Raw genomic sequence first — 276752 nt, 5'->3', positions numbered from 1 at the left:
GAAATGTGGTTTAAAAAAAAAAAAAAAAACCCGCAGGGAATTCTCTGGTGGTCCAGTGGTTAGGACTCCGCACTGCCACTGAAGGGGGCACAGGTTCCATCCCTGGTCAGGGAACTAAGATCCCTCATGCCGTGCAGTGTGGCCAGAAAAAAAAGACCAAAACAAAACAAAAAAGCAAGATGCATAAGAATGTGCACAGTATCATTCTATCTGTAAATAAAGATGAATGCTGGAATATATATTTTTCTAGAATGATATATAAAAAACTGTTAATAATGGACCTGAGTTGGGGATATGAACTGAGTTGGACTAAATTAAGGAGGGAAAAAATTATTCTTTATATTATACCTTTCTGGAATTGTTGAAATTTTATCATATGCCCATAGTACATACATTTAGAAAAAAAATACATACATATGTATATATTTTTAAGGGACTGGAAGGGCAGGAGATGCTGACATAAACTAGCTCCAGGTTTCAGCCATAACCATCCCTCTGGGCCCTATGCCCTAGATCTGGAGTCACCCATTCATCAGCTGGGACCCAGAAGAATGTGGTGATATCAATAAACTCACTGTGACAGCTGAGAACCTGTGGCTCCGAGACATCTTCATCGTGGAATCGTGGGTATCAGGGCTGGGAAAAGCCAGGGGAAGACCCTTCTGCAAGGAGCAGGCGAGGGCACTGCAGGGCAAACCCATTCAACGGGACAACTGAAAACTTATTTCAGAGAGGAGCACAATCACAGCTCATCAACTTCTCCACTAGAAATGAGAAAGCAGTAGGGAGAAAAGATGGCGGAGTGGCAGCATTGGGAAGCCCTACCTTAAGAGCAAAACGTAAACTGATGTGAAACCCAGAGCTTTTGTGCCCCCTCCCCTTCCACCACTTAGCAACGATGTGGATCACACTCTGGATGGCCTCTCCGCCTGTGTGACTAATGAAGGTCACGTTGTGTACAACAAACCGATGCAGGTGACCAGCATCTGTAGCCTGGACATCTACTTCTCTTTTGACCAGAAGAACTGCACCCTCACTTTTAGCTCTTTCCTCTACACAGGTGAGTTGCAGTGGCGGTTCTGGCACGGGGTAAACTGAGATCAACCGTGGGGCAACAAAAATCACTCAGAAGCAAAGTCATTTTTTTAATTTTAATTTTTATTTTTTGCGGTACGCGGGCTTCTCACTACTGTGGCCTCTCGCGTTGCGGAGCACCGGCTCCGGACGCGCAGGCTCAGCGGCCATGGCTCACGGGCCCAGCCACTCCACGGCATGTGGGATCTTCCCAGACCAGGGCACGAACCCATGTCCCCTGCATCGGCAGGCGGACTCTCAACCACTGCGCCACCAGGGAAGCCCACAGTCATTTTTTTTAATGCATAAAAAGGGACAGTGGAGTATTTGCTAATTGGGGGTGTGTGGATGGTGGGGTAGGGGAAGTTGAACTTAAGAGAGAACAAGACTTCCTGAGAAAGCCCAGAATTGAAAGAAGGCAATTGGGCAGCAAGGAAGTCACATTACAGGACTGTCTGAAAGAGGTAGCTAAAGCAGTTGTTGAATCACCTCTCTGAGCCGCACACAGAGTAGGTGCTGAGCAGATGTGTGCTGAGTGAGTGTCTGTCTCCCCTGCAGTGGAAAACATGTTGCTGGGCATGGACAAGGAAGTGTGGGACATAACAGACACCTCGCGTGACATTGGCCACACACAAGGGGAGTGGGAGCTCCTGGGCATCAACAAGGCCACCCCGAAGATATCTGTGGGCTTCACCCTTTTTGACCAGATCATGTTCTATGTAAGGCCAGAGATTCTGGCATGGCTGTCCAACCCCCATATCTTTCTCATCGTACACTTCTAAATCTCAGAGCCTCTCACCTCTTGCCCTAAGACCAGACCCTGGGCACCATAACCCTCATAGCGTTCCTCTCTCCCAAGTCCCCCAAAGAAGTCCCCCTCTCTGAACCTGCCAGCTCTGGCCTAGGTTTTCTTTGGTGGGTATGGGGGAGTCCTATTAGTCATATGAAAGCTGCTCCTCATCCAGTCCCAGAAAGAGCCCCTGCTGGAGTGAGGACATCAAGAAAGGAAGAGTCTGGAATCATCTCTTGGTTTCCCTTCAGTTCTAGCTTCACCTGGTTCTCTGCTCTCTCCTCCCCACCAGGTGGCCATCAAGCACAGGCCCAGCCTCTACGTCATAAGTCCCCTGATGCCCAGTAGCTTTCTGATCACCATCGATGCCCTCAGCTTCTTCCTGCCAGTAGAAAGCGAGAACCGCGCCCCATTCAAGATGACACTCCTGCTGGGCTACAACGTCTTCCTGCTCATGACGTTGAATGACTTACTCCCTGCCAGTGGCACCTCCCTCATCAGTATGGCCCCCACCCCACTGTTGAAAAATGAAAAAAGAAAAAATAAAGAGGCAGGGTAAGCGGGTGAACTGGCTAGATCTGCTGAGGCAGCAGAGGGAGACAGTGGTCATCTTAGAAAGGGCTCAGTGTGTGAGACAGAAAAAAGGGGGGCTTGGTGGTTCCTCTGGACCTGACTCACTCAGATGTGCTCCTTCCCGCCACCCAGGTGTCTACTTTGCCCTGTGTCTGTCACTGATGGTGGTCAGCCTGCTGAAGACCATCTTCATCACCTACCTGCTGCACCTGGCCACCACCCAGCCCCCACCCAGGCCTCGCTGCCTCCGTTCCCTGCTTCTACACTGCACCAGCCCAAGGAAATGCTGCCCTGCTGCTCTCTGGAAGGAGGATGTGGGCCTGGGCCTCACACCCACCCACCTGTCTGGTAAGAGAAGTCTGCACTGCCCACACTCTCCACACTGGGCCCAACTTCCCATTTCTCTAATCCTGTCTCCTTCCCACTTCACAGCTGAGTCTCTGCCCTGTCCACAGGACAGGAGCCAGGGGAATTGGGAGGGAAGGAGCTGGGACCCAGAGAGGCAGAACTGAATGGTGCCTCAGGATGGACAAGGGCCCTGCTAGCTGACCTGTGGGTGCATTTCAGCCACATGATGGACACCCTGCTCTTCCGCATCTACCTGCTTTTCTTGGCCACCTCCATCACCACAGTCATCATCCTCTGGAACTCCTAGGAGTAGTGTTCTAACGGTGCAAGAATACCTGGTGTTCAGGTTTCCTTGGCTTCAACTAACCATCCCAGGCCCTGTTCCCCTGCTCCAGTTCACATACAACAGTCCCAGAAATGTGCCCGTGATCCCTGCTCCAGCCTTCCCAGGGCTTAAACAGAACTACTGCCGACTCTCTCAGAACTGACAGTATATTTCCAAAACACAATGAATTCAGAATATACCTGTTTATGTTAGAAATATCATTTTTACTGGAAAAGGAAGGCTTTATAATAAAGGCTACAAATATTTACCAAAAAGTAATTCATGTTGCTGGAATAGAGGACAGGGACTAAACCTCTTGAAAAATAGGCTGAAATATTTATTTATTGTTTTAATAAATATTTATTGAGCATCTACTACCTGCTAGGCACTGTTCTGAATTGTGAAGATACAGCAGTGAACTAAACTGGCAAAAATCTCTATCCACACGGAGCTTACCTTGGCGGTGGGTGGAGACTGACAGTAAAAAGGATAAGTGAGAGAAACATAGAGTATGTGCTAAGTACCAAGGAGAAAACGCAAATCAGGGAAGGCAGAATGGGAAATGTGCGGAGGGGCTGAAAGTTTAGGAGGGTGGCCAAGTTAGACCTCATGATAACCTCCTGCCGGGCTGGGTCCTGTGCATTGTTCCACAATAATGCCAGCTGGAGACTGCTGTAACCCAGTCTTTTACGAGAGGCTCAAAGGTTATGTAACTTGCCCAAAGTCATGCAGTTCTTGCTATTTTTAGTTCATTTTTTCAGGGATAGATTTCGGGTGTGTGCTTAATGAATGTTTATTGAGCCCAGGTGAGGGGATAAACAAATGTCCTTGGGTAACCCTGTGGGAGACTTGAGGAATCAAATACAATGTCTGTCCTCAAAGAGCTTGTGGCACAGCTGGAGAACTAAAATACATATGTAAATAATTTCAATGAAATGTAGAACATGTTTTTAAAGCTTTGTTGAGCACCATTAAAGAGAAACTGCAGGAATTCCCTGGTGGTCCAGTGGTTAGGACTTGGTGCTCTCACTGCCAGGGCCCTAGGTTCGACCCCTGGTCGGGGAACTAAGATCCTACAAGGGCGCCACATGGCCAAAAAAAAGAGAGAGAGAGAGAAACTGCTATAGAGTTCAAAGGAGAAAGGATTCCTCTAGCTGGAGCAATGGTTCTCAATCCTGGCTGCACGTTAGAATCATCTGAGGAGATTTTCAAATAATCCTAATACCCAGGCTTTACCCCAGACCAATTAAATCAGAACCTTTGGCATGGGCCACGGCTTCAGTGCATTTGAAAGCTCCCCATGAGATGCTAATGTGCAGCCAGAGTTGAAACTACTGGGCTAGAGGTTAGGAGAGCTTCATGTGGAGAAGGCAGTGAACAAAATGTATGAACAGATGGAGGGACATGAGGCCTGAGAGGACTCACTGGTCACAATACACCTCTGGGGTTACATATAGGTAAAATCATAGCAAATGGGCCTCATGGGATCCAGGGGTTTGTACAGCAATAGTTAAATAGTGGGATCCAAGCAGAATCCCAACACACTCATTCTCGTGGTACTCAGGGGACTCAAGTGTCCAGAACAAACTCATAAAACCATCTGCCAGAAATAGCCCCCAGTAGAATGCAAATGGTGCAGACTTTAGCAAACAGCTTGGCAGTTCCTCAAAGTGTTGAACACAGAATTACTATATGATCTAGCAATTCCATTCCTAGATATATACCCAGGAGAAATGAAAACATGTTCACACAAAAACTTGTATTGAAATGTTCATAGTGACATTGTTCATAATAGCCAAAAAGTGGAAACAACCCAAATGTCTATCAACTGATGAATGAATACATAAGATGTTACATATTTATACAATGGGATATTATTTGACCATAAAAAGAAATGAAGCACATGATATAGGCTACAACATAGATGAACATTAAAAACATGCTAAGTAAAAGAAAAACCAGTCACAAAAGACCACATATTATGGGGCTTCCCTGGTGGCACAGTGGTTGAGAGTCCGCCTGCCGATGCAGGGGACACGGGTTTGTGCCCCGGTCCGGGAAGATCCCACATGCTGCGGAGCGGCTGCAGCTGTGGGCCATGGCCGCTGGGCCTGCCCGTCCGGAGCCTGCTGCTCCGCAACAGGAGAGGCCACAGCAGTGAGGGGCCCGCGTACCGCAAAAGAAAAAAAAAAAAAGAACCAGTGATAATACAGAATTGAAAAGGAAAAAAATTAAAAGTTGCAGCAAACTTGTTGCTATAATTACATGTGAATTTGTTTACTATGTACTATATAAGAGAATATGAGTTTACCTGAGTCTTTTTAATCAGAAAACAATGCTCTATAAACTTTAAAATAGGCAATATTTTTATTATACTTGTCCTGATATTATAAGTTATTTAACTAGCTTACACTCTCTGAAAGTACATCACCAATGTAGTGTCACTACACAAGTAGATTTAAAATTTGTATACGTCCACTTTAACAATAAGGTATAGATACCTGAACCAGAAAGCAAAACTACTTTTTTCTTAATAGCAAAGCTACTTTTGATGCAAATATGCATTGCAATACTCTGAAGGGGGAAATCAAACAATTTACATGACACTGAATAGATGATGACGAAACAAAGCTACCAGCTCATTATTAAAAAGCAGTAATAGCAGCTCAACCACCTCAGGTCAATGCTGCTAATGCACTGATTAAAATAAGCCCTGGAAACTGAGAGAATTCCAACATGGGGGTGTCTGCTTGCAGGCAGGAGACTTTTAACTTTCCCAGAGAATACAGGATCTTAGTAGAATGAATCAATAGTTGAATCCTGATGACACTTGAGTAGTGTGCAAATTTTAGTTTACAAATGCCTCATTTTAGCAATCCTGAATTAGCAGGTCCTTAGTGATACATAAAGCTGAAAGAAAGATCTGAAGAAAGGACGTGGATTTGTCAGCCCTTCAGGAGTCCCTCACCACCCTATAGTGGGGACGCTACTCAGACCCCTCTGAGATCATTAGTGGACCTAGGATATGTCAGAAGAGCATACTATGCACAGATGCCCACATTACCCATATTTTCCTGACTAGAATTTGGACATATTGTCAGATTTTTTTTCTGATTTGTAAAATCATTTATATGAACAGCCTTATAAATCCTTTCTTACATGAAAAGAAATATAAAAGTTGCAAAGAAAACAAAGAACAGGTATCAACTAACATGCACCTGTGCTTTTCATCACTGACCTATTGTTGAGGTTGATGATTTGATGAACTATTATTCCATTTGTCCTTGTTGAGAAAGAACTCTGCTTGTTTGAGTATTAATGGATCTAGAGTAAAATAAAGACATGGTGGCTTCTGCAGTTTTCTATGTCTAAACCAAGGCCTTTTCTTGGTTTAAACATAGAAAGTTGTTTTAATAATAATAGCTATCATTTACTGAGTACAGTTGACCCTTGAACAACATGGGTTCGAACTGAGCAGGTCCACTTTCACACAGATTCTTTTCAATAGTAAATTCTGCAGTACTACACAATACGAGGTTGGTTGAATCTGGGGTTGGTTGAATCTGCAGATGCAGAATCACAGATATGGAGGAACCATGGATATGGAGGGTCCACTATAAGTTACAAGTAGATTTTCAAGTACTCAGAGGGTGGGTGCCCCTAATTCCTGTGTTGTTCAAAGGTCAACTGTACTTTCTATATGCCAAACCCATTACAGTCTTTATCTTATTTGATCCTCACAACAATTCTAGGAGGCAGATATCAGCATTAGACATCTAGGTAGAAAGAGAATAAGATCCTTCCCCAGGATCATATAGCAAGTAAGTGGTAGAACCATTTTTAATCCAATTTTGTCTATCTCTTAATCCTATGTTTTAACACATCCAGGTTATGGCCAAGGAATGCAGAAATAATAATTCTTGAAAAAGAAAAACTAAGTATTAGACTCTGTATCCAGAATGATCCCCACCAAAAGATTTATCCCATTTCGCTCTGATAACCCTTAACCTCAGGGTGTCAGTCTTCACTGTGGCCAACATCAGCCTTTGGACTTTCCAAAGTTCTCATGATTTCCTTGCCTCTCACTGGAACCGTCCGAAACTGGCTTGTTCACACACACAAATGAATGTGTGTATAACTGGTGAAATCTGAATAAACTCTAGGGATTATACTGTTTAAAGACAATTTTCAGAAAAAAGGCAAAATCATGACTCTCGTACAAATATAAAAAGGAATACGTATTAAAGAATTGACTAGGTGATGTCAGCAACATGGCAGAGTCAAAGCTCCCTTTGCCTCTCCCATTCAATCTACAATGAGTAAGACATCCAAAATTCAACAAAGGTGCCTCTGCCCAACACACCAGGACACCAGAGAATTCCAAATATCTGTACATCTAAAGGTGGTAGACTGGAACACATACAAGAGGCAGAACTGAGGGAACAGCAGAGTCAGTGGCTGCAATCCTGGCCCTCCGGCCATGGCAGTTGAGTCCACAGCCCCAGAGAACTTGGTAGCAGCAGGGGAGGCAACACATGACTCCAGTAGCCCCGGAAGCCACAGGTAACTGGGCAGCAGCAGCAGTGGGGCCTGGGACCCTGTCCCTCCAGCTGCTGAGGCACCCATGCTCCTGGTCCTTGCCCCCAGACTCGCAGTGGCAGAGCCCGTGAACCTTAAAACACCAGCCAGGACAGAGGTGCCTGAGTGATCTGGGCTCCCCCCGCTCCCTAGGCCTCCCCTGACAGGGCAGATCCTGTGACTCAGGGGAAACTAGTGGCAAGGGAAGAGCCCATCATCCCAGTGTACCAGGAAGCAACGACAGCAGCACTGGCAGAAGCAAAGCAGCAACGAACCCAGAGGCATAAGAAGCTATAATGAAGGCACAGAGCCACACCTATTACAGAGACGGTGAAAGCATTGACTCCTAAATAAAACCAAAGGCAGTCCAGGTAAGAGAAACCAAAAACTTGTACTATAGCACCACCTACTAGAAAAAGAGAAGGGCCCCTAACTTCTAACCTGTCATTACTTCAAAGGCACAGGCAGAGGAATAGTTCATCAAGTACTATGAAAAGCCACAGTTCACATTATACCAACAAAAGAAAATGACAATTCTCCAGAAATTAAACTTAAAATCACAGAATACTAATCTAACTGATAGAGAATTCAAAATAGCTGTCATGAAGAAACTCAATGAGCTACAAGAAAACTCAGAAAGGTAGTTTAATGAGCTCTGGAATAAAACTAACAAACAAGGAATACTTTACCAGAGACTGAAACTCTAAAAAAGAACCAAACAGAAATGCTGGAGGTAAAGAACTCAATAAACAAGATGAGGATGCATAAGAAAGCAATGGAAATAGAGCAGACCATATGAAAGAGATAATTATTGAGCTCAAAGATAGAAACCTAGAAATGAAAAAAGTGGAAGAGGAAAGAGAAATAAGATATTTTTAAAATGAGGGGAATTCTACAAGAGCAATCTGACTCTTTTAGGAAGGGCAACATTAGGGTAATGAGTATCCCAGAAGGAGAAGAGAGGGAAAAGGGAGCAGAGAGTTTATTTAAAGAAATAATAGCTGAGAACCTGCCAAACCTAGGGAAAGAACTGGACACACAAGTCCATGAAGCTAAGAGAACACCTAATTACCTCAATGCCAAGAGACCTTCTCCAAGACACATTGTATTTAAATTGTCAGATGTCAATGACAAAGAATGTTTTTTAAAGACAGCCAGGGAAAAAAGAATGGTAAGAACCCCCATTAGTCTATCAGCATATTTGTCAGCAAAAACTCCACAGGCCAAGAGGGAGTGGAAAGACATTTTTTAAATTCTGAAGGATAAAAACTGTCACCCAAGAATACTCTGTCCAGAAAAGTTATCATTCAGATATGAAGGAGAAATAAATACTTTCCCAGACAAACAAAAGCTGAGGGAATTCATAAACATTAGACCTGCCTTACAAAAAATTTTGAAAGGAGCTCTTCTACCAGAAACAAAAAGGCAAAAGAACACAAAAGAACACAGAACAGAGTTTTGAGCAAGGTGATAAACAGAATTAGAAAATTGCAAATCTTTATCAGAATAGGTTTGCAAGCACTTTTTATAGGATAAAGGTTAAAGGGCGGAAAGCATAAAAATAACTCTAGCTATTTCAATTTGGTAACAAACTCACAACATAAAAAGAGATCGTTTGAGGAAAAAACAAAACACATAAAAGTGGGAGAGGAAAAGGATGCAACCTGTATAGGCAAGTGAAGATAAGATGCTATCTGCAGAAAAAGGACCATTTTATCTATGAGACATTTTATACAAACCTCAAGGTAACCACAAAACATAATATAGAGCAGAGACACAAAACATAAAAAAGAGGAAACTGAGAAAACCACCAAACCAAAATGGCAGACAGAAATACAAGGAAAAAAGAAACAATGGAGATACAGAGCAACCAGAAAACAAAAGAGAGAATGGCATTACTAAGGCCTCATCTATCAATAATCCCCCTAGAGGTAAATGGATTGAATTCACCAATCAAAAGACACAGAGTGGGACTTCCCTGGTGGTACAGTGGTTAAGAATCTGCCTGCCAATGCAGGGGACATGGGTTCGAGCCCTAGTCCGGGAAGATCCCACACGCCGTGGAGCAGCTAAGCCCGTGCACCACAACTACTGAGCCTGCTCTCTAGGACCTGTGAGCCACAACTACTGAGCCTGCGTGCCACATCTACTGAAGCCCGTGCACCTAGACCCCGTGCTCTGCAACAAGAGAAGCCACCGCAGTGAGAAGCCTGTGCACCCCAACAAAGAGTAGCCCTCGCTCACCGCAACTAGAGAAAGCCCGCGCGCAGCAATGAAGACCCAACGCAGCCAAAAATAAATAAATAAATTAATTAATTAAAAAAAAATTCAGAGTGGCTAGATGGATTAAAAAACAAGACCCAACTATATGCTGCATCCAGGAGACTCACCTCAGCACTAAAGACAAATATAGGCTAAAAGCGAAGGGATGGAAGATGATACTCCAAGCAAATGGCAGCCAAAAGAAAATGAGTGTAGCCATACTCATATCAGAGAAAATAGATTTCAAGCCAAAAAGGTAACAAAAGACAAAAATGGACAATATATAATGATAAAGGGGACAATTCATCAAGAAGACATACAGTGATTAATATACATGCACCTAACATGGGAACATACAAGTATATAAAACAATTATTAACAGACCTAAAGGAAGAAACTGACAACAACACAATAACAGTAGAGGATTTTAACACCCCACTGACATCAATGGATAGGTCATCGAGACAGAAAGTCAACAAGGAAATAATGACCTTAAGTGAAACATTAGACCAAATGGATTTAATAAGATTTGTATAGAATTCCATCCAAATACAACAGAATACACATTCTTCTCAAGTACACATGGAACTTTCTCAAGGACAGACCATATGTTGAGACACAAAACAAGTCTCAATAAATTTAAGTAGGCTGAAATCATATCAAGCATATTTTCCAATCACAATGGTATGAAACTAGAAATCAACCACAGGATTTTTAAATTTATTTATTTTTGGCTGTGTTGGGTCTTCGTTGCTGCTCTCGGGCTTCCTCTAGTTGTGGAGAGTGGGGGTTACTCTTCGTTGTGGTGCACGGGCTTCTCATTGCGGTGGCTTCTCTTGTTGCAGAGCACAAGCTCTAGGCACGCGAGCTTCAGTAGCTGTGGCATGTGGGCTCAGTAGTTGTGGCTCTAGGGCTCTAGAGCGCAGGCTCAGTAGTTGTGGCACATGGACTTAGTTGCTCCACAGCATATGGGATCTTCCCGGACCAGGGCTCAAACCCATGTCCCCTGCATTGGCAGGCAGATTCTTTTATTTTTTTTTTTTCGATACACGGGCCTCTCACTGTTGTGGCCTCTCCCACTGCGGAGCACAGGCTCCAGACACGCAGGCTCAGCGGCCATGGCTCACAGGCCCAGCCGCTCTGCGGCATGTGGGATCCTCCTGGACCAGGGCACAAACCCGTGTCCCCTACATCGGCAGGGCAGACACATTCTTAACTACTGCACCACCAGGGATTTTTTGGAAAAAATCCCAAATACGTGGAGACTGAACAACATGATACTGAACAACTATGGGTCAATGAAGAAATCAAAGGAGAAATAAAAAATTACCAGAAGACCAATGAAAATGAAAATTTGACACACCAAAATCTATGGGATACAGGGGACTTCCTTGGTGGCACAGTGGTTAAGAATTTTCCTGCCAATGCAGGGGACACAGGTTCGAACCCTGGTCTGGGAAGATCCCACATGCTGCAGAGCAACTAAGCCCGTGCGCCACAACTACTGAGCCCATAGGCTGCAACTACTGAAGCCCGCCCACCTAGAGCACATGCTCTGCAACAAGAGCCACTGCAATGAGAAGCCCGCGCACCGCAACGCAGAGTAGCCCCGTTCGCTGCAACTAGAGAAAGCCTGCATGCAGCAATGAAGACCCAACACAGCCAAAAATAAATTAATTAATTAATTAATTAATTTTAAAAAAATCTATGGGATACAGCAAAAGCAGTACTAAGAGGGAAGTTTATAGCAATACAAGCCTATCTCAAGAAACAAGAAAACTCTCAAATAAGCAATCTAATCTTACACCTAAAGGAACAAGAAAAAGAAGAACAAATGAAGCCCAAAGTCAGTGGAATGAAGAAAATAATAAAGATCAGAGCAGAAATAAATGAAATAGAGATTTAAAAGACAACAGAAAAGACCAATGAAACTAAGAGCTGGTTCTTTGAAAAGATAAACACAATTGACAAACCTTTTGCTAAGACTCACTAAGAGAAAAAGAGAGACGGTTCTGATAAATAAAATCATAAATGAAAGAGGAGAAATAATAGATACCACAGAAATACAAAGGATTATAAGAGAATATTATGAATAGCTATATGACAACAAATTGGACAACCTAGAAGAAACAGACAAATTCTTAGAACTGTACAACCTTCCAAGACTGAATCATGAAGAAATGGAAAATCTGAAGAGACTGATCACAAGTACAGAGATTGAAACAGTAATCAAAAAGCTCTCAAAAAACAAAAAACCAGGACCAGACAGCTTCACAGGTGAATTCTACCAAACATTAAAAGATTTAATACCTATCCTTTTCAAACTCTTCCAAAAAAATTTAAGAGGAGGGAATGCTTCCTAAGTCCTTTTACAAGGCCAACATCACCCTGATACCAAAACCAGACAAAGACAACACAAAAAGAGAAAATTATAGGCCAATGTATCTTATGAACATAGGTGCAAAAATCTTCAACAACGTATTTGCAAACCAAATAAAACAATATATTAAAAGGATCACACACCATGATCAAGTTGGATTTATTCCAGGGATGTAAGGATGGTTTAACATCCACAAAGTGATCAACATGATACACCACATTAATAAAAGGAAGGATAAAAGCCATATGATCATCTCAATAAATGCAGGAAAAGCATTTGACAAGATTAAACACCCATTTATGCTTAAAAACTCTCAATAAAATGCATATAGAAGGAATGTACCTCAACATAATAAAGCCCATATATTACAAACTCACAGCTGATATCAAACTCAATGGTGAAAAATTGAAAGCTATCCCTCTAACATCAGGAACAAGGCAAGGTTGCCCACTCTTGTCACTCATTCAACATAGTATTGGAAGTCTTAGCCAGAGCAATTAGGCAAGAAAAAGACATAAAAGGTATCATAATTGGAAAGGAAGAAGTAAAACTGTCACTATTTTCAGATGACATGATTTTATATACAGAAAACCCTAAAGACTCCATCAAAAACACTATTAGAAATAATAAACAAATACAGTAAAGTTGCAGGATACAAAACCAATATACAAAAATCTATTGAATTTCTATACACTAACAATGAGCTAGTAGAAAGAGAAATTAAGAAAACAATCTCATTTACAATTGCAGCAAAAAGAATAAAATACCTAGGAATAAGTTTAACCAGAGATGAAAGACCTAAACACTGAACTATAAGATATTGTGTTGAAAGAAATGAAAGGAGACACAAAGAAACGGAAAGATATTCCATGCTCATGGATTGGAAAAACTAACATTGTCAAAATGTTCATATTACCTAAAGCAATCTACAGATTCAATGCAATCTCTATCAAAATCCCAAGGACATTTTTCACAGAAATAAAATAAAAATTTCTAAAATTTTTATGGAGCTACAAAAGACCCCAAATAGGCAAACTAATCCTGAAAAAAAAGAACAATGCTGGAGATATCACACTCCTTGATTTCAGACTATATTACAAAATATAGTAATGGTATTGGGAACATGGTATTGGCAAAACAGCATGGTATTGGCAAAAAAAAAAAAAAAAAGATACGTAGATCAATGGAACAGAATTGAGAGCCCAGAAATAAACCCACACATATGTGGACAATTAATTTGCAACAAAGGAACAAAGAACATACAATTGATAAAGGATTGTCTCTTCAGTAACTGGTGCTGGGAAAATTAGACAGTCACATGCAAAAAAAAGTGAAACTAGACCACTATCTCACACTATACCCAAAAAATAACTCAAAATACATTAAACACTTGAATGAAAGACCTGAAACCATAAAACTCCTAGAAGAAAACCTAGCCACTAAGCTCTTTGACATCAGTGTTAGCAATATCTTTCTAGATATGTCTCCTCAGGCAAGGAGAAAAAAAGCAACAAATAAATAAATGGGACTACATCAAATTAGAAAGCTTCTGCACAGCAAAGGAAACCATCAATAAAACGAAAGACAACCTACTGAATGGGAGAAGATATTTGTAAATGATATATCCAATAAGGACTCATACAACTCAACACAAAAAACCAAACAGCCCAATTTAAAAATGGGCAGAGGAGCTAAATAGACACTTTTTCAAAGAAGACATATGGATGGCCAACAGGCATATGAAAAGATGTTCAACATCACTAATTATTAGGGAACTGCAAATCAAAAACACAATGAGATATCACCTCATGCCTGCTCGACTGGCTCTTATCAAAAAGACAAGAAACAACACGTGTTGGAGAGGATGTGGAGAAGAAAACCTTATACACTGTTGGTGGGAATGTAAATTTGTGCAGCTACTATGGAAGACAGCGTGGAGATTTCTCAAAAAATTAATAATAGAACTACAATATGATCCAGCTATCCCACTTCTGGGTATGTATCCAAGGAATACAAAAATAACAATTTGAAAAGATATATGCTCCTCTATGTTTATCACAGCATTATTTACAATAGCCAAGATATGGAAGCAACCTAAGTGTCCATCAACAGATGAATGGATAAAGAAGATGTGGTATATACATATGTCATATACATATAATATGTATACATATATATATATATAATGGAGTATTACTCAGCCATAAAAAAAGATGAAATCTTGCCATTTGTGACAATATGGAGAGACTCTGAGGGTACTATGCTAAGTGAAATAAGTCAGACAGAGAAAGACAAATATGGGATGATTTCACTCATATTTGGAATATAAAAAACTAATAACCAAAATAAATGAAGAAAGCAAAACAAACAAAAACAAACATGTAGATATAGAAAACGGAGTAGTGGTTACCAGGGGGGAAGGTGGGGCGGGGGGAAAGGGAGGGCAAAATGGGTAAAGGGGATCAACTTTACAATGACAGATGGAAGCTAAACTTTTGGTGGTGAGCACAATGTAGAGTATACAGAATTAGAAATATAATGTTGTATACATGAAACATGTTATAAATCAGTTACCTCAATAAAAATAAATAAATAAAAATAAATTTTAAAAAAAGAATTGATTGAACTCATAAGACATGAGAGAACCAGACAGATGTTTTAACTGGTTCAAAAGTCAAGAAGCACAAATCTATATGGAGAAAAGATACTGAATTGCAAATAAGGGCAATTTTTCAACAAGAGGGAGAAAGAAGTCCACTGGAACTCTGTAGGAAGAGATTGAGTTTGCATTTTGACAATATTGAACTTTACCTGAGCCCTGTGCTCCCAGAAAACAACAATGGTTAAGAAGCCCACCTCCCACTCTTTTGCTTTCTGAAATCCCCTTTTGTGTTCCTGGAAATGACTGACTGCAAAGAACCACTCTTCCCCCAGGACTTAGATAAGATGCACTGTCCACTCTTTCTCACCTCTCCTTTGTTTACCTGTAACAAGGCCAGTCACGAACTTTTCCCCTTTGGTCCAGACCCCAACAACAAGGCCAGGCACACAGTCTCCAACTACCAGCTCTTTGTCACATAGATGATTAACTGAGATTAGCACTGTTTATCCCCTGAAACTAGCTAGACACAGAGGTAAACATTTCCTGCTCAAGTGACTGAGACTTTCCCTGATTACGAAACAATCTCAACTGTAAATCATTCCACCTATAATTTGTCTGCTTCTCTCTATAAAAAAGTCTAAGTAAAACCACCCTGCCGAGGATCTGGGTGATCTCCCTATTGGAATAGCCTGAATAAAGTCAACCTTCTTAATCGTTTGATTTTGTCTTTGACAATATTCCTCAGTTACCTGCAATTTTAAAAGAGCTGCAAAATAATTCAAAGGCAATGAACAGGGCTAGAATCAGACAGCTGAGAACACTTACTCAAGACAATGCATAGTTTCGCATTGAAGTACAATTTTTTTTCTATAATCTCCTCCCTTTTAATCAAAAATAATCTCAGTGGAAGATTATTCTTGATCACAAAATAAGGCTGGTCTCATAACATTTGTCTTCACTGTTGACACTGGTGCAAAAAGAGTGATAATCTGCCATTTAGGCGTTCTTAAGTTTGCTTAAGTTTGCTTTGCTGTAGGTTTTCAAAAAATCTCAAATTTGACTTTTAAAAGCCTCTTGAGGCTAGGTAGCTGCACCAAGAACTCACCACAAGTTTTCACCTGTAGTACCCATTGGGTGAATTCCTCTGTTCTTGAAGACCTAAGATTCCTGTGTCTGGCAGAAGGTAGCCTTACCTACCTAGAAGCTGGTAACCCTGTAAGCCAGGTAGCAGCCAGTTTTCCTAGAAGGGTTTGTAAGCATTGGCTCCATAAAGTCAACCTTAGTTCCTTAGAAGTGTCTGACCACATTTGATTGAATGAGCATCATTCTCAAACATAACATTCCAGGCATAGCCTTGGTTGTATAATCAATATTTCCAATTATGTCTTGGTAAAAAGGAAACAGATTCTTACTAAATCTATGCCAGTAACCATATTGTTATGAAAATATGATCATTATATGTCATGAAATTAAGAATATTCAACAAGAGTTTCCAAATTCTGAAGGGGTCAGGCAAGGAGAAAGGTATCATTTACAAATATTTCATTTCAGTTTACAAAAGCAGAGTCAAAAAAAAAACAGTTATAATTACTAAATTATGAGATGTAGCTAGCTTAACAGGAGAGAAAAAGGTCTTCCTCAAATATCCAGAAAATAGAACATTACAAAAAATATCAACAATAGTTCAAACAAAAACTGTAATGATCCTTCATGAGTCCATTCAGTCTTATGTAATTTAATTCTTGTTTCACTGTATCTCAGGCTAGCAGTCTCATGAACCCATGGGCCTCTGGACTACAGTTCTAGAAATCCTGCTCAGTCCACTACATGGTCTCAAAGTTGTTTAAGTGGTACCATCAGAAGCCTGTACCCCAAAGTATATGGCATAGTCCTTTTCCACAGGACACTGAGACATTCCTTTGTTGAAGACAAAGTACTCTGGCCTGCAGTAGATCATCAAGCTTTCAGGGGAGCATCATATAAAACAATGTCTGCAGATGACTTTAAATGGCTGTAGTTAGCTTTTTAGCTTATTACTAATAATTTTCAAAAGTGAAAGGTCTGATAAGAATGCATTACTGGGCTTCCCTGGTGGTGCAGTGGTTAAGTGCCAAAGCAGGGGACACGGGTTCGAGCCCTGGTCTGGGAAGATCCCACATGCCGCGGAGCAACTAAGCCCGCGCGCCACAACTACTGAGCCTGCACTCTAGAGCCCGGGAGCCACAGCTACTGAGCCCGCGTGCCGCAACTATTGAAGCCCAAGCACCTAGAGCCCATGCTCTGAAACAAGAGAAGCCACCACAATGAGAAGCCCGTGCACTGCAACAAAGAGTAGCCCCCGCTCGCCCCAACTAGAGAAAGCCCGGGTGCAGCAACGAAGACCCAACACAGCCAAAAATGAAAATAAAATAAATTTATTTAAAAAAATGCATTACTGTACAAGAATTACACAGATGACAAGGAAATTTAGTTGTTTTGTGGCATGCAAAACAAGATAAAGTCAATCCAAAAAGAAGTTTTAGACAAAATAATTATAAGCATAACAATTAATTCTATTTTCAAAGACAGTGTACATTACATCTAATTTATAAAAAGAGACGAATATAAGCTTTACAAATAAAAAATATTAAGACAAAACGTATAATCCTGACTTTATATACCATGAATATACAAGCTTACTGTAAGAAAATATCAAGAACATATCAAGAATATCAAGTAAAGATTCACTAAGTCTTGGACTTCCCTGGTGGTGCAGTGGTTAAGAATCCGCCTGCCAATGCAGGGGACACGGGTTCAAGCCCTGGTCCCAGAAGATCCCACATGCTGCGGAGCAACTAAGACCGTGTGCCACAACTACTGAGCCTGCGCTCTAGAGCCCACGAGCCACAACTACTGAGCCCATGTGCCACAACTACTGAAGCCTGTGCGCCTAGAGTCCGTGCTCTGCAACAAAGAGAAGCCACCTCAATGAGAAGTACGTGCACCGCAACGAAGAGTAGCCCCTGCGTGCTGCAACTAGAGAAAGCCCGTGCACAGCAACGAAGATCTAACACAGCCAAAAATAAATAAATTTATTTAAAAAAAAAAAAAGATTCACTAAGTCTTAACTCCTAGACATCTGTATATTAATTAAATTATATAGATCGGTTACATGAATCCCCAGCTGAAGCCAAGAAGATGCTAGATTCAAATTAAAGAAGTAAAAATGTGACCATGTAAACATTAAAAAGAAATAATAACTGAGATTATGACCAAAGGCTACAACCACACCACCACGAGATCTGCTGCCCTCTCTGGGAGGTTGATACCCCATGATTCAACTCTGGCTCCAAGGAAAGAGAGGATGCATGCAGAACCTCCAGATTACTTAGCTTTTTCTTCCTTCCTTCCTATGTTTCTTTTTTCCTATTAAAAAAATGATTTAGAATTCACATCAAGTTGCAAAAATAGTACAAAGAGCTCTTGTGCACACTTCACCCAGATTCCCCAACTGTAAATATTTCTAAATCATTGAGAATAAGTTGCAGAATTGATGACCCATTAACCCTGAATACTTCAGGGTGTATTTCATAAAAACAAGGGCACTCTGGGAATTCCCTGGCAGTCTAGTGGTTAGGACTCGGCGCTTTCACTGCTGGGGCCCGGGTTCAATCTTTGGTCGGGGAACTACTAAGATCCCACAAGCCACGTAGCGCAGGCAAAAAAAAACCCAAAAACCTAAGACACTCTCCTGTATAACCACAGTACAACCATCAAAATGAGACAATTAGCATCAGTCCAATATTACCATCTAATCTATAAGCTCTATTCAAATTTTGCCTCTTGTCCCAATAATGTCTCTTACCAGTACAGGATCCAATCCTGCATTTAGCTGTTATACCTCTTCAGTCTCCTTCAGTTAGGAATAGTTCCTCAGGCTCCTTGTCTTTCTTGAAGAGTACAGGCTATTTATTTGTAAAATGCCCCTCAGTTTGGATTTGTCTAATATTTACTCATAGTTTATGCATTTTTTGCAGGAATACCCAAGAAGTGATGCTGGGTTCTTCTCAGCATATCATAGGAAGTGCACAATGTCAATTTGTCCCTTTACTGGGGATATTAACTGTTATCACTTGTTAAAATGATGTCTGCCAGGTTTCTCCACTGTAAAGATAATTGGTAAGTATGCCATACTTACTACTTAATAAACTTATAAGTGTTTTGTGGAGAGATACTTTAGACTATGTAATTATCCCATTTCTCATCATGAATTATTTCTCAATATGATCTACTTGTTATGAATTACTTATTCTATGATCTTTTCAAAATTGTGATTTTCTAATTCTATCATTTCTTCTACACTCATTCATTGGCATTCTAATGTAAAGTAGAGCTTTCCCTCTTCTTTTTTTTTCCATTAATATTTTCATATTTATTACAAGTTGAAATGATATTTTCGGCATCTTGTTCAAATTAATTTCACTTGTTTCTTTTTACTTTAAAAAATTATGGGGCTTCCCTGGTGGCGCAGTGGTTGAGAGTCTGCCTGACGATGCAGGGGACACGGGTTCGTGCCCCAGTCTGGGAAGATCCCACATGCCGCGGAGCGGCTGGGCCCGTGAGCCATGGCCCCTGGGCCTGCGCGTCTGGAGACTAAAATTATGGCTGCTAGAAAATTTAAGATTATATGTGTGGCTGGCTTATATAAAATTTACTTTTAATAATTTTCTCCAAAATAACCTCTTAAAATTAGCATATTTCACAGAGACTATTTTAAAGTTTACATTTTATTTCTATCAGACAGTGCCAGTACAGCTAACGTAGATGCTTCTCTCCCCTGCATCTGTCTTCCCCCATACCTGGCTTTGTCACCTTTGATTTGCTCTCTGCCTTTATCCAATCCCCCTCCCACCTCTCAGCCTGAAAACCACCTCCTCCCTCCAAGAAACAGCATTTCTTTCTTCAAGGGGAGTTTTTTCCCTCTTGGTTCCTTCCCATGTTCTGGAGTACCTAGGAGTCTACCCAAATAAGCACAGATGTTCTTCTCTGTTCAGTATCACAGGTTGGAAGGATGGGCTCTAGTCATGCAAATTGGAGTTCTAGGTTCTTTGGGGTCTTGTTCATGTTCCTCATCAGAAAGGGCCTCAGGCTGGCACCAAGTCCAAGCTTGCTGTGCTCGCCGCACGACAGGCCAATGAATCGGAGACAGGTGCTGAGGCAAGGAATACAACTTTATTCGGAAAGCCAGCAGACCGAGAAGATGGCAGACTAGTGTCTCCGATAAACCATCTTATCTGGGTCTGCTTTCCCTCTTCTTTTACTCATTGATTGATTTACATCAGTATGGATTCATGAATCCCTGATGTATTCAAAGAGTTACAATCTATTACTATGAATATTTATTTTGATGCTCAAGTTGCTTGGACTTAGTATAGACCAACAAAGAAGAAAGCAGTAGTTGGTGATACGGCAATGACAGGAGCTGGGGGAAAGTGACCATTTCATCTGTCAATGCCCTCTGCCAAAGAACACCAGGACTACACATAGAGTTAAACAAGTTGGCTTTACTATTCATTGCAACAAGGGAGGACACACACCATAGGTAACCGTGGGTGTCTCAGTAAGAGTGTATTAGAGAGAACCTGTTATAGGTTTGGGCTTCCATCAAGTGATTTGGGGAGAGCATAAAGAAGCAGGGATTTGTTCAAGATTGAATACTATCAGAAACCAGGGGTATGAGTGGATAAAGAAGTATAAGTCATTCATTTAGCAAGTGGAGGGCATGTTTGATATTTCATGGGGTTGCACAGTTATCTTGTTTTTGTGTGTGCTTAGACAGACGTATGAAATGGCCTTGTTTTGTCTCCTTCTATCATGTTCCCGGGGTAATCATGTCTGAGGTTTGTATTCCTCAGACTGTTTGAGATTGTTTACCTCCAACAGGAGAACAAAATGACCAGTTCTGGACATCAGGGCATTATTTCTTTCTCACAATGTAGCTTTCAGAACTTCAAAATCGAGATAAAACTGGGCAGAATCAAACATGGACAACGTACATTAGGGGAGAAGATTTCAAAACATTTGGAAAAAAGATAGGCCTCCGATCAGCATGTGCAGGCCCTGTAGGTCCTCTAAATTCTCTTGTCTCCATGGTGATGTCCCTTATCTCTTGGTCACTAGGCGCTCTGCTGGCCCCTGCTGTTTGAAGTCTGCCACTGGTAAATCCTTGGTCTGACTCTTAGCTCTGACAGAGCTTTCACTCACTGGCTTGTCCCACCCCAGCAATCGCACCTGCTGCAGACCCCTCTGAGCCTCACCCAGGGCCTCTGTCTGGCCTTGGCAGTCAACCCTACAGGCTCCACTGCAGGGCTACTTCGTCCATCCCTGACTTCACGTCAGCTCTGTGGGCTCTCGTGCAGCCTTCATCCACCTTCCACACAGGGCACAGAGGAATTTCTGGTGCCCTTACATCTCCTGGGCACAGAGGGTGATGCAGGAGCACTACCTCAGGCCCTCTCTCTGCCTAAGCATTCTGTACTCCAACAGTTTCCACATGTCCTTTTGGGCCACAAGGAATGGCAGTCCCTTTCCAGGATCCCAGAGGAGTGGTGGGACATAAGCCCCCTCTGCTTCTGTCTTGTCTCTCAACCTACCTAACACCCTCCCAATACACACACACACACACACACACACACACTCAGATTTCAGCACAGAGAGTCAGAGAGAGAGAGACAGAGAGAGTGTGTGTGTGTGTGTGTATTGGGAGAGGGCTTCTCTCCCTCTTTCTCTTCTCTCCTTTGTCCTGTATTCAATAAAGCCAGACAGACAGGATTTAGTCCCCATCTACTGCAGCAGACATTTTGCGTAAGTCACATTCTTCTGGGAGTAGCATTTGCCCTCCCCTATGTCTATGATAGCAGAAGGGCTACAGAGGGAACTGATTTATGGGGCTGCAGGGAGACAGATATATGTGTGTTGGGAGGGAACAGTGAGGACTGAAAATTTCATAAGGACCGTTAATGTTTTTGGACATTTCTCCATTACACATGATAATTGTCTTGAAATATTTGAAAGGCATGATGCTGAAGACAGAAATAACTTATTCTTTATTCTCTATTAGGCAAAAATTACACCAGTGGTGTAAGTTACAAGAATGCAAATTTGGATTTAAAAAAAAACTTTTAAGTAACCAGATATTTTGTTCAAAGATAAAATAGGATAATCTAAGAAGTAATGGGCAGTGTCACTGGAAGCATTAATATTAAACCACATGAGGTTAGATGACCATTGATCAAAGATTCATAGGGAAAAACTACATTGGATGAAAGATTGTAATAGATGACCTCAAAATTACCAAAATATACAGATTCTCATTTTTTTTTCAGAATGAGATTTTTATCACACATTTTCTGACATCATTAGCACCCAGACTGCAGACTGATATGTCTCTGAGCTGGCCATCTGTGATGAGAAAACAGTCATTTTGAGTTGTTGCCTAGGCATTTTACAGTATGACAACCCTGCTTACACCCAGGGTCTGGACATTCAGATAAGGACCCAAGTTTAGGATTCCCACCATGCTTTTCCCCAGGCACCTTTAAGAATGACCACTCGGGGACTTCCCTGGTGGTCCAGTGGTTAAGAATCCGCCTTCCAATGCAGGGGACGCAGGTTCGATCCCTGGTTGGGGAACTAAGATCCCACATGCTAGGGGTCAACTAAGCCGGCACACCGCAACTACTGAGCCCAGGTGGCACAACTAGAGAGAAGCCCGCGTGCCACAATGAAGAACCCCTGTGCCACAAGGAAAGATCCTTAAATAAATAAATAAATCTTTAAATAAATAAATAAATAAATAAATATTTTTTTTAAAAAAAACCACTCTGAGTTGAGCCTGTGGACCCACTTTCAAAATTAGTGACTTCTGCCCCAACCATCTCATGAGTAATAGGTGCTTGCTACCCTGCTCTTATCTCCTGCTCACTTGTGACCTCGGAGGAAGGACTGCCCTTCCCCAGCTCACTGCACCCTTGTTCTGGGATTTGTAAGTAATAAACCTTGCAGCTTTACTTCCTTTGTGTGACTACACTGAAACCAAGCCTTCAATCAAAATGGCCCCAGGGGTTTTCACTTCCCTAAAGTGGGATCTCAGATGCAAAGGGAGCAGCTACCTGCTGACCAGTGTGGGTGGTCTGTTCCTCCTTATTCAGCAGGTCATAATCTACATGTTCTTAACATACCAGCTCTGGGTTTTCCAACATGCCATCTACTACTCACCCAATCTCAGAATCTAAAATGCAGCCAAGGACTTGGGGCCAGAGATGGCGAGGAAAAGTCATATGCAAGGAATTGAGACCCCAAAGCTGTTTCACATATTGGTATGGAGTCTGAATTTACATTAATCATATGATGCCGAATTCTTAAAAATTCACACACACACACACACACACACACACACACACACACAAATGGCTTAGACCTGGTAAAACCTTCAAGGCCATGACAGAGGCAAATGAAAACTTTCTCTGTAGGGAAGCTTCACAGCCCAAGGCACATGAAACACCCACTGAAATAATCTAATGAAGATGAGTTTACAATCAAGAATTACAAATCACATGAGGAAACAAACCACAATGAGACAAAGTTAGCAAAACTCTTAGCATACCAAGAACTAGTTGTAATAAAACAATCTGAAATTGTAAAATAAATATGTTCTGTCAAAAGAAAATTCAGAGAACTTTACTTAATGTGAATATTTCATTGAGCAAGAAACTGAGAATACGGAGACTTCCAACCAAAAGTGGTTAGGAAGCTTGGCCCTCAGCAGTTACAGCTCAGTTTACAAAGCATGAATAGTACATTGTTTTCTATTGTGATTGGCTACTAGAAACTTACATTCTTTGTCACTGCATAAGCTTGCAGTGTTTATAGCTGATTAGCTAGGAAACTGTAAGGTCACATTGACATGAAGAAAGCTTACGTTTCATTTAACGTCAAAGTAGGCATCTCAGAGAAATCATAACAGTTTTAAATTTTGATTACGTGACTATGAGTGCTTGGTCTAGGGGTATATTCAAACTGTGGCCTCTGCTTTGGTTTTTCTTTAACAGTTCCAAATAATAAAAGATTAAAAAGGATTAAAAACCAAAATGAAAGACAAAAGAAAGGAAGAAAGAAAAAATAAGAAATTGATTTTTTAAAGAACCAAATAGAACTTTCAGAAATGAAAACCATAATCATCGAAATTGAAAACTCAGTAAACAAATTAGGTGGTGGTTTAACACAGCTAAGAAGAGAAGGTGGTAGTTTAACACAGCTAAGAAGCTAGCTCTGAGGAAATCAGGAGGGACACAGATATAGAGGTGGAAAATAGGAAAGAGGTGTGGTAGGCAGAATAATGGTTCCCCCAAGATGTCCACATCCTAATTTCTAAAACTTATAAATATGTTAGGGTACATGGAAAGGGGGGAATTAAGGTTGCAGATGGAATTAGGTTGTTAATACTGGCCTTGAGATGAGATTAGCCTGGATTATCCAGGTGGACCCAATATAACAACAAGGGTTCTTATAAGTGGAAGAGCATTAGAATGAGAGAAGTGTCCCAATGTTGGTGGCTCTAAAGACAGAGAAATGGGACCCTGAACTAAGAATGCAGGTAGACTCTAAAACCTGGAAAAGACAAGGAAATGGATTTGCTCCTGGAGCCTCCAGAAAGAATGCAGCCACACCAAAACACTGATTTTGGCCCCGGGAGACTAATTTCAGACTTCTGGCCTACAGAACTGTAAAATAATAAATATGGGGTTTTTCTCAGCCAGTAAGTCTGTGATTTGTTACAAAAGAAATAGGAAACTAATACAAGAGGTTAAGAGGCATGGTGAGATAGAAGGAATGATATGTCTAATTAGAGAAATAATAGAAGAAATACAATGTTTTTTAATAACTGAGAAATTTCCAGAATTAAGGAGATGAAACTTCACACTGAGAGATCACACCAAGATCTGAATATAGTAAATATCAGCTAATCCACAACCACACACATTGTAGTGAAACAGCTGAGAGAGAAAGTCATAAAAGCAAACTGAACCTCAAGCTCACAGAATGATTCAAGGATTTGCCTGGAGAGTACTGTCACTTTGGAAAAGGATAAGGCTTGATGTCCTTGGCACAGAGATCATCAACCATCTTTCTCATTCCAGGTTGTTACTCCTGTAATGAATTTCCACCAGTAGAAAATTAGAATCTCTATTAGTCAGAACAAAGGGGAAGGCAACACCTCAAAAGCTCAAACTAGAAAGCTGATATAAGGTTGAGTGGCAAAATAGGGAGAAGGCAGGTTCGGGCAGTTAAGGTAAAATAGATGTGCTCTCTTTGGGGCTCCAGGAATGTAATCCTATCTGATGGCTATCACTGCCCCAGGGCTCAATTTGCATATAGATTTGGGCATGCTTTGCATGGAGACAGAAACATTAGCAAGGAGGCTGGAGCCCTAACTCAGCTTACCACATTAGCTTCCATCATTTGCCTTCCACCCAACCCATTCTCCCTGGTCTTGATGGGAAATGCCCAGCATCTGGATCACGGTGATCCTCTTCCCCCATTCTCCATCTCATCCCTGGGGGGTGCAGGGTACAGAAGCAGCAGACAAACCCAGGCTTAAATCAAGTCCAGTTTCTGCCTCTTATTATCTATTTGACCTCAGAAATTTACTTCCTCTTACTGCACCTCAGTTAACTCATCTATTATATGAGGTTAAAAATAGTTTCTACCTGATAGAAGCTTGGGAGGATTAAATGAGGTAATCCATTTAAGGGGCTTAGATTATACCTGGCACATTTCAATGCTCAATAAATATTAGGTATCATTAATATCACAGGCTACCCTCAAGCTCCTGCCCTGGGACCCCTCTCATATAGAGAACACAAGAGTTCTCTCCCAATTCTCACACATTCTGTGTTGACTACAGGAAGGAGCCGTACTTTCATAATGGATTGCTCAGGGTTTGGCCAGCATGGGGTGTATACCATTGCCCTGGATTCAGTGTTTGACAGGAAGGCCTTCCGTCCAGCCACCAACTTCAGCATCCCCACCCATCTCCTTCACTATGTCCGCCATCCTATTTGTGGTGAGTACTGACCCCTCTAGCCCTCCTTAGTATCCTTAATCTTTTCCCAGCCCCTGGCAAGGCAGCCCCCAAAGCCCTTAACCACATTGCAGCCTCCTCCATCGTTCCTATATGGCATTTGCCTCATGGGGATCTCAAAGAAGCTCTGTCCGGTTCAGCAGGATGAGGTATTAGAGCACAAGGAAGATAATTTCTTTTCTTCTCACCCAGTGATTCTCTCTCCTGGCTGTACACCAGTGTCCAGGCTCCAGTTCCAGAGGTTCTGACGGGATAGAACCCAAGCATCAGTATTTTTTAAGCTCCTCAGGTGATTCTAAGATAGAGCCAGGGTTGAGAAGCACTACTCTAATCCAATCCTCCGTGAACTCACCTGCCCATGGCCTAACACTTCTGTTTTGATCAAGATTTTGTCCTTGACCTATAATGTTGGACTTGATCACAGTACAACTTTTATATACCTTGGGGGTTGATAAACAAAAATGGGTAGTGGGTGGGATGGACAGTCTTTGTACCAGCAACATGCTGGAAACAGGAAATTCTTTTGGCAGGACGAACAGCTACAGCTCTTGTCATTTCTGTGGCTGGAAACACTGTTTATTCCCTGCCTTCATTTACAGTCAGAATGGATTTTAAACAAAGATATAATGATTATGACCCTTTATGTACCCAAGAACATAACTTTGAAATGCATGAGGGAAAAATTTAAAAATCCACAATCATGGTGAAAGGCATCAATAAACTGCTTTCAAAAATCAAGTCAAGGGCTTCCCTGATGGCGCAGTGGTTGGGAGTCCGCCTGCCGATGCAGGGGACACGGGTTCGTGCCCCGGTCCGGGAGGATCCCGCATGCCGCGGAGCGGCTGGGCCCGTGGGCCATGGCCGCTGAGCTTGCGCGTCCGGAGCCTGTGCTCCGCAACGGGAGAGCCCACAACAGTGAGAGGCCTGCGTACCGCAAAAAAAAAAAAAAATCAAGTCAAATAGAATAAACATATAGTGATTTTTAAGAAACTTGATTTAATAAACATATCAAACTTTGTACCAATGAACATGCATTGGTATTTTCTGACACAAATGGAATATTCCCCCAAACTGACCATACTTTTGGCCACAAAGAAGGAAAGGAAGGAAAGCAAAAATTATCTAGACCATAATCTCTTACTATAATACAAGAAAATAGAAACTACAAAAGATAGCCCCCACCCCCCAAAACCTTATTTCTTAGAAATTTAAAATTAAACTTCTAAATATGTTGGACTAAAGAGAAAATAAAACAACTAAGTAGAAACTAGAATGAAGAGCACTACATACAAAGGTCTATGAAATGTAGCCAAAGTATCAATATAACTCAGTGGAAAATTTCTATCTTAGGTTCTTTAATTAGAAAATGAAGGGAAAAATGAAAGTAAATGAATTAAGTTTCCAATTTGAAAGGCCTGGTTGAAAGGAAGGAGAGTGGAGCGGAAGAATAGTCATGATCGTCTAACCTTGGTCTCAAAGTGTAGTTCCCAGATGGGCAGCACTGGCTGACTGCGCCACCTGGAAGCTTAGAAATGCACTTGATCTTGGGCCCCTCCTAGCATGACTAACAATCCCAGTGTGCCCAAGACTGCGGAATTCTCAGAACATGGAACTTCGCTAAATCCAAGAAAGTCTCGGGCAAAGCAGGATGAGTTAGTCACCCTACCTAGTGAATCAGAATCTGCATTTCAACACAATGCCCAGGTGTTTTGTATGCACAGTGAGATTTGAGAAGTGCTGATCTAGTACAAATCTTTATTTAATGTGCATAGAGCTCTCTGTTCTGGCTGTGGTTCCACAAACTGCAGCTGCTGCCGTTGTAAACGCCCTGAGACTAGACAAGCCCCCCAGCCCACGGAATTGGATAATCCTTGAAAACAGTTTCCAGAGAAGGTTGCCAGCTTTGGAAAGGAGAGCTTGGAAGGGTCATCCCAGAGACTAGAAATGATGGTACGTGGCACCTGCCAAGGAGAGGACGACCACTAAGTCTCTCGGCTTCACCCAAGGGCTTGTTCAAGGTGTCCTTTCAGTAGAGACTGGTGAAAGGGGCCTGAAGACAGTTGAAACCACGCTAGAGACTAATACATAACACCTATAAACAGCATTACAGTCCACAGAATCCTTTCACATGCCTTATTTTATTAAATCCCACTACTACCCTTATTTCACACTAAGGAAATTCTAGTTCAGAGTTGATCTTTCAACTCTGAATCGCATTCCTTCTGCAGAAATGAGAGGATTTCTCTGATCACCGGTAATTTCACACAGAAGTGGGAAAGCAGAAGGATCAAAGTTTATGAAGAAATGGACACAAGGAACTTCAAGTCTATCTCTTACAGCATGGATGTGGATAAGACCCCAAAAGGCCTCCAGGCATATATAAATAATGAAGGTCGCATCAGGTATAAGACACCCACGAAGGTGGTGAGGATCTGTAGCCTGGACATCTTCTACTTCCCCTTTGACCAGCAGAACTGCCCCCCACCTTCAGCTCATTTCTCTGCACAGGTGAGTTGCAGTAGAGTCTCAGGGGTGGGGGTGAATGAGAGCAACCAATAAAGCAACAGAAAATAAAATATAAAGAAATTATGAGGTGCTTCCCTGGTGGCGCAGTGGTTGAGAATCCTCCTGCCAATGCAGGGGACACAGGTTCAAGCCCTGGTCCCAGAAGATCCCACGTGCCGCGGAGCAACTAAGCCCGTGCACCATAACTACTGAGCCTGCACTCTAGAGCCCGCGAGCCACAACTACTGAAGCCCACGCGCCTAGAGCCCATGCTCGGCAACAAGAGAAGCCACCGCAATGAGAAGCCCGCGCACTGCAACGAAGAGTAGCCCCCACTTGCCGCAACTAGAGAAAGCCCACGTGCAGCAGTGAAGACCCAACGCAGCCAAAAATAAATAAATAAATTTATTTTTTAAAGAAAGAAATTATTAGCATATGGTGACCAACAGCAGCAAAATTTAAGGCTCTTTGGATGCTTAAATATTTTCCATAAAAGCAGAACCCAAGTCTACCTTGTGCGTTTCCATCCCCAGCTCCTAGAAAATTTCCTGACATATGGTAGGCACTCAAAAATATTTGTTGAATGAAAGGATGGAAGAAGAGAGTGCAGTTGAGTCAACAGGAGATTTTACCCTTGGAAAGTTATTTGGATCTTTCTTTCAGTGGAGAACATGTTGCTGGGCATGGAAAAAGAAGTATGGGAAATAGCAGACACATCCCAGGACATGGTTCAGACCCATGGAGAATGGGAGCTCCTGGGCATCAACAAGGCCACCCCAAAGATGTCTGTGGGCACCAACCTATATGATCAGATCATCTTCTATGTGAGCTCAGAGGCCCTTGCTTTTTCCTTCCTTGCTTGCTTGTAGAGTTGCCTACAATCTCTACCAAATGGTATCTCCCAAGTTTCAGGGTTTCTCAGTCTTACCACTTCTTCCAGAGGCCAGAACCCTCTTTTCTTGCCTGTCACATTGGATTGTCATCAAAGCTTTATCACAGGCAGAGGGATGCACAGATGATATTTTGAAACTATCAGTCCTGGATAGTTAACTTTTTACCCCAAAACATGATAAAGAGCCAGAGTTCTCTGCAAAATGATTTACCGGGACAAGTTAAGCAGACAGAGGAGGTAGGACTGCTATGCAGAAGACACAAAGGGGAGTCTAGAACCACGGCGGAGGGCTGAGGGAAGAGAATGCAGGAACAAAAAGGAATTCCTGTCTGAGAAGTTTTAATTCTCTTAGGCATTTTAAAATATGTACTTCTTACTTGTAGATCCTTTTATTCATCTTTTTCATTATCTTGTACTAATTTCATCTTAATACTCTCCTAATTTATTTTGTTTCATTTTATTCTTTTATTTTCTTTTTTAAAAATTTTTTTAGATTAATTTGTTTATTTATTTATTTTTGGCTGCTTTGGGTCTTCATTGCTGTGTATGGGCTTTCTCTAGTTGTGGGGAGTGGGGGCTACTCTTTGTTGCAGTGCGTGGGCTTCTCATTGCGGTGGCTTCTCTTGTCGCAGAGCATGGGCTCTAGGTGCGTGGGCTTCAGTAGTTGTGGCATGCAGGCTCTAGAGCGCAGGCTCAGTAGTCGTGGCGCAGGGGATTAGCTGCTCCACAGCATGTGGGATCTTCCCAGACCAGGCATCGAACCCGTGTCCCCTGCATTGGCAGGCGGATTCTTAACCACTGCGCCACCAGGGAAGCCCTATTCTTTTATTTTCTAAGTTGAATTCTCAATTAAAATATTCTTAGTCTTTCTACAAATTTTACTCTGACACAGTTTGAGCTGCATTCTATAGGGTTTTTTTTTTTTTGCTGTACGTGGGCCTCTCACTGTTGTGGCCTCTCCCGTTGCTGCAGAGCACAGGCTCCGGACGCACAGGCCCAGCGGCCATGGCTCACGGGCCCAGCCGCTCCGCAGCATGCGTGATCTTCCCAGACCGGGGCACGAACCGGAGTCCCCTGCATCGGCAGGCGGACTCCCAACCACTGCGCCACCAGGGAAGCCCTATAGGTTTTTTAATGAAGCGTTCTCCTCTTTATTACTTCCTAGATAGTTCATAATTTCAGTTTTTATTTCCTCCTTGATCTAAAAACTATTTAGGAGAGTCTTTCTTTCTTTCTTTCTTTTTTTTGTGGTACGCGGGCCTCTCACTGTTGTCCCTTCTCCCATCGCGGAGCACAGGCTCCGGACGCGCAGGCTCAGTGGCCATGGCTCACGGGCCCAGCCGCTCCGCGGCATGTGGGATCTTCCCGGACAGGGGCACAAACCCGTGTCCCCTGCATCGGCAGGCGGACTCTCAACCACTACGCCACCAGGGAAGCCCTCTTTCTTTTTTTAAAAAAATATTTATTTTGGCTGCTCTGGGTCTTTGCCGTGGAACGCGGGATCTTCACTGTGGAACGTGGGATCTTTAGTTGTGGCATAAGGACTTCCTAGTTGTGGCATGCATTTGGGATCTGGTTCCCCGAACAGGGATCGAACCCGTGCCCCCTGCATTGGGAGCATGGAATCTAACCACTGGACCACCAGGGAAGTCCCAGGAGAATGTTTCTTATATCCATGGATAAGCGGGTTTTGTTATTGTTACATTTTCATTGTTAATTTCCAGTTTCTTGGATTATCATCACAGAGCATGGCCTTTAAATCAGAAACTTTTTGAATTTATAGTTTCTTTCTGGCCGGATTCATGATTGATTTTGCAACTGTTTCAGGACCCGACACAGCCAAATAAATAATTCTTTTCTTTAAAGAAAGTATATATTCCCTATTTATATGTACATCTATAAATAGACCTTACTGATTGGATTATTCAAATCCTCTGTGTGTGTGCTAGAAGTATTTTATTCAAGTTCTCTGAGTACTTGTAGTTTTTCTTTTATATACTTGACTGCTACCTCATATGATGCATAAAAGTGTATGGTTATTCCATCTTCTTCATGAATTGTACCTGATTTTATCCTTAAATAACACCTGTTCAATGTGTTCTGTTCAATGTGTTCTGAACTTTTTTATGACAATAATCTTGCCACTCTTGCTTTGGCCTGGTATCTCTGCATATTTATTTTACTAATTCCTGGTTAATTTTGGAAAGGTATTACACATACAAGGTACAAATATTAAAAGGTACAATAGAGTAAAACGTGTCTCCCTTCTATCTTTGTTTCCAGCCACCTAGTTCCCCATTTTCTTGTGCATATTTCAGAGTACTTATTTCCCATCTTTCCTTGTCACTTTGTTTTTGGTGCATTTTATGTAAACAACATAAAGCTGCATTTTATTTAATTCAATATTGTCTTTTGATAGATGAATTCAGCCTTATTTACATTTAGAAAAAATACAGTTGGTTTTATTCCTTCCATACATTTTATGTTTATGATTTATATTCCTTGGTGTTGTTTTCTCTATTTTCCATTCCCTTACTTTGGCTGGCTTGGTCTAATTTCTATTAATTTTTTTTCCTCCTATAAATTTGAAGTCCTGTAATGCTTTTTAATTATGTTCATGCTGATCTTCCTAACAGTTATAATTAGACCAATATATTTCCATTAATTTCCAAAACTAAATTATTATGCTGATCCCCCATCAAGATGGGTTCTTTTTAATTCTTTTTTTAAAAATATTTTATTTATCTATTTTTTGGCTGCGCTGGGTCTTAGTTGTGGCACGTGGGGTCTTCGCTGAGGCTTGCGGGATCTTTCGTGGCGGCGCAGGCTCTTCGTTGTGGCACGCCGCCTTCTCTCTCGTTGTGGCGCGTGGGCTTAGGCGCCCCACAGCATGTGGGATCCTAGTTCCCCGACTAGCAATTGAACCCGCGTCCCCTGCATTGGAAAGCAGATTCTTTACCACTGGACCACCAGGGAAGTCCCCACCAAGATGTTTTATTTTAAGCAACATTCCTCTCCATCTAATCTTTTTCTGTTCTGGAGTTTCTCCTATACACAGGTTAGCACACCTGTCCTCCAAACTCTTTTTCTTCATTCCCTTGTTTCTTTGTAGTTTGGCTTTGTGTTATAACCAATCTTCCAGACAACTAATTCAGTTCTCAGTAGTGACCATTTCTACTCTTACTTCATCTGTTGAATGTTTTAATTAAAAACACTTTTCCTGGTGCTTCCTTGGTGGCACAGTGGTTAAGAATCCGCCTGCCAATGCAGGGGACATGGGTTTCAGCCCTGGTCCAGGAAGATCCAACATGCCGCAGAGCAACTAAGCCTGTGCGCCACAACTACAGAGCCTGAGCTCTAGAGCCCGTGAGCCACAACTACTGAACCTGCGTGCCACAACTCCTGAAGCCCGTGCACCTAGACCCCGTGCTCTGCAACAAGAGAAGCCACAGCAATGAGAAGTCTGCGTACCACAATGAAGACTAGCCGCAACTAGAGAGAGCCCTCGCACAGCAATGAAGACCCAACACAGCCGAAAATAAATAAATAATTTTTTAAAAAACAATACTTTTCTTACTTTCATAAAGGCTTCTAAATATTCTGATCACATACCCTAAACATTACCTTCTCTTTTTTTATCTTTTCTACCTCAGTAGGAGCCTCTGTCCTGAATATCCATCTTGGTCATGGAGATGGTTAATTTTATGTGTCAACTTGCCTAGGCTATGGAACCCAGTTGTCTGGTCAAATAATTGTCTGGATGCTGTTGTGAAGGTATTTTTATATGTGATTAACATTTACAATCAATAGACTTTAAATAAAGCAAATTAACCTCCATAATGTGGGTGGGCCTCATCCAGTCAATTGAAGACCTTAAGAGCAAAGACTGACATTTCTGATGAAGGAATTCTGCCTCAAGAGTGCAACATATTTGTCAATTATACCTCAATAAAGAAGAATTTTTTTTAAGAGTACAACGTAGAAACCCTGACTGAGTTTCCAGTCTCCTGGCCTGCCCTGCAGATTTCAAACTCAAGACTTCGACATCAACTCCTTCCCAAACTTTCAACCTCTCAGGCTGTCCTACAGATTTAGCCCCTAGAATCACAAGAGCCAATTTCTTGGGAATTCCCTGGTGGTCCAGTGGTTAGGACTCCACACTTCCATGGCAGGGCGCACGGGTTCGATCCCTGGTCGGGGAACTAAGATCCCGCATACCACGCAAGGTGGCCAAAAAAAAAAGAAGAAAGAGCCAATTTCTTAAAATCTTAAAATCTCTCTCTGCATATATTTTTTCCTCAGAATATAAATATCCTGTTTCTCTATAATCCCTGACTAATAGAGTCATTCTTCCTGAGACTGAATCCCCTTAAGTAAATTGTCAATTTTCTTTGCCTGTTTATGATTTTGTGTTCCCTCAGCACCTATATAGGTCACATTGTAAGAGTCTTTTGAGCTAGAGCAAACCACCTTAACTGTGGAAGGCCTGGAATAGACTGCTCTTATGAAGCAGTGATGAAACAGTTTTATTCTGCTGAAGCACATGGAGGGTGCTTCTTAATTCCCAGGTCAATCTAGGACCAGGTAGCAATCCCCTTCCATCTGCAGGGACTGGAAATAATTAAACACATTAGTGTAGCTACCTCTTTCTCTCTCTCTCTCTCTCTCTCTCTCTCTCTCTCTCTCTCTCTCACACACACACACACACACACACACACACACACGAATCAGGCAGGTCTGCCAACGACCATAGCAGCAAGCAGTTAGAGGCAGCTCTTCCCCAAGCTTCTACCTCTGGGATCCCCTTAGAGAACTGTAACGTTCTGATCTTCACAGTCAAAGAGAGGCAAGCTTTCTCCTTGCTACTAGTCCATAGCACTCAACTGGGGCCCAGAGAGGGGAAACAAAGGCACACATTTGACCATCTCCTTTCTTGCCACTGTCTCACCTATTTTGACCCTCTTATTTTCCCTACAATCCCCTAGGATCTCAGGGGTTAGGTTTTTCCCTATGTCACACCATCATTCTTTCTAACTCTAGTTTCTTGACAAAATGACAGCATTATCTTCTCTAGACTATGAGAAAAACTCCTGATCTGACCAACTAGGCCTAGTCCTTGATATGCTAAAGAGGGATATAAAAACATATAGAAATTCCTTTCACTCTCAAACTGCCTATTATCTTGCTATATAATCACTTTCGAATGTAAGCCATTAAATGTTGCTTCATTCAAAACTTTTTTTTTCACAAACTGCAAACATATATAGAAAGGGAGAAAAGGAATCTACAAGGTAAAAGAGATTTAAGATGCATAACTTTAATCGTGATAAAATACCAAACAAACCTAAACTGATTTTAATAATTTGAAAAAACTTCCCATAGACCCAGATAGCTTCACTGGGGAATTTTGTCAAATATATAAAGAATAATTAATATCAATTCTACACAATCTCTTCCAGAAATTAAAAGCAGAGGGAATATTTCATAACTATTCTATGAGGCCAGTGTTATGACCCAGATACTAAAATCAGACAAAGACATGGAATTCCCTAGTCATCCAGTGGTTAGGACTCCATGCTTCCACTGCTGGGGGCCCGGTTTCAATCCCTGGTGGGGGAACTAAGATCCCACAAGCCGTGCGGCACAGCCAGAAAAAAAAAAAAAAGAAATGAAATGAAATAAAATAAAATAAAATCGGACAAAGACATTATAAAAAAGAAAACTACAGATCAATATCCCTTATGAATCTAAAAGCAAAAATTCTCAAACTACTAAAGTACTAACAAACTGAATCTAGCAACATATCAAGAGGATTATACACCATAAACAAGTGGGATTTATCCCAAGAATACAAGTTTGATTTAATATTGAAAGTACATTAATGTAGGGCTTCCCAGGTGGCGCAGTGGTTAAGAATCCGCCTGCCAATGCAGGGGACACGGGTTCCAGCCCTGGTCCGGAAAGATCCCACATGCCGCAGAGCAACAAAGCCCATGGGCCACAACTGCTGAGCCTGCGCTCTAGAGCCCGTGAGCCACAACTACCGAAGCCTGCGTGCCTAGAGCCCGTGCTCCACAACAAGAGAAGACACCGCACTGAGAAGCCCGCGCACCGCAACGAAGAGTAGCACCTGCTCACTGCAACTAGAGAAAGCCCGCACACAGCAACAGAGACCCAGGGCAGCCAAAAATAAACAAATAAAAATAAATAAATAAATTTATTTTTTAAAAAGAACGAAGGGCAAAACCCACATGATTATTTCAACAGATGCAGACAAAGCATTTGACAAAAATCCAACACCTTTCATTATAAAAAAATCAACAAACTAAAAATAAAAAGGAAATTCCTCAATCATTAGATAAAGGGCATCTATGAAAAACCTGCAGCTTTCATCACACTAAATAGCAAAACACTGAATCTTTCCCCCCTAAAATTGGGAACAAGATAAGGATGCCCATTCTTTCCACTTCTAGTCAACATTGTACTGAATGTTAGCCAGGACAAATGGCAAGAAAAATAAATAAAAGGCATCCAGATTGGAAAGGAAGAAGTAAAACTATATTTGCAGATGACAGGATCTTATAAATAGAAAATCTGAAGGAATCCAGTAAAGCATCTATCAGAACTAATGAATAAGTTCAACAGGATTATAAGATGCAAGATCAGTATACAAAAAGCATTCTATTTATATACATTAGCAATAAACAACCTGAAAATAAAATTAAGAATTATAAAAAAATAAGACATTTAGGTAAACTTAACAAAAGAAGTACAAGATTTGTATCTCAAAAACTATAAAACATTGCTAAAAAAAATTAAAGAGGATCTAAATGAATGAAAATATATACCATGTTCAAGATTTGGAAAAACTTAATATTGTGAAGATGGCAATACTTCCCAGATTGACCCACAGATTCAACGTAATCCCTATCAAAATCCTGCATTTTTTGCAGACATTGAGAAGCTTATTCTAAAATTCATATGGAAATGCAAGAGACTCAAAATAGCCAAAATAATCATGGAAGAGAAGAACCCAATTGGTAGACTTACACTTTCTGATTTCAAAACTTACTACAGACTACAATAAGATAGTGTCATACTAACACAAGGATAAACATATAGATCAATGAAATAGAACTGGGAGTTCATAAATAAACCCTAACATTTATGATCAATTAATTTTTACAAATGGACCAAGGCAATTCAATAGGGAAAAGAATCTTTTTTTTTTTTTCAGCAAATGGTGATGGGATAACTAGAGATCAACATGCAAAAGAATGAGCTTGGATCCCTATCTCACACCATACACAAAAATTAACTCAAATCAGATCTCTAGACCTAGATGCAAGAGCTAAAACCCTTAGAAGAAAACATAGGAGTAAATCTTCATGATCTTAGGTTGGGCAATGATTTCTTATACATGACACCAAAAGCACAAATGATAAAAAAGATAGATAAATTGATTTCATCAAAATTGAAAACTTTTGTACTTTAAAATAATCATCAAGAAGTGGGGGAAAAAGAGCCCACAGACTGGAAGAAAATATTTGAGGGTCGTACATCTGATAAGGAACTTGTATCCAGAAAACATAAAGAACACTTATAACCCAACAATAAATAGACAAATAACCAATTTAAAAAGGAGAAAATAATAAATAGCAGAGGGAACTCTGCTCAATACTCTATAATAACCTAAGTGGGAAAAGAATTTGAAAAACAGTAGATACATGTATATGTATAACTGAATCACTTTGCTGTACACCTGAAATTAACACATTGTTAATCAACTCTACTCCAGTATAAAATAAAAGTTTTTTTAAAATAAAAAATAGGACTTCCCTGGTGGTACAGTGGTTGAGAGTCCGCCTGCCAATGCAGGGGACACAGGTTCAATCCCTGGTCCGGGAGGATCCCACTTGCCATGGAGCAGCTGGACCCAGGCGCCACCAACTACTGAGCCTGTGCTCTAGAGCCCGTGCGCCGCAACTACTGAGCCCACGTGCTGCAACTACTGAAGCCTGCGTCCCTAGAGCCTGTGCTCTGCAACAAGAGAAGCCACCTCAGTGAGAAGCCAGCGCACAGCAACGAAGAGTAGGCCCTGCTTGCCACAACTAGAGAAAGCCCGCGCGCAGCAACGAAGACCCAACACAGCCAAAATAATAAAATAAAATAAAATATAAAAAGGAGCAAAGAATTTGAATAGATGTTTCACCAAAGAAGACATACAAGTGACCAATAAGCACATGAAAATATGTTCAACATCTTAGTCATTAGGAGAATGCAAATCAAAACCACAATGCTACACCACTTCACACTCATGAGAATGGCTCTGATCAAAAAGACAGATAATAACAAGTGTTGGTGAGGACATGAAGAAATTGGAGCCCTCATGTGTTGCTGATTGGAAAGCAAAATGGTGTAGCCTTTTTGGAAGATAGTTTGACAGTTCCTAAATAAGTTAAGCACAGAGTCAGAATATGACCCAACAATTCTACTCCAAGGTATATGCCCAAGATAAATGAAAACACATAACCCCACAAAACTTTTACACAAATGTTGATAGCAGCATTATTCATAACAGCCAAGAAATGGAAAAAAAACAAATGTCCATCCATTGACAATGGATAGACAAAATGTGGTATATCCATATGATGGACAATTGTTCAGCCATAAAAAAGAATGAAGTACTGATACATGCCACGACATAGATGAACCTTGACAATTTTCTGTAAGTGAAAGACATAAAAGGCCACATTGTGTCATATAATTTATATGAAATGTCCAGAATAGGCACATTCATAGAGATAAAAAGTAGATTAATATCTGCTGAGAGTTGGTGGGGGAGGAGATAGCAGTGGGTTGGGAGGAATGGGAAGTGACTGCTAATGGATACAAGCTTTCTTTATGGGATGATGAAAATGTATTAAGATTAGATTACGATGATAGAGGCACATCTCTGTAAATATACTAAAAACACTGAACTGCACACTTTAAATGAGTATACTATATGGTATGTAAATTATATCTCAATAAAGCTGCTAAATAAAACTAAATTGAGTGACATTCTACAAAATAACTGACCAGTACTTAACAAAAAGTGTCAAAGTCATGAAAAGCAAGGAAAGACTGAGGAGTCACCACAGATGTGAGGAGACTAAGGAGAAGTGAAAACTAAATGCAATGGGGGATCTTGATCTAATCCTGGAGCAGGAAATGATACTGAAAGGGGAAACTGTTGAAATTCTAGTAAGTCTATAGCTTACTTAGTAATATTGTACCAGTATTAATTTTACGGATTTCATGTACTATTATATTATGGTTATATAAATTGTTAACATTAGGGGAAGAATATTAGGAAACTCTCTGTACTATTCCACAACTTTTCTGTAAATCTAAAATTATTTCAAAATGATTATTTTTTAAAAGATAGAAACTTAAGAGATATTTCAACCAAATGCAATGTATGAATTTATTTTGATCCTGAATTAAACAATAAACTGTTGAAAGAAAAAACACTTATTAGCTAAGTGGGAAATTTTGAACAGAGTGGATATTTAATGATATCAAAAAATCACTGTTAATTTTCAGCAGGATAATGACATTGTAGTTATTTTTATTAAATAATTCTTTTCTTCTAGAGATAAATGCTGGAATAGTTACAGATTAAATGATAAGATTTTTGGTTTTTGTTTTTGTTTTTACTGGGAAGATAACTTTATTTTGTTTGGGGGCGTGGTAGGTGTCCAGTCTCAGAAATTCTGGAATTGCTTCTTGGTGCTGGTGGCCTTGGTGACTCTGAGCACGCTGAAGGGTACAGATGAAATAAGACTGTCTATAAGTTGATCACTGTTTCATATGGTGATGGGTATCTAGGATTCATTATACTATTTTCTCTACTTTTGTGTATGTTTAACTTTTTCATTATGAAAATTTTTTTTCACTGCTTGTTTCTTTCTCTTTGCCTCCTTTCTGTTACAAATCCTAATCTCTTCTCAGGCAGATGCAGGCCTCAAACCAACCATAATGATGTCATGTATTCAGAAAGATAAAGAAAAAAGCACATTACTGGCTCTCAAAATATTGTCTACAATTAAACTAGTATTATTGTCACAAAGTTTAAGGCAGTGATTCCCAATTTGGGGGTTGTGGACCCAGGGAACCAACCTGTGGGGTTGATGAATGCACAAGTATACCAAGTAATGCCTGTAGATGGAAAAAACAACATTATATATATAAACAGGCATTTATATATACATATATGTACACACATATAACTATCTTTAGAGGTATGTTCTTAATTTCCAAATACATGGGGTTTTCTAAATTATCTTTGTATTACTGATTTCTAACTTAATTATACTGTGGTTGGAAAATATACTTTGTGTCAACACATGTCAAACTTGAATGTGCACATGAATCCCCTGGGGCTGTTGTCAAAATGCAGATTCTGACGCAGGAGGTCTGAAGCGGGGCCTGAGCTTCCACATTTCTTAACAGGCTTTATTGTGCTGCCGCTGCTCTATGAACCATACTTTTCAAAGGGTCTATCTGACACCAATTTCTTGCAATCTGTTGAGATTTGCTTTATGCATAGTTAATGTTCACAAACATTCCACCGGCATTTGGAAATAATGCATATTATCTCATTACTGAGTGCAGTATTCTACATAAATTCATTAGATCAACATGGTTAATTGTGATATTCGAGACTTCTGTATCCTATTCATTTATCTGCTTGACCTACCAAATACTGAGAGAAATACATTTTAAATCTCTTACTCTGAGAGTGGATTTGTCAACCGTTTCTTATAGTTTTGTAAATTTTTACTTCATATGTTTTAAAGCTGCATTTGTAGGTGCACAGAATTTGAAATGTTTTATATTCCTGTGAATTAAAGTTCTATCATTATAACATGACCAGTTCTATTTCTAGTACAGCTTACCGACAGATTAGTTTTGGACAACATTTGCCATCTTTTTACTTTCAGCTTTTCTGAGTCCTTATGTCTTAAGTGTATCGCTTGTAAACAGCATATTGCTGCATTCTATTTCTTGGTCCAGTCTTTATGTGAATAATAAAAAAGATCTTAGAATTTTTTTAACTCTGATCACCTCCTTCCTGACTTATAAGAAATTTAGTACTTTCCTTTTTTGATCCTCCCCAATTTAGACATTAATATTTTTGGTATCAATATTTGTTTCACTTTACTCATATATTTACAATATTGTTTACTAGATCTTCCACCTTGCAGCTAAGACCTTTGTTCTGGAATTTTCTCCTTCTGCTTGAGGAAGTGCTGTTCAATATACTGTTCACAATGGTAGAAATTTTCTATATCTGCACTTTCCAGTATACTAGCTGCTAGCCACATGTGACTACTAAGCACTTGAAATGTGGCAAATGTGATTACATTACTGGATTTTTTATTTTATATAATTTTAATTTTAATAGCTATATATGGCTAGTGGCTACTGCTCTAGACAGTGTAACTTTAGAAGGTCAAAGTCCTTTAGTCAAGGTCTTTTGATGATCAATTGTCTCAGTTTTTGTTTATCTGAAAATGTCTTTATTTCTTGTTCTTGAAAGATCATTTCTCTGAGAAGACAATTCTAGGTTCGCACACTGTTCCTACAATCCTTGCTCATTTGGATTCAAGACCTTGATGTTCAGGCTGGTCTGCTTGGCCACACTTTTTTTCCTCTTGGCAATACTGCCTCAGGAACCCTACTGGCTCTCCCATCCAGCCTGAAAGGTCTAACAATTGGTGAGTAGGTTGGTGCACGGCAATTACCTCTAGGGGGTGGTATTGCCTAACTCCACAGGCCACCCTCCAGCATCTCAGGGTCTAGCCAAAGTACTGTTTTATGTGTGTCAATCGCTTTCTTTTTTTCCCACACCCTTCTCTTTCCTTAAGTTTTGTTGTGTTTTGTTTTGTTTTGTTTTGTTTTGTTGCGGTACGCGGGCCTCTCACTGTTGTGGCCTCTCCCGTTGCGGAGCACAGGCTCCGGACGCGCAGGCTCAGCGGCCATGGCTCACGGGCCCAGCCGCTCCGCGGCATGTGGGATCTTCCCGGGCCGGGGCACGAACCCGTGTCCCCTGCATCGGCAGGCAGACTCTCAACCACTGCGCCACCAGGGAAGCCCCCTCCCTTAAGTTTTTAAGTGCAGTTTCTTTTGAATAACCTCAACCTGTTTCAACTGAACTTTTGAGAAAGTTTAAAGAATATTTTTCCCAACTCTCATCCTGGACAAAGAGGATTGTCATACCTCTGGAGACTAGTTACACCTCTGGAGGTGATAGTGAAGATTCCAGGGGGAAAAAAAAGAGACAGAGAGAGACCAGCAAGCTAGGACATGAACAGTAAAAACCTTAGCTATCCGATAGCATATTAACAACCCTCAAATTTCAGAACAAATACTCCAGACCTACAAGTTATTAGAAAAATAAACACTCATGCAGTGAATAATTGGCTCTGATCACTAAGCAGCAAGTAAGCCCAGCTGAGAAGCATGAAAGGCCCTAAGATTTACCCTGAAAGTGCTCTAATCCATCGGTTCGATGCATACAAAAAACAGAGCACTGACTGTTTAGCAATGTCTAGAAAAGTCCAGCTCTTGTACATGTATCAAGGGTGCCCTGAAGGGGACATATCACACCATTATTTTGACATCTTTACAGGTAGAACCTGAAAAATGTGCCATTTAAAAGTTAGAAGAGGGGCTTCCCTGGTGGCGCAGTGGTTAAGAATCAGCCTGCCAATGCAGGGTACACGGGTTCGAGCCCTGGTCTGGGAAGTTCCCACACGCCTCGGAGCAACTAAGTCCGTGTGCCACAACTACTGAGCCTGCGCTCTAGAGCCCACGAGCCACAACTACTGAGCACACGTGCCACAACTACTGAAGCCCTCGCGCCTAGAGCCTGTGCTCTGCAACAAGAGAAGCCACTGCAATGAGAAGCCTGCACACCGCAACGAAGAGTAGTCCCTGCTCGCCACAACTAGAGAAAGCCTGTGCATAGCAACGAAGACCCAACACAGCTAAAAATAAATAAATAAAATAAGTAAATTTATAAAAGTTAGAAGAAAACACAGGGTTGCCAATGATTTCTTGGATATGGCACCAACAGTACAGGCAACAAAAGAAAAATATAGATAAGTTGGACTTCATCAAAATTTAAAACATCGGGCTTCCCTGGTAGTGCAGTGGTTAAGAATCCGCCTGCCAATGCAGGGAACATGTGTTCAAGCCCTGGTCCGGGAAGATCCCACATGCTGCGGAGCAACTAAGCCCGTGTGCCACAACTACTGAGCCTGCGCTCTAGAGCCCCCGAGCCACAACTACTGAGCCTGCATGCCACAGCTACTGAAGCCCGTGCACCTAGAGCCCGTGCTCTACAGCAAGAAAAGCCACCACAATAAGAAGCCCGTGCACCACAACGAAGAGTAGCCCCCGCTCACCGCAACTAGAGAAAGCCCGCGTGCAGCAACGAAGATCCAACACAGCCAAAAATAAATAAATAAATAAATTTATTTATTAAAAAAAAATTTAAAACATTTGTGCATCAAGGGACACCACCAACAGAGTAAAAAGGCAATCTATAGAATTGGAGAAGATATTTGCAAACCATATATCTGATAAGGGATTGAAATCCAGAATATATAAAGAACTCCTACAACTCAATGACAACAAAACTGATGTTTTTTTAATATTTATTTATTTATTTGTCTGCGTCGGGTCTTAGTTGCAGCACATGGGATCTTTGTTGCCGCATGCAGGATGTTTAGTTGCAGCATGCAAACTCTTAGTTGGGGCATGTAGGATCTAGTTACCTGACCAGGGATCAAACCCAGGCCCCCTGCATTGGGAGTACAGAGTCTTAGCCACTGGACCACCAGGGAAGTCCCAACAAAACTGATTTTAAAAAGGGCAAAGGACTTGAATAGACATTTCTCAAAAGAAAATAGACAAATGGTCAATAAGTGCATGCAAAGATGATCAACATCACTAGTCATTAGAGAAATGCAAATCAAAACCGCAGTGAGATACCACTTCACACCGGTTAGGATGGACATTATAAAATAAAAGTTTTTTCAAAGAAAATAACAAGCATTGGTGAGGATATGGAGAAATTTGAACCCTTGTGCACTGTAGGCCAGAACGTAAAATGGTACAGGTGCTGGAAAACAGTATGGTGGTTTAAGATTAAACTATACAATCCAGCAATTCTACTTCTGGATATATACCCCCAAAAAAGTGAAAGCAGGGACTCAAACAGATATTTATACACTCATGTTCAGAGCAGAATTATTCACAATAGCTAAAACATGGAAGCAACCCAAGTGTCCATTAACAGATGAATGGATGAGTAAAATGTGGTGTATACATACAGTGGCATATGACTCAGCCTTTAAAAGGAAGGAAATTCTGATGTATGCTACAACATGGATGAAACTTGAGGACATTTCATGCTAAGCATTATTTCACTTAGCATTCTTCCATGCTAAGTGAAGTAAACTAGTCACAAAAGAACAAATATTGTTTGATTCTACTTATATGGGGTACTTAGAGTAGTCAAAATCATGTAGACAGATAGTAGGATGGTGGTTGCCAGGGTTGAGGGGAGAAGAGAATGGGAAATTATTGTTGGATGGATACAGAGCTTCAGTTGTGCAACATGAAAAGTGTTCTGTGGATGGATGGTGGTGATGGTAGCACAATGTGAATGTACTTGATAGCACTGAACTGTACACCTAAAAATGGTTAAGATGGTAAATTTTATGTTATGTGTACTTTACCACAATTAAAAAAACAAAACAGGGCTTCCCTGGTGGCGCAGTGGTTGAGAGGACACCTGCCGATGCAGGGGACACGGGTTCGTGCCCCGGTCCGGGAAGATCCCACATGCCGCGGAGCGTCTGGGCCCATGAGCCATGGATGCTGAGCCTGCGCGTCGGAGCCTGTGCTCCGCAACGGGAGAGGCCACAACAGTGAGAGGCCCACGTACCGCAAAAAAAAAAAAAACATAAGCTTCAGCTTGGAGGAGCCTGAAATTACTTCTACTTATTTGTCTAAAGTTGATGAGATTCTCACTTACTGAGTGGCAACAACCACTCATTCATTCAGCAAATATTTATTGAGCATGTGCCATGTGCCAGGTACTCTTCTAGACCTGGGATACAGTAGTGACTAAAACAGAAAGCCCCAATTTTCACAGAGCTTGCATTCTAGACTGAGTGATATTCAAGACTCATTTTGAAACCTTAATGGCAACATATTAATTTACAAAAAGAACCAGAACTGACAGTTGACCAAATGGTCTTTTAACATATGAAAACATGTTCAACCTCACTCAAACTAAGAGAAATACAGGGCTTCCCTTGTGGTGCAGTGGTTAAGAATCCACCTGCCAATGCAGGAGACACGGGTTCGAGCCCTGGTCCAGGAAGATCCCACATGCCATGGAGCAACTAAGCCCATGTGCCACAACTACTGAGCCTATGCTCTAGAGCCCGCGAACCACAACCACTGAAGCCCGCATGCCTGGAGCCCGTGCTCCGCAACAAGAGAAGCCAACGCAATGAGAGAAGCAACTGCAACAAAGAGTAACCCCTGCTCTCTACAACTAGAGAAAGCCCGCGCGCAACAACAAAGTCCCAGTGCAGCCAAAAATAAATTAATTAATTTTTTTTAAAAAAGAGAGAAAAGAATCAAAATAAAATAAAATTATTTTTTTAAAAAAAGGGAAATACAAATTAAAACTACACTTCGTTCCCCTATAGATTGACAGAAAGTCCAAACTGTTGACAACACACTCTGTTTGTGAAGCTGTAGGGGAACAGGCACTCTCATACACTGCCAGTGTCAGGGCAAAATGGCACATTTTCCATGGATAGCCATTAAGTAATATAACACCATGAGCAATTAAGTCTCAGCAGGTTTCCCAGTGAGTTCAACAGCATATCCCCTGCCATGGGAATTGAATTCAATTTGAACCAGTCACTCTCCTTTAAGAACAAATTCTAAAAAATAAATGCAAATGTATAAAGATATCAATAGGAAGATGCTAGTTGCAGCATTATTTGTAATAGCAAAAACTGCAAAAAAATCTGAATGCTTACCAGTTGAGAAACGGTTGGATAAATAATGGTATATGCATACTACAGAATGTTATGGAATCATTGAAAATAGCTAGGTTTGTCTACATTCCACCATATATTAAATAAAAATTAAGTTGCAGACAAAAATGCATCATCACAATATTAGCTAATACTTAAGTTGTACTGACAATGTGTCAACAGTGTTCTAAGGGCTTTTCAACCTTATGACGTAAGTACTGTTATTATCCCATTTCAAACATGAGGAAGTCCAGGCATAGAGCGATTGTGTAACCTGCCCAAGAATAAACAGCTAGTAAATGACTAGAAGCTGGAATGGAACCCAGCTCTGAGGATTATATGCTAGGGTACCACATTTTGCTTACCTATTCATACACTTGGGTTGCTTCCATGTTTTAACTATCATGAATAATGTTGCTATGAGCACGGATGTATAAATATCTGTTTGAGTCCCCACTTTCACTTTTTGGGGGTATATATCTAGATGTAGAATTGCTGGATCACATAGTAATTCTGTGTTTCATTTTTCAAAGAACCACCATACCGTTTCCCACAGTGCCTGTACCATTTTACATTCCCACCAACAGTGCACAAGGATTCCAATTTCTCCACATCCTCACTAATGCCTCTTACTTTCTGGTTTTTGGTTTGGGGTTTGGTTTGTTTGTTTTGATAACAGTCATCCTAATGAGCATGAGATGATATTTCACTGCAGTCTTGATTTGCACTTACCTAATGATTAGTCATGTTAAGCACCTTTCATGTGCTTGTTGGCCATTTGTATACCTTCTTTCAAGAAATGTCCATTCAAGTCCTTTGCCCATTTTTGTTTCGTTGTTGTTACGTTTTGAAGCAAAAAATAAAAAATAAAAAAAATAACAACAGGTCGAGAAAGTCTCCTTAAGACCCATCCATTAAAACCTTATGCACCCAGCTACCTGTCTACAGAATTACAAGGCCTGGATTTACCACTCACATTTTCAGAGGTGTCAGGAGTCATTTAAAGTTTTCTACAATTGGACCTATTTCCCATACCCTCAACCCACCCCCACGCAACCCCCTCGTGTGTGTACTCGCACAAATTACTAGTCCTGTTTGTTTACTCACCCATCTTTTCTCTTTCTTCCTGTGAATTTGTAGGACAGTGGAACACCTTCTTCTACAATGTACACTCATTTTAATTGAAAACTTTTACTGAGTTGCCTGCTGCCTTTCCTTCTCCAGGCTAAATTTTCCAAAATTCTGAAGAAACAGTTTTCGCTCAGCACTCTCATTAACTGGTAGAGGGAAGAAATGACAGACTCCTCGGACCCACGAGGCGGGTGACTGAGTAACGCGGGCCAAGCCACAGCCGCCAGACGGAAACAAACCTCAGCCCTTGGAACTCCGAATCCAGACATAAAACGCGGCCGTGGGTGGTAACGACGCTTGCAGAAACTTTGAGGAATCGATGGTGGAACTCCGACAGTTCTCGTGCTGGAAGAGCACGGTGCCTTGCTGGCAAGTTCCTTGTCCACCTAAGGACACCCAAGCTGCCTCACCTCGCTTCCACCACGTCCCCAAGGTCCCGCACTTCCGTAGGCCTGGCTTACCCGCTGCAACCCACTGCCTCTTTTCCCATCTGGTGCCGCGCCTCTCAAGACTCGGGCCTTGCGGCTTACATCCTCCAGGCCTACTCAACTTTAGAGTGTTCGTGGTTTCACCTTTATTTCCAATTTGATTAAGGCACAGAGTAGAGCTTCAATAAATCCTGATAGGCTGAATTAATGAATAAATGAAGACATCATAAAATAATAAATTTTTATCCACACATGGCAGAAAGATTGTGGAGCTATGACATCATATGGATCGGGTTCCAACACCAGTTCTTCCACTTACTAGCTGGGTGAACTTCACCCCACTGAGACTTGAAGAAATGTTTGTTGGGGCTTCCCTGGTGGCACAGTCGTTAAGAATCCGCCTGCCAATGCAGGGGACACAGGTTCGAGCCCTGACCCGGGAAGATCCCACATGCCGCGGAACAGCTGGGCCTGTGCGCCACAACCACTGAGCCTGCGCTCTAGGGCTCACCAGCCACAACTACTGAGCTCACGTGCCACAACTACTGAGCTCACGTGCCACAACTACTGGAGCCCGTGTGCCTAGAGCCCGTGCTCTGCAGCAAAAGAAGCCCCCGCTCTCCACAACTACAGAAAGCCGGCGCGCAGTAACGAAGACCCACAGCAGCCAAAAATACATAAATAAAATAAGTTTTAAAAAAAAAAGAAATGTTTGTTGAACGAATGGATAAAATGTTCTCTCAGAGACGTGTGACGAACTAAGTGCGATAATGCTTGTATCATTCCCCGCCACGATCAGCGCTTAATAGAATTACTACTCTCCCTTCTGTTCCACGTTCTGTATTTATGTAGACTGTGAGTGCCCTGAGGGAAGGAATGTCTGACTCGGTTCTGAGCTCCCCAGGGTGCCGGGCCACATTAGGTGATGAGAATGAAGACGGAGAACCACAGTTTTTAACATGCTTGGGGCGGAGAAGATTACACATCCAGAAAGGATCTGGCCGCTTCGCAAAGACCACGTGTCTCATTATCCCCCAAGAATCTCAACTTGCTCACGAACAAATGACAGCCGATAATACTTGCAGATGGAGTCTGCAGTCCACAGGACCCCAACCCCGGGCGCCTCAACATGCGGCCACCAGCGCCGCAGGGCCCCAGGCCGTGCTCCTTGCTGCTCAGCCTTCAGGCAGGGCTAGGGGAGACGCATGCGCATTCCTTTCTCCTCAGCTCCTCCCGTCCTCCCTTCGCTAGTGCTTCGCATTTCGAGTGCTGGATCTTTTTGTCCCCTACTGCGTGCCGTGTCAGTTTCCGAGCGGAAGTGGTGACTGTGAGAGAAGAAGATGGCGGCCTCTGTGGTGGCGCCGCCTGGTGTGGTGGTCGGTCGGCCCAACAAGCGCAGCGGCAGCGGGCCGGCAGGCGGTGGCAGCGGCGGCGGCGGCGGTGGAGCAGCCAGAGGGGCGGAGGAGGAACAGCCGCCGCCCCTACAAGCAGTTCTGGTGGCCGACAGCTTCAACCGCCGCTTCTTCCCCATCTCCAAGGACCAGCCTCGGGTGAGCGGCGCGCGCGAAAGCTGCCAGAGGGTCCGGAGGTGGCGGAGCTAGACCAAGTTATCTTTTCGGCTGCCTAGTGAGGCGCGCTCTGGAAGGACTTGTGTCCACTGTCTTTCCCAGAAATCGGGTTTATCTGGTTAGGAGGAAGGCGGAGAGACCGTCTAAAGCCCTGACGATTGCCTGACCAATTGAGTGGCAGGCAGATTTGGGCACTCGTAATGCTGTCCACCTCAGGTTTGGGAGGCCTGCAGGGGCTAATGAAGAAGCAGTGCTTGTGAGAAGCCTTCACATGGGGATTCAGTGCCTCAGGAGGAGGCTGCGCCGCACTTATGTAGAGGAAAGAAAAATCCTTAGGTGAAAGGGACTGTCACCTCCTTTTACCTCCAAAAGGGAGGTCATGTGCCTAAAAAAAGAGCAGGCTGGTCTGATTCCATAGTACCAGCTGTTTTGGATCTCTTATAGTGTGCTTTTTTTCTTTTCAGGTTTTAGTGACAGCTAGTGCTATCTGTCAAAAGGAGAACAGAACAGGTTCAGTGGCTGGTTGCCCGCGTCCCCAGTATTGTCTAGACACTGGGGAACTGGACTGAGCTAGTCCTAGGGATTGCTGGGTCATTCAGCAGTCCCCAGTTCAAAGAAAAGGACTTGCATTCAGTTCAGGAAAAACCTCTTTGACTCACCACTCCCTGTAAATAGTCTAATGGCTGTTTATTTTGTACAGTTGATTGGGATGGCTAGCCCCTGACTCTTAGAAAGGGATCAAGGAAGGAAATTTTATGGGAAAAAAAGCATTAGTGGTACTTAAGCTTCTGGAGATGTAATTGATTTCTATATTATCCTTTGTCAGGGATAGTTTGCTGTTCTATACCAGCTCTGTGTCTGATGCTAAGCAAGTAGATTCCATGCCTACTATATCCCAATTGCAACCCATTAGACTCTGATGTTTAGAGTATGCCATGAACATCAAAGGCAGCAGCCTGATTAGTTTTAAATAGGAAAGATAAAGTAAAAACTAGTGTTTGAAAATACTGATAGAGGAGTGAAAATTGTGGTTGAAATGGGGAAAAGAATGATACTCAGAGGACCCTCATGACTTTTTTTCATCTCCTACCCTCAGGTCCTCTTGCCCCTGGCCAATGTGGCGCTAATTGACTACACTCTGGAATTTCTGACTGCCACAGGTGTACAGGAAACCTTTGTCTTTTGTTGCTGGAAGGCTGCCCAAATCAAGGAACATTTATTGTAAGGCTCTGCAACTTTTCTTTCCATGTTTCACCATTTTTTCCCAGTTTCCTTAGGATGGATATAACTAAATAAGAGGAGATTATGAGGGAGAAAAATTTGTCTGTTTGGATCCCATCATAAGGTCTAACGGCATTCTCTTCACTTAGGAGGTGAGCAGCTGAAGCCGTGACAAACATTAAAGAATAGCATTTGGATTTTTTCTGAATCTCACAAAGTGTGTACCCAATGGGTTTTGCTTTTTATTTAGTGGCTCCCATATGCAAGTTACAAGAGTAATATCTTTGTTTTTCCACTGAGCTTCTAAATATTGACTCTTCCTCATTTTTGTATTGCTGGTGCCTAGCTTAGTACCACGCACATAGTAAACACTTAACAAATGTTTAGCGAAGTGTTTTTGAAAAAGAGTGAATCTCAGGATTTATGGAAGCTTAGGAAATAAGGACTAGGATGTTAGCATGGTCTCCATCAAACAGCTCCTAAATTTGGTATGAGGTTTAGAAGGAGAAAAGTGGCATGAAATGTGTGTTCCCAGGATACTTTGTATAACCTAAGTCTCAGCGGGATTTTTAGTTCAAATCCATGTTTAGGGACAGGGGTCAGGGTATGGAGAGGAAATAGCCATGTTTCTCTAACCCATAAAACAAGACTAGTGACAGACTATGCTGAAACCATTAATTATAGTTCATAAACCTCTTTGAAGTCAAAGATGCTGACAGGAACCCAGAAAAAGCCATAGCAAAGGAGTGTGAATGTTGAGTGGGGAGAAAAAATAGGGAAGCTCTGCATGATGTTTATGCTTGGTTTACTCATCCCCCTCACCTCCCTTCCTTTAGGAAATCCAAGTGGTGCCGCCCTACATCCCTCAACGTGGTTCGAATAATTACATCAGAGCTATATAGATCACTGGGGGATATTCTCCGTGATGTTGATGCTAAGGCCTTGGTGCGCTCTGACTTCCTTCTGGTGTATGGGGATGTCATCTCAAACATCAATATTACCAGAGCCCTGGAAGAACACAGGTCAGGATGGGAAAACGGTAGAGATGAGGTTTGGGACCAGCAGAGCCCTAAGACTGCTTTTTTGCAACTCTCTCCCTCCTATCGTTTACAGGTTAAGGCGGAAGCTGGAAAAAAATGTGTCTGTGATGACGATGATCTTCAAGGAGTCATCCCCCAGCCACCCAACTCGTTGCCATGAGGACAATGTGGTAGTGGCTGTGGATAGTGCCACAAACCGGGTGCTCCATTTCCAGAAGACCCAAGGCCTCCGACGTTTTTCTTTTCCTCTGGTGTGTGGGTATCTGGGGTCCTTGAGGTGGGAAAGTGACAGGCTTCAGCAGGAGAGATGAGTTAAAGTCCTTGTAGGGACTTCCCTGGTGGCACAGTGGTTAAGAATCCACCTGCCAATGCAGGGGACACGGGTTTGAGCCCTGGTCCAGGAAGATCCCACATGTCATGGAGCAACTAAGCCCGTGCACCACAACTACTGAGCCTGCACTCTAGAGCCCATGAGCCACAACTACTGAGCCTGCGCTCTAGAGCCCGTGAGCCACAACTACTGAGCCCACGCGCTGCAACTACTGAAGCCCGCACACCTAGAGCCCGTGCTCCACAACAAGAGAAGCCACCACAATGAGAAGCCCGTGCACCGCAACAAAGAGTAGCCCCTGCTCGCCACAAGAGAAAGCCCGCACGCAGCAATGAAGACCCAACTCAGCCAAAAAGAAAATAAATAAATTTATTAAAAAATAATAGTAATAATAAAGTCCTTGTAACTTCTCCCCACAGAGCTTGTTCCAGGGCAGTGGAGATGGAGTGGAGATTCGCTATGATTTACTTGATTGTCATATCAGCATCTGCTCTCCTCAGGTGAGCTCCTCAGGGCCAAGGCTGCACATCTAAAGAGTAGAACTCTGAGGGTTTATTATCACCCCCTTAAAAGGCCAGGGTATATTTCTTCTCCTTCATTCTCTTATCTACAGCAAATAGGTGCTATCATCTTGACCCCAGTATCTTATTGGCAGACTTTTTTGGGATTCTGGCCCATATCCTGCTGTCATAGTGTCTGATAGGTCTCTGGGGGGCTTGTGTTTGCTTCCAGAGAATAGTGCTTAACCTTGGCCCCCTCTGACTTCCCCACACAGGTGGCTCAACTCTTTACAGACAACTTCGACTACCAAACTCGAGATGACTTTGTGCGAGGCCTGTTAGTAAATGAGGAGGTAAGAAAAGGCTCCCAATGCCTCGTTAGAAGAAGGCTGTGATTTTATCTCAATGCTGATAAATTTGGTCCCCCTTTTTTTTCTCTCTCCATTTGCTTTTTTATTCTGCCCATTTTTAGGGCACAGTAGACCCTACTGACACACAAAAGCAAAAGATTCATTTGTGGTTTTTGGCAGATCCCCAATACCATCTGACCACCAGTGACATGCTAAAAACATCTCAAGATCAACAGATTAATTGCTAAAAACATGAACATCCACCATTACACATAATGTGAAAGTTTGTTTTCCCTTGGGCAGGGTTGGGGGAGTTTTGGTCCCCTTTTATGTTTTATTAAACCTTAGGAGAAAGGAAAAGAGCTGGAGAGGAGAGGGAAGCAGTATACAGAGAAAAGTCTCAGGCCACTTGGCTGTGACATTGAGAGGCAGTAGGAAACTTAAGAAAGTTAGAATAGAATTATACCTGGGATGTTCTTTCTCTCTTGCTTGCTTGGGTGACCTCTCTTTTTTTCTCCTCATTCAGATCTTAGGAAACCAGATCCACATGCATGTGACAACTAAGGAATATGGTGCCCGGGTCTCCAACCTACACATGTATGCTGCTATCTGCGCTGATGTCATCCGCCGATGGGTCTACCCTCTCACCCCAGAGGCGAACTTCACTGACAGCACAACCCAAAGCTGCACTCACTCCCGACACAACATCTACCGAGGGCCTGAGGTCAGCCTGGGTCATGGCAGCGTACTGGAGGAAAATGTGCTCCTGGGTTCTGGCACTGTCATTGGCAGCAATTGCTCCATCACCAACAGTGTCATTGGCCCCGGCTGTCACATTGGTGAGTACAGGTGGGGAGGTCAAGCTGGCCATCCTAGGAGCAGGAACCTGGGGGAACCCATGTCTCCAGAAAAGGATACAGAGGGATAGTCCCAGAGAATAAGGAACTAGAGTGGCCGCCTTAATAAAGGAAGAAATAGGGATGTAAAAACAGTGATACTTTAATTTGTGGCCTGTGAGCCTGTTATTGGGTGACTCTTCACATTTCAGGGTACCCTATATTCACATTCAGGACCAACTGGATAATTAACATGCAATAATAACATCTGTTTAGTGCATTGCAGTTTACAAAGGGCTTCTGCATACATTATTAAAAACCTTGTAAGGTAGGTATTATTTATAGATAAGTTTATAGATAAACAAAAAAGCTGTAAGGTTGTCTCACCCAAGGTCATAGCTAATAAGAGGCAGTGCTGGGACTTGAATCTGAGTGTTCTGATTTTAAGTCCAGTGTACTTTCTACTCTTAGTAACTTGCTTTGGTTACAAGAAAGTGATGCTTGTAATGGAACCACCCCTTTAAAAGAACAACAATAAGATTCTAATTCTAAAATGTACAAGAAGAGGTGGAATAATTTGGTTCTACTTTTAGGCATGGATTTAATTCTAATAAGGTTCTTGAGCTCAAGGAGCCCCCAGAAATCTTAAGGGTTCTCAGGTTCTTAAGTCCAGTATATAGTCTGTAATTGTTGTAAACCTGGTGGAGGGTAGTCAGGCGTCTGTGGCCCAAGCTTAGGGAGAGGGTATTCCTGGTGAATTGGGGATGGAGTAGCAGAGCTGGGTGGGAGCTGTGCTGATGTCAGTCAGCCCCATTCTCCACAAACGGCCCTGGTCTGGAATTAGGGCCCTGGGTGACCAGGAATCCTTCCTGTCCTGAGCCAGGTGATAATGTGGTGCTGGACGAGGCCTTCCTATGGCAGGGCGTCCGAGTGGCTGCTGGAGCACAGATCCGTCAGTCTGTGCTCTGTGACAATGCTGAGGTCAAGGAAAAAGTTATCCTGAAGCCACGCTGTGTCCTCACTTCCCAGGTAAGACCTGTTCGACACTGCACATAGGCCCCAAGTTGAGTGGTGGTTATGCTGAGCCAGAAAGGGGCCTTAAGTCCACCCAGTCCACCCTGAATTGAGAGTCCCAATCCAGTGGTTTCATTTACCTTCTACTTGGCTTGGTAAATAAAAGTCACTCTGATTTTCAGGATGTACTTTTCCCCAACACGCTAATCAGCCTGTGCCACCCACTCCTTTTTTCTCCTCCAGGTGGTGGTAGGCCCAGGCATCACGCTGCCTGAGGGCTCGGTGATCTCTCTGCACCCTCCCGATGCCGAAGATGATGAGGAGGGTGGTCAGTTCAGTGATGATTCTGGGGCTGACCAAGAAAAGGAGAAGGTGAAGCTGAAAGGTGTGAGGCTCAGCAGGTGTGGGGCATCTATCTGTGTGTCTCTCTGCCCCATAGAAAAACCAAGGTTCCCCCTAAGGGGTTGGTGCTTCTACTGGGCCTTTGCTAAAGATCCGTGCCTTTTCCAGGTTACAATCCAGCAGAAGTCGGAGTTGCAGGCCAGGGCTACCTCTGGAAAACAGCAGACATGAACATGGAGGAAGAGGAGGAACTACAGCAGAATCTGTGGGGTGAGCTAAGCCTTATTCCTGCCACCCACCCTCTAAATCAGATTATTTTGAGGGAAATTGAACTCTTCAGAATCAGACTACTTGTTCATTACTTTATTTATGCAGACTGAGCGGATATATTGCTCTCTGTCAATGGCTCTTTCAGTATTTTTCTCTTTTCTCACCCTTTATGGATTCTCAGGACTCAAAATCAACATGGAAGAAGAGAGCGAAACTGAAAGTGAGCGAAGTATGGATTCTGAAGAGCTAGATAGCCGGGCAGGCTCCCCGCAGATGGATGACATCAAAGGTAAGTGGCCAGGGGAGCAGTGTCTGGGACAAAAGAGGAAAGCCTCCAGTTTGGTTGGGCATAAAGTCAGAACTGGATGACTTAAAGCATCCTGGAGTGATATTGGCCCATGAACTTACTCTTGCTTTGATTTTAGTGTTCCAGAATGAAGTCCTGGGAACTCTACAGCGGGGCAAGGAGGAGAACATTTCTTGTGACAATCTAGTCCTAGAGATCAACTCTCTCAAGTAAGAGCAGCTCCTCCTTATTCTCATCTCCTCGGGGTAATCCAAGGCAGGTGTAGGTTCTCTCCTACTTCTTCTCCAAATAGGAACCTGTTCCCTCGACATCCCAACTGGACAAGGCCGGTAGCATTTGGAGCAAGGAGAACATTATGTTTTTGCCTCAGCATAGACTTCCTCCTTCCAAAACCCTCTCTTTCCATGTTGTTCCATCTGACTTTCTCTCCCCCAGTGTCCTGCCAAAGTCATAGTCCTACAGTATGCTGAAAGGGCCAGTGAAGGCCCTGGTGTCACCCCAGTCTCCCCACAGGTACGCCTACAACATAAGCCTGAAGGAGGTGATGCAGGTGCTGAGCCATGTGGTCCTGGAGTTCCCCCTGCAACACGCGGATTCCCCACTCGACCCAAACCGCTACTGTGCCCTGCTGATTCCCGTAAGCAAAGATTGGGGCTGGGTACAAGGGGTTGGGTGGAGACAGGTATACATCCTTACTGGGCTTGACTTTAAAGGAAATCAGGAGTAGAAGGTCTTGTGAGATATATGTTACTTGTGGTTCCTTTCTCCTTGCCTCTGGACACAGATTAGGCTCTAGAGCAGGTTTGGCTGGTCCAGGGGAGTCAAGTTAGGTTCAATACTGAGTGGCCTTTGAGATTCCAGTATTCAGACAGTACTAGACCCCAAAGGTATACCCAGAATAGACCTGGACTGTCACATTGTCTGACTGAAAATGATTTGACCCAGAATGAGGTGAACCTTTAGGCTGGAAACAGGTATTCTGAGGGAGCCTGCAGCATCTGACCCCCTTCACCTTCCCTAGGAAATTTCTTTTTCCCCAGTCCTGACTGCCAGCACTCCCAAGTCCCTCTGACATAATTCCACAGGACCTGTATCATCTCCCTCTTGTCTTTTTTTTTTTTTTTTTTAATTTTTAAATTTTTGACCTTGCCATGTGACTTGCTGGATCTCAGTTCCCCAGCCAGGGATTGAACCTGGGCCATGGCAGTGAAAGTGCCGAAATCTAACCACTAGACTACCAGGGAACTCCCCATCTTGTCTTGAAAGACCCATGTTATCAATATTGATTTTCTTTGCTGTCCAGGTGTAGGTGCATGCTCAGGAATATATTGCAACTTCTCCTTTCTTCCACAGTTGCTCAAGACCTGGAGCCCTGTTTTTAGGAACTACATAAAGCGTGCAGCTGATCATTTGGAAGCATTGGCAGCCATTGAGGACTTCTTCCTGGAGCATGAAGCCCTTAGTACTTCCATGGCCAAGGTGAATACCACGTCAAGCCCCACAGTCCTGCATTTACTTTGAAACAGGCCTTGGTGACCTCCGTGGAGACACAAAATAGACTGACATGAATCCGTATGGAGTTTGGTTAACAGCTTCATCCACCCCTAGTGTTGTGCTTATTGCTGGGATAGTACAGCTTGGAGCCAAACTAGTAAGGCAACCATTTGGAGGTTACCCTGGGAATGTGCAAAGCACTACCCAGCAATAGTTCCAGAAGTCAAACCTGTCCCAGTATCAGAGTGAAGAGCTCATTCTTACCTGTTTTGGAGGAGGCTGCTCCGTGTGTAGAAGGAGGCTGAGGGCCTGGTAGAGAGGCACTAGATCTTGCCTCCTCTTCCTCTGTTATCCATTATGTCTCGCTGAACCCTGCAAGGCCCCTGAGATCTCATCTCCTCTGCTGGCCTTCTGCAGGTACTGATGGCTTTCTACCAGCTGGAGATCCTGGCTGAGGAAACAATCCTGAGCTGGTTCAGCCAAAGGGATACAACTGACAAGGGCCGGCAGTTGCGCAAGAACCAGCAGGTAAGTCAGGCTGCCTTCCTGTCACTGCAGTGGTTGCCTGGCTCCCTGGCTCCTGGCCTTAGACTCCAGGTGGTTGGTCCCTGGGACTCTGGTTGTTAGAGCTGTTTATCTGCTAAGGAGAAAAGGAGGGTTATGTGCCCCTCCCTCAGTAGCTCTCCACTCTGCTTCCTTACAGCTGCAGAGGTTCATCCAGTGGCTAAAAGAGGCAGAAGAGGAGTCATCTGAAGATGACTGAAGTCGCACTACCTGCTCCTGTGGGTGTGGTTGATTGCCCTCCTGGTTTCTGGGCCAGGGCAAGTGAGAGGCTAGTTGCAGAAGGATGAGTGACCACCATCTGAGCTGAGACTTAAAGGAGCAGAGGCTGGAGCTACAGTATTCTTCCCACCGCCAGCAGCCATGTGCCTCCCATCATGACTGGGGAGTTGAGATGAGGGAAGTTGGGCTGGATGACAACTCTGCCTAAGGAGGAGCTAGGCAGGCCCTGCAGTTAGAGGAAGGCCAGAGGAACAGCTTTGTGCTCTGGTTTCCCTCAGGGAACAGCAGAGAGCAGTTGGCCCTCTCTGTTGCTTGTATTTGTTAATATTAAAAAACAGAGAGGTATATTTGGTTTCTCTCCAACTCTGACTGATCAGCAGTTGAAGGAGGTCAACAAAGAGTTCTCAACCTCTGATGTGGTAGCCTTTCTTAACACCTGGTGGAGAGGGAGAAGAGGGGTGTTATGGCCACTAGGTGGGACTGTGGTGCCTCGCTAGTTGACCATTGCCATGGCCATGGTGGTAGAGGGCCTAGATTCTTTTCCAGACTTTGTGGGCCAATTTGTGGTCCTGGAGTGGTGTGCCTGAACCTAGTTCTGTAGAGAGTCCTAGTCCGAACACTTTTCTGTCAGAGGGTGATGATGCCAAGCATATGTAAAGTCCATTAACCACTGCCAGTCTGTCACATGCTCTGTCCATTTGATCCAGTACTACTGTCAGAGAAGCTGGGCTACTTTTCATCTTATAGATAAGGGAATTTGCTCAGGGTCTCATGACTCTTGAGGAGTAAAGCTAAGGACTTGAGCCTCATAATCCAGAATTCTTTTTCCTTCAGCATATTCAGTGTCTCAGTGAAGGGAAATTGCCCCCAGAGGCAAATACAACCCCAAGCCAGCAATGGATATCCTAAGAACAGGAAGAACCTGTGAAATGGGCTGTCCCCTAATATTGAGAGAGTATCTACTGCATGACAGACATTTGTTTTTTATATACATTTATTTATTTATTTTTGGCTGCATTGGGTCTTAGTTGCGGCATGCAGGATCTTTCATTGCGGCGTGCGGGCTTCTCTCTAGTTGTGGCTTGTGGGTTTCTTCTCTTTCTAGTTGTGGTGCGGGCTCCAGAGCACGTGGGCTCTCTACTTGAGGAACACGGGCTCAGTAGTTGTGGCACACAGGCTTAGTTACCCCGAGGCATGTGGGATCTTAGTTCCCTGACCAGGGATCAAACCTGCATCCCCTGCATTGTTACCACTGGACCACCAGGGAAAGTCCCCAGTCATTTTGCTAAATACTTTTCATGTGTTATTTTAGTTAACCTTCACATCAGCCCTATGAAGTAGGTCTTATCCCCATTTTCAGATGAAGAGGCTGAAGTTCATAGAGGTCCTGTAACTGGTAATTGATAGAGCAAGGATTTGTTATTGGACTCTAGAGCTGGAATTTGTCACCTATATTGTCTCCTTTAACCTCAAACATGAGACAGGCCCTTCTATCTCACCTTTTTGAGCTCTTTGTTGCTTTCCTATAAACCTTACTCTGTTAACACTTAAACTGTAGCAGATGTCTTTGGTAACAAGTGGCCCTCCTGGACATCACAGGTAAAATGGTTGCCTTTTCTTCATTTCAGTTGGGTGGAGAGGTGTAAGATGAGGAAGGGGATACTGAACTGTACTAAGGGGTATTAAGGGGCATTACTCAGTATTTCTAAAGAGGGAAAAACAGGCTGGCCAGGGTTTGACTTAATTTACTTTTCTTATTCAGTAAATTTCAGTTTCTCCTTTGTCAAATACAGGACCTAGTGACTAGAGAGCATATGAAGGTTATGGCATGGACCTAGTAGGGGCAGTTAAATACAAGCAACTGTAGGGTACCTCTGATTTATACCTGATGGGTGGCAGAGATCAGAAGTGGCCTATAGAACTTTTTAGGAGGAAAATATTCCTTTAGTTGCAGTGATTAGGGAAGGCTTACAGGATTGTGACACTTGAGTGGCCTAAAAAATAGAAAGGGTAGAGGGAACATTATGAGCAAAGCAAAGGGTTTCCATTTAAATATGGCAGATTAAACACATGGGCTTTGGGGACTTCTCTGGCGGTCCAGTGGTTAAGACACCGTGCTTCCACTGCAGGGGGCACGAGTTTGATCCCTGGTCCTGGTCGGGGAACTAGATCCCTTGTGCTGTGGAGCGGCCAAAAAAAAAAAGAAAAAACTCATGAGCTTTTTACTCCAAAACCACTTTCAAATGGTAACAAAGGAATTCTTCAAAAAAGGCACGTGACTCAATGATAAGGAAAACAGAAGGTGACAACAATGAATGAGAGACATCAACATTTTGGGGAAAAAAATGGAAGGGTGAAAGTTGACCTAGCAGAGCAGAATGAGATGGGCTCTACCTGCTGAGGTGGTTATTAACAAGAAGCAAACCAGTGTGCCCTTCTGAACCCAGAAAAGGCTCAGCAGAGGGGTTAAGGATTGGGTCCTGAGAACTGGGGGTGGAATGGAGAAGAATCAGACAAAGATCTGTATGAGAAAAAGCTCCCCCAGGTCCCCACTTTATCTGATCCAACCAAGTGATTACCCCTACTTCTCCTCTGCAGGAAATGGGAGATTTAGTCTGGAGAAATGGTGGGGAGGAATTTTCAGAGAAATATCTGTGAAGGTTTCCTAAACCCAAAGGTCATGAGTGTCTACACTGACAAGAGCCCATGAGTGCCCAGCATAATGAACAAAGTAACACCACGAAATTTCAGAACCTCAGGGAAAATAAATCTTTAGAACCTCTGGATTCGGTAGGAGACGTGGTGGGGATGGGATTGAGGGGCTAGATTGAAAATGAGGGATTAAATGAAAGTATATGAGGGGTAGGGCTCTGAATGTCAGCACACACTGGCTTATACCCCCAGGCCAAAACTAACTAAACAATTGCAGACCAAAGGCCTACAAATACTTAGAATTTTGTTTCAAAAAAAAAAAAAAAGCCATCATCTTCTGCTCACCGTACACTGAACACTGAAGCCTGTTAGCCTGCGTACATGGACAGAACTTCCGAACAGATTTTTAGTATCTCACTCTTACATATGAATAGACTGTTAAAGGCCACCAAACATTTGAAGAAACTTCCAACCTATGAAAGGCGGAGACCAAAACAACCAGAAAATTGAAACCAAGGAAACTGACAAAGTAGGGAGCTTTTCGAAAACTTTAGGGGGGAAATGGTTATAATTCTCAAAACTCAGGGAAAATATTGTGTCTATGAATAAAGTGCTATGAAAAGAATTGGAGAACAAAAGACCTCTTAGAAATTAAAAAATATATGAATTTTCTTTTCCTACTGAGAACTGGAGGACTACAGAACCAAATAGGGAAATTATATGTCCATCCTTATATACTTATTGAATTTTTAATTGTGAATATTTTACCTATACAGTTGGATAGGGGAAAGTTTGGAAGTAATGTTAAAATCTTACAAAAAGGTGAAATCATTTGAAAATAAAATGAAATGGATGATGAAGGAGAAAAAGATAAAAGGGTCAATCCAGAAGGTACAACATCTAACAGGAGTTGCAGAAAGAAAGGAAAAATGGTAGTGATGTTATTAAATAATTCAAGAAAATATTGTTGAATTTCTAGATGGGTAGGGCTCGCCCAATGCCTAGCACAGTGAATGAGCACCAAGGCCACATCACCAAGAAATTTGAGAACCTCAGGGATAAATAGAACTTCCTAAAGACTTACAAAGAGTTAAAAACAAGTGCCTAGGAAAGAGATCAAACTGATCACTAAATAGCAACACTGGAAGCTAGAAGACAATGGAGTGATGCTTTCAGAATTCTGAAGGAAAATTACTTTCAACTCAGAATCATACTTTCATCTTTTCAAGTTTCTCCCCAAATTTAAAAGTTTTTTTCAAAACAAAACTTTTTATTGAAGTATAGTGGATTTACAATGCTGTGTTAGTTTCAGGTGTACAGCAAAGTGATTCAGTTTTATATCAATATATACTTTTTTCAGATTCTTTTCCATTATACTTCCCCTGCCACAAGTTTTTATTTCCCATGCTTTCAAGGGGAACTACCAAAGGATGTGCTTTACTAAACAAAGGAGTAAAGTATCCAAGAAACTGGGATCCAACACAGATGAGAGGTAAAGGGAGTTCTGAGAATGATGCAGAGAAGTCCCAGGATGACAGCTGTTCACAGGCTGAGACAGCCAGCAGTGCAGACCAGAGCAATGGAATGGAAGCCCCCAGGAAAGAAAACGGATTATCTAATACATTGGGCTGAATGAATAAAATATGAATTGAGAACCTATTAGAGTATGTGGAAAGATTTAATGATAGGTACACTATAGAAAAAAAAAATGAAAAAGCAAGGCAATGATTAATGCTGGGACTTCCTGGTGGCGCAGTTGTTAAGAATCCACCTGCCAGTGCAGGGACACGGGTTTGAGCCCTGGTCCAGGAAGATCCCACATGCCGCAGAGCAACTAAGCGTGTGAGCCGCAACTACTGAGCCTGCGCTCTAGAGCCCACGAGTCACAACTACTGAAGCCCATGCGCCTAGAGCCCGTGCTCTGCAACAAGAGAAGCCACCGCAGTGAGAAGCCCACACACTGCAACGAAGAGTAGCCCCAACTCGCAGCAACTAGGGAAAGACCGCGCGGAGCAACGAAGACCCAATGGAGCCAAACATTAATTTTTTTAAAAAATGATTATGCCAGGAGAAGTTGTAAAGGAAGCATTTATTCATAGTCAAAATGTCAATACTATATTATAAGTAATATAAGTACTGTATTATCTTAACCAAAAAATGTGATCTTATCATTTTAAGAGGTGAGGGGGAGGTGGAAGAAAGGTAAATCCATCAATCAAAATTGGAAATCAATAAGTAATGTCTAGAATGCATATATCAAGAAATAATATGAGCTAAAAAAAGGTACACTGGGGTGGGGGTGGGGAGGGAAATGAGACAGGACTGCTGTAAGGTTTCTTAATATTTGTCTATGCACACATATTACTTTGATGAAATTTTAAAGTAGAGGGAAAGGTATGAAATAAAAATATACAAGGTGTGTGCAGGGGCTGGCAAGTAGGTTGAATTGCTTAAGTCAAAACTTTAGTCAGGATATAATGAAAAAAAGGCTGTAAAGGTAGGTAGAGGTTAGATTATGGAGAGCTTTGAATATCATGCTAAGGATATTTGGAAGGCATTGCGGAATGTGGAGAGGTTTCTGAGTTGAAGAGGTGTCTGAAAGAGGTCCTTCATCTTGAAATGCTAATTTGGCAACAGTATACAAAATGGAGTGGGAGAAGCCCATATTTGTTACTGTGGCCTAAAAGGACCTATGTGGTCTGGTCCCAGTCTACAGCCTCATCTACCACTATCATTGTAGTCACAATGGCCTTCTTTTTGTTCCTCAAATTTGGCAAGTTTATTCTTGCCTTGGGCCTTTATACTTCGCTGTGCCCTCTGCCTAGAATGCTCTTCCCCCAGACCAGACCTTCTTATAGCTGCTTCCTCATTAGTTCTAGGTCTTAACTCAAATGGAAGAGGCCTTCTCTGACCACCCATATTACTCTTTCCCCTGTTACAGTTCTGGCTTGAGACTTCATGTCCCAGTCTCACACGCATCTTCATTCCTGTACTCATTCTGCATTCAACCCATTTATTAAACCACTGCTTTACACCTAGGTACTGAAGTTATAAGAAGGAATTAAGTCGATCTTGTTCTGACCTTAAGGAGTTGTTTGGTAGACTCAGTGATAGCAGCTATGCTTCTCAACAGACCCTAAAAGGCCATGTCGAGGTCCCTTTTCTCCAGCGATACATGGTCAAAACCGCGCCCCCCGTCCCTTCTCAGAAAGCAAAGCGACCCCTACATTACATCCCTCCCCAGCTGCAGAGAAGCAGCCGATCCCCCTTGGGTCCAGAGCCAGGGCCTTGAAGAATCCGGGAACGTGGGCTGGAGAGATCTGCCCTTCCATCCTTGGGGGCGTAGGCGACCGCCGCCACGCTCCCCTCTGGGCCTGGGACCAGCGCGCAGGAGCTGAGCACCGCAGGGTGGCTGGGCGGGGTGTCTGCGGGGTACGGCCGAGGGCCAGGCCATCTGCCGCGCGGCCAGCGCGGCTCGGCTGCAGCCGGGGGTGGGCCCGCGCCGGGGCGGAGCCGCGCTTGGGTCGGGGGCGGGGAGTGGACCGGGCTGCAGCCAAGAGCCGGGAGGGCCGCGGCCACCGGAAGAGTCGCCGTCGCCAGCAGAGCCGGGAGAGTGGGGAGCGGAAGCGGCGGCCGCGACGGCGGCAGGCGGCGCTGGGACCCGGGAGCGGCCGGAGAACAAGGGAGCTGGCGCCGCGGCCGGCCGCGGAGCTGGGCTGAGCCGCTGGGCCGCGCCGACCGCCGCCGCCGCCGCCGCCGCCGCCGCCGCCGGACGAGGCCCGGCCTCGCCGCCCGAGCAGGCAGCGCGCGGGCCGCCGGGCCCGAGGCCGGAGCCATGGGCGAGACCAAGATCATCTACCACCTGGACGGGCAGGAGACGCCGTACCTGGTGAAGCTGCCCCTGCCCGCCGAGCGCGTCACCTTGGCGGACTTTAAGGGCGTTCTGCAGCGACCCAGCTATAAGTTCTTCTTCAAGTCTATGGACGACGATTTCGGGTGAGGATGGCCCCGCCTCGCCTCCGGGGGACCCCGGCCCCTCCGGCTTCTAGGGGCCCACTCGGCCAGTTCGGACTCCCCTTGCTACACTGGTTTCTACCCCTACTCTGGATTCTAGGGGCAACTCGGCCATTTGGTCCCCACTGGCTTTTTCAGAGGCTGGAGTTCCAGCCCCTCTAGGGACTCTCCTTTCCCCTCTTGTGGGGGACCTTGGTCCCCTCGTTTAAGGGGACGTCCAACTCCCTAAGAGCAGTCAGTTCCAGCGCAGTCAAACCCCCTCACCTGCTCAGAGACCAGCAGCCCACACAGACACACCTTCCCCCCCTCCACCCGTTCCAGAGCACAGTTCCCAACCCTCCTCCTGCCAACAGAGCCACCTTTCTAGCAGAGACTTCGGGTGTTCGGCACTCGGCCTTCGCCTTCTCCATCTTTTCAGCTCCACAACTCAGAGCCATATTTGGAATATGGAGCATCTAAGGGCTATGCTGTGGGACTTTGCACTGGCTGGGGGGTGCTCAGGCTGTAAGCTAAGGCCTGCAGCTCTGATGTTTACTTAGCTGTCTCCCCTGTCCCTTGTGGGCTGTTGGGGATGTTGTCAGGGAGCAGAGCACCTCACCCCTGAGGAGGATTCCCCACTAGCCCAGGTGCAGAGTCCCTCACAGAACTGGGGCCTCTTAATGGGAGGGCCAGGAAGGGTCTCTTGGTGTTCCTCCTCCCCTCCCTGGAGGGGTCTTATCCACCCAGCTGCAGGGCTTTGGACGGGCGGAGTTTTGGAAGCAGTGACTTCCCCTTTAAGAGGGGATGGAATGTTGGAGCCGGAAGGTTCTGTAGCAGCTGGCCTGGGAGGGGGAGCCTGGTGGATCCCCTCACCGCCCCCCCCAACTCCCAGGGGACTGGGGGAGGGGGAGGCCCCCCACACTAGCCTGCCCCTCACTAACTGGGCACTGGGCCTGGAGGCCTGCGGGGAAGGCCTTCCCGGGCCCTCCCGGCCTAAAGGCCGCCTCTCCAGCCTAGCCAGAGGCCTACGCTGCTCTTTAGAGCAGAGGCCCAGAGCTGAGTGAGGGGAGAAATTCTTCTCCCCCGTGTTCATCAGCCTGGCTTCTCTCCAAGGACCCCAGCCCTCCTGGCTCTGGGACGCTAGCACCTTTTCTGTCTTCTGCATGTTTTGCTGTCACATTTCCCCTTGGAACTCAGGGTTTGTTGAGCCCAAGAGCTCATATGTGTGAAAGTGCTTTGTACAGTGGGAAGTGCTATGCGGCTTCTATTCTTGTTTCTGTTGTTGTTCCTGCCTTGGGGTTGGGTACTCCTAGTGTAGTAATGATTGTCTGGCTTCAGTCCAGAGACAGAGACCCCTGATTGGAAGATGCTGAAGAGGGATCCATCTGCAAGGGGTGGGAGTGAGGTGGGCAGATGCCTTGGTCTGATAAAGGAAGAATGGAGTTAGAAGAGACCAAGATACTGCCTCAGCGTATGGGATAGGGGAAAATCAGCTGCATTTCAGTACGCTGGGGCCACCCTGGGGTCAGGTGCCTTGAGGGACTGGGTTAGACCTGTGTCTCCACCTCCCACTCATCCCAGAGTCCACTGGGCCTAGCCCCCACCTCCTAAACCTAGATCTCTGTGGGCTGCCTCCCACTCTCCCCAGGCTGCTGTCAAGCCAGGCCTAACCCCCATTATATCCGCTCACTGTTGACTTAATATTGTTCTTTAAATCCACTGTCAGCCCACTCACGCTTTCTTAGTTTGACCTAGTCAATAATATGAAACCACAGGTCTGACATTCTATTTATATTTCTTTCTAAAATATGTTAAAAATAAATGTTTAACTCTCGAATTAAACATTCATTCAGATACACCTGAAGCCATCTTGCATTCATCAGTGGTACTGGAACTTGAACCGTCTTTTGCAAAATATTAGAGTAGGCCATTTTAGCAGGGTTGCGAACTATGGTAAAAATGAAGTGGAGGAGATTGATTTTGTTTTTATTTCTAGAAGGATTAATGATCAGGAGACCTGGTAGGGCTGTCTTGTCACAGAGGACGAACAACTAAGGAATATATATTTATATATGTATTTCATTTATTTATCAAACTCTTTTTATGGTGCTTACAGTGTGCAGACACTGATCTAAATGACTTTCAAATCTTTAGTCATTCAATGCTCTTTACAGTCCTGTGGAATAGGTAGTAATATCTCCAGTTTATAGATGAGGAAACTAGAGCACAGAACACTTAAGTAATTTACTTACCCAAGGTCACACAGCTAATAAGTGGCAGAGCTTATTAGGAACCTGGTTCCAAAGTCTAAGGCGTTAATCACACAATTGTAGGTATTATCATCATCATTTAACAGGTACATCCTCTCTGAGGGAGATGCTGAGCCTTGGCAAACTGTATAGGTGATAGGGCTGCCCCTTATCCCAGCCCCTTGAGACGGAGGTCTGGCAGGGCCCAGCAACCTCTGCTGACAGATGGGAAAGTGGGTCAGAGGAGGAAGGCTGCCATCTCCTCCAGCTTTCCAGGCTCTCCCTCTGGGGTTCTGGTGTGTAAGACTTGAGGATTCCCAACTCCCATCTGGTCTCCAGAAGTATTTGTCAAGCTCAGGGTAGGTCCAGCCCTCTTAAATTATTTGGGATATAGAAGAAGAATTAAACATTTTCAGCACTGAGGGGATAGTGGATGGAAGAACAAGGTACCACCATTTGAGGGGCCTTGAGCCATGGGAGGAATAACATGGGAAGTCAGGCCACTAACTGTTTTGCTCCCCGCTCCATGTCACACACTAGCCTGTCTCTGGGCCTTCTACCTGGAGTACTTCTTTTCCCTTGTCTTCTCCAGGTCCAAATTCTCCTTTCCTCTGGGTTGCACTTTTAAAGCTATGGCACTTATTCCTATTTATCCTTATACCTACCCAGCTCCTAGCCAGGACCTAACACTAAATAATACTCAGTAGATGTCTGTCCAGTGAACACATCTGCTGCTCTTACAGCTCTGATCACTTCCCACTTGCAATATACTCATGTGAACTATGCATTGGACAGTAACCTCCAAGGACAAGACAGGCTCCAGGTCTAATGCTTCTTGAGATCCATGCAATGGCAAGCACAAAACTTAAAGCCCACTGGGCTCTTGGCAAAGGCTTTTTAATTGAATGAACAAGGAGTGATAAGCAGATTTATTTGGCCCCTGCCCTTCGAAACTTACACCTAGTTAGAAAGAGAGTATGGATCCCACAAAACATTGACAAAGTTAGTAACTAGTTTTTAGTGTATGCCTAGACCATGCCAGGCACTTACAAATCTCACATACCAGGATGAGACAAAGGCTTGGAAAAGTCAAGAAACCTCTCTAAGATAGGAGGGCTAATAAGTAGCAGAATTGGAATTTGAACCCAGATTTGTCCGACTCCACTTGGGGTGTGTGTGTGTATGTGAGTGCATAAATGCTGCAGAACCCTGAGCCATTCAGCTCCACAGCGGGAAGGGGAGGCCTGTCTGAGGTCCCCCAAGGCTCCCGAAGATCAGCTGATCATTGTGAGTCAGCAGAGCCTTGGTGACCTGTCGGTGACCCCCAGAAAGAGAGGAAACATCTGTAGTGCTGAGCTGTGTGGTGGGGCCTCAGCAGCAGTTTCCCACCACAGGGCTGCTGAGACCCTCTCCAAAGCAGATCACAGTCCCTGCCACGTGACCCACATACCTCCTTTTAATTTGAGCCCCAGTTCCCATGGGGGCTGCGAGCTTGGGGTGCCCTGTGGTCAGACTGACTGGTGGGTCTGAGCTATCTCTGTGTCCCTGTTTTCTAGCTTGTTCTGTCTCCAGGCTTTCTGCCATGGTGGGCCTGAGCAGGATGATTTGAGCTGCTTTCCTGGGGTTGCTGTGGGGTTGGAAACAGTGGAGGAGCCAAAGCTGAAGGGGAGGGAGGAGGGCAGTCTCAGCCTTCGAACTTGGCTGTGAGTCCAAGAATGTGAGCATCACAAGAAGCCAAGCACGTCCCGAGCTCTGGGCAGGAGCTGCTTTAAGAAAAAGGGAGGACTGGGCTTCCCAGCCTCCTTCCTTGCTGTCTTCCCTCTCTGCTCATAACTCCAGGCATGTGTCTTCCTCTTGCCCCTGATCACAGCTTTCTAGCTCTGTGCTCCTGGGGTATTTGATCAGTCTGGGGGTGCAGGCCTCAAGCTTTTCTATCTCCTTTCCTGGCCCCATATTGTAGTTGTGGTCTGACTTCTTGCCTCACTGCATGCCCCAGGCCAAACTACATGCCTGAGACTACATCCTACCCTCCCCGCATCCGCCACCCCATGTCCCACATCACTGTCTCCCACACCGTCACCCTCCACACAGACCCACATCACCTCTCTCACTGTACAGGAAAGAATGTGAAATACCATGGAAAGAATATGGGGTTTGGAGTCAGACGAGCTTGGGGTGGAATTCCAGCTCTGACATCTAGCTCTGTGACCTTGGAACAAGTCACTGATTGTTTCTCAGTTTCCTTATTAATAAAATCAGGATCATATGGTCTATACAATGAGGCTGATGTGAAGATTATACATTCTAACTATAGGGAGATAAGATGGTATAATAGGTAAGAATAAAGGCTTTGGAATCAGGCTGACCAGGATTCAAATTCCATCTCTTCACTTATTAATCGTGTGACTGTAGGTAAATTTCTGAACCTACTGAGCCTTGGTTTCCCCATCTGTATCTATTTTATAACATTACTATGAATGTTAAACAAAGTGATACAAGTAAAGTACTTAGCTTTGTGCTTGGCCTATAATATTGGGTTGGCCAAAAAGTTCCTTGGGGTTTTTCCATAAGATGTTACGGAAAAATCCGAACGCACTTTTTGGCCAACCCAATACATGCTCAATATATGAGAGCAGTTGTTACTAATGTCATAGTGGCAGTAGAGGATGTTTGGTAAATGCCTTCTCCCCTTCTCTTTCCTAATTTCCTTAAATTCCTCATCCACATCTCCCAGAAGAATACTAGGATTCCCAAATGAGAAGGGAAGAACAGTGATACGGGTGTGCTTTTTCCTAGTTTAGGGTCAGAGGGAAAGATAAAGTCCAGCCCAGGAGAGCCATTGTTAGGATGGGTACAGCTCTCGAGATTCTAGGGGGCGACTGCACTCATTGGGGACAGTGATTTGTCAGGTGTAATTTGCAATCACCTGATGACCAAGAGGATGCCCCAGGAAGGCAGATGGCCTGGGCATGGCTGGTGTCTTCCTGGTGGTGACAAAGAGCTGTCCCTGGTCAGCCCATCCCTGCTCCCATTTGAACAGGCTTATGCTGGTGGTTTGATTCCCAGTTTAGGGTAGAGGAGCCCCTGAGAGTTGGGGTTGTGAGGATGCCTCCGATTCCACCTCAGAAAGCTCGCTCTGACACCCACCTTTCCCTGCAGAGTGGTGAAGGAGGAGATCTCGGACGACAATGCCAAGCTGCCCTGCTTCAATGGCCGGGTGGTGTCCTGGGTAAGGAGCCCCCCTCAGCCCTCTCCACCTGCATTCCTGCAGTGGGCTGGATGGAGGAAAGGCATTGCTGAGACTGTGGTTTTATGCTTCAGTATCTGAATATTCCTTGAGTTTTCTAACTGAACTGACTCTCACCCCAGATTCTATAGCTTTGGTGAAAAGTGAGGGAGTGGTGAGAAGGGGGAAAAGAGAGACAGAAATACACGTTGGAGACAAAAACGTCTCCTATGTCCTCTGAGGTACTTTGCCTCAGATTCCCTTCTGTCACTTGCTGACCTCTACCTTGGACCTCTGACTCTTGTTCTCTGCCCCCATCCCACTTCACCAACCCATGCCTCCCAGCCTCCTCATCAACCCAGCAGTGGGTCCATTCCTCATCTCAGCTGACCTAACACAGTCCTGTTTCTTCTCCCTGCATGTCCCTTGCTTCATTCTCCCCAAGTCTCATGCCCTGCCAGAAGCCAACTATCCCCTTTTCCCTGGGGCCCCTGCGCCCTACTATCCATGCATTTTCTCCCCATCAGCTGGTGTCGGCTGAGGGCTCACACCCAGAGCCAGCTCCCTTCTGTGCTGACAACCCATCGGAACTGCCACCGCCCATGGAGCGCACAGGAGGCATTGGGGACTCCCGGCCCCCATCCTTCCAGTGAGTGTGACCTGAGGGTGGGGAGGGCCCATGGGGGAGGTCTGCGTCAGCTCAGCTCAGGGCTGGGGGAGGGAGCCCCCAGCCTGCCCCCTCCCCCACCAAGTCCTCTCTTCCCTGCAGCCCTCATGCTGGTGGGGGCAGCCAGGAGAACCTGGACAATGACACAGAGACTGACTCCTTGGTGTCTGCCCAGCGAGAGCGGCCACGACGGAGGGATGGCCCAGAGCACAGTGCGTCTTCCCTGAACAGACACATTCCCCACCCCCACCCCGCCCCCCCCCCCCGCAGCTTCCACTCAGCTACCCACCTCTCTGCCCTACTTCCTGAGTTCTGGGTACGCCTGGCCCCAGTGCAGCCCCTGCTCCTTCCTCGCTCCTCTTTCTCTCCTGCATCTGTGAACCCAGCTGCCTCCATCTCCTGCAGCAACCCGGCTAAATGGAACTGCAAAGGGGGAGCGGCGGCGAGAGCCAGGGGGGTATGACAGCTCATCCACCCTTATGAGCAGCGAGTTGGAAACCACCAGCTTCTTTGATTCAGATGAGGATGACTCCACCAGCAGGTGGGGCTTTGGTTTCATGGGTACTGTGGGACAGGTGACCCCGGAGGAGCCCTGAACCCTGAGGATGCTGGGCCCCTGGGCGGGCCCTGGGCCCTGCGGTGCCTCTTATGGGGCAGGGCTGGGCCAGCTCGGTGGGGAATGACTGTGGGCCCCACAGGTTCAGCAGCTCCACAGAGCAGAGCAGCGCCTCACGCCTGATGAGAAGACACAAGCGGCGGCGGCGGAAGCAGAAGGTTTCGCGGATTGAGAGGGTATGGAGCTGAGATGTTAGGGTGGGTGGGAGCAGACCGAGCCCTCCTGCCCAGGCAGGGCCAGAGTCTGTGCTTCCTTAGACCCCCTCCCCTTGGGTCAGGGTTTAGAACCTGAGAGGGGAGGTGGTGCTGAGGGCTCACCTTGAGGCGGAGCCAGGTGGGAGCAGTGAGTTCCTGCCAGCACTGCCTGCTACTCAGGGCCTCTGTCTGTTCCAGTCCTCGTCCTTCAGCAGCATCACGGACTCCACCATGTCACTCAACATCATCACGGTCACTCTCAACATGGGTGAGTCTGGTGAAACAACTCTCGTGAGCACCTGCTACATGCCAGACGCTGGGCAGACTCGAGGAGTTCAGAGAGGCACAGGCTACGTTCCCTGCCCTCAAGAAGTTCTCTTTCATAAGCATAAATTGGTACATACACTGATCACTTCAGTAGCTCATGATCAGGGCTATGACAGAGATAAGCACAGAGAGCTATGGACGCAGAGAATGGCATCCGGGAAGACTTCCTAGAGGAAGTGATTTCTGATTCCTCCCCGCTTCCCATTTTTCAGGCACTGCATTCTTGCTCTCTGATTTCTACCCTAGGTGCTCTTCTTTAGGAGATAGCTGGATGTAGGGAAAAGAGCCCCAACTTTGGAATTTAAATCTGAGTTTGAATCCTGACTCTGCCACTTCATGGCTTAGAAAAGTCACTTAAATTCTCTGAACCTCAGTTGTCTGCTCTGTAAAACAGGACTGAGTCCCTACCTCATAGCCAACGAGGATCAAGTGAAAGCATGTTTGAGCATGTGGAATACAGTGCCTGACTCAGGTCCAATAAGTGTTAGTTCTTGTCCCTTTCTACCCTTTTCTAATATGGGGCTTGGAATTTGGGTAGGAACTTGGTTCCTCTCTCAAGGTCTTGTTACTCCCTGTAGAAAAGTATAACTTCTTGGGTATCTCCATTGTGGGCCAAAGCAACGAGCGTGGTGACGGAGGCATCTACATTGGCTCTATCATGAAGGGGGGGGCCGTGGCTGCTGATGGACGCATCGAGCCAGGAGATATGCTGTTACAGGTACTATTGCCCACCGTGGGTGGTGGTATGGATAGGGATGGGGAGATGTCCATGCTGTCTGTACCCTGCTTCTTGGTAAGGGGAAGACCCCCTGGCCCACCAAACTCAGCTTCCCTACCCACCTCCCCAGCACAGCTGCTTATCCCACTCCTGGTCCTCTTTCCCAGGTAAACGAGATCAACTTTGAGAACATGAGTAATGACGACGCAGTCCGGGTACTGCGGGAGATCGTGCACAAACCAGGGTATGGATGGCATTGGGGAGGAGGGGGCAGGTATTTCTGGCTATCAGGCAAGGGGCTTGGTTTGGCCTCCGCACATCCTGCCCTTACTAGGGACACCCTTGCTTTCAGGCCCATCACCTTGACTGTAGCCAAGTGCTGGGACCCAAGTCCACGTGGGTGCTTCACACTGCCCAGGAGTAAGTGGATGGGGCAGTTGGCCCTAAAGCTGGTGCTTGACCTATGTGAGCCCTATCTCTTCTTCCTTCCGTGTTACCCTGAACCCTCATACCTACCCTGTTGGGCCAAGCAGTAGGCAGGGCAGGCAGCCCCTGACTCCTCATCCTCCCCGCAGGCGAGCCCATCCGGCCCATTGACCCCGCGGCCTGGGTCTCCCACACTGCAGCCATGACCGGCACCTTCCCTGCCTACGGCATGAGCCCCTCCCTGAGCACCATCACCTCCACCAGCTCCTCCATCACCAGCTCCATCCCTGACACAGAGCGTGAGTGTCCAACCCTGACCCCTGGGCCCAGCAGACAGGGCCAGCTGGGAGGGACTGCTGAAGGCCCACCTGGAGCCTCTTGCTTGAGGGTCAGAGGGGGCTGGAGAGGAGGAGACTCAGTTCATTCCAGCTACCTTACTCTGCAGTTTTCCTCAGTGGATGCTGACCCTCACCAAACAGAGTTTGCTTCTGAGCCTGTACTGAGCACTCAGTAAGCCTCAGTTTCCTCTCGTGAAATGGGACTAATGATATGCACTTTACCAGGTTCCTGGGGGTTTAATGAGAGGATACAAGTAAAGCATCAGTCACAGTGTGGCATAAAGTAAGCACTCAGTAAATGACTGCCTTTTTATTATCATAGCACGCATTATACACTGGGCTAAGCCCCTTCATTTACACTATTTAATTCTCTCTTTAAATATCCTGTGAAATAGATACTAAAGTCCCTATTTTTATGGAAGAGGAAACTGACTGTCCAACAAATCGGTGATTTGCTCAACATTGGTCCATGCTATTAGGTGGTAGAGCTGGAATGCAAACTTCTGTGTACCTAGCTCCATAGCCCCTTTCTGCCTCACCATTCTGCCTCCTACCCCCAGGCCTAGACGACTTCCACCTGTCCATCCACAGTGACATGGCCGCCATCGTAAAAGCCATGGCCTCCCCTGAATCCGGGCTGGAGGTCCGTGACAGGATGTGGCTCAAGATTACCATCCCCAATGCTTTCATCGGTGAGAGGGCCCCATGGTGGGATGAAGGACAGGGTGGAGAGCAGTGGGGCAGGGCAGGCCGGGGGGCGGGGGGGCCAAGAACTCCCTTGGGCCACTCCTTTGAGCTGGAATCAGCACTAGCCTCATGGCTTCTGTGAGGCCAGAAGAGCCCAGGTCAGGTGGGCCTCCCAGTCAAGTGGCAGCCTTGCCCTTAGGCTCGGATGTGGTGGACTGGCTGTACCACAACGTGGAAGGCTTCACTGACCGGCGAGAGGCCCGCAAATACGCCAGCAACCTGCTGAAGGCCGGCTTCATCCGCCACACTGTCAACAAGATCACCTTCTCTGAGCAGTGCTACTACATCTTCGGCGACCTCTGTGGCAGTACGTGCCTCCCCCACCTCCTTGCCCTGTCTCCTGCTTGGAAGTGGAGAGTTGCCCGGGGATGTGGCAGCAGACTCTAGGGAACCCAGATGAGGGGGTAGCAGAGCTGGGGGAATCTCGAGACCGGACAGTTCTGTGGTAGAGGCAGAGCCCAGTCCAGCCTCTTTACCTGCCCTACATCCCCCTCTGGGGGCTGGCATTTTCTAAGTGCCTGCTCTGTGCCCGGCACCGTGCTGATTGTTTCTAAAGCATCATCTCACTCTCATTCAAGCCTCACAACCTCCCCACAACCCTTGGGGAGACGGATTACTATCCCTGTTTTCAGATGAGGAAACTGAGACTTACAGAAGTTAAGCAGTCCATCCCACGTTTCACAGCTAGAAGCAGAGGAGCTAGGCCTTGGATCTAGGTCTTTCTGGCTCCAGATCCTTTGTTCTTCCCACCATCAGGGTTGTCCTAGGTGTGTGGTGCTGCAGAAACATTGTCCTAGCAAGGCCAAACAGAGTTCCTAGCCTTGGCCCCTGCTCACCCTCACAGCACCAAGCAGCTTCCACTAAGGCAGGACGTCCTGGAGCTGGCCTGAGGCCTCAAGTCCACAGCCTCCTCAGACCTCTCAGGGTGGGGCTGTGCCTCTCAGTGAAGCTGGAAAAGCTGTCAGGGTCAGGCTGTAGAGGACTCTGTAAGCTGTACCAAGGAATTTGGACTTGATCCTGAGAGAGTACAAAGCCAATGAGGGTTATTAAGCAGGAGAAGTATGTAGGGAACCCCCATTCTCCGGAGCCTGTGGACAGCTCTCAGGAAGAGGAGTCCTCAAAACAGGGCAGCAGAGCTCAGGATTGGTAGCTGAAGCACGGCCCCAGCAGCCACCCCTGTCTGAGGGAGGCTTCTCTCAGCCCAGTGGTGCTGGCTGGAGTCCAAAAGCTAGCCCTTAAAATGCTTCAGATTAGGTTCTAGGGGCTAGAAAGGTTGTCCTTGTGGAGCATAAGTCCCTGGTGTAGGCTGGGTGGGGTCCCTGTCCCTCAGCAGCTCTGGCATGGCCCCATGGAGTAGTAATAGATGCATAAGGTTTTGGAGTTTTTGTTTTTGTTTTTTTTTGCGGTACGCGGGCCTCTCACTGTTATGGCCTCTCCCGTTGCGGAGCACAGGCTCCAGACATGCAGGCTCAGCGGCCATGGCTCGCGGGCCCAGCTGCTCCGCGGCCTGTGGGATCTTCCCGGACCGGGGCATGAACCCGTGTCCCCTGCATCGGCAAGCGGACTCTCAACCACTGCACCACCAGGGAAGCCCTGGAGTTAGTTTTGAGTTCAGATTTTAGCTCCACCCTCACTGTGTGAACATGAGTAAGTGACACAGCCTCTCAGTGCCTTGATTTCTTGATCTGTAAGATGGAGATAACAGTAAAACTTATAGGTCTGTTTTGAGAATGATATAAGATAATGTATGTAATGCTTTTAGCACTATGTTTGGCCCACAGTAATTGCTCTAAAAAAGTTGTCCATTTATCATATATTTAATTCTAAGATGAACATTTTTTTCACATTTCAGTATCTCTGAAATTGGGGTGCATCTTATAATCAATGGCTTCTTAGTCAAATACGGCTATTATTATCATCATTAGTAGAAGTGAGCCCTGGCCCCAAACCTTCATGGGTACATAAAGCTTCTCAGGATAGCTGTGGCTTTTGCTCAGAGAGACATTGTTCCATCCCAGGGGCATTCTGGGTCTCCTACCCATGGACTAAGTCCAGCAGAAGCCGAGCTCAGGGAGATGCGGACAGGACAGGTCTTTTCCTTCTCACTGGTGAGGTCTCCTCAGTTGGGAGTACAGCAGGTTCAAAGGGAATAGCTGGGGACCTGGGTAACCCCCGGAGCACACAGTCACTCCCCATGGGATGACAGCCTGGCAGCTGAAGTGGTCACCGAGGCACGCCCCTGCTTCCCACTGCCACCACCTCTCATGCTAGCTGCCGGCCTTGACTGATGGTTTGGCTGGTAGATTCCGTAGGCTGCCTCAGCCCCCTCTCCTGACCTCTTCTCCCCTGTAAGGTTGGCTCAGCTCCCTTAAGGGCTTGCAACAAAGGGCTCAGTCTGTATCCAGTAGCTGGCTCCTGGGCAATTGCAGCTCTCTCAGAGCTCTGGGACCTGGTACGGGTGGTCCCAGAGAACCAGGGACCTGTTCACTCCAGGGACCTGTGAACAAGGGGTGTCCCAGGCAGGCAGGTCTAGTGGCCCCTTATACTCCCTTCCAGATAGTTCCAACATTGGTGGGAGCAGCCTTGCCTGTGCACAGCATACTGGGGAGTCAGAGTCATGAAAGAAGTAATGTTAGTGCAGTGACTCAAGTGCTGTGAAGAACTAGGCCTGGCTGGGAATGGGGTGGAGAGCACAGAGGAGGCATCTAAGTTGTTCTGTTTCTCGACCCTTCCACCCCACTCCCACCCTCCCCAGAAGCACCAGAAAATTGATCTGGGCCAAGGGCCTTCTGTGTGGGGAGGCTCTGAAAGGCCCTGTGTTCATTCTGGCTTTTAATGGGTGTTTTTTTAGTCCTAAGTGAGTGAGGAGGGCTAAATTTCCCCAAACTGCCCCCTCCTCCTTACTAATGCCCTCATCTGGAAAGGTAAAGTAAGCAACTCTTAGCTTCTGCTCTGGCTGCAGTTTGGGTTGACCTCAGGCTGGTCATTTAACCTCTCTGGACTTCACTTTCCTCATCTGGAAAAAGTGTGACTAATACCTTCCTCATGGGGTGGTAACGTTTGCGTGAGATGAAGTGCTTGCACTGTACCTGAGGAAGTGCAGGTATGCAGTAGCTGGCGGCTGTCTGGTATTTCAGCCTCCCATATTCCCCATCCTACCCTTCCCGTAAGGGAACAGAGTAGGGAGGGCGATTGCCAAGCAAGAGTTTTGCCCCTTCCTCCAGCCCACGGAGGAAGGAGGAGAAACTGGGATTTGGCACTGAGCATCTGAAGTGGTGACTCAGGGCCTTCCTGGGGACGGTTTTCTCGGGGGCTGGCTCTGCAGGATCTCCCTCCCCACCACCTCTGGAGGGTGACAGAGGGGGTCTGAAGGAGTGAGAGATCTCTGGCCTGTCCCTCCTCCCGTTCTGGTGGGACACTGCCACTGCTGTCACTGTCTTCCCAAACGCACCCACCGGGCCGAGGCTGGGCATCTCTCTGCTGACTGCAGGTGCGAAGGCATGGGATAGACCCAGCTCAGATGCCCTCCCCTCCCCTCCACAGACATGGCCAACCTCTCCCTCCACGATCATGATGGCTCCAGCGGCGCCTCCGACCAGGACACGCTGGCCCCTCTGCCGCACCCAGGGGCTGCCCCTTGGCCCATGGCTTTCCCTTACCAGTACCCGCCGCCCCCGCACCCCTACAACCCGCACCCAGGCTTCCCCGAGCTGGGGTACAGCTATGGCGGGGGCAGCGCCAGCAGTCAGCACAGTGAAGGTAAGGCGGTGGGGGTCGTGGAGGGAGCTCCAGGCGAGCCCCAGGCTTCCTCTGCAAGCTCTGAGTGTCCCCCACCCCGTCCCTGCCTGTCCCCTGCAGGCAGCCGGAGCAGTGGCTCCAACCGTAGCGGCAGCGACCGGCGGAAGGAGAAGGACCCGAAGACCGGGGACTCGAAGTCGGGCGGCAGCGGCAGCGAGTCGGACCACACGACCCGCAGCAGCCTGCGGGGGGCGCGGGAGCGGGCGCCCAGCGAGCGCTCGGGTCCTGCCGCCAGCGAGCACAGCCACCGCAGCCACCACTCGCTGGCCAGCAGCCTGCGCAGCCATCACACGCACCCGAGCTACGGCCCCCCCGGGGTGCCCCCTCTCTACGGCCCCCCCATGCTGATGATGCCCCCACCGCCTGCGGCCATGGGGCCCCCGGGAGCCCCTCCGGGCCGCGACCTGGCCTCCGTGCCCCCTGAACTGACCGCCAGCAGACAGTCCTTCCGCATGGCCATGGGAAACCCCAGTGAGTTCTTTGTGGATGTGATGTGAGCAGGGCCCCTTCCCCACTTCCATCCCACCCCGCCCCGGGCAGGCCGCGTCCCTTTCTCCGTCCGTCCGTCATTTTTACTTTGGTACCTGAAAGGGAAATAAATGGAACTAAATCCAGGCCCGCTAACCGCTCGCTGGGTGCAGCGAGGGCAGGGTGCACCTGATCGCCACTGCAGCCCCTAACCTGCCACCAGCCCCGGCTTGTTCCTCTGCCCACTAACCGGTGCACAGGACTTCCCGGGATCCTTCGTGTCCCGGGGACCCGAACTGCTGGTGCTGCTCCTTACCACCCGCCATCACCACCACACAGACTTCAGGAGCTGACCCAGCGGTGCCCTTGAGGGCCTGCATACCCCTCATCCCCACTTTCCCTCCCTCAGTTCTTTTTCACCATTCATTCAGCTGCATCATCCCTCTACTAACCCATCCCCTCAAGCATGCGTGCCGATTTCTTGGTTTTTCCCCTTAGTACTGATACAAAAAAAAAAAAAAGACTTGCTTCCTCTGCCCCTCCTCCTAACTGCCCTTGCTACTGCCTCAGCCCCGCACCCTAGAGCTGTAGCCACCTCCAGTAACCATCCACAGTAACTCCACCTGCGCTCAACCTTAGCAGAAGCCCAGCGGGCCCCCTCAGTTGCCTGAGCTGCTAGTGGATTCCAGGGAGCATCTGTGCTCTATACCCAGCCCCACCGCTGCCCCATGCCTGCTCGGTGTGCTGGTTCCTTCAGACCCTAACCCTACTAACCAGTAGGCTCATCTCACCTCGGGGCCTGAAACATTTCTTTTCTTTCTTTTTTCCTCCCCCAATTTTTCCTGGGCCTGGAGCAGCCAAGAATTTCGGGCTGTTTGACTTTCTGTGAGCCCCCAGCGAGGGGAGGCCCAGCCTCCGAGGAGACCAGGAGCCCTGCTTCAGCAGCCCCTCAGGGCTTCCCAAGGATATTTCAGCCCCCATACCCACACTTTAACCCGTTGAGTCACTAGGCTTCTGAGGAGCACCCAGCCTCTCGCCCATGTGTGAGAGACTCTCTCTCTTTCCCTCTCTCCCTCTTTCTCACACACACCTCCCCCACCCCCTGCCCCAACACACACGTGCCTATGCAAGTTCACTTAAGCCTCAGGGCTGGTCCCTGACCAGAGGGCTGGACCCTCTCTCCCAGTCCGCTCCTAGGTCATGGGGCTGGTCCCCTGATTTCTCTCTCCCTTTCTTCATAGCCCTCAAACCTCCCACACGTGTCCCCATAATATTTCTATCTGGTTAAAGCCCATAATCTGGGTCTCAGGTTGGGCTCAGCGCAGGACCCCCCCAGGCAACTGACAGGCTGTTCTCACCCTGCCCCGTGCCCCACACACCCTCCTGTGTTTTCACCATCACCATGATAACCCAGAGCAAGGTTAGGCAGGTTGACTTCTGGGACTTCCAGACAGAGTGCCAAGTTTTAGTTTTTACCTTATTCTCCCATTTAAGCAAATCACAACTTTCTCTGTGAGCCTCTTCTATAAATTCTGGCTCACCTAGGCTTCCATATTTTTAGGTCTGGGATGTCAAGCGTAAGATGAAGTCCTAAGCTCCAGGTCTTGGAGCAATCCAGGGTAGGGGTATTTTGGCATTCATTCATTTAACAAATATTCCCTGGGATTTGGGGTGCATGAGGGCTGTGTTAGAAGTGTGACTCAGTCTTGCCTTTCTTCTGGGAGCTCTAGGTTTGCTCCCAACCCAGAACATGGTTTCCTCTAGCCACCACTATAGGGCTGCCTCCTGTACTTCTCTTCCTCCTCTGATTCTTCCGTCTCTGACTCTCTTGAGGATTCCTCCACTATTGCTCATGCCTTCAGGGTCCCTGTATTTTATCTCTGTTCCACTTCTCTTTCCTCTGTATTTACTCCCGAAACAGTATCATCATCCTGACATCCTCAACTGCCATTAATAGGCTGGTGATTCCCAAATATGTATCTCCAGCCCTAACTTCCCTTTATCTTTAGATCTGTATTTTTATTAACCGCTGGACCTCTCCATGGACGTGTCCACGTGGACTCAACTCATTTCCTTCCCCCCCCTCCGAAGTGTGTTCCTTCTGAATTCCAATCCTGGTTACCTTCATCACACTCTTCATAGGCTCACCAGCTAGAAACATTTATGGGCTTAAATTCCTTCCCATATTTTACTAGTCAGTATATCATATCCATTCCACTCCAACAATCTTTCTTGAATTTGGCCCTTCCTCTCCCCTCTGCCTCTACTCTAGTTCACAGGAGCATGGGATTTGGAGTCAGGTTATTCTGGGTTTGAATCCCAGCTCTACTACTTTTTGGTTGCGTGATAAGAGAGTTATTCAGTCTCTCTGAGCCTCAGTTTCCTCATATGTAAAATGATGATAATAATACCTACCTCACAGGGTTGTTGTGAGGATTTAAGTTAGATATTGTACGAAAAGTGCCTAGCACAGTGCCTGGCACACAGTAGAATAGGTGCTCAATAAATGGTAGCTATTATTATTACTATTATTATTATTTATTCTAAATTGGTAGGGGTTTAGGATATGTACTGAGGACAAAGCTTTTGGAAAGGTAGAAGTAAACCTTGAGTGCTGATTCAAGAATTAGAAGTGCCTGTATTCAGTCATTTAATGGCTTAAAGCTGTGACCCCAATTTTCAGGAAGTCAGATCATCCTGCCATATTCTGGCTTCTAGCAGGAGGATGCTAGGAACAGTAAGGTTTGCGACTAGGTTTACCGTTTGGTGACCTTCGTTCCTCTCATGATGGGCTCAGCCCTGCCTAGGGAAGGCAGCAGGGTATCTTTTCCTACAGAAAGAGAAGAGCCAACAGATGTTCTTCAGGTCCTGCAAGAGCCAGGAAGGCCTTTCATGTGCCAGGATTGGCTCTGTCTCTTCTCAGCTTGGATGTGAAGATTAACTGTCCATCAGAGAAGGGATTTCAAATCCCATGTCAAATTAAATTCAACTTGCCAACGGTTTTTTAAGCAATATATATGCCTGTCACTAGAAGGCGCACAGGTCCTCCTGGCCTTGAGGAGCTCACAGTCACATAGGTATAGCTGAGGTAGAACAGACATATTTTTGAAAAGCTTTAGCTAGTTAATTCCAAATATTTGCCGCCTCACACCCTGCCCCCTACCTTGGGTCTTGATCCCTGGGAAAAGGCTCATGTCTAGAACAAATATATCATGCAAAAAAGCTTGGGAAAATCAGAGGTGGTGTTATAAAGCAGTAAACAGTACAAACTCTTCTACTGCCAAGTCGTGTGTGTGTGTGTGTGTGTGTGCGCGCGCGCGCGCGTGTGTGTAAAGTGAGGACAACCAGTCCTCGGACTCTGGAGACTGAAAAGGCCTACAGCAATTCAAGGCTCAACAGCCGGGCCTCAACAGCCAGCACTAATCCTCTGAGGCTCTCGGAAACACTGAAATGGGAACAGGAGGGATTGCAGAGACTACAATTCCCAGAATGCTCAATGGGGAAAATGCAGTGAGGAGTGTAGCAGCGTATTCTGGATTGTGTATTTCGGGTAGGGCTGAATAAGGCCACTCCTACCCCTCCCCCAAGGCACGCCTACCCCCTCCTTCCAAGGTTCTCAAAGGCCGCGGTAGTTGTAGTTTTGCCAAACTTCGGGGGCTTATAATTGTAAGCGAGAAGGCCGAGAGGCCTGACGGGATTTGTAGTCTGCGGCCTCGGCGGATGCGCACGCGCAGCAGAGGTCGGGGCGGTGCCGCGGCACTGCAGTGAAAGCCGAGGCAGCGGGCAGGCGAGTAGGGGGCGGGCGGACATCTTGGGATCCGGAGAGTGGCCAGGCTGGCTGAGCAGGGGCCTGCGGACACCAGGTGAGTTAGGGATCTGGCCGTACGGGGTGAAGGAAGACGCCTGCCTGGCTGCCCAGCTTTGCTCTTCTGTGCACTGCGCTACGCGGAAAGCAGTCCACACCCGGGAGTGGCCTCAGCCTTCAGATCCGGGAGGGAGCTGACGGCGGGGTGGTGGCGCCCCGGGCGCGGTTGCAGGACGGGCGCTGAGCGGTGCCCTCCACCTGACCCGCCCGGAGCTTCCCGTGAGAAGGGGACCCTACTGGAATCCTCCCAGAGCAGGGATGCCCCGCGACGGCCCCCCTCCCTAGGATCGTGACAACCCCCTACCCCGCGGCGCCTCCTCCTCTCGGCGCAAGGACAAGCTTCCCACCCTGCGGCACCCCTCCTCGCAGTTGAGTGACAGCCCCCGCACTCCCTGGAATCATCTTTACCCGCGACGTCCTCCTCCCCAGGGCGAGAAGCCCACCACCCCCGCCTGCTTCTACACCTGCACGCCACAGCCAGCTACGTCTACCCAGCTTTCCCTTATTCACCACTACTAGTCTCTCCCTGCCGTTTTTTCCTCTTTAAAGCCTTGACTTTTGACATACTGGAAACTCTCTTCTCCAGGTGCCCCCACCATACCTGTTGCCGCTGTGGGCTCACCTGAGTATACTTCCTGGCTGTTGCTGCCAGTCTGTCCCTTAACTAAATATGCCATTCCTTTCCTGGGCCCCACCTCTGCTTCTCTGATGCCCTGAGCTCCCTACCATTTGATACCTGTGAACTTGGTTCTTTGCCCAGGGCTCTACCTCCATTTTGCACTTCCTCTCCCAGTCTCCTTGGGACTGAGGAATGGGATGTGTCCACCACCTTGAGAGACTTCTCACGCAGTCTGGGAGACCTTGACTGCCACAGTAATAGGCTTTATTTTCCAGTTTAGAAAAGTGTGCTAAACTGCCCCCTGTGAAATTAACACCAGGGCTAATCCAGGAAATCTAGAACTAAATTAACCCTTTTTCTCACTGCAAACAGTCTAAATTAGTTTGACCCAAATAATTTGGATAATTCAGGGATTCTAACCCCTCGTTTATCGGCACTCGGGTCAGAAGCGAATTATGCTGTGGGTCTGGAATCACAGAATTTCGGCTGGAAGGATCTCTTGATTTTTATGAACCTGCACCCACCCCATTCCCCCACACCCCTGTATTTTCATTGCACTTGGGAGCTGAGAGGGAGCCTCTCTTTTTAAAAGAGAGGTGGTCAAAAATAACTAATAAGCAGCTTGGGTCACTGAAGTGTAGTCTGTCAGAGCTGGGGCCTTTCTACTCTGCTCTTTTGCCTGTTTATCTGACTGCCTGGGAGAGGTTGGAGCCACACTCCTGGGTCCATGTCAGGGCCTAAGGCCTCCCTTCTCTCTTCCTCCCCACACCCTGCACACCCTTTCCTGGAATGTTTAGACTTCTGTGAATTAGAGAGCTGGAGGTTCGGGCCCTGTTGCCTTCTCAGAAGGGTAGTGGAGCCTGAGGGACTGGGCGCTCCTAAAGCTTTGCCTGGGGGCCCCAGGCCTGAACCAACTGGAGTAATTCCTACCACCATTCCTGCAGCCACAGGCAGGCCTTCACCGTGACTCACCAGCTAGAGCCTGAGTGAGAGTCTGCACAGGAAGGGGCCTTGCTGAGCTCAGCACTGTGAAATGGGGGAGGGGCTACTCTGGGCTTAGCCCCAGAAAAGGGGCGGGGGGTCAAAATGGCCTTAGAATCCTGGGCCTCAGTCCCTCTCCCTTTTCTCCCTTCCAGTATGGGATAAACAGGAACTGGAGCCTGGCTAAGGGGAGGGGCATGCCTGGGAGGGCTGCAGGGTCACTTGCTGGAGGATCAAGTCAGAAAAAAAGCCCAGCCAGTGACCTGCACAGCCCCACAGGGGACATTGGCAGGGGTTCTGAGACCTTCCCTTACCCTGACCCCCCCATCCTAGGTCTGTTCTCAGAGCGATGGGCCGCGGAGACTGAGCTGCCGCCATGATTGGAGGCTTATTCATCTATAATCACAAGGGGGAGGTGCTCATCTCCCGAGTCTACCGAGATGATATCGGGTGAGTCCCCTGGCTGAGCCAGCTGTGCCCCCACCCCCACCCACCTCCCCAGCATGCAGGACCAGGTCTCTTTCTCCCAGAGGCTTGATTGGGACCGCCCCCACCCCTTGCTTCATCCTGGAAGCTCAGCTAATACAGCCTGGTTCCCATTAGGTCTGGTGGTGTTGGCCAGGCAGCCAGTTGTTGGCTGCTTGGTGGGACCTGTGAAAAGGCAGGCCCCCCACAGTCTTAGGAACCCCTGCCCTTCCTGCCTCCTGTTTGCTACAGTGACAGACCTGGTTGCTGGAGCTGAGTGCTTTTGGCCGGGCAGATTGATCCCTCCTTTGAGGAGAAGGGAGATCTGTCTCCAGCGGGTGGAGTCAGTGGTCAGGCTGGTGGTACTAATCCACCTAAGTCTTGCTCTCACAAGCCCTTCTCATGGTGAGAGTCGTCACTGGACTCTTGAAAGCCTCTCCCTTTCTCAGGAGTCAGGCTGCTGACTCAGCTGTTTTCAGTTCCTCTGGGCCATTCCTGGAGGAGAGGTGGTGAGCAAGCCTGAGGCACTCTCCGGGTCACTGAGGGATGAGCAGGGAGGCTGTGCTGCCTTTCTGGCCTATCAGAGTAGCCTGGGAACAGCTCCTTGTCCTGTGTGCCTCAGACCTCTATAAGGAGGCACAGCCTCACTTCTCATTCTGCCCCACCCTGCATGCCACTGCTGTTCCCTGACAGAGGGGACTTACCCCAGCCTCAGCGGCTCTAACGAGATTAGGCTCCTTTGGTTCATGCTGCCCTGTTTTTCTTCCTGGAATTGCTTAGAATAGACAGTCAGAGATGGGCCTGCTGCAGTGGCTCCCGGTTTCTTGGCTAATGGGCTAGCCTGGTCTTTGTGGCTGTTTGTCCGTTGGCTGGTGGTGGGGCATGGGCTAGAGTTGTGGCAGTGCCTGGCTTGCATATACCCACCCACACCCCACTCGCACCCTGGATGGGCCTGGTTAAGCCAAGGCCAGGGCATACACCATCTTGCATGCCTTGCTGTGCTCTCCACCCCTTGCCTGTTGCCTGTCTGCTTCCACCTCACGGTGTGTGCTGCCCACCCCAGTGTGTTGGTGTCTAATCCTCTCTCTCGTTGCTGTCACTCTCCTCTTCTTGCTGGCATCATTTCTCTCATCCCATCTCATTGACTGCCATAGCAATAGGTAAGCGGCCTGTTAAGCTGCTGCCCAGGCACAGGTGGGTGGGGGATCCTGCCCCCCCCACCCCGGTCCCCACATCATTGTTTTGTTCATCCTTTTTCATCCCTGAGCTTGTCCTGGAATTGGATCCTGGACAAGAATGGGGTGGCCCAGCTCCATGGCCCCTCGGCTTTTCCCTCAGTAGATTAGAGCCTTCCCTGAAGTCATGCTGGCTTTGTCTAACTTCTGGAGGAGCCAGCCTTCCCCACTGGTGGGATCACTAGTGGAAAGACTGGAGAAGCAGCAGCGTCTCTTTCTCATCTGGGCCTGGAGCTTACTGAGAAGCTATAGAGGTGGCAGCAGGAAAACTGGGGCCAGGCCTGGAAGTCAGGAACATACTTCTCTAAACCTGATGGACCTCACTTTATTGTGGTTATATCTGCCGTCCTGTCATTGCCACTTGACTTCCCTGTCTCTCGTGGCCTTCAGATATCAGCCTAGCACTGGCCCTCCCCGCTGCCCCTGCCCCGTGCCCCCACTGGGAGGAGCCCTAGGGAACCACCCCAACGGTTTAGGCATTGGCTTTAGAGTGCGTGTCAGACTTCAGCAGAGAGGGGGGTGGCTGTTTGTTAGCTGTGGTTGATCCCTGCAGAGTGAGGTTTGCCCATGTACTGAGCAGCCTCTGTGCACCCTTTTCTCTCAGGAGGAACGCAGTGGACGCCTTTCGGGTCAATGTTATCCATGCCCGGCAGCAGGTGCGCAGCCCCGTCACCAACATTGCTCGCACCAGTTTCTTCCATGTTAAGCGGTCCAACATCTGGCTGGCAGCTGTCACCAAGCAGAATGTCAATGCTGCCATGGTCTTCGAATTCCTCTATAAGATGTGTGACGTAATGGCTGCCTACTTTGGCAAGATCAGCGAAGAGAACATCAAGAACAATTTTGTGCTCATATATGAGCTGCTGGATGGTGAGGCTGGCGGGGCAGTGGGTCTAGGGTGGGGATGCACCTGCTGGGGCCTGGCCTGGAGGTGGGAGCACGTCTGAGGCTCCAGTGCCCTCTGAACTTCCTTTCCTGACTATCTGGTATTTTGAGCTCTGAGGAGGACAGTCCAAATCCAGAACTAAAGGCTGATCTGAAGTGAATACAAAAATAGGCTAGTGAATGGAGGTAGGGGAAGACCAAAAGGTCTTTTGGTGGCTGGTCCTCCTGCAGTTCAGTTAAGCACATTTCATCCTCTTATCTTTGTGGTTTGGGCCTTACCACACTGACTCTCCTCCCAGCTTTCCATCGCAACAGCTGCCTCAGAGCCTGGACAAGGGTGAGATGATATAGGCCCCTCCGGGCACGTCGTTACCTCTCTTCCTCTGTAGGGTATGATTTAAGTGAACAGAGTCCTTTCATCTTCCCCAACATCTCTGTCTTTTCAGGGCTAAGGGCTTCTTGACCTCTCACCCACTGGCCATGCAACTCTTCTGCTGATTTTTTCTATTTGAAAAAAAAGTGATGTTTTCATTGTTTTCTTATAAAGCACAAATCCTAGAGTAAATGCTAAAACTTTGCTGCAGATGGTGCCTAAATGTCTTCTGGAGCCACGCTGGCCAGATATATCCAGGCCAGGGGAGGGACTGGATCAAAGGAGCCTTCCGCTTTTTCTAGGAGCTGATGGCTCCCTTCCTTTTGCAGAGATCCTAGATTTTGGCTACCCACAGAACTCAGAGACAGGCGCGCTGAAAACCTTCATCACCCAGCAGGGCATCAAGAGCCAGGTACTCAAATTGTACAGGCTGTAGTCAGGGTGGAGCCCAACCTCCCTTCATCCCTGCTGGCCCCCAAGCGTTGTCTGAGCTGACTCATGAGCCTGCCCCAGACAGGAAGTGCTGGCCTGAGCCTCCTGCCGTGACCACAGGCCTCTTTTGCTCTGTGTAGCCCTCTCCCACCCCTGGAGCTTGCCAACTCAGCATCTCTGTTACTGGGGATACAGCTCAAGCAGTTTCCTTCTACACTGCGGGAAGGGTGGGTGTGGACTGCTCTGGAGGCTTGGTATTCCTCAGGAGGAGAGAGCTTGGGCCCTCTTCTAGGATCCAGGCCTCATAGCCTTCTCCTTCTTTTCTGCCTGCCTCTTCCCATCTGCGCTCCTCTGCTGCTTCCTGTGGGCACCATGTTGGCCCTGTGTTCTCCAGCATCAGGTAAGCTGTTCCCTCAGCTTCCACCCTTGCAGCTTTGCTCAGTTTTCTCCAGGCGCTGCCCCATGGGGGAAGATGGGTCACAGGGTGGGGACTAGAAGGGAGAGGGGATGAGGGTGGAGTGGGGATGGAGACAAGTGGATTGAAGGGGGAGAGGAGTGAGGCCTTGCTGTTTGTCTCTATTCCCCATGTAGACAAAAGAAGAGCAGTCTCAGATCACCAGCCAGGTGACCGGGCAGATTGGCTGGCGGCGGGAGGGCATCAAGTATCGCCGGAACGAGCTCTTCCTGGATGTGCTGGAGAGTGTGAACCTCCTCATGTCCCCACAGGGTGAGGGCCCTCTCGTGATGAAGAGGGATGGGGGCCAGGGCAGGATATTGGTCCTGACTCAGCTGCTCCTGTTTATCTGTCCATCACCAGGGCAGGTGCTGAGCGCCCATGTGTCAGGCCGGGTGGTGATGAAGAGCTACCTGAGTGGCATGCCCGAGTGCAAGTTTGGGATGAATGACAAGATTGTCATTGAGAAGCAGGGCAAAGGCACAGCTGATGAAACAAGCAAGAGGTGCCTGAGGCAGGGGAGCTGGTGGGAGAGGGTGGACCTTGGAGGGCTGAGCAGAGCTTGGTGAATCACAGGTTCCTTCTGGATTTCATTTTTGCAGTAATGCAAACTCCCTTTTCCTAAGGGTGTGCTTCGCTTGGTTGCTCTTGGTATCTGTGTTAAGAGAGATGAGGGGATTGTCCTCATCCTACTCAGAGTAAGCCCTTTTGTTTGATCCCAAGGACCAAGATTCTTCTGTACATACTGATGGCCCCTGCCCAGTGTGCCTGAAACTTTTGGGTTCCAAGCAGCAGAGCTCTCAAAAGATGATGAGTTTGCAAAGCTCCCACTCATCCATAACTCTGGGACAGGGACCCGCAAGTCAGAAAGCTGCATTCTGACAGCTTTCCATAGATTATAGTGCACGCCTGTCCAGGCTCTGGCAGCCTTTGGGGGTGGACTGATCTCCCAGCCCGACTCTCTCGTGCTAGTCTCTTGTACCAATGAGGAGACCTTCTGTCCCTGCTTGCAGCGGGAAGCAATCAATTGCCATTGACGACTGTACCTTCCACCAGTGTGTGCGACTCAGCAAGTTTGACTCGGAGCGCAGCATCAGCTTCATCCCACCAGACGGAGAATTTGAGCTCATGAGGTGCCATTGGGGTGTGAGGAGCAGGGGTTGCTGTTGGCAGAGATGGGGGGAGAGGGAGGAGAACAGGCTCTGCTGTGCCAACCTGAAGGTCTCACACCCCTAAAGGTATCGCACCACCAAGGACATCATCCTTCCTTTCCGAGTGATCCCGCTAGTTCGGGAAGTGGGACGCACCAAGCTGGAGGTGAAGGTGGTCATTAAGTCCAACTTCAAGCCCTCACTACTGGCTCAGAAGATTGAGGTGAGGATAAGGGACTTGGGGAGGAGGAAGCACTTGTCTCCAGGAATAAAGGGAGCTGATGTCAGGGGTTGACAGAGCTCCCTGACAGGTGTGTCACTTCTAGGTGAGGATCCCAACCCCACTGAACACCAGTGGGGTGCAGGTGATCTGCATGAAGGGGAAGGCCAAGTACAAGGCCAGCGAGAACGCCATCGTGTGGAAGTGAGTCTTTCCTTCATGAGGCCACAGCAGGGCTCAAGATGCCTTGGTGTACCCTCTTGTTAAGTTTCACCTTTCGTCCTGTGAGTGAGTGAGTGAGTGAGTGTGTGTGGGGGGGGCGGGGGGGAACGGGGGTGACTGCTTCTCCAGGAGCCTTTGCTTGTGTTCTCACCCCTTATACCTCTGTGTAAGTGTGCACATGGCCTGCACTGGGGTGCATGCATGCATGCATGCATTTATCAAGATTCTTTAACATTTCCCTATTTGCCCTTGCAATACCTCTGTGAAGTAGAGAGCAAGGGATAGCATGGCCATGTATCTAAGTAGAAACTGCGTGCAGCCCACAGTGCTAAAGGAATAACAGACCCAAGGTTTCATAGCAAGAGGTTATCAGAGTCCTCACCACATTTCCTTGCCCTAGCACCTCCCACAAGCTCCTGGGTTCTCTTCCCTGCCACCCCGCAACCTCCCCAAAGGGGCAACCCCCCTTGAAGCTCCTCCAGGCTACCAGGGCCCCTGTGTTCCCAGGATCAAGCGCATGGCAGGCATGAAGGAATCGCAGATCAGCGCTGAGATTGAGCTTCTGCCCACCAACGACAAGAAGAAATGGGCTCGACCCCCCATTTCAATGAACTTTGAGGTATGGCAGAGAAGGGGCCTAGAGCCATGGCAGGGTGTGCTTTAGAGATCATTCAGATCAACCTCTGCACCTATCACCTTGCAGATGAGGAAACTGAGGCCCAGAGAGAAGTGATTTCCATTCACAGACCCATTCCTTCCCGCCTTAGGCCTCCTACTAGAAATTGCTATTCACACCGACAAAAATCCTTGACTTCCTTTGGCTTGTCATAAAACAGTTCTTAGGGAAAACTGAAATAGCTTGCATGTCAAGTAAGACACAAAGTTTACAGACAAGAAAATGGGCTGACTTTGCTTTGTGCACATTAGACGTGTAATTTTTTCCACCTTATTGTTTAAGTTCCTAATATTAAGCAGGATAAGTATGTTCTAAGGCAGGTCTTTGGTTGCTGCCACCTGCTCATTAAAGGAATTGATTCAAGTCATCACAGGCAGGGCCTGACTTCAAACCCAAATGATTGCTAGTTACTCCTGGATATGCTTTCTTCCTTAGTAACCTCTTAGAGGACCCCTCACCACCCCAGCTTCCTTCAGCTTCTTTCAGGGTCCCAATCATTCAGACACCTGTAGTAGAGAGATGAGGTAGGGCAAGGCTATGGAACTTCCCGGAGGAGAGCGGCAGTGAAAGGAAGGTCACATTCCTAACCGGAGCTGTCCCTTGCCCAGGTGCCATTCGCGCCTTCTGGTCTCAAGGTGCGCTACTTGAAGGTGTTTGAACCGAAGCTGAACTACAGCGACCACGACGTCATCAAATGGGTGCGCTACATTGGCCGCAGCGGCATTTATGAGACCCGCTGCTAGCTGCCTAGTGGTAGCTAGCCCGCCTCCCCACCCACCCTCTTCCACGAGTCTGGGTGCCCTTGGTCACTACACGTCAGTGTCTCCCTCCTGCTTTGCTGCCTTCCCTTTGCACCAGCCCCTTCGTCTAGGTCTGGACCAACCACGTTGTGAGCGGGACTGTTGGAGCAGTCCCTGGGCTCCCTGGGCAGGGTGGTTTCTGAGGTTCCTGCTCCTCCGTCCATCTGCCTGCCCCAGGCCCGTGCCAGGCTCTGAGTTCTGCGACCAAAGCCAGGTGGGCCCCATCTCCTCCCCTCCCCTGTGGCCACATCTCTCTGGAGTGGGAGGGTCGGCTGCCCCTCACCTCGGAGCTCCCCCAAAGGCCAGTAACAGACCCCCAGCCCTCGATTCCTACTCTGCTTTGGGATAGTGTGAGCTTCATTTTGTACAACGTGTGACTTTGTCCAGTTATAAACCTAATAAACTCTGTAGAATGGTGTTGCTGGCTAAATGTTGAAGTGGAAGGTACATGGGGAGGGGGTCTGGTGGGACTGTCCTCCCCTGTCTTACTTGGCCTGCCAGGAGTAGAATTTTCTATTCCAAACTCTCTTTTGTCTCAATTGTTACGTCCCTCAGGGCCATCTAAGCCCCTGACAGGTGTTAGCCCCAGGTCTCCCATCTCCTCTGAGAAAATAGCCTCAAGGACAAGCAGCCCCACCTGGCCCCGGTTCCCTGAGGGTAGAGATTCTTTCCTTAAAATCTTTCTCAGCTTTAGGCAGGTATTTTTCTAATTAGCAGAGATTAAGCAAGGTTTACATTTGGTCTTTCCAGCCATCCTTAGAAACTGACCTCTTAATTCCATCCTCCTGGCAGTTACTCAGGCTTCACAGACCTCAGTGGGTGGGTTGTAAAAAGGAAAAATGACTCTTCCCAGGCCTCTTAGAAAATTCTTCCCTCTGTGCCTCCCCCTCTCCATAGAATTGTGTGGTGAGTGAGTCCGTGAGGGGAGTGCTTCATCTGCTGATGTGTTGGAGCAGATAAAGATTTGCCATCACTGGTTTTCCCTCGCTTGGTCTCAACCTTTTTAAACCTAAAACATCTATTAAGAGAAAATATATAATGAACCCTCATGTCCCATCATGGTGGTTTAACTTGTCATCTCCTTAATATCACATCCAATCTGTGTTCGTGCTTAATCCAAGTGTCCTACAAAAATTTTCACAATTTACATCTGGATCCAAACAAGGTCCATTGTGATTGGTGAATGCTTCTTAAATCTTAAAAATCACAGGTTCTCCCTTAGCTCTTGCAATGTTGAAGAAACCAAATAGTTCTGTAATTTCCCCGTCAGAATTACTTTCCCTGTGTTTCATATAAAATGGCAATAACAGGATCGATTCCTCACAATGCCAAAAGGATGGATAACGTTGTGACTTTAGGTGACAATTTTAGAGCCCAGTTGGAAGAATATTCACGTTAAATGTGAAGCAGTAGCATCATCAGGGTACGAAGAAGTCTCTTTGCTTTGGGTGTAGGTAGGGAATAAATAGTGCATTTACACAGACCTTGTCGATCTGGTTTTCTTGCCCCGTGGCGGTCAGTGAGGCAGTGCCCCGGGGGTGGTGGGAGGACGTAATTCGCTGAAGTCAGCTGAGCTGTCAAGTGTGAGAGGACTGAGTGCAGGTCGCGGGCGGGCTGGCTACCTGACCAAGCAGCCCGTAGGGCCAGAGAACCGGAACAAAACGCGCGGCTGTACAGAACGGCGCCAGGGGCTTCTAAAAGCTCAGGGACCAGCGTTGAGTCATCAAAGCTCTCGGCGAGCTCCAAAATGGACCCGGGCAGGCGCGCAGCGGCTGACGCGCCTCAAGTGAGCGTACAGAATCTAGCAAGGCCGAAGTGCTTTATCAACCGCCCTTCTTGGGAGGTTCCCAGATAAACCGCCAGCTTCCCTGCACCCCGCCCCCGCCGCCGGCAGGATCTCCACCTCCCAGAAGGCAGCGAGCACCGCACGTGTGCTTAATTTTTTCGTGGAAAGGGTTGCGCAAGCGCAGAAAGTGTGGCTCAGCGTAGACTCTGAGCGGCGCTTGCGCACCGTTCCTCCAGCTCCGTTCACCCCGCCCACCGGGTTCTGCGCACTCTGCGCATTTCTTACGTCACCGTTTCGCATGCGCTTTGGAAGGAAGGGCGAGATTTCGGGGACGGGCAGGGGGCGGGCCTTGGCCGAGGTCTCACGGCGACTGCGCGGACGGGATCCCAACTGGAACATGGCGACTTGCGCTGAAATCCTGCGGAGCGAGTTCCCCGAAATTGACGGACAGGTCTTCGACTACGTGACGGGTGAGCCGAACCGAATCAACGCGCTGGGGATGCCGAAGTGGTAGTCAGGGGGGGAGTACTAAGGGAGGGCAGTGCCGGGGACCGCTGCTAGGCCTCTCCTCTGAGTGACCTCTTGTCCCGAGGGCCAGTTGGTTCTGGAGCCTGGACTGGGGCCGCGGTACGGGGATTAAAACTGCTTGTATGTCCACCCTACCTGGTATTTTCCTCGTCTTGCCACGCCCGCCCTAGGCGTCTTGCACAGCGGCAGTGCGGACTTCGAGTCTGTGGATGACCTGGTGGAAGCTGTGGGGGAACTGTTGCAAGAGGTGTCCGGGGACAGCAAGGATGACGCGGGCATCAGGGCCGTGTGCCAGCGCATGTACAACACTCTGCGCCTGTACGTGCCAGGGCAGGGATATTCGTGGGGGAGATGGGAGGGCGGACGGTCAGGAGAGGAGACGTGAGGGAGGAAGGTCTGACGGCCACAGAGCTTTCTCCTCCACTTCTAACTCTTTGCTTTCTATCCCTATCCTCAAGGACTGAGCCACAGACCCAGGGAAACAGCCAGGTGCTACTAGACGCCCCCATCCAGTTGTCAAAGATAACAGAGAGCTACGGTGAGAGTGAGGGAAGATTGAACTAGCTGCCCTGTGTCCTTTTCTTGGCCTCCACCCCCTAGCCACCTGCCCCCTGGAGCTCAGGACTCTTGGTACCTCTGTTCCACAGAACAAGGTTGTAGGAACTAGTTGATGTCTTTACAGAGGGCAGATGAGCCCATTAATAAAGGGATTAGGATTGGGGAGTTCTCTAAGCTCTTGGATGTGGTAGGAAGCATATGGGCCTTGCAGCTGGACAGTCTTGGGTTCACTCCCCAATTTTGCGACTTACTAACCAACTGCATGATCTTGTAAGAGTTGCCTGTCTGCTCCCAGTCTCTGTATCCTTAGTCTGTGAATTGAGTTTTTGTTTTGTTTTTAAGTGTTGGGAGGATGATACCTATCTCCAGAATTTGTAAGGCTTTCCTTTAAATGTATGTGTCTGTGTTTAGTTTGTGTTAGTTACTCAAAATGTTAGTTTCCCTTCCCTTAGGGAGAAGGTGACAGCTTTTCTTATCGCTTACAGACTGTGGCACCAAACTTCCAGGCCTGCTAAAGAGGGAACAGTCCTCGGTGAGGAGGGGGAGGAGGAAGAAAAGGAGAGGGCTGTATCTATGGGGGGGAGTGGGAGTTGATTGTCTCTAAATATTGGAGTATCTTTCTGGGGGATTTCTGATTGTTTTTTCCTGAGTCTCCGAGCCTACACCCTAGGATGAAATGGTTGTGTTTGGACCCTTAGACAGTGAATGCAAAGAAGCTAGAGAAAGCTGAGGCTCGACTGAAGGCAAAGCAGGAGAAGCGCTCAGAGAAGGACACACTCAAGACCAGCAGCCCTCTGTGAGTTTAGTGAGAAGGGCTGAGAAGAGAGCAGAGCAGTCTCTATTGGGATGGAAGGGTGCTTGGGAGTGCTAAAAGCCATCCGTTTCTCCCTTTAAAAGAGTTTTGGAAGAGGCATCAGCCAGCCAGGCAGGCAGCAGAAAGGAGAGTCGGTTGGAATCATCTGGCAAGAACAAATCCTACGATGTGCGAATTGAGAACTTTGATGTGTCTTTTGGCGATAGGTGAGGGAGTGGCAGTGGGGGAGTGGGGGTGATATTTTTCTTTTTCCAGTTAAAGGAGAATTAGGAGAGGTGAAATGGGGCTAAAAATAGTTAGGTTTCTGTTGTTAAACTTGCTGTGCAACTACCTCTAGAGTACCCTTTGTCTCCTTCCTACCACCTCTGCAGGGTACTGCTGGCTGGAGCAGATGTGAACCTGGCATGGGGCCGCCGCTATGGGCTGGTGGGTCGGAATGGACTAGGGAAGACGACGCTGCTGAAGATGCTGGCCACCCGGAGCCTGCGGGTTCCAGCCCACATTTCCCTGCTGCACGTGGAGCAGGAGGTTGCTGGAGACGACACCCCTGCCCTGCAGAGTGTGCTGGAGAGTGATACTGTGCGAGAAGATCTCCTGTGTCAGGAGCGGGAGCTCAGCGCCCAGATTGCTGCTGGCAGGTGAGGGCTCCTGGCGAGGGATTGACCAGCAGCAGCTGTGCTTCACAGAGTGCCTGCCGTGCTGGCACAATCCACAATTCGTGTGCCCGTCCTAGTAGGCAGCAGGTCTTAGAACTTGGCACTGTGGGGCTGTAAATCCCTTGTTCCTGGCACAGTGCCCATTGCCCTCACCGCCATGAGCAAGTCCTTCCTGTGCTCTGTTCCTGTCCCGGCAACAAGGCAGCCAGTGGCCTGCTTTGCAACTGTCCTGGGGTGCAGGCTACACTAGCAGACTGCGCCCACTCAGGCTGGTTGCCCCTCCCCCATTCCTAGGGCCGAGGGCTCAGAAGCTGCACAGCTGGCAGAAATCTATGCCAAGTTGGAGGAGATTGAGGCTGACAAAGCACCTGCCAGGTATTTAAAATTCCCTTCCTTTCTTCAGATTTCATCTTTCCCTTCTGTTACCTGTTCCAACCAGGTTCTTTAATTTCTTCACTCCTAGAGCATCAGTCATTCTTGCTGGGCTTGGCTTTACCCCCAAAATGCAGCAGCAGCCCACGCGGTGAGTGGCCCTTACCATTCTTGGCTCTGAACACTGTTGGCTCTGCCTCTGCCTGTTCTCGTGAACACTCGCCCTTGTGATGCAGCTCTGTCTCTCTTTAGGGAGTTCTCAGGTGGCTGGAGGATGAGACTGGCCCTCGCCCGGGCTCTGTTTGCTAGGTGAGTCTCCTGGGCCTGTGTATGGATACTGTGGAGAATGGGCTTGGCTCTTGGGGGGTGGCAACAAGTCGCTGGCCTAAAACCTCAAGCCTTGCGTTCTTCTTTTCCACAGGCCAGATCTGCTGCTGTTAGATGGTGAGTTTGAAATGGGGCACCCTGACTTTGGGGTGCAAAAGCATGCCATCATCCAAGTTCCCAGTTCTCTAGCCCTTCTATCCCAAACGTGTCCTTCTCCACTTTTCCAGAACCCACAAACATGCTGGATGTAAGGGCCATCCTGTGGCTGGAGAATTACCTGCAGGTGAGTGCCTACAGGTGCCAGAGTAAGTCTGGGAAAGGTCTGCCTCCAAGACCCTTGGGGTCTGGGAGCTGACTGCCTTCCCAAACTGGGCCTGCCATCCTGTGACCCCCCCCCTCAGACGTGGCCCTCCACAATCCTGGTCGTCTCCCACGACCGCAACTTCCTGAATGCCATAGCCACAGACATCATCCACCTGCACAGCCAGCGGCTGGATGGTTACCGGGGAGACTTTGAGACCTTCATCAAGAGCAAGCAGGAGCGGCTGCTCAATCAGCAGCGTGAATATGAGGCCCAGCAGCAGTATCGCCAGCATATCCAGGTGTGGGAGCAGGCGGCGCTGGGGACCTGCCCCATCCCATGGGTATTGGAGTTGTGGGGAGTGAGGGAGCGGAACAGTACCTGAACTCATCCACCTGCAGGTTTTCATTGACCGCTTTCGCTACAACGCCAACAGAGCCTCTCAAGTGCAGAGCAAACTCAAGATGCTGGAGAAGCTGTGAGTACGGTGTCTCTGACCAGGCTTTGACTCATGTCTCTTATTTTCTTCCCTCATTTTGTAGGCCACCCCTTGCCCTCCCATTGTAGATCTCCCCTTTTCTACAAACCAACTTTAATTTCCTCCCCTGCAGGAAGGCAGGGTATTCTGTTACTGCTCTTGGAGAGTTAATCTTGCCCCCAGGCCTAGGCAACTATCAGTCTACTTTCTGTCTGTATATATTTGCTAATTCTGGACATTTCGTGTAAATGGAATTGTACACGTAATCTTTTGTGTCTGGCTTTTTTCGCTTAACATAATGTTTTCGAGGTTCACTGTGTCGGAGCATGGATTAGTGCTTCACGCCTCTTTATGACCAGATAATATTCTGTTGTATGGATAGTCCACATTTTGTTTGTTGACTCATCAGGTGGTAGACATTTGGATTATTTCCCCTTTTTGGTTCTTATGAATAATGCTGCTGTGAACATTTGTGTACAAGTTTTTGTGTAGACATGTGTTTTCTATTCTCTTGGGTACATACCTAGGAATGGAATTGCTGGGTTACATGGTAATTCTATGTTTAAATTTTTGAGGAACTGCCAAACTGTTTTTATTTTATTTAATTTATTTATTTATTTATTTTTGGCTCTGTTGGGTCTTCGTTGCTGCATGTGGGCTTTCTCTAGTTGTGGCGAGTGGGGGCTACTCTTCATTGCGGTGCGCAGGCTTCTTATTGCGGTGGCTTCTCGTTGCAGAGCACGGGCTCTAGGTGCACAGGCTTCAGTAGTTGTGGCACGTGGGCTCAGTAGTTGTGGCTCACGGGCTCTAGAGCTCAGGCTCAGTAGTTGGCGCATGGGCTTAGTTGCTCCACAACATATGGGATCTTCCTGGACCAGGGCTCAAACCTGTGTCGCCTGCATTGGCAGGCGGATTCTTAACCACTGTGCCACCAGGGAAGCCCTCCAAACTGTTTTTAAAAGCAGCTGCACCATTTTACATTCCTACCAGCAATGTATGAGGGTTCCAATTTCTCTGCCTTCTTGCCAACACTTATTATCTGTCTTTCGAATTTTAGCCATCCTAGTGGGTGTGAAGTGATATCTCATTGTGATCTTGATTTGTATTTCCTTAATGACTAGTGGTGTTGAGCATTGGAGGGTTTTTTTGTTTGTTTTTAAATTTTATTTATTTAATTTATTTTTGGCTGTGTTGGGTCTTCGTTTCTGTGCGAGGTCTTTCCCTAGTTGGGGCAAGCGGGGGCCACTCTTCATCGCGGTGCACGGGCCTCTCACTATCGTGGCCTCTCTTGTTGCGGAGCACAGGCTCCAGACACGCAGGCTCAGTAGTTGTGGCGCACGGGCTCACTTGCTCTGCGGCATATGGGATCCTCCCAGACCAGGGCTCGAACCCGTGTCCCCTGCGTTGGCAGGCAGATTCTCAACCACTGCACCACTAGGGAAGCCGCGGAGGTTTTTTTAATTGAGGTACAGTTGATATGCAGTATTATATAAGTTTCACTTGTACAGCATAGTGATTCACAATATTTAAAGGTTACATTTCATTTATAGTTATTGTAAAATATCTGCGGTATTCCCTGTGTTGTGTAATATATTCTTGTAGCTTATTTATTTTATACATAGTAGTTTGTATCTTTTAATCCTCTACCCCAATCTTGCCTCTCCACCCCTTTCCTCTCCCCACTGGCAACCACTAGTTTGTTCTCTGTATCTGTGAGTCTGTTTCTTTTTTGTTATATTCACTAGCTTTATTTTTTAGATTCCACCTATAAGTGATATCATACAGTATTTTTTTTCTCTGTCTTATTTCACTTAGCATAATATTATTCAAGTCCATCCATGTTGTTACAGATGGCAAAATTTTATTCTTTTTTTTGTGGCTGAGTCGTTTTCCATTATATGTGTGTGTGTGTGTATTCATTCATCTGTGGATGTGCAGACACTTAGGTTGCTTCTGTATCTTGGCAGTTGTAAACAATACTGCTGTGAACATTGGGGTGCATGTATCTTTTCGAATTAGTGTTTTCATTTTTTTCGGATACATACCCAGGAGAGCATTGGAGGTTTAATCTTGAAGCAATATTTCTGGATGTGCTGGTGGTAGGGGAGTCATAAGGCTTATTTAGGATTTTGTGACCTTGAAACATACGTCACGGTATATTAACAGGGAGGACAAAAGAACTACCAAAAAAAGAATCCTATTTTTCCGGCATGTATATTACTTGTGTGATTAAAAACAAATTTATTTTTTAAAGTTGTAAACCTAGTCTGTCTCCTCTCTCCTCAGACCGGAGCTGAAACCCGTGGACAAGGAGTTGGAGGTAGTGATGAAGTGAGTGCTGGGCCAGAGGGGCAGGTGGGGAAGCTCTTGTTTCTGGCTGCCCTCGTGCTCCTCACCCCCACTTCTTGCAGGTTCCCCGATGGGTTTGAGAAATTCTCACCACCAATTCTGCAGCTAGATGAGGTGGATTTCTACTACGACCCAAAGCATGTCATCTTCAGCTGTCTCTCCGTCTCTGCTGATCTTGAATCCCGCATCTGTGTGGTATGATTGCTGTTTCGTGAGCTGGAACTGGACTCTCCCACCCCTGTATGTGGTGTGGATTGGCCACATGGGGGAGAAGGTCCCCAGGAGTAGGAGTCGGCGCCTGGGCTGAGGACTTTGCTATACTTGGCCCCTCCTCCCGGGGGAGGGCTTTGCTATACTTGTACTGGCCCCTCATCCAGCCTCACAGGGCCGCTCTGCAGCATAGATGGAGAGCCTGGCATGTGGTATTTTATAAATACTTAGAGCAGTACTTTGTCTTACTGGTCTCAGCTCTGAGTTTCCTCAAACTGTGGAACATAGAGGAGAGAGCATGGGCTTCAGGGTCAGACTTCGATTCCTAACGCTGCCATTTCCTAGCTTGGTTACTAAGCAGTCTTCTCATCCTTAGAATGGAGATAATGTCTAACTCACCTGGTTATTGGGAGAATTAATTCCCTTGCACTTAGTGGGTACTTAGGTATTGGTCCCTTTTACATCTTCCTTCATTTTTTTCTATAGTTCCTTAAAAATATTTTTTTAGTTGTTGGAGTCCCTGGGACTAGCTGAGACCCATTCTCATCTCCTCCACTTCTGTATCCCGCACAAGGATGCTCTTTACATTCTCTTGTTACTTCTTACAGGTTGGGGAGAATGGGGCTGGGAAGTCTACCATGTTGAAGCTCCTTATGGGGGATCTGGCACCTGTTCGGGGCATCAGACATGCTCACAGGTAGGGCCCACATCGCCGCTCTCCAAACCCTCCTGTGCTGTAGCTGCACTCTTTTATGGCCATTGCCCTCCATGCCCTCTCTCCACCTTTCTGTCTGCCTGCAGGAATCTGAAGATTGGCTATTTCAGCCAGCACCACGTGGAGCAGCTGGACCTGAATGTCAGTGCTGTGGAACTGCTGGCACACAAGTTCCCCGGTGCGTCAGGGATTTGAGTTGGGGAAGGAGGGCCGGGCCTGACGCCTACAGCTAGGCCTACCTGGGGTTGCTGAGCAGCCCCCCAACGCTGGGTGTGAGGACATATGCATTGGGGGTGGAGCTGGGGGGAATGTGAAGGGAGGGAGTTGGGCCGAGAACCCACACGGTGGGGTGGGGCCTGTTCCAGGACGGCCTGAGGAGGAATACCGTCACCAGCTGGGCCGGTATGGCATCTCTGGAGAACTGGCCGTGCGCCCTGTTGCCAGCTTGTCTGGGGGCCAGAAGAGCCGGGTGGCCTTTGCTCAGATGACCATGCCCTGGTGAGGCGTCCTTTTCAAGAGCTTTGCTCTCCCCTTTCCCACTCTTTCCTAATGGAAAATGATTGTCTTGCCTTCGTATCAGAGTTCCTTTTCTCCCAGCCCCCGTAACTTCCCACCTTCCTGGGTTCTGCCTTCCAGCCCCAACTTCTACATTCTGGATGAACCCACAAACCACCTGGATATGGAGACCATTGAGGCTCTGGGCCGCGCTCTCAACAATTTCAGGGTGAGCGTACCTTCACACTGCCCACTCCTTCCCAGGCCTCAGCACCCCTTAGGGGCCCCCTGAGTGCTCCCTGGTCTCCTGTCTTTCAGGGTGGTGTGATTCTGGTGTCCCACGATGAACGCTTCATCCGGCTGGTGTGCCAAGAGCTGTGGGTGTGTGAAGGAGGCGGCGTCACCCGGGTCGAGGGGGGATTTGACCAGTACCGAGCTCTTCTCCAGGAACAGTTCCGCCGTGAGGGCTTCCTCTAGGGCCACCAAGCTGAGGACTGTGCCCAGGACATGGACTGGTCTCTCAGACCCCTGGGCCACCACGTAGGCAACCATCTCCGGCCACGGACTTACCCTGACTTTGGGGACAGCCTTATTCCTAAATCTCTCCTTTTGATTGGAGCGTCCTCTTGCGCAACCCAGGGAGCCCCACCTAAGGGTCTTTAAGGACTGGTCTTCCAAGAGGAAGGGAATGGGGGTGCCCTCTGGGATTTTAGGTTCTCCCCCACTGCCCCAGCTGCGACTGGGCTCTGAGTGGCCACATGTAAATTAAATCTCCCTGCATCTTCCTCGCCTCGCCTCTGCTGCTCCCTGGCGCGGGGCTACACTGTTTGCTCACGGTTGAGGAGTGTAGGCTCTCTGATTTGGCATTTTCCTGTGGCATTTGTGTCGGTCATGTGGAGGAGGCCATGGCAGTATCAGTGTTGCCCCTGGGCAGAGATGTCATTGAAGCCGCTGGGGGTCGGCCTTGCAGTGGACCAAGCTAGTGATGAAGGGCGGCATATTACATCACTGCGGTGCTGTTCCCTCTGGCCCGGGCTCAGCCTCAGCTGAAGGGGTCTGGGTTCTGCTGTCTCAGCCCCACTGCTTGAGAGAGTAAACTGATTCTGTAACCTGGCCTCAAACATGGTTTGCCAACTGCTTTCTCCAGTGGTCTCGGGCCCAGGCTCACCCTTCTTCTCTGATCTGGACCTCTGATCTGAGAGCCTTGTCACAGGCCCCATCACTCTGTTCCAGCCTCAGATTTGCAGATGGGCCAGTTGGGGCTAGCTGGTGTAGGGTTTGTGCCTGCCTGTTTGCCAGACTCTCAGCCCTTTCACCCCTTACCAGCTTGTGGTCCCTGTCTGAGTTCTCCCAATTCTTTTAGAGTCCCTGGAAGTGCTGCTGAAGGTTCTGTGGCAGAATCTGCTTCTTTGGAGGTGGCTTTGTGTATGAAGAGCACTGGCGTTGAACCTATGATCAAATCCCAACTCTATTACTGGTAGTAGAAGGGGTCACCTATGTTAGCGGGGTAGCCACAGCAAGTTGGCCTTTTTGAACACCTTCTCCTTGGCACCTACAGAAGCACTCAAATGGATTCCTCTGTGACCAGTCTATGATTTGGAGGACGATCATATGAAAAAGTAGTGAATTTTTTCTGAATGACTCCAGAGGTAGGCAAGTTTGGGCTCAAAAGAAGGAAAAACTTTCTTAATAGTTCAGGCTGCCTTCTGATAGTTCCTGGCCTCTGGGACTGCTCAGCCCCACCGCTCTCTAGAGAAGGGCTCTTATGGCCTCTAAGCTGGCTCCCAATTTTATGATTGCATTATGTAAGAGCCTGTATATATGACAACACAGGCCTACTGCAGGCCTTAGCAAGTTGGGATGAATGAATTGCAGCAGTTGAGAAAGACCCTACAGTAAGTGTGTAAGGTGAAGTTTGGGGGATTAGAGGTGGGGAGTTGGGAGAAGTTGGTTGTCCTGATGGGTAGAAAATGAAGGCAGTGTCAGCCATGTCCACTCCAGAAAACACAGGGCAGAGAGAAGGGAGGAATCTGGCACACAGTGGGTGAAGCTACCCTTTCCACACTATGGAGAGCCTGTCCAACCCCAGCCATTGGGAAGCTGTTTCTTCTACTGGAGGCTTAAAGCCAGTCAGGAGCTGGCCCGGTTAAAAGACCTGTCTGCAGGGTCTTCATTGAAATCCTGCTGTCCCTGCTTCTGCGGGCCTTACCACACTCACCAGCACCTTCTCAGGCAACCTGGCTGGTCCCCTGTGGGAGGCAGAGTGCAGGGGTGCAGAAGGGTCATGGGTTCCTCCATACAAGTCTACAAGGCACTTGAAGGTGCCAGTCAGAGAACTGTTTATTTCAATGTGGAATTGCCATCTTGAGATTCATCGGATGTAGACAACATTTAGGTAAGTTCTCACTGGTTTCCAGGCAAATTTTAGCCGAGTAGAGAAAGGGCTATTTACCCTCACTGGTCATGCCCCAGTCTAGTTCGTCATTTAGAACATAACATTCTACTAAGAGCCACTCCCCAGGCCTGGGCCTGGCTCACCCACAGATGCAAACCAAACAATGTCAACATCAGCGCACCACTGCTCGGCACCAGCCTGGGTGTGCAGCCTGGATGTCGGAGTCTGGGAAATCCCACAGGGTCCACCTGGAGTGATGGACTCCCCTCAACCCTGCCCCCCTCCAGGTGGGCTTCAGTGCACTTTGTGTGTCCCCCACTATAAGCTGCTTGCCATTATTAGGGTTGTAGTTCCCACTTTGCCTTGATATCCTTGAAGGCCAGACCATGGCTTGCTCATCGTTTCATCTTCTGTCCCTGTCACAGGTTGGGTTTCCTGGGAAGCAGCTTGAAGAGGAGATTGGTATGTTTACTGGGAGGAGGTGCTCCAGATTGAGCAGAGGGAGAAGTTGGGTATTGACGCAGGCCCAATGAAGGCCTCAATCAACCCCACATTCTGGAGCTGGCAGGGATCTTCTGAGTTGAGGCAGTGGGTCCGGCCTTATTCCACTGAGTTGAACAGTCTCTGGATGCTGGCTGCCACCAGAAGGAGCTGTGAGGACATTGGGAGAGGAAGTTTCCTTCAGCTGAGGCAGTTACCCCTAAGTGGTGACAGCTGAGGACTTGCTGCCATCAGTCAGTGCTCAGCAGGTAGTGCGGCAAGTCCTTCATTCCCGAAAGCTCATCGCAGCAACCACTATAGCAACCACTACTGTGCCTAGCACGTAAAGACGTGCTCAATCAGAATGCTTGAGAAGTGAATATTTGGGGGAAATTATTTGAGAAAAAGTAGGGAATGACATTGGAGAAGGAAAGCACGGAGGCCAGGAGACAAGCAGGCCATGACCGAAACCCAGCCCTACGGATATGGGGTCAGAGCAGCGGAGGTGGAGGTGCAAAGCTTTGGGACAAAAGAGACAGATTAAAGGGGCCAGGTGTTTTGTTTTTTTTTTTTTCAAACGTCTCCTTGTTTTCTTTTATGACAATGTTAAGGAAATAATGACAGTTAATAGATATTGCGCTCTTGTTACGTAGTAGGCACCGTAGTAAGTGCTTTACCTGCACTAAGTCAACCCTCACAACCCTATGAACTGGCACAGTTGTTATCCCCATTTTATAGATGAGGAAATGGAGTTGACATAGTGGGAGGGGTTCAGGACAGTCTGGCTCTAGAGCACAGCTCTGAGTAGCCACACTGCCCTATCACTCAGTTCCTAGCACCATGTGCTAAATAGTGAGAGTTTGTTAATTCAATCACTTAGAACTCATCATTAATTGCCTGGGGTGGGGGATGGGAGGTGGGGGACTTGAAGAAGCTTCTCTCGGGAGAACAAGCTGATGAGTAGGTCCTGGCACAGTGGCTGACACACGCTAGGTGCTCCGTGAATAGTTCATTAAATGATTCGATACCTGTGGTATAGTGGAAAAGTCATGCACTGGGATTAGCCAGCTCTACCACTGATGGCATCGTAGGCAAATCAACGTCTCCTGAATAAATTACCATCCATAAAATGGGCATAACACAGTTTGTGTTGCCCGCTTCTTGGGTAGGAGGAAGGATTAAATAAGACAAGGGCCTGTGTAAACTGAATAAAATTTTTTGTACACTGTAAAGTGCTGTGGATCCAAAGGGTGTCATTTCATGGGAGGAATGATAGGAGAGCAGCCTGGAGTCTCCTGTGGAGACACGCAGACTCGCACATACACACACAAGCACTCCAGGCCATCATCAAGATGATGGCCCCAGGAGGGCCACCCCATAGTCCTCATCTGCTAACCCAAGCATCAGAAAGCAGGAAAGCAGGAATGCAGCGTGAGGCTCTGCCTGGCACCCGCTGAGTTAGAAATGACTGCAATTAAAGCCCATTCTAATAACATGTATAGGCCATGCCCTGTTGGTAATTCTAGGTTTCCCTTTATGTTAAATAAATGCATGGTTTGGAAGGTATTTCTGCTGTACTGTATATAGAGAGACCTTTGAAATCCTAAATTAGAATAAATATTTATCAACCCATGCTATAGCATTTTTAACATTGAGAAATGCTTCCACAAATGTTCTCTTTCAGTCTTGTCTCCTCAATAATCTCGTGTTACGTGGCTCCTGCTGAGTTATCCTCATTTTATAGAACAGAAGCTTGAAGCAGAAAGATGTTAAGTGTCTTCTGTAAAACTTTTAGAGGAAAACATAGGAAGAACACTCCGACATAAATCGCAGCAAGATCTTTTTTGACCCACCTCCTAGAGTAATGGAAATAAAAACAAAAACAAATGGGACCTAATGAAACTTAAAAGCTTTTGCACGGCAAAGGAAACTATAAAGAAGACGAAAAGACAACCCACAGAATGGGAGAAAATATTTGCAAATGAATCAACAGACAAGGGATTAACCTCCAAATTATATAAACAGCTCAGGCAGCTCAATATTAAAAAAACAACCCAATCAAAACATGGGCAGAAGACCTAAATAGACATTTCTCCAAAGAAGACATACAGATGGCCAAGAGACACATGAAAACCTCAATATCACTAATTATTAGAGAAATGCAAATCAAAACTACAAAGAGGTATCACCTCACACTGGTTAGAATGGGCATCGTCAGAAAATCTACGAACAACAAATGCTGGAGAGGGTGTGGAGAAAAGGGAACCCTCTTGCACTGTTGGTGGGAATGTAAATTGATACAACCACTATGGAGAACAGTATGGAGGTTCCTTAAAAAACTAAAACTAGAATTACCATATGACCCAGCAATCCCACTACTGGGCATATACCCAGAGAAAACCATAATTCAAAAAGACACATGCACCCCAATGTTCATTGCAGCACTATTTAGAATAACCAGGTCATGAAAGCAACCTAAATGCCCATCAACAGACGAATAGATAAAGAAGATGTGGTACATATATACAATGGAATATTAGCCATAAAAAGGAACAAAATTGGGTCATTTGTAGAGACGTGGACGGACCTAGAGACTGTCGTACGGAGTGAAGCAAGTCAGAAGGAGAAAAATATCGTGTATTAACACATACCTAGAAAACTGGTACAGATGAACTGGTTTGCAAGGCCGAAATAGAGACACAGGACTTCCCTGGTGGTGCAGTGGTTAAGAATCCGCCTGCCGATGCAGGGGACACAGGTTTGAGCCCTGGTCTGGGAAGATCCCACATGCGGAGCAACATAAGCACGTGCACCACATCTACTGAGCCCACGTGCCACAAGTACTGAAGCCCACACGCCTAGAGCCCATGCTCTGCAACAAGAGAAGCCACCGCAGTGAGAAGACTGTGCACTGCAACGAAGAGTAGCCCCCCGCTCCTCACAGCTAGAGAAAGCCCGCGTGCAGCAACAGAGACCCAATGCTGCCAAAAATAAATAAAATAAATAAATATTTTTAAAAAAAGTAGAGACACAGATGTAGAGAACAAACGTATGGACATCAAGGGGGAAGGGGTGGTGCTGGTGGGATGAATTGGGAGATTCGGATTGACATATATACACTAATATGTATAAAATAGATAACTAATAAGAACCTGCTGTATAGGGCTTCCCTGGTGGCACAGTGGTTAAGAATCCGCCTGTCAATGCAGGGGATGTGGGTTTGAGCCCTGGCCCGGGAAGATCCCACATGCCGCAGAGCAACTAAGCTTGTGCGCCACAACTACTGAGCCTGAGCTCTAGAGCCCACAAGCCACAACTACTGAGCCCGTGTACCACAAGTACAGAAGCATGCGCACCTAGAGCCCATGCTCTGCAACGAGAAGCTGCAACAATGAGAAGCCCGCGCACTGCAACGAACAGTGGCCCCCGCTCTCTGCAACTAGAGAAAGCCCACGCACAGCAACGAAAACCCAACACAGCCAAAAATAAATAAATAGATTTATGGAAAAAAAATAACCTGCTGTATAAAAAATAAATTAAAAAAAGAATGGAATTTTTAAAAAAGATGTTAAGTGTCTTGCTTAGGTTCAGATACCTCTGTGCATGCAGAGATGGGGCAATAACCAAAGTATCTGCGTCCCCAGCCTTCTCACGTCTTTCTGGATCGGCTATTCTGAACTTTGTTCCACAGCTATTCATACAATGGGTGACATTCTCATATCACACATGCCAGTGAGTATGCCCAGGGTCATGTGCCCTTCTATCCTTGTAGGGAAATATTTTGAACACAGAATGAGGGGGACTATGAACCTATTTTAATTTGTTTTAAACTTGTAAATTAGGGAGCCATCTCTGGAATCAGAATTGCATTTGATTCTGGATTCTGTTATCTAATAACTGCGTGACCTCGGCAAATTAGCTTCTCAGTGTCTCAGTTTCCTTATCTATAAATTGAGAAGAATAATGGTCCTTACACTGTAGGGTGATGGTGAATATTAAATCAGGTAATATAAGCAAAACTCTCGTGTGGTTCCTCGTAGTTCCATAACTGGTAGCCATTATGATGGTGATTAGTATTTGTTGCGACCTTTACTGCTTTGATTTTTAGTGAGATATTGCTTACAATGCCCTGTGGCTGAAATCCACTGTGTTTAGTCATGGTGCCTCAAGCAACAAGACATGTACCCACACCTCCTATTTTGTGTCCTTGGGCCTAGAAGGGACCCTTTCTTGGATTCTTCTCCCACTGCAGAGACCTTTTCTTTTGATTTTTCTACACACACACACACACACACACACACACACACACACATGCCCCTCTAGTTCTTTCTGAATGTTCTATACTCAGTTTGTTCCATCACTCAATACTTTGTTCTAGGTTGGTGACTCTCCATCATTGTAGAAATCTAGGTTTCTCTTTACTGCTAGAGACCTTTAAGCATAGTCATTCTGAACCTTCTCACCACCAAAGGTTTCTTACTGTACCTCCTGCATGAACTCTACAGTCAGAACACACCCAGGTATGGCACACCCAGAAGTTGGGAGCAGAGTTATCTTAGAGTAAAACTAATAAGAATCAACAAACAATGGTTGAAATGTAGAAGTCATTCAAGAGTTTGTAAATTGTAGTTTGCTGGTGTATGTGTGTTTCAGGGTCGGGAGGGGACATTTAACAACCATCGGGTTGATGAGTGTATATTATTTAGCCAAAGAAGAACACAAGTGATGTGAAGAGCACATGAAATGTGATTCAAATCAAGAATGCCAGAATCCTGCAATGGACGGACCAAGAATTGGTCAGTGGGTCCCCAGACCTGCTTGAGAGGAAGCAGACTCTATTTTGTGGCTTGTCCCTTTAGCAGGTCTTGCCCTTCAGAGGCACTGGATGCCTTCGTCCATCAGAGCTTGACACCACAGGCCCCTGAGCTCCATCCACTAACTCCCCCACTCCATTCCACCCTCATCTGATTTCTTTGGCTTGTGACTTGGTTTGTGTGACCTTTCTCATCTAGAGTGGATGTACTAACCAGTGAAAGTGGATTTTTAGGCCCCCTGTTGGCTGTGTTTCTAATGATAATAAACTGACATCTGGTTTATACATCACTCTCTTCTAAGTTTCAATAGTGGGAGACAAAAACACTTGGCTTGATCCAGCAATGATAATAATTTACTGGGCGCTATGTTCCAAGCATTATTCTAATCATTTTATACGAGTTGTTTCATCCTCACAACAAAATAATGTGGTATGGATTATATACAATGGAATATTACTCAGCCATAAAAAGGAATGAAATTGGATCATTTGTAGAGGTGTGTGTGGATCTAGAGACTGTCATACAGAGTGAAGTAAGTCAGAAAGAGAAAAACGAATATCGTATGTTAACGTATATATGTGGAACCCAGAAAAACGGTACAGATGAACCGGTTTGCAGGGCAGAAATAGAGACACAGATGTAGAGAACAAATGTATGGACACCAAGGGGGGAAAGCGGCGGGAGTGGTGGTGGTAGGATGAATTGGGAGATTGGGATTGACATATATACACTAATATGTATAGAATGGATAACTAATAAGAACCTGCTGTATAAAAAAATAAATAAAATTCAAAAAAAAAAAAGCAGATGGACTGTACCAACCATGATGACCACACATTCATCTAATATCCCTTGTGTGTGGGGCAGGTAGGGGTATACTGGAAGATTGAGATTGACCTATACACACTACTATATATAAAACAAATAACTAATAAGGACCTACTGTATAGCACAGAGAACCCTACTCAATACTCTGTAATGGCCTATGTGGGAAAAGAATCTAAAAAAGAGTGGATATATGTGTATGTATAACTGAATCACTTTGCTGTACACCTGAAACTAACACAACATTGTAAATCAACTATACTCCAATATATTTTTTTTTAAATCGGCACTTTATGAGTAAATGGAAACTCAGAAATGTTTTAAAAAACTAAACTAAACTAATCTTGCCTAGGTCTACCCAACTCATGAGTCTCTGCCCTGGGGTTTGCCCTGAGGTCAGGATGGGCCCAAAGCTTCAGCTTGCCCAGCCTAGCACAGCAAGACACCCGACCAAGCTGACGTTTGGGATCTAAGCTGATGAGGAGCACCTCTGTGCTGGGGTGACCTCAGTGGGTACTGGGGCCCAGGGGGTCCGTGTCTGAGCAGCCTACCAGCCCACCTGGAGCATACCATTGTGTTTTGAAAGATTTTATCTACGAAAACAACCTAACTTATTAAATAATTATTTTCCCATTAAAATATAATCAAAGACATAATACGGGGGCTTCCCTGGTGGCGCAATGGTTAAGAATCGCCCGCCAATGCAGGGGACACGGGTTCGAGCCCTGGTCCGGGAAGATCCCACATGCCGCGGAGCAACTAAGCCCATGTGCCACAACTACTGAGCCCGTGTGCCACAACTAGTGAGCCCGAGTGCCACAACTACTGAAGCCTGCGTGCCTAGAGCCCGTGCTCCACAAGAGAAGCCACCGCAATGAGAAGCCTGCGCACCGCAATGAAGAGTAGCTCCTGCTTGCCGCAACTAGAGAAAGCCCGCGAGCAGCAACAAACACCCAACACAGCCTAAATAAATAAATTTATTTATTTATGTAATATGGTACTAATCACAGTTTCTGATCAGCCTTAAATAATCACACTTGCCAACCCAAGTTATTTCATTCCAGCCCGAAGAAAAAAACACTGTTTCATTTAGCTTGGACACCCTTCAGTGACAAATCAAGGTAGACAGTGTCAGGAAAGTAAACAGAAATTAGGGCAATTCCTGATAAAGGAAGAAGGGAAGCAGCATAGTTTGTCTCAACGTTAACTTCCTTCCTTCCTTCTTCCCTCCCTCCCTTCCTCCCTCCTTTCTTTCTCTTTCTCCCTCCCTTCCTTCCTTTGTTCCTTCCTTCCTTCCTCCCTTCCTCCCTCCGTCTCTCCTTCTCTCCCTCCCTCCCTCCTTTCTTTCTCTCTCTCTCTCTCCCTTTCTTTCTTTCTTAAAACCCTTTCCTTCTGAAATCATCTCCCCTTTCTCCTTCTGGGTTCCCACAGCACTTTGCTTCCAACCCCTTGGAATGCTGGCCTCATTCCACCTTGCATCTGTCGTATTCAAGTTGCAGGAAAGGGGATTTATCTTGGAATCCTTCAAGGCGCCAGCAATGAGCCAGGTAAACAATAGTGAAACTCAAAGTTTTGTGAAAAGGAATATTCTTTTCTCCATAACTACACTCCATTGGCCTATGGGCCTGTATCCCAGTAAGTCCACAGGAATATTTGTACAATTTGATGACATGTGTTGGTCTTTTGGTTGGAACAGCTGGTGCAGCTCCTTTGGGAGAAAGAATATGGTGGAGCACTTGTTTGGACATCCCTGTCACCAGGTTGCTGGTGAAGATATTAATTGTACATTTCTTCTGCTACTGTAAAGCTTTGATCTCAAATTTTTAAAATGATGATATATATTCTCTTTATATTGCATATGTATTTTAAACTATTTATTATGGAAATTTGCAAACGTACAAGAGTAGAGAAACACAATAATGAACCCCTATGAATGCATTACCCAGCTTCAGCAATTATCCTTCATGTCATGTTGGCTTACCTTATTTGCTCTACACCCCCATATTCTGCCTGCACTGTGAATCCTGCTTCTTCACTCTGAACTCCCCACCCCCCATCCCTACCCCAGGATAATACTTATAAGTGTTACATACTAACATAATGGAATTATATGGAATATAATGTTTGATCGCTTTTTGTGATCATTTTAACATTTATGACAGGATAAGGTTCAGCTTTTGGTTTCCCTTCACTTTGTTTGCAGTTTATAAAAGGTTTTCTTATAGAATTAGTAGTGTAAAATGTCAAGTTACTCATACAGTCATTTTTCAGTAATCAATATTATACTACATAAATCAACACAACATAGAGATGCAATTTTCTTGCAAGAAGTAAAAATCTTATCTCATTTTAAAAGAGACTGTATTTTTTAGATCAGTTTTAGGTTCACAGCAAAACCGAGGGTAAGGTACCCAGATTTCCCACATTCCCCTGCCCCCCACTTGCATAGCCTCCCCTATTGTCAGTATCCCCCTCTAGAGTGGGAGCTTACAACTGATGAACCTATACTGACACATCATTATCACCCAAAGTCCACAGTTTACATTAGGTGTTGTACATTCTGTACAATGTATAATGACATGTATTCATCATTATAGTATCATACAGAGTAGTTTCATCGCCCTAAGAGGGCTCTTAAACTTCTAAAACTTAAAAAAGTCTTCTTCTTTCCTTCCCTTCCCTCCCTGAACAATTCAGTCCTGAAGCCATTAGATGGGGTAGAGCAAGGTACTTGTCCACAATAAGGTGGGATCCCCCTCAGAGACCCAGAGCAGGATGTCAGGACCTGATCAGGGTGAGGAGGGCATCTGTGTAGGAAGGTTGCCCAGCGTGAGGTGTCAGAGCCCAAGTGAAGTGAGGACATCCATGCATGGGAATGGCCTGCTGCAGGTACCAGAGACCCAACAGAGTGACGATGGTGTACCTGCAACAATGGGGATGGGAGTGCAGCCTGGTGTGGAGACTCAGAGCCCAAGCAGGGGGAGGGGGGCATTCCTGAGGAAGGGATGACCAGGACAGGGTGCTGGGCAAGGTTGGGGTGAAGAGGGCACTCACTGACGTGGAAGGGGGCAGCAACCCAACACAGTGTGTTGGAGACAAAGTAGAGTGAGAAGGGTATCTGAATGTGTAAGAGGGCAGTGGCAATGGGGGACTGATCATGTGAATAAATATATTCGGGTAAATGGGAGCCAGGTTTCTTTCTCACAGCTGGAGAAGTAAATTACAAATATAGGAAGGGAGGGACTTCCCTGGTGGTCCAGTGGTAAAGAATCCACCTTACAATGCAGGGGACGCAGGTTCGATCCCTAGTCAGGGAAATAAGATCCCACATGCCACAGGGCAACTAAGCCCACGTGCCACAACTACTGAGCTCGAGCACCTCGTAGAGCCCCTGTGCTGCAAAGTACAGAGCGTACGCACTCTGGAGCTCGCACGCCACCACTAGAGAAGAGAAAACCCATACACCACAACTAGTGAGAAGCCCGCATGCCACAACCAAGAGCCCGTGCGATGAAAGATCCCACATGCTTCAGTAAGATTCTGCGTGCAGCAACTAAGAGCCGAAGCAGCCTAAATAAATAAATAAATCCTTTAAAAAAATATAGGAAGGGAGAAAACAAATGAACATTGCGATGCTGGATTAAAACTGGAGATATTAGTGTGAACTCATGGTTTTCAAAACAAAGAGATGGACAACAGAAATAAGTACAGAATTAAGTGTGTGTGTAGCTCTGTCCCAGCTCTGGCTATTTTTTTTATGATTATTTATTTATATATTTTTATTTATTTTTGGCTGCATGGGGTCTTAGTTACGGCACGTGGGATCTCCATTGAGGCACGCAGGATCTTTCATTGCAACGCGCAGGCTTCTGTCTAGCTGTGGCACGCTGGCTTCAGGGCGCATGGGCTCTATAGTTGTGGCACGTGGGTTCCAGAGCGCGTGGACTCTGTGGTTTGCAGCACGTGGGCTCTAGTTGAGACGTGCGAGCTCAGTAGCTGTGGTGCGTGGGCTTGGTTGTCCTGTGGCATGTCGGATCTTAGTTCCCTGACCAGGGATCGAATCTGTGTCCCCTGCATTACAAGGCGGATTCTTTACCACTGGACCACCAGAGAAGTCCCTATTTTTTTAAAACTAAGAATAGTTTGTCTTTATTTTTTATTTTCTTTCTTTCTTTATTTTTTGGCCATGCCACGCAGCATGCTGGATCTTAGTTCCCTGACCAGGGATTGAGCCCATGTCCCCTGCATTGGGAGCATGGAGTCTTAACCACTGGACAGCCAGGGAAGTCCCTCTGGCTACTGATAGGGCCTTAGGGAAGTGACACTTCTACCCCAATGGCAATAAGCACACCCAGGGCCCAAATCCTAGCATCTAAATATCATTCTTCACTATAAGGTACAAGGGCTCCCTAGTGAAATAGCTGATTCTAGGACTGCAGGAGAAAAGATGCAAGATGAGCCTGGAAATCTTGTACTTGAAAGCAAAGAAGTACTGAAAGAATGATTGGGACATGGGAAAAAGACACAAAAGTCAGCTTGAAGTGCTCCCACTGGATGAATTAGGGAGAGTTTGAGCTCAATATAAATAATGATAGGTAAAGACTGTAACCCCTGAATAAAATAGAAAACCATGAATCCATACTGGTATACATGAATAAATTAAAAGTTGGATGAGGAATGAGATACATATTTTCAAAATGTTTCCACTCAAAACATTTATTCATTATAAAGGGAAAAGGAGTGATTTTACAGTAGAGAAGCCTAAGAGACACCACTTTTAATCAAGTAATCACAGGAAACATCATCAGTAATATAAAATCAAAATCTTGTGCCACCCAATAGGATGCAATCAGAAGAACACAGCGTCAGAAATCTGTTGCATTTCTATACACTAACAACAAAATATCAGAAAGAGAAATTAAGGAAACAATCCCATTTACGATCACATCAAAAAGAATAAAATACCTAGGAATAAACTTACCTAAGGAGGCAAAAAACCTGTACTCTGAAAACTACAAGATGCTGACGAAAGAAATTGAGGAGGACACAAACAGATGGAAAGATACATTGTGTCCTTGGATTGGAAGAATCAATATTGTTAAAATTACCATACTACCCAAGGCAATCCACAGATTAAATGCAATCCCTACCAAACTACCAAAGGCATTTTTCACAGAACTAGAACAAAAAAATTTTTTAAATTTGTATGGAAACACAAAAGACCTCAAACAGCAAAAACAATTTTGAGAAAGAAGAACAGAGCTGGAGGAATCATGCTCCCTGATTTCAGACTATAATACAAAGCTACAGTAATCAAAATAGTATGATACTGGCACAAAAAAAACAGACACGAGATCAATGGAACAGGATAGAAAACCCAGATATAAACCCACCCACCTAATGATCAATTAATCTACAACAAAGGAGGCAAGAATATACAATAGGGAAAAGACAGTCTCTTCAATAAGTGGTGCTGGGAAAACTGGACAGCTACCTGCAAAAGAATGAAATGAGAACATTCCCTAACAACATACACAAAAATAAACTCAAAATGGATTAAAGATTTAAATGTAAGACCAAATACTATAAAATTCCTAGAGGGAATTCCTAACACAGAACACTCTGACATAAATCACAGCAATATATTTTTGGTTCTGTCTCCTAGAGTACTGGAAATAAAAACAAAAATTAACAAGTGAGACAAACTTAAAAGCTTTTTCACAATAAAGGAAACCACAAACAAAACAAAAACAACATGTGATCCTACAGACTGGGAGAAAATATTTGCAAACAATGCTACCAACAAGGGATTAATTTCCAAAATATGCAAATAGTTCATACAGCTTACTATAAAAAAAAAGAAAAGCAAAAAACCAAACAACCTAATTTGAAAAATGGGCAAAAAAAAAAAAAATGGGCAGAAGACCTAAATAGACATTTCTCCAAAGAAGACATACAAATGGCCAACAGGCACATGAAAAGATGCTCAATGTCACTAATTATTAGAGAAATGCAAACCAAAACTACAACGAGGTTATCACCTCACACCAGTCAGAATGGCCATCATTAAAATGTCTACAAATAATAAATGCTGGAAAGGGTGTGGAGAAAAAGGAACTCTCCTACACTCTTGGTGGGAATATAAATTGGTGCAACCACTACAGAAAACAGTCTGGAGGTTCCTTAAAAATAGAGTTGCCATATGATCCTGCAATCCCACTCCTGGGCATAAATCCGGAGGAAACTCTAATTCAAAAAGATACATGCACCCCAATGTTCATAGCAGCACTATTTACAATAGCCAAGACATGGAAGCAACCTAAATGTCCATCAAGAGATGAATGGATAAAGAAAGTGTGGTATATATATACAATGGAATATCACTCTGCCATAAAAAACACTGAAATAATGCCATTTGCAGCAACATGGATGGACCTAGAGATTATCATATCAAGTGAAGTCCAACAAAGACAAATATATGATATCAATTACATGTGGAATCTTAAAAAATGATACAAATGAACTTATTTACAAAACAGAAATAGACTCACAGACATAGGAAACAAACTTATGGTTACCAAAGGGGGACCTACTGTACAGCACAGAGAACTATATTCAATATCTTGGATATAGTATTAGGTAATAACCTATAAAGGAAAAGAATCTGAAAAAGAATATGTATATATATATTCGGATTACTTTGCTGTACACTTGAAACTAACACAACATTGTAAATTAACTATACTTCAATTAAAATGGTTTAAAAATTTTTTAATATTTATTTATTTTCCTTTTTTTCTTTTTTTTTTTTTGGCTGCGTGGGGTCGTAGTTGCGGCACACAGGATCTTTGTTAAGCACGTGGGATCTTTCGTTGCCAGCGCGCGGGCTTCTCTCTAGTTGTGGCGTGTGCAGGCTCCAGGGCGTGTGGGCTCTGTAGTTTGCAGCACGTGGGCTCTCTCTTTGAGGCATGTGGGCTTAGTTGTCCCGCAGCATGTGGGATCTTAGTTCCCCAACCAGCGATCGAACCCGTGTCCCCTGCATTGGAAGGCGGATTCTTTACCATTGGACCACCAGGGAAGTCCCTAAAATTTTTTTTAAAAAAGAACACAGCATAGTTTCTGTGATTTTCCCTCCAAAGATGTGTAACCTGAATCTAATCATAGGAAAGTATCAGATAAACCCAAATTAAAGGACATTCTGCAAAATAAATATCCTGTACTCTTTCAAAATACCAAGGTCATGAAAGTCAAGAAAAGACTGAGGAACTGTTCCAGAGTGAAGAAGAGACTCCAGAGAGATGACAAAATGCAACACGTGATCTGAGATGGATTTTTAAAATTATTATCATAAAGGACATTATTAGGACACTAGGCAAAACTGAAGCAGGGTTTGAGGGTTAGATGGTAGAGACGTATCAATGTTGATTCCCTGATTTTGACAGTTGCGCCATAGTTATTTAGGAGAATGTCCTTGTTTGTAGAAACTACACACTATATCAAGAGTGATGGGACATAAATTGGCTACTTACTTGTAAATGGTTCATGGTGGGAAGTTCTTTGTTCTGTACTTAAAATTTTCTGTATGCTTGAGATTGTTTCAAATTTTTAAAAAATATATTTTTAAAATATAAAAATAATATATGAATTGTAACAAGTTGAAAAATGCAGTGGTATATTCAAATAGTTAATATACTCCTCTCCCTCCTAATTCTAGTTCCCTCTTCCCTAAAGAAACTATTGTTACCAGTTTCATAGATATCTTTCCAAACTTTATACTCATATGAACACGTAAACCTATAAATTTATACGTAGGGAAACACCTTCTCTCACTATGGCAGCCATTAACTCTCTCCTTAGTATCTTTCATTAATCAGAAGGCCTTAATTTTTGTAACATTTTATTTTAGAATAACTTCAGACTTGGAGAAATATTGCAAAATATTACAAAGAATTCTGCTCTTTCCTTCAGCCAGATTCCTAAATGTTAACATTTTGCCACATTTGCTTTATCCTTCTCTGTGTTATGTGTATGTGTGTGTGTATATTTTTTCCTAATCCATTTGAGAGTAAGTTGCAGACATAATGTTTATTTCTAAGTACCCAATATGCTGTTTTCTAAAAACAAGGACTTTACTTATGTAGCCACAGTATAATTATCAAAATTGGGAAATAAACCTTGATACAGTAATATTATCTAATCTATAGAGTTTATCCAAATTTTGCCAATTGTATCAGCAATTTCCTTTATATAAAAAGAAAAAAATATGTTTGATTCAGGATCACACATTGCATTTAGCTGTCCTGTCTCTTTAGCCTTCTTTAATCTGGAGCAGTTCTTCAACCTTTCTTTATCTTCATGACCTTATCATTTTGGAAGGGTACAGGACATTCATTTTGAGAATGTCCCTCAATTTGGGTTAGTCTGGTGTTTCCTCATGATGAGATTCAGGCTGTGCATTTTGGGCAGGAATATCACAGAAGTGAGACTGTACCTTCTCAGTACGTCTTATCAGGAGGCATGTGATGTCAATTTGTCCCATTACTGGTGATGTTAACTTTGATTACTTGGTTAAGGTGGTGTCTGCCAGGTTTCTATGCTTTAAATTGCTATTTTTCCCTTTGTGATTAATAAGACTCTTGTGGAGAAGAAATACTTAATTTTTATAATATCAAAGTCATCAGTGTTTTGCAACAGTGATTTGTTCTTTTAAAATGTTTAAGTCCTTCCCCATCACCCTTAGGTAACAGATTTTTTGCAACATAGTTTTCTCTATTCATTGTATAGTTTTGTTTTTCTTATTTAGGTTGAATCCTGTAGAATTCACTATGTATGTGTTGTTGTATAAGAATATGTTTTTTCACCTTTCTCTACATAATGAACCAGTTTTTCTAACACTATCTACCAAACAAGCTACCCTTTTCTCAGTGATGGTGGTGCCACATTTGTTGCATGTTATGTTCTCATTTATATCATATCATACATGAGTCAGGTTCTCTATTGACCTACTTGTTCTTTTTGTTTGTTGTTTTGTTTTGGCCATGCTGCAAGGCTTGCGGGATCTTAGTTCCCCAACGAGGGATGGAACCCGTGCAGAGGTCCTAACCACTGGACCACCAGGGAGTTCCCAACTTGATCTTGTAACACTACCATACTCTTTTTCTTTCTTTCTTTTTTTGTACGCGGGCCTCTCACTGTTGTGGCCTCTCCCGTTGCGGAGCACAGGCTCCGGACGCGCAGGCTCAGCGGCCATGGCTCATGGGCCTAGCCGCTCCGTGGCATGTGGGATCTTCCCGGACCAGGGCACGAACCCGTGTCCCCTGCATCGGCAGGCGGACTCTCAACCACTGTGCCACCAGGGAAGCCCTACCATACTCTTTTGATTACTGTAGTCTTGTAGCATGTCTTGATATCTGATAAGGTAAGCCCCACTCTTCCTTCTTTTTATATATTTTGCTAATTTTGAAACTTTGAATTTTGACTTTGCTAATTTTGAAACTGTCTCTGTATATATAGTGGAGTAAGTTTATTACACTTTAGAAAATCCTCATGGATTTTAATTGGGATTGCACTGAATGTACAGATTAACTGTGAAAAATTAACATTGTTAGTTTTTTAGCCATTCCATCTACGACAATGGAGTATCTTTCTAGTTATTTTGATCGTTTTCTGTGTCCTCTGAGCTTTAAAGTTTTCCTCATAGAGGTCTCATGTGATCTTGATTAAGTAGATTCTTAGATACTTTATAGTTTTCGTCATCATTGTGAAAGCATCTTTTTTATTGCATTTTCTACTTGGTTACAGCTGGTGTAGAGATAGGCTATTGATTTTTGAAGATTGATCTTATATCTGGCTACCTTGCTGAATTCTTTCACTAGTTGCAATGGTAAATTTTATGTATGCGTATTTTACCACAATAAAAATGGTAATGTAAATTATACCTCAATAAAACTGACACAAAATATTAACTGGGACATTAATGGAGGCTAAAACTTGTAGGTAAGATTTTGATGAAGATTAGGATAGTTACATAGAATCAAACAATCTCTACAAAAGTACTTACTTATTTAATTACAAAAAGAAAAATAGTAGCATTACAATGAACAAATCTGGCAACATTATCTGTGATAGTTCAGGCAAAAGCTGAAGGCAGTCTGTTAGAGAATCCCCTCTTGCTGGAGAGACCAGTCTTTTTACTCTGTTCAGGCCTTCAACTGATTGGATGAGGCCCACCCACATTATAGAGAGCGGTCTGCTTACTAACAGTTAACTAACTTAAATGTTAATCTCATCCAAACCCACCCTTCAAGTTGACACATGATATGAACTATCAACTAAATGCAATGTGTGATCCTGGATTGGATGGGGGAGGGGGAGTATTTATGAAGAACATTTTTGCAACAGTTAGTGAAATTGGAATACTGACTGTGGTTTAGATAATGGAATTGTTTCAATGTTAAGTTTCCAGAATTTGACAACTATTCTGTGTTTATGTAAGAGTGTGTCCTTGTTCTTTTTTGTTTGTTTTTTTAAAAAATTATTTATTTATTTATTTATTTGGTTGCACCAGGTCTTAGTTGGTGCAGGCGGGCTCCTGAGTTGCAGCACGTGGGCTCCTTAGTTGTGGCATGTGAACTCTTAGTTGCGGCATGCATGTGGGATCTAGTTCCCTGACTAGGGATCAAACCCAGGCCCCCTGCACTGGGAGCATGGAGTCTTATCCACTGTGCCACCAGGGAAGTCCCATGTCCCTGTTCTTAAGAAACATACATTGAAGTATTTACAGGTAAAGAGGCACGATGTGAACAATCTATGGTTCAGAACAACAAATTAGTTTTAAAAAATGCTAATCTTCCAATTTTTGTACACATTTTGAAATTATTTCTGATTCAGAAATTTACAAATTAATTGTATGTTAATGTATGTTTGATGTCTTTCATGAGGGGAAGGATCTGCCACTGTCTTGTTTCCTGCTGTGGCTTCCACCCAGCACATACAACAAGAAATATTTATTGACCGAATACTAATGAACTAAGCCATCTTCCAATTTGGGCTTCACATGGGGCTGGGAATTTTGGATACTGAGCTTGAGACAGGCAGGAGGTAAAACTCTTTCTCTAGGCCTAATTCTCCTGGAGCTCAAATATGAGCGTGTAGATGCTTCTGAGGCTTGGGGAAACACAACCACTGGTCCCGAAGGCAGGGAGGCAGCCCACAAGCAGAAGACAACTGAGTTGTGTTTTGCAACAAGTGACACAGCTGAATGTCATTTTCTGAGGCCCTTTCCCTTTAGATTTACCCTGTCCCCACTCCTATACCACCACCCTTGATAAAGATTGTTGACATTTTTGGCCCTGACCTGGACAGTGTTCTCCTGACCTGGGGGGGACAAGTTCAATCCTCCGTCCTGGGCCAGATCAGAGGAGAAGCAACCTACAGGCTAGGTTGGTGGTGGCCAAGATGAGAGGTATCCTGGACAGGGACCTCAGTGGCCCAGCAGCCTGCTCCACGCAGAGATTAGAAAATAGGGTCTATTCCACTAACAGAGCCAGTGAGTTTTCTCACATCATCCCTGTAACTGAGTCAGCCAACATTTATTGGGCACCTACTGTGTGCCAGGGCCTGTGATAGAAAGAGAGTCACTCCCAGGGGCTCTCACTGGCTCAAGAGGTAAATGTGGGCTCTAGACTCAACCACCTGTCCTGTCCCATTCCCTGCCTGGGCCCCACCAGCTCCCACCTTTGCCCACTGGCTTGGCACTAGGTCTCCCATTCTACACCTGTTTCTCCACCTGTCCCTTTCTTTTGAGGTCAGCCAAGACTGATGGGAATTTTCAAAAGGAGGTATATTAAGAGATTTAGGAAATTTAATTGGATATTAGCTAAACTTACTGTGGTAATCATTTCACAATATATACATATATCAAATCATTATATTGTACACCTAAAACTAATATATTGGTATACGTCAATTATATCTCTATTTATTTATTTATAATTTTTTTTTTTTATGGCCATGCCGTGCAGCTTGCAGGATCTAAGCTCCCCAACCAGGGGTCGAACCTGTGCCCCCTGCAGTGGAAGCGTGGAATCTTAACCACTGGACCACCGGGAAAGCCCCTCAATTTTTAAAAAGATTCAGAAAAAAAAAGAGATTTAGGGAAAATCAAAGAGAAATAAACCAGGAAATAAACATTAGGGAAATTTTATTGTCTATGGTAGTAGTTTAAAAACAAAGGTTCAAGTGTTCTGAGGGTAGATCATCTGAGTTCAACATCCTGGCTCTACCACTTTACTAGCTTATCATGAGCAACTTACCTTGTCTGGGCTTTGATTTCCTCACCTGTAAGATAATAACAGTGCTTGTCTCTTGGGCTATTTTAATCATTAAAGGAGGTGATGCATGCTTAGTGCAGTGCCTGGCCAATAGTAAGTGCTTGACAAATATTAACTAAGAGAAAAAAACAAATGCACGCCTACTTAGCCTTTCCTTAGTCCCTCTAGCTCTTCATTTTTTGACGAGCTGATCCCTCTGCTTGAAACATCTTCCTCTTTACTGCTTAACTCCCATTTAGGACTCCACTTAAACGGCACCACCCTTCAACCACCAGGTTAGGTACCCCTCCTAAAAGGTCTCAGTTAAAAGCTTTTATAATATCCATGATACCCCTGTAATGCAGCCGTCATCCTAGCCTACTGTAACTGTGTGTTTGCCTTCTTCATCAGAGTATGAGCCTTTCAGGACAGAGGCTATGCCTTTGTTGCTCTATATTCCTCATGCCCTCCCCTATGCCTGGCACATAGCAGAGCACTCAGCCTCCAGGCCATTCCTTAGCCCTGCCTAGGATCACCTCTACCTCCTGAAATCTGGTTCTGGGACCCTCTGGGTCTGTGCTGCCCCTTCCAGCCCTCAGCTGCCTGCCATGCTGCAGCCCCACCACCAAAGTGCCTCCCAGCTGGGCCTCAGAGCCCCTCCACAGAACCCCCCTCCTCCCCAGAGACAGGCAGCCTGCACTGCCCTGCCCCATCCTGCAGAATGCTTTACACCTCCGGCCAAGCTGCTGACCTATCTTAGACAGCCTTCCCAGCAGGATCTCAGGGCTGGTCCAGCTTCCCAGGAAAGTTTGGCTTCTACCAATGTGTTGTCTAGTCTCTGACCAAGAAACCGTCTTCCTGGGACACTGTTTTACATCCAAGCCCTCCTCAGGACCCAAGACAAGGACCTCTTTTTCCATTTCCGTGTGTTTGAGGCCCTTTAATGACTGCTCCTTGTAGCTTCGTATTTGTACAGGTAGCTCTTGGCTCATTTGCAGAAGGGGCAGAGCACAAAACACCCATGGGGAGGTGGTCGCTGCCTGGACTTTCGTGGGCCAGGGCTGGTCCTGTCCAGAGACCTGGAGCACCTGGAGGGCCCATCCACCCACCCACCATCTACTCTTCCTCCCCAAGCCTGTTAGAGGAATGTTCACTCTGAATGAGGCTGGGGGAGGGCTCAGCAGAGAAGGGAGGAGAGGGGGTCAATGGAACCAGGGCTCAGATAGTGTGAAAAGAACAGGGCTGGGGACTTCCCTGGTGGCGCAGTGGTTAAGAATCTGCCTGCCAATGCAGGGAACACGGGGTTTGATCCCTGCTCCAGGAAGATCCCACATGCCGCAGAGCAACTAAGCCCGTGAGCCACAACTACTGAAGCCCATGAGCCTAGAGCCTGAACTCCACAACAAGAAGAGCCATCGCAATGAGAAGCTGGTGCACCATAACGGAGTAGACCCTGGTCGCCACAACTAGAGAAAGCCCACATGCAGCAATGAAGACCCAACACAGCCAAAAAAATTAAAAAAAATTTTTTTTAATTAGGAAAAAAAAAAGAACAGGCTAGGACTTAGTTGGAGCTCCCCGTGAGCTGGATCATTGTGATGGTAGCTATGCCTCCTGTATCATCCCTGTGCATTTCCACCCATGAAGTTCCCTGGGAAAAGGCCAAGCTATCTCCACCACGCTAAGTGGTTCAAGCAAGGGAAAGGGCTGGAGTGGAGGGTTCAGGTGCTCAAGGAGGCAGGGGATCCCCCCTGGGACCAGCATGGAGCTAGTGACTGGAATCAGGATACAGTAAATGGGGAGGGCTGAGAACCCTGAGCCTGACTTGAAGCCCACTCCCTACTGGCTGCCCCCCACTCCCAGCTCTCCTCAAGCTCTCTTGGCAGAATCTGAGTGTGGCCTTTCCAAGAAAGCTTGCATGGGTGACCCCCAACACGGTCACTTTCCCAGGGCTCCCAGACTCTCCCTCAGGGATCCTGGGGAAGATTTTACAGACTTCCCTAATCTTTTGCAGCATAACACTGTCAAGTGCACGAAATTTCAGCCAGTAACAAAGGAACCTGATAACAGGCAGGGATGTTTTCTGATACAGGTGCTTCAGTGATGGGGTGAGGGGGTCACTGCTACAATGGGGGCAGTCTGCAGCCGCCAGAAGGCTCTGCAGGCCAAAAGGCCTGACTTCAAGGTGGTGGGCAACTGAAGGTACCCAGAAGTTATAGCTTGAGAGGGCAATCCTGCCTACCCTCCCCATCCCCAGAAAATGTGGGGAGATGGCACAGCAGTGGTGGGAAGGTTGGCTGTTGGAGGGGGGAGAACTCCTTCAGTGATGGGGATTCCCTGCTTGGAGTGAGTGGTCACGGAAGTGATCACACTAGCTGAAGACACCTGCAGGGATGGGGGAGGGGAGGTTTCTGCAGTGAAGTAGCGCTTTGCACAGGAAAGGGTCGGGCTTCTTGGGGGCTCGGGGTTCCTACGGTGATGGGGCCCTGGGGTTCGCTGCAGTGATGAGGGTCACTGCAGTGATGAAAAGCTGAGCCATTGTGGGGGTGAGGGGGCAGGGGTGGGGTAATATCGGGATAGCTGGGGTTGCTGCAGTGCGGGGGTGGGGGGACTGAAAACTGAGCCCCTCTGCTGCACTTGCAGAGCCCCTCACTTCCTGAAGGACGGAAAGGGTGGGGCCTCGAAGGCCTCCGCCCCGCACTGATCGGGGGCTGCGCGGGGCGAGGACGCGGTTCCTGCACTGCGGCGCCTGGTCTGGCTGGAGCGGCCGGCGCTGGCGCGGAGGCGGTACCGCGCCCGAAGGGGGCGGGGAGCAGCAGCCCCGCCGCAGCGACAGGCGGGGCCAAGGCCAGCTGGAGGGGCCGCCTTCCGAGCGGGGGCGGGACCAGCACCCACCGGGCCGACGCCCCTGGGCGGACTCAGAGTGGTCGCTGCGGGCGCCCGGCAGGTGTCTGGACTGAATGTGGACCGGGTCGCAGAGGCGGCACCACCTATCCTGGTCCCGTCGTGGCGCCCAGAACTCCGCAGAGGACGCCACGGTGAGGCTGGGGCTGCCTGAGGGGAGGGGGACGATCCCCAGACCCAGCCCGCAGCATCCATAGACAGTTCGGCTGTGCGGGCGGCGGCGACTTCAGCCCCCCTTCCCAATCCCAGATCACTTCTGCCAGGATGGGGAGAGGTGCCCTGGACGGATGCCAGCTAATCCCTCTACCCAACACCTCTCCGGGTCTTACCTCCGTAAGACCCCCTCCTTTCGCTTCCCATCTCGTTCTTCCCAACCCAATCCCCTCCACTCCGGCCTGCAGCCCGTCTCAGCGCCCCTGTCAGTTGAGGAGCCCGAGAGAGAGAGAGAGGGACTGCGGCCCTTCGGCTCCCCGTCCCACCCCGCCCCTGCTATCCCTTGCTGGGCTGGGGACACCCAGAAGGATGCTGGCCCTTTAAACCCTTGCTCCCCACCCAGAGCATCTTCCATCTCTCCACCCGCGCCACTTCCAACAGCTGGCAGCCGCGGGGAGCCCCGGGGGGCCGGCAGGTACTGGGGTGGCGGTGAGGCCCGGGAGGGTGTGATGGAACAGCTGCGACACTACCCCCCCCCCGCCCCTAGAGGAGCCGGCGGCGGGACTGCTGGGCGCCCGTAGCTCCAGTTAAACATTAACCCTCCGCTCCCCGGGTCCCCGTGCTGCCTGGAGCTGCGCTCCGCCCCGGCTTCCCAGGTAACCGGCGAAGATGCCCATCCCGCCACCCCCGCTGCCTCCCTCCCCTCGCCACCTGTCCGCCGGGCCGGGCTCAGCCTCGCGCCCCCTGCAGGTCCGCGTCCCAGCGCCGGAGTTAGAGCCTCCCCGCCTGCTTTCAGGAGGGTGGGGCGGAACGCCCTCAACTCACGCCGCGCGCCCCTCATCGAGCACCCCCTCCACCAGAGGCACCATGCCCGGCCTGTACTGCCCCTCCAGCTGGACGCCGCTGCCGCTCACGGACTCCTGGGTTCGGGCCTGCGCCAATGGACCCTGCCTCAGCCTGCGGGCCCGGCTCACCTACCACAACCCACAGCCGCAGCCTGTGGACGGTGAGGCCCGGGCGGGGGCACAGGGTGGTGGCCAGCGCAAGCCTAGCAAGGTCCGACATCGCCTGTGCCCCCCTCCCGCCCCAGGCGTGTTTGTGTACCCGCTGGCCGAGGCCGAAGTGGTTTCGGGCTTCGAGGCGGAGGCCGCCGGACGGCGCGTCTCCTTCCAGCTGCAGAGCCGGCGCCGCTCGCAGGACGCCTGCTGCCGCGCGGTGGGCCCCGCACTGGGGGCCTCAACACCCCGCCGCTGTGCGCAGGGTGAGTCCAGGGCGCTTCCCGCCCCACCTCCCTGAAAGCAGCCGCACTTTAGTTCCTGCACCCGCTCTGCATCCCGCCCCTCTCTGTCCCCCCTCCAGCCACTGTTTTTTTCATTCATTGATTCATCCCTTTATTCCACAGTCGAGGACTGGGCGCCTGACGTGGGCCAGGTGCTGGGGGAATGTGAACCAGGCCTGACGCGAGGTTTGCAGCCAGGTAGATAGACAAGGCAGGCAGTCCACACGTCTCTCTCTCCCTCTGGAGCTTTAGCTCCTGAGCCTGGGACCGGGTTTTGGTCATCTCGGAGTCCCAGAATCCCAGCATCTGGCACAAAATGTAGCACAAAGAGGATCAGTGAGTGCTGGGTGAGGGGATGGAAACCCACCCCTTTGCTAGGTTTTCTGGCTTGCACTTCATTCCTTTATTTATTTGTACATTCACTTGATTCCTGCACATGGGATTTACCATCTGGGTGAGAAGAGGAACAGAATTCAGTGGTGTTGAGAGTTGGCACAAGCCCAGCAGGTAGTTAGAGGCGAGAGTGAGCTCTAGGCTGAGGCCTCAGGAAAATTCCAGAAGGAAGTGGAGCCAGCATTTGACTGAAAGGAAGGGTTGGATGTAGTGATATGGAGAGGAGAGGAAAGGCACCCCAGGCAGGGGCAATCATGTAAGCAAAGGTTTCGAAGTAAGTTATACTGGGTGATGGTAATAAAATACCTCATGTTTATAGTGATTCACAGTTGACAAAGCCCAGTCACTGATGTCACCTCACATGAATCCAGAGAGGTATGTAATGCAAGTGTTGTTCTCCTTCCCCCTTTTATAGGTGACAAAAGTAACAGCAGCAGTCTCTTAAACGTTGGATGCTTCATGTATATCATCTCATTCATTCCTCACCGCAGTCCTTGACATATAATTATGACCCCCATTTTATAAATGAGGAAACCAAGGCTCCTCTAAACAAGAGAGTTACCAAAGGATAGAATTAGAAATCACAGAGTGGAGACTCAAAACCTGACACTGTGCTCTCTTCACTGTATCAGACTGTCCCAAGCCTCAGCTGCCTGGGATGGAAGCCCCTTTCTTCCTTCTTACCTTCCTTTTTTTCCTTCCATTTTTTTCTTCCCTTCATTTATTCAGCAAGTATTTTTCAAAAGAATGGGTAAATGATTATTGTGGGGAAATGAGGTGAAGTAGGGCTGTAAAGGTAGGCTGGGGCCAGACCATGTAGGGCCTTGACCATCACTGTATACACCTGGCCATTTTCCCTTTAGCAGCAGTGGTGATGCCCATGGCTCCACCCGTGCCCAAACAAACCGAGATCTAAGTAAAATGATGTGCTTGGTATGTAAATGTCCTCTAGCTAGCTTCCAAATAGATTACAGTTCCTGAATTCCTCTTGGGTAGAAAATTCTGGAGCCACACCTAGTGGGCAGTGGGGAGTCCGTGACTGTTCATGAGCAGGGAATTTGTGAGCAGGTGGGTACCAGGCTATGGGAGATGTCAGCGAGGGTTCTTTAGGAAGATGAGGCCCAAGGGTTGAACAGGCTGGAGCAGGTAAAGAAAGAGAGGTGGAGGGTATGGGTCCCCCAGGACCTTAGGGGTGGTGTGGACATGCCCCCTTCTCCTCCTCAGCCCTCTATTAGCAGTGATGTCACTGCTGCCTTTCCTAATGACAGCCAGCTCCTTCTACCATCAACCTCCCTCTCCTTCAACCATCGTTCATCTCATGCCTCCATCCTGCATCACCAGTGCATTAGCCCAGCATCCCTCCAACCTCACAAAATCCTCCTTGCCCAAGCTCCCCTGATTCAGTGCCTGCTCCCACCCCCAGATTCTCCCATCTCGACTGCTTCCAGCCCCCTCTGACCCCTTTCCTCACTCATCATAGGTCATCTTGTCTTGGATCTGGCCCAGGCCCGGTCCACACTGGTGCTGCCCACAGGCCTCATCGCCGCAGCCGGCACCATGACAGTGACCCTGCGCAGCAGCCGGGAGCTGCCCTCCAGGCCTGACGGGGTGCTGTGCGTGGCCCTGCCCTCCGTGCTCACCCCTCTGGCCCCGCCAGGCCCGCTGGGGCCCCCCAGGCCTCCGGGGCTCTGTGACGACAGGTTGGGCCTATGGTGATTCTCTTCGTCCCTCCCTCGGCTTCTCTGGGTCTAGTGCGGGTGAGGGGGCTTTGGCAGGGTGCCCCGGGGGATGGGCAGGGTGGGGAAGGGCTGAGGCCAGTCAGCCAGAGGGGCTAGGGGCCCTGGTAGTGACCCTCCTTGTGTTCCTTTCCAGCCCCACCAGCTGCTTCGGAATGGGCAGCCCTGAGGGGGATGGGCCGGCCTGGGAGGAGCCAGCTGCCCCTCTGGACGTGTTCTCAGGCCCTGCCCGTTGCCCGGCCCCATACACCTTCTCCTTTGAGATGCTGGTGACTGGGCCATGCCTGCTCGCAGGTGGGTGCCCCTCCCAGCATAGCTGACTGGGAAATAACTGAAGGCTCAGGGATGGGAGGAACACAGGACAAAAAGAAGACAGGGACCTAAGCCTTAGGAACCTCTAGTCTCACAGTGGGATCACCCCCTGGCCACTTCCACACAACAAACACACCCCTAGGTTTGTCGGTGTCATTTATTTATATCCCACTCCACTCGCCAATGAGAAGAGGGATGCTCACAATGAGACCGGTCCGGTCCAAGTGATGAATTTGAGTTTTCTTGTGCACGAGGTGGACCAGGACATTAAATCAGCAGTTGGTTGATATAGAACTGTTTGGCCAGGCAGGATGCACCTGGGAATTCTGCTCCCAGTCCATGAAAGCAGGTAAATCCCCGCTTGCCCACTCCATAGCTTGGACTCTGAGAGCTGAGCTCAATCAGCCATGATCCCGGCCCCCAGCACTCTTGGCTAGGAAGGTGATAGTTGTGCTCTTAGTACTGGCTTGGGGCAGGGCAATCATCACCTCTCCCTGCCTCTACATCCCTCAGGCCTGGAGAGCCCCTCTCATGCTCTGCGGGCAGATGCCCCCCCTCATGCCAGCTCTGCAGCCACCATCTGTGTCACACTGGCAGAGGGCCACCACTGCGACCGGGCCTTGGAGATCCTGCTGCACCCCAGTGGTGAGAGACTGGGACACACAGTAGGCCAGCTCTGACCTGCTTCAGGACCACCTCATTTGTGAGGGTGGGCCTGGTGGTACAGGGAGGCCGGACCGGCAAAGTTCTCCCAGGACAGTGGGCCTGAGCAGTTGGGGTCTAGAGACAGGGACTTCCCTGACAGAGCTGTGTCCCCTTCTCCCCAGAGCCCCACCAGCCACACCTGATGCTGGAGGCCGGCAGCCTGAGCTCAGCAGAATATGAGGCCCAGGTGAGGGCCCGCCGGGATTTCCAGAGGCTGCAGCGAAGGGACAGTGAGGGGGACCGGCAGGTATGGCTGCCTGGGGTCCTGGCCTGGCCCCTGGTCCCACTTCTGGCTGTGTTAGTGCAGGAGGAGAAGGCGAGCAGGCTTACGTTGGGATGGGCAGGGGGCTTCTGCTCTCAGCAGGAGCTCTCAGTAGCTGCCACTGCCCTCCCAGAGGGCTGATGAGCATTTTCACAGGAGGGCCCACTCAAGCGTCCCCGGAACGCGTCTCGGAGGATTGGGGGTAGGACTGACCTAGGCAGAGGACAGCCACTTGTCTCTGCCCTCGCTTTTATTCAGATGACTACAAAAGGGTGCCCCCTCTGGGTGGACTGGATTGAAAAAGTCTCCGGGGCTAGGTCCTGCTGCCAGCCTAGGTCGGAGCTGCACTCAGCCTGGCCCAGGATGACTTGGGGCTCCCGTGCTCAGGTGTGGTTCCTGCAGCGACGCTTCCACAAGGACATCCTGCTGAACCCCGTGCTGGTGCTCAGCTTCTGCCCGGACCTGAGCTCCAAGCCTGGACACCTGGGCACAGCTACTCGGGAGCTCCTCTTCCTGTTGGATGGCAGCAGCATGGCACACAAGGCCTGTGGGAGCACGGTGTGGGCAGGCCTGGGGTTAGGTGCAGCAGTGGGTCTGAGGTGGGCTGGGGGGCAGCTTCCCGAAGACACACATACACACACACACACACACACACCTCTCTCCTTCTCATGCTCATACATACATGCATTTCTCCCAGATTCCAAGAGCCTCTTTCATATGTAAAGTTACATTCAGTCACACCGAATCTCAAACCCAAGGATTCACATACACCTCCAGGGTCACATACACAATCATCTCTCATACAGAGTCTCCCTCACATGCCAGGGTCTCACTCACAGTCTCACACACACGGGGCCTCACCCAGATTACCCCTCATTTTACACATGGCCTGGAGAAAGCAAGCAATCCGGCATCCCTTGTTCTCTACCGGTGCCAGTGGGGCCTGCCTCACCCTGCCCTCCCTGGCTCTCCCCAGGACGCCATCGTTTTGGCTGTGAAGTCGCTCCCGCCCCAGACACTCATCAACCTGGCCACGTTTGGCACACTGGTGCAGCCCCTCTTCCCAGAGAGCCGGCCTTGCAGTGATGTGAGTGTGGCCCGGAGCTTTGGTGGCCTAGCCAGAGGCGTCTCAGCCAGTGTGGCCCAGCGCATGTCCTTTTCCTCCAGGAAGCTGTGAAGCTGATCTGCGAGAGCATTGAGATGCTGCCGGCTGCAGGCGGCCCGCCGGACGTGAGGTCTGCGCTGGACTGGGCCCTTGGGCAGCCCCAGCACAGGGCCCACCCTCGGCAGCTGTTCCTGCTCACCGCTGCCTCGCCCATGGCTGCTGCGACCCACCAAACCCTGGAGCTCATGAGGTGGCACAGGGGGGCAGCCAGGTAGGATGGAGTGGGCAGAGGCAGGATCCTGAGATTGGCCTCCCAAAGAGGCTCCGGAAGGTCACGGCTGCTCCCCTTCTCTTGTCAGGTGCTTCTCCTTTGGGCTGGGGCCTGCCTGCCGCCAGCTGCTGCAGGGTCTGTCTGCCCTCAGCAGGGGCCAGGCCTACTTCCTGAGGCCTGGGGAAAGGCTGCAGCCCATGGTGAGCTTGAGCCTGGGCCCTGTTCCCTATTCGTCTAAGTCCTCCTCCCAAGTTGCACTGAGTCTGAAACAGAACCTGGTCAGGTCGTGGGGTCTCCAGGCACCCTGCTGTGGGGTGCTGCAGGAGACTGGAAGTGTGGGGGACATGGCCTCTGACTGCTCCCCAAATCTTGCTCTCAGTTTTGTCCGGGTACTAAGCCATATCTTTGAAAAGTCTTGCCTTATCCACATGGCACAGCTCAGGCCAGGAGAAGCACCGAGCCCTGAGCACTGAACACTCAGTCCCCTTGCTTGTTCCTACCCCCATTCCTTCCCCCAACCCCAGCCGGACCCTGCTCCCCTCAGCCAGGGGCTGGGTAGATGGCATCAGCAGAAGGGCAGCCTTCCCACTCTGTTGGCTGTGTGGCACCTCTTTCTCTCCCATGGCCTCCCTCTGGTCACTCCTCACAGCTGGTGCAGGCCCTGCGGAAAGCACTGGAGCCCGCGTTGAGCGACATCTCTGTGGACTGGTTTGTGCCCGATGCGGTGGAGGCACTGCTGACGCCCCGGGAGATCCCAGCGCTCTATCCTGGGGACCAGCTGCTCAGTTACTGCTCACTCTTCAGGGTGGACGGCTTCCGGTCCCGCCCCCTAGGGGTAAGCCTGGGCTGGGGTGTGGGAGGTGGGTCTGGGATGGCTGAAGCCCCTGCATCTCTGCAAAACCTATTTCCTATTCCCTGTGCCTCTCTCTGCCAAACGCTCCTACTGCTACCCACTAGACCTCCTTAGAGACGATACTGGGTCCCTCAAGGTGACTGCAGCCTGCCTCCCTCATAAGGTCTTCCACTGAGCTGTCCTGTAAAGTGCTACCCTTGGTCACTAAAGCACACAGTTACAGGGAACAGCGCCAGCATTAGTTTCAAGCTTTTTGTTGAAACTTGCTCATTACTTCACACAGTGCCTGCAAAAAGCACCATCTGGATTATTTCCTGTAACATTCAGGGACAGACAGAGCATTGTCTAAATGAAATCTCAAATCCCAACTCTGCCATGTACTAACTATTTGATTTTGGACAAGTCACTTAACCTCTCTGAGCCCATTTCCTTGTACTGATTTTTTTCATAAGGTTGTAATTAGAAGTCATAACATGTGTGCTCTTGATAGGATACTTGACACATAGGAGGAGTTGGATAAATGATTGTTATTTTTATTATGAAAAGCTTTATCTCTCTAGAACCAAGCATGCTTCCTACTTTTTGATCAGGAGAGCTGTATAATGGACTGTTTGTCTTTTTCCCTGGCTGCCAGGAAGCTCAGGGCCAAACCTGAAGCTCAGCCACAGCATCTCTAGTAACCCTATGGTCAGCATGTATGCTTCCTCTTTCCTTAGTACTGGGCTTTCACTTCTGGTTTATTATCTTTATCGCCTCTTGCAGTGAGTCATCTTAAATCCTGTTTGGAAAGAGGTAGTGTATAACTATAATCAGTTGTTGGTTTTTTTCCCCCAACGTCTATCCCTCTCCAGGGCCAAGAGCCTGGCTGGCAGAGCTTGGGCAGCTCCGTGTTCCCATCCCCAGAGGAAGCACCATCTGCCACCAGCCCTGGCACTGAGCCCACTGGCACCTCAGAGCCACTGGGAACAGGCACTGTGTCAGCAGAGCTGTCCAGCCCGTGGGCTGCTGGGGACTCAGATCGGAGTGAGTGCCTGAGTGTATGTGTGTTGGAGGAGGAGTGGGCAGTGGGAGGGGCCAGGGCTGGGATCTATTCTCCTGCCTCCCAATAGGTACTGATGCTCTGACAGACCCAGTCACGGACCCTGGACCTAACCCCTCTTCTGACACAGCCATATGGCGCCGCATCTTCCAGTCCTCGTACATCCGGGAGCAGTATGTGCTTACCCACTGCTCTGCCAGCCCAGAGCCAGGCCCAGGCTCCACAGGCAGCAGCGAGTCCCCCGTCTCCCAGGGCCCTGGGTCCCCCGAAGGCAGTGCTCCCCTGGATCCCCCTTCTCAGCAGGGCTGCCGCAGCCTGGCCTGGGGAGAATCTGCTGGCTCCCACTCCTGCCCCCTGCCTCCACCCCCACTGGCTCCAGTCAAGGTGAGATTCAATCCACATCCATCTACCATGTATCCAGCAAATATTTATTGACCGTTGGCTGTATGCCATAAATTGTGCAGTGGTTACCATTAAGTCTACCTGAAGAAATAGATGGGTAATGATGGTATAATGTATAGTGATGATACCATGCAACATACATTGATGAGCACAGGGATGTGGCTTTATGGGGGTTCAGAGTCAAGGTGACTAACCCTGTCTGAGGGAGTCAGGAAAGCAAGAGGCACCTCTGGAAGAATAAGAAGTTAGCTAGGCAAAATGGGAGAAGACATGAATAAAAACAGACAAGCAATAACCTCAACTGAGACATAGGCATGGAGTGAGATGACGATGGGAAGGGGGTCAGGCGCCAGGAGTCTGGCCTCACCCCTAAGGGTGGTGAGCAGCCATCCAGGGTTCCAGACAAAGGGGCATGTGGCCAGCTGTGTATGTATGTCTGATGGCCAGGAGCTCTGCATTCCTTGACCATTGGACCCCCCCACCACCTTCACACATGCAGACTGGGGCCTTCAGTGCTGAGGTGCTGGGCCGTCGACGCAGAGCAGCTCTAACTGGCCGAAGCCTCTCATCACCCCCAGACCGGGTGAACTCAGTCCCTGGCCATCTCCGGCACCCCTCTCTGGGTGTAGCACCAGATGGGCCAGGCCCTGAGCCAGGGCAGCTGCTGGGACAGGGCCTGGATGACTCAGGTAAGGGTTATGGGGAGTCGGGTTCTGACACCAAGTAAACCTTGGGGAGGTGGAGCCCAGGGCGCCCCACTGCCCCTGCTCCTACCATCGTCTCTCCCCAGGAAACCTGCTCTCCCCAGCCCCCATGGACTGGGACATGTTGATGGAACCACCCTTCTTGTTCACGGCTGTTCCCCCCAGTGGGGAGTTGGCCCCTCCAGCAATACCACTGCATCCCCAGCCTCCGCGCTGCCATGTGGTGATCCGGGCCCTGTGCGGGGAGCAGCCTATGAGCTGGGAGGTGGGCGTTGGGCTGGAGATGCTGTGGGGACCTAGGGATGCTGGCTCACTGCCTCCGTCACCCCCTGAAAGCGGAAATGCTTGGGACCAAGCACTCCATCGACTGACAGCGGCTTCTGTGGTCCGGGACAACGAGCAGCTGGCTCTCCGAGGACGGGGCGAGACCAGGGCTGACCGGGGTGAGTTGCTGGTGGCCCCAGTCAGGGCTCAAGGAGCCTGTATGGGACAGAGAGTGGCAGAGGCATAGGCACCTCACCTTGCTCACAAGTGATTTGAGGTGGCTCACCCACATTGTTAAGAAAAAAAAAATTAGCAGGGCAATGGGGAAAAAAGGGATAATAAAAGGAAGCAGAGAATGAGATTATATCAAAGATGCACACCATGAGGTTTTGTGCCCTTGCAAGCATGGGACCCCAAACTGGCAAGCTTCCTAGCAGCCAACAGAGAGGGAATTTCATCTTGTAATGATTCACAGTGCCCATAACATAAAAACAAATCTGTCATTTAGGAAGATTATTAAAATTAAATAAAGTTAAAATGTCAGTTCTTCAGTTGCACTAGCCACACTTCAAATGCTTAATAGGCGCATGGGACTAGTGGCTACTATACTGGATCATGCAGATGTAGAACATTTCCATCATTGCAGGAAGTTCTGTTGGGCAGTGCTGAAATGAGCGGATGGAAAAGGTACCACAGTCAATGCCTCCTCTGGGCTGTATCCAGGATGTTGAATTTGTAGGTGACTGGGGGCCTAGTCCTGGTACAATGTGGTTGAGTGTTCAGCCTAACCACTTCTTGTCAGTCAAAGCTGAGGAGTCTGAGCTGACCCCAAGAAGGAACTCCACTCTGTTCAAAAGTGGACTGAAGGCTGGGAATTCCCTGGTGGTCCAGTGGTTAGAACTCGGTGCTTTCACTGCTGGGGCCCAGGTCCAATCCTTGGTCGGGGAACTACTAAGATCCCGCAAGCCTGGAGGCACGGCCAAAAAACCCCAAAAATGTGTACAGAGGGAGAAGCTATGGGAGCACTAAGATTTTTTCTGTGAAGCCCTTTGTAGAGAGTGGGTGCTGGGAGCACACCCCCCTCCCAGTCAACATGTGGCCCCTTGGTTTGTTTTTTTGTTTTTTGTTTTTTTAAATTTTATTTATTTATGGCTGTGTTGGGTCTTCGTTTCTGTGCGAGGGCTTTCCCTAGTTGCGGCAAGTGGGGGCCACTCTTCATCGCGGTGCGCGGGCCTCTCACTATCGTGGCCTCTCTTGCTGCAGAGCACAAGCTCCAGATGCGCAGGCTCAGTAATTGTGGCTCACGGGCCTAGTTGCTCCGCGGCACGTGGGATCTTCCCGGACCAGGGCTCGAACCCATGTCCCCTGCATTGGCAGGCAGATTTTAAACCACTGCGCCACCAGGGAAGCCCGGCCCCTTGGTTTTGCAGGTCATGCCCGGAGGCCCTGGCTCCGAGCCCTTCAGACAAGCAAGGTCAGCTCTGCCCCTTCCTGCTTCACCTGCCCTGTAGCTGTGGATGCTACCACCAGAGAGGTCCTACCTTCAGCCCTGCAGGTGCACAGCTCAGGTAGGTAAGGTCCCTTCCAGGTGACCTCCCAGGTGCGGGTTCCCATCTCACTGGCCACCCTCTGAGACATACCTCACCCCTGTCTTCTGTGCCCCTGCAGAGCCAGCCGAACCCCCAGGCACCCCTCCTGCCTCTCAAGGTCATCTAGATGCAGCTCCTCTGCCCACAGCCGTCCACTCTAAAGGTAACACTCAAATTTGGGTAAATGGTAGGGACCAACCAGGCTTAGGGACCACCACTGAATGGCTCCAGTTCAGGACTTAAGGGAGGCTCTCTGGCAGGCGGCTGGGAGCCGGACCAAATTGGCAACTCCAGTTCTGCTTTGGGGGACCGCGCAGCCCCCATCGGAGGTCCTCATCGTCTGCCCCCCGAGCCTCCCTCTCGGCTCAGCCTGGGCCGTCAGAAGGCCAGAGGCCCAGACAGCCATAGACTCTGCAGCCCCAACACGGGCCAAGCCAGTGACAGCAACAGTGAAGGCAGCAACCATGACTACCTGCCCTTGGTGAGGACTCGGGAGGTGGAGGGTGGCGCTGCCAGGGCCAGGGCGCTGTCTCAGCTCGATTCTCCCCCCACCTCCTCTCTCCTCAGGTGCGCTTGCAGGAGGCACCTGGCTCCTTCCGCCTAGACGCACCCTTCTGCGCAGCAGTGCGCATCTCGCGGGAGCGCCTGTGCCGCGCCTCGCCCTTCGCTGCGCATCGCACCAGCCTTAGCCCCACCTCGGCCTCCTCTCCCTGGGCACTTCTAGGCCATGGTGCTGGCCAGGGTGACAGTGCCACGGCCTCTTGCAGCCCATCCCCCAGCTCGGGCTCCGAGGGTCCAGGCCAGGTGGACAGTGGCCGGGGCTCAGACACCGAGGCCTCGGAGGGGGCAGAAGGGCCTGGTGGTGCCGACCTGCGGGGCCGGACTTGGGCCACTGCTGTGGCGCTTGCGTGGTTGGAGCACCGCTGTGCCGCGGCCTTCGGCGAGTGGGAACTGGCGGCAGCTAAGGCTGACTGTTGGCTGCGGGCCCAGCACCTGCCCGACGGCCTTGACCTGGCCAACCTCAAGGCCGCAGCCCGGGGTCTCTTCCTGCTGCTGCGCCACTGGGACCAGAACCTGCAGCTGCACCTGCTGTGCTACAGCCCAGCAAACATGTGAGGGTCACCGGTTGCTCTGGCTGGCACCCCCCAACAAACTCAAGTCACTGCCACCCAGAGCCGGCCTCTTGGTGCTGGGAAGGGGTGGGCTGGTGACAGTCCGCCCCTACTGCTTCTCATTCCCTTCACAAAATCCTCTTGCCCCACAAAAAGTGCCTGCCTGTGCTCTCTCCTGCTCCTTCCGCCCCATGCCCCTTCCCCTCTGAGCTCTGTGCAGTGCAGTAGAAGGGGAGAGAGCCACAGTCCCTAAATCCTACGCAATAAAGTGCCTCTTAGGACTGTCTGAATGAGTTCTTTATCTGCTGCGTGCCTGTCCCTCACAGCTTGGTCCAGGTACCTCCATGTAGGCTGCACAGAAGTGGACTTCATAAAGTTTATTGGGAAGGGCACACAGTCCATCCCCATCCAGGGTCCTGAGAATAGACTGGAGGGGAAGCGATGGATCTCAGTGGGCTTTCTTGCTGTGCTGGATGCTCTTGGGGAAAGGCTGGGGGCCCAGCCAGAGCTGCAGCAGGATGACAGCATGGCACATGTGCAGGGCACCAGAGCTGCAGGACGTGGATGGGTATGTGTTCCAGGAGAGCTCAATGAGCCCCAGCACCAGCAACCTGGAGGTGAGAAATAAGCTCCAGGTCCGTCCAGGTTCTAGGCCTGCAGCACTTCAGCTCACCCCCTGCCCCTCCGTGGTCACAGTCTTGGGATGAGGAGCTCCCTACCCCTTCCCACGCCCCCAGGTTGTCCCAGCTGGTACCTGAGCAGGTGTGTGAGCCAGCGTGCAGGCGTGGCCCACAGGAGGTAGGGCAGTGTGTGGAAATACCAGACGTAGAACTGGTAGTGAAGGGAGCGGCTGAAGCAGATGCCAATGAAGTTGGAGGTGAAGAGGGCAGAAACAATCTGTATACAGTGGTCAAGGCCAAGGGCAGGAGCAGAAGGGGTAGGGAGGTTTCAAAGCAGAGGGACAAAAGTTTTGGGGTCAGAGAGCCCCTTGGCTCTGCTGTTCCTAGATGCATACCTTTGGGCAAGTTTCTTAACCTCTCTGGACCTATTCCTCAGTCTGATGTGGAGGCAGTAATATCTAGAGCCCTAACGCCTAACGAGGCATCACTTACTAGCTATGTGACCTTGGCAAATTACTCAACTTCTTAAAGCCCTAATTTTCCCATCTTTAAAATCTGTAAAGTGAGGATAAAACAGAGTCTCTTGTGAGCTTTAAACGTTAGAATGTATGTAAACCTCTTAGGGCAGCACCAGGCAGAGAGTGAGCACTCATAATGGTAACTCAATAATATTTAGAACAAAGAATAAAAAATGCTTAAATATGTAAAGTGCTCAGCACAGTATTGGTAAGAGCTCTATGAATGGGCCCTGTAGCTATTACTGCTAACTCCTTTTCCCTCTCCCAGGTCACCAGCCATGCAGGGCTAGTTGACAAGGACCCCAACTTCAGCTGGAGAGGGCAAGACTTACCTTCCCATGATTTAAAGGATATGGTTGGGTGTGAGGGGCTGGAGTGGAACCTTCCTTTTGGAGGGATCCTTCAGCAGTGACAGGATACTTTCCCCTGTCCTGGGGAGAAGCCATTGAGATATTTATCAAGCCCCCAGTGTGGGCCAAGCGGAGCTCAACATCTCCCCATGCAGCCCCTAAGGCCTAGGCCCTTCACTCCTTCCCCCATGTCTGCTCATGAAATTGCTCCCCTTTCTCACCTGTGCCACCTGCAGAGGGCAAAGAGCAAGAGCAGGGTGAGGTGGGCAGTCAAAAGTGCCAGGTGGAAGGCACGATGCAGGAAGAGGGCCTCGGGGAGGAAGCGCCAGTTCACTGTCCAGTGGAAGAGAAACTGGCGGCCAAGGTCAAAGGAGCGGGATACATAGCCGACGGGGTTCTCCAGCAGGAAGGGTAGCCCCAGCACCACCTGAGGATGGGTGTGATGTCAACAGAGCTGCCCAGGCTCACCCTCAGCCTCATGCTAATCACTGAGAGGAGGGGGAACAGGGTATAGGTCTCAGAGGATCCCTAACTCCCACCAGGAATAGCAAGAAAGCCGGCCCACCCACCCAGACAAGAGCCTTGGGCCAAAGAAGCAGGTAATAACAGTGCTTTAAGTTTGGATTCACCAAGTCATAAATGCGCAGAGTTAGAAAGACTCAGAGACCGTGTAGTTCAACACCCTTGTTTGACAGCTAAAGAAACCGAAGCCTAGAGGTGGTGGCTGCCCAGATCAGAATCAACTCCAAAACTCTGTCTCTTGTCTTTGAGGAAGTCTCAAGGATGAAAGGAGGCCAGACAGAGTGGCCTCCACTTCATTAGAAAGGGGAAAGGGTAAGGAGGGAATACCTGAAGGACAGCACAGATGCCCAGCTTGGGGAGGGCCCCACGGAGGCCAAATTGCCTGAGGAGAAGGAAGAGTAACCCAGGGGCGAAGAGCAGCACATTCATCTTCACAGAGACTGCCAGGCTGCAGTGGATAGGGGAGAGGAGAGTGGAGATCAGCTCCAGGGCCATGCACCCCACCCAAAGATGTACAGCCCACCATCACCACAGCAACTCCTCCCCTCCCCTGCCAGCAAGCTCCAGGCAGAGGGTGAGCACTCACACTCAGAACTGCTGGAGGGAGGATAAGGAAGCCTGGGAGGAGGCTGGGAGTAGGGTGCTCATACCTTGTCTCTACACCCAGACTGAGTGAGCAAATATATGTTGAGTATTTAGAAAGTGCAATGACCAACTCCAACAGCAGATGCTGTCTGGAGGAAACAGAGGATGGGAAGAGGGTGTGTGTGTAGGGGGCCTGGGGGTGAAGACTTTCTACACATCCTGGACTCACCTAGTATGGCCCTAACTGACCTACACTGGCCACTCCCTTACTTCCTCTGCTGCAGAAAATTGGGGAGAAAGTGATGGAATACAGAAAATGAAAGAGGGGGCCAGAAGGGAGGGGTGTTGACCTGAAACAGCAGCAGCCCCAGCTCCAGCGCTGGGCCAGCAGGAGGTTGATACTGAGGAAGAGCAGCACCATGGCCACTGGATCGTTGAAGAGCCGCAGCACAAAGATGGAGTGGACACGGTAAGAGGCACAGCACATGAAGAAAAAGACGAAGGGAGGTACCTGAGAGGTGGGCACAGTGGGGAAAAAGGTCAGCTCACCAACCCTGAACCATCCCCACTCCCCAGCCCTCCCAGTTTGGGGCCCCCTGTTCCTGGTAGTGAGGACTCACCTTGCAGGTCTGGTGGTAAATCAAGAAGACAAGCAGCAAAGTGGCCAGGTAGAGCACAGCGAAGATGTGCTGGGCCATGCGGATGTCAGTGCCCCGGCCAGTGGCATAGTATAGCCCCATGAAGATGTACACAAAGCCAGCTGGGTACCTGGAAGAGGAGAAAGAACGTGAGTCTGGGTCAAGCTATCCGGCCTGGCATCCAGCCAGCCCCTCCCATCCTCACTGAACAGCCGATCCCCACTCACACAAGAGGTCCAGTGTCACCCCGCAGTTGAGTATAGTCATAGGTGCCATTGATGACGCCCTCCACCTCAGCCATGTAGGCTTTCCAATCAATCTCTGTATCTGGAAAACGACAGGATGGTGTGGTTACTTCCAGGTTCAGAATTTCTCTGCCTCAGCCCATCAAAGCACAGAGTTCCAGCTCATCCTCGGGACTTCTATCATAACCCCTTCTCTAAAGGCCTATCTGACATTCTCTGGGTGAACCCAGGTATCTCAAACTCAAACATGTCTGTAATGGAACTCATAACCTTCCACTCCAAATCTGCTCCCCTTCCTGGGTTCCATGAATGGTACCATTAACCTCTCAGCTGCTCAAGTCACAAACCTGGGAAACACCTTTGATACTTCCTTCTCTTTCATTTCCAACCCCCAGTCACCAAGTTCTGCCTATTCTTTTTTTTTTTTTTTTTTGCGGTACGCGGGCCTCTCACTGTTGTGGCCTCTCCCGTTGCGAAGCACAGGCTCCGGACGCACAGGTCAGTGGCCATGGCTCACGGGCCTAGCCTCTCTGCAGCATGTGGGATCTTCCCGGACTGGGGCATGAACCCGTGTCCCCTGCATCGGCAGGTGGACTCTCAACCACTGTGCCATCAGGGAAGTCCCCTGCCTATTCTTTATCCTAAATATCTCTACTATCTCATCCTTCTCTGCTATCATGCACTCAAATTTGGGCCTCACATAATCTCTAGCCACAATGGTGCAAAAGCTCCCTAACTAGGCTCCCAGCTTCCACTTTCACCCCACTACAATATATTTTCCACCCTGTAACTGGAGAGCTCATCCTATAATAGAAATCATATCACATTTCTCTGCTTAAAACTCTTCAATGATTCCCCAAGGCTCTTAAGATAAAGACCAAATTCTATTCTTCCCATTTTTAGAAGATGAAATTATGAATTAATAAGGTTAAGTGACTAGCTCAAGAACACTGAGCTAGGAAGGGTAGAGTTGAGACTGGAACACATGGAGCTCTAAATTCTTAACCACCATGCTAACTATCTCCTTAACACAGCTTACAGATTCCTTCACGATCTTGTCTCGACTTCTGCAATCTCATCTCTTAGTACTACCCTCACTTGATTTGTGTTCCAGCTCTGAAAAAATTCTTTCAGTTCCTCAAAGGAAACAGACTTTCTCTTTTGACAGGAGCTCTTTGATACAGGATTCTCTCTGCCTAGAGTACTCTTCCCCCTCACACACACCCCTTTTGTCTCCTTCCTCAAGGAACTAGCTCTTATCTTTCGAGGAGGACTCTCTCGGAAGCCTTCTCTGACTCCTCAAGTCTGAATTAAGTGCCCTCCTATGTCCTTTATAGCACCCTGTCTACCACCATCATGATGAATATGATGTGTTGTAATCTTCTGTTATCTTTGTCCAGGCCCACACACGTAAGTAGGAAATGTGTCTTTTTCACTACTATACTCTTGGTACCTTGCATAGTGTAAGCCTTATAATAAGCACTCAATAAATATGTACTGAATTAATGGTCTTTAGCAAGTAAGCCTTAAGTCCAGTGTTTTCAGCCTGGAGAGGAGTCACCAATAATGCCAAACAGACTCAACCCGTCAGAAAATGCCATCACTGAGAAGAGACTTCCAGACCTCAGAATTGAACAGATGAGAAGATTGAGACCCAGCAAGGGAACTGACGTGTCCAAAGCCACAGAGACAAACAGCAGCAGCAGCCATTAACTTGGACCCAGGTTTTCTGGGAGGGATTAAGGTCGGGTTTGGCTCTCCGCGGAGCAGGATTTGGGTAAAAGATACGAGTCTGCAACTGATGACTGAGTGGATCAGGGGTCTAAGTCTGAGCTCCGAAGGTGGGTCCCAGTTTTGGTCGGGGGTTCGGTCCCCCTTCCCACCCTCCTCTCCCCCTCGGCGCACTCACATGCCACCCTGTGAATGACCCAGAAGGTGATGCCCACCTCCGCCAGGCAGAGGCAGGCGGCCACCTTCAGCGTATAGCGCGGTTCCAGCAGCAGTAGGCGCCGCTCTTGCCAGGCGCGCCGCAGCCACTGCCCGCACAGTCCCACCGCCCGAGCTGTGGGACCTGCCCGGCCGCGTTTCCTCAGGCCTGCCGCCATCTTGAAGGTGCGCCGCACTTGCGGGCCCGCTACCCCGGAAGCCCGACCCTTTGGTACTTAAGTTCCGCTTCCCGCGCCGCGTGCCCCAACGGACCGAGGGCTGACTGGAGTTGCCGGAGTCCTTATTTACTCCACTAAAATCTACTTCTTCCACATGTCTCCCCTGATGGACTGCATGCTCCATACGAGCAGAAATAGTCTTACTCCTCAGTACACACTTAGCCCTGGGCACACAAGAGCTAATGTGGATCGAACGTTTGCCCAGAAAAGTAACATTCCTGCCCACGCCATGTCTCCCCCCCCCTCCTCCGCACCTCCCCCGCCTAGCATAACACTTCGCCTATGTTGGTAATATCTGCGTTCATGCCAGTCTTTCCTGGAGAGCAAGACCTCTGTCCGCGCTACTCCCGCCACCCCCCAGAGCCTTTCGGGTGCTCAAAACTAGGAAGAAATGAATGTTTCATTAATTTTCAGACTTCTTAATGGAAGGAGCCAAACTGAAGATATGAGAGGGGCAATGACGAGCCGGAGTGTGTCTGACACCATGAGTGTGGCTCTCAGAAGTTAGTGAGCAGCGCATCCTGAGGATTCAGGGTCTGGACGATATTATTTTCCTACCCGGAGGATTCTTCCAAGAGCGCTTAGCAGAGGACGGAAGTTCCACGTGTTTATGTTGAGCAACTGCTGGTGCTGGGCGGAGACACAAGGGCCCCGCCTCCTATATGCAGCCATTCCAATTGGCTACATAAGCGGCCAAGCCCCGCCCAGACGTGGGGGCCAGTTGCCTTCAAGGCCCGGCAGCCGCAATCATGGCCTGTCCTGGGGCCTGGGCGCCGCTGCCGGAGTTACCAGAGAAGAACTGTGGGTACCGCGAGGTCCAGTACTGGGACCAGCGCTACCGGGACGCTGCCGACTCTGCTCCCTACGAGTGGTTCGGGGACTTCTCTTCCTTCCGTGACCTCCTAGAGCCGGAGCTGAGGCCGGAGGACCGTATCCTCGTGCTAGGTGGGTAGTCCCGGGGCTGCCCAGCCCAGGTGGAGCTGGTTGGACTGGCCCCGCCCCTCGCTCCTGCCTGCCCCTCTCAGAGGACTCCCCAGTCAGAAGTCAGGATCCAGTACCTTTAGAATCTCGGCAGTATTTAGCCAGGGCAAACAGGAGCCAAGAGATTAGTCCGGGGACCCCCAGGAGAAAGACAGTCTCTCTGAGTCTGAGTGTGGTAGGTGACCCATGACCCCTTTCCGGACCCTAGGGAGGCAGCCTCGAGCACTGGAGAGTTCACAGTAACTAGTTCAAGTCCCAGCGCTAGTTGACTGTAGGACTTAGGACAAATCATGAGGCTGTTCTGAGCCCCGGATTCACTTCTAGAAATGGGGCTGCGAAATCAAGTCGGATAAGGCACGTGCAGGCACCTCGAGCGCAATGCCTAGCGCTTTTCTGTGTGCGCCACTGGGCACCATGAGCCATTGTCGCCTAGAGAGTTATCTCTTGACTCTCCAAGCTCTAACTGAAACTTGGTCCTATGTCGTCGTCGTCCCCACCCCCCCACCCCACCCCCATCCCACCGTGTGCAGTGAGGATGAGGACAGCTCCCTCTGAGGGGAGATTGCAGCCGAGATTGGTGTGACTCCCCAAAAGGAATAAGTACTGGGGTTTCAGGTGGGGCTCTGAGAGGTCCACCTGCCCCCCTTGGGGTTCTCTTCCACTGCCAGCCTTGGGGGCTCCAGTGAAGTTTGATTAAACAACGGATTTCCTTCCAATTATAGTTTTTATTTTGCTATTTTTAAAACCATGTATTAAGTGAAATATTTCACATATATGAGACATTTATAATACAGTATATATGTAAGGTATAAATAATAACTCGAATGTGTGTGTATACCCTACTCGGTTTGAGAAATACAGCATTCCTAGGACTAGAAAGTGCTTAAGAACTTGAACCCTGGAGGCAGCTAATTATGTAGGGATCTCAGCACATGTCATCTTAGCTGTGGAATCATGGGCAAAATACTTAAATTTCTGTGCCTCCATTTTCTCAGCCTTAAAAAAAAAAAGTAAGAGTACATACTTATTTATCAGGTTTTTAAGATGATTGAGTGAGTATGAAAGATAACTAGAAAAAAGCCTGACAAAATAAAAAGCCTTGTATATCCAAGGTTTTCTGTGTGGTCCCCCAAACCTCTTCCCCCCAGAGGTAAAACCTCTCTTGAGTTTTGTGGCTTTAAACCATTGCATTTATTTATAGATTTACCATAGATCTATGTTTTTCAAGCTTTAGTGTAATAACCTGGAAAACTGGACCCCACTCTGAGTATATAATTCCAGGGATGGTCTAAGGCGGGTCCCGGGGTCTGTATTTTCAACAAGCCCACAGACTGATTCTCATGCTGGTAATTGGCAGAGTAACACTGCCTTAAGTTCTGCCCGATTGGGAGATATCCTTTTCTGGATAGAGGAGGGAAAAGTCTAAAAATCAAAAGGAAAAACTTTCCAGACAGGATTCCCAAGATCTAAGAACAGGACCCACAGCTTGGGGGCTACCCTATGTTACATTCCACCTAAACAGACAAATTGAACACCTGGTAGGTGCTAGGGAATGTGGTGAGCCCTTTCTAACTTATTTAATCCTCATGGCAACCCCTAGAGGTTAGTGATAAATATAATGAGAACTACTTTAGGTTAGGGTTCAGTAAACTTTTTCTGAAAAATGGCCAAATAGTAAATATTTTAGGTCTTTCAGGCTATACAGTTGGTGTCACAACTAGAAAATGGTGATGGTTTTTACAATAGAATCTTCAGTATGGAGCTACTGGGAAAATAAACTGAGATAATCCTTATAAAGTACTTAGCATGGGACCTAGTGTTCAAAAACTGTTAGCTGTCATTATTATTACTGAAAATGGGAGTCAGAGAGGCACTTTCTCCAGGACTGATCGGAGAAAGAGTACCTTGCCTGAAGACTTGTGTGTCTGGTCCCTATGGCTAGATTCCTCATTACAGATGAGTTCATGTGGCCGTCCCAGTTTTGCTGTCATTATACTTCTCTGATTCTCTCTTCTTGCTTGACTCCATGCTCTGTAGAATCTTCTGATTATAATTTGGCTTCAATTTGCATTTCCTATAGAGACATAAGGGACTGACCAGAGGATTGACTGTCCAGACCCCATGGTGGCTATTTTTTCCTATTATAAATAAGCGAATTGATATTCTGGTTTACACTTCAGTCTCTTGGTGTTGGGATAGCATCCACATAGCTCTGGGCTCCCATATGATGGGTTCTTGGATCTGGCTCAGTTCTCCAGAGCTCTGCTTCCCTAAGGCCTCACCTAGGGAAGCGGTGGCGGTTCCAAGCCTCATCTTAGTTGTTAGCCCCAAATCACTGCTTTGTAGGCATAACTGGCCCTGTGGTCAAGTTTTATTTTCCATTCATCTTTAATAAAGTTGTTTTGGGAGATACCATTCCTGTACCAAAGGAAAAGAAGGAAGGAAATTTGGGTTTGTCCACAGTTAGGCAGAGCTCTGCAGGCATATGAGGTCAGGTGTTGAGTGATGAAGGCATTGTGGTCAGAGAACCCAGTGGGATTTCAGGCTGAACTGGGTTAGAGTCTCCTATTCAGCCACCCTCACCTCCCGTCCCAGAGCCTGTTGTGGTTCCAGTGTTGGGACGCACACATTGGGTTTTCCCAGGTAAGATTGTACTCTTCCTGAGCCCCAGAGCCTGAGGAGGAACACAAGCAGGGGCAGCCGGGGACCAGCCAGCAGTCTCTGGCACCTGTCCAGGTGCCAAGCTCTGCCTGCTGGATTAGGGCTATCCCAACAGCTGATTCTGTGATCCTCTTAGGGAGGCAAATGGGGATTAAAGGCAATCTAATCCCAAGAGCTGGGGATCCCCATGTGAGGCCACCAAGAACTGTAATCCAGGCCTGTTCTTGGGCTGATACTGACCACAAGAGGGCCTGGAAGAGGCCAACAGATCTTTGAAGGAAGCCATGCCCACTGGGCAGTAGGTCCACATCCACTCCTCTAACCTCCACCCTCCACCACTTTGGGACTGCTTTCTGGGCACTTCGCACCAGAGTGTTATGATTCTTCAAGACTCTGACTGGTTGTCAGTTCCCCCGATTCTGTTGGCCCACCCATCTAAGGTGGGGACAGGGACTCTCCTATGTGCTCCTGCAGCCTGTCCCTATTGAAACTCTCGTTGCATTATGTGGCAGTTTTCTGACTACACATCTGTTCCTCTCACCAGAGCATCAGCTCCTTGAGGGCAGAAGCTCTTTATTCATCAGCAGAACCCAATACGTGGCGCTCAGTCATACATGAAGAAATTACAAGGAATCATCTCCATTGTGTGTCCCCACTTAGTTTCCCCTTCACTTGTTAATTCTGCCTTGGAAAGCAAAGTAAGATAAAAACCCCTAACATGAAGTCTTCCCAGGGCTGATATCATCAGAGGATCTCTGAGAGGTCAGGAATTAGGATAATACTAGCATTAGCCTATTAATAATATTATGATGCCAATATTATCCCCATTCTGAGTCTGAGGAAACTGAGGCTGAGTTGAATGACTTGCCATGACTGCATGACTAGAGATATCAGAACCCAAATCTTTGAACTCCTAAGTTCAAAGCTCCTACTCTTCAGCTGTTCAGTTTTTAAATTTAGAACATCACATCCTACATGTAGGCTAGGTATTGTTATCTTCATTTTTGTGACTAGGAAATCCAAGTTCCTAGTATGTAAACGACTTGCTTTAGTCCACACAGCCAGGAATGATAGAGCCAGGATATGTGCCCAGATCTGTATGACTCTAAGGCTCATGCTCTTGTACCATGCTGCTTCTCCCTCAGTACGGGAGGGTTTGAGCTGAGAGAAAACAGGCCAAGAGTGGATGGATAATTGGGGAGGTGAGAACCAAAGCTAACCTAGACCTTTTGTCATCCACCCCTTCTCACCCCAGGCTGTGGAAACAGTGCCCTGAGCTACGAACTACTCCTTGGGGGCTTCCCTGATGTGACCAGTGTGGACTGCTCATCAGTAGTGGTGGCTGCCATGCGGGCTCGATATGCCCACGTGCCCGATCTGCGCTGGGAGACCATGGACGTGCGGGCACTGGGCTTCCCCAGTGGCTCCTTTGACGTGGTGCTCGAGAAGGGCACGCTGGATGCCCTGTTGACTGGAGAACGGGATCCCTGGAACGTGTCCTCTGAAGGTATCCACACTGTGGACCAGGTGCTGAGTGAGGTGAGGGAGCACCAAGGGAAAGATGGCTGATCAAGAGGTGGGGATGAGGGGTTAAGTTTCTAGGAGACTAGAAGAACTCAGAAGCCAGAAGGAGGCATGGTTTGGAACAAGTAGTGGGTCCCTTCGGGACTATAGTTACCTGAAGGAAGCGGGTGTTAAGCTGGATCGAGATTGAAGGGGGCTGGAGTGGCCAGGCTCACAGAGGCTGAGGATTGAATACTGTGTTGCCATAGAGATGAGGTAGCGGCCAGGTTCCAGGTAGGGAAGGTAAGCAGCTGACAGGAAGGCAGTGCCCCCTGCACCTGACATCACTCCTATGCTCCTACCTGTTTAAAATATAGCCCTACCCCCGTGGAACAACCAGGGGCAGAGAGGAAGCCTCACTCTTTTGCCATGGAAAGCCCTGAGCCCTAAGCTACTGGATGGAGGGTAGTACCTGAGATTTCGCTGGGAGGGCATCTGGGGCCATACTGACCTTTGAGAACCTGGAGATGGGCTTCTCACCAATGGCTTCTCTATCTGCCTTTCAGGTGAGCCGAGTACTGGTCCCTGGGGGCCAGTTCATCTCAATGACCCCTGCTGCCCCCCACTTTCGGACAAGACACTATGCCCAAGCTCGTTACGGCTGGTCCTTGAGGCATGCAACCTATGGCAATGGTTTCCACTTCCATTTCTACCTCATGCAGAAGGGCAAAGAGCTCAGTGTGGCCCAGCTGGCCCTTGGGGCCCAGATCCTCTCACCTCCTAGACCTCCCACCCCACCCTGCTTCCTCCAGGACTCAGATCATGAGGACTTCCTCAGTGCCATTCAGCTGTGAGGCCAGAAGCATGGTTCTCCTGCCTTTCTGCCCCAGGCTCAAGTATTCGGAATTCCTGACTCAGGGCTTAAGGTCAGGTCCAAAGTGCCCACATTCCCAGGGGCCTCATGCCTAACTAAGACAGAGCTGATGGGAGCAACCCCACATGAAAAAAATACAGGCTAGGTCAAACTAGATCCCAAATCTCAGGTTTCTGACTTCCTTCTTAGGCTCCTCAGATCTCTCCTGGATTCCCCAACTTCCTCCCCCACCATACTGAACCATCAGTGATTCATCCCCAGGGGCAAATCTCAGCACAACCCCTGTGCATGCCAGCCAGACTTGGAGACTTGTATCCCTGGGGCCTGTTACTGACCCCCATTCAACCTGGATTTATTCATAGGAGGCTGCAGACTTTGAATCTAGATTGCTTCTGACCCCAGCTCCAGCCCCAACTCCGGTGACCTATCCTGCTCAGGTTGTATTATTTACCCAAGGAGGCCACGCTGTAATGATGTTCCCAGGCCAGGCTGACCTGCCTGTGTTTACTTGGCAACGCTTCTCTGTCATTTACATGCACCTGAGATTCCCAAGTATTTGCTCCCCTCCCCAAAAAGAATTGGAGCCATTTTGGGCTGGCTCCTATAGCAAACCAAAGCAGCAGCTACACACACACGCACACACAGGGGGGTCTGTGTTTATTCACACACTCCTGGTACAGTGAGGATGGAGGAACATTTACAAAGGACATCCCTGGGGTTGAGAATATCTCCAGGGCTAGGGCTACAGGTGTCATCCAAAGATGCAATGCAGCCCCCATTTGGATTCCCAGGGGCAGGACGCAGGGGTCCAAGGTAAAATCAGACCTGGGCCCTTGGAAGGTGATACCTTGAGGGGAGGGGTCTGCCAGAGAGCCGCCTGGGGTCAGCCATGGGCAGACTGGTCATATGGTTGGTTACCATGTTAGGGGCTTGTCCCATCCCAGCCTCAACACCCATCCTATCTGCCAGGCGCAGAAGAGCGTGGCCGAGACCGTCGGGGGGGGGAGGGCATGAACCACGAGGGGAATCAGTAAACAAAGAGTCGGATATAAAAATACAAATGTGCTGAGGAAGTCCCTTAGAAAGAGGCTGAGGCTGGGGTCACGCCAGACAGGGGTGGAGGGTGAGGAGCGGCCTGGAGGGCTGGGTTCAGGTGGGTGGGAAGCTCATGCAAATGTGCAGCCAAACATCCCTGGCCGCGTGCGAGGTCCGACACCGGCAGGCAGCCGGTCTGCGGACCAGACCTGCCTGAGAGGGGCGGGGCAGGGGAGCCGTGCGGGAGGGGACGGGCCGGGGCTGAGGGCCGCGGGTCTCTGTCCGTTCCGGTGTGCGGGGTGGGGCTGCGGCCCGAGGTTCTAAAGTGCATGAGCGCGGCGGCGGGCTCCGGGCCGGTCCGCGCCGCCGCTACCGCCGCCGCCGTGGTGCTGAAGCGGACAGCTCCGGAGTGCCTGGCGGCGGCGGCAGCGACTAAGACCCGAAAGCGGCGCGGCCCTGCAGCCCCCGCCCGCGAGCGCCTGGGCCGGGGCGGCGGGGGCCGGCAGCCGCATCGCCGGCCCGCGGTCCTGGCCGCCGCGGGGCTGGGCCCGGAGCCCGCCGCCTGAGCCGGCGCGTCTACACTCCGGACGGCGGCTTCTCCCCCATCCCTTTCAGCACGTCGTCTATCCGGTCATCCTCGATCACCACTGCGCAGGGAGAAAGCGCGTCAGCCGCGCGGTCTCGGGGGGCGGCGGCGAGAATGGGGCCCTGGTCCCCGCGCCCCGCTCAGCTACTGCCCGTGGCCCAGAGACGCCCCTCGGACCTCCGTGCTACAGTGACCTCCCCGTCCGAACTCTCCTGCCGACTCAACCCACTGCTGACCCCAGCTCCGACAGACCCACTCCTCTCCTTGTGGAGGAACGCCCCTCTTCCAAAGACTCCAGCCGTTCAACCTTACAGTCCAAACCCACCCGCCGCCTGAGCTCTCCTCCATCCGAGCTGATCGGAAAGCTTGTGCTCATGGGATCCCCCTCTTGACCCTCACTTCAACAGAATTCCCTCCTCACACCGAATCTCCATCTATTCCAGCCCTCTACCCAACCTAACCTTCTTGCGGCTAAGAACCCCTCTTCCGATCCTGGCACTAACAGAGCCCCTTCCCCATGCAAACAACCAGGACAAGCGAACCCCCGGCCCCCTGCCCATTCTCCAGTCAGACATCCCTCCCCACCCGAAGGTTCTTCCGTAGCATACACCGACTCAGCGTTTGCTCCCGAAGAAGCGGCCCGTCGCCCCATGTTCCCACTTCAGGCAGCCCCAAATGCCCCGGCCGGCCCCTCCCCTTCGCCCGGGTGCCAAGGCTCTACTTCCAGAGGTGGCGAGCATCGAATCCGGGGCACTGCTTTCCCAGGAGAGGGGAAGAGGGGGACACAACACTGCATCAGGGACCCCCCCTCCAACCCCGGCCGGCGAGCGGCTGGCTGCGCTGGTCTGCGGCAAGAGCTGCTGGCGCTTGGCGGGGAACTGCAGCCGGGGGGCGCCCGGCGGAGGGTTTCTGGGTCAAGCGACGACTCCGGGCCCCGGCCGCGTACCTCTCTTGGCTCGGCCGATCTGGCCCAGCTTGGGGGGTCGCTTGGCTTGGTTGCCCGCGAAGAAGGAGTTGGTGTCCTGCAGGCGGCAGCTGAAGGAGAGGTCAGAGCCCTCGGGGTCGGCGCCGAAGCGGCCCATCTTGTCCTCACTGTAGGGCAGGATCTCGGACATGGCGGGTGCGGGGTGGGCGCGGGACTGCGGCGGGGCGCGGGCGGCGGGCTAGCTGCCGGACCGGCCCTAGCTCAGCAGGGGAGCCGGCGGAAAGATGAAGTCATGCAGCATCCGGGGCTGCGGAGCCAAGCGGGGCCTCCTCCCCCGCGCCTCCGCCTCCCGGGCCGCTGGGCAGGCGGCGGCGGCGGCGGCGGCGGCGGGGACCGGGCGGAGGCGGTGCGCGGGGAGGCGGGGGTGGCGGCGGCGGCGAGAGCGGAATGACGATGAGCGCCAGACTGCCGCAGAGCGCGGCGGGCGGGGCGCAGTGGAGGTGGGAAGGACACCGGCCAGGGCAGGGAGGGAGGCCGGCCGCGGGGGTGGGGTGGTGTGCGGACAGGAGCGGGCCGAGCTCTCTGCGGAGGCAAAGGAGCGAAAATGGGAGGGTCCTGCCATTGGCGGGACTGGCTGCTGGGCGAATGGTACCGGCCAACGGGTGCAGGAGGCGGACACCGGAAGCGCTGCGGGGGGGGGGGGGTCGGATACGGCGGAGAGGTGCTGGAACCCGCAGGACGCGGGAATAGCTCAGGCCAATAGGTGGTGCCCCCGCCGTTGGCGCGCTCTTGTATAGGGTTGCTCTTCGGGGCTGGCGCCGTCTTGTACAGGGTTGCTCTTCGGGTCTTAAACTGTTCATCTGGAGCCTGTGTTTCTCTGACTGTCCTCTGTTTCTGTCTGTGCCTATTTATATGTCAGTCTATCTCCATGTGTCTGTGTCTCTGTCTCAGTGCCCCATATCTCTTTGTGTCGTGGTCTCTGTCTACGTCTATCTCTTAAGTGTCTCTGCTCTTCTGTATCTGTCTCCATTCTTGGCCTCTGTGTGCCGTAGTGACACATGGGGGCCTCAGGGTCTGGGAGAACCGCAGGGCGCGACGGGCGCTTTGAGCCCGAGTTTCGGCGCCAGCAACAGGGCTGGGGGTCTCGGTCTCTTCTTGGAGGATTCTCGGTAACTGGGCCGACGCGCGCTCACCAGGGCAGCCCTCCACCCCCAGCGCTGTTGCAGCCGCCGAAACTCGGGCTCAAAGCGCCCGCCGCGCCCTGCGGTTCTCCCAGACCCCGAGGCCCGCGCTGCGCTTGCAGTGTAGGAGGAATGAATGAAGGCGTCGCGGGGGGCGCCCTGGCTGCAGGTGACGCGGGGAAGCCCGGAGCGCCTGAGGATGCGTCGCGCGCGCGAGTTTGTGTCCGGAGGTAGAGGGGCAGGGATAGAGGACGCCTCCGCCCTGGGTGCGGTGCATCGCGTAACAGCTCTCGCCTCAAGGACTGTAACGCACTCTCTTCTCTCCCCCCCTCCCCCTCTGGCCGTCAGCGGCTTCGTCACCTGCTCGCTAGCGCGCTGGGGCTCTGGCGCAATCTCTGGCCTTGGGGGAGGGGGGCGTCTCACATTCGGTGACAGTGACGACAGCGCTAATAAGGGTAATTATCATCCGGACGTTCAGTCCATACTCGAGGCGGAGAGTTCTCCACTGTCCCTGAAGCGCTTTTCCTCCCGCCCTCTAAATCACTTAGCTCCTGGCGCTGGGTCTCCTTCCTCCAGCAACTCCTCACCACGTGTTAGTCCTGGGGACACAAAGGCGAATGCCATGGTGGCTGCCCTCTGGACGAGGTTGGGAAGTGCCAGAGTTGCCTCTGTACAGGCCTCACTCAAGACCATAATCCTATCCCTATCAAACCCTGCTCTGCTGTGTCCTAGTCTCTGGGATGAGGGCTGAAGCTGGAGGTGGAGGCCCATCTGGAGTGAGAGGAGCCTCCAGACCTGGAAGGACAGGAGAAGCTGGAGCTCAGGGTCACTAGGAGAGAGTCCAGAAAATTCCACCCCCGCAGGGGGTTGTCCAGCAATGGGTTCCAATCCAGCCTTTGCCACTTTCTGTGTGGCCTTGAACTGATGGCCCCACAATTAGTTTTTAAAAATTAGTTCATTTGTACCTGTAACCTTTTAGGGAAATTTGGAAAATCACACAGAACCTTTCATATATATCCTTCCCATCTTTTTCTCATGCATTTGCGTAATATGCATACCTCTCTGACCCTGCATGTTCTAGTGTGAAGCCTAGAGATGATAGAACCTACATAATGACAGTCTTGTAGATGAACTTGTCATGAGGTGAAGTGGTTTGTCTCAGGAGGTAATGAGCTGCCCCTACCAAAAATGCTAAAGGGGCCATCCAGGTTCTTGCCAAGAATAGTATGAGAGCACTGGGTGAGGAACTGAAACATTTCTCGTTTCTCCCCTCAGAATGAGGGAGACTGGACGAACAACAATTTAACTTGGAGATCCTTCTTAAATAATCTTAGTCCTGTAAGGTACATGCTGGATTGTGATTAAAGCAAAAGACATAAGTGCATAATTGTAAAGATATAGTAATATATGTTTCAGCTATGTTGTGAAAATTTGGAGGGAGTTTTTTTTTTATATAAATTTACTTATTTTTATTTATTTATTATTTTTGGCTGCCTTTGGTCTTCATTGCTGTGTGCAGGCTTTCTCTAGTTGCGGCAAGCAGGGGCTACTCTTCATTGCGGTGAGCGGGCTTCTCGTTGCGGAGCACAGGCTCTAGAGCGCAGGCTTCAGTAGATGCGGCGCGTGGGCTCAGTAGTTGTGGCTCGTGGGCTCTAGAGCACAGGCTCAGTAGTTGTGGAACACGGGCTTAGTTGCTCCACAGCATGTGGGATCTTCCCGGAGCAGGGCTCGAACCCGTGTCCCCTGCACTGGCAGGCAGATTCTTAACCACTGCACCACCAGGGAAGCCCTGGAGGGAGTTCTTTAAATTATGCTCCTTTACTTAAATTCTGATGTTCTGCATCCCTGACCATGAGATGAAAATTCATTTTCACAGCTAAAATGAAGTAAAGTTTGCTTGGATTTTTGTGAAAATGCATTGAATTTCTTTTGAAAGCCCCTCAAAACCTAGTGAGATTAATCCATACATTCTCAGAAGAATAATATGCCTTTTGACAATTGAGTATTAATGACACTTTTATTCAAGTGGGAACTGTAGGCCTGTGTAGTGGGTTGAACAGGGTCCCCCCCTAAAATTCACGTCTACCTGGAACCTCAGAATAGATCTTATTTGGAAATAGGGTCTTTGCAGATGTTAATTAGCCAAATTAAGCTAAGGTCATACTGGATTAGGGTGGGCCCTATATTCAATCACTGGTGTCTTTGTAAGAAGAGGACAAGTGAGCAAGACATATACACACATGAGAAGGCCTCGTGAAGAAGCAGAGATAGGAGTGATGTGGCTGTGAGCCAAGGAACACATAGTGTTGCTGGGAGCCACAAGAAGATGGAAGAGGCAAGGAAGGATTCTTCCCTAGGGCCTTCTGAGAGAGCATGGCCCCGCCTAGATTTTGGACTTCTCACTTCTGGAACTGTAAGAGAATAAGTTTCTGGGTTTGTTTTTTTTTTTTTTTTTGGCTGCACCACACGACATTAGTTCCCCAACCAGGGATCAAACCCACGGCCCCTGCAGTGGAAGTCCATCACCCTAACCACTGGACTGCCAGGGAATTCATTATAAGTTTCTGTTTTAAGCCATCCAGTTCATGGTACTTTGTTACAGCAGTCCTAGGAAACAAATACAATCAGTTACAAGTATTTGGGGATCATCTTTTCACATCTCTCATGATCATGTTTCTCCTTTCTTAAGCTCTCCCCGGACGCTTTGCTCCCACCCTGTCCACTCAAGGGAAGCCTACACCATGAGGGTATTTCTGGGACTCTTCTGTTTAGCAGAAGCTGATAAATCACAAAAAAGAATGAAGCACATCTGTGTGGATTGACATAGTAAGATCTCCAAGGCCTGCCAAAATATCACCAAATAACAAGTGTAGAGTATGATTTCATATGTGTGTATATATACATATGCACACTTACACACACACACACAACAGTGTATTTAGGTATGTAAATGAATATAAAAGAAAGAGCAGGAAGGATACATACCCAACTGCTAATAATGTTTATCTCTGAGGATGGTACTAGGATCCTGGCAGAATGAAGTTCATCTTTTATTCTATATACCTCTGGAGTATATTACATTTGCAATAAAAAGGTTTTAGTGATTTTTTTAAAAAAAGGTTTAAAACCGATGATATAGTCCATTTATCAAACATCACACTCTGACCCTAGACAAATCAGTTGACTTAGAAAGGAGATTAGTAGTTAACAGCATGGAGTTTAGATTCAAATCAAGGATCTGCCTTCTTGCTGATGTGTGACTTTTAGGTATGTCATTAAGCTTCCCTGTGTTGTAGGTTCCTCATCTGGACAGTGATATTGGTAGACTCTATTTCATTGGGTCATTGTGAGGATTAAATAAGTTAACATACATAAAGTGCTTAGGTAAGTGCTAGACAATAGAATTGTTAGCTATTATACAGAAAAGCATAAAGAAGAAGTTAAAAGTAACCTCATCATTAGATACATTCAGATTCACATTTTGTTGCATGTCCTTCCAATCTCTTTTTTTAACCTATGCTTTTTTACGTTTTTGCTTCAATAAAATGAGATTTTGTAATTCTTTTTCTCCTCCACTTAACTCTATATGGAGAACATTTCCCGATAGTATTAACTCTTCTTTTCTATCATTTGTAAATGTTGCATTGTATCCCATTGTATGGATGTTTGATTTATTTAACAAGTCCTCTACTCTCAGACATTGAATCCCCTCCCATTTTTTTTTGTTATTATAGACAGTGCTGAGATGAACATTTGTTGTAGGAGAAAAATGGCCCAAATATTTAATAGCTCTTCCAATCAAGAAGTAGAACCTGGACAGACCAATCACAAGCACTGAAATTGAAACTGTGATTAAAAATCTTCCAACAAACAAAAGCCCAGGACCAGATAGATGGCTTCACAGGCGAATTCTATCAAACATTTAGAGAAGAGCTATCACCTATCCTTCTCAAACTCTTCCAAAATATAGCAGAGGGAGGAACACTCCCCAACTCATTCTACGAGGCCACCATCACCGTGATACCAAAACCAGACAGACAAGGATGTCACAAAGAAAGAAAACTACAGGCCAATATCACTGATGAGCATAGATGCAAAAATCCTCAACAAAATACTAGCAAACAGAATCCAACAGCACATTAAATGGATCATACACCATGATCAAGTGGGGTTTATTCCAGGAATGCAAGGATTTTTCAATATACGCAAATCAATCAACATGATACACCATATTAACAAATTGAAGGAGAAAAACCATATGATCATCTCAATAGATGCAGAGAAAGCTTTTGACAAAATTCAACACCCATTTATGATAAAAACCCTGCAGAAAGTAGGCATAGAGGGAACTTTCCTCAACATAATAAAGGCCATATATGACAAACCCACAGCCAACATCATCCTCAATGGTGAAAAACTAAAAGCATTTCCACTAAGATCAGGAACAAGACAAGGTTGCCCACTCTCACCACTCTTACTCACAATAGTTTTGGAAGTTTTAGCCACAGCAATCAGAGAAGAAAAGGAAATTAAAGGAATCCAAATCGGAAAAGAAGCAGTAAAGCTGTCGCTATTTGCAGATGACATGATACTATACATAGAGAATCCTAAAGATGCTACCAGAAAACTACTAGAGCTAATCAATGAATTTGGTAAAGTAGCAGGATACAAAATTATGGTAAAGTAGCAGGATACAAAATTAATGCACAGAAATCTCTGGCATTCCTATACACTAAGGATGAAAAATCTGAAAGTGAAATCAAGAAAACACTCCCATTTACCATTGCAACAAAAAGAATAAAATAGCTAGGAATAAACCTACCTAAGGAGACAAAAGACCTGTATGCAGAAAATTATAAGACACTGATGAAAGAAATTAAAGATGATACAAATAGATGGAGAGATATACCATGTTCTTGGATTGGAAGAATCAACATTGTGAAAATGACTCTACTACCCAAAGCAATCTACAGATTCAATGCAATCCCTATCAAACTACCACTGGCATTTTTCACAGAACTAGAACAAAAAATTTCACAATTTGTATGGAAACACAAAAGACCCCGAATAGCCAAAGCAATCTTGAGAATGAAAAATGGAGCTTCCTGACTTCAGACTATGCTACAAAGCTACAGTAATCAAGACAGTATGGTACTGGCACAAAAACAGAAATATAGATCAATGGAACAGGATAGAAAGCCCAGAGATAAACCCATGCACATGTGGTCACCTTATCTTTGATAAAGGAGGCAGGAATGTACAGTGGAGAAAGGACAGCCTCTTCAATAAGTGGTGCTGGGAAAACTGGACAGGTACATGTAAAAGTATGAGATTAGATCACTCCCTAACACCATACACAAAAATAAGCTCAAAATGGATTAAAGACCTAAATGTAAGGCCAGAAACTATCAAACTCTTAGAGGAAAACATAGACAGGACACTCTATGACATAAATCACAGCAAGGTCCTTTTTGACCCACCTCCTAGAGAAATGGAAATAAAAACAAAAATAAACAAATGGGACCTAATGAAACTTAAAAGCTTTTGCGCAGCAAATGAAACCGTAAACAAGACCAAAAGACAACCCTCAGAATGGGAGAAAATATTTGCAAATGAAGCAACTGACAAAGGATTAATCTCCAAAATTTATAAGCAGCTCATGCAGCTTAATAACAAAAAAACAAACAACCCAATCCAAAAATGGGCAGAAGACCTAAATAGACATTTCTCCAAAGAAGATATACAGACTGCCAACAAACACATGAAAGAACGCTCAACATCACTAATCATTAGAGAAATGCAAATCAAAACTACAATGAGATATCATCTCACACCAGTCAGAATGGCCATCATCAAAAAATCTAGAAACAATAAATGCTGGAGAGGGTGTGGAGAAAAGGGAACACTCTTACACTGTTGGTGGGAATGTAAATTGATACAGCCACTGTGGAGAACAGTATGGAGGTTCCTTAAAAAACTACAAATAGAACTACCATATGACCCAGCAATCCCACTACTGGGCATATACCCTGAGAAAACCATAATTCAAAAAGAGTCATGTACCAAAATGTTCATTGCAGCTCTATTTACAATAGCCTGGAGATGGAAACAACCTAAGTGTCCATCATCGGATGAATGGATAAAGAAGATGTGGCACATATATACAATGGAATATTACTCAGCCATAAAAAGAAACGAAATTGAGCTATTTGTAATGAGGTGGATAGACCTAGAGTCTGTCATACAGAGTGAAGTAAGTCAGAAAGAGAGACAAATACCGTATGCTAACACATATATATGGAATTTAAGAAAAAAAAATGTCATGAAGAACCTAGGGTGAAACAGGAATAAAGACACAGACTTACTAGAGAATGGACTTGAGGATATGGGGAGCGTGAAGGGTAAGCTGTGACAAAGTGAGAGAGAGGCATGGACACATATACACTACAAAACGTAAGGTAGATAGCTAGTGGGAAGCAGCCGCATAGCACCGGGAGATCAGCTCGGTGCTTTGTGACCGCCTGGAGGGGTGGGATAGGGAGGGTGGGAGGGAGGGAGACGCAAGCGGGAAGAGATATGGGAACATATGTATATATATAACTGATTCATTTTGTTGTGAAGCTGAAACTAACATACCATTGTAAAGCAATTATACTCCAATAAAGATGTTAAAATAAAATTAAGAAAAAAAGAAGTAGAATCTGGGACTTCCCTGGTGGTCCAGTGGTTAAGACTCTGCACTCCCAATGTAGGGGGCCTGGGTTCAATCCCTGGTCAGGGAACTAGATCCCTCATGCCACAGTGAAGATCCCACGTGCCGCAACTAAGACCCTGCAAGCCAAACAAATAAATATTAAAAAAAAAAGTAGAATCTATTTCTCCATCATTGAATCTGGGCTTGACCACCTGACTTGCTTTGCTCAATAGGGACATTAGCAAATGTGATGCAAGCAGAGGCTTGAAAAGTGTTTATGTACTAGGGCTTGCCTTGTTTTTTGTTGCTGGGAATCCTGAGACCACCATATGAAGAAGCCTGGGCTAGCCTCCTGGGGAAGGAGAGACCACATAGAGACTGGGCCCAGCCATCCCAGCTGAGGCCCAAGCATGTAAATGAGGTCATTCAGCTACACCATTCAGCTCCTGGTGAGCTAACCCAGACCTGAAGAACCACCCAATCAATCTACTGAACATGAAAAGTAATAAATGTTTGCTATTTTAATCCATGAAGTTTGGGGAGGTTTGTTATGCAGCCAAAGCTAATTGATACAAACATGCTGTAGATAATGATTATTTCCTAGAACAATTTCCTAGAATTCAACTTTCTGGGTCAGAAAATATGTACACATACGTTTTGATTCATATTGCCAAAAAGACTGTATCAGTTTTATAAGCCATCAGCAGTATATGACAGTGCCCACATTCCCCAACTTTGTCAACACTGGACATTAATGTGTGTTGTTATCTTCATAACTATACTGTTCTTGTAAGTTAACCTATAAACATTTTCCATTCCCTCTCAATTCACAGTCAATTTAGAGAAAAATAGACCCCCAAAACTTACTCTTATATGAAAAGAAGAGCAGAAGAGAGAAAATAATAGTGAGAGAATAAAACAGAGTCAAAGGTTATAAACACAGAGGAAAAAAAATAGAAATATAGAATGCAGCAGGGACTTCCCTGGTGGTCCAATGGTTAAGAATCTGCCTTCCAATGCAGGGGTCGTGGGTTTGATCCCTGGTCGGGGGAATTAAGATCCTACATGCCTCGGGGCAACTAAGCCCACGTGCTGCTGCCATAAAGACCCAGCACAGCCAAAAGAAAATAAAAGAATAGAGCAACCTCCAAGCCTTTTTATACATAGGGTACTTAACATGCATTCAGGAATAGCTGTGAACCTAATAAATGATTTGGGTCATCGAAGAGGCATGGAAAGGAAATGTCCATTTAGGCCAAACCTAGTGAAACTGGGAACACTGTAAAAGCAGGTACTGGCCTCTTTCTTATGTGGTTGCATTTAATTCTTACAACAATACTCTGAGATAGGGATGATTGTTCCCACCTTACAGATGAAGAAAAGTGAAAGGTCAGAGCTTTCAAATAAATTAATATAGATTATACACCTGATAAAGAGTTGAGTCAGATTTGAGTCCAGGTTTGTCTGGCTTGAAAACTATGTGCTTCCCCTTACTCTTCCAGAGATGTGGAGAAGACTATCAACTAATGCTGGGAGGAAGTATATCCTCCTTTTGATTCATATTGCCAACCTGCTCTTCAGAGGGCTGTTAGATTGCCTGGGTTTGAATTCCAGCTCTACTGCTTACTAGCTGTGTGACTCAGCCTCTCTATGCCTCAGTTTCCTCATCTGTAAAATGGCTTCATAAGTGCCACGAGGATAAATGAGTACATCGAGGTAAAGCACCTAGCGCAGTGGCTGGCCATGGTACAGTGCTGTATAAGCTGGCTACTTACAGCACGTCATTGCAGCAGCCATGGGACTATTCTAATGAACCTGTTGCCAGAAAGTCCTTACAAAGTGGCTTTGCTTATACTCACATGGCCACGTCATGGTGGAATTTTCCATGTGGCAGGACTGACCCTGCTGCCATGTTTCGCTTCATCCAGGCTTGGGGGAGAGGGGAAAGAGGTGAGTGATGTGATGCCACATTGCCATCAGACTGAACATGAACAACTCCAGAGACTTGTCCTATGTGGATATCCCAAGGTCGTTTTGCTGCAGACCACAGTGTGGCTGGATGTGAAAGTTCCTTGCTCAGGGAACCCCTGACTAACCTAGAACCCATGTGCCTACTCTACCGTCTGGGAAACAGAACAGGCTTCCTCCAGCCGTACAATTCTCATTTCTACCTATAGGATTTTAATAATAACAACAACAACAATAATAATAGCAGCTAGAGTACTCATTACACGCCACACATTGTCCTAAGCATTTTACAAGTATTGTTCCATTTAATTCTCACAACCATCCTTTGAAATAGGTACTATTCTTATTTCCATTTTACAAGAGAGGAAATTGAGTCCGAATCCAGAATCTTTCATCCTAACTATGACACTGTACTGTCTCTTGTTTGAGAACATGCAATTTTGGGGTGGAAAATGCCAAAAGACAGCAATCCAACATTTCTCAGCCTGATCCATTCATCACCTACCCTCTCTCAGCCACAAGAGCATTCCATGTTAGAAATGCTCACAGCAAGAGGTTTGAGAACTGAGGTGACAGTCAAGAAATGGGTGGTGGATTTGCTACCATTCCAAGCCTTCTCAGGTCAAATCCATATACTCTTTTGCAAAAGAGAGGTGGGATGAGGATGAGGCACTTTAAAAATTTTTGTGGTAAAAAAACAAACAAAACAAAAAACTAGGCACTCTTCAGTGAAGCAGACTGTAACACCACCAGGCTTGATTAAGGAATGACAATATGGAAGGCAGATGGCAGATGCATAGATGCCACACTATTGCCTTTCAGTTAAATATTGCTTGGTGTGTGGGTTTTTTTTTTTTTTTCTTGTAAGCCTCCCAAATAAAGTGATTTGCTTTCCTCAACTTAGAAGTGTTAGCTCGTCTTTCCTTTAAATATCTGTGCATAGCTGTTTTTTTCCCTGCCGATTTGTTACCATCTGTAACCCTTCCTTTGTGAGATGATCTGATGACAACAATTATCTTGGAGAGTAAAAGTGCAGTCTTGAAACAACATGTAAGGGTGGACTCAGAGTGTGGGCTGTGTGTACATGATGCCCGAGCACTTTGTGTGTGTTGTATGTGCGTTGTGTGTGTGTGTCCAGAACCTCAGTATAGAACATATGTTGGCTCTGGGTGCCTGGTGCGTGTATACATTTTGTGTGAATATGCAGTGTGTGCATTCTGTGAGTGGTGAGTGTGTGTGTGTGTGTGTGGACCGTGTGTCGGGCTGAGTGCCTGCCTGTGTACTTTGGGTCTATGCGCTCCCTGTATAGATATCGTGCGGACATCCTGAATGTGGGTCACCTCCTCCGTGCTGCTCTGTATGTGCTGGCTGAAGAGGGGCAGTGCGGACAGCTGGGGGAAGACGTTCTCCATGAGAGCACAATTTCTCAAAGGTGTTAAAGGGAATGGGGAGGGCCTGCAATCTGGGGAGTTGGGCCAAAAAATATCAGCAGGGTTTGGGCCTGGGTCAAAGGAATGTAAATTCCGGGAGTCTTGCAAGAGGGTGTTGCTGGGATGGGTGCTGACCACGAAGCGGAGAGGGAGTCTCCGGCGTTTCTGCAGGGCGGCTCGCTCCGGCTAGGGCAGCAGGCTGGGTGCAGCTCTGCGGGGCGGGCCGCGGGCACCCGGAAAGAGGACCGGGCGCCGGGCGGACGGCGGGGCGCGGCAGGCGCGCTCCTCCCCCTGCCCCACGTCTCCCCCACCCCTGGCGCGGCGCCGCGGGGGGAGGGGGGCGCAGGCAGGCGGGGGCGGCGGCGGCAGCGGAGCAAGAGGCTACGGCGACTGCTGCGATGAAGGGCGGTGGCGCGGCCGGGCCGGGGGCCGAGGCCACGGCCCCGGCGAGGGCCAGCCGCCGGGAGCCCTAAGGTGCCGCCGGCCCCGACTCCACCATGAGCGTCGCGCTGCAGGAGATGAGCGGCGGCGGCAACGTGAGTGGGGGCCCCGGGGGAAAGGACCGGGGTTGGGGGGAGGCAGAGGGGCAGGCGGCGTCGGGAAGGGGCTCCGGCTCGCGCAGAAGGGGCTGCGAACTTGACGGGCGGGGGTCGGAGGGACCCAGGCCGGAGAGCCCGGTGAGCCGGAGAGAAGGAGCCCGCACTTCATGCAGGAGGGGCCCGGCAGGGCAAGGGGCGCCGGGGCAGGGCAGTGGGCGCGCAGCTCTCTCTGCCTGACCTGGGTTGGCGCCCCGACTGTCTGGCAGATGGTGGAGTACAAACGCGCCACGCTGCGGGATGAAGACGCACCCGAGACCCCCGTAGAGGGCGGGGCCTCCCCGGACGCCGTGGAGGTGGGCAAGGGGGTCATCCCTGTCTCACCAGGCCCCCGCCCTGGCATGACGGCCGGCACACCCGGGAGCTCTGGGTTGCCCTGGAGGGTCACCTGCCCCCACCTCCGATCCATCTCTGGCCTCTGCGCTAGGACTATGGTGAGGCGATTCGAAGTCATGACGTTGCACAAAACAGGCTGAGGGATCATCTCAGCTTGCTTCATTGCCCCTGTGCCCCAAGTTAACCCCGTTAGCGTCTTTGCTTCATGGCTCTGGAAACTGCCTGAGCCTTCACCCTCTGGGAGGACTTCTGTGATTGGGTCGCCCACCTGCAGCTTGCTAGCTCCAGGTCCTCCTCTGTTCCCCAGGTGGGATTCCGGAAGAGGACAAGACGCCTCTTGGGCTCACACACCCAGCTGGAGCTGGTCTTGGCTGGTGTCTCTCTACTGCTGGCTGCACTGCTTCTGGGTTGCTTGGTGGCCCTGTGGGTCCAGTACCACAGAGGTAGGTGGGCCCACTCCTGTCATCAGCCCTCTTAGTTTGGGGGCTCTGGAGGCAGAAGGGGCTGCTAAGGTTCTCCCTGGGTGGGGCCAGCCTTCCCCCAGCTGTTCTCCCTCCTCCCAGCCTTTCTGCTGTCACGGCCCCTCCCAAAGCATTTGCCTCTCCCAGACTGACAGACAGTCCCCCACCCCCCTACCCCCCGTGTCCCCTGCCACAGACCCATCCCACAGCACTTGCCTCACGGAGGCCTGCATTCGAGTGGCTGGAAAAATCTTGGAGTCCCTGGACCGTGGGGTGAGCCCCTGTGAAGACTTTTACCAGTTCTCCTGTGGAGGCTGGATTCGGAGAAACCCTCTGCCTGATGGGCGTTCTCGCTGGAACACCTTCAACAGCCTCTGGGACCAGAACCAGGCCATACTGAAGCACCTGCTCGGTAAATGGGCCTGTCGGGGAGGCACTGAGCCAAGTACATGCCTTGTTCCCAGCACAGGGCTCGGCACTTAGTAGGTACTCAAGAAATGTCCATGAATGAATGAATAAGTGGATGACTGCCACCACTCCTGGCGTAGGGGATGCAGAGAGCAGGGGGCTCCTGAGAGGTGGAGATGAGTTTGAGGGGGCAGACCTCTGAGGTTAATGAAAGGACTCCTCCCTGCACTCTGGAACACTGCTGAGGTGTGGTAGGCACCAGGGAGTCTGTAGTGCTTAGAGATCTTTGAGAGTCTCCCTGGACAGGGGAGAGGAAGCTACTCTTTGCTGTGGCAGACAGTCTTCTTGGGTCTACATTAGGAGGACTACCCCCTTGAGAAGGCAAGGAGAGGGATCAAGCAAGGGTCCAGGACCCCTCTTAGCAGTTAGCATGGTTGCCACCGGACCTGTGTTCTATTCAACAGAAAACACCACCTTCAACTCCAGCAGTGAAGCTGAGCGGAAGACACAGCGCTTCTACCTCTCCTGCCTACAGGTGGAGCGCATTGAAGAGCTGGGAGCCCAGCCGCTGCGAGACCTCATTGACAAGGTAGGCCCCGGGGATGGGCTGCAGGTAGGGGAGCAGCACAGGCCTTGGGAGAGGATGTGGCCCCAGAAAGCTTTAGAGGCCCCTGTTCCAGAGGTGCCACCATGGTCTCTACTCAGATTGGTGGTTGGAATGTTACGGGGCCCTGGGACCAGGACAACTTCATGGAGGTGCTGAAGGCAGTAGCAGGGACCTACAGGGCCACCCCCTTCTTCACTGTCTACATCAGTGCCGACTCTAAGAGTTCCAACAGCAATGTTATCCAGGTACTGGGCTGGGGAAGGGTGGGGAGGGACTTACGGACTATTTGCTGAGACCAGACTCCCCTCCCCTGTGCTGGGCTGGCTGGGGTGGCTCCCCCCACACAAGAGTCCAGATTTCATGTGGGGAGGACTCACTCCTCACCTTGCTATTGCAGGTGGACCAGTCTGGGCTCTTTCTGCCCTCTCGAGATTACTACCTAAACAGGACTGCCAATGAGAAAGTAAGGAGCATCCTCAGAATATCCACCCTGACCCCCCTGTTGAGCTGGGCTGATCCCTGTTTACTTTTCCCTTTACCCAGGGTCAGAGTGGCGAAGGTGAGCCTATCCTGTCACCTAGTGAGCTGACTACCATTCCTTCTTTCTCTCTTCGTTCTCCCCTCCCTGCATTCTTCCCTCCCTCCTTTCTTCCCTTCCTTTTCCTTTCTCCCTTCCTCTTCCCTTCTTTCCTTCCTTCCTTTCTCTTACTCTTCCAGTAAAACATTTTACAGGCACCTGCTGTGAGACGTACATTTCAGAGCCGCTGTCATAGGAAGCTTTCAGTGTAGATGGGTTCACAGACCTAGACAGCTGAGAACACGGCTCAAAAGAGGGCCTCTGGGACTCAGGAGAGACCTGGCAGCCAGAGAAGTTTTCCTAAGAAGGTTGCATTTGAGCCAGGCCCTGTAGAATATCTAGGACTGGGTGAGGGCATGCTCAGATTTTAAACAAAAGTGTTGAAGAAGGAAAAGCTAAGGCGTGTTTGGACCCCAGGAAGGGGTCCAGTTTGGCAAAGTGTAGAGCTCAAAGCAGATGAGAGGGTGGAAAGGTGGGTAGGAACTAGTTTGGGAAGGCAGTATGGCTGGTGTGAAAAGTAGATGCAAGAGAGGGAGCCTGGAGATCAGTTAAGAGTGTCTGCAGTACTTCCGCCAAATGGCGGAAGTGGCAGAAGGAAAGTCAGGAAGGGGAGGATGCAAGAGACATAATCAAGGCCAAATCATGAATTGTTGATGCCTGGATGTTAGAAGAGAGGAGTACAAGGAGGAACAGGTAAAGATAGTTCAGGCTGTGCACTTGAGTGATGGTGGAGTGGAGGGGTCCTTAGAGAATTCGGGATGCCTACAGGGAGAACCAGCTTCAAGCACATTGGGGAGGTGGTGATATCACAGGAAAAAGGCAGACTTTGAAGTCAGACCTTGATTTTAATCCCAGCTTGGCAGCTTGGTGCAAGTTGATTAAGCTCTCTGAGGCTGTTTCTTCATCTGAAAAATGGGGATCACAGCATCTACCTCATATAGTGCTTGGAGGCAGGAGGAGGATGCAAATTTACACTTCTGCACGTGGCAGACCCTTAGGGAGTGGGAGCTGCTCGTTTCAGACGTGTGAGTGTGAGGGAACTGGGTACCATCTCTGTACAGAGGTCAGCATACAGCTGTGAAAGCTGGGTGGGGTCCTGGAGAGAGCACGGGCCTAGAGGGAGCCGAAGGCTTGAGAGGCATCTCCTTAAAAGCCTAGACAAAGGCTTAGGAGAAGTGAGAGAAAGGGCAAGACTAGAGAAGGAAAACAAGGAGATCCTTGGGATTTCCCTGGTGGCGCAGTGGATAAGACTCTGTGCTCCCAACGCAGGGGGCCCAGATTTGATCCCTGGTCCGGGAACTGGATCCCACATGCATGCCGCAACCAAGAGTTTGCATGCCACAACTAAGGAGCCCGTGTGCTGCAAGTAAGACCCGGCGCAACCAAATGAATAAATAAATACTTTTTTTAAAAAAAGAAGGAGGAGATCCTTGTATTTCAACGGCAGCGGGAGAAAGAGAGACTTCTGTGGGGAAGGACAACCAAGGGGGGGGGTTGTCCGTCTCCCATTCGCTCCCAAACACTTACCAAGCATCCCTCAGCCAGACCCTCTGCTACCATGTGGTGAACAAGACACTGCCACTCAGTGGGAGAGAAGGCATGAAATGGCCAAGTGCAGTTATCCTTTGTACAGTTGCTGGGACTGTTGTAAGAGGAGGAGCATGGCATTCCGAGAGTGCAGTAACAGGGAGCCAGCCTGGTCCTAGGGTGAGGGTAGGCTGTGGGAAGGGAGAGGGTTCTAGGCAAAGGGAACAGCTGATGCAAAGGCTCTGAGGTGGGAAGGGGTGTGACTTGTTGACAGATCAGAGAGGGGTGTGGGAGGGGAGAGTGGGCCAAGTCCTTCTGGACAGGTAGGTGGAGTCATGGTATACATAAACACTATGGGTCAAGTTGAGCATTTATCCCAAAAGAAATGGAATAGGAAACTCAAAAGTGGAGAGTGTTATGAACAGATGTGTGGTTTTGATATCACCTGAGTCAGGGGAGGAATTTTGAGAATTCAGGAGAGAACCACATGGTCTGACCCCCAGGAAAGGGCAGGAGAAGCCTCGATTTACCTCTCAGTGTGTCACCAGTTGTCTTGGGTAGGAAGTCTCCTGTGCCAGCATCTAGGGGAAGCTGTAGTGCCAAAGGAAGTCTTGGGAATTCTCTGGTGGTCCAGTGGTTAGGACTCTGCACTTCCAATGCCAGGGGCCTGGGTTCGATCCCTGGTCAGGAAACTAAGATCCCGCAAGCCGAGTGTCACAGCCAAAAACAACAACAACAACAAAAAAAAACCACATTAAAAAAAAAGGCAAGTCTTAAGCTGAAAGTAAGGAAGTAGGGAGAGAGGGGTAAGTGAGCTGGGGGGTGGGGCAAGATCACTGGTTGAACCAACCATCCACTTTAGGAGCTGGGATGACTGGAATTGGTACGCAAACCTCTTCTTCTGACAGCAGCAGCAAGAAAGAGGGGAGGTGGGAAAAAGGAGTTATTTTGAATATCTTGATATTTGAATATTTTGCAGAGAATGGATATTAAGGGATCTAAAACTTCTCAGTAAAGTGGAAGAGGAGATGGCCTTTGGCAATGAAAGGAGCCCCGGGTGGGGCTTCAGGGCAAGAGTGAGAGTGGTCCCTGGGAGGAGGGCCACAGGAAGTCAGTGCTGAGCAGGGCTGAGGGTCTGTGCATGGGTTTTCATCCATCAGTCAACAAATATTTACTGAGCACCTACTATGTGCCAGATGCTGTCCTAGAGCCTGAGACTACAGTGCAGAACAGAACAAACAGCCCCTGCCCCCATGCAGCTAAAGTGCCAGCAGGCTCTGAGGCGACATGGGTTTGTTCTGAGCCCAGGCAGTGCTGGGATTGTGGCCCTGGAGTCATCAGGCCTAGGCCACATTTCAACTCTGCCATCTGCTAGTTTGTAGTATGAGTCAAATCATGTAATCTTGCCAAGCTTCATCTGTAAGATGGAACTATATGGAGTTGCTGTGGTGGGCGCCGGGTCAGGGGGCAGATATATTACATGTAAAACGCAAGCAGAGAATTTGATACGTGTATATACATGTAGTCACTAAATATTTCTTTTCTGTGCTTTTCTCCCCCTTGGAGACCAGAGGGGAAGGCAGCAAGTTTGAGGCCTGGCAGGATGGGAGGTAGAAGGAAATTGAAGCCACTGTGGACCGAATTCCCCACTGGGGTCCACTCAGCTGTTAAGTGAGGGCACATGGTCACTGATAGGCTGGGAAAAGTAGAAGGGCTTTAGGAAATGAGAAGGCAGAGCAGTATGGGAAGCGGATCCATCCACTGGACAAATGTTTACAGGGCTCCTGTGCTAGGCCCTATTCCAGACCCTCGGGATACAGTGGTGAATAAGCCGCTGTAACTTGGAACAGTGCTCTCCTGGAACTTACCTTCTCCTTGGGGAAACACATGATGAACAGTTGCACAAATAAATAAAAAAAGATCCTAGCAGATGGTGATAAGCAGTATGACAGAAATGATGAGGGTCATCCAGGAATGCTTCTATGAGGAGGGTCTGCAGACGAGACAGTGAGGAGGGTTTGCAGAAGAGATGGTGAGCAGGGGTAGCAGCCAGAATAGTCGTCTGAGCCTTGGGCAGGACTTGTTGCTGGGCTCTGAGGATGACTTGGGGCCTTGACAGGTGCTTACCGCCTACCTGGACTACATGGAGGAGCTGGGGATGCTGCTAGGAGGACATCCAGCCTCCACGCGGGAGCAGATGCAGCAGGTGCTGGAGCTGGAGATACAACTGGCCAACATCACGGTGCCCCAGGACCAGCGGCGGGATGAGGAGAAGATCTACCACAAGATGAGCATCGCAGAGCTGCAGGTGGGGCAGGCAGGGAATAGAGACAGCTGGGGGGGGTGGGGCAGCCCCAGCACAGGCCACGCAGCTTCCCTTCATGCCATCTGTCTGAGGCAGCCAAGCCTCTCCTCATTTCCTTGTTTTCTCTGAGCTTCCCAGCTGAACTGTCGCTATCCTGGAAGGAAAAGTGGTGTCCATTTTAGGGCACCCCCACTGGGCCATCCCTTGGTCCCTTTCGCATTGCCTGGGGATGCATAGAGGGATTATGTTAAAAATCCATGACAACTTGTACAAGATGTCCACAAAACAATCAGAAGAGAAATGGAAGCATCTCCTGGAGGGCCCTTACTGTGCCAGGCATCGGCCTCTTAGTTGTTGGATTATGGAAAAGTTGGGTAAGGGGGGGTTCTGGAGGAGAGGCCAGGTATGTAGGGACCCTGGGTGGTATCTGGGGAGTTTGTTAACTGTCTGAAAGATATTTGAATGTCTGCAGTCCAACTAAATATCACACATGGTGGTTTTCCTTGTACGATATGTGATTGGGTTCCCTGATTGAAGAGCACTTAGGCCTGAAAACGGGTTTATGGTAGGAAGGGGCCTCCAAGCAGCTAGTAGCTGTTGCTATGACAATGGAAAGGGCTCCCAGCTCCAGTGTATCAATGGGGGAGTGGTCTGCTGAAAGCCAAGGGGGCAGGGACGCTTGAGATTTTTTGCTCACAGGCCCTGGCGCCCTCCATGGACTGGCTGGAGTTCCTGTCCTTCTTGCTGTCGCCGCTGGAGCTGGGTGATTCTGAGCCTGTGGTGGTGTATGGGATGGATTATTTGCAGCAGGTGTCAGAGCTCATCAACCGCACAGAGCCAAGGTGGGGGGTGGAGCCCAAGGTGTCAGGGGTGGGGCTCAGGGCTCTGTGCAGGCTCTTCCCCTAGGCCGGGGCTTCGGGGGACCCACTTGTGGTCTCTATTTCCACACCTAGCTCCAACCTGACTTTTACAGGCAGGTGTGTGGTCCCAGGGTAAGAGAGAGGGATTATGGGACAGCTCCCACATGTGCCTCTTGGGACTCCTGCTGTCTGCATGCTGGTAGAGCTGGTTTGGGGTGGAAATGTTACCTGCCTTTACCTTATGTTCTGGCTACCTGAATGCCAGTGTCCTGAACAATTACCTGATCTGGAACCTGGTACAGAAGACAACATCAAGCCTGGACCGCCGCTTTGAGTCTGCACAAGAGAAGCTGCTGGAGACCCTCTATGGCACCAAGAAGGTGGGCTTTCTGACTCTGCTCCCACCTTCCAGTCCAGTCAAGCTGACACTTCACACCCACTGTGTGTAGGCACCATTTGCACAGGGTTAGGAATCAGGCTGACTTGGGTTCCATTCCTAACTCCTCTATTTCTTGGCCTATGGGACCTTGAGCATATCGCCCCCACCTCTCTGACTCTCCATTTCTTGGTCTGTAAAACAGGAATTTCTTGTGGGGTTGTTATGAGGACTGAGTTCACGTAAGTGAAGCACCTACCCAGTGCATGCTATGTGTAGGCACTCAACTTTGATGATGAGGGTGAAGGAGAGAATGAATAAATGCAGTTCTTAGTTTCAAGAAGCCCTGTTAAGTGGGGGAAGGAGATGTGTAAACAAACATTATATTTTGGGGTGATAAGTGCTCACACTGAGTGACAAACCTTCTTTGTGTTGTAGGACAGAGGTGGAGACAGCACATTTTACCTGGGGGATGGGGGGCATTAGGAAAGTCTTCTCTGAAGAGGTGACATTTGAAGAATGAGTTCATCAAGAAAGCCAGGGAAAAGGGATTCCAGGCTGAAGGAATACGATGTGTAAATTCCCAGAGGCCAGAAGGAGCGTGGTAGTTTTGCATGTGTTCTGGCATGACTTTGAGGACAGGGCACCGGAGAGGCCGAGGGTGGTGAGGCGGGCCTGGGGCAATCCTTGGAGGGACCTGAACGCTGTGCCTAGGAAGCCTGGCCTTGATCCAGGGATAGAGAACCTGGGATGGTTTTAAGCAGAGGTGTAACCTGGTTGGATTTATGTATTAGGTCATCTTTCTGCAGCTAAATGGAAGATGGATGGAGGGGGTGACGGGAGGGGGATGAGAATGGAGTCGAGTGTCTAGTTAGGAGGCCACTGCAATCTTCAGGCAAGAGATAACAGTGTTACAGGACAGGGAAGTGACAACGGCGTGGACGGAGGAGACGATTAAGAAGCAGAGTTAGTATTAGAATCTGGTGATAGATTGAACGTGAGGGTAGGGAGATGGAGGAAGCTGGTGACTCCCAGGTTTCTGGCATGGGGGACTGACTGGATATAAGACTGAGATGTGCAGCTGAGCAAAGAAACGTCTGGACCCCAGTGGGGTCCAGAGGAGGAGAAACATAAGAGGAGGAGAGTGCTGCAAATAGAGTGGGCAGCACACATGTCCCTCCTGAGGTTACGCTGCTGGGGTTGGCATGCTTTGCGATATTGCCCTTCATTTTCCCTGGAGTCTGAAGGAGAGATGGCACCCCAAACCCAGGCCTCCTATGTGCAGAGCAAGAGGGGTTGGCCCTAGAGACAGAGAAAGGCCCTCAGACTGGAGGGCAGAGCGATCTCCAGGAGGCCTGGCTCTTTACCCCTTCCAGTCCTGCACGCCAAGGTGGCAGACCTGCATCTCCAACACGGACGACGCCCTTGGCTTCGCTCTGGGCTCCCTCTTTGTGAAGGCCACGTTTGACCGGCAGAGTAAGGAAATTGTGAGTCTTCAAGGTCCTTCCAACACTGCCCCTTGTTTTAGTTAAAATTCACCATTCATATTTGTATGTACCTACAGGGAAAAAATGTGGAGGAAATTCATCGACAAATTAACAGTGATTACTTTGGGTGGTTGGGATTATGAGTTTGTTTTTTTTTTTCTTTTAAAGTTTTCTGTGTTTTCCAAGTTTTCTACAATGAGTTTATGTTACCTATATAATTAGAAAAATAATGTTTGTTTTTTAGGAAATGATGTTTGTACTTAAAATATTACCTATAAGGATGTAAATGGCAGTGTTGTTTATAATAGGTGAAAATGACAACAGCTTAAATGTCCCGCATAGGGGACTGGAAAAACAAATTGTGATTAGGCTGGATTATGAGGCAGCCTTAAAACTGATGATTGTTAAGTGAAAAGAAAGTAGGTTATGAAATGCATATATGTTGCACAACATAATTCCATATTATATGTATATGTGTGTAAATATATGTATGTGTATATATATATATATATATGAATATCCCAGCAGGGGGAAGACACTAGACATAGGTAGTCAAAATGTTGAAAGGAGTTATCTGTGAGGGAGAAGATTTTAAATGGTCTATTCTCTTCTTCAACTCTTCTCAATTTTCCACATTTTCTGCTATTAATGCCTTCTTTTCATAATCGGATAAAAATCAATGCACTACATTAAATTATAATGTTAATTCAGTTAACTTATTGTCAGTTTTTTGATTAATTAGAAAAAAAGCCACCACAGTCCCAGTACCTTCACAAATCATGTTTCCTTCTCATCCTGCCCAGATGCTCAGCCTTATTTCAAGAGTCTGGGTACTCCCATGTGCTCCCCTGGAAGGACAGGGATGGGGCACTAGGGGGGATGGGGCACTAGGGTAGATGGGGAGAAAGGATGCTTTAATGCGAGTGGGAGGCAGACTTGTGCACCCTCCCTCCCAGGCAGAGGGGATGATCAGCGAGATCCGGACTGCCTTTGAGGAGGCCCTGGGACAGTTGGTTTGGATGGATGAGAAGACCCGCCAGGCAGCCAAGGAGAAAGTGAGCAGTGGCCAGGGTTGGGGTGCCATCTTGAGGTGAGGATGGAGAATACAGTTTTGGGGCGGGGGGGAGCCCGGGGAGGGAAACCCTTAACCTGGTCTCTTTAGGCAGATGCCATCTATGATATGATTGGTTTCCCAGACTTCATCCTGGAGCCCAAAGAGCTGGATGATGTTTATGATGGGGTGAGTACCCTGCCCATCAGTACTGAACCTTAGCCCTGTGGGGGGCACAGGGCTCAGGAATGGGAGCTCAAGCACTGAGAGGGAAGGAGATACTTGTTGGTGCCTTTCAGAGGCAAGTGCAGGCAGCCAGCATTGCTCAAGTGCTGGCTGTGTGCCAGGCTGCAGGCCAGACAGCAGTAGAATGCAGTGTTCACAAGCAGGGATTTGTAGTCAAACCTGTTTTTACCTAACTGTAACCTTGGACAAGTTGTATAACCTCTCTGGGCCTCAGTTTCTTCATCTGTAAAAGGGAGTCCTATTAGCACTTACCTGATAGGATTGTTGTGAGAATAAAAGGAGATAGTTTTAAAAAACTGCAACATAATATTGGCAATTATTATTTATTAGCTGTTTTACACCCATTTTACAGTTGAAGAAACTGAGGCTCAGAAGGGTGCTAATTAGTAGCCAAACTGGGACTATTATCTTCTCCAACGTGTTCTCTCACTGGCTTTCTACTTCCCACCATTCCCACAGTATGAAGTGTCTGAAGATTCCTTCTTCCAGAACATGTTGAATTTGTACAACTTCTCTGCTAAGGTGATGGCTGACCAGCTCCGCAAGCCTCCCAGCCGGGACCAGTAAGAATGGGGGCTGCAGACACTTGGGGCAGCAGGAGACTTAGGGGAGGTTTCCAGGGCTGAGGGAAGGGGATGGCAAGATGGATCCCAAATGAGGCACGAGGTTCTTCTAGAATGTAGGTCAGGGCTGCTGGGCATCGAGAGAGTCAGGCTCCGCCTCAGCTTCTCCCTCCCCCAGGTGGAGCATGACCCCCCAGACAGTGAATGCCTACTACCTTCCAACCAAGAATGAAATCGTCTTCCCCGCCGGCATCCTGCAGGCCCCCTTCTACGCCCGCAACCACCCCAAGTGTGTCTGAGGCAGGAGGGGCTGGGTGCTGGGGCCTGGGCCTGCGGGCAAGCTGGGAGCAGGGCTGGAGGTGGGATCTAGAAGTCCCCCCACCATGTCCTCACTCAACATTCCTCACCTACCAGGGCCCTGAACTTTGGTGGCATCGGCGTGGTGATGGGCCACGAGTTGACACATGCCTTTGATGACCAAGGTAGAGGTCCATGTAGTTGTCTCCTCCAGCCTAGAATTCCTAGTGGCTCCTGCAAAACCTTGGGATGTTGGAAGCAGGCCCCGTGGACCCCGGGGTCTGTGGACTAGGGCTGGTGGGGGCACTTGTGCCCCCAAGGGTTGAGTTCTGCTCTCGGTGGGGTGCAAAGGTTAGTTCTCCTCAGGGCGCGAGTATGACAAGGAAGGGAACCTGCGGCCATGGTGGCAGAATGAGTCGCTGGCAGCCTTCCGGAATCACACGGCCTGCATGGAGGAGCAGTATAGCCAGTACCAGGTCAACGGGGAGAAGCTCAACGGCCGCCAGACGCTGGGGGAGAACATCGCTGACAACGGAGGGCTTAAGGCTGCCTACAACGTGAGTGGCCCCCTTGTGGCTGAGGCTCACCTGCCCTGGGGGGGCAGGGCACTGGGTGGAGCTGGTGGGCAGGCCCCAACAGACTTGCCGTCTGTTCCCAACCCCAGGCTTACAAAGCATGGCTAAGAAAGCATGGGGAGGAGCAGCAGCTACCAGCCGTGGGGCTCACCAACCACCAGCTCTTCTTTGTGGGATTTGCCCAGGTATTGCCCTCCTGGGAGGCTGGGGGTCTGCCCTTCTCCTACAACCTCCTGGGCACGTCATTAGAAGTCTGGGGCACGCAGAAGGGACTGGGAAATGGGGCCGAAGTTGGAGTGTGGAAAGTGGTTTGGGAAGGCCTCGTGAAGCCTTTTGGCGGGGTCCACAAAAGCACGTAAGGAGGGCTGAGGAGGGAGAAGGCTTCAGGAGGCTTTTGCAGATCTCGAAGGTCGGGGCTGCCCTGCCTGATGGGGCAAGGGGTGGGGAGCGGGACTGATCTCCATGATGCTCCCGTGAGGTGGCTGTGGAGGAGGAAGCGCGGGGCCAAGTGGCTCTCCAGGGCTACCCAGGAATAAAGTAAGTGGCAGACTCAGCAGGGTCTCCTCCAGGTACTTTGCACTACAGCAGGCAGCCTCTGGGGGCTGGGTTTCTTCCCCTCTGACACACCCATCTAGGCAACCCATTGTCCAGGCAGCTTTGAAAGGCCCTTAAGGAACTTGGGAGGGAGGGCGCTTTCTCCTCCCTTAGTGCTGATGGCAAGGGGTTGGGGCTGAGACAGCCCGGCTAAGGCCTCTCCTACATCCCTGAGGCTCCCGGAGCCCAGGGCCTGGGGCAGTGGTGCCGTGTGTCCCCAGGATGGCTCTGCTGCAACTGGGGCAGTGGCCTTGCCCGCACTAGACACCCTGTGTCCCCATGTCTGTCCTGGCCTGCAGGTGTGGTGCTCGGTCCGCACACCCGAGAGCTCTCACGAGGGGCTGGTGACGGACCCCCACAGCCCTGCCCGCTTCCGCGTGCTGGGCACGCTCGCCAACTCCCGTGACTTCCTGCGGCACTTCGGCTGCCCTGTCGGCTCCCCCATGAACTCAGGGCTGCTTTGTGAGGTATGGTAGGCTTGGGTTGGGGAGAAGTGGCCAGCTGTTGCCAGGGCCTGGGGCAGCTTGCCCAGCGAGGCTGTCTGCTCTGCGGTTTGGAGAAGGCAAATGCCAGCTGGGCTGGGCCCGGCCCCTCCACACCACGGATGACGTGAGTCCTAGTCCCTCCTCGACCACCACATCGTGCCAAGGCTTCGGGGGTGTCCCTGCCTCCAGCAGAGCCCCCACCATTCACTGTGACATTCTTCCGCGTCACCCTGCCTGGAGGATGCCTGGGCAGAGGGCACCAGTTCCCACAGGAAGGAGTCCACCTCTTCAGGTCCCAGGCTCCCTGGGCTTGGTGGCCACGGGGCCTGCTGTGACTGCCACATGCTGACCACGCGGGGCCCGGCTGGTGTGCCTCCCACACTTCTCCCCAAGGCTCACTCAGTGCTCCCTCGGGAGTAGACGGAGCTCCTTTCAGCCCCACCCTCGGGGTGGCCCCCACCCCGTGTTCCTCCTGCTGCTGCTCCTAATACTGCTGCCAGCCCTCGCTGACAAACCACCTGTGCTCAGTGCTTAGTGGAAGCCTTTACGAACCTTCCTGCCACCTCCCAGGTTCCCTGGGCTCAGAGGGGAAGAGTGTACATGTAGGGGATGCTAGTCCCTGTGTCTCGGCATACAAGTCTTAGGGGATGACTGATTCTCCCTGGACCAAGCAGGAAAGCAGACAGAGCAGGGAGAGGGAAGGATAGAGTTTATTTTTACAGGAAAGAGGGTGGGGAAGGAATGGTCTTGGCCCTGTAGGACCCTGTGCCAATAAACAGACACGCATCAGTCAGCCTGTCTCTTCCTTCAGTCCTGTTTTCATTTACTCATTCCACCAGTATTTATTGAGTACCTGCTGTATGCCAGGTACTCTTATAGGCATTCATTTACTCACGCACCAGACACAGGGGACTGAAATTTGAAGTCCCAAGAAGACAAAGAAAGAGGCAGGATGGAGGAATGGCATGAAATTGAGTCTGGCAAGTGGAGTACATCCTCCGCTCACTGGTGGCCATGTTCCATCACTGGCTGTTCTATAGCTGGAAGCGTTTGCCACGGCCCTCCGCTGGTGCATGCAGCTGGGTCTGACACTGAGTCTGGGTAACTACCACAGTCGGCTTGGAAGACGGGTGGCCCTTACCCTGCAGTGGAGGGCGGTCCTGGCCAAGGTAGCATTTCACTCCCTGGAGCTTGGAGCACCAGCCTCTGCTTGTGGCTGAGAAGACATGCATTTCTCCATGTTCTCAAAGGCTTAGCGCTCCTGAGAGCCGCTCATCCCATCTACACATGCTCATCGAGGCCTACCAAGTTCCAGGCACAGAGACTGCGGGTTTGGCTGCCACCCTCCAGAACAAGCGAGGGAAACGGAGCATTTATTGATACCTCTGTGTTCCAGGCACTTCTGCTAGGTGGCTCATTTCTTTCTTCATTCATTTAGTTATAAATTTATATATTCATAGATTTATTTTTATAAGTATATTGATTACCAATAATGTGCCAGGCACTGGTGACGGAAAGAGGAATACGATGATTCCCTCCCTCAGGTGACTCTTCTTCTGTTGGCACTTTCACCTTCATAAGCTTGCCCGATCCTCGCAGCAACATATTTTCTAAGTGCTCCAGTTTCCATTTTACAGGTCTAACTGTAAACACTTCACTGCAGTAAGAGACCCGGATTGAAACTGAAGCTCTGACAGCTGTGTGAGCTTGAGCCGGTTCCCTAACCTCTACAAGCCTCAGTTTCTTTATCTGTAAAATGAGAACCAGAGCAAAGCAGTGGAGAAGAGTCCAGTCTCATTTCTCTTAAAAATGCAGTGTTCTCCAAGGTGTAAGTAGGTGTGGGTTTATTAAGTTTGCAGGGGTAAGAGTGAAGCTTTGTCAGTGATTGCTGCTGGGGTCACTGGTTCCTGGGTGATGGCACCAGCACATGTCCCACAGTCTGTATCCTGTCCCAGCATCAGACTGTCCCCATAAAGAGCTGTATGTGGGTCTCTGTCAAGTTACTTGGAACTGTGGCTGCTCACCAAGGGAAGGAAATTGCTGGCTACTAAGAAAAAGGAAAAGTGGCCTTGGGAACTCTAAGACCAAGAGAAAGCACGGCTTGAGTCTCTGCTCTGAGAGCAAAACTCTAGGAGAGGTGGCAAAGTGTATTGGAAAGAGGAAGGCCATCACGTCTGGAAATCTGGTTCTGGCTCCAGTTCTGCCACTCCCCTGACACCAGGCATGGCTTATCCCCTCTTCAGATCTCAGTAACCTTAGCAGTCTGTAAAATAAGTGGGTTGGATGAGATGATCTCTGAGGACTAGATCAGCTTTAATGTTTTAAGAAGTGAATTCATGGGCTTAGCAGGTTCCAGAACCCAAAGAAATATTAAGCAATGGCTTGTGAAGTTTGGGTGTTGCACAGAGTATGAGATTTATAATGTCAGTGTAATGATAGAGGAGATAGGGTTGGTTTCACAAAGCCTTGCCCAGGGTTGGTTTCACAAAGCCTTGCCCTTCCCTTGACACCTGATTTCAGAGGCCAGCTAGGGATACTGACCAGCTGGCCATTGTGGCATTAAAACACCATATTTGCGGGCTTCCCTGGTGGCGCAGTGGTTGAGAGTCCGCCTGCCGATGCAGGGGACATGGGTTCGTGCCCCGGTCCAGGAAGATCCCACATGCCGTGGAGCGGCTACACCCGTGAGCCATGGCTGCTGAGCCTGTGCGTCCGGAGCCTGTGCTTCTCAACAGGAAAGGCCACAGCAGTGAGAGGCCCGCGTGCCGGTTAAAAAAAAAAAAAAAACAACCCCATATTTGCAAAGGTCGAAGTGTCAAATAATGATGATGATGATAATGAGCAGCTCTCAGTTACTAAGGCCCTTTAAAAACATCACCTCATTAAATTCCCACAACAGCTTGTAAGGAGGTCCTATCATTGTCTCTATCTTACAAGTGGCGAAATTAAGGAGAAAGATGACATAACTTCCAGTGTCAGCTAAGACAGACTGCATTAAAGTCAAATTTGGAACTCAGAGCCTCAGATTTGGGATTCAGATGTTCTTAATCACCACCACTTAGTCTGCTAAGTCATGGCAGAATTTAGACTCAAGCATATACATCTGCCTTCTGGGCAATTTTATCATGCTTCCAAGGGAGGCCATTACCAGCAGGTACACTCTCACGGCCCCCATCTCATCCGGGCCAGGTACATGTGACAACCATGCAGCTGCAGGAAACCTAAGCACATGTTGACCTGAAATTAAGCCAGGTGGCACTGTTTGTTGAGCACTCTGCAGGTGCTTGGTTCCATGGGCAAGGCAAGGTGAACATCAAGTGACAGATGTAACCTTCACCCTTAGTAGCCTGCCAAACTGATAAGTATGCATCTGCAATATGCTCTGATGTGTTAAAGCAGAAGGGGGAATAATGGATGGTGCTCCTGGGTGGACACATGAGAATAGTTATTAGTAAGGTGCTGGGCCGTACCCTACACTATCCCATTGGAAGTTTGACTAATTCCCATGCACAATACAGTAACATATGCCAAACAGTATGATTTCACACTCGCAAGTGCTCTCGAAATGTCAAGTTGGAAGAGAATCTCCATAAAATAAGCACAGTTTCAGTAGACCTATCACGAGTCACAAATGGAGACTCCTGACAGTTTCCCAGTGCTGAGCTCTGGGCTCCAAAGAGAGCTCCCAATGGGCTATTATTATAAACAAAGGACCTGAAGTTGAATGCAAAGCCATTCATTCATTCATTTATTCAACAAATATTTGTCAAGGCCCACCACAAGCCAGGTATTAGATTGGGTGCTAGGGGCACAAAGTTGAATAAGACACAGTTCCTGTCCTCTAAGAGCTCAGAGTGGAGGGAGGGAGAGGTATGTATCAAGCATTGTAGGAGCACAGGGAAGAAATTAATAACTTGAAAGACAGAACAGGAAAGGCTTCCTACACAGGTGATACTGAGCTGGAGTACAGAGGATGGGAGAATTTGCTAGCCAAAAACAGTGAAGGGCATTCCATACAGAAATAACAGCAACAAGAAAAGACTAATCCAGCTTGAAGGGGCAGGGCATGTTCAGAAGAGGTGAAATGTTCAGGGAGATCAGAAGGAGGTAAATGAAAGGGGCATAATGAGAGGTGAGAGCCTGAAGAAGGGAAGTTGTAACAGTAGTTATAAAAAAGGGGATTGTAACAACTGCTTTCAGTCCTGGGAATTAACAGTAAAAGGGCCACAATGCAATCTGATTTTGAAAAATATCACACAAAGAAAGTAGCAACCCAGTGGAAACAGTGCAATGCTGTGTCTGGCCTGAAGCATTTCTGGTATTACGTAAGTGACGCTTTGGGTCGAATGATTCTCAGATGAGTAGAGCCATCCATAAAATGTGTAGCTCTATAGCTCAGGCCATACGTTTGGGGGAAGCATGGCTGGCCAGTGGGTGCAATGTGAAAGAAGGTGGTAGGAAGGGACAGGTGATGGGCTGTCCCCTGATTGGAGAGCAATTTGGTCACAAGGCTGGGCGTCTGGCCAAATGGTAGGAAGGAGTGCTTCTGGGAGAGCAATTTGACTGAAATGAAGCTTGAGGCAGGAAATCAATGTTATCATAAGGCCTTGAGAATAATTGCCAGACATCTGCATTTGGCCAGAGAGGTTTGGGGCTTGAGTGTTTGGAGGTGGGGAGCAAGGGGCAGCCCTGCAAATTTGAGGAAGCTGGAAAATGCTAACTGCCTCCTCTCCAGTTGCCAGGCACTTAGCTAAGCACTTTATATACACTGTCTTACTTTATTCTCATAAAAACTTCCGAGGGAGATACTTTATTACTCTCATTTCATAGAAGAAGAAACCAAGCTGAGAGAGGTTAGGAAGCTTGCCCAAATATCACACCTGGTGAAGGGCAGAATTTAGTTTTAAATACCGGGTCTGTCCTCTCTAAAGCTTATGTTCTCCCACCCACCCCCAACTTTTTATTTTACAAACTTTTTATTTTACAAACTTTGCCAACTTTGTATTTTAAAGCTACAAAAAAGTTGAAACATAGTACACAGACATTCGTTTACTCTTCACCTGGAGTCACCAGCTGTTAATAGCCTGTGCTTTATGCCACAACATCACCCCGTCTCCTCTAAGGTACTGGTGGGGATGTGACTGGTATAAAAGACAAAATCTGAGATCGGATAGAAAGAAGTCATGGAAATACGAAAGATTTAGGAGAAATACCTCTACTGATGACTGAAGAAAGCATGACAAAGTATGGACATCTCGAAGCCAGAAAACAAAGTAGGCGCACCAGCTATGGACCATCCAATTTCTGTCAGTAGACTAGGGCTGGGGCCATCACCGGTGATGCAAGTGGAAGGTCATCCCCAGAATCCAAACACTGAGTGGAAAAGAGCAACAAGTTTTAAAATGGGCATCAGACCCTTACATCAATACCTATACAAATGTTTAGCCAACATTCATTCAATGCTAACTGTGCTGTGACAGGTGGTTTGTTTTTTTAAATAAACATTTTCTGCATTCTTTAATGCCTCAGGACCCATAAAATAAGATTCCAGGCCAAATGGTGAGTGTTCCCACCAGATGAAAGGGAGAATTACTTCCTCTTTTCTCACCTTCTAGATATATACACATAGCCCGATCAGAACTTTGAGGTTTGCCTGAAACACTCAAGAACTTGGGAGACTCAAAGATCGAGATTCATATCCTGATTCTACTACTTACTATACGATTTCCGCTGTAAAATGGACACAATCCTACCAAACTCAAAAAGTTGTGCGAACAATATATATCATTTAAAATAAGTCCTGACATAAAGTGTCGGTCACATCCCCTCTAAGTCATAAGAGGGAGAGGAAGACCAAAAGACACACTGAGGACAAAGACCTTATCTTGTCCCGTTTTTAGCTCCAGAACTTCGTATTAGGGTATAGGGCTTGATGTATTCATTTCTACTCCATCTGGCTCCGCAGGTGGATTTAAGATGGTATCCACATCCTTATGGTAATAGTAGAGAACTATTCTTCAGCTGGGGAGGTGAATATGCCACAGTAGTGTGGGACTAAACATAGATTACACAGACTTCACAAAGACGGCAATCAAGCGTCCAGGATTTCAAGAATCTCTTCCGTTTGTCCCACCACGCGGCTAACGGGGGTATCACTGGGGTGTACTATTCACACTGCTTTGGCGGAATCGAGGGGCAGTCTCGGCTCGTAGCCAGCTCAACTCCTACTGCAGCTGGCGCCCCCAAACCCCAGACGGCGTTCAATTAACTCCAGGTTCGAACCGGGGAGGTGCCTATGGCACGCGGGAAGCTGGGAATTGGAGTTTTCGTGAGGTTTCGGAGGGCGAGGTCCGAGGGCTGGAACTCCCAGGCCGCGGGGGTGGGTGGGTTGCCGCAGCGTTTCCGGTCGCAGGCGGGCTCTGGAGAAGGAGGGGCGCCGTGGGCCACGCACGCGAGGACATCTGGGAGACGGGGCGGTGCGCGCGCAGCGGGCCGGCAGTGGCGGCGGCGATGGAGGAGGGTGGCCGGGAGAAGGCACCGCTGCAGCCCCAGCAGCCCCCAGCGACGTCCCCCGGTGGCGGGGATGAGAAGCCGAGCGGCAAGGAGCGGCGGGATGCCGGAGACAAGGACAAAGAGCAGGAGCTGGTGAGGCGCGGCCCCGGGAGCCGGCGGAAGAGGCCGCGGGCTGAGTCACGGCGGCTCCGCAGGCCTCGGGCCCGACTCCCAACGGCCCCGCCGCGCCCGGGAGAGGGCGGATAGGGCGACCCTCGGGGCTCCCGGCACCCGCCTCTCTGCCCCTCATCCTCCATTCCGCGCTGTCACCGCCGCCGCCCCTACCAGTCCTCACCACCGACTCGTGAGGTGGGCCCGGGCGGGTCATTGTCATCCTCGTTTTTCAGAACGGCGTTCAAGCAGAGCCTGGCCCAGAAGCCAGGCTCCCTTCCCATCAGGGCTTCCCATTCCCTCTCTCTTTCCTTGTCTCACCTGGTCCTTCGTAAGGAGGCAGGCTCACTCTCCACCTGCCCCAGGGTGAATGGGAGGAGGATGTGTTTGAGATTCCTTGTCTTGATGAGCTTCTTCCCTCAACCCTCCAGTCTGAGGAGGACAAACAACTTCAGGATGAACTGGAGATGCTCGTGGAACGACTGGGGGTGAGTCACGCTGTTAACAAAAGCCGGAGCATATATGGATCTTTCCCACTTGTTTGCTTTATTTCACTTGGGGCAACAACAACTATATGAGATAGGGAAAGAGAGACTGTATTTTGGAGTCATATTACAACCATGTTGTGAGGGAGGGGAGTAAAAAAGAATTGAAAGATTTTGTAGCTTTGTTTCGTGGGAGAAGCAGTTCTTGAACTCTTAACCTGGGACATTTGTTTTTGTGTCAGGCAGTGTGTGTGCAGGGCGTTGGGCAATCACAGATGGATAAGACACAGTTAGTTACTTTCCTAGGAGGTTGTTGAACACTTCTGTATTACGACTTAAGGTATGAGACTCCTTTTGTCTGAGCCCTAACATCTCCTGATCAGGAGAAGGACACGTCCCTGTACCGACCAGCCCTGGAGGAACTGAGGAGGCAGATTCGTTCTTCTACAACTTCCATGACTTCAGTGCCCAAGCCTCTCAAATTTCTGCGTCCACACTATGGCAAACTGAAGGAGATCTATGAGAACATGGCCCCTGGGGAGAATAAGGTAAAACTATTGCAGAAGCTGGTGGAGGCCTAGTTTAGGAATTCCTTTTCGTCTAGACCATGGGGCTCATGGTGAATCTCAGGAAGCCTGATAGACCTGAGATCTGAGCTAGTTGAACAGTGCCCGGGACTTCCCTGGTGGCGCAGTGGTTAAGAATCCACCTGCCAATGCAGGGGACAGGGGTTTGAGCCCTGGTCTGGGAAGATCTCACATGCCACAGGGCAACTAAGCCCGTGCGCCACAACTACTGAAGCCCGCGCGCCTAGAGCCCACGTGCCACAACTACTGAAGACTGCACACCTAGAGCCCATGCTCCACAACAAGAGAAGCCACCGCAATGAGAAACCCACGCACCACAACAAAGAGTAGCCCCCGCTCGCCACAACTAGAGAAAGCCCATGTGCAGCAACAGAGACCCAATGCAACCAAGAATAAATAAATAAAATTAAATAAAAAAATTAAAACAACAAAACAGTGCTCGTCGTAATCGACATGGTCACATAAGAGCTGACAGGAAGATTGTCTTCAGAAACAACAGTGTTTCTGTCATTTATGTTGGACCTTGGGATTTTATTATCATGATTTATTATTAACTTACTTTTAACCTTAATATTTTTCTTTTCTCTGTATCACATGCACCTTCATTTGTTTTACCTCTAAAATATATTCCCAGTTCAGTAACTTTCCTGCGTATTGGCACAACCCTAATCCAAGTTTTCAGTTCTCACTGGAACTACTGCAGCAGCCTCCTAACTGACCCTCTTCCTTTGGTCTGTGACCTCCTACACAGTTTGTCTTTCATGCAGCAGCCATAGTGATCTTTTCTAGAGTGTGAATCTTTTCTGCTTAAAACCTTTTAATCGTTTATTATTACGATTGGAATAAAATTCAGAGTCTCCATTTTTCTCCACTCTCCACTTGTTATCACCCTTCAGTCATGTTGGTTCAAAAGAGAGATTGCAACACTAACCTTAGGATTATTATGAGGCTTAGCTGATATAGCATGTTTTAAGTTTTTAGTATGGAGGCTGGTGATATACTTAGCATTTAATTTTAGGGGTAGTGACAGTGATCTTGATTCCATAATGTAACATTCCCCTTACCCTGGATTTGACTTCAAAGGACTGGTTTCTTTATAGCGTTTTGCCGCTGACATCATCTCTGTTTTGGCCATGACCATGAGCGGGGAGCGTGAGTGCCTCAAATACCGTCTAGTGGGCTCCCAGGAGGAATTGGCATCATGGGGTCATGAGTACGTCAGGTAAGACCTTTTCTTCTTGGGAATCTGAAGGGGTTCTGAGATATAGTTCTGAGTTCTGTCTTGGAGTACCAGTGTATTGAGTTTCCCAGATAGTGAATTCCTTGACCCACAGGGAAGTGCTTCCCATGAAGCACTGCTCCTCTAATAGTCTGGGCCTGTCCGTAGGCATCTGGCAGGAGAAGTGGCTAAGGAGTGGCAGGAGCTGGATGATGCAGAGAAGACGCAGCGGGAGCCACTGCTGACCCTGGTGAAGGAGATTGTCCCCTACAACATGGCCCACAATGCAGAGCATGAGGCCTGCGACCTGCTTATGGAAATTGAGCAGGTGGATATGCTGGAGAAAGACATTGATGAGAATGCATATGCAAAGGTCTGCCTCTATCTCACCAGGTGAGTGAGCAGGGTGGGGAATGGTGGCAGGCCTGCCGTCCCCAGCACTTCTTCTCAACTGTGACTCCTTTATTCTCCAAGAGTATCTGCTTCAAAGGTCGCAATCAAGCTGTAGTGAATTTGTTAACATCTGTGAACTTCTTGAGGTCAGAGACGGCATGTCTCCTTAGTAGTCCCAATAACTAGTATACTTCCTGGTATGTAGTAGGCATTCACTATTGGGTAAGTGAATTAAACGGGGTAAATGAATGCCTGATAGCTTTATTATTTTTACCTTTGTAGTTGTGTGAATTACGTGCCCGAGCCTGAGAACTCCGCCCTACTGCGTTGTGCCCTGGGTGTGTTCCGAAAGTTCAGTCGCTTCCCTGAAGCACTGAGATTGGCATTGATGCTCAATGACATGGAGCTGGTAGAAGATATTTTCACCTCCTGCAAGGACGTGTATGTAAAGGAAAACGTTGGCAAAGCGATAAGCTCATGGGTGGGACATTTGCATGAAGTGCTGGGACATGTAGTTTCTGGTTAGGATTTGAAGGGCTTTTCTGTGCCCTTAGTGGATGGGGGCTGAGCAGATGTGATGGCTCTCTCCCACAGGGTTGTACAGAAGCAAATGGCATTCATGCTAGGCCGACATGGGGTGTTTTTGGAGCTGAGTGAAGATGTGGAGGAGTATGAGGACCTGACAGAGATCATGTCCAATGTGCAGCTCAACAGCAACTTCTTGGCTTTAGCTCGGGAGGTGAGAGTCTTTGCCCTTTTCCAACAAGGTTTTTTGCTTGTGATGATACCTGGCATTTCACCTCTCTGACTAGACTCTCCTTGGTTAGAATTGCCATTCAATGGGGTAACAGAAGGGACAGCTAGGGGAGGACTGGGGGAGCAGTTGTGATCCTGTGACTTCTCTTCAGCTGGACATCATGGAACCCAAGGTGCCTGATGACATCTATAAAACCCACCTAGAGAACAACAGTGAGTAAACATCTCCATGTTTGGGGATTGGAGGATTGTTAATTATGCCCCTTGTATTGAGAGTGATGGCTGGGCCCAACATACTTAGGAATCCTATAGAGCTCAGAATTCCCACATACTTTTTCCCTAGGTCACTGTTGGGGTTATAGATAGAGGATTCCAAGGGGCCAGCTCAGAATCAGAGATCAGCTGCCATACTGTGTTCTTTTCTTGTCCTACTGTAGACCTTCATTTCCTCCTTCCCTCCTTTGCAGGGTTTGGGGGCAGTGGCTCTCAGGTGGACTCTGCCCGCATGAACCTGGCCTCCTCTTTTGTGAACGGCTTTGTGAATGCAGCCTTTGGCCAGGACAAGCTGCTGACTGATGATGGCAACAAATGGCTTTACAAGAACAAGGATCATGGTATAATTCTGTTCCTACTCTATCTTTGTATAATTTTGGTCAATCTTGTTGTCCTCCTAGGTTCATGTGTTATAATGGCAGATCCCTAAGGCAGTTCTTTGGAGAGCTCTTTATAACAGTTTTCTCAGGGCAGGGCCATTTTAAGACTGATAGGATTTTTCCTTGGTATAGGAATGTTGAGTGCAGCTGCATCCCTTGGCATGATTCTGCTGTGGGATGTGGATGGTGGCCTTACCCAGATTGACAAGTACCTATACTCTTCTGAGGACTATATCAAGGTTGGTCTGGGTACAACCCACTAATGCAGACATCCCCTCCCATGTTCTAGGGCCCTCTCAGGACCTCCCTTTCACTGGTAAGGTCTACCCTGTTTTTAACTCCAGTTAAGGCGGGTGCTATAATAAGGCCCATGTTGCATTCTTTGTGGTGAGGAAGGTAGAGTAGCCCGAGTGAAGAATCTATTTGCATTTTGCAGTCAGGAGCCCTTCTGGCCTGTGGCATCGTGAACTCTGGTGTCCGAAATGAGTGTGACCCTGCTCTGGCACTCCTCTCAGACTATGTCCTCCACAACAGTAACACAATGAGACTTGGTTCCATCTTTGGGTAAGGCTTCTTGCTTCTCCTTTTGGTAGTGCTTAGCCTGTAAGCTCTGTGAAAACAGAATCAGGCCCTTTCACCTTTGTATTGCCAAAGAGTACCACTGTGCCTGTTGAGTATTTGGCTCTTGGTGACTATTTGTTGAAATGACCAATCCTCTTTTTGTTTCTTCCTTGTCCTATCGTCGGGTGTGTGTCGGGGACTGCCTCTCCCTGGCTTTTGCAGGCTTGGCTTGGCCTATGCTGGCTCCAATCGCGAAGATGTTCTAACACTGCTGCTACCTGTGATGGGAGATTCCAAGTCCAGTATGGAGGTGAGTAGAGTTTGTTGATCACTTAGGGGAGATAGTAGGGAAGGTGCTCTGAGTCTTGCCGGTCTCTGATAAATGGTGAAAAAATATGTGTGTGTGTGTGTGTGTGTGTGTGTGTGTGTGTGTGAGAGAGAGAGAGAGACAGAGACAGAGAGAGAGAGAGAGAGATGTATCATTTCAGTGAAACTGCTTGGAATTGAGCTTCTAAGTCTCAGGAGATATTGAGGCTAAAGAGTTAACATTTTAGTATTGAGTTCCAGCCCTTGGGATCCATGAGGAAGTACCAGACTAGAGTGGGGAGTAACTTAACCCAGCTTGGGGGGGGGTACACTGTTTTAGTCATGAGCCAACTTTAAATTTTCTTACTTGTGCAGAATCATTTTAGTGATGGATAAATATAGTATGGTGGCTAAAAGCATAGGTTTTAGTCAGATAGGCTTCATTTCAGATCCTGCCACCTCTGCTTACAAACAATGTGATCTTGGACACATAACTCAGTCTCCTTAGGCATCATTTTTCTCATCAATAAAAGAGGAATAACAGTAGGACCTGTTTCATGGGGTTGTGAGGATTAAATGTTAATAGTATGCAAGCGAGTTGACTTAGTGGCTGACCTGTAGTATTCAGTGAATGGTTGATGCTACTGTTATTTTGACCTACTATCAGAAAGGGGTTATTACCTCATGTGGTTTCAGTGGACTGTAGGAATTGGCTATCTTGAATCAAGATAGGTAAACAACTATTTTAACACCTTATTTTAATAACTTGATGTCGATTTTCCTATTGCTAGGTGGCAGGTGTGACAGCTCTAGCCTGTGGAATGATAGCAGTGGGATCCTGCAATGGCGATGTCACTTCCACTATCCTTCAGACCATCATGGAGAAGTCAGAGACTGAGCTTAAGGACACTTATGCCCGTTGGCTTCCTCTTGGACTGGGCCTCAACCACCTAGGTTAGGGGATGTCTCTCTATTTGGGCAAAAGGCTGGTAGTAACTGGATACAACAGGGAGAGTTTATGAGTCAGGCTGTGCTGGAAGGGAGTACATGTCCTCTGACCCCTCGAATCTCTCCTTTAGGGAAGGGAGAGGCCATTGAGGCCATCCTGGCCGCGCTGGAGGTTGTGTCAGAGCCATTCCGCAGTTTTGCCAACACACTGGTGGATGTGTGTGCCTATGCAGGTCTGTGTCTTTGTTCTTCCTCAGTGACTCTTCACTTCTCTCTTGGACCTCCTTTCTTAAGTCATTCTGAATTGCCTTAGATTCTTTAGCTTCTGTTCCTAGAGCAAGCTTTTCCTTGGTGCCTTGTCATTTCTATCTTTTCTCTCCCTTACCACCCTGCCCCAGGCTCTGGGAATGTACTGAAGGTGCAGCAGCTGCTCCACATTTGCAGTGAACACTTTGACTCCAAGGAAAAGGAGGAAGACAAAGACAAAAAGGAAAAGAAGGACAAGGACAAGAAGGAAGCCCCTGCCGACATGGGAGCACATCAGGTTCTGTGGGCAGCTGGGCATACTCCGAGGGAAGCTCTGAGAAAAGATAACTGTGGGTTTGTTTGTTTTAGAGTCTCTGGGTATCACTGTGTATTGAAATAGCATGAGACTGGGTTCCATACATGAGGGTTCAGGGTGTGCCCCACAGGATGGCTTTTTCTTCTTACATGGGACTTGAGTCAGGGGTGAGTTTTTTGTTCCCTGAGCTTATTGGGCTCTGCTGCCTCTTCAATTGCAGGGAGTAGCTGTGCTGGGGATTGCCCTTATTGCTATGGGGGAGGAGATTGGTGCAGAGATGGCACTACGAACCTTTGGCCACCTGGTGAGTATCCCATGGAGAAGATTGAAGTATATTAGTTTTGATGCCTGGGGTTTCCCCAGGAATTTCCCTGATGGGTTTTGTCGGTGGAGAAATGGTCTTTTTGCTGTACCCTTTCTACAAAAATTAAGACCCCGTCTATCCATCTGTTCCTGTAACCGAGCTTATTCTTTCTGCTTTCTATGATACCCTTGTTGTTTTTTTTTATCACCAGCTGAGATATGGGGAGCCTACACTCCGAAGGGCTGTGCCTTTAGCACTGGCCTTAATCTCCGTTTCAAATCCACGACTCAACATCTTGGATACCCTAAGCAAATTCTCTCATGATGCTGACCCAGAAGTTTCCTATAACTCCATCTTTGCCATGGGCATGGTGGGCAGTGGTGAGTATTGGTCAGAAAGAGATCATAAGCATCTTGGGGGAAGGGTTGTTGAGGCCCTTTTTTCAAGCCTTTGTAATGCTTAACATTTCCAGGTACCAATAATGCCCGTCTGGCTGCGATGCTGCGCCAGTTAGCCCAGTATCATGCCAAGGACCCCAACAACCTCTTCATGGTGCGCTTGGCACAGGTAGAGAATAGAACTCTTCTCCTTAGAGTGAATGTGCCAAAGGAAGCGTCTGTGTGATGGAAGGGAGATGTGACGCTTCGTGAAGGGGACCTTGAGTTTGGCCTGGAAAGGAGGGTGTGAATGAGCTGTGAGGTTTCTGTGTGGCCGGGTTAGGTGATTTCTCCTTAGATGTGACTTGTGACTCCCCACGTCCACTTCTCTCCATTTTGTTTTGTTTTCTTTTCCCCAGGGCCTGACCCATTTAGGGAAGGGCACACTCACCCTCTGCCCCTACCACAGTGACCGGCAGCTTATGAGTCAAGTGGCCGTGGCTGGGCTGCTCACCGTGCTTGTCTCTTTCCTGGATGTCCGCAACAGTGAGTCCCTGTCAGAAATCTTACATGGTGGCACATGGCGCCCTCTCCACACCCCTACCAGGGCCTCCTTGGTAATTTAGGAGCAAGACTCTGAGTTAACTCTGCTGCTCTGGATTCCTGAGGTTCATTGGGCCTCATTGAGACTTTCATCCCCCACACTTTTGATCTGACCCAAAAAGATTTTCTTTTGAAGATGAAGAACTGAGCCCAGTTTTTGCCTCTGAGTGACTGGGGGAAAGTGATGATCAAGTCCTCAACCTGTAGGCAGAGTATGGGGGTGGCATCTCCAGCTTGTAGTAGGGTGTATGAGGGGAGGGTTGTGGGTTCAGCTATATAACTGAGGGATTAAAGAGTCAGGGCTGGAGTGGGGTCCCAAGGTTCAGGCATGCCTCTCTAACTATATTTGTCTTGTGCTCTTAGTCATCTTAGGCAAGTCACACTATGTATTATATGGGCTGGTGGCTGCCATGCAGCCCCGAATGCTGGTCACATTCGATGAGGAGCTGCGGCCATTACCAGTATCTGTCCGTGTGGGCCAGGTGAGAGGCTGAGCAGAGGGGAGGGCTCAGGCTGTATTCTAGAGCTTGTAGAATGCAGAGGTACCATTTCTCTGAAACTTGAATTGGCACTGGGTTGCTGCTGTACTCCTATCCAGAGTCTCTTCATCTCAGTCTTCTCATCCCACAGGCAGTGGATGTGGTGGGCCAGGCCGGCAAGCCCAAGACCATCACAGGGTTCCAGACACACACAACCCCAGTATTGCTGGCTCACGGGGAGCGGGCAGAATTGGCCACTGAGGAGTTCCTTCCCGTCACCCCTATTCTAGAAGGTTTTGTTATCCTTCGGAAGAACCCAAACTATGATCTCTAAGTGGCCACCAGAGGCTCTGAGCTGCAGCTGTGTCAGTGGGTCATGCTTCCTTCCATCAGGGGTGGACACTGCTCCAAACCTTTGGGAGAATTGTTACCTCCTGTTCTTTTGTTACTGAGTGAGATAACTTTGTTGAATAAAGACCTTTATCCGCAAGGTCCCTCTGTGTCTGTTTTCTGGGGTATTGTGGCTGGAGGCCAGACTGGGGTGGGGAGTGGATGTGAGAGGGTATTGTTTGTAGCAACTCTGAGCCTGGGCTAGCAGGGAGGCTGCCAAGAATGGAAAAAACTAAGCCCCTTTTCCTTCTCCCCTCCTTCCTAATCATCTTAGAACAGTGGTTCATCTTTAGAGGCATGAACCGTTGAGAAGCTGATAAATGTACTGGATCTTCTTTCTACGAGATGTATGTACACAAATTTTTACTTAAACTTTTACAAATAACTTTCCAAGGGGCTTGTAGATTCCAAACATCCCCCCTATTCCCACCTGCCAACGCACACCCACCTCAAGCCCATCATTCCCTGGCTTTGGACTAAGGATCCCTTCTCTTAAGAGGCAGCAGAGTTAGTTCCACTCTTCCTAACTTGACTTCTGTGCTACTGAATGAAATGAACATCTTTACCTCGTATGACCCGCTTGTCCTTTTGGGGAGGCTGCTATTTGAGAGATATGATCATGTTAACATCTACCTCGAGGCTGTCCTTGCGGGAACGGTGCAAGAAAGCTTGATCCTGACCTTCCTCTTAGTAGAGCAATGGGAACGAAATGGCCTCCTTCCTGGAATGTAATCACTCTTGATCTGTAGTGCTCCTTCCTGGTGGGACTGGTATGAGTATAGCTACACTGCCGGTGGGGGCCTAGACCCCTGTGGATGCAGTGGAGGAGAACATGTGGCCCTGTCAGATAATTGCTAGCATTTATCCAACACTTATTGTGAAAACACCGTGGGTTTAAGCTCCAAATAGTGACCAGTACCTAATAGGTCATCAATAAATGTTGAAAGAATAATTGCTGTACATACCTCACAACAACTTTGAGAGGTAGGTATTATCCCTGTGTTTTGGTGAGGAATGTAAAGTTCAGAGAGGTTCAGTAACTTGTTCAGGATCACATAGTAAGTAGTAGAGCCAGGATTGGAATCTAAGTCCATCTGACTCCAAGGCCCATGCCCTTCTCGCTGTTAATCAGTCTCTGTAGCCTTGGAGACTTGTGGACCCTATAGTAGTCCAAGCTCTTGGCTAGGCTGGAGAAGCAGCAGCTTTGGATGGAGTGTCTCCATAGTCTTCCCTCTAGTCTCACTTAGCAGCCTGTGTAAAACCTGTATAAAAGGTGGAAATGCTGGACTTGGGAGTCAGCAGACCTGTAAAGCCCCTTTAATGGGAACTGTCTTAAGCAAATCAGTGTGATAAGCCTCTATTATCTCTACATTGGGGATATAGTAATTGTCTTACCTGATTTCTAATGGTGGTGATGTTAAGAAATTAGAAAGTGATTTCCATCCAGTGGAACATTCCTCAACAATAAAAAGTGACACAAGGGAAATTCCCTGGCGGTCCAGTGGTTAGGACTCTGCGCTCTCACTGCCGGAGACCCAGGTTCAATCCCTGGTCGGGGGAACTAAAATCCCACAAGCCGCACAGGGCAGCCAAAAAAAAAGTGACACAAATAACAACATGAATGAATGTCAAATTTATTATTTTGCATGAAAGAATCCAGATTTTAAAAAAGTACAAGAATAAAAAAAGAAAAGAGTACATACTCTATCAGTTCATTTATATACAATTCTAGTGACAGCAGATCAGTGGTTATCTGTGGATTGGAGTGAAGAGAAAGATGATTCCAAAGGAAGAAAACTTTTGAGAGTGATGGAATTGGTCAGTATCTTGATTGTGGTAGTGGTGGTGATGATATTCAACATATCTGTCAAAACTCATCAACTTGTACTTTTTCTTTTTTTTTTGGCTGCATGGCTTGTGGGATCTTAGTTCCCCAGCCAGGGATTGAACCCAGGCCCTCAGCAGTGAGAGCACAGAGTCCTAACCACTGGACTGCCAGGGAATTCCCTGTACATTTTAAACATGTGCAGTTTATAACATACCTAAATAAAGTTTTAAAACATGAAACAAAATTAGAAAGTGATTGCAAACTGGAAAACATAAATAAAAGGATAATTCTCTATCCAAGTCAGTGATTGTACTTTAGAGTAAGAAATTTTCACAGTGGCTCTTAACCTTTCACATTTAATGTCATTCAGCAATAAGTATCAATGGAGACTGACTTATTCTGCATTGGACATTATTTTAGTTTGTGGATACGCAAATATAGAAAAGCAAATCCTCACAAAGCTTATATAATGAAAAAGAAAATAATTATGTTGTACTGGAGTGTGAACAAGTTATTCTAGGATCACTGAAATAGGGCCTAAGTGCCCGGGTAAGTGAGGGGAGATTTTTGAGGAAACTGATTCTTGGAGAAAGATGAGTTTATCCAGAGGAAAAGAAGGCAGGATATAGCTAAAGGAGTAGGAAAAGCAAGAGGCAGACAAGCTATTTGTTTTCAGAAACCATGGATAGTTTGGCTTGGCTGTGTATAGAGCTATGGGAAACTGTGGTAGGAGATAAGAGACACAGGCTGATGAGGTTTAGAAGAGCTTTGTTGTGCTAAGAAATTGACAGTGTCTCTCAATGGGGACCAATGAATGAGAGCAGGAAAGTGACATGGTCAGCTAGCTATCTGGGTGAGAAAGCTCACCATGGAGGCTTGGAGACCAGGCAAGGGAAATGAACTGAATTATGGCAGTAGAAATGGGGAGGGGGGAAGGGCAGAAGTGCTATTAAAGACAAAATCAACAGGACTTGATTTTGATTCAAACACCAATAGGACCTGATGTCTGATGAGACGTGTATGGGAAGGAATGTAGGATGAATCCTAAATTTTCTGGTTAGGCACTTATTCATAAAAAAGAATACATGAGCAAAACATGTTTGGGAGCAAAAGGAGGACTCTATCCAGTGGGGAGAGATGATGCATTTCTACCTGGGCATACACAATTTAAGATGCCTGTGAGGTGACTAGGTGAAGATGTCTTTTAGGTAGTACCTTGTTCTGACTGGAATTCGAGAGTGATTTCTGAGCTAGGAACGAATTGGCATGCAGGCAGTAACTGATTTTTATTTATTAGTTTGCTTAGGGAGAAAGAGAAATGAGAAGAGTAGAGAAGGGAGCCAGCCATACATGATAAAGTCACAGAAGTCAAGTGAAGAGTGTAACAGAGAACACTCTAGATCTGCATTTTCATTCTCCTTATGGTTCCTCCTCTGTGTGTCTATTTTGCTCTCCTTTCTTTGGAGTTTCAGTTACTCAGATATAATGGGAATAATAATACAACCGATTTTGTAGGAAATTGTGAGGATTAAGTGAGATCACAAAGGTCATATATTGAGTGACCAGTTCATCATTGGTGCAAAGAAAATGTTTTCTTTTGAGATTATATGTGTTTGTATACAGAGACGGGGGTGGGGAGGAGAGAGAGAAAACAGAGCTAGATACCTAGGCACAGTTTTAAGCACTTTCACAAAAATTAATTCCTTTAATCCTCACAATCCAATAGCGTGAAAGCACGATGGGTAAAAGCCCAGAACTGAGCCAGACTGCCTCGTTTCAAATATCCCCATTTTACAACAGGTATTAAGTAGGTAGATAGTAGGTACATCGCCAGGGGAGTAAGTGGCAGAGTTTGGATTAAAATCCAGGCTGACTCTGAGTAACTAGATGTGGCTCTAGTGTGTCCCTTCAGGCGGTTCAAAATCTTGGCTATCGGGCAAGGAGAGGTCTTGGATTACTTCTTCCATCACTATTTGAACTTTCCGTGATTGGTTTTAGTCCCTCCCTGGGAGTGGCCGATCTCTATAAAAGACAAATCTACTAATTCCCTACTTAGAATGTTTCAATCCTTTTAGTGTAACATTCAGTTTAATAGGTCTTTCAATGATCAAATTTACATTATTTCAAAGCTGCCTAATTCGTATTTCTTTCCGTATTTGTCCAAGATTTACTTCCGCAGGACTGAGTCTTTAATTTCAGTGTTCTCAGCCCTCAGCCAGCACTTCGCCTAGCACACAGTATGCAGTCAATAAATACTTGCTCGAAGTATGAATGAACCGCGGAACAGAGACGCAGAGGGGATTCGGTCTGGGGAGTTCCAAAGTTCGGGAGGGGACACGGGGCGGGCAGTGGCTGTCACATGACGAGGCGGGGCAAATCCCATGTGCTCCACGGCGCCGGGCGAAGCCCCGCCCTCTGCGCCGGTCACGTGGGGGCGCCGGCTGCGCCTGCGGAGAAGCGGTGGCCGCCGAGCGGGATCCGTGCGGGGAGCCGGAAATGGTTGTGGACTACGTCTGTGCGGCTGCGTGGGGCTCGGCCGCGCGGACTGAAGGAGACTGAAGGTAAAGCCGCCATGTCCGGGCCCGACCCGGCCCCCCCACCCCCTCCCCCCGCATCCGCCGCCATCCGGGCCCGGACCGGCTACCCTGCGCCGCCGCCCCGGCGCCCTGGCCCCGTGGCCCAAGCCCGGGCCCCGGCCCGCCAGGGCCTGATCCCCGGCCCACGTGTGCCCGGCCTGGCCCGGCCTGGCTGCTGGGTGGGGGTGGGGGAGCGCGGGGCCGGAATATGCGGTCCCCGCGGGCTGGGAGGGCGCCGGGTTCCCCGGCCGCTAAGTGCCACCTCGGTCCGAACCGAGGAGGCCCCGCGGGCGCAGGCACCGCGGCTCCCGGCCCGCCGCCCCCTCCCCCCTTTGCGGCCCGGCCGCCGGGAAGTGACACGTTGTTCTTTGGCACTGGCCGGCGCTGCGCAGGGAGGGCGCAGGGGAAGGAGGCGGCGGCGGCGGGCAGGGAGGAGCCCCCGGCCCCGCCCGCCCTCCGGGCCGACCCTCACTTGCTTCAAACCGGCTCCTCTTCGGCCGCCGCCCGCCTGGCCTTTTACGGCCCGACTACCGCCCTTCCTGGCCTCCACTCCTGGGCAGCGGCAGGCCTCGTCTCTGGCCCCGCGCGGGTGCCCCCGCGGTCACCCGCGGCAGGCGTGCCTCGTGTGCCCCCGGGCCAGGCCCCGAACCCGGTGTCCCCGGGTGGGGGGTGGGGACACCACGGCCGAAGCTGCTAGCTCCGTTTGTGATCCGGGAGCCTGGTGCCAGCGAGACCTGGAATTTCCGGTCTGGTTGGTCTTGGGCCCCGCGGAGCCAGGTTGATACCCCTCACCTCCCAACCCCAGGCCCTCGGATGCCCAGAACCTGTAGGCCGCACCGTGGATTTATTCTTAACCGAGGGGGTGAGTGAGGGGCTATTTCAGCAGGCCAGGGGGGTGGTTGGAGGCGGTGTGGGTTTGACAGGGTGTTGGTGGGGACGTAAGCTGGGTCTTTAATGCTCCTTCACCCGCTTGGCGCCTCCGGGGCTCGCTGCGGGCCCCAGCCCTTGCTTCAGCCCTTCCCCCACTCCATTTGCCTTCAGCTTGGGTCCCTTCCCCTTTCTGAGCTCCTCTCTTTCCCAACAGGTGCTGGGGGGACCCTGATGTGGCACCAAATGAAATGAACAAAGCTCCACAGCCCACAGGCCCCCCACCTGCCCCATCCCCTGGACTCCCACAGGTAATTAGGGAGGAATTAGCAGTGACTGGGGTGCAGGTTGGGGAGACCAGGCAGCCGGGTCAGGAACAGGTTCCAGCCTCTGGATTTTCCCACCCCTTTCTGTGTCAGGGCAAAGTGCAGCTTCCTGCTGCCAAATTGAGACACGGCCCCTGGGCTGTTCCCAGGGGCTGTCATGGGGAGGGTATATGTGGACTGTTGAGGCTCTTGCCACAGATCTGCCCCCTTCACCAGCTTGAGTTTCTGCCCCACCTGGGTTTCCCCTCTTGCTGAAATCTGGTCTCCCCCCTTCAGCCAGCGTTTCCCCCGGGGCAGACAGCACCGGTGGTGTTCAGTACGCCTCAAGCGACACAAATGAACACGCCTTCTCAGCCCCGCCAGGTGAGGGGCTGTGGGGAGGGGAGTAGGGGGCATGGGTGGGAGCCACGTAAAGCTTAGGCCAGTTTGGGCCTAGGATGGAAACTACGGAGGCCCTGTACCTGCCCCAGTTTCCTGACAGTTGCTATGTGTTCTTTCATGGGGCTCTGCACTTCGCACTGTTGATTACTTACGGTGGCTGGCCCCTCGGTTAGTATATAGTCGGTGGGGATGGCATTACTAGGGGTCCTGGTGCCTTAAGAATTGGGGGCAGTGTTCGGCCCTGCTGCCAACTCTTTGGGCCCTGCTTCCCTATTTCCTCCTTTTACTGGGAGGTTGCCATTGCTCCATTCCCCCCCATCCCTTCTTTCTCTTTGGACTGTGGGAAGATAAACACTCCAGCTGGTTCTTGCCTTTCTCTATTCCCTAAATTCTTCCTTATTAAGTGGGAGAGGATTCTTGTCCTGCGTCCTTCATATTTTCCTTCATCTTTTCCCCTCACCTTGGGGATAATTCTCTTCTTTCCTGTCCCCATGTGCTCTCAGGGAGGATTCAGGTCTCTGCAGGTAATACCCCTTTGCTAATCCTGGACTCTCTCCTGGTCTCACCATTACCCTCCACCCTAGTCAGGGGCTAGAGACAGGGACTGGGGTTCCTCAGGGTGGGGACTTGTTTGCTGTCCAGGTCCTCATTCTGAGGCTGACCAATGCATGTTAGGGGCTAAATCTTGCATAGCGCGTATCTGGGAACTGGGAGACTTGCATGTTAGCGGTTAGCTCCTCAGTACCTTAGGGTGGAGCAGTGCATGCTGGGGAGTATGTTGCTGAAAAAGGCTTTACTTAGGCATGATGCATCTGGATGTTAGGAAGCCTCTGCTGAAGGATAGACTGGAGGAGGTGACATGAGTATGCATGGCAAGGAGGGAGTAAATATGCAGAGTGCAAAGTGTGTATCTGAGTTTGGAGGGCACATTGTGAGTACAAGAGGCCACTTAAACATCACTTGGTCAGGTGAATCTTGGAAGTGTTGGTCCCCATGCTCCAAAGCCCCTGGCACTTCTGTCCAGACTAGAGACATAGCAGAATGGCCATTTTGCTGTCCACTTCCTCCCCTTCCCAGTGCCAACTGCCTTCCTCCCTCCTGACAGCACTTCTACCCTAGCCGGGCCCAGCCCCCGAGCAGTGCAGCCTCCCGAGTGCAGAGTGCAGCCCCCGCCCGCCCTGGCCCAGCTGCCCATGTCTACCCTGCTGGATCCCAAGTAATGATGATCCCTTCCCAGATCTCCTACCCAGCCTCCCAGGGGGCCTACTACATCCCTGGACAGGTGAGGCTGGAGGCTTGGGGGCTGGAGGCCACACAACCTTGTACCCCAACTCCCACTTTCCTTACCCTGACCCCCCAGTCCCATCTCTTCTCCAGAGGTGGGACTTTCTTCTGGTCATCGCCTAGAGTTGGCTTGTCCTGTCTTGCCTTATATTCTCTTTGTAGTCTGATACGGTATTCGTAGCTCCGTCAACTCCTCTCCCCTCCTTCTCCCCCTTCCCCTCCACCAGGGGCGTTCCACATATGTTGTCCCGACACAGCAGTATCCCGTGCAGCCGGGAGCCCCAAGCTTCTATCCGGGTGCAAGCCCTACAGAGTTTGGGACCTACGGTAAGCAGGGGAGGGAGTCAGGTGTGAGTGAGTCCCAGGGAGCATCTAAACTCACCTGTTAATTGCTAAGACCCTTCCCAGCCTTGTTTCTTGGTCTAAAAATGACAGGGGTAGCAGGGATTGGTGCTTAATATGTAACTGGTGTTGGGGGGTGGTGCGGAGAGGATTTTATACTGTTGCTGAGAGTTGGACTCCTCCCCGTGTCAAGGAATACAGTTCAAGCACTAGTTTGAAGGCCTATTAGTAAATATTCCCTGTGACACTCGTTCCATGGTTGGGGGGAGCCCATGTAACATGGATCTGAGAGGTTTCTGTAGCTGTTTTTCATTTATATTCTAGGAAAGGATTAGTCTGTTCTTTATGGCAGTGGTTTCCAAAATTTTTTGACCATCAGGAAAAATTTTGAGTATGTACTTTTAATGTATGTTTTTGTTTGTTATACGTATGCATAATTTAGACAAATAGCACTTAATGTTGCTTGTCAGAAACAAACAAGTGGAGGTTATGGATGATATTAAAGAATGTATCCCATTTTGGAGACCATTGCTTTAAGGAATTTTTCTCATCCTGGGCCTGGTTCATAATGTTACTTTTTGTTTCCTTGCCCCTTAGCAAAGGGCTGGAGACTGGAATTGGACTCAGGTTGAATGGAACAGGGTTGGCAAATCTGTTTTTATCATTCCCAGCCAAAGACCTGATTCTGTTTCAGGTTAAGTAGTTGCTGCTCTCTCAGAGTATATGTGTGTGTTTTGCTGGGGGTGGGGTGCGTACGTGTTACCTTACGGGGTAGAAGAGGAGCAGACATAGTCCTGGTAGCTGGTGTGTGGTGGGGAAGAAGTGCCTGCCTACAAGGGGTGTGTGTGTCAGTGTTAGGAATTCTTGTAAACGCAGTTCAGACTGGTTCCCCAGCTTTGATAGACACCTCATTCCCTTGGGGAGGAGGGTGGGGCAGGGCGAGGGGCCAGCTGTGGGTGATGAGAGGTTCTCCAGGGGGTGGGAGGTGTTCAAGCAGGCATTTGTATGTGGTTGGGCTCTGACCCTGCCACTGTTCTTCCTTTCCGTGTCCCTCCCGCCCCCCAAGCTGGCGCCTACTACCCAGCCCAGGGTGTGCAGCAATTTCCCACTGGTGTGGCTCCCCCGCCGGTTTTGATGAACCAGCCACCCCAGATTGCTCCCAAGAGGGAGCGGAAGACGGTGAGTAGCAGCAGGGGGCTCTAGGATATCTGGGAAAGGGAGAATCAAGGTCAGGCACATTGTGGGTCAGGGAGCAGGAAATTGAGGGAGATCTTCAGCTGAGAGTAGGCAGAGAATGGGGATGTGTGAAGTGCTTAGGTTCTTTGTAAGGTGCTAAGATTTCCGTGTAGAAGAAGCTTACTGGAAGATTGGAGTGTCTGGTGGGGAAATTCCTTAGAGACCTGGGTCCTGGGTCCGTAACATCTAAGTTTGGTTTTGGGTTTCTGGTGGCTTGCCTTGGAAATGGTTTGCTTTCTGTGGCCCCACCCCCCAGTCCTGGAAGCTCTTGAGGCCTCCGCCTCTGCTCGGTCCTCAAGCCCTGGGCGTGGTGCCCAGAATAGGGTGCCAGGGCTGGGGAAGCCGCTGAGTCACCCTCGCTCCACCCACTGGATCTGGTCTCTGCCCCCAGAGATCAAGCAGACTAGCCACAAGTGAGCCGGATGGGTGCTATATGGGGGTCCTGGGCCCCAGGGCATGCAGCCACTTCTTGGGGACTTCTGGTTGGGCAGGGATGAGGGAGGGAGGAGCATTGTGATGTACGTGGCTGCTGTGAGGTCAAGGGTGTCTTAGGGGTAGCGGCCAAGAGGAGACTATAAGAGCAGCTGGATGGGTTGACAGTAGAACTCATGGAGTTTCTGGCACCCACCTGCCTGCTTCTCAGTGAGGGGTGGGGAGTCCTAGGAGTGGGGCAGGGTGGAGAGGTGGGTTCCTCCTGCTTCCCACTCATCCTGTAGCTTTCTTTTCCCCCAGATCCGAATTCGAGACCCAAACCAAGGAGGGAAGGATATCACGGAGGAGATCATGTCTGGGGCCCGCACTGCCTCCACACCCACCCCTCCCCAGGTACTGTTCTTTGAGTGATGCCCTGGCTGGGATGGCTGTTCTGCCCTGGACTCCTAGGTCCCTGGATCTTTTTCTTCAACTAAGGGATTTATGTCCCTGCTTTCCTGGATTTCTAGGCGGCTAAAGTAGAAATGGCTCTAGTAAAGAAGGGTTGTGGGACTCTTCAGGGCAAACTTGGTAACCCTTTGTGTCCTGCAGACGGGAGGTGGTCTGGAGCCTCAGGCTAATGGGGAGACACCCCAGGTTGCTGTTGTTGTCCGGCCAGGTAAGTAAGCAGGTGGGGCAGAGCCTTTATGGGGAAAAGGAGTGTGAACATTTAAAAAACCAAGGAAGTGGAGTGACTTGAACTGGGTGCCAGAGAAAGCAGTGTGATTGGTTCATCCTGTTTTCCTTTCAGAGAAGAACTAGGTGTCAGGTAGTCAGATTTTAGGGTAGATTGGATTTTGAATGAGAATGGAAAAGACCTAGGTGGGAGAAGACTGGTGTGTGTGTAGGGGGCTGTTAGGTTGGGAATGCTTGGCTGGGAGGAGGAAGAGCAGTAGCAGTGAAAGACTTGCCTCTAATTACTCGTTCTTCCTATGGTGCAGATGACCGGTCGCAGGGAGCAATCATTGGGGAGCGGCCAGGACTGCCTGGCCCAGAGCACAGCCCTTCAGAATCCCAGCCTTCATCACCTTCTCCGACCCCATCACCACCCCCAGTCTTGGAACCGGGGTCTGAGCCTAATCTCACAGTCCTCCCTATTCCTGGGGACACTATGACAACGGGGATGATACAAACATCTGTAGAAGAATCAACCCCCATGCCCCCTGAAACTGGGGAGCCATATTGCCTCTCTCCAGAACCCACTCCCCTCGCTGAACCCATACTGGAAGTAGAAGTGACACTTAGCAAACCAGTTCCAGAATCTGAGTTCTCTTCCAGTCCTCTCCAGGTTCCCACCCCCCTGGCATCTCACAAGGTGGAAATTCTTCCTGAGCCTAATGGCACAGTCCTATCTGAGAATTTGGAACCAGAGTTGGAGTCGAGCCCAGAGCTTGCCCCTCTCCCTCCCCCGGCTTGTCCCTTTGAATCCCCCATGCCCATTGCTCCAACTGCCCAACCTGAGGAGCTGCTCAACGGAGCCCCCTCGCCACCAGCTGTGGACTTAAGCCCCGTCCGTGAACCAGAGGAGCAGGCCAAGGAGGCTACAGCATCGGTGGCTCCCCCCACCATCCTTTCTGCCACTCCAGCTGTGGCTCCTCCAGCTGCTTCCCCTGCTCAGGAGGAGGACATGGAGGAAGAGGAAGAAGAGGAAGAGGAAGGAGAAGCTGAGGGTGAGAAGGGAGGAGAGGAACCGCTCCCCCTAGAGAGCACCCCTGTCCCAGCCCACCTGTCCCAGAATTTGGAGGTGGCATCAGCCACCCAAGGTAAGGTGTGGCTGGATGGTAGAGGTGGGGCACGCTGGGTGTGGTTCTTTTTCTTCATTGATGACTTCTCGTGACGTTGTGTCTGGGTCATAGAAGCCCTGTAATGGAAGGGTTAGATTCCATCTAACCTAAGGGTTAGATTAAGGAATTCTAAGTCAAGAGAGGGTGTGATGAAAAAAGGGAATATTGTACAGTGGCTGCTTTTTATTTTTCTGAGGGGTTTGGGGTACTCCTTAAGTTATTCTCACTCCTCCCCCCCAAATAGTGGCAGTATCTGTGCCAAAGAGGAGACGGAAAATTAAGGATCTCAATAAGAAGGAGGCTGTAGGAGACCTTCTAGATGCCTTCAAGGAGGTAAGGGATCAGAAAGTGGAGGGAGAAGGGCAAAGTTTGGGTGTGGAACAGCGGTCACACTGCAACCAAAACGGAATGTCCAATGGTTACAGGTGAACCCAGGAGTACCAGAGGTAGAAAATCAGCCTCCTGTAGGCAACAGTCCCAGCCCAGAGCCTGAGGGCAGCAGTGTGCCCCCGCGACCAGAGGAAGCAGACGAGACCTGGGACTCAAAGGAAGACAAGATTCAAAATGCTGAGAACATCCAGCCGGGGGAACAGAAGTATGAATATAAGTCAGGTATGCAGAAGGAAGGGTTGAGAAGGGTTGAGTATGCTTACCAGGGCCCCAGGAGAAAGCAGTGTGATTGGTTCATCCTGTTTTCCTTGCAGATCAGTGGAAGCCTCTAAACCTTGAGGAGAAAAAGCGTTATGACCGTGAGTTCCTGCTTGGCTTTCAGTTCATCTTTGCCAGTATGCAGAAGCCAGAGGGATTGCCCCATATCAGTGATGTGGTGTTGGATAAGGTTGGTGGGCTTAAGGGAGAGGGTAAGTTTGGGCAGGTTGGCTGGCTGGGGAGGAGCCAGAGGTCTTGAAAGAGTGGTCAGTAGCTAGCCCTAGCCTGTTTCTCATACCTTCCCCATCCTTTTCGCAGGCCAATAAAACACCATTGCGGCCACTGGATCCCGCCAGACTTCCAGGCATAAATTGTGGCCCAGACTTCACTCCGTCCTTTGCCAACCTTGGCCGACCAGCCCTTAGCAGCCGTGGGCCCCCGAGGGGTGGGCCAGGTGGGGAGCTGCCCCGAGGGCCGGTGAGTGGGACTGGCAAGGGGAGTTGGGGGTGTTGGCTTCCTGTATCTCATTGTGGGGGTGGGGAGAAGTCTGCCCTGGAGATGTGTGGTAGTGGTAGTAGGTCGTGCTGACTAGCTCCGTGGCTTCTCTTGTCCCTGCTCCTTGCTTAGCAGGCTGGTCTGGGACCCCGGCGATCTCAGCAGGGCCCCCGAAAGGAGCCACGCAAGATCATTGCCACAGTGTCAATGACTGAAGATATAAAGCTGAACAAAGCAGAGAAGGCCTGGAAACCCAGTAGCAAGCGGACAGTGACTGATAAGGACCGAGGGGAGGAGGACACTGATGGCAGCAAAACCCAGGTACCTGCAAGTCGTGGTTTGGTCTCCATTCCTTCTTTGCAAGGTCTGCTCTCTGAGCCAGCCTTGCCCTCTTTGCCTCTGTCCATTCTCATCACTGGTATCTACTTTGTCCATCCCTCCCAGCAGCCCCTGTTCTTCTGAAAACCTCACTGGATTCTGTGCTTTCTCCGTCTCCTCTTCTCTCCAGGACCTGTTCCGCAGGGTGCGCTCCATCCTGAATAAGCTGACACCCCAGATGTTCCAGCAGCTGATGAAGCAGGTGACGCAGCTAGCCATCGACACCGAGGAACGCCTCAAAGGGGTCATTGACCTCATCTTCGAGAAGGCCATTTCAGAACCCAACTTCTCCGTGGCCTATGCCAACATGTGCCGCTGCCTCATGGCGGTTAGTTTCCACTGTTTTATAAACCTTGTGGTTTAGCTTCCCACTTCTCTTCCTAAGACTCTGAGTCCAGCTTCTTGGTTCTCTATCCTGTGCTGTTGGTGGCAGAGCCAGGGCCAGAGGTCTTCCTGGGTCAGGTAGTTGAAGACTTTTGGAGGGTTTTCCCTGCCCTGGACTAGTCTGAATGTGACGTTCTCTTTGACATACAGCTGAAAGTGCCCACTACAGAAAAGCCAACAGTGACTGTGAACTTCCGAAAACTGTTGTTAAATCGATGTCAGAAAGAGTTTGAAAAAGACAAAGATGATGATGAGGTTTTTGAGAAGAAGCAAAAAGAGATGGATGAAGCTGCTACGGTGAGAGAAACTCCATTCCCAGTTCCACTGCTCACCCAGATGCTACTCAGCTGCAGAAGTGGGGGTGGGGATATTGGTGTTTTGGGGGTTTCTCTGCCTTAGGACGTGAGTGCTTGCTGCTAGGTTTAGGAATCTAGATAGTGGAAGAGAGAACAGTTATAGCTGAGTGGCTGGCTGTCTTTTTGATGTGGTCCCTGTCCCATGACCGGCAGGCAGAGGAACGGGGACGCCTAAAGGAAGAGCTGGAAGAGGCTCGAGACATAGCCCGGCGGCGCTCTTTAGGGAATATCAAGTTTATCGGGGAGTTGTTCAAGCTGAAGATGTTAACAGAGGCAATCATGCACGACTGTGTGGTTAAACTACTTAAGAACCATGATGAAGAGTCCCTCGAATGCCTTTGCCGTCTGCTCACCACCATTGGCAAAGACCTGGACTTTGAAAAGGCCAAGGTAGGGGCTCCTGGGGTATGGGAGAGGACAGGCTGAAGCGCGTGGGGTCTGCGGTCCGCTGGCAGACACCCTTCCCAGCTGTTGTGTCTGAGTTGCACTGTGTGCCACTGAGCTACAGTGGCGGAGCTGAAGGCCTGAGGAGGGGCATGGCCTGTAGTTGGAGGTGAAGTTTTAGAAGTTCCTGAACTTGATCCCTTTGCTTCTTGTTAGCCCCGGATGGATCAGTATTTCAACCAGATGGAAAAAATCATTAAGGAAAAGAAGACTTCATCCCGAATCCGCTTTATGCTGCAAGACGTGCTGGATCTGCGACGGGTGTGTGTCCCCTCTTTCTCACTGTTTGCTGCCTCTGACCCCACAGTCCCAGTTCCTGACACTTTTGTCTGGCCCTGTCTGATGTAATTACCTTGTGACTGGCCTGTCGCCACAGAGCAATTGGGTGCCGCGTCGAGGGGACCAGGGTCCCAAGACGATTGACCAAATCCACAAGGAAGCTGAGATGGAGGAGCATCGGGAGCACATAAAAGTGCAGCAGTTAATGGCCAAGGGCGGCGACAAGCGTCGGGGTGGCCCTCCAGGCCCACCCATCAGTGAGTTTGAGGCTGGGACTGAGGAGGGACAGTGTGAGGGGTTGTGCTTTCCACTGATGACTTCTTGTTAGTGCCACGTGTCTGGGCCACTGAGACCCCATGATGGAACTGAGGATCTGAGGAAGGGAGGCTGGGGGCAGCCCTCGCAAATGGGGTTCTTGGGACTTACCCATCATTCCAGTATGCTTTCCTTTTTGTCCCAGGCCGTGGCCTTCCACTTGTGGATGATGGTGGCTGGAACACAGTGCCCATCAGCAAGGGCAGCCGCCCTATTGACACCTCACGACTCACTAAGATCACGAAGGTAGGGGTGTGTGTGTTGGAAGGGCTGATGTCAGTGATGGGAGGATAAAGAGGGGTCAGATGGGCCTTAAGCACAGGTTTGGATCTTAATCCCCTCACTTGTCTGAGGTTGGGAAGGTGACAGCTCAGTTTTCCCCCTTAGACTAGCTGGTTAGATTGCTAGAGACGGGACTGCCAGCTCTAGGGGATGTATTCACATTGGTCTGGACCACTGGTCAGCACCCTGACATGCACACCAAATCCAGCCGTTCCCTCCTTCTCTACAGCCCGCAAGCTAAGAATGAGAGTTTTCTACATTGTTTAATGGTTGAAAAGAATCAAAAAGTGAACGATACTTTGTGTTAAGGAATTATATAAAGTTTAAATTTCAGTGTGCATAGTTGTTTTTTTTTTTCTTTTGGCGGTACGCGGGCCTCTCACTGTTGTGGCCTCTCCCGTTGCGGAGCACAGGCTCCGGACGTGCAGGCTCAGCGCTCTGCGGCATGTGGGATCTTCCCAGACCGAGGCACGAACCCGTGTCCCCTGCATCGGCAGGCGGACTCTCAACCACTGCGCCACCAGGGAAGCCCTCAGTGTGCATAGTTTTATTGGAACATAACCACACTCATCCCTTTTAAGTATTGTCTGTGACTGCTCTTGTGCTACAGCGGCAGAGTTGAGTAGTTCAAACTGCCTGGTCTGTAATGAATATTTACTGTCTGGCCCTTTACAGGGAAAGTTTTCCTGGCCCCTGGTCTGGGCCCCTTACGGCTGTGTGTGGTGAGGGCTGGCGGGGGCTTTGGCTGGATCAGACCCGTGACTCTCACTCCCTTTCCTTCCTCAGCCTGGCTCCATTGATTCTAACAACCAGCTGTTTGCACCTGGAGGACGATTGAGCTGGGGCAAGGGTAGCAGTGGAGGCTCAGGAGCCAAGCCCTCCGATGCAGGTATGGAGGCCACTGTAAAGAGCTGGGTGGTCAGGAATCAGCTCTCCTGAGGGCAGCGTCTTCTCTGTACCAGGGGCTTTCATTACAGAGTGGTTAGTTAGGTAATACAGGCAGTGTGTACTTGGCACTAGGGACTGAACTACTCTAGTGTCAGGACTAGGACCAAGCGTCCTAAATTGGCGAGTAGGAGATAGGATGTACGGAAATAGGTTTTAATCTGGGTTTTCTCCCTCCCCAGCATCAGAAGCTGCTCGTCCAGCTACTAGTACCTTGAATCGCTTCTCAGCCCTTCAACAAGCAGTACCTACAGAAAGCACAGATAACAGACGTGTGGTACAGAGGTGAGGTTTCCTCGGTGTCTTTGTTTTCACACTGGGAGTACTGATTGGGTTTTGACTGCTGCCATAGGAATCCTTACACCTGTAATGCTCAGAGCTCCTGGCTGAGATTGGGGCATATACCTGATGACAAGAACAAGGCCTGACAGTTGCTCAGCATGTTGGATAGTTAAACAGGAGTGCATGTGGGCAGTACAGGTGAGAGACGATGTGCCTGTCTTTCTTCCAGGAGTAGCTTGAGCCGGGAACGAGGTGAGAAAGCTGGGGACCGGGGAGACCGCCTAGAGCGGAGTGAACGGGGAGGTGACCGTGGTGACCGGCTTGATCGCGCACGGACACCCGCCACCAAGCGGAGCTTCAGCAAGGAAGTGGAGGAGCGGAGTAGAGAGCGGCCCTCTCAGCCTGAGGGACTGCGCAAGGCAGCTAGCCTCACGGAGGATCGGGACCGTGGGCGGGATGCTGGTAAGGGGCTGGGGGGTGGGGAAGGGAAGGGTGTGGGCTGGTTTGGGACTAGCTAGTACCCAGACAGTGTCTTCAGGGCTCCAGACCCTGCTTGCTAGGAAGACTGGAATTGAAGAATCTCTGATCTGTTTTTCTACGCTCAGTGAAGCGAGAAGCTGCCCTGCCCCCTGTGAGTCCCCCGAAGGCTGCGCTCTCTGAAGAGGAGCTGGAGAAGAAATCCAGGGCCATCATTGAGGAATACCTCCATCTCAATGACATGAAGGTAAGCAGTGGGAGTGGTCTGAGTGACAGCAGGGTGGGCGGGAAGGGGCCTGTGCCGACAGGCATGGGTGTAGGGTCTGGGCCAGACAGTGACTGGTCTCTCTTCTGTGCGCTGCACCCCTGCAGGAGGCGGTTCAGTGTGTGCAGGAGCTGGCCTCGCCCTCGCTGCTCTTCATCTTTGTGCGGCACGGCATCGAGTCCACGCTGGAGCGCAGCGCCATTGCCCGTGAGCACATGGGGCGACTGCTGCACCAGCTGCTCTGTGCCGGGCACCTCTCCACTGCTCAGTACTACCAAGGGTATGACTTGGTGGGCCTCCCACTTTTACATACCCACAAATTTCCCTCCTTTGTAGGACCCGTGGAACCTTAGATAAGAATGTAGGCTCCTCAGCCATCCTGGTCAACATAACTTTTGGCAGGGTTGGGGGTGAGCCATCTAAGGAGAAGACGACGGCCTTAGTTTGAGATAATTGCCCCATGTTTAGGAAGTGTTGCTGAAGTGCTCCACGGTTGATCCTTTAGCCGTGCCTTTGTTGCCCCAGCAGGAGGGTAGGAGTGCAGCTTGTCTCTCCTAGCTGACTTTGAATTCTCTTTGCAGGCTCTATGAAATCCTGGAATTGGCTGAAGACATGGAAATTGACATCCCTCATGTGTGGCTCTACCTAGCAGAACTGGTAACGCCCATTCTGCATGAAGGTGGGGTGCCCATGGGGGAGCTGTTCAGGTTAGTCCCCTTTGGTGGAATTCAGGGGAGGTAAAAACAGGAAGAAGAGGGGAGAGGGAGGGGAGGTGTGGCAACTTAGACCCCCGGCTTTAGGGAGGGATGGGATAGTGTGTTGAGAGGGCGTGGAAGGCTATCAACACTGGATTTTTCTCTTGTAGGGAGATTACAAAACCTCTGAGACCCCTGGGGAAAGCTGCTTCCCTGTTGCTGGAGATCCTGGGGCTCCTATGCAAAAGCATGGTGAGTGAGAGAGCCTTTCAGAGGTAGTGTGTTGAGAACTTCTCTTCCCACCATGTGGTTTTGGGTGCTGGCAGTGACCCTGAAGCCTCATGGTCCTTTGGTGGGATGGTAGTGCTGTGTGGGTACCTGGGAGAGGAAATGTCGAGGCTGGCACTCTCCCTCAGACCAGTGCCTGTTGTAGGTTCTGGCCAAGGCTGGAGGAGAACGAGAATCTAAGGCCCTAGGCCCTTGATTGATTCACTCATTCATTCAACTAGCATCTTTTAGAACATTTACCGTATACTAGGTACTGGGAACACAACAGTGAATAAAAACACAGTTAGGAAACAAGTTGGAAAAGAAACGACAGCTTAATGAAAACAACAGTGTGAAGTAAAGTGTGAAATAAAATAGCTGAAATGGAGTGCCTTAAGTACTGTGAAGTTGCAAAAGGGTGTCTATTTGGTAACGTTCACAACAGAAACTGCTTTGTTAAAATTAATTTTGATTAGCAAGGAGAAGGGTGAAATGATGGGAAAGGCAAGTTGGGTGTGGTACTTAGTAGTGGTGAGATGTTGGGAAGTGCAGTTTTTTAAAAGAGTTCAGCTATCTGGAACTTAGAGGAGTAAGTCTTTGAATCGAGAGGAATTGTTCTTTCAGCAGCATATTACTTGTTTTAGGTAGAAATACGCACCAGGATAGTTTCTGAGAAATTTAAAATAATAATTTAAAAGAAAAAGCATATGGGACTATTTATGTATTTCATTGACTCTAAGGTGCCATAGATTCTACAACATCTTATGTATGCACTGCTGAGAAAAAAAAGACATGGTCATATTTTTAAAATGTGGTAATATGCCAGCTGTGAGCCAACTCAGTTTTAGTGGTGTTAAAATGGGCGTTTTTAAAATCCATGAAGTACAGTAATTTTGTCAAGGGTTGATGGCGTCATCCTGAATATCTGTTATTGTAAAACAGTGATGGCTTCAGAATCTCTTGCCCTTTATAGAAAATGAACTCAAACTGCCGTTTACATGAAGATCTCTGATTTGTGTTGGGTTGGGGGTGGGGACTTAACATCTGCTTCTAAAGTTTTCTGGACTTGGGAACCAAATAAGCATACTGGTGAGATGTTTTTCTCTTCCATAAGCATTTGTTACTTGCAGTAATGAAAAACTAAGCTATTTTAGAAAAAAATGTAGATGAGTGTGGAAGGCTAGGATGAGATATTTGGATTTGGTTGTTTACATTTTGTGGTCCAGTAATTCTTTGAGAATCCTGTGACAGCTAATTGACATTTTCCTAGAGGTCTCAGGCCATCCCCCAGGTCTCATAGCATGGTGGTGGGTGAGTTCTTGTGACTTGGGGTGGTTATTTGACTGACGTTTGTGCCCGTTACTAGACCGTAGGTATACTGTTCCCATTCAGTACCTCTGTAGCATCCTGAGCTGCTAGCAGGCACCTAGTGGGCTTTCAGTAGGCATTCGTTGGATGACATTTGTGGAGCTGTTAGCTTCTTGGAGAGAAAGAGAGTTGCTAAGTTGGTCTTATGTTTTCCAGGGTCCCAAGAAGGTGGGGACGCTGTGGCGAGAGGCTGGACTCAGCTGGAAGGAATTTTTACCTGAAGGCCAGGATGTCGGTGCCTTTGTCACTGCGCAGGTTTGCAGCTGGACTTAACTCTAGCAGTTGGGGTCAGCCAGTCCTTTCCTCTTCCCTCATCTCACGTGACACAGTTACCTCCCAACTGTGGGCCTTTTTCCTTGCAGAAGGTGGAGTATACCTTGGGAGAGGAGTCAGAAGCCCCTGGCCAGAGGTTGCTGTCCTCTGAGGAGCTGAGCAAGCAGCTGGAGAAGCTACTGAAGGAGGGCAGCAGTAACCAGCGGGTGTTTGACTGGATAGAGGTATATTTCTCCTGGATATTGGGGGAGAGAGATAAAGGAGAAGGTAGTGCAAGTGAGGGCAGCAAGAATGGAGCCTTCCAGGCATAATTCAGAACTTATGGGCCATTTGTCTTTCTTCTGCACAGGCCAACGTGAATGAGCAGCAGGTAGCATCCAACACATTAGTTCGAGCTCTCATGACAACGGTCTGCTATTCTGCAATTATCTGTAAGAGGAGCCAGGGAGTTGGTGGGGCAAGGGTGGGCCCGACAGATATGGAGGGAGGGAGGTTTTGGTCTTTGTCTCCAGTTCTGAACCAGGCTGAGGGTGCATTATTCCACTTATCCCTGTCTTCCTCCCTGTAGTTGAGACTCCTCTCCGAGTGGATGTTGCGGTGCTGAAAGCGCGAGCGAAACTGCTACAGAAGTACCTATATGACGAGCAGAAGGAGCTGCAGGCGCTCTATGCCCTCCAGGCCCTTGTAGTGACCTTAGAACAGCCCCCCAGTAAGAGCCAGGCCACAGGGATGGGGTGGGCTGGAGGGACTACCAGATAGTAGGGGCAGTTGTGGAAAGGGTCTCAATCCAGGAGAAGTGGGTGGTCACTGGAGAGCAAAATATCCTGATGGTTGAGTCCTTTCCCCTGCAACAAACATTTGTTTGTTTCCTTACCTACAAGTGCAAGACTCGGCCTTGAAGGTTAATTGACTACCTGTTTTGTGCCTAGCCAACTGTTAGATGCCAGGAGTGCAGAGGTGATAAATGGTAACGTTTCCCAAGTATCCTGTGCTCCCTCTGCCTGGTACAGGGCTGAGCTGCTTTTCTTTGCCTCAGTTAATCCTCACAACTATTGTTTAGGGTAGATGGTGTTCCCCCCTTTTCCATATTGGGAGACTGAGGCTTAGGTTAACATGCCTGAGGTTAATGCATTTAGCAAACAGGCATGTGCCAGGACATTGGGATATTAGCAGTGATTAAGTCAAGCATAGTTCCCATGTTGGCATGGAGTCAAGATGAATGTTGGAAAATGGATCCTGCAAGGGTACTCTCTGGGAGAATTTACCTAGTCAGAGAATGAGTGGGAATTGACACGTGGGAGCTAAATGACAAGTGGGAGGGGGAGACTTGACAAGAAGGAACTGTGTGTTAAGGGAAGCTCTGAGGTAGAAAACATGATGCAAGGTAAAAACTGTTGAAGGAATACCAGTGTGGGTGGGAGAGCACAGCAACCAGTTGTATGTGAGGCAAGTTGGGTGGAGAGATGGATGTGGCCAGGTCATGCAGGGCTGTGTAAGCCATGGGATGAGTTTTGGGCTTTAATCTAAGGATAGGAGAGGGCCTTTATGGGATTTTAAGCAAGGATTTTAAACATTCTTTTTTAGTTTTTACATCATCCTGGCCATTAGTGGGAAGAGTGTTTTGGAGTGGGGTGAATGTGAATGTGGCCGGATCAGCAGATCAGGGGTGTGTTGGTAGTGACTCAGCCTCACTGGTGGCAATGGAGATGGGAGAGGAGTGGGCAGATTCAAGACACACACTGGCCTGGGGGGCGGGTGGTGAGAGATTGGAAGACATATATGACTCCCAAGATAGTTTCAGCAGGTGAGGTGTTAGTGGGGGGTGCCATTCACTGGGCGGTAGGGAACACTGGGTCAAGTTGAATTTGGTCATGTTGAGTTTGTGGTCCTGGTCGGGGTGATCAGAGATGTCAGTCAGGTAGACAGCTGGGTATCTGATTTCATTTGGAGAGGAAGAGGTGAGGGCTGGAGGCCCATCTCTTGAACTGCTGGCACAGGGCAACACATGTGCAAGTCACAAGAGGGTATAGGATTGCCCAAGGGATACAGCCTTGAGGAGGTAGAGGTTCCACAGGTAGGGACCAAAGGAGGATAGGACCCTATGAACAAAGGACAGAATGATTTTAGGAGAGGGAAGTGGTCAGTAATGCTAGATGCGCCCGGATTCCATAGGAGCAGATCTGAAAGTTAGGGCCTCTGGAGTGTGAAAACATGGAGGCCACCCTGGCAGAAACAGTATTTGGTACAGCAGGGGGCAGGATCTGGATTGGAAAGGACAGAGTAATACCTGAATCAGGAGGGAAAAAAAACAGCAGGTATAGACAGAAATCTTTGAATTCAACTAATCTCTTGTCAAAAGACAGATCTTTTTGGCTGTAAAGAGATAGCAGTTGTAAAGGAGGCCTTTTGTGTTTAGATGGGAGAAACTTGGGCTTGAAAGTACAGGGCAGAGTGGATAATTGAGTGTATAGGGTCCCCGGGATGGGTGTGCATGGGATTTGGAGAACAAGCTTGGGATAAATAATCTGTTGCTGCCATTGCTGTGGGATGGGGGTGGGAGGCTGTCCGTAGGCAGCGGTTGTGGATCTGAGGGTGTGCATGTAGGTTTCTGAGTTTTGGCCAAGTGACTCACTCTTGCACATCAGTCTTTTAGATCATGAGATAAGCATCCTGTCAGAGACATAGTTACTCTGGAATGGCCAGACACACAAATGTCAGCACGGTGGGTCAGGGCCTTGTCTCAGCAGTGGAGCTTAGGGGAGGGATCCCTGGGAGGGGGGATGGAGTGGTTGTGGGCAGTGTGCCTGTAACTGCTGTCCTGCCTGCTTGCAGACCTGCTTCGGATGTTCTTTGATGCGCTGTACGATGAGGACGTGGTGAAGGAGGACGCCTTCTATAGTTGGGAGAGTAGCAAGGACCCCGCTGAACAGCAGGGCAAGGGTGTGGCCCTTAAATCTGTCACAGCTTTCTTCAAGTGGCTTCGTGAGGCCGAGGAGGAGGAGTCTGACCACAACTGAGGGCGGGTGGGGCCGGGGACTTGGAGCCCCATGGACACTCGGATGGCCAAGCCAGCCGCCCGGACTGCAAGGGGGGGTGGCAGCAGCGGCAGCGGCAGTGGCAGTGGGTGCCTGTAGTGCGATGTCTGAGTTAATAAAGTGGCTGAAGAGGCAGGATGGCTTGGGGCTGCTTGGGGCTCCCCTCCAGGATGCTGCCAGGTGTCCCTCTCCTCCCCCTGGGGCACAGAGATATATATAAAGTCTTGAGATTTGGTGTGTCTTGGGGGGGGGGGCACCACTGCCTGCCCCTGGTCCTTTTTTATTTTCTGAAAAATCACTCTTGGGACTGCCGTCCTCGCTGCTGGGGGCATACGCCCCAGCCCCTGCACCACCCCTGCTGCTGCCTGGGCAGGGGGAAGGGGGGGCACGGTGCCTGTAATTATTAAACATGAATTCAATTAAGCTCACTGCCTCTCTGCTTTATGGCCTGCTCCCTCTGGAGAAGGGGTCTGGGTAGGTGGGCAACCTCCTTTCCAGAGCTGGCACTGTAGCACTGTTCTCTGTAACTTGGCACCCCTCTTGCCTCTTCCCCTGTCCATGATCGGGAGGGCTAGGGAGTCTTTCCTGGAGGGTTGGCCCTCAAAGTGGACATGGTAAGGCTCACTGTTGATTAGGAGGGGAGAAGGGGGACACAGCTGTGGGGTACTTCATAGAACACACTTGCCTGTCTCGGCTCCTACCAGAATGTGATGCAGACTCCTGTGTGTGAAGGCCCTGGGTTTCAGGCCGTCTATAGCTGAAACCTATGGCTTGAAGGTCTCATCTTGAAAAGAGAACCGTGGACACAATGAGGTTTTCTGTCCCCATGCGGTATGACCGGTAGCACGGGCCCAGTGAGTCTTTGTCCGTGCCCCGTCCCTTCGGTTCCCACCCCTCCTGCCTTCAGGTCACTCCGCAGTCGGGTCTGGGAGCAGAGGACGAGCTTTTCTCGCCGGACTCGGCCCCAGACCCCATCTGTGTGGCTGTGACGTCCGCTTCGCCCCGCCCGCCTTGGGTGGTGACGCGGGGGTGGACACGCCCCCGCGCTTACGTCACCAGCCCGGTTCCCTCTCCCGGGAGCGTTGGCGGACGCGCGGCTCCCACCCCCTCCCCTCTCACGGGCTCTCCCCTCCCCGGTGGCGGCCGCGGCCCGACCCTCTGCAAGGCGATGGCCCGGGCCCCGAGCGCGGGCTAGCGTGCCTGGGTGCCCGGCCATGGGCTGTATCGGCTCTCGGAGCCCGGCGGGTCAGGGTAAGAGGCGGAGGCCGGGCCGGTGTTGGGGAGTCTGGCTGCGGCTACCCGGTGTGCGGGCCGCGGGGGGGGGGGCCTTGAGGAGGGGGCTGGTGTTGGGAGAGGGAGGAGCCTGCACTGGGGAGGCGGGCCCGGCAAGAGGAGGGAGCGGGCCGAGCCGGGAGGGGGCTTAGCCGACTCGGGTTCGCTCCTAAAGGCCTGCTGCCTGCCTCTGGGCTTTGCGGGGTGGACTCGTGGTCTTTCCGCCTGACTCCCCACCGCTGAGGGTGGCAGGAGGCGCACAGCCTAGAGAGGGGCTGGTCAACCCTCTCCAGCCCGTGGCGACTGGCCTTGCACGCCCACTCACGATCACCCCCCTCTGCCTACATCTCTCCTCTCACTGTCCTGGGAGTGGCCCTGTGCTGGGAACCTGCCTCTCCGAGCTGTGTCCCAACCCCCTTCAGGAGGTAGGCTGGAAACGCTGGCCATGCTCCCTACCACGGAGTTTTTGACTAAACTTGTTACCTGCTTTAGAGTCTGCAGGTTGATGAAGTGGACCGCGGCCCCATTTGGGGGCACCTGTGAGCACCTGATCACCTCTCACCTCTTAAAACTGTTTTAGTTCCCTTACCCCACTCCCAACGGAAACAAAAATCACCCTACCCTGTGGAGGGAAACAGGAGCCCAAGGGAGGCTATCAAGGCATCCTTCCCACAACTGCTGATCCCTGCTTGGGCCTTGGTTCCCACAGATGGTGGTGCACGCTGGGGCCTGGCCGTAGTTCTAGTGTTTGAGGTGGGCCAGCCTACTTAACTCCAGTGTCATGGATTTCTCCACGCCTTAGGCCAGGCAGGAGCTTGTGACATTGAGGGCTGGGTTTGGAATGGGTCCTGGGCTTTCAGGGCAGGCGGTCAGTCACACAGGCCTTAGTATGTGTGGTACTTGAGGTTCTTTGGAGCTAAGACTCTAGCTGAGATTTGTACTTTACTTGGGTTCACATGAGGAATTCTGGGATTTGTAGTCCTAAATTAATCTCATGACTTTTGAAGCTGAGAAGCAGCAGGCTGCTCTGATTCCTCTGGCCCTGCTAAGGCTTAGAGTTCAGGAAGTCATCCCTCCTTTAGTCAGGAGAGTTTGGCTGACCTCATGACTAGCCTCAAGAGCCCTGATTAGGTACCAGCTGGCAGCCAGGGATGGCCTGTAACCTTGTGTCTTCCTTCTGGTTGGTAGCATTTCTGGGGACCACCAGCTGGCTGAGGCTCAGGGACAGAGACGGCTGCTCCAGCTAAAGGTCAGTTGGCACAACATTGCCTGTTGGCACTGTCTGGGATATGAGCCTCATCTCCCTGAGCTCCAGAGAGCTCAGCTGGGCCCTGGCACTCCCACCTCCTCAAAGCCATGAGGCAGAAGTGTTCTCCTTATGTGACTAGGCACAGGTTCCAAGTGGGGAGGGGACTGGCTCAGCATCCGGAGCCAAAATAGGAACAGAACTGGGAGCTGAGCCTGGAGCAGTTCTGGGCTTTTGGTTCTCCGCATCAACACAGCCAGCATGCCTATGATTTCTGTGCTGGGCAAAATGTTTCTGTGGCAGCGTGAAGGGCCTGGAGGACGATGGACTTGTCAGACAAGTCGCAGAGGTGAGGTCAGGGACGCAGATGTGATTTGGGAGGTGATGGGAAGCTGAGGAGTAGGATGCTTATGTGGCAAGAGGAAAATTACTCTGGCTTAGATTTTGGGAACCAGGCTGAAATAGGAGCAACCAAGTTGGGGCCAAACAGGGCATTAAGAAAAAGCCTTAGGGGACTGGGGCGAAAGTCAGAAAAAATCACGGGTTTGTCAGAAAAGAAGAGTAAAGGGCTGCGCACAAGCTGTGGCTGGCGAGAGGAAGGAACCAGAGCAAGCCTGTAAAGGGTCCAAGTTGGTGGTGGTGATGGTGGTGGAAGACTGTGGGTGCTTTCCAAGAGGAATGGGTAGGCTGAGAAATCTGAGAAAATTCCGAATTTATCAAAGTTTAGGTTTCATACCTAGGGCTTTGATGACACGATATATCTTGAGGAGGATGGTGAGGAGTGGCTGCCACAAAAGGGCCCCCGGAGGCCTGAAGTGCAGGGCTGTGGGATGGGGGCTTTCAGACTTGCGGAGCGCTCCAGGTGGATGCTTATATTCTGGGAGGTGGGGGAGGTGGTATGGAGAAATGGAACGGCAACCCCGGATGAAAATGGGGATCTCGGCAGAAGTGGGAGCCCCGCTGAAAAGCCTTCCCCCCACCCCTCAGTGGCCTCGGATCCGGCGTGGGCTGTGGAGTGGATCGAACTTCCTCGGGGCCTCTCTCTATCTTCCTTGGGATCTGCTCGGACCCTCCGAGGCTGGAGCCGGTCCTCCCGCCCTTCCTCAGTGGACAGCCAGGACTTGCCAGAGGTGCTGGGCCCCTGGTTTTGGTAGTGGGGAGGGTGTGCCGCACCCCGCTTCGCCAGCCTACTCCTGGCTCCCTTCTCCTGCGAGCGAGCGGAGGCGCTATCCGGCCGGCGGGGCCCCAAGGCCGCCCCCATGCCGGTCTGCTCTGCTTGGCGCTGTGCCAGCGGGCGGGCTTTCTTGCGCCTTGGGCCCTGACGTCAGCGCATCCCGGGCCGTATCCCTGGAGACCCTGTTGCATGGTGATGGGTTGCCAGGGAGACATACACCTTTTCTCTGGGCCTGGGCCGCAGCTGCGTGAGCGCAGGCAAGGATGGCGGTGGCTGGGGGGACTGATGGGTGGGAGGGGGGCGAGCCAGGAAACACCCACCAGGTGCTCCTCCCCCCAGGCCTGGCCAGAGGCTGCCGGCACCACCCTGGGGGCGCTGTCAGCCAGGTACTGAAGGGGAGGGACACGGTGGGCCTGAGGTCAAGTGGCAGGTGGAGTCCCTCTTCTGAGGGGTGGGAACGTAACGGAGGAGAGCTAGGCAATGCCGAGGAGGGGGCGTGTGCCTCTGACTTCATTCATTCATTGAGGGAAACGTTTCCCCGGGCTGCCAAGGAGCGCTGAGCCAGGGGTAGGGTGGAGGTAGGAACCCAGGTGAATCAGACTCAGGCTTTGCCATCCCAAGATCCCTCAGGAGAGATGCAAGGGCATCGCTGAGGTGGGGCTGCAGGCATCCAAGAGGACAGAGAGAGAAACTGGACTGAAAACGTAATGGGAGGTGGCACTTGAGGGTCAGGCCTTAAATGGTAGGGAGCATTTTGTCAGGCAAGGATGGCATTCTTCGCCCAGGGGAAAGCTGCGTTCCTTTGCCTGGAGGGAAGGTGGGGAAGTGGATTTTTACTGGGCAGAGGAGATCGGTGGTGGATTCCAAGCAGGCCTGGAAGGAGGCCGGGGCCTCACGGAGTGGGTTCCTTCAGTGCCTGACTGTGAAGCTTGCGCTTCACTGGGCCTTGGAGGAGTCCAGGAAAGATTTTAAATAGGGACATATTGTGAGCAGTTGCACTCCAGGAAAATTATTTGTTTACATTTATACTTTGCCTCATTCATTCAGCCTATGTATTTTGAGAGATTACTGTGTACCAGGCGCTATGTTAAACACAAGGAGGGTACAGCAGTGACCGAGAGAGACCAAATTCCTCAAAGAGCTAAAGATCAACAAGAAATAAGGAAACACAGGAAATAGACCATAATGACACACACGGGGTACGTTGATTGAGGATGGTGACTTGTTACAGACTGCAGAGGGAGGATGGACTACTGGTAGGGTGGCCAGGAAGGCCCTCTGAGAGAGTAATATTTCAGCCAAGACCCCAAAGATGAGAAAGAGCCAGACAGTCATGGGAAGGGGGGAGGGGAACACTTACATACACAACATTCTGGGCTGAGAAAACAGTGTGTTCCAAGTCTCAGCGTGAGTTGGAACTTGGGGGACCACCACTTGTGCTAATCTGGGCAAGGGGCACTGAGGGCTTGCCCTTGAGGAAGGGCAGTGGCAGTGGGAGTGGAATGGTTGAGGGTAGTATGAGAGACAGTTTGGCGATGGAATCATTAGGTCTTAACAACAGATACGGGTAAGCAAGATAGGGGAGAGCTGAGGTTTGGAGCCAGGCTGAATGGGCGAATGGTGGGGTGATGCAAAGTCAGGAAGTCTGGAAGCAGGGCCAGATATGGGGAGAAGGTGTTGGGCTTGGTTTTGGTCATGCTGTAGGCTCTATAAACAGCTAGAATGGGGGTCAGAAGACTGAGAGGAGGAGAGGGGCAAGGGAGAGAGGACCTGAAGGGAAGTCCCTCTTCCCATACCCTTGTCCCCTCCTCTTTGCTCTTCTCAAAGGCCCCACTCCGTTTACTTGCCAACCTGCCTCCCTCCCCTCTGCAAGCTGGGACGGTGGAGGGTTAGCTGCAGTAGTTCTGCTTCTTTGGGCCTGACGGAGTCTCTGTTGCTCCCTGGGAGGACACAGTTTGCTGATCCTGGCTTCTTACCCTCTTACATATCCCAGCAGCCACTGGGCCATCTGAGATGCTCTGGCATCTCTTCTCGGCTCCCACATCCGCTTGATGCCTTGGGTGGAGTACGGGCATCTGGGGGACACTGCTGTCAGAGGGGCACTCACCCTCTGATGCTGTCACCCAAGGTGAATGTTGGAGACACAGTCGCGATGCTGCCCAAGTCCCGAAGAGCCCTAACTATCCAGGAGATTGCTGCGCTGGCCAGATCCTCCCTGCATGGTATGCACCCTCTCCCGTGCCTCTGGCCATTTGGTCCTTTCTTTGCCCTTTTGCACATGCCCTTGGGGACTGTATCCTGTGAGCTCTTGCTGGGATCTTCCTTTTCCTCTCTTTCTCAGGTGAATCCCAGCCTCCTCCTCCCACCCAAGGGCACATGTGGACCCTACCACTTCCCTCCCAGATGCTCCCTGGTCTTTCCCCTTACCAGCTTTCCTCACTCTGGCCCACCTTCAGGTATTTCCCAGGTAGTGAAGGACCACGTGACCAAGCCCACTGCCATGGCCCAGGGCCGAGTGGCTCACCTCATTGAGTGGAAGGGCTGGAGCAAGCCAAGTGACTCGCCCGCTGCCCTAGAATCAGCCTTTTCCTCCTACTCAGACCTCAGTGAGGGTGAACAAGAGGCTCGCTTTGCAGCAGGTGGGTTTATCAGGGATGCTCATGTGCCTCTCCTTGGGCCTGATGTGGGGGTTGGAGTCTTTCTACACCCCTGTGTCTACCCTCTCCTGTGTCCAACCTGAGCCCTAGTCTTAGTTCATTCTCTCTGCTAAACGAATTCTGTGTCCTTCCTCTCAGGAGTGGCCGAGCAATTCGCCATTGCAGAAGCCAAGCTCCGGGCATGGTCATCAGTGGATGGGGAGGACTCCACCGATGAATCCTATGATGAGGACTTTGCTGGGGGAACTGACTCAGGTGAGGGGACATCCCATTGCTAGTGCTGCCAGCTGGGCTGGAACTGCCTGATAGGCCCTGTGATTCAGAGCTTGGCCTTTGTTTTGGAAGGGGAGATCCAGAATGTCCTCAAGCTGTGGAAGGGGAGAGGAGAGGGACAGACTCTGTCCAGGCGGTCCTTGACATTCAAGGGGTAGGTGGGCTATCTACGCTTGTGGGTGGGCAGTCAGCAGTTGGAAATGGAGTGGTTCCTCTTCCACAGGTGCTGAGCCTTCTCTGCCTGTCTGTGCAGTTGGGCTTTGCAGTCCTGAAAAAAAAAAAGGCCCAGGGCTTCCCTGGTGGCGCAGTGGTTGAGAGTCCGCCTGCCGATGCAGGGGACACGGGTTCGTGCCCCGGTCTGGGAAGATCCCACATGCCGCGGAGCGGCTAGGCCCGTGAGCCATGGCCGCTGAGCCTGCGCATCCGGAGCCTGTGCTCCGCAATGGGAGAGGCCACAACAGTGAGAGGCCTGCGTACCAGAAAAAAAAAAAAAAAAAAGGCCCAGAGACCTCACTGATACGTTCTCAGCAGCTGCTCTCTGAGAGGGTCCGCTTCTGGCTGGCTGTGGCAGCGCAGAGGAGCCGCAGTGCAGCAGCACAGCTCCTCACAGGGCTGGGGCCCCAGGCAAACAGGAAGGCTTGCTGGGCCTGGACTGCCCACAGGGCCGCTGGCTCCAGCTCAGCATCCTTGCCTTCCAGCCAAGGCCTGCCTGTGGACCTTTCTCTGGGCCAGGGCATGCAGAGGGGACCCTGCGGGGGGCCGTGCGGCTGTGCAGAGGCCCTCCTTTCATCTTCCATTCTCTGAACCACATGGCTGACTTTCTCTGTAGCTTCTGGGCTCAAACCTCACAGGCCACCTTCCCCCCCCCTTTGCCTTTGAAGATCATTGCCTCCACCTGCCCCGACCCCTCCAGCTAATTAACAAGTTCTCCAAGGTGGGCAATACATTAGAGCAGATTGGAGACTGCTGCTGTGGTCTAGAGGGGACTGATTTGGAAGCCTGAACCACAAGCGTTTTTGTTTAATTGAGTTCCAGGCTTGCTTTGACTCTTGGTATAATGATAATAACTAACATTTATCCAAGGCCACTACTAGCCTATGTGGAATCTTTGTGCAAATTAGAAAAAGGCATGTCTTTATCTGGTGGGCACAGACCCATGCTAGAGCATGTTGCTTGGTGGGTAGAGTGAGTGCTGAATTTCAGCCCTCACTCACTGCCTTGGACAGGCTCCCCTTGTGCAGTGAACAACCTGCACCATGTATGGTATCCCTGTATATTTTGTTTCATATGGTGTACCAGAGTCTGTTGTTCTCTCAACTACCCTGTAAATTTATAGCCCCCAGTTCACTATTAAGGGAATCGAGGCACTGAGAGCTTAAGTGACTTGCTCCGAGTTACTCAGCTCCTGTGAGGGTGGAGCTGAGAGGATGCGGCTTCCATTCCAGGTTGGCCAATTGAAGTGGGGCTAGCAGGGCTGTCTTCTTTCTCTCCCCCTGCAGACATGGCTGGGCAGCTGCCCCTGGGGCCCCACCTCCAGGACCTCTTCACCGGCCACCGATTCTCCCGGCCTATGCGCCAGGGCTCCGTGGAACCCGAGAGCGACTGCTCGCAGACCGTGTCCCCAGAGACCCTGTGCTCTAGTCTGTGCAGCCTGGAGGACGGGTTGTTGGGCTCCCCGGCCCGCCTGGCTTCCCAGCTGCTGGGCGACGAGCTGCTCCTCGCCAAACTGCCCCACAGCCGGGAAAGTGCCTTCCGCAGCCTGGGCCCATTGGAGGCCCAGGACTCGCTCTACAACTCGCCCCTCACAGAGTCCTGCCTTTCTCCCGCTGAGGAGGAGCCAGCCCCCTGCAAGGACTGCCAGCCGCTCTGCCTGCCGCCAGCGAGCAGCTGGGAACGGCAGCGGCAAGCCTCTGACGTAGCTTCTTCTGGGGTGGTGTCCTTAGACGAGGATGAGGTGGAGCCAGAGGAACAGTGACCCAAATCATGCCCGGTGGTGGCATGTGTCCCCTGGCCGCTGCTGGGGGCAGAGCCTCTGTGCCCAAGCACGGGCGAGGCTTCCAGCAGAGCTCCAAAGCCTGGAGGGCTCCTGGGAGCACTCACTCCTCCATTGTGTGTTTGCATGAAAGTGTTCAGAGGAGGCAGGGGCCAGGCTGGGGGCGCATGTCCTGCCCCCACTCCTGGGGTTTGCCGGGGGTTGCCCGGGGCCCCTGGGGCATGGCTACAGCTGTGGCAGACAGTGATGTTCATGTTCTTAAATCAAAACCACCACGTGCACATTTCCCCCTTGGGTGATGTGAACCCCTATGGGGGCAGCTGTGACTGGGCTGTGTGGGGTGGAGCGGGAGGGAGCCCTGCCTCCCCACCCCCTCCCCCTGCCTCTCCTCTGCTTCTCTCCTCACCTCCGAGTCCATGTGTAGTGCTTGACAGAATTGCCCCCGCCTGGGGTGGGGGGTGGTTCTGACCCTCCTGGAGCCTCTGGATTGAGCTGTCCCCCCAAGGGCCCCTCGCCCAGCTGGGCTCGTGCTGTGCTTCACCTGTCCATCATCTCTAAATCTTCTTTTTCCTAAAGAGGGGTCTTGGTCTGTTCTTTCAGTCGGATCTTCTCTGGGAGGCACTGGAATGATGAAGGCCTGTACTCTCGGCCCTTTCCCTGGCCCCCCTGGCGGGGTCTGGGCCCTTTCCCAGCTACTTGTAGGACATGTGGGCAGGGTCCTGGTGGCTCTCAGCCCGGGGGCTGCCCCATTCACTCGAGAGTTCTCTTTAGGGTGGAGCTGGAAGAAGGGATGGCTCTGGTTGCCACGGAGCCGTGATTTGGATGTTCTTCCAGAGAGGGCCACGAGGGGGCCACACAGGTGGCTGGGCAGCTGTCAGCAAGACGGGTGCCAACGAGTGACAGTCATGAGGGAGCGTCTCTCCTTGGGGAGGAAAGAGGGTAGTGCCTTTCTTGGCTGAACAAAAGGCCAAAGCTACCTTACTGGGGGACTGCGCCCCAACCAGGGTGTTGATGAGCAAGCGGTGGCGGTGGCCTCTGCAGACCCTGCGTTCCATGGACAGCAGGCTCTGGAGTTTCATGGCTGTCGGGAGGTGGGTGGCTGCTGAATCTGGAGCCTTGTAGGCTTTGGCAGGTGAGAGGGCCCGAGGTAAGAACAAGAGCCGGTGGGCACAAGCATTCTACATAGAAGTGGCTCATTAGGTGTTTATTTTGTTCTATTTAAGAATTTGTTTTATTAAATTAATATAAAAATCTTTGTAAATCTCTATATACATCTGGTCACGGGAGGTTCCAGTATAAACCCATATTAGTTCTACCCCTTCCCTCAAAGGGGGAGCAGGGGTCAAGTGAACGCACCCCCACCCTGTCAGGGCAGTGCCGACCTTCCTGCCCTTGGAACATTTGCTGCAGGTGGGCACTGGGTCAGATTTCAGGTAGGATGAGCCAGGAGACGCTAGCACCCCAGGTCTGGAAGCGGGGCTGGAGCTCCTGTTTTCCCAAGGCAGAAGGAACAGGAAAGCTGCAGGATCTGGGCCGACAGCCATGGCCACTGCCATCCCAGGCCACCCCTTGAGGGGATCACTGGCACTTGTCGTCGCTGTCAGAAGGACTGCCCTCCTGGGGAAGGCCGTGGCGGGAGCGGGGCCCCCAGAGTGCATGCACCTCAGTGGTCTCTGTGTCACTGCTGCTGGTGGCACTGTCTCGGAAGCTGGCAAGGGGCGGCCGGACTTTCACACCCTGTGCTGTGACAGAGCCCTCGATAGCCTTCCGGAGCTGGAAAGGTGAGAGGATCAGATGTGTGGACTCGGAGCTCCCTGCTCAGACTCCTCCCCAGCACTTCCCCAGGTGGCTGGACATAAGCCTCTGAGCCTTTTTGGAAGTGGAAGTGGTCACTATCATCTCACCTCCTTTAGCGTGACAATTCCAATGAGTCTGCCAATACTGGTGACGTAAGCATGGTCCACTCCCAGCAGTGAGAAGATGGTGTGAGTCTGCGGGGTGGGGAGAAAACACATTGGACTTGATGTGTGAGGGGACAGCTCTAGATTATAGACCAGAGGGACCCAGAACAAGGTGGTGGGGGGCAGTAGAAGGGGTGAGGATGGATGGTGAGGAAGGGGACAGAACCACTGGAGGAAAAAGAACAACAGAATGTTTCTGTAACCAGGCCTCAGAAACTTGATAGTGGGAATCTTTGTGTTGCTTACATTGATGGAGCAAGGGACAGAGGAAGGCTTCTTTGTCCCGCGTTAGAAAGGAGGACAGAGGAGAGAACAACTGTTGAAATACGACATCAGATGATTGGCCAGGCACCGGGCTAGGTCTTTCCTACATTAACATTTAATTTCAGTAGCGTCCTGAGAAGTAAGTATGATACCCATTCTACAGGAGAGGCAACATGAAGGTCAGAGCTGAAGTGACTCGCTCAGGGTCACCAGGAAGAAGTGGCCTTGCAGCCCCAGATCACTTTTCATCACATTATAGAAGGAGGAAGCACAGCCCCAGTCATCCCATGCAGCTGTCCAATTAGTCATGGACCAAAGTTCCACACGCACCCCACTCCCCCTTAGGGGTATTGGCCCTGAATCCTCTGCCCCTAACTCACCTCTGCGTCTGATACATGCTTCCCATTGGCTCTCAGTTGGCTGGCCAGTTTTGGTACCCCTCCAATCTTGGCCTGCAGTACTCTACATCTCTCAAACAGTTTGCCTTTTCTGGGGCCCAAGTAGCATCCCGGGTCCTTTTGAGATGTAGCTTGCAGTCCAGGAGGACAACAGTCACGCCCATCCCCCCATGTTTTTCTTGCTTCGGGCCCTCCCCCAAGGCTTTCGAATGTAATCACCAAGGGTTCAGAAATTGTCAGGCAGTTCCCCTTGTGCTCTAAGTGGATTTTCTTGGGCCAGATGTCTTGAAAAACACTCTACTGACTCAGCAGTTCCTGGAATTTTTGGCCCATCATTTATCGCACTGTTTTGAGTTTACTTGTAAGTGTTTTGGCTTACTGTTTGAATCAAAATGGGCATTAATAACCCAGCTTCCTGAGTATCACTTACTCAGAACTCACTGTTATCATCTTAACACTTTAAAAATGTTTTATTATACAGTGCTAAATTCTCCATCTAAGACATGACAGTAATTATAAAAGGAGATAGATAGAAGTTCAGTTTTAGAATACACTTTTCTGTGCTCCTTCCATGCCTATGTCATAACTGTCATGTGGTTAGCAAGTTCCTCCTCATATCTAACTTGAATCCTATGTGCTACAAGTTATCTTTAATTTCTTCGTAAGACTTCAGAGGAAAACATCGTTATATTTCCTGTTTCAATAATCCCTTAGCCTTGCCTTATCATTTAATAATCCCTCTCAGCTTCTCCCAAGGATCCTATTAAATAGTTCCCATTGATTTTCTGTTCTCCACCAACCTAATCAGAGTGAGCTTCTGGCAGACTATATGCTTTTTAGAGTTCCAAACCACTTGTCCCACTAAGCCTTACGGATTGACTTTCTGAACATCCTGGCCATTCCCCCCAACCTCCTCACCATCCTCGCCAGACAGGGCTGCAACATCCTAATGGGTTCTGCTTTCTGCCTCCCTGCCCTCCAACTTGGCTCTGCCATCCTAAGAGCTTTCTCAAACTTGAGTTAGACCCCAGACTCCCCAGAATGGCCCATTAAGACCCTTCCCAAACTCGCCTCAGCCTGTCTTTCCAGCCTCAGATGCCGCCAGCCACCCCAGCTTCCAGCCTCAGATAATCACTCATCCTTTCTGAGAACATCCATTTCTTCCACGCTTCAGCCCTTCCCTCACGACACCATCTTTTAAAGTCTCCTGTTGTTCACCTCTCAGTATAAGTAGTAGCAGTAATTCCTAACATGTATTGAATACTTACTATGTGCTGGGCACTGTTCTAAGTGCTTCACATGTTATCAACTTTAATCCTCAGAAAAACCTATGTTGGCACAACGATCCCATTTTACAGAGAAGGAAAGTGAGGCACAGAGGCTAAGAAATGTGACAAGGTTTCGGGTTCAGCCCGCTGGCACTCTAGCTTCCCCCCTCCACCCACTGCTGCTCTGCAGGCGGCCCTGAATGAATGAGGCACTCTGATGGTACGGGGACGTCCAGTGGCACAGGTTCCTAAATAGTCTCCAGTGTATTCCTCTTCCCTCTGCATGTTCCTTTCCTGGACTTCACTGGGCTACTACTTACTGACTCCTCAGGCCTACGAGGACATTTTGAATTCTCATCTTGTATGTTCTTATCACTTTCAGTTCTTTATACTTTTGTTAGTTGGTTCCTCAAAGGCTTCATTTCTTCCTCTGATTTTTAAGTTTGCAACAAACACCTACTTTGTTCTTTTTCATTTTCATTTAATTAGACACCAGGGAGCCCACTGGAGGGCCCATACTTCTTGGGCTTGGAAACAGTGAATTGACAGGGAGAGGGTGAGTTTTGCCTTCCGACAGAATCCTGGGATTGGGGCCAGGAAATCTGGCCTCTGGGCCTGACTCTGCTATATTGACTCGGGCAAGTAACCTCCTCACTGCCTCAGCTTCCCTGTGTATTAACATGGTTAAATCCACAGGCTTTTGGGTCAGACCATCTTGGATTCCAGCCCTAGTTCTGCTACTTACTAGCTGTGTAACCTTGGCCAACCTGCTTAACCTCTCAGAATCTCAATGTCCTCATAAAAACTAGAATAGTTGGGCTTCCCTGGTGGCGCAGTGGTTGGGAGTCCGCCTGCCGATGCAGGGGACGCGGGTTCGTGCCCCGGTCCGGGAAGATCCCACGTGCCACAGAGCGGCTGGGCCCGTGAGCCATGGCCGCTGAGCCTGCGCGTCCGGAGCCTGTGCTCCGCAACGGGAGAGGCCACAACAGTGAGAGGCCCGCATACCACCAAAAAGACAAAAAAAACACAACAAAACAAAAAAACTAGAATAGAAAAACTAGAATATCACAATACCCATCTTACAGGGTGGTTGTGAGGATTAAATTAAACATGTGAAGAGCTTAGCCCACTGCCTGGCATATAGCAGGCACTAAAAAAACCACGTCAGCATTATCATCATCACAGTGTGATGTCTAAGGATTAAGTAAGGTGACAGAAACGCTTTAGAGGTCTTAGGAAGAAAGGCTTTAAATAAAAGCCAAATGTATTATTCACAGGCCTATCTTCTTTTTTTCTTGCAATTGCACTGCAGTTCCCCACTCATCTTGATCCGAGGTCTTTACCCAAAGGCTTATACGTTCCTTTATTACCTTTTGCTTTTTTGTTTTTGTCCCCTGTTCTTCCTGCCCTGCTTGTCTGCACTAGGCTGGCTCTTGGGCACAGTTTGTGTCTAAGCTAGCTGCCCAAGCTGCAGACCTTGGGAAAATTCCTCCCCTTTCCCCCGTCTAATGTGCTCAGAGGCTTGCACGTTAAATCTGTCAACAGTTTAGCTAAACCCCCCTGGTTTTTGCCCAAGCAGCCTGCTGGGTGTGCCTGTACTCCCTGCCTTTGCTCAGAGGCCTGAAGGTGCCCAATGATGCCGGCTGCGCCATTCTTGGGGGGCCCGAGGCAGTCCTGCAAAGACAGCCCCCGCCCTCTGTCAGCGTCAGCCTCACCCACCGGCAACCTGTCTGCACTCCAGTTTTCTCTGCATTTATGCAGGCCATTGTGCCCTTCTGCTGAGCTATCTTCCTGTGTCTCTACCAGTTTTCCTTTGGCCTACACTGAGTCAGACTTTCTGGGGTCTGACATTCCAAGCCCCCCACTAGGCACTTCTCATCTTTGTTTATCTCTTCTCTGCAGTGTCCCCAATCCTACTTGGATGTTTGTTCGCTTGTTTATTAGATTTTCTTATCCTGCCTATTTCTCACCCATTTTTTTCAGCGTGGGTGTATCAGCCTTGTCAGGCGCTGGCAGCCTCCTGCCTAGCTCTGACTCTAGAAGGTCAGAGGCCTTCTGGCTTCCACCCAGTTCCAGCCCTGTCTTTGTTGCCGCTTTGGTCCAGAGTTCCCTGGGGGCAAGGCTGAGCAGAAGAAAAATGATGCTTGGCTTCACCATAGGCAGGAAGAGGCTAAGGGGCCCTGCTCCTGGCCTCCCATCGTTTGAAGCAATGTGTTTGAAAAACATCTTAGCACAGAGCCCACTCTCTCCTGTCTCTTTTTTTCCCCACTGGCTTGAGTCCAAACTTGTGGGAGGACTTAGCTCCCCACCCTGTGCTCCTGAGAGCCCAGGCGGCCCCGGGCCTCTGGCCCTACCTTGTGCAAAGAGGTCCGCTCCACCAGCTGGAAGGGGGCAGGGTCAATTTTGCAGTCGCTGAAGTTGACAGGTTCATCTAGTTGCTGCTCCTCCCACTCTAGAATCTGAGGGGACAAGACTAGGAGGGTTAGGGAGAAAGTACCAAAAGCTGCTCTCACCTCCTTGAAAGTTGGCCTGCCCTTTTTCCTACCCCATGGTCCCTCCCATGGGGACAGCAGCCAACATGATGACTGAACACACTCAGGAAGAAGAGTCCAGAGTCCAGGAACACCTTACCTCCTCAGGGGTCATCTCGCCTTCCAGGTCCGAGTCACTCTAGGAGACAGGAAGGATGGTTGGCAGCTAGGGGCTTGGGGGAGGTGGTGTATCTCACCAGCTCAGGGGAAGCTTACCCTGCCTAGAGCCCGGCCCTCCCTGTCTAGTGCTCCTGAGCTGCAGGAAGAGAGGGAGCACTTACCGCCAAGGAAATTCGGACCCGCTTCGGCTTGCGTTTGTCACATTTTTCCGACTTCTCCAACTTTGTTAGCGCCAAACCAGAGAGAAGAGGAGTTGATGTTATAGGGAGGAGGGAGGTGAGGGAAAGTGGAAAGTGGTGGGGCTGGGAGGAAGGGCACAATGCAGGGACAGCTGATATCCAGGAGGGAAGAAGGGCAGGGAGAGTGGAGGCAGGCACTGCAGGGTTAATGGACAGGTGGTCTCAGCGTCAGAGAGAGAGCTGGAGAGAAAGAGCCAGATGGAGAGGCTCTAACCACTCACCTCTGAAGCAGACTCGGGGTGCGGACTGCCACAGAAGAGGCTTCTGAGGGCGATGCCTGCCTGCTCCATGTTCCCTGTGTTCCCAAACACAAGGCCCTGAGGGCAATGTCATCCTTGCTGGAGAGGATCAGGAGAGGTGAGGAGGGCAAGGGGAGAGGTGTCCTGGTTCTGCTCCTGGCCCATCTGGGCAGCCTCTTAGCTGGGATGTGCTCCAGTAAAAAGGTTGGGCAGGGACCCTAATGCATCTCCGGGGCTGGTCTCTGGCTCCATCGTGCTAGCAGATGGGCTCACCTGTGGGACTCTCCTTGAGGTTCATGGTGTTGCTGGGCCCCCTCTTGAGAGCAGGCTTCAGGGGCTTGTGAGTCTCCCCCCGTGCTGCAGGGAAGCCCGAGTCTTCTGTGTTCACCTGCACAGGCAGGAAGGGGTTGGGGAGCCCATGGCCTTGGACCACCTCTAAGTCACCCTCCCCAACAGTCTACACAATGACATTTAGGAAGTCTGGGTGCCCCTGCCATGGGGCTTTTCCCCTCACCTGGAAGAGGAGGGAGGTCTCAGGGCTGGGGGGACTCTCCTGATCGGAGGGGGAAGAGGTCCGGGCAGCTCGATGCTCCTGCATGTACTGCCGCCGGCGGGCTGGGCTCAGCTGAGCCCCCAGCAATGCCACCACCTGTGAGCACTCGATGGAGCCCAGGAGGATCATGGACTCTGGATAGAGCAGGTGGGAGGACTCAGGAGCTGGGGGTGAGGCCCTCCTACCCCCCTGACCTTCTCTCACACCCAGTGTGGGGCCTTGGACACAAACCACACTCCCGAGGGAAACCCTGGCTGGGTTTGCTAGCTTACTGCCTTTGGAACCAAGGAGACTGGTCCTGAGCTCCTGCCCCTCCCCCTTCCTGAGCAGCGACCCGGGCAGATGACCCTAGCACCTGGGCCCTCTCCTGGTCTCACCAGGGGACTCTACTAGGGCCAGCACGCGGCCCTTGGTCCTGTGCAGTGCCAACCGCAGGTCCCGGAAGGTGCAGCTGAGGGCCACGTGGGGAACATCCCGCACCATGATGTCCTCCACTCGCACCCGGTACTGCCTGAGAGCAGAGAGAGGCACGTGGTTTGCCATCAGCATGGGGAGGGTAGCCCGGAGCACTACTATCCCAGGGCCGTGAGGAAGGCCCCAGAGCCTATGGGGACAAGGGCTAAGGGCCGAGGTGTACCTACTGCCTTCGTTCTGATGGGGTGGGTCAGCCACAGCTCCCCCAGGGAGTGGACAAGGGCAGCTCTGGCCAGGAGGGAGCAGGGTGGCTGGTCTCCCAGCCTCACTGGCTGAAGACCTTGCTGGAGGTGGGTGGGAGGGAGCCCTAGGGTGGCTTCTGCCCCTCAACCGCTCCCCCCTTGTCACCCAGTCCTCCATACTGGTGGCGGCCCCAGCCCAGCTCAGGCAAATAGGGCAGTTTCTTGATTCGGATGATGCTGTCATAGAGCGAGGGCTGTAGGCTCTGGGCAACGGCGTTGGCCAGGATGACGGCGATCATAACAGGCAGGATGTGGGCGATCTGGCCTGTGAGCTCGAACACGATCACGGCCGTGGACACTGTGTGTGTCACTGCTCCTGCCAGCGCAGCCGCCCCTGGGGACAGCCACCCTCAGTCTCCTCAGGGTGCCCAGGCCCCAGATGACCCCACCCGCTAGTCCTGTAGGGACCCTCTGGGCTGCCCAGTACAATCCTGGGGAGTGGGCTTCTGCTGCCGAGAGAAGCCTGGTTTCTGCCAGCAGGGGGCGCCAGAGCCTCTGGCCCTGTGGCCCAGCCAGGGGTTTTCCAAGACAGACGGGGACCTGCAGCACTCACCCACCACTGCATAGCCTCCAGGCACGATCCGGTAAGTGCTGCCGTCTGTGTGAATCCCGTCTGGGAACCAGGCAGCCATGCTTTCGCCCACCAGACGCCCAAATGCTGCTCCTTCAGGGAGGGGGGTGGGAATTGAAACAGGTAGTGGAGGGGGTGGGCAGGGACACTAGGAAGAGAGAGGGTCAGAGGGTAGGGGAGGGGGCCGGTGGGTCATTCAGTGCAGGGGACTGCCCTGCGGGGGCGGGGGCAGGGGCGGGGGCAGGTACTGGACCAAAACCCGCTCCCAGGCAGACAGGGGACAGCCAGGGGGCAGCCAGAGGGTGCAGGCTGGGAGAACCGCAGCTGAGGACTCACCAATAACAAAGACAGGCATGAAGGCCCCGCAGGGCACTGGGATGGTGGTGGCCAGTGCAGACATCCAGAACTGCAGGCAGGAGGTCGTTCAAACAGGTAGAGGCACCTCCAGGCCCCAGGCAGCTCCCAGCTCCACCCCCAGAAGCCTACCTTGCTTATCAGTCAGGCACAAACTTCCCAGCTATCTTGGAATCCCCCAGAGGTGAAGGAAAGGAGGACTCAGGCACCAGGTGGCTTGGGTTCAAATCCTCACCCTGCCATCTAGCTGTGTGACTTTGGGCCAGTTACTTAACCTCTTTGTGCCTCGACTTCCCATCTTTAAAACAGGGGTACTAATAGTACCTTTCTCACAGCATTGTGGTGAGGCTTAAAGGAGTTAACATACGGAAAGCGCTTAGAACAGTGCCCCACACCTAGTAAGTTTATGTTGGCTATACATAAGGAGCCCCACCTTCATGAGAATGAAGATGACCAGGGTGAGGAAGACGTTGGCGTGTGGTGGGTTCCAGGCCTGTGAGGTTCCGGGTGGCTCAAGCTCCTCCATCAGGCCCTGGCGGACCCACGTCCGGTTGTCAAACAGGGTGACCAGTGTCTCTTTCTGTGAGAGCTGTAGGTGAACAGGGTGCCTCAGGCTGGGGGACAGACAGGATGAAGGAAAGGGGCCCACAGGAGAGCAGGGACTGTTGGCTTTAGAAGGGATGCATCCCAAGAGAAAGTACAAGTTCCTGTTCTGCCTGGGGTTACCTGTCCGGCCATGAACTGTCCAAAGCCAGGGGGGAAGGTCAGAGTAGAGATGAGCAGGGTCACCAGAGCCGGGAAGAGCAGGCGTCTAGAGATGTAGATTTCATAGCATCAAATACTTACTACAGACTGGTGATAGGCTTGGGTGCCCTCACATACCTCAGGGCTGAGGTCACAGCAGGGCCTTGGCTCTTACATAAAAGCACACAGTTCTGAAAGAAGGCCCCCTTTGCCATCCATGATATGACGTCTCTGAGGGTGATGGCCATCCAGGGTTATAATGAACCCAAATGCCTTTCTGTTGGCTCCTGACTCCCTAAGTGGGTAGCACCAGCAGAAAATTCATCCCCCCAGCCCTCTTTGGACACCTCTAAGCCGTGACGCCTCCCCTCACGCTCAAGTTTCTTCTGCCTCTGTTTCTCCGAGGTGACTTAATAGGGAAGGTCACACAACATATACTCCAATAAAGAGGTTAAAAAAAAAAAAAAGAGTGAAGGTCGGTGTTGGGGGAAGCCGGGGTCACTCATGAAGTTGACCGAAGGTGCCAAAGGGAGCAGGTTCAGTTGGTTGCCCCTTCCCTGAAGGACGTCAGTCCCAACAGAAGTCATGTCTCAGGTCTCCCCACTCCCAATCCTCAGGGTCACAACTGAGAGAGCTGTGCTCCATGAGGGAAGAACTAAGACTCAAACATTCTCCAGGGAGCATCATTGCTATCTGGGCCAGGCCAAGAGCCTACAGGAAGCCTTAGCCTTTGATCCAAAATGCCCTCTGCCACTGACTAAAAATCCAAAAGTGCCAATTTTCAGGTAATTCAAATGAAAGTCAAAACGTTCAGTCTGGAAAGCACCACTGAGTGCCTGTTTTTGACTGGGCCACTATCTACCATCTCACCTGTCACCCCCCTTCCCCCAGGCCACGACCCTCACACAACCCAAAGTGCCCCAGAGTCAACTCACTTCTTCATGAGGAAACGGTTGATGGTCTTCTGCTTCCTCATCACCTGGACAATCTTCCGGTTCAGATAGACAAAGAGCGCTCCCCCGAAGCCACTTGCAATACTGGAGAGGGAACAAGCACCTGGGTGAAAGGAGGTCTCCCCTCTCTTACCTCCTCCTCTCTGACCCACCTCAGCTCCCTCGGCTCCTCACCCAATGACAGCAAAGGCCGGCAGCTCCTGGAGGTCGAAGGGGAAGTCAAGCCGGAACCGGGTTTTGAAGAGAGCCGTAATGGTCTCTGAAGGGAAGCAGAGTAGCAGAGGGAGGTGGCTGTAGCCTCGGAGGTCCCCACCTGAGCCATTTCAGGGCTCCTCTCATGCCCCAGGTCCCCCCACCTTCATCACGGTTCCAGACTGCCAAGACCCGGAAGATGAAGGCACTGAAGGTGGCGGCAAAGAAGCCCCGCCAGTAGTTCCGCACAGCGAAGAAGGTAGAGGTGACCTCGATGCTGAAGAGCACGCCTGCGGGGGCGGGGTGTGGGCAAGGAGAGCGCCCCTTGAGGCCTGAGCCTGGCCTATCGTCTCAGACCCAAGGGCAGGGCTGGGGCTGACCTGACTGCCCACCTCCAATGGGTGCCGCGAAGCAGCAGCCCACTCCCACGGCACAGGCGGCGGCCAGCATCTCTGTGTTCCGGGATTCGTTCTGGCGAGAGCGGTGGAAAGGGGAGTCGGCGTGCGTTCGCGTGGGCTCAGCAGCCCGTCCCTGCCCTCTGCCTTCTCCCGAGGTCCCCCTTACCTCATAGATGCCCCCGAACAGGGAGAGGAGCTTGCTGAGGAGAGCGGCACACATGCTTGCGATGTGCACAAAAGGGCCCTGGGAGGTGGGAGCAGGTGGTGAGTGGGGAAGGGGCACACCCTGACCTTGGCCTGGCTTCTTCCTCCACTTGATGGACTCCTTTATTCCCCAACCTGCACTTACCTCTTTGCCGAGGGGCATCCCACTGCCGAGGGCACAGGTCAGCCCGATAACCTTAGCTACGAAGGTCTTGAGGGTGAGGTATTCCTTGAGCACCACTCCCCGCAAGATGGTCTTCATCTCGGGGATGCCGGACCCTGCAAAGGCACAATCCCAGACAGTCATTTGATGTGCCGGTTTCAGGAGGTCCCATCTCTGCCCTCTCTTTCTCTTCTACTGTACCAACAGCCTGAGGAGCCAGGATCTGTGTGAATCCAGCAGAGAAAGTGATGAGGACGACGGGGTAGGTGACCCAGGCCAGATACTGGAGTAAGAGGTTAGTGTTCAAGCCCCGGGACATCCACTGCTGAGCTGTGGGGAGAGGATGTGCCATTGGAGCTCCGAAGCGCACATCCAGTCCCCGCCTGGCCACTGGACATACTGGTGTGACAAGGTGTCCCAGGGAATATCACACAGAGCACAGGCACAAGGGGTAGGGAGGGGGCTAGAGGGCATGCACGGAGACAAAGATCACTATAGGTAAGAGGGTCAGTTGGACAGGCGTGGCAACAAGTTGTGGCCTATGGGAGTGGCAGTGGTTATGCCTGAAGATGGGGCAGTCAGGCTGGCCGGGGGAAGTGGTCAATGGACAAGTGTGGCATAAAGGAGGCAGGTTGGTTCTCCCTAGCCCTTCCCCACCAGCCCTTGTCCTCACCCTGCAGGCAGGCAGCAATGGCATAGTCCATGGCCCAGCTGACCAGTGCCATGAGGAGCCCCAGCAGGACCAGGAAGATCCAGTCTTCACCAACCCTGGACACTAGGAACTTATGGCAGTGTACAGTACAGACTGGGAGCAGGGAAGGGAAGAAGGGGAGGCTGGCACCAAAGTGCTCCTACCCCTGTCCCCCCGCCCCCCACAGGCAGCTCTAATGGTCTCGGACCCCCTCAGCACAGCACAGCCAAGTCCCCTGTCCCAACCCAGGTCTCACTACGGCATCGGGTGCAACGGCTCTGTCCGTATTCCAGAAGCTCTGGGGCAGCCCGAGGGGAAGGTGGACCCCTCCAGGGTTCGGGCCCTCCCAGACGGATCCGAGCAGCTTCCTCTTTGGCAAAGGCCCCAAGGTCCTGAGTATACCGGCCATACATCTGAGAAACAGGGAAGATGGGGGTCAGCAGACATGGGCCGAGTGGGGACAGAGGGAGGGCTCCTGGGGCTTCAACTCCCCTTCTCCCAGTCCCCACATTATATACCCCTTCTTGAACCCACGCTTCCCACTTGGGGTGTGGGAACAATGCACACTGCAGATCGTGGGGGCTGTCCTGGCTGGAGTGATGGGGACAGCCACGGTACAGGGACACAGCTCTGGGGGTGGCAGAATAATTGGTCCCCTTCTCACAAGCCTGGGGAGGCATGGAGCACTGAGGAGGAGTGGGAGGGAAAGCCCCAGAGGAGGAAAAGATGGAAAAACCTACGGCAGTCTGCAAGTGGGAGGAGGGAAGGTCAGAGAATAGGGGATGGTCAAGGGCATATGGGTAACAATAAGGGCCTCATGGAACCGGGGGCAGCTGCGTTGGGCCTAGGAACAGGCGGGGCCCCAATCCTTATCACGTTCCTGCTGGGCCTCTGGCTTGGAACCGACTCAGCTGCACCCTCCCACCCACCCTAATCCCCTTGTCCCCATTCTCCACACCCACCCCCCACCAGCCTGCCAGCCCAGCTGGGAGTGGAAAGCCTCTCTGGATGGGGAGAGAGTGCTTGGTGGCCTCAGCCCCATTCTGGAGCTGCCCTGAGACCAGTGGTGGGTTGGGGGATAGCAGAAGCTGATGACTGGAGTGTGACCGTGAATGCTGGGGTGATGGGATCCGAAAGTGGCTGAGCAGTGGCTAGACCTGCCAAGCTGGGTGTGTGTTGGGGGGCAGGGAGTAGTAGATTCCGGCTGCCACCCGCAGAGCTTCGGGACACAAAGGGCTCCTGTTGGGGCTGGGGCGGGGTGGAGGGAGGGAAAGAGAGAGAGGGAGAGAGGGAGAGAGAGAGCTCGAGCGCAGGAAAGGGACGAGAGGGAACCAGCGGGAGGAGAAAGGGGGAAAAGAGAGTCCGGGGAAAAGAGAGTCCAGGGGAAAGGGCAGAGAAGAGAGAGAAGGAAACCAGAGGGGAAGAAGGGAGGAGGAAAAGAGAGAGAGTAGAGTAATAAAGAGGCAGACAGCGCAGGAGGGGGAGGTGAGTGAGTGACAGAAAGACAAAGGGATCGGAAGGACAAGAGGGAGAGGCTGGAGCACAGAGTGCCAGGGAGAGAGCTTGACCCTGAGAACTCATTCCAGAGATAGAGACCGGACGAAGGAGATGGAGAGGTAGCTGGTGCCTGGCTTGCTAGACCAGCGTCCCACGCAGATTGACAGACACATCCCACCCTGTGCAGAGGCTTACCCCCTACCCTCGCTCCACCCTCACCATTGCCACCTCTCCCTGTCATCGTGTTTCATCCAGTCACTCTTTCTTGTAACTGGGCACCTCCTAGCCTCAGATACAGCCCGGGCCCCCTTCTCCTGGAGAAGTTCCTTCCCTGCCTCCTTCCTGGGCAAATTCCGGCCCACGCTGATAAAAAAAGAGTTACAAGGCCCACTCCCTTCCCTAGAGTTTGGGTCCCCCACCCCAGTGACACAAGCAGAAGCAAAATGTTTCTCAAACACTAAGTTGCAGTGGTGGTTGTGAGTCGGCGCAGATCCCCAGGACCCCTGCTTCTAATGACACTGAGGGACAGCCCTGGGGTGGGGGTGGGGCTGGACACCCAGGGTCAGATGAGCAAAGGTCCCAACTCCTGCTTGACCCATCCTCCCGTAAGGCTCCTGTGCCCCAGGGTGGCAGGCCACATTTTTCCAGAGAATCCACTTTGGGGTTCCTGCTAGTGCTGGTTTGCCAGCTCCCAGGGGTAAGGGCCGGAGCTGGGTTTGGGTCTAATCATCTTCCTAGCAGTGCCATGCACATAGTGGAGACAGGATTGTCTCAGATGGTGGAGACTCAGTGCAGAAAGAGAAAGTTCAAGCATGTGAGTGGTGCTAGGAAGGGGTAGTAGGGTGCTGAGACTTGGACCCAAGGGGCAGTGGGGAGGAGCAAAGAAAACGTTGGTGGGGGGAGTAAAGGGAAGGACACCTGGAACAGGCACCTGAAGTCCTTGTCTGCAGGCCCCCAGCCTCAGCCAGAAACCTGCATGCAGCGTTCCACCCTTTAGCACTCCAGGCTCTCAGGCCCTCGAGCCTCAGTTTCCCCAGCTCAGAGGGCTGAGGCGGGGTTAGGGTAGCCCCCCCCGCCCCCGTCCCCGTCCTCGCGCTTCCACGGGTAACCAGGAGCAGCGGTCCGGGAGCACACTCCTCAGGTCTCTGCTGGCTTCACTTACCAGGGTCTGCTCGTACTGCAGCGCCCGTGGCTCCATCCCTTCCTCCGCTGCCGCCGCCCCCGCCGCCGCCGCCATCTCCGCTCACAGCCCTCTGGCCTCCCGCCGCGGCTCGGGCTCGGGCTCTGGCCCGGACTCGCCTCCCGGCCCGCAGAGCCCGCGCCCACACCCGTCCTGTCCCTGTAGCCTGGGCGGCCGAGTGCAGAGTGCGGCGGGCCCCAGGCGGGCGCCGCTGGCGCAGCCTCCCGCTCTCGTCCCCTCCTCGGCGGGCGGGCCGAGGGCGGTGCCCACCGTGCTGCTCCGCCCGCCGGCCCATCTAAGGGAGCCGGCCCAACGCGGCCGGGGTCCGCGTTGGGGCCGCCTCCCTGGCTCGGGAGGGGCGGCAGGGGGCGCCTGGAACGCGTGAGGCCGGACCCAGTCTCTGCCGAGGCGGGTGGTTGAGAGCGGCGCCCGGGCCAGGGTGGCGGCGGGTCCACTGGCACGTGGAGGGGCCGGGCGGGGTCTGTGACTCTCCGCGCCCGGCCGGGAGGGGCGGGACTCGCCGGGGCTCTGTAGGGCCTGGGGCCGGGGGCTGCCGAGCCGTCTAAGTCAGATTTTCAGGCCCAATCCCTCAGGAGCGGCGTCCTCTCTTGCTTCTTCGCTGGGGCCAAGGGCTCAGACCGGCCTGGCAGGGCCCCTCCACTCCGTCGGGGGTGAGAAACAAAGCTGGGGGGACTCGGAGGGGGACGCTAGGCCCAGAAGGGGAGTGCTTGGAACTGGGACCCTCGGTCTCTCTCATCCCCTTCCTTTCTCTTTGCCTTCTTCGCGGCTCCCCGAGGGTAGGTGCACTTGGAGCAACTTGGCCTTCGGCTTGTGCGGGGGTGGAGGTGGAGAAGAAACGGGAAGGGGTGAGGCCAGAGGGAAGGGAGGTCTAGGTGCCTGGGAATCGGGCGTGGGGGGACAGAGGTCGCTTCTCCCTGGCAGGGCCCAAGGAGAAATCCGAGTAGCTGCTCACGTCTAGCTGCCAAGGGGGAACGGCCTGCTGGCGCTCTGCGCTCTGCGTTCTCTGTAAGGGTCCGAAGAAGGATAGAGCAGTGGGTGGGGTGAGCACAGGTGGATGGGCAGTGTCAGAGATAGTGTGAGGGGGAAGGGCCAGTGTCCAGGAAACAGGCAGTGTGCCGGAGGAGGCAGCACCAGGGTGAAGGGGCACGTGGGAGCAGCGGGTGTTCCCAGGAGGAGGGAGCAGTGTCCGGGAAGGGGAAAGTGTGAGAGCCGGCACCCTAGAGGAAGGGGCAATGTAAAGGAAGAGGTGGTATCTGTAGGAGAGGATTGTGTCAGGATGAAGGAGCACATAGGAGAGCTTGTCCAGGAGAGGGTCGTGGCGGGGGGAAAGGGCAGAACCGAGCTTAAGGGGCAGTGCTCAAGGAGGGCAGTGGGTGGGTGTTAATGCCTGCTGAAGGGGCGGTGTGAGGGAAGAGAGTAGGGGTGGGGACGATGCAGGCTTTCCTCTTTCCCATGGTGACATCATGGCAAATTCCCAAACTGGACGGACCCGGCTCAGGTGACAGCCATATGGGCCGAGCCGGCCCGGGCCGGCCTGGTTGCCAGCTGGAGGGGCTGGGTCCTGAGCCCTGCTGGGCCAGCGCCCTGGGGGCGGGGTTCTTCTCCGCTCGCCCTTCGCACGGACTGTGCCCTCGGCGGGCAGGCGGACGGGCACGGTAGGGTTACGGGCCGGGCTTCTCTGGGCCAAGGATCAAGGTCCCTGGCTTGGGTAGGCCCCCAAGCATTCCAGTCTTCCTGACCTGGCTTCTGAAGAGGGCGCAGTAGAGCCACTGGAGAGAGCCGGACAAGACGCCGCCTCGGCCGGAGGTGGGACTTATCGTGTTGCCGCCCGGGGCGGAGTTATTTGGACCTGAGACCCGCCCTTAATACTGCAGCCTCTCGGAAAGAATCGTTCGGGGCGGAAGTTAAGAAGCCCCGAGAGCTAGGTGGCGGAAGTGGCCGCGTTCCTGCTTGTCCGTGCGCATGCGTTATTCTATTTCTTAGCCGCCGCTCTTGAAGCGTTGCCTTTTCCTTTCTGTTCTTTACCTCCACGCGAGGGGGTGCGCGTACCCTTGGTCGTCGTGGTCGGGCGCTCAGCCCCTCCGCTATTTTCGTGGCCCCCTCACCATGGCGGGCATCCTGTTTGAGGATATTTTTGATGTAAAAGACATTGACCCGGAGGGCAAAAAGTTTGACCGAGGTAAGTAAGATTTGGAGGGGCTGTTTGGGGGAAGGGGCTAATCTCGGGGACACGCCCCTGGGCCTCTCGTCCACCCATTTCACGTAGCCTACCCCTACCGGCAGGTCTTGGTGTAGGGACCTTTCTCAGGAAACATTTTACAGATGAGGAAACGGAGACTCCGGGCTCTCCCTGGCTTCACACAAGCTGTGCCCAGTGCCTGGATGGCCTTTTCTCCGGGCATCTTTCTAATCGCTACCCACTCTGTGCTAGGCGCTGTACTGTGCACCTTACACACACTTTATCTTACGTATTCCTTTCAAGAGCCTCCATGAGGTAGGTGGTGTCTTACCCATTTTGCTCTGAGAGACAAAGCAACCCACCCAAGGCTGTACAGCGAATAATCCGACCTCAGAGCCCTTCGCCCTCAGAGTCTTTACCTCTTTGTGAAATCCTCTCGGAGTTAGAGTTGACTGGTTGGTGTACAACTCTTTATTCTGTCATTGATCAATAATTGTCTTTGGTGTCTCTTCTTTTGCCTAGAGACTGGGATGTTTTTTGGGACAAAACCCAGTTCTTACACAAGTTGATAATCCCCTTAGCAGAGCACCTGGCACAGAAAGATAAAACCTTTGGATGAATGAATAACTTGCCCCAAATCAGGTTGTTTCTTAACCACCTAGGTAGGCCTAGGACCTGGATATTATTTGTTGCCAGAGGATCTTTTTCTGGGGATTCTATCCGCTTGCCATAGCTTGTGTCCCCTTTCCTTCTTGCATATGTGGTTCTTTTTTAAATTTAATTTTGGCTGCGTTGGGTCTTCGTTGCTACACGCAGGCTTCTCATTGTGGTGGCTTCTCTTGTTGCGGAGCACGGGCTCTAGGCGCGAGGGCTCAGTAGTTGTGGCATGTGGGCTCAGTAGTTGTAGCTCATGGGCTCTAGAGCACAGGCTCAGTAGTTGTGGTGCACGGGCTTAGTTGCTCTGTGGCATGTGGGATCTTCCCAGACCAGGGCTCGAACCCGTGTCCCCTGCATTGGCAGGTGGATTCTTAACCACTGCACCACCAGGGAAGTCCCTGCATGTGTGGGTCTGATTGAGCCTGCACGTCTACGAGAGGCCAGTGGATACAGGTTGGGTTAGATTGAGTATTCTTTTGCATCCAGCCCCCACGAAGTAGGAGTCTGCCCTGCGCTGTAGGGTCTGCCCTGGGCCAGGCAATGACCTCTGCCACTCTTTCCCTATTTCCCTCCAGTGTCTCGACTGCATTGTGAGAGTGAATCTTTCAAGATGGACCTCATATTAGATGTAAACATTCAGATTTACCCTGTAGACTTGGGTAAGTATTGAACATAAACAACAGCAGGAGGCTTTTTGCCATTTCCGCTGTTCTTCACCCTCTGATGCTGCTGTTATTTTTCAGGTGACAAGTTCCGGTTGGTCATAGCCAGTACTTTGTATGAAGATGGTACTCTGGATGATGGTGAATACAACCCTACAGATGATAGGCCTTCCAGGTGAGGGAGTGGAGCAGGGAGTACTTGAAATATGCCTGCGGACTAAGTCGATAAGTGGTATAGAAAGACCCTTACTTAATTCATAAAATAAATGATTATCAGCAGAATCTATGTAACCTTAAGGAAATTGCTGCACTTAAGAATTCAGACATTCAGGTGTTTATCCAAAGCAGTGATTACAGTGTGAGTTGCAGCTTTTTGATGGCAGAGGAAATGACCACTGAATGACCTAGGCTTTGTGGGCCTTGTGTCTTGGGAGGGAGTTTGGTGTGATGCAGAGGCTTTCGAGCCCCACTCAGTTCACATCTCAGCTCTACCACTTATTTGTTGAATAACCTTAACCTCTTTCTTTTTTTCTTTTTTCTCATTTGGCTGCGTTGGGTCTTTGTTGCTGCGCCTGGGCTTTCTCTAGTTGCAGGGAGCGGGGGCTCAGTAGTTGCAGCATGTGGGCCCTAGAGCGCAGGCTCAGTAGTTGTGGCGCATGGGGCTTTGTTGCTCTGCAGCATGTGGGATCTTCCTGGACCAGGGATCGAACCCGTGTCCCTTGCATTGGCGGGGGATCCTTAACCACTGCGCCACCAGGGAAGTCCAACCTTAACCTCTTTCAACCTTAGTTTTCTCATCAGTAAAATATCGATGGTCATACCCAGCTCACAGGGTTACTCTGAGGACTAAATGACATTATGTTTGGAAAGTGCCTGTTGTTACGATGCTGGCACTTAGTTACCAGTTACCATTTTTAAAGGGCCTCTTATTGTTGTTAACTACATTTAAGAATAACTGCCACTATTGTTCCACAGGGCTGACCAATTTGAGTATGTAATGTATGGGAAAGTGTACAGGATTGAGGGAGATGAAACTTCTACTGAAGCAGCAACACGCCTGTAAGTTCCGTGGCCTTGTGAGAGCCCTCGCCCCCTCCCTTTTGTGAGAATTTGGACTATGCTCTGAAAATTTGGACCATGCTCAGGCTTCCTGGGTTTCTTTCCCCAAGCACCTCAGACCTAGGTGGGACCCGGAAAGAAACTGTTTTGGGAACAATTTTCAGTCTGAAATGTAGATTGCTCACTTTGCCCTCTGTCAGGACCTCAGGGCCTGGTGGTCCAAATGAGAAACTGGTAATCTAGCTGTGTGAAATGCCAAGGAAGGTTACTTCTCCAAGAACTAAATGCAGCCTAAGTGATTAAACTGCTAGGCCTTTTTGTGTGTGTGTGTGTGTGTGTGTGTGTGTGTATGTTTTGCTACTCTGCAATCCAATCCCTAGTTCTTTGGTTTCTCTGCCCTACTATTTTTTTCTTTTCTTTAAAATCTTATTAAAACAACATGTGCCCTTTGTAAGAAATTTGAAAAGCAGAGAAGTAACGTGAAGAAGGAAAAAAGTCACCTATAATTCTATAACCAGAGGGAATCTTTTACATAAACATTCTTGAATGTTCTAGGGTTTTTTTTTTCCCTGTACTTTTTTCTTTGAGCTCATGTTGTTTATTACAATGTTTTGTTCTGTTCTTTTTGCTTAATGTTATGTAAAACATGTTTCCCCATGTCAATTTTAAGCTATTCCTAAACATTTTAATAGCTATGTAACATTCCAGTAAATGGATGTATCTTAATTGATTTGACCATTTCCTTTATTCTGGGCATGGAGTATTTTCCACCTTTGCTGATATAAAGAACAATTTGGTTCCTGATGACAATACTCTAGAAGGATGCCTTTTTTTTCTTAGGTTGGGTTGGAGAGCTGCTGAGTAACAGTTGCTATGGAGCTCAGACTCATGGGACTGGGTCTTCTGTTTCAGCTCTGCCTACGTGTCCTATGGGGGCCTGCTCATGAGGCTGCAGGGTGATGCCAACAATCTGCATGGATTTGAAGTGGATTCCAGAGTTTATCTGCTGATGAAGAAACTGGCCTTCTGAACCACCCAGGGAGCCAGCCTTGTTGCTTAGTCACGCACGTCATGGACGTTCGTTCAAGCCCGAGTAGCAGTTGCTGTTGTTCACCTGTTCAGGAGGGGCTGGCTCTCTGTCCACTGTGGGTGCATCTTTAGGAGGTCTGGACTCAATGGGAAACTGACTTGCCTGCAAAAGACCCAGTGGGAGAGCTTAAAATGAATCAGAAGTTGTTTTATGTATATGATTTTTTAAATTAAAGTTTACTTTTTCAGACTCTTTTCCCCTCTTTTTTAGCAAAGTTTTCTCCATTTATTTTAAAATCATTTTTTCCAGTTCGCCTACGGTATATTATGTTTCTGGCCCACAGCCAGATGGTCACATGTCAATGTAGGATCTGTCCCAACCTTTTGGTATCGGGGTTCAGGGTTATCTCCGTCTCCTGGCTGACTACCCCCAATATTTATCCTCCAATGTGATTTTCTGTCTGGGAGAGAGAGTGTTGTGCTTTTGGCTCCTGAGGGCACCACCCATTTGGCATAGAATCCTGAATAGGCAAGGAGCTCTGCTCGTGTTCTTCTAACACTTTCAGTTTCTCAGGAAGTCAGATCACGTTGACTTGAATGAGTTGCTTGCATAGCCTGGAAATGTTCGTCATTTCATCCAGCTTTGAGATGAGGCTTTTCGACACATGCATGGGACACAACACTGAAGAGGAGAGGAAGAACGATTTGGTGGCTGTGGAAGCGGGTGGAGGAGTTAGCTCTCTGCTTTACATTCTAGTGGTGACCTGGAGGGAGGGCAACTGGTGGTGGTTTTTACCAGTGACACTGAACAGGGAGCTGCCTCACAGACCAGTGAAGTAGACAGGGCAGCAATACCAATGAGGTTTGGCAGTTCAGTGCCAGTGCCTGGGACAATACAGCAGTCTGACTGCAGTCACTAATTTATCAGTGGGGGAAGAACAAAGTTGAGGAAATGGTGATGCTTACAAGGACTCCAGCATCGGAGCTGCGTCTTCAGCCTGGCATTTGAGGTCTCAGACAGTACATGGGACTCTGATTTCCCCTGGGAAGTTCAGGGTAACAATCCAGAAAGATCGTAAGTGTGTATTAAGTAGTTGTCTCTTTTTGTTTTTGCGGTACGCGGGCCTCTCACTGTTGTGGCCTCTCCCACTGCGGAGCACAGGCTCCGGATGCACAGGCTCAGCGGCCATGGCTCATGGGCCTAGCCGCTCCGCGGCATGTGGGATCTTCCTGGACCGGGGCACGAACCCGTGTCCCCTGCATCGGCAGGGGGACTCTCAACCACTGCGCCACCAGGGAAGCCCAGTAGTTGTCTCTTTTGATCTCCCTTTTTTGCCATGAGAGTTGGTCCTCCTGCTGGGATGCCTGGGGTATTTCCTTCCCCATCATTTTCAGGTCTTCACAGGAGGTGTTAGAAATAGTATTTAGGGAAATGGGTTGAAAATGAATGGCCTCTGTAGGGGGGAGGAAAAGGTATTTCTTTTGCTTTACTGTGGGGTGGGGGTGAGGGGAGAGGGAAGTAGGAGATGAAGTGGGAGTTGGGATGAATTTTTATAGAATCCTCTTCCGTGCAGTCAAATTTTTTTGTAGAGGTTGGAGAAGGGAGAACCTAATTACCGATAACAGTTTGCAGGGTAGCTAATAGTTTGAGGGGTAGTGTAGCAGACTGTCCTAGCTGCCGTGGGGTGGCAGAAGAAAGAGAACTGGTGTACAGTTGAATAGAGATAAGAGCATCCTCGTTGTAACAGGTTTTTGTCTTCTGTAAAGGGAAGAAGGGACTGAATCAGCCCGATAGAATGATTTGGGAATGGGTTAGATGCTCAGTAGAGGCAAGTTAGTTCCCACTGGAGAAGCCCATGGGTTATTTACGTTTGCCCTAGGGTAAGTCAAATGCCAGTACTGGATGCCTGGAACTTTCTGGCTACATACTTCTTGCAGTTTTGCCATCTTTGTCTCTCAGCTGACTGTCTGAAAACCCTTAATTCTTTGTCTCTGGTCCCTTTGGCATCTCTTGTACTGGGTGCTGGCTTTCATGTGCCATAAAATGTTTCATTTGATCATGAAATTTAACCTACTTTTAATATTTCAGTAAGTTAAAATTTCCACTTACTATTCTCTTGACTCCATGCTGGAATTTGTAGTGTGGATGAACTGATTTTTCTCCCATGCAGAAACTGACACCATCCGAGATTTGGACGGCACTTCTGAGCTTGGTGCATTTGTTGACTTTTTCTCCATGGCAACTGTTCTGTCCATGGGGTGGTAGGGGGAGACACCTGGAGATGCCTAAATTGGTCACCCCACCAAGAGCTTTGGTTTTCTACTCAGAACTCTTTAACTGTTGATGTGTACTCCCTAAGGACTTGGAAATTTTTTCCAATAAATAGAGTCACTGACTGATATACTGGACAGTGCACCACACTGGGGAATGTATGGGCTCCAGACTAAGTCATCCTAGGGTGTTTCTTTTCCTGTTCACAGGCTGTGAAACGATTGGGAACTTGCCGGGCTTCTCTGAGCCTGTTTCCTCATCCGTAAAGCAGAGATGATAATACCTACCTTATAGAGATGTGTGAGTGTTAAAAAAGATAATGTGCATAAGTTTCCTGACATACTGGCTTTCATTCTACTGTTTTGGAATGCCTTTAATGACCCTGGGGTTTTGTGGTAGTGTTTGGAACCCTAGGTTTCTGGCTCCTCTACCTACATGCTAACTTTTCCTGTCCTTTGGGGAGTTGAGGTGGGAGAGGAAAAAGCTTCCATTAGTTTTCCTACAGACACCTCTGGAGGTAGTGTTGACCTTGCAGTGGAGTGCTTGGGGCAATATAAACCTCTGCTTCCCAAGCACCATGGTGGCATTTATTCAGAAAGCCCCATAAGCCTGGGCTTCTTTTCTAGGGATCCCCTGGCAGAGTTTATGGTGTCACACAGGGTTGCTTTTTAGATACTATACACTTCTGGGAATTGGGAAATGAGCCTTCAACTTGCACTTGACTTGTGCTTGTCCCTCCTGCTGCGTGAGCTCTAGGAGACTGACTCAAGCCACTTCCTGCATTTCCCCCTGACCTCCACAGGAGGGAGGCAGGAACCCACGCCTGGTGAAGCTTCCTGCTGAGCTGCTGAAGTGCTGGCTGTTTGCTCAGCTGTCACATCCAGGTCTCATCTTGTCTGACTGACCCGTCTGCACAGCCTTACCTGGGGTGTAAGGCTCTTCCTGTTAGCTTTTTCTCAGGGAGGGGGCATCTGTTGCCCATGAGAAGAACATCTTCCCCTCGCTTTGCAGGTAGCTTTTGGGTCCTCTCCTTTATTCTGTCTTTATACAGTCTCAGTTTTGTCTACTGCTTAGGAGCTGCTTTTCTGAGAGACTTCTCATTCATTTCTCAAGAGTAAGGATCTCCTAAGAAAAGGAGATTAAGAATGATAATAAAGGGGGTAAAGAGACTAACCTTAGCTCTGAGCAGAAAACCAAAGCTTTTTTCTGTCATAAGCCCTACCTCTGTTCAGAAGCTAGGCCAGGCCAGGCCTTTGCAGAATTATCATATGAAAAAGAGTATACAGAGAAATAGTAAGTTATAAATTTGTGCAGAAAATAGACCAGAGATAACTAACTGCTCTGGTGAACATTATTAATAGTTTAAAAAAATAGCTTTTGTAGTTTTATGGCATGTAGTAAAAAAATTATACTTTTTCTGTCCTGCAGGTCTCCCTTCACCAGGGCTTTGGGTTTCAGGTGAAAGCAGAAAATCTGGTAAAGGCATACCTCGGAGATATTGCAGGTTCAGTTCCAGACCACCACAATAAAGTGAATTTCACAATAAAGCGAGTCACACAAATTTTTTGGTTTTTTTTTTTTGTTTCCCAGTTATGTTTACATGATACTATAGTCTATTAACTGTAATAGTATTATGTCTAAAAAAAAAAAAGCAATGTACATACCTTCATTCAAAAATACTTTATTGCTAAAAAATGCTAACCATCATCAGACAACACAGGGTTGCCACAAACCTTCAATTTGTAAAAAATGCAGTATCCGTAAAGCATAATAAAATGAAGCGCAATAAAATGAGGTATGCCTGTATAGCTGCAGTTGTCTCCCAGGGCCTCTCCTCCGAGTAAGGGGATTGTACTTGGGAGGCGATGCTGATGTCGGCAGTGCCTGAGTACCTTACTCTTCCTGAGACAGATTCCGGAAGTGAGAGTGGGCTGCAACTAGAAGACGACTGGTAGAGTTGGGTGTGATAGCAGAGGGGTCAGGAAGCATGGGTTGGAGCTGGACCGTGGGGATGGGCAAGGTGGGTGAAGGAGAGAAGAGTGTGTACTGTCCAGGAGGAGGATGGGCTGGGGAAGGAGACTCTCCAGGCTGGAGGTAGGGTGGCAGGGAGTCCATGTCTGAAGTTTCCGGAGGAATATCCGGGGCTCTTAGGGCCCTGGGTGTGGGTCCAGGAAAGAGTCCGTGAATTCCACTCAGGGGTCCATGTGTCCCGTTCAGGTGTCCAGGGATTTGGTCTAGGGACCTGGAGGTTTGGTTCAGCAGACCAGGAATCTTGGCTCTGGATCCCTGCAGCCTGTTCAGAAGTCCAGAGCCAGTAGTTCTGGCTGAGACACTGGAGTTTGTCTCCAACAATCCAGAAGTCCTGTTTGGGAGCTTGTTCAGTATGAGAAATGGAGAGGTGTTCCCCGGGATAGCTGTGGTAGGTGGGGCCCGCTTGGCACAGAGGGTGGGTCCCACTACAAGCAGCAGGAAACGCACCTTTCCTCGGAGCAGTCGTTGGAAGCTCAGGAAGATGGCACTGGGATCCTTGTGAGCTGTGGTCCTGCCCTGCGCAGAAAGCTGAGGGCAGAGGGTGGGCCTGAGGCCAGAGACCTGGGCCAGATATCATGCCTCCCTGTCTATGTGGGAAAGATATGGTACCAGAACCCAGGCTTTGTGGCTGGAGGGAGCACTCCTTAGCAGGTCAGCTCTTCCACCCTCAAGATTTCTAAAATTCCCCTTTCTTCCCTCAGGTCTTCTGAGGGGACCGAGTCAAAAAAGAAAGACAGCTTCTATAGTTCCCTTGACTGGGGACTTACCTGGGTTCCTAGGAGGCCCTGCAGGGCCCCAAGGAGGAGGCGGACCTGTCCAGAAAGCTGCACCAGTAGGGATGAGAGGCAAGTGGGTCCCAGTTGTCCCCGCGCTGCCATCACTGCCTCCAGCAGAAGGGTCGAGGCTCCCAGAACGTCCTGTGCCTTGGTCTGTTCCTGGGAAAGAGATGGAAGAGAGAAACCGACAGCTTCAAAGGGTATGCTAATAGCGGGTGGGGAGCCTGTAAGAGTAGCCAGCAGAATGAATCATAGGAGCTGAGAATTGGACAGGACCTAGGTCCCACCCAGTACAGGAATTCCTTCAGTCTCCCGACAATTGGTCATCAGCCTCTGCTTGAATAACGCCAGTGTCCAGTAACGCAGCCTGGTCTCACATGTAATTTCAGTGAGAAAAGCTCTTTTTTTTTTTTTTTTCTTACATTATGCTGAAATCTGCCCTATTATAGCTTTTACCTCTTGGTTCTAGTGCTGCAAATCTACTCTTTCTGCTACAAAACCAGGATCATATGATTTTAAAATAATTAATGTAGATATAAGACCATCATAAAGATTATAAAGATGAAGGAAAGGGGCTTGCTGATAAATGGCAGAGCTAGAGCTACAAGGGATCACTAGCAATTACATTTCCTCCCTGTCCCAATCCCCCAGAAGACCTGAGGGAAGCAAGGGAATTCTAGGGATGTTGAGGGTAGAGGAGCTGACCTTCTAAGCAGCGCTCCCTCCTGGTAGGTTTCCTGAGTGAGTCTCAGACTGAAGCACTTCATGCTCTACCACAAGACTGACACTCTTCTCCAAGCTAATCACACAAGCTTTATTATTTTTTTAAACCATTCCTTGCATAACATATTTTCTAACCTCTCACTGTTCAGGTTGCTTTCCTCCTTTTGGAAACATGCTAGTTTAATATGGTCCCTCTGAGTAAATTAGCATGTTTCTAAAAGAGGATGGCTAGTGCTCAGTGCAGTAGTTTAAGTGCAGTCCACTCAGAATAGAGTTTTTTAGGAATATTTCTACAATGTGGATGTTAAACATCTAAAGCCACCTATGATCCCTACCTTTTTAAGTAGCTACTTCAATAATGTTGTTACAATGCTAAGTTTGGGGTCAATCCAACCCTCCCAGGTCCTTTTCATAGTAAGTACTAGGGCTAGAAGTTTATATGAGGTATGTAGGGACACTGTGGCCTGAAAGCTGGAATAGGATTTTATTCAATTACTTTTCACATCTAGAATTTTATATACATCTCTGTTAAATTTCACCTTGTTTTTGACCTAGGCTTTTAGCAGTTTGAACCTTAATTCTGTTTTTTGTTATTTTAGCTGTGCATCCCAGTTTTGTGTCATCTGAGGATGACAGATCAGTCTTGCTTCTTCACACCGACTTAAGAAGGCTGAACAGAAATAGGTCAAAAGCATGGCCATGAGAGACTTCTATCCAGCTTTTCATGGTGGTCAACTTTGACTCTATTTTACGTAGTGGACCACAAGCCATCATCTTGTCCAGAGGATATCCCCATAGTAGAATGTATGTTGGGTTAGGGTGGCCAAGCTGAAGGTGAGATCTTTTTAGGGAGCTCAGGAATTTTGAAAAATCCATGGGAATCAGTAGGAAACACATGAAGACAGGATTCGGGAAACCAAGGGAAAGGATGGCTTTCTTACTGTCTGGGTTTTCCATTCTCCCAAGCTGAAGTCCACAGCAGGCAGCAGGACGGGTGTGGACAAAGGGTTAACGTCTGGGCACTGGCTCTGTTGAAAAAGATTGGTGGGGGGATGGTGGAGAGGGCACTGAAATAGAGGGGGTTATGGTGGCCCAATTACCAGGACAGGCTTCCATGAAATATAACCAGACTAGAGCTTTTAAGAGGGCGTTTGATTGTAAACCATAATCCTTGTAAAGGGGTGGTAATTAGGCGGGGAGTGGTCTTACTGAAGACAATATTAGAAGAGTAGTGATCGGAGGGAATGAGCGGAAGTGATAGGAGTCAGGGTGTCTCACCAGTTAGGTGGATAGTGGGGAGAGTGCTTGGGGATTCTCACCAGTCTGCTGTGAAGGACATGGGAGTCACGAAGCAGTTTATTTAGGAGTCGGGGGTCACAGGCAGGAGGAGCCGGGCTGGACAGAGTTAGTCTTGCAGTTAGGAGAGGCATGACCACGAGGAGCAATTCTTAGATGAGGAGAGGTGAGGTTGAAAGGGGTGGATAAGGAAGAAATCATTGTTGGGTGGTGGTCCAGGAATTCCCACTTAGGACCCAGACCTGAAATCCACGGAATCTGCCTCTCAGAGGCCTTATTCCTGGGAGATTGAGGTCCCCCCTGCCCCCGCACCACAGCACATCTCCTTTCTCTTTCCCCTCTACCAAGTTCTGATTTGGCCCTAGGCCTCTCAAGGGTTTTCTTACCAGTCATCTCCATTCTGGCCAGGCTGTCTGGTTGGAGTGGCTCCCTGTATGGGGCCTCTCCCCTGAATCCGTCCTGGGGCCATGGAGGCGGCTTGGGCTCTTGCACTTCTGGGCAGAGTGGGGTGGGGCACAGGTGGGGCACAGGTGGGCCAAGGAGGAGGGTCTAGAATCTATCCTGCAAGTGACAGGAATAATGAACATTATTGAGTTTCAAGGAAAACACTCTGCCTGGCTGGTGGAACAGATGCTGGGAGGGTGTGAGATGCTGACCAGCCTAAAACTGCTAAAGCTCCGACTGCTCCCACATCATCTTGTGAAGGTAGCGTATGGCATCTCCCCTTTGTCAGGGCTCCTCAGGACGTCTGAGGTGGCTCTGGTGCCCCTGCCCCCTGCCGAGAGCTGCAGGACAGGATATATACACACACATCTAATTGGCCTCAAAGTCTGAGCAACCCTGTTCGGTTGGAGAAAATCTGGGACGGGGATAGAGAAGGGAAGTATTGTGGCACAAGTCTGGAGAAGAGATTGGAAATGGGATACAGGGCCAGGACAAGGAGCTAGCAAACATGTACAATGTGCTCAGGGGTAGCTTGGGGAGTGGGGTTGAGGAGGGAAATTGGGCAAAAATGAAACTTAACTACTAAAGGTCGGTGATTAAAAGCTTGAGAAGGTGGTGTAGGAGAAATTAACCTCTCATTCTTTTTCTATTTACCCCAACATACAAAGCCTCTTGGAGTTTTTCTTTGCATTCTAAGTTCTGAAATACTGGGTTATCCAAGGTGAAGAGATGGGCTAACAGTCCTGGAACTTCCTTCCTGAAGCAAGTTGCCCAGGAATGAGCACAGGCTGGGTGAGATGATGCACACCTTGCAGGGCTTACCTTGCCTTAGACACCCACCATATCTGTCTCCTAGCCTGCACCTTCCTCCCTGCCCCCTCTGCAGACCCCTTCCGGTTCCTTTGCAGGACCCCACACATGGCTTCCTCCTTCTTTCACAAGTTGTGCAAAGAGGCCTGCACCTGATTCAATATTGGGATTTCCTGTAGGTCTGTCAACATGCATGAGCCCTCCTCCCATTACCCTCTCCTTGTGCCCTGGCTTGCCTGGCCCAGCTTCCCCAGCCCCAGGATTCAGAACCTCGTGAGCTAACTAGGAATGACTGGGTAAGAATGGGGATTGGGGCTGCGTCCAGCTTGGTGCTATGTTCCCTAAGTCCAAAAAAACACCTCCTTTCTTATTTTCTCCCTGGGACCATGTCCCCTTTCCTTAGGGCCAGCCGCGACTGTGCTGTATTCCACCAAGTCTGTGATCAGTCCCTCAGAACCCAGCACCCCACCCCCTACCCCTGCTCTGTCCTGCTCCTCCCATTCTGGGAAGGCTACACTCTTCTCGACAAAGGTCAGTGCCTGCAGGTTCCAGTTTGCCTGCCCCTCCCCCAGCAGAGAGCCCAATTCCTCTTTCCTGTCCTTCCGACCCTCACTTAACTCCAAACCTTGCTTGCCACTCACCGGATGGAGAAGGGCTCCAGGACCCAGGTGCGGAGCAGGCGGCACTCTGGGGAGCAGATGGGTAGGAAAACAGGTGGCGTTGGGGCATAGCCCCTCCAGGGCAGTGGGGTCACACGCCTGCCCAGGCCACTTCTGCCCAATCAGAGAGCAGGGAGCCACTAGACACTGGCAATGGCCCCCGGAAGTGACGCCTTCTCCTCCCACCCGCGCAGGACCTGGAGCCCCTGCCTGGACCATGGTTCACTAGCGGAGCCCCAGATCCTCCACCCACGCACACCACACAGAGGATTTGAACAGGGGGATCTGTCTTTCCCTAGGAGATGGGAAATCTGGGACCTGGTTGGGGGAGAAGATGGGAGGGAAACAGGTTTTTTCCAGGAGGATTCTGGCAGGACACTTTTGTCCCTGAGGAAGAGGCACGGAGGTCTGGCTTTAGAATGGTGGGTCTCTCAATTCCTGGCTGTCCAAATTTCTTTTCCCTGGACACCACACCTGCTGCTAAAATCTACTAGGACTCTTGCTTTCCTGCTTTTCTCGCCAATAACCCTCTGGGGGTCATGTCTTATGCCCCCTTTGCAAATGGGAATGTGGGTGTCGCCTGTATTACAGAAGACCCTGTCAGGGGTCAGTGTTACCAGGAAGCAGTTTGGACAGTTTGAGAGGCCTTCAAGCTGAGAGGGTGCCTGTGCTGGATTAAGCTGTGCTCAGGTACCACTCTGTTGGGGCCCAGTGGCTCCGATGGCTAAGCCCACTTATCTCTGTGCCAGTGCCCTCTTTGCCTGCCTGGTCTTTCTCCCTCTTCCATCTCCTACCACTCCACATGTGACAAGAGGAATAACCAGGCCCATGTGTCCCTGTCTTAGGAAAGACAGCTGCTGAACCTCCCCCGCAAATACCTCCCGCTGGCCCCCCTCTTCCTTTGGCCCTGGCTCTAGTTCCTTTGCTTTCCCCTCAGTCCCACTCTCCCCACAGTCCGTCCTCAGGGGCCTCCTGGCCTGACCTTGTTCCCATCACCCCCTCCCCCCCAGTTCTTCCTCAGGCTGTGTCCTGCTCCTCCTCCCCAGGATGGGGCTGTCTGCTAAAGAGTATGGCCTAGATCCCAGAATTCTCCAGTTCAGCCAGACGAGATGCCTCCCAAGATTAGGAAGGAGGGTGCCGGGATGGTTGGGAGGATGGTGGGAGAGTGGGGGTGGGAGGGGGCAGGGAGCCCGTCATGACCAGGAAACCAAGACAAAAGAGGTTGTGGGTAGGGTGGAGAGGCACAGGGTCCCCAGGGTGAAGGAAGAGGGTGGGAAAGTGCGTCAGGCTGGGGATGATGATGGTTGGATGGGCCTGAGCGCAGGTAACAGTAGGGAGAGAAACACTGTCACCAGACAGAAAGGGGATACTGTCTATTTCTGGCCAAGTTCCTATCCTGGGGAACAGTAGAATGAGGAGAGAGCTCAGAGAAGAGGTAGGACACAGGTTAGGCAGTGAGAGTGGTGTGGGGTTTGAGAGGTGCTGTGGGCCCAGCGTCAGGCGAAGATGAGTTGACGGGCCTTTTCTGCACGTAGTCATCCTTAAAGACAATTCTTCATCCTTCCTGCAGGAACCCAGTCCTAGCCCAGTGGCTGGCCCAGGCCTCGGGCAGTCTCTGCCCCTCCCTGGTCTGGGGTTCCCATCCTGGGCCGGACACGCACCTCCTGGTCCAGCTTGGAGGGGGGGGGCTCCAGACCCGCCTCTCCTCCCGTCTTTGCGCCCCCTGGTCCCTCCCCTCCCCTCCCTCCCCTCCCCCTCCCCACCCCCTTCTCCTACAGCCCCTCCCTCCTCCCCTGCCCGGTTCCAGCCCCTCCCTCCCCTCCCCCATTCGCGATCCGGGCCGCTGCTGCTGGGCCGGACCCCCCGGGCTCAGCCCGGCCCCTCGCCGAGCCGCCGCCGCCGCCCCGTTTGCTGAGGAGGAGGCCCCCGGCCGGGGCGCCGGGCGCGGGGCATAAAACGGGCCAGAGCCGTCGCCCGGGGCACTAGAGCCGCGTACGGCCCGGGTCAGCGGCCGCCAGCCCGCCCGCGCTCCTCCCGGCCGCTCCTCCCGCCCCACCCGGCCCGGCGCCGACTCCGCGGCCGCCCGACGAGCCCCTAGCCGCACAGCTCGGGCCCTGGCCCCGGCCCCCTCCCGCCGTACCGCCCCCGGCCCGGCCCTCCTCCCACCTCCCTCCTCCTTCTCCAGCTCCCTCCTCCCTCCCGCCTCCCCAGCTGTCCCGTTCGCGTCATGCCGAGCCTCCCGGCCCCGCCGGCCCCGCTGCTGCTCCTCGGGCTGCTGCTGCTCTGCTCCCGGCCGGCCCGCGGCGCCGGCCCCGAGCACCCAGCGCTGCCCATCCGGCCCGAGAAGGAGCCGCTGCCCATTCGGGGAGCAGCAGGTAGGTGGACGCCCTGGGGGAGGCGCGGGCGGGGAGTCCTGCTCGGGGCAAGTCTGCGCCCGCCCGGAGGGGGCGCCGGGTGCAGGTGGCTCGGTGCGGCGGGCGGCCCGGAGGGGTGGGCGGGGGCCGCGAGGCGCGTCGCGCCGGGGGACCCGGGGCCCGGCCGGCAGCGCCCGGGGCGGGTACACGGTAGGAGCGGGACAGCTGCCGCCAGCCAAGTCCGTCCCCGTAGGCTGCTCCTTCGGCGGGAAGGTCTATGCCTTGGACGAGACGTGGCACCCGGACCTGGGGGAGCCCTTCGGGGTGATGCGCTGCGTGTTGTGTGCCTGCGAGGCGGTGAGTGGACCCAATGGCCGTGGCCGGGGCCCTCGCGGGTCGGGGACCGCTGGGGTCTTGGGACGCCGGAGGGACTCGCAGTTGCTGAAGAAAGAGAAGTCAGTCTGCAGATACTTGGGATATTTTTCTGACGGAGGAAGCTGGGAGGAAGAGCCCCCTTCAAGTCTCAGGTGTTGCCTATTATTGATCACCCACTGTGTGTCAGGCTCTTTGCCAACTCCATTTCGTCTGTCTCTCGCTTAACTCCTAGTACAACCATGCTAGATAGATACTATCCTTACTCCCATTTTTCAGATAGGGACCCTACGGCCCATCGAGGTTAAGTAACTTGTCTAGAGTTATGCAGCTTGTATGTAGCAGAGCAGTCTCACCCCGTGGGAGGACCTTGCCCTGGTCCCGTGCCTCCTCTCGGCTCGCCTTTGAGTCTCACCAACAGCGTATTGCCCTCATTCGGTTTTCCCGTCTTCTCTGCGAGCAGCCTCAGTGGGGTCGCCGCGCAAGGGGCGCGGGCAGGGTCAGCTGCAAGAACATCAAACCCGAGTGCCCAACCCTGGCCTGCGGGCAGCCGCGCCAGCTGCCCGGACACTGCTGCCAGACCTGCCCCCAGGGTAAGGCCCGCTCCGCGGTGAGAGGAGGGCAGCAGGGCCGCGATGCTTGGTCCTGGGCCACGCGGATGGAGCGAATGGAGCGGCCAACTGGCCCTCCTCGTGCCCAGCTGAAACCCGCATCCCCCACCCCCGGTTCAGAGCGCAGCGGTCCGGAAAAGCAGCCAACGGGCCTGGCCTTCGAGTATCCGCGGGACCCAGAGCACCGAAGCTACAGCGACCGCGGGGAGCCCGGAGCTGAGGATCGGGGGCGTGGAGATGGCCACACGGGTAGGCAGGGGCTGCGCAAGTGAGGACCGGGGTCATGGTTGGGGCCGGGCTGCAGCAGCGGGTGGCGGTACTAGGGATATCTTCCTTCCCTCACAGACTTCGTGGCGCTGCTGACAGGGCCAAGGTCGCAAGCGGTGGCACGGGCCCGAGTGTCACTGCTGCGCTCTAGTCTGCGGTTCTCCATCTCCTACCGGCGGTGAGAAAGGGGAAGGAGGGAGGAGGGGTCAGCTGGGGGCCAGGGAGGGAGAATTGGGGAGGCTGGAGGGGCTGCTTCTGGCTCAGGCTCGGAGTCTGTGCTCAGGGGACTCTCATTACCAGGCTGGACCGCCCTACCCGAATCCGCTTCTCAGACTCCACTGGCAGCATCCTGTTTGAACACCCTGCAGCCCCTACCCAAGATGGCCTGGTGAGATGATGCCGTTTATGAGTGCTTATCCAGTCTGGGCGCTGTGCTGAGAGCATGTTCTGCATTACCTGCTTGGGTCCTCACAACAGCCCAGTGGGAGAAAGGCACTGACATTATGATGCCCATTTTACAGATGAGGGAACTGAGGCTCAGTAGCAGAATGTGACTTGCTCAAGGTCACACAGCTAGTAAGTGGTGGAGCCAGGATTTGGACCCTGGCATCTGGCTCCAGGGCCCCTTCTCAAACTTCCTAGGAGGGCCTGGGGGCAGCTTCCCATATTCCTTCCTCACCAGACATGGGCCTCTCAGCAGGCCTGTCCTGCATTCTGAGTAGAGTCTTCTTATCTCTCTGTTCCAGGTCTGTGGGGTGTGGCGAGCAGTGCCTCGGTTGTCTCTGCGGCTCCTTAGGGCAGAACAGCTGCATGTGGCACTCGTGACACCCAGTCACCCTTCAGGGGAGGTCTGGGGGCCTCTCATCCGGCATCGGGCCCTGGCCGCAGGTGAGGGGAGCAAACAGCCCCTGGACGTGAAGTTTGGAGTCTTCTCTACCCCCAGGAATGGAGTGGGCTGAGGAGGGGACTTTCTGGTGGGCTCTTATGGTCCTTTCTCCCCCAGAGACCTTCAGTGCCATCCTGACCCTGGAAGGCCCCCCACAGCAGGGCATAGGGGGCATTGCCCTCCTCACGCTCAGTGACACAGAGGACTCCTTGCATTTTTTGCTGCTCTTCCGTGGGCTGCTGGAAGCCAGGAGTGGGGGTAAGTGGAATGGGGGCAGCACATAGGAGGAGGGTAGGGAGATCACCTATGTTTCAGAGGTATCCACATGTGTGGCTGTTGCAGGACCAGCCCAGGTTCCCTTGCGGCTCCAGATTCTACACCAGGGGAAGCTACTGCGAGAGCTCCAGGCCAATGCCTCGGCCCAGGTGAGCAAGGATCTGGCTCTTACTGCCACCGGTTCTGGCCTCTTGCTGTGCCCACCATACCCTGCTCTGCCCCCAGGAGCCGGGCTTTGCTGAAGTGCTGCCCAACCTGACAGCCCAGGAGATGGACTGGCTGGTGCTGGGGGAGCTGCAGATGGCCCTGGAGAGGGCAAGTGGGTCAGGGCTGCGCATCAGTGGACACATTGCTGCCAGGCAGAGCTGTGATGGTGAGGCAGGGCGAAGCCTGGCACCCCGGGCACACACAACTGAGAGGCACAGAGAAGTGCCAGAGGAGGGGCTGGGGGGGTATAGGAGGGATCCTGGGGGCTGGGGATGTGAATGGCCATGCAGCAAGCCTGCCTCCACCTGTCTTGCCCCTCTGCAGTTCTGCAAAGTGTCCTTTGTGGGGCCGATGCCCTGATCCCCGTTCAGACAGGTGCAGCCGGCTCGGCCAGCCTTACACTGCTAGGAAATGGCTCCCTGATCTACCAAGTAAGAGCTGGGGGATGGAGGAGGTGGGAGGGCAGCAGAGCAGGGCGGGGCTTTGGCCTGCAATGGTTCAGGGCCCAGGCCTTCTCTGCTACTCCAGTTTGCCCTCCCTGACCCTGCCCTCCAGGTACAGGTGGTAGGTACAGGCAGCGAGGTGGTGGCCATGACGCTGGAGACCAAGCCTCAGCGGAGGAACCAGCACACTGTCCTGTGCCACATGGCTGGACTCCAGCCGGGAGGATACACGGTGAGTGCTTCAGGCAGGGCAGAGCCGCAGGTCCCAGGCACCAGAGCTGACAGTGCCGGGGGCTGTGGGAAGCCATGTTGGATGAGCAGGGATGTTCCGCATCATTCACTCACTCACAGGCTCTCTCACTGATGCACTGATTCACTGGACACATTTTTTAGTGAGTCTCAGGCTAAAGACTGCAGTACAAAGAAAATCAGATGTGGCCCCTCTCTTCAGGAAGCTCATGTCAAGTGGAAGGAGTTATACAGGGAGACCAGTGCAGCAGATCACGTAATAGCAAACGTGATCGCAGTGGCTGCCATTTATTGAGCCTTTCTACGTGTCACAAACTGTACTGGTTGTCTTGCTTCTGTTATTTTTGGCCCTCACAGTACTCATTTATAGATGGCGAAGTGAAGGATCAGAGAGATTAAATAACTCCTCAAGATGGTTGCATAGGTAGGAAGTGGCAGGGAAGGGACTTGAACCTGGGCCCGCCAGGTTCTTATCCAGTGTTACTGGTGTGAGGAAGTGTGTATGGGTTTAGTGGGGGCACAAAACATGGAAAGGGTTCAGAATCTTGGGCTTGTGTGAAAGCTGAGGAGGGGTTCATCTGGGACCCGGCGGGCTACAGCTGGGGCTCACCCTTCCCTGCCCCCCAGGCTGTGGGTGTCTGCCCTGGGCTGGGTGCCCGGGGGGCTCATATGCTGCTGCAGAATGAGCTGTTCCTGAACGTGGGCACCAAGGACTTCCCAGATGGAGAGCTGCGGGGGCACGTGGCTGCCCTGCCCTACAGTGGGCACAGCGCCCGCCATGATAGTGAGTGCTCCAGGGGTCTGCCTGCCCTTTGGTGTCCTCTAACCTGTGACTCAAGCATGTGAGGGATGGTGCCAGAGGGCCAGAGCCTGGCGTGGTGTCTTTCTCTGTGCCTGAGCTCCAGTTGGCATCTGGAGAAGGTGGGGATGTGTAGGGTGGCCCTGCCGGGAGACCCTCCCTGTTACCACACACAGTGCAGGGCTCTCACTTGCTGCTGCCCCAGCCCTGGGCCTGTGGACAGTGCCTGGCAGCTCGTGGAGTCCGTGTTGGGGGAGACGGGGAATGCCGGGATTGAGTCGCTGCTCTAGGCCACCTTCTCATCTGTCACCTCTCCTCTGTCTGGATCCAGCACTACCTGTGCCCCTGGCAGGAGCCCTGGTGTTGCCCCCCGTGCAGAGCCAGGCAGCAGGGCATGCCTGGCTCTCCCTGGATACCCACTGTCACCTGCACTATGAAGTGCTGCTGGCTGGGCTTGGTGGCTCAGAACAGGGCACCATCACTGCCCACCTCCTCGGGCCTCCTGGGATGCCAGGGCCCCGGCGGCTGCTGAAGGGATTCTATGGCCCAGAGGTGAGGACGTGATGGTGGGAGGCAGTTTGGAAAAGATCTACTTTCTCGCATGAAAGGCTGTGTGGGCCTTTGGCAGGAGAAGCAGAGAGCAGGCAGCCTCAGGAGTCAGACAGACCCGGGTATGAATCTGACTCAGCCTTTTATTATCCATCCTCTCTCCTGCATCCTACTCTGGTGGGATCTCTTGGATAGTATGTAATATCCTGAACCTCCAGAGGGGTATGTGGGATGGACCAAGCCCCCGACGTGGGGTGGGTTGCCATGGAATCGGGGCTAGAGAGACCTGGCTTCTGAGCTCTACACCATCGCCGCTGGGCTTTGCTATCCTGGAGGCCTTACTTAATCTCCCTGGGCCTCAGTGTCCTTACCCGCGAATTGGGAGTGGTAGGCTCAGCCCTAGAGTGCCTTGTTCCCGCCCCTGATTCTGTCTACTCACAGGCCCAGGGCGTGGTCAAGGATCTGGAGCCTGAGCTGCTGCGGCACCTGGCACAGGGCTCTGCCTCCTTGCTGATCACCACCAAGGGTAGCCCCCAAGGGGAGCTGCGAGGGCAGGTAGGCAGGCAGTGCGGGCCGGTGGGGATGGTCCAGTGTTGGGCTATCACTGTGTGCCTTAGTCAGTCCCTTGCTTTCTCTGAACCCCGGGGCTGGTGGAATCACACACACTCCCTCCTCACTGGTCGGGAGGCTGAAGCCAGACGAGGTACTTAGTGAGGCTAGTAGCTGACCATCTGTCCTTGGCAGCTGGGATGATTGCCGTGGATAATAGCATCCTCCTGGGGCTGAGGGGCGCTCAGGGTGTCTTGGGCTGACTGGCCGCTGCTGGTGGAGACGCAAGGGGGAGCCCGGGCGCTGCCTCAACCTGCCTCTCCTCTCAGGTGCACATCGCCAACCAGTGCGAGGCGGGCGGCCTGCGCCTGGCGGCAGCAGGGGCCGAAGAAATACGGGTGCCCGGGGCTCTGGATGCAGTGGTGGCCGAGGTGGCCGCGCTGCCCGCTGTGCTAGGCCCAGATGCCCCAGCGCCAGCCAAACCTGGTGGCCCCGGGCGGCTCCGAGACCCCAACACCTGCTTCTTCGAGGGGCAGCAGCGCCCCCATGGGGCTCGCTGGGCTCCTAACTATGACCCGCTCTGCTCGCTCTGCACCTGCCAGGTAGGAGGCCCTGGAAGAGCACACTGGGGCCTGGGTTCTGGGTCAGGATCGCAGTCAACCCCCAACCTCTCCCCGTAGAGACGCACGGTGATCTGTGACCCCATGGTGTGCCCGCCAACCAGCTGCCCAAGCCCGGTGCAGGCGCCGGATCAGTGCTGCCCTGTGTGCCCGGGTGAGTGCCCTGCAGGAGCGGAGAGGGTAATGGAGGGTCCACCGTGTGGGCGTGAGGCCTCTGCGGAGGGAAGGAGGGGGCCACCGTCTGCTTTCACTACTTTGGATCCACAGAGAAGCAAGATGTCGGCGACCTGCCGGGGCTGCCGAAGAACAGGGACCCTGGAGAGGGTGAGCAGAAGTGGGCGTGGAGGGGTAGGGAATCCAGAGGAGCTGTTGGGTGGGACGCGGGGGGGTGGTGGGAGGGGGAGAGTGTTTATGGGGGTGGAGGGAGGCTGAGGGGCACAGGTTACAAGTGACACCTGATAGACTTCATCAGATTCACTGGCCCACAAGTGGGCCCTGTGGTTAGACTACTGTGGGGTTGGCCTGAGGCTCAGTCCTGGGTTGTGGGCCCAGCCAATGAACTCAGTGCTAATGGCAGCTGGGCACTGTCCCCCACCAGGCTGCTATTTTGATGGCGACCGGAGCTGGCGGGCAGCGGGCACCCGGTGGCACCCTGTCGTGCCCCCATTTGGCTTAATTAAGTGTGCTGTCTGCACCTGCAAGGTATGGCCACCCAGTCTTCTGTGGTGCTGGAACCCAGCGGGTCTGCAGAGCTGGGGAGGGGGCTGGTAGGAGAGGAAAGCCCAGTCTTGGTGAGGAGGGCTCAAGGATCAAAATAACATGAGAAGAGCTCCCTGGGCTCTGAGAGCTGGCTTCCTATAAAGGAAAAGGGCACGGACTGATTTGGGTGTGAACTCTGGCTCTGCCAGCTGACTAGCTCCATGTAACCCTGGGCACTTTCTGTGCGTCCCTGAGTCTCACTTTCCTCTCCCATAAGCAGATGTGGTAGCACCTACCTTGCAGGGCCACAATGAGGATTTGAGTTCAGGTACATAAAAAGCCCCAGCCCAGGGCCTCTGAGTAAAAGGCCAGGGATGTATTACTTTGGAGGTATGGGAAAGGAGAGGGAGGAAGCAGGAGGCTTACGTGCTCCTCCTTTTTCCTGATACCCCTCACTCAATGGATCCCTACAGGGGGGCACTGGAGAGGTGCACTGTGAGAAGGTGCAGTGTCCCCGGCTGGCCTGTGCCCAGCCTGTCCGTGCCAACCCCACTGACTGCTGCAAACAGTGTCCAGGTGAGGGGGGTGGGCACTGAGGCTTCTTGGGGCAGATAAGGCTTTTTGTCCTTGTCCTGGGTCGGGGCGGGGGGATGCATGGTGAGGGGATGCCTAGTGAGGGTGGATGGAAGGGATGTCTCAGCTAAATCAGTATTTACCCAGCATTGCTCTGTGCCTAGCCTGGAGCCAGGGATCTACACGCGCTGGAAAGAATGTGCATGTGTTAGTGGGCTGTGATGGGATCCAGTTCCTGTCCCATCCATCTACCCATCCACCCATCCATCCACCCATCCACCCATCCACCCATCCATCCACCCATCCACCCATCCACCCATCCACCCATCCACCCTTCCACCCATCCATCCATCCATCCATCCATCCATCCATCCATCCACCCATCCACCCATCCACCCACCCAGCCACCCAGCCACCCAGCCACCCAGCCACCCACCCATCCACCCACCCAGCCTCCCACCCACCCATCCACCCATCCATCCACCCACCCATCCACCCACCCACCCACCCATCCACCCATCCACCCATCCACCCATCCATCCACCCATCCACCCATCCACCCATCCACCCATCCACCCATCCATCCTTCCATCCATCCATCCATCCATCCATCCATCCATCCATCCATCCATCCACCCATCCACCCACCCAGCCACCCAGCCACCCAGCCACCCAGCCACCCACCCATCCACCCATCCAGCCTCCCACCCACCCATCCACCCATCCATCCACCCACCCACCCACCCACCCACCCATCCACCCACCCACCCACCCATCCACCCATCCACCCATCCACCCTTCCATCCATCCATCCATCCATCCATCCATCCATCCTTCCATCCATCCATCCAAATTTATCACCTACTAAGTGCCAGAAACTGCTGGTGACAAATAAAACCTGGGTGGCCCTCACAGGGCTCACATCTACTGACCTCTCCCTCCTTCCCTCCTTCTCTCCCTGCCAACAGTGGGGTCAGGGGCCCACCCCCAACTGGGGGACCCCATGCAGGCTGATGGGCCCCGGGGCTGCCGTTTTGCAGGGCAGTGGTTCCCGGAGAGCCAGAGCTGGCACCCTTCGGTGCCCCCCTTTGGGGAGATGAGCTGTATCACCTGCAGATGTGGGGTAAGTGAGGGCTTGTGTGAGGCGGGCATTGGGGGCCTGGCCTGGGGGAGGGGAACTTCCCAGGGAGGGCAGGCTCCTGGGGGTGGGCTTCCCCCAAGAGGCTGAAGGCCGCTGTGCCCCAGCACCTCAGGGACCCTCAGGATCTGGTCTGTCCTGCACCAGGCAGGGGTGCCCCACTGTGAGCGGGATGACTGTTCACTGCCACTGTCCTGCGGCCCAGGGAAGGAGAGCCGCTGCTGTTCCCACTGCACAGCCCGGCGGCGGTGTAAGTGAGGGGCCTGGGGCAGCAGCTCCGGGCTGCCTGTGGGACGCCTGGGGAGGGAAGGGAGCCCCTGCCGTGTGGCGGGAATAGCGCCCACTGCTGCACAAGTGCCACCCCGTCCCCCCCGCCACAGCAAACTTGTGGACTTGTTCGTGATTACCTTTTCTTCAGGAATGAGATTTCTGACGCCCAGAGGAATCAGGCAGCTAGACTAAAGTCATGCAGCTGGTGTGTGCTGGCGTGCTGAAAAAATTCTGATCTTTCTGGGACCAGAACAGAGGAGCTCTGCTGTGCCCTCCCTGCCACCCCACTCACTCACTCCTCTTCTAAAGCTCACTCCCTCTGTCTCCAGCAGTTGCAGACACCAGGACAGTTCCAGAGCTGGAGAAAGAAGCTGAAGGCTCCTAGGGAGCAGCCAGAAGGCCGCGTGACCAAGAGGATGGGGCCTGGGCTGGGGGAGGAGGGGCGCCGGGGACCCCGCATTCTCCTGCGGGAAACCCAGTGCCTTCGGCCCCTCTTTTCTGCCTCTTCTCCCTCCCCCACTACCTCTGGGAACCACAACTCCACAAGGGGGAGGGGTAGCCAGGGCCGACCAATGCCATGTCCACTCCAACTTCGGCCTTGTCGCCCTCTCGCCTCTGCCTTGGAAGCCCACCCCCTTTCCTTCTGTACATAATGTCACTGGCTTGTTGGGATTTTTAATTTATCCTCACTCAGCACCAAGGGTCCCCCCCACTTCACTCCTGCTGCCCCTGAGCTGAGCAGAGTCATTATTGGAGATTTTTGTATTTATTAAAACGTTTTTTTCCAGTCTTTGGGCTAGTGGTTGTTTCTTTGTGACCAGGGGCCTGAGTGAGCCCCAGTGGAGAAGGGTCTGAGGGTAGGCAGGGAGAGAGAGGGCCACCGGCTCCTGGGGCTTCCCTCTGACCCTCAGGGAGCGGGAAGAGACCCGGGGAAGGGGACAGGATGGCACAGCAGTGGGCTGGCATGCCCGGATTCCGCAGAGGGGCTTGGGCCGTCTTTGAGATGGAATAGGCAACCTGAAGCAGGATTTGGACACTCGTTTCCAGTGACCTGCCCAGGCTGGCATTTCTGCCGAGCATTATAGTGTCTCAGAACTGTTGCTGGTAGGATTTAAAATTTGATCTGTTACCCTGGGGTCAGTCAGGCCTTCTGCTCTGCAGAGAGTTTGACTGGGCTTCCGAGCTTCTCCGGCAGAAAGAGACGGAAGGTAAAACAGGGGCTCTGGTCAGAGGAGAAATGGGGGTGGTTCTGATACACCTGGGTTTTGAAGAGAAAACTCCCTCACGTACAGCCCTCCACTTTGCCACTTTTTACTTGAAAGTCACCTTTCAGCATTCTCCAGTGACTTCCCTTGGCCATCTCTCATGTGCCACATCGGATTTTGGGTATGTCACACGATGAACAGCCACTCGGAGCTATCGCATGGTGGCGCTGCTGGCAGCTGCCAGTTCACTTTGGGCCAAGTCAGTGTCCATGCGGGTATTTGAGTAATTTATGACTACAGACTGCAGAAGATGCCTCCTCGGGGCTGAGGGAGAAACGGGGGCTGGAGAGAGGCAGCCCAGGCGCTTACTGGGAGTGGGGAGTCCAGGGTCCGCCACTCTAAAACGCACATCAGCTTCTCAACTTGTGGGAAAGCCTAAATAAGAGTTTGCATTCTAAACAAGAGTTTGTTGCTTTCAAAAAAGTTTCCGAACAACTGTTTCATTGCATTTCACCCTTAGTCTTTTATGAAAATAATGGGAGATAGAGAAACAAAAGTGTGACACCTCTGACACAACAAAAGGGACAGGAGGGGGTAATTTCATAAAGTAACACAATTGGGACAAGGAGGGTGTTCACCAGGCATGCTGGAAGGGGCACATTTTAGCTCATCAGATTTTAGGTAGTCAAAGAGGATGAGTGAAGGAAAAAACATAGAGCAGATCCTGGAATACTGGAGGGACATGGCTGCAGATGGTAAAAGTGGAAAAATTCTTAGGGATCGTGAAGTGATCATGGTGGTCTGAGAATGGAGTCGCCCTTATGACATTGTTTTGGCCTTGATATATGAGCTCATGAACAAAGGGAGCTGCCAGAATTATTTCTGCTCATCATAAAAGTAAATCACTGTGAATAATTATGGTAATACACAAATGTGTGAGAAAGAAAGAAAAACTCACCTGTTAGAAAGGAGAAATTCTAACCCCTAGATAACCACTATTAAGAAATCATTGAGTATTTTTCTGAGTTTTCCTTTGCCCAGCTGGAGCCCACTCTGGGTCCTGCCCCTGTAGCGCCTCTGTTCCCGCTTGTGAAGGGGCTGTGATGCCTTCCTTGACCCAGTTGAGGGTGTTTGTATGATCAACTCAGGAGCAGGAACACATGTAAATCTGCACAAATAAGGAAAGCAGGAGATTGCATTTAAGGGAAATCTGATCCTTTGCATTTAAAGTGGCAGGGGAGGGCTTCCCTGGTGGCGCAGTGGTTGAGAGTCCGCCTGCCGATGCAGGGGACACAGGTTCATGCCCTGGTCTGGGAAGATCCCACGTGCCGCAGAGTGGCTGGGCCCGTGAGCCATGGCCGCTGAGCCTGCGCGTCCGGAACCTGTGCTCTGCAACAGGAGAGGCCACAACAGTGAGAGAGGCCCACGTACAGCAAAATAAATAAATAAATAAATAAAATAAAGTGGCAGGGGAGGCAAACCCCCAGAAAGTCTGAAAAAATCCTCACCAAATCAGGGAACTTGGCAAGTTGATGTTCAGTGATTTGATTTTCAGCGAACTGACTGGAGCCCACCAGTGGGGGCTGAGCTCCTCAGCTGATGGGTGTTGGGCAGGGCTGCGAGTTGTCCCATCGTCTGGGGGCAGTAGACGTCGTCTGGTGGGGCTGTCTCCTGGTGGGCCAGGGCCCCAGCTGTCCCTTGGGAGGAGTCATTCACGTCTCTTCTTGTCCACCTTGGCTGGGCTGGGTCCTGGGCTGAGACACAGCCTTCTTGTGAGACGCCACGCCTTTTCCTCCCCTTTTGGAGTCCCCCATGCCTGGCTGAGTCCCTGGCCCTACTGTGGGGACAGAGGCTCCTCACTCTCCATTTGTGCAGTGAGACAAGATGGGGGACAGGCGGAGGTAGCAGGTGCCAGTGGGAGAAGAGTTGCAACAGGGATCCCACTGAGTCCTTCTCCATGCAGGGGGCAGTGAGGCTGCTGTCCGGGTACTGGGGCGACAACTGCCAAGTAGCTGGTGGACCTCACAAACCTGCCTGTTGTTGCTGCCGCTCTTCCTGGTGGCCCTGGTGCTTACCATGGAGTCCTGGGGTCCTGACCAGCCCCCACTCTGAGGGGAGATGAGGGAAGATGACAGGAAAGCAGAGGAAAGTTTGTGTCTTTTTTGGGTGCTTTTTGGGAGCATTGGTGTTTGTATACATGCGTGCGCGCACACACGTCTGAAGTGTGTTATGTGAGAGAGAGCAGAGCATCCACACCGCATCTGTTATTTTTATCCATGTTTGTTAGAATGTGAAGTTTTCAGCTTCCTTCATTTCTGTTTTATTCTCCCTTATGTGAATCTAAAAAAAAAGCAATGAACTTGTTCTTTAAAACTCAACCTTCTGTAGTCCTTTCTGCCTTCTAAGTGGGTAGCAGCAGAGACATATTCTTTTTTTGCAGTACGCGGGCCTCTCACTGTTGCGGCCTCTCCCGTTGCGGAGCACAGGCTCCGGATGCGCAGGCTCAGCGGCTATGGCTCACGGGCCCAGCCGCTCCGCGGCATGTGGGATCTTCCCGGACCGGGGCACGAACCCGTGTCCCCTGCATCGGCAGGCGGACTCTCAACCCCTGCGCCACCAGGGACGCCCGGGACATATTCTTTATACTGGTCTGGAGGGAGAGTTGGGGTGGCACATGATAGTAAGCAGCAAGACACGAGGCTACAGAGAAGGAAGGCCGGGGAGAAACATCCCGTGAGAAACAGCAGAGGGCCTTTTATTATGTACTATTTATCTCACAAGCAATCAATTTAATCACTTATCAATAGCTACTAATTGCATGCAAAAGGCACAAAATGATTCCTAGGGAATAGTTTCTTCCTTCCATCCCTATCCCATTGGTCAACCAGGTCCCCTCCTCAGAGACTCCCTGTTACTTATTTCTTGTGTATAAGAATGTCTCTTAAGAACAGGGTTGTCCAAGATCCAAGTTTAAGTTGTTTGCATTGCTGTGATACAGATCAGTGCTTTTCAGACTTTGATGTGCATATGCGTTACCTGGGAGTCTTGTTTCAATGCAGACTCTGATTCAGAAGGTCTAGGGTGGGCCTGAGATTCTGCATTGCTGACAAGTTCCCAGGTGATATACTGTGGGTCCAGAAACACATTGTGAGTAGTAATCACTCCACATTTTCAGCCAATGTGCCATGCTACTGTAAGTTTAGTCACTCAACTAATATTTATTGAGCATTTTTCTGGTGCCAGGCCCTGTTCTTGGTGATGGGGACTCAGTAGTCAGTTAAGCTGGCTAAAAGTCCTGCCCGTGTCGAGTTTATAATCTAGTGAGGGAAGACAGACAATACATATAATAAGTATATAGTGTGCCAGAAACAGATGGAGCTATGGAAAAAATAAAGCAGGAACAGGGGAACTGGGAGTTCTGGGGGAGGAGGATCTGCGTGTAGTTTTAACAAGGATGACCACAGAATGCTCTTGTGAGGAGACATTTGATTAAAGACTAGGAATGAGGGGAGAGAATGAACCATAGGGATATGCAATGATTTTTTTAAAAAGTTGTGAGTGGGCCTAAGTTCCTTATCAGGAGAGAAGGGAAGAGACCTGCCATAATTGTGAGATACATGTGAAATCAATATGTCAGTAGATATCTAAACTCCGAGAGCAGATTCTGAGAAAAGGAGCTCCTTGGAATATTAGGGAGAGAAGTGGACCTCCACAAGAACAGAGGATGAGGTCTTGATTCAATCGTATGAAATCTCTTCTTCTAACACTTGAATTATATACTATATAAAGATGAAGTATGACTAGAGTAAGTGTAAAAGAACTATCTACCAGCTGGTACAATTAGGTTACATACCTTAACGTGTCAGTTCTGCCTGCAAGTGTTTGCTTACAAGATACAACCCATTCAGGCACTTTTTGAGTCTGGAAAAGGAATAAGGGAAGAGGTTCTATTCACAACGGGGAAGGAACCTTATGGCAAAATCTCTACCAAGGAAGAGGCTGCAATTTAAGTACATATCTTGTGGTCGGAAACGTTAGAGGCCAAAATGCCACATGAAACATGAAGAGGTTTTCAGGTTGGCAGACAAGTCAGGCTGTAGTTTGACATCTCACTGAATGCCACCTGAAGAAGCACCATGCTGGGAAACTCTGAGGAAAGGGGTTAATGTGGGAGAAAGGGAACAGAGGGAAGGTGGTGGGAGTGGTGCCTGGTGGACTCATCCTGGAAGGGTGGGCTCCAGATGTTGGACAAAAGATGCCTCATTCTCCCCAAGCAGCTGGAACCACACCAGCTTCAGCTTGTCTTCCAGAGGAGTGGGGAGCCTACCCGGTGAGAGGCCCAGCACCTCTCCTTCCGACCAACCCACCAGGTCCCAGGAGGTCTAAATCACATTTACTTCCAGGACTCATCCCCCTATCCCCCAACACAAATATTACTGCACCTGCTGGCTGATGCCTGAAATTCCTAACACAACTGGAAGATGGGAGTTTTAAAATGCAAACAAGTGGTTAAGATATTAGGTCACATGCTAAAGTAGAACTACCAGTCAACAAATGTAAATAATTAGCGTCATATCCTGTTCCTTTTTGACAAGGGGGTGGGTTAGAAAAAAGGTAGACTGAAGCGGGAGGTTGGAGGGAGACGGGGATTTTGCAGCCCACACTTCAGGCAGAGACATTGACAAGGGCCGGGCTATTTACCTTCAACAGCTTCGGGAAGGAATAGTTGCTGTGCGGAATTTCTGTCCTGCACATCTGTGTGCTCTCCCAGCTTAGCGGGAACTCGGCCACTCAGACATATGATTCACATCAACTGTGTTTTTCATAAGTTTTAGAGGCTTTTTTTTAAAAAGCAAGGCTGACGTCATTATGAAGGAACTTTTTCTCATAGGTTCCAACCGAGGTACCACTGGAAATGGCACCAGGGAAGACCTTCAGAAGTCGCTTTTAAATTCTCCCTCCCCTCCTCCAGAGAGAGATGAATGAGAGGACTTCCTGACAGGAATAAAAGAAGTAGGGTTTTATTTTTGTCTGATCATAAATGTAATGACTCTTCAAGAATGAGTCCACATTCTTTATAAATGTAATGTTCTGTTTTGGCAAACAGAACAGTATAAAATGAAGGAAATTCAATGTTAATTACTTAATAAAATTAAAATGCCAACTCAGAAGTAATCCTCGTTTATCTCTGATTTTTTCCCTTATCGTTTCTTCTGCACATGAATAGACCATGACTTCCCTGAACATTTCTAATGGTATTTCTAGTGAACCATCTTTTTTAATTATAAAAATAATGTTTGCTTGAAGTAGAAAATTTGGTTAAAGAAAAAACCCAGGAAAAATTCTTTGCAGAGAATCCAAATTTTTTTGAAGTATTTTCTTCCCTCTGTGGGTTTTGTTGAGTTTACCCTGTGTTTATAGTTTTAGATCCCTCTTTTCTTCACTTGGCCCTATTGTCACACATCTCATGAACTTTGGTCATGGATTGTCAGAGTTTGAAGAGAGACAGTGCCTGTTTTTGCCACATCTGGGTGCAGCCAGACACGGAGGCCAAGGGACGAGCTGAAAACCTCGCAGCCTGAGAGCCTCGTCCGTGCGATAAACTCGGCCCTCGGTCCGGGTCCAGAGAGATAACTGCAGGGCAGCTACTTGGCGCCTCGGATGAAGAAGGAGTGAGTTTGGACACCTATGGTGGCGCACAGTCGGGGCCAGCGGGAGCCATGAAGGCGCTGGGAAGTGGCAGTCAGAGGGAGGCAGGGATGCGCCACTGGTGGGGAGGGGTCGCTTCCCCGGGGTCAGTCAAAAGCGGCTCCAAAGCTGGACTGAGCTCTCCCCGCATAGCTGTGGTCACCTTAATAGTTTGCAACGTGTGTATTCATTTTAGTTGCCAAGAAGACTCAGCTGAGTGTTTGGGGCTCAGTAGATGACATTTTGTGAGGAGAAGGGAGGCAGTTGACGGGTTTGAGTGGAGGAGGAGGCATCTGGGGAACCAGAAAAGCCTGCTTTGCTAGTAACCCTTCTGGTCGCTTGACCTCCATCACCGCAGTTTCCTTGCTTTGGAAAACTTCCCAGAAATATGGCCAGTCTTGAACTAGCAGCAACTTAGTATAGTGGTTTGAATCCAAGGCCTGACGCTTTTTGATTATGTGACCTTGGGCAAGTCATTTGACATATCTGAGCCTCAGTCTCCTGAAAAATGGTGATAATAATGCTTAGCTGCATGATTGTTATAAGGACTATAGAAAAGGTCTGTAATGTGCATGGCATATAGCTGGTACTCAGTGACTTCACTGTACTTGGATCTGACGGGTGTGAGAATCATTAGGGGGGTGGAAAGTGCTAGGCGTGACCATGAAAGGGTGAGGTTATTCCGGGGTAGAGGAAACTGAGTGCTCAGGTCTCCATTGTGTGATGGGAGGAAAGAAAATGACTACTGTGGATGTGACCACAGCCCTTCCACTGTCAAAGAGTCGTTCATAGCCAGCCTCATTCTCCCTCTCCTTTCCCAGCCCAAAGGAAGCATTCTTTCTTGCTGGGAGTGAGGCTAAGCCAATCTACCTAATCAAGTGGTGAGAGAGTCGGGGGCAGGTGGTAAGGTGAATTTGGAGGAGAGAGTGCAGCCGTGTACGCGGGGTGAGAGGGAAGAGGGCACCAGAGCGAAGAGATTCTAACATGTTGCTGTGGGCTCTGGGAAACATTATGGGTTTCCCTTAATGTTTGTCAAGATATGAATAGAGATGGAATTCCTTCTTCTGTGGTAAAATATATATAACATAACTTTTACCATTTTAACCATTTTTAGGTGTACAATTCAGTGGCATTAAGTACATTCACAATGTTGTACAACCATCACCACCATCCATCTCCACAACTTCTCATCACCCCAAGCAAAACCTTTGTACCCATTGAACAATAACTCCCCGTTCCCCCCAGCCCCTGGTAAGCCTTCGCTTTGCTTTCTGTCTCTATGAATTTTTCTATTCTAGGTACCTTATAGAAGTGGAATCATACAATATTTTCCTTCTGTTTCAGTCTTATTTCACTTAGCATAATGTTTTCAAGGTTCATCCATGTAGTAGCATGAATCAGAACTTCATTCCTTTTTAAGACTGAATAATATTCCATTGTATGTATATCCTACATTTTGTTTATTCATTTACCTGATGATGGGTATTTGGGTTGTTTCCACTTTCTGGCTATCGTGGATAATGCTGCTATCAACACTGGTGTACAAGCATCTGGTTGAGTCCCTGCTTTCAATTCTCTGGGCATCTGCCTAGGAGTGGAATTGCTGGATTTAGTAGTTATATGATGAATCTGATGCTTAACTTTGGAATACCTCTGTAAGTGCCTTTGGCTGTGCATCTTTTGTTCTTCCTATGTTTCTCAAATCCTCTCTTTCGGTTATAGCCCCTCCCCCTCTTTCTTTCGTAACACTGATTTGTTGGAGAAACTGGATTATTTGTCTCTAGAGAATGATCCACCTTCTAGATTTATGTATTGTCTCCTCGTGGTGCCATTTAATTTGCTCCTCCATCCCCTATATTTCCTGCAAACTGAAAGTTAAATATAGAGTCTTGATTAGATTCTGGTTCTGGTTCATTCTCCACAGGAACATTTCATAGGGGTTCTTTACGTTTCCCACTGGATCATATCAGGAGGCACAAATTCTACTTCTTCAATATAAATCTACTCTGAGAAGGAACAACCCAGGTACATGGCTTATGAGGATTAGAGCTCTTGGAACTGCATTTCATGGGAAAGGAGTGGGGTTAGGATGTAACCGTCGGCAGCTGCAGTGCTCCTTCTTCAGCTTCCCTGGAAAGAGTGTCCCCTCTCCCACCCAAGCGTCCTTCAGGACCCGGCCTGGCCCAGGACTCTGAAATGAAGCTTTTGTAGCTTAGCTGGTTGCACTGGAGGGGGAATATCTGCACCATGGACAGAAGGGGAAAGTAAGGGCTGAGAAGAGAGGGCCCCATGCCTATCTTTGGGCTTTGTAGTCAGCTGATGCCCAGGGAATATTTGTCTATAGTGATGATGGTCTATGGATGAAGTGAGGAAAGAAGGAAAAAGATATTTCAGACAAATGCTGGTGAGGATGTGGAGCAACTAGAACTCTCATACGTTGCTGGTGGGAATGCAAAACAGTACCGCCACTTTGGAAAACAGTCTGGTAGTTTCTTGTAAAGTTAAACACAAGTTTATCATACAATCGAGCAGTTCCACCCTTAGGTATTTACCTAGTGAGATGAAAACTATGTTCACACAAAACCTTTGTAGGTGAATGTTTATGGAAACTTTATTAAAACTTGTCAGCAACTGAGAACAACCCAAATGTTTTCAACAGGTGAACGAGATGAACAAACTGAGCTACATCAGCGATGAAACAACACTACACGGCAATAAAAAGTAATGAACTATGAATACGCGCCACAACATGGATGAATCTCAAATTCATTATGCTCAGCGAAAGAAGCCAGTCCCCAAAGGCTACATACTGTATGATTCCACTCATGACAAAACTGCATGGACAGAAAAGAGATCAGTGGTTCTCAGAGACTGGGGCTGGGGGACAGGTTGACTACACAGGAGCACAGGGAAGTTTTTATGGGCGATGGAACAATTCTATATTTTGGTTGTTGTGGTGTTTACATGACTATATGAATTTGGCAAAAACTCTCAGAACTAAATACTAAAAAGGGTGAATTTCATTGTATGTAAATTGTACCTTAATACAAATTGGGGGAAAGACGGCAGTGTCGTGATCACTTGCCATTTTGTGGCTGCCAATCAAATCTTCCAGTCCTGTTAGCTCCTAAATTAGCTGGTGACCATCCAGTTCAGAGACCACCCACTATGTCTGAATCCTCCACTCTGAGGGGTCTTGAAAAGAGGCTGGCTCATGGCCCATTGTGTAAACCAAAGGGACAACTTGTCTCTCTCTCTGGGACAGCAGTGAGTGGGTGGCTGAGTTGTCAACCAATCAGATACCCTCTCCTGGGATTGTGAATCTTGAGAATTCATGACCAAAGGTTTGAGGATGGTGGTGGGTGAATTCTGTTGTGTCAATATCAGTGGTGCGTGGACAGGTGGTCCTGTGCTGAGACCTTGGCATTCTTCTTACTGCTCTGGAGAACTTCCCTGCTTCCTCCTCCTTAACCTACCCATTCCTATTTTGCTTACAATGGCAAGAGTTAGTTTCTGTTGTTTGCCACTCACGAAACTCGATGATACAAATAAGGTAAGAACAGATGGAAATGAGGAGACTGGAGAAAACAGAAGTAAAGATGGGAAGGAGGAATGAGAAAAGAAAGGTAAGTAGAGGCAGGTGTTCAAAGCTGAGGAATGAATCCAGGACAAGCCTGCATTAGGGAGGCCGGTCACCGGTACAAAGGGAGGGTGTCTAATTTGGTCCTGATGCTGCTCCATTGCAGGCAGTGTTACCTGGCCCCTCCGTCACTGTGTTTTGTGGAGTTGGTGGTGTGCTTGGGAGTTTGTTATGGCAGGTGTGTTAACGTGCTCATTCTGTCCTTCCTGGTCTGGGGTAATGATACGGTGAGTAATAACGGCTGTCATTTATTAGGTGCCTGCCATGTGCCATGCACTCTTAATTTCATCCACAATGTCCTGGGGTAGGTACAATTATCCCCACTTTATAGAAGAGTAAACTGAGGCTTAGAGAGATTGGGCAAGGCATACAAAGACACACTCTGTATAAGTGGCTGAGCAAGGATTCAAATGCAGGTTTGACTCATGGACCATGGATTCAATGGGTCATTTCGGTTTTAAGTGAGGGGACAGGCTGTCCAAGTGTCCACAGACTCGGTGCCCAGAATCCAGGTGCCCTTGAGGAAGGCTTCACGGGGCCTCATCTGGTTTACAGCATTCTCTAGCAAGTCGTGTCTGTTTCACCATCGGTCTTTAAGAGGTCTGCAAGGGCAGAAATAGAGACACAGATATAGAGAACAAATGTATGGACACCAAGGGGGGAAAGTGGCCGGGGGGGTGGTGGTGGGATGAATTGGGAGATTGGGATTGACATATATACACTAATATGTATAAAATGGATAACTAATAAGAACGTTCTGTATAAAAGAATAAATAAAATAAAATTCCCAAAAAAAGTGAAAAAAAGAAAAAACAGGTCTGCAAGGTACAGATTATGTAGAGTAGTATTTCTGACCTGGGGGCTTTTACAAACACCCATGCCCAGCCCCTAAACCAGAGTTTCGGGGGTTGGGGCCCTGGTAGCAACAGATTTTTAAAGCCCCAGGAGATTTTGATGCAGGAGAGGGATGAGGACAAAGACAGGCCTCAGAGGCACGGGCAGGAGGTGTGACTGGCCCTTCCTCGGCACAGAGCTCTCCCACAGAGCAGCCAGCCATGGAAGGGTGCAGCAACTTTGGGATGCGTCCGTGGCCAAGAGCCGTGGTCGTAATGTTATATGTGCCCCTGAGAAGACTGTTCTAAGCTGGTGCCAGAGGGCTCAGAGATCTCCCATTGGAGGCTCCTAAGTCCCCCACACTTGTGGGTTCTGGGTAAAGTCACTGGATTCCCCCTCAGTGTGCTGGGTCAGTTGCTGTCACCTGCCAAAATGTCAGGCCAATGCCTTTCCTGGTATCGTGTTTCTCTAGGTATCCTGGGACCAAGGATGGGAATGGAGACAGAGCTGGGGGATGGGGAGTCTCACTTAAATGAGGGCAGCTTCCTGAAGCTTGGGCTCCCTCTTCTCAGCTGCTGTTCCCACCATCTCTCTGCTCCATTGTCCCTTGCCTCCCATCTCCCTGCCATGGGCCTCTGTCCCTGCTGTTGGCTGGGACCACTGATCTCTGCCTCCTTGTGCACCTGCCCCTTGGTGCCGGCTGCCCACGTGGAGATGATGGCCACCCTCATCCTCTGTCCTTGAGTCATGGGGCACTGCTCACTCTTCCTCCTACACCTAGGTGTGCCTTGCCACCTGTCCCCAGATCTCTGGAGCTCATAGTCCTCCTATTTCAGTTTAGCTTTTTTTTTTTTTTTTTTTTTTGCGGTACGCGGGCCTCTTACTGCTGTGGCCTCTCCTGTTGCGGAGCACAGGCTCCGGACGCGCAGGCCCAGCGGCCATGGCGCACGAGCCTAGCAGCTCCATGGCATGTGGGATCTTCCCAGACCAGGGCACGAACCCTTGTCCCCTGCATCGGCAGGTGGACTCTCAACCACTGCGCCTCCAGGGAAGCCCTCAGTTTAGCTTTTTAGTTGCGGGGGGCATGTATGTCTGTGTCCCATGCTTGAGTTCCTAATGGTGGTTCCTCCCCACACCGCCCTGGTACTGGTTTGACTCTGTAGCCCTCTGGGATGAGGCATGCCTCCTTCATCATCACCATCATGACCATTTACTGAATATTTACCGTGAAGCTAGGGGCACTATGATAAGAGCTAAACATACATGTGGGCCTCCAAACAACCAAGTGAGGGTCTTGGTATTATCATCCCATCTCCATTGTGCAGATAAGGAAAACAAGGTACATAGAAGTAATTTTCCAAAGTAACGTAGCTGGGTGAGTTCCTCATGATATACCTCTCCTTACCCCTTTAACCTCAGATCTTTGCATTCCAGGAGGAGGTGAGTTTGGAATATTCAGGAGCTGTCTCCCAGACACCTTGATCTCACTACTGCCCCTGACCTTCACACCGTGGTGGTGAGTCTGGACCACTTCCTCCCTCACGCTGATTACTTTCCTGGGGTTCCAGGTGCTGCTCGTGTTATGGGCTTCCATTTGATCTCTTCACCATCCACCCAACTGTGCATTACCTCTGCCTATACATCTGTGAAGGTCAAATGTGATTAGAGTTCAAGTTATTTTTCCATGGGGTACCAAACACTACTTTAATGTTGCCAAACATTGTGTGACAACTTCATTGGCACACGGGTACCTACAGGGTGATGTCACTCAACTCCGTAGGCCACAGTGTGTGTGTGTGTCTAAGGTAAGAAGCCAAAATGTCAATAATCTCAATCCTTGAGTGTCAGGATTCTTGCTGAAAAAAAAGACTGTTACTTTTCTTTACAATTTTTGCTACATCAGGTATTTGGTACTTGTAAAATAAAAGTAAAATTAATGTAATCTGTGAAAAAAATTTAAAAGCATGTAAAGAAGAAAACTAAAATAATCTACTACCTCAATACCGAGAAATAACTACTGTTAAGGTTCTGGTACACCACCTAGACTTTTTCCTGTGCTATTATAGATACACGTGATTGGGGCTGTCTTGCTCTTCCGGTCACAAATAACAGAAATCATCCTCAGTAAGATTAACCAAAAAGGGAAAAATGTGTTTGGAAGATGGAGGGGATTTCACCCAAACACGGGTGCTCGGCCTTCTGAGGCTGGAGCCGGGCACTTCTCTCTGCTCTGAACGGCACTGAGGTCAATGGACTTCTGGACGTCTCACCATGCTTGTCCATCTTCTAGTGCCTTTGGGGTCTCCCCTCCCACCCCTCCACCCCTGGTTCGCGCAGACATGCAGGGGAGGGTGTCCATCGCCTTCTTTGGCCCTCCTCTTCTCTCAGAACTAGCATGTGGTCCAAGGTCAGTTAGAGTCTCCAGTGGGCAGAGCTGTGAACATGAGGGGAGAAATTCTCATTTCCCTGGCATTTCCTTTTTTTTTAAAAATTTATTTGATCGAAGTAGAGTTGATTTACAATGTTGTGTTAATTTCTTTCCTGGCATTTCTAAAGGCTTTTAGACCTACGATGGGAAAGAACTAGGTCCAAGTAGAGTCAAGAAGTGGACAGAAGGGCAAAGCTCTGCCACATGGACACGGCACCTTTGTGCTTGGCCGCTGCTGATCACAGCTGTCCCTTCTGCTCAAATTGGTTTGATCTGGGCTTCTGTCCCTTGTTTCTGAACGAGACCTGGCCAATACCCCTGATCGTGGCTCATCCGCTGTAGTTCCCTCTTTTGGACACAGGTCTTTGCTGCCTTTCCAAGTATAGGGTGGTCTACCCACAGTGGCGGGGTGAGGGGTGGGTTATAGATACTCAGTCCCAGCTGTGTTCAGAGATTCCCTGGCTGTGATCAATCCCCAAATCCCTGGAGAGGGAATTTGGCCAGAGAATGGAGTCACACAGAACAGTGGCCGCCTGGTCCCACCTGTGTGGAGGTGTGGGTAAGTAGGAGGGCAGAAGAATTCACAGACACAGAGAACCATTGTGAGCTAGGCAGGTACCCTGAGGCATTTCCTAGGGGCCAAAGTATCCTTATGTGATGGGTACGTTTTTTTGCGGCACGTGGGCCTCTCACTGTTGTGGCCTCTCCCGTTGCGGAGCACAGGCTCTGGACGCGCAGCCTCAGCGGCCATGGCTCATGGGCCCAGCCGCTCCGCGGCATGTGGGATCTTCCCAAACCGGGGCACGAACCCGTGTCCCCTGCATCGGCAGGCGGACTCTCAACCACTGCGTCACCAGGGGAGCCCGTGATGGGTACATTTCTGTGTGGGCTGCAGTGGTACTGGTGCTACCAATAACTTGGTTTCTCTTGCTCTGCAGATGCCAGGACCTGCCTTTCACTATGGGCCCCTCCCTCCCGTCTCCTCCTCTGGGCCCTTGTGTTCCTTTCCTGGGTCCTCCTCCCCACTCTGCTCTAATTAATCAACTAATCAATCTCTCAGTAGAGACCTTGCTTTCCGGGTTCTTACCGTCAGGTATGAGAGACCTGACGTGCATAAAGTCCTGTGACACTGAGTGGGGAGTGATGAGGATGACGCCTGAGGCCAGCAGAGATCTGGGGACAGACACACTCCCAGCTGGGGCAACAGAGCAGACCTCACAGAGGAGGTGGCGTTTGAGCCGAGCCATGGAGGATCCCTAAGCTGTAGGCATTGCCAGTGGAGGGAAGACCCTGGGCCCTGGGGTGGGAGATTTCAAGGGGAGAGTGTGGGTTCGGTGGGGGGAGAGAAGGAATATGAGGTGGGGGCATGAGGTTGGACAGACAGGCTGGGACAGCCTGGGGAGGGCCTTGGATGTCCTATCTTTGCCAGAAGAACCAAGGGCCCCCAAAGCTCAGGGCTGAGACGATAGCTTGGAGGTAAACTGGCTCCCTGGGCCAGTATAGTCCTCAGATGTGGGCAAGCAGGTCTCTGCCCTGGGCCGGGCCTGTGAGGGCCCAGTGCTTTTGAGTGACCTCCTCAGAATATTCTAAACCCACTTGGATATCTGGGCTGGGCTGGGCTGGCAGCACCAGCTGGGCCGGGTGCCCAGAGCCTGAACTGGGCCTGTGAGGGTGATGGTCTCCAGAAGCCTGTTCCTCAAAATTTTCCAAGTCCCACTCGGGTGACCTAGAGCAGCCAGAGCTCCCCTCC

At 49.7% G+C, this 276752-nt stretch overlaps 16 protein-coding genes, 1 long non-coding RNA gene and 1 other non-coding gene across 35 annotated transcripts in view; 13 read left to right on the top strand and 5 right to left on the bottom strand.

Annotated features, from left to right (window-relative positions):
* The window catches only part of LOC111173418 (5-hydroxytryptamine receptor 3C-like), a 5505-nt gene extending 2387 nt beyond the window's left edge, over positions 1-3118 (top strand). The window contains 6 exon segments of the mRNA XM_022570986.2: positions 514-623; positions 894-1060; positions 1633-1793; positions 2157-2364; positions 2570-2785; positions 2893-3118. Coding sequence (XP_022426694.2) covers positions 514-623; positions 894-1060; positions 1633-1793; positions 2157-2364; positions 2570-2785; positions 2893-3092 — 1062 coding nt within the window. The 3' untranslated portion in view covers positions 3093-3118.
* A 45332-nt stretch (positions 3119-48450) lies between these two features.
* On the top strand, positions 48451-57528 carry EIF2B5 (eukaryotic translation initiation factor 2B subunit epsilon). The gene is made up of 16 exons (XM_022570947.3): positions 48451-48675; positions 49790-49914; positions 50751-50936; positions 51028-51205; positions 51705-51785; positions 52061-52138; positions 52662-52974; positions 53855-54000; positions 54229-54370; positions 54496-54597; positions 54779-54886; positions 55023-55113; positions 55418-55541; positions 56258-56383; positions 56816-56926; positions 57102-57528. Exons 1-16 carry the CDS (start codon positions 48466-48468, stop codon positions 57159-57161), a joined length of 2181 nt encoding a protein of 726 aa, XP_022426655.1. The 5' UTR covers positions 48451-48465; the 3' UTR covers positions 57162-57528.
* A 5894-nt stretch (positions 57529-63422) lies between these two features.
* DVL3 (dishevelled segment polarity protein 3) lies at positions 63423-81463 on the top strand. Of its 4 annotated transcripts, XM_089910764.1 has the most exons (16): positions 63424-63829; positions 69235-69304; positions 69829-69950; positions 70071-70180; positions 70374-70509; positions 70667-70760; positions 70977-71046; positions 71684-71823; positions 71991-72067; positions 72176-72243; positions 72399-72548; positions 73148-73279; positions 73474-73641; positions 76878-77093; positions 77193-77600; positions 78995-81463. In XM_089910764.1, exons 1-16 carry the CDS (start codon positions 63669-63671, stop codon positions 79114-79116), a joined length of 2244 nt encoding a protein of 747 aa, XP_089766890.1. In that variant the 5' UTR covers positions 63424-63668; the 3' UTR covers positions 79117-81463. The 4 variants fall into 4 exon arrangements, with proteins under 4 accessions (XP_022426648.1, XP_089766890.1, XP_022426633.1 ...); XM_022570940.3 differs by having other exon boundaries at positions 63423-63829; positions 72176-72288; positions 77193-79006; XM_022570925.3 differs by having other exon boundaries at positions 63426-63829; positions 77193-79006.
* AP2M1 (adaptor related protein complex 2 subunit mu 1) lies at positions 81357-90396 on the top strand. Of its 3 annotated transcripts, none has more exons than XM_022570912.3 (11): positions 81357-81463; positions 83399-83515; positions 85370-85635; positions 86353-86435; positions 87047-87182; positions 87273-87414; positions 87923-88042; positions 88148-88283; positions 88387-88484; positions 89010-89121; positions 89787-90396. In XM_022570912.3, exons 2-11 carry the CDS (start codon positions 83442-83444, stop codon positions 89919-89921), a joined length of 1302 nt encoding a protein of 433 aa, XP_022426620.1. In that variant the 5' UTR covers positions 81357-81463; positions 83399-83441; the 3' UTR covers positions 89922-90396. The 3 variants fall into 3 exon arrangements, with proteins under 3 accessions (XP_022426620.1, XP_089766891.1, XP_089766892.1); XM_089910765.1 differs by having other exon boundaries at positions 86326-86435; XM_089910766.1 differs by lacking the exon at positions 83399-83515 and having other exon boundaries at positions 81373-81463; positions 86326-86435.
* Positions 90397-92103: 1707 nt separating this feature from the next.
* Positions 92104-100355, top strand: ABCF3 (ATP binding cassette subfamily F member 3). Of its 3 annotated transcripts, XM_022570872.3 has the most exons (21): positions 92104-92234; positions 92463-92610; positions 92751-92830; positions 93336-93382; positions 93549-93646; positions 93748-93870; positions 94036-94302; positions 94615-94695; positions 94784-94843; positions 94945-95001; positions 95114-95136; positions 95247-95302; positions 95421-95621; positions 95722-95798; positions 98085-98129; positions 98210-98342; positions 98966-99054; positions 99159-99250; positions 99438-99570; positions 99709-99796; positions 99886-100355. In XM_022570872.3, exons 1-21 carry the CDS (start codon positions 92162-92164, stop codon positions 100042-100044), a joined length of 2130 nt encoding a protein of 709 aa, XP_022426580.3. In that variant the 5' UTR covers positions 92104-92161; the 3' UTR covers positions 100045-100355. The 3 variants fall into 3 exon arrangements, with proteins under 3 accessions (XP_022426580.3, XP_089766888.1, XP_089766889.1); XM_089910762.1 differs by lacking the exon at positions 99438-99570 and having other exon boundaries at positions 99886-100003; XM_089910763.1 differs by lacking the exons at positions 92463-92610; positions 93336-93382; positions 93549-93646; positions 93748-93870 and having other exon boundaries at positions 92157-92234.
* A 23877-nt stretch (positions 100356-124232) lies between these two features.
* Positions 124233-135748, top strand: VWA5B2 (von Willebrand factor A domain containing 5B2). The gene is given in 19 exon segments (XM_089910761.1): positions 124233-124710; positions 126602-126833; positions 126994-127151; positions 127683-127814; positions 127997-128121; positions 128524-128679; positions 129113-129223; positions 129304-129512; positions 129601-129712; positions 130162-130347; positions 131217-131388; positions 131475-131788; positions 132306-132502; positions 132504-132579; positions 132581-132953; positions 134205-134342; positions 134443-134526; positions 134600-134844; positions 134931-135748. Coding segments are annotated over 19 exon segments (3963 nt in total). The 5' UTR covers positions 124233-124316; the 3' UTR covers positions 135480-135748.
* Positions 135749-135837: 89 nt separating this feature from the next.
* ALG3 (ALG3 alpha-1,3- mannosyltransferase) lies at positions 135838-141317 on the bottom strand. 3 transcript variants are annotated; one of them, XM_089910758.1, is made up of 9 exons: positions 140900-141312; positions 138936-139035; positions 138691-138838; positions 138421-138581; positions 137813-137933; positions 137185-137390; positions 136969-137044; positions 136230-136375; positions 135838-136086 (listed from the first exon to the last, which is right to left on the bottom strand). In XM_089910758.1, exons 1-9 carry the CDS (start codon positions 141240-141242, stop codon positions 135924-135926), a joined length of 1464 nt encoding a protein of 487 aa, XP_089766884.1. In that variant the 5' UTR covers positions 141243-141312; the 3' UTR covers positions 135838-135923. The 3 variants fall into 3 exon arrangements, with proteins under 3 accessions (XP_089766884.1, XP_089766885.1, XP_089766886.1); XM_089910759.1 differs by having other exon boundaries at positions 140863-141090; XM_089910760.1 differs by lacking the exon at positions 135838-136086 and having other exon boundaries at positions 136266-136372; positions 136946-137044; positions 140900-141317.
* Positions 141318-141575: 258 nt separating this feature from the next.
* Positions 141576-175381, top strand: ECE2 (endothelin converting enzyme 2). Of its 2 annotated transcripts, XM_089910754.1 has the most exons (20): positions 141576-142063; positions 146016-146299; positions 161762-161986; positions 162196-162331; positions 162546-162761; positions 163222-163346; positions 163463-163609; positions 163762-163827; positions 167588-167776; positions 168473-168615; positions 168899-169013; positions 170386-170496; positions 171453-171551; positions 171659-171736; positions 172253-172356; positions 172535-172645; positions 172771-172838; positions 173020-173210; positions 173318-173413; positions 174122-175381. In XM_089910754.1, exons 1-20 carry the CDS (start codon positions 141868-141870, stop codon positions 174296-174298), a joined length of 2877 nt encoding a protein of 958 aa, XP_089766880.1. In that variant the 5' UTR covers positions 141576-141867; the 3' UTR covers positions 174299-175381. The 2 variants fall into 2 exon arrangements, with proteins under 2 accessions (XP_089766880.1, XP_022426475.1); XM_022570767.2 differs by lacking the exons at positions 161762-161986; positions 162196-162331; positions 162546-162761; ... (13 more) ...; positions 173318-173413; positions 174122-175381 and adding an exon at positions 146830-149865 and having other exon boundaries at positions 141816-142063.
* CAMK2N2 (calcium/calmodulin dependent protein kinase II inhibitor 2) lies at positions 146499-149890 on the bottom strand. The gene is made up of 2 exons (XM_022570775.3): positions 149705-149890; positions 146499-148819 (listed from the first exon to the last, which is right to left on the bottom strand). The coding sequence occupies exons 1-2, from the start codon at positions 149871-149873 to the stop codon at positions 148749-148751; spliced, it is 240 nt and encodes a 79-aa protein (XP_022426483.1). The 5' UTR covers positions 149874-149890; the 3' UTR covers positions 146499-148748.
* Positions 175382-178104: 2723 nt separating the features above from the next.
* On the bottom strand, positions 178105-180883 carry LOC149749376 (uncharacterized). The gene is made up of 2 exons (XR_016393056.1): positions 180187-180883; positions 178105-179680 (listed from the first exon to the last, which is right to left on the bottom strand). It is a non-coding gene; the product is annotated as an uncharacterized LOC149749376 (long non-coding RNA).
* Positions 180771-189693, top strand: PSMD2 (proteasome 26S subunit ubiquitin receptor, non-ATPase 2). Of its 3 annotated transcripts, XM_022570738.3 has the most exons (21): positions 180771-180952; positions 181402-181458; positions 181839-182003; positions 183143-183264; positions 183430-183654; positions 183937-184095; positions 184249-184393; positions 184563-184623; positions 184878-185024; positions 185196-185302; positions 185500-185627; positions 185847-185934; positions 186722-186884; positions 187010-187111; positions 187277-187422; positions 187661-187744; positions 187956-188124; positions 188217-188311; positions 188541-188667; positions 189088-189206; positions 189355-189693. In XM_022570738.3, the coding sequence occupies exons 1-21, from the start codon at positions 180818-180820 to the stop codon at positions 189535-189537; spliced, it is 2727 nt and encodes a 908-aa protein (XP_022426446.1). In that variant the 5' UTR covers positions 180771-180817; the 3' UTR covers positions 189538-189693. The 3 variants fall into 3 exon arrangements, with proteins under 3 accessions (XP_022426446.1, XP_089766877.1, XP_089766878.1); XM_089910751.1 differs by lacking the exon at positions 189088-189206 and having other exon boundaries at positions 189355-189583; XM_089910752.1 differs by lacking the exon at positions 180771-180952 and having other exon boundaries at positions 181413-181458; positions 181796-182003.
* Positions 189694-194265: 4572 nt separating this feature from the next.
* Positions 194266-212299, top strand: EIF4G1 (eukaryotic translation initiation factor 4 gamma 1). Of its 2 annotated transcripts, none has more exons than XM_022570626.3 (32): positions 194266-194859; positions 195082-195175; positions 195467-195553; positions 196677-196853; positions 197083-197182; positions 198264-198376; positions 199166-199258; positions 199457-199523; positions 199846-200667; positions 200933-201021; positions 201114-201300; positions 201393-201526; positions 201655-201813; positions 201967-202152; positions 202340-202537; positions 202744-202890; positions 203103-203339; positions 203550-203654; positions 203770-203929; positions 204133-204233; positions 205056-205158; positions 205397-205499; positions 205726-205958; positions 206102-206220; positions 206346-206518; positions 206820-206945; positions 207104-207185; positions 208725-208823; positions 208931-209065; positions 209191-209272; positions 209410-209550; positions 211674-212299. In XM_022570626.3, the coding sequence occupies exons 2-32, from the start codon at positions 195116-195118 to the stop codon at positions 211856-211858; spliced, it is 4803 nt and encodes a 1600-aa protein (XP_022426334.1). In that variant the 5' UTR covers positions 194266-194859; positions 195082-195115; the 3' UTR covers positions 211859-212299. The 2 variants fall into 2 exon arrangements, with proteins under 2 accessions (XP_022426334.1, XP_089766876.1); XM_089910750.1 differs by having other exon boundaries at positions 194268-194859; positions 201964-202152.
* On the top strand, positions 203978-204053 carry LOC115802380 (small nucleolar RNA SNORD66). The gene has a single exon (XR_004022850.1). It is a non-coding gene; the product is annotated as a small nucleolar RNA SNORD66 (small nucleolar RNA).
* A 430-nt stretch (positions 212300-212729) lies between the features above and the next one.
* FAM131A (family with sequence similarity 131 member A) lies at positions 212730-229440 on the top strand. Of its 2 annotated transcripts, XM_022570690.3 has the most exons (6): positions 214404-214743; positions 215382-215524; positions 217697-217790; positions 218025-218207; positions 218364-218480; positions 219998-229440. In XM_022570690.3, the coding sequence occupies exons 1-6, from the start codon at positions 214656-214658 to the stop codon at positions 220471-220473; spliced, it is 1101 nt and encodes a 366-aa protein (XP_022426398.1). In that variant the 5' UTR covers positions 214404-214655; the 3' UTR covers positions 220474-229440. The 2 variants fall into 2 exon arrangements, with proteins under 2 accessions (XP_022426416.1, XP_022426398.1); XM_022570708.3 differs by lacking the exons at positions 214404-214743; positions 215382-215524 and adding an exon at positions 212730-213127.
* On the bottom strand, positions 221674-235790 carry CLCN2 (chloride voltage-gated channel 2). Its single transcript, XM_022570677.3, has 24 exons — positions 235710-235790; positions 233307-233463; positions 233033-233164; positions 232561-232689; positions 232342-232475; positions 232159-232236; positions 231987-232065; positions 231759-231884; positions 231577-231661; positions 231385-231486; positions 230432-230516; positions 230139-230294; positions 229688-229757; positions 229334-229444; positions 228901-229114; positions 228442-228575; positions 228026-228198; positions 227785-227899; positions 227494-227567; positions 227195-227254; positions 227014-227052; positions 226737-226841; positions 222396-222482; positions 221674-222264 (listed from the first exon to the last, which is right to left on the bottom strand). Exons 1-24 carry the CDS (start codon positions 235782-235784, stop codon positions 222070-222072), a joined length of 2715 nt encoding a protein of 904 aa, XP_022426385.1. The 5' UTR covers positions 235785-235790; the 3' UTR covers positions 221674-222069.
* Positions 230316-241584, top strand: POLR2H (RNA polymerase II, I and III subunit H). Of its 4 annotated transcripts, XM_089910755.1 has the most exons (6): positions 230316-231853; positions 232567-232654; positions 239160-239243; positions 239328-239421; positions 240222-240305; positions 241218-241584. In XM_089910755.1, exons 3-6 carry the CDS (start codon positions 239195-239197, stop codon positions 241333-241335), a joined length of 345 nt encoding a protein of 114 aa, XP_089766881.1. In that variant the 5' UTR covers positions 230316-231853; positions 232567-232654; positions 239160-239194; the 3' UTR covers positions 241336-241584. The 4 variants fall into 4 exon arrangements, with proteins under 4 accessions (XP_089766881.1, XP_022426437.1, XP_022426428.1 ...); XM_022570720.3 differs by lacking the exons at positions 230316-231853; positions 232567-232654 and adding an exon at positions 237148-237927; XM_089910756.1 differs by lacking the exons at positions 230316-231853; positions 232567-232654 and adding an exon at positions 237943-238149 and having other exon boundaries at positions 239157-239243.
* Positions 241585-241939: 355 nt separating this feature from the next.
* On the bottom strand, positions 241940-248846 carry THPO (thrombopoietin). The gene is made up of 5 exons (XM_089910757.1): positions 248819-248846; positions 248456-248583; positions 248078-248164; positions 246405-246572; positions 241940-246165 (listed from the first exon to the last, which is right to left on the bottom strand). Exons 1-5 carry the CDS (start codon positions 248829-248831, stop codon positions 245500-245502), a joined length of 1062 nt encoding a protein of 353 aa, XP_089766883.1. The 5' UTR covers positions 248832-248846; the 3' UTR covers positions 241940-245499.
* On the top strand, positions 246520-261688 carry CHRD (chordin). Its single transcript, XM_089910753.1, has 24 exons — positions 246520-250217; positions 252557-252720; positions 252953-253056; positions 253535-253664; positions 253803-253931; positions 254028-254127; positions 254250-254337; positions 254696-254837; positions 254953-255093; positions 255178-255260; positions 255337-255484; positions 255643-255749; positions 255874-255993; positions 256638-256794; positions 257141-257361; positions 257800-257913; positions 258237-258509; positions 258588-258681; positions 258795-258851; positions 259126-259229; positions 259700-259802; positions 260768-260922; positions 261085-261187; positions 261537-261688. Exons 2-24 carry the CDS (start codon positions 252573-252575, stop codon positions 261590-261592), a joined length of 2877 nt encoding a protein of 958 aa, XP_089766879.1. The 5' UTR covers positions 246520-250217; positions 252557-252572; the 3' UTR covers positions 261593-261688.
* Positions 261689-276752: the final 15064 nt, after the last annotated feature.

Source organism: Delphinapterus leucas, chromosome 4 (assembly GCF_059928025.1).
Source record: "Delphinapterus leucas isolate spDelLeu-1000000601 "Yukka" chromosome 4, BTC_Dleu_Yukka2, whole genome shotgun sequence".
Classification (NCBI taxonomy): Eukaryota; Metazoa; Chordata; class Mammalia; order Artiodactyla; family Monodontidae; genus Delphinapterus; species Delphinapterus leucas.
Note: the sequence above shows the minus strand (reverse complement) of the source record. Positions and strands in the feature narration are given on the sequence as shown.

Coding starts and splice junctions, on each gene's coding strand:
- ALG3 (XM_089910758.1), bottom strand. CDS start 141,242: ATGGAGCATGCAGTCCATCAGGGGAGACATGTGGAAGAAGTAGATTTT. Junction 137,391..137,812: donor GCATCTGTGCTGTCCTTCAG/GTATTCCCTCCT, acceptor ACCCATCCTCAG/GTGGTGCTGGGGCTACCCTT. Junction 136,087..136,229: donor TGGCTCACACACCTGCTCAG/GTACCAGCTGGG, acceptor TCTCACCTCCAG/GTTGCTGGTGCTGGGGCTCA.
- AP2M1 (XM_089910765.1), top strand. CDS start 83,442: ATGATTGGAGGCTTATTCATCTATAATCACAAGGGGGAGGTGCTCATC. Junction 87,415..87,922: donor GCTGATGAAACAAGCAAGAG/GTGCCTGAGGCA, acceptor CCCTGCTTGCAG/CGGGAAGCAATCAATTGCCA. Junction 88,485..89,009: donor GAGAACGCCATCGTGTGGAA/GTGAGTCTTTCC, acceptor CTGTGTTCCCAG/GATCAAGCGCATGGCAGGCA.
- POLR2H (XM_089910756.1), top strand. CDS start 238,071: ATGAGGAAACGGAGACTCCGGGCTCTCCCTGGCTTCACACAAGCTGTG. Junction 238,150..239,156: donor GATGGCCTTTTCTCCGGGCA/TCTTTCTAATCG, acceptor CCTATTTCCCTC/CAGTGTCTCGACTGCATTGT. Junction 240,306..241,217: donor ACTGAAGCAGCAACACGCCT/GTAAGTTCCGTG, acceptor CTTCTGTTTCAG/CTCTGCCTACGTGTCCTATG.
- DVL3 (XM_089910764.1), top strand. CDS start 63,669: ATGGGCGAGACCAAGATCATCTACCACCTGGACGGGCAGGAGACGCCG. Junction 72,549..73,147: donor CTCCATCCCTGACACAGAGC/GTGAGTGTCCAA, acceptor TCCTACCCCCAG/GCCTAGACGACTTCCACCTG. Junction 77,094..77,192: donor CAGCAGTCAGCACAGTGAAG/GTAAGGCGGTGG, acceptor TGTCCCCTGCAG/GCAGCCGGAGCAGTGGCTCC.
- CLCN2 (XM_022570677.3), bottom strand. CDS start 235,784: ATGGCGGCGGCGGCGGGGGCGGCGGCAGCGGAGGAAGGGATGGAGCCA. Junction 227,255..227,493: donor ACCCCGAGTCTGCTTCAGAG/GTGAGTGGTTAG, acceptor GCGCTAACAAAG/TTGGAGAAGTCGGAAAAATG. Junction 222,483..226,736: donor AGCGGACCTCTTTGCACAAG/GTAGGGCCAGAG, acceptor CCCACCCCGCAG/ACTCACACCATCTTCTCACT.
- EIF2B5 (XM_022570947.3), top strand. CDS start 48,466: ATGGCGGCCTCTGTGGTGGCGCCGCCTGGTGTGGTGGTCGGTCGGCCC. Junction 48,676..49,789: donor TCTCCAAGGACCAGCCTCGG/GTGAGCGGCGCG, acceptor TCCTACCCTCAG/GTCCTCTTGCCCCTGGCCAA. Junction 55,542..56,257: donor ACTGTGCCCTGCTGATTCCC/GTAAGCAAAGAT, acceptor TTTCTTCCACAG/TTGCTCAAGACCTGGAGCCC.
- PSMD2 (XM_022570738.3), top strand. CDS start 180,818: ATGGAGGAGGGTGGCCGGGAGAAGGCACCGCTGCAGCCCCAGCAGCCC. Junction 187,112..187,276: donor GGATGTGTGTGCCTATGCAG/GTCTGTGTCTTT, acceptor ACCCTGCCCCAG/GCTCTGGGAATGTACTGAAG. Junction 187,423..187,660: donor CCGACATGGGAGCACATCAG/GTTCTGTGGGCA, acceptor CTTCAATTGCAG/GGAGTAGCTGTGCTGGGGAT.
- THPO (XM_089910757.1), bottom strand. Junction 248,165..248,455: donor ATGTCCTTCACAGCAGACTG/GTGAGAATCCCC, acceptor CTTTTTCAACAG/AGCCAGTGCCCAGACGTTAA. Junction 246,166..246,404: donor AGGGCCTCCTAGGAACCCAG/GTAAGTCCCCAG, acceptor CTCTGCCCTCAG/CTTTCTGCGCAGGGCAGGAC.
- ABCF3 (XM_022570872.3), top strand. CDS start 92,162: ATGGCGACTTGCGCTGAAATCCTGCGGAGCGAGTTCCCCGAAATTGAC. Junction 93,383..93,548: donor TAAAGAGGGAACAGTCCTCG/GTGAGGAGGGGG, acceptor TTGGACCCTTAG/ACAGTGAATGCAAAGAAGCT. Junction 98,130..98,209: donor GAGTTGGAGGTAGTGATGAA/GTGAGTGCTGGG, acceptor CACTTCTTGCAG/GTTCCCCGATGGGTTTGAGA.
- FAM131A (XM_022570690.3), top strand. CDS start 214,656: ATGCCTATGATTTCTGTGCTGGGCAAAATGTTTCTGTGGCAGCGTGAA. Junction 214,744..215,381: donor TTGTCAGACAAGTCGCAGAG/GTGAGGTCAGGG, acceptor CCCACCCCTCAG/TGGCCTCGGATCCGGCGTGG. Junction 217,791..218,024: donor GGCCAGATCCTCCCTGCATG/GTATGCACCCTC, acceptor GCCCACCTTCAG/GTATTTCCCAGGTAGTGAAG.
- ECE2 (XM_089910754.1), top strand. CDS start 141,868: ATGGCCTGTCCTGGGGCCTGGGCGCCGCTGCCGGAGTTACCAGAGAAG. Junction 162,332..162,545: donor GTGGGTCCAGTACCACAGAG/GTAGGTGGGCCC, acceptor CCCCTGCCACAG/ACCCATCCCACAGCACTTGC. Junction 173,414..174,121: donor TCTTTGTGGGATTTGCCCAG/GTATTGCCCTCC, acceptor CCTGGCCTGCAG/GTGTGGTGCTCGGTCCGCAC.
- CAMK2N2 (XM_022570775.3), bottom strand. CDS start 149,873: ATGTCCGAGATCCTGCCCTACAGTGAGGACAAGATGGGCCGCTTCGGC. Junction 148,820..149,704: donor GATCGGCCGAGCCAAGAGAG/GTACGCGGCCGG, acceptor CTCCCTGCGCAG/TGGTGATCGAGGATGACCGG.
- CHRD (XM_089910753.1), top strand. CDS start 252,573: ATGCCGAGCCTCCCGGCCCCGCCGGCCCCGCTGCTGCTCCTCGGGCTG. Junction 255,750..255,873: donor ATGGCTCCCTGATCTACCAA/GTAAGAGCTGGG, acceptor CCTGCCCTCCAG/GTACAGGTGGTAGGTACAGG. Junction 259,230..259,699: donor GTGCTGTCTGCACCTGCAAG/GTATGGCCACCC, acceptor GGATCCCTACAG/GGGGGCACTGGAGAGGTGCA.
- EIF4G1 (XM_089910750.1), top strand. CDS start 195,116: ATGAACAAAGCTCCACAGCCCACAGGCCCCCCACCTGCCCCATCCCCT. Junction 206,946..207,103: donor CCCATGGGGGAGCTGTTCAG/GTTAGTCCCCTT, acceptor TTTCTCTTGTAG/GGAGATTACAAAACCTCTGA. Junction 209,551..211,673: donor GACCTTAGAACAGCCCCCCA/GTAAGAGCCAGG, acceptor GCCTGCTTGCAG/ACCTGCTTCGGATGTTCTTT.